The following is a 253,031-nucleotide window of genomic DNA, read 5'->3' as shown; positions in this document are numbered from 1 at the left end:
ACTTCATATTTCGAAAGAAAAAGTTTGAACATTTCGAGTTATAGAGTAACCGCCCTAATGAGTGCAGCTTAATCAAAGTTTTTGGTTGGTATCAAATTCACGACATCCGGACTAGGACACAACCTACTAACCTTGCGGAGGCACCCCAAGTATGCAAAAAATTATGTTTTATAGAGTTTGGATCCGTTTGACTTTTGACCATTAACAGGTCAATTCAAAACTTGAGTTTTGTCGACAATTAATATTGGTCCAACTTTGACGAAAGTTTTGTTCAAAATGTCGGACAGATTTTCTAAAGCTTTCAAATATTTAGTCTTATCCGAATCTTAGTCTAATTTTAACGATTATTTTGTTCTCTTATCACGGATCAATATTTACAAATTTCAAATAGCTACATCCTTGGACCCAGGTTTTCGAATTTGCATAAGATTGAAGATAAGCATTCAAAATCGTATCTGTTCACTTATGATAATTTCAAAATTTAATTATATTTAAGACGGGAGCAAATATTAACGAAAAGTATTACAATGTACAAACATTCTCCAGATTCAAAGGAATCAACGAGCTCTAAAGGGCGAGAGACAGCCATAAAGCCTCTTGAAATAATAAATGGTTGGTAACCCTAACGAGAGCAGGACGTAATGCCTCCTCAAAATTAGCAAGTCTTAGGTTAGTATGATGCTACGTACTCTGATTGGATACACAGGATTAAGAGCACAGCTATACAAAATTGGACGAATGTAGAATGAAACTCTGGATCCAAATATCTTGGGAGTGATATTATTTCGGAAATAACATCCCTCACGAACACTGATTTAAAAATTCTTAGGAATTACGTTCAGGAACATCGGAAGATAATAAGATTTTTGTGTTTACCAACAAACATTTTACTGAAAAGGAGCGCACAACAGGCCCGATAGTGGCCTAGGTGTATTTCTTTGGATTTGATGTAGATACATTTTATTATAAACCTAACCTAACAACTTTAATACAAATCGGTTTAAAATGAATCTTTACCATATACAAATTTTCCTGAAAAGGAGCGCACAACAGGCCCGATAGTGGCCTAGGTGTATTTCTTTCGATTTGATGTATATACATTCTACTATAAACCTAACCTAACAACTTTTATACAAATCGGTTTAAAATGAATCCTTACCATATACAAATGACTTTTAAGCGCATGAGTTCTACTTTTTATGGTTATATATGCCCATATAAAACCAGAGTTAAGTGCAAATAATTATATATAATCCCATAGTCAACCGACAATTCGATCACCGATCATCAGTCTACCTCATTTTCTATATAAGGATCTCTAGCGATCTTTAAAAGCAATCGAAATTTGTATTATTGGGCAATTTCGTGTCAAGTGAACTAAACTATTAGAATCGATGTCTTCCGATTTGGATGAAATTTGCACCAAGGTTAGTACTATGCGATAGTAGGCTAGACACAAATTTTCAGCATCCCACTTTGGATAATTTTTGCTAGAACCAATAGGTGAAAATTTACACTCATTTGAATAAAACCCTATATGATCAAAATCTCTAACTTTGACACCCTCTAAGTCCGGCAGTCCTTGACCGATAGAGCTGAAATTCTTGAGTCTGACCTTCTATACAATAGTACTAACCTTGATGGAAATTTCGTTAAAATCAATTTTTTGAGTTGGGTCACTTGACATGAAATTGCTCTATTATTAATTATATACATATGTATATATTGTTGCCAAACCATTCTGGAACTTCTTTTCCATTTGCCGGTATTACTCAATTCTAGCAAGTTTTTATTTGGGTATTCCTATAAACCTACATATTTTCTATTCAAAAATGTGTACAAAATAAACCACAATAAAACAAATTTGTGCTAAAAACCATATATTTGATCAAACATTTGAATAATATAGACAACGTTCAAGTTCTCTATACTGTACTAGTTAGTGTGACCCCAACACAAACATACAAAGAAAGATTCATAATGAAGTAACTTTATCATCAGCTGCCACAAACAACAGCAATAACAACACAAAAACATTGAATTGAAAACCATATTTTGACCATTAGATAAATTAAATTTTGCAAAATAATCAAATGATACAGCATTAGAGAAAACGACAATGAAAAAGTAGGAGGAGGAGGTTATTAGCATATTACCACACATTTGCCAACATTTTGGCAACCAAAGAAAAAAAAATTGCAAAAATCGATAAGATGCAATACAGTCATTTGTAACAACAAATGTATCTTCTATGAGTATGCAACACATATGACCAACCACATAACATAGACTGAGAAATATAAGCCAAAATGAATTTGAAATTTTTCTGAATAGAACACAACGAAGAAGAATAATAGAATAGAAATATGTACATATGTACATATATATGTACAACCAAATGACGCTGGTAACCACTGATAGTGATACCTATAGTTAGCAGCAAGGTTTCATTTTTTTTTTGGCCATTGCAAATTTGGGTCAGTGAGGTCTTAATGGAAATTTTATTACATTAAAATTGTCAAATAATAATAACAATGACGTTCATAATCATTATGGTGATGGCGATTGTGATGATGACGATGATCGCAATAGTCATGATAATGCTTATAATGACAGTGATGTGAATGAATTTTTCGTTATTATTTTTTGATTATGAAGGACATTTGCATTAAAATCTATATTCTTTTCGTGTCGCATTGCGTTAAAAATTTATTAAATATTTATATGCAAATGACATAGATATTCTCAGTTTATTAAACAGAAACACACAACTCTCATTGAAATTCAATTAAAATTGAACATGTACAATTTCTTGTAGATTTTCACTAAAAGATTTCAAATGTTTATTACATTTTAAATGTGGCTCTTTGTGTTGACTTGCTGCTTGTGGTCTTTGGACGAAAACAAAACTATTATGTCAAATATATATATATATTTTTTTTGAATTGAAATTCATATGAAATTGTAGTTGTCTATTGTAAAAATACTATAATCAAGATAGAAAATAATGTTGTACGATGTTATTACATGTAGCGATACATGGAAAAGTTAAACAAAAAAAAAAATCATTTACCACATATGCCACACATATGATGACATCAGGATTTTCAAAAAAAAAAAAACCTACAGAATAATAATAACAATAATAAACAACATAAAAAATCACAAAAAAAAAGGAGTAACAGCAACCAATTTATAAAGCTTACTTATAGAGGTACTATCTTATATAGATGAGTGAGTGAATGGTGCCTATAATTCTGATCATAGTGCAACTTATAGTTAAAGACAGACAGACATTCAAATAGACCTCCATCAACTCATTGTTATGAGTGTGTATGTGTGTGGGTAATGTTACTGCTTGTTTTGTCTTTAGGCCATGTTTTAAAAATCACAAAAAACCATAATGAAAATTCATTACTTTAACCACTCCCCAATGTGGAAGAAAGTTTTGTCCATCAGCTATACAATTCACTACTATCCCCATCCAAGCAGCCAATCGACCGACCGACCAACCAACCATCCACTCTACCAACCTGGCATTTTATATCAAACATTACAACTCCCGCAATTCAACAATGAAAAGCAATGCTATAAAAAAGAAGTCAGGATTTAAGTCAAAAAGCTCAATATGGTCTAATAGTCAACATTTAAAATTGACCACACACATTGAGTTTCTGTCCAAAAAAAAAAAAAAGATAAAAACAAAAAAACAGTACGAAACAACCTGGTAATTCACTTACTACGGATCACTATTACCATTCATAAGGCTAAAAGTAAGGAAAATAGGTTGTAGCAGAGACATAAGGAGAGAAAATTTTAAAGACAAGAGAATAATTTTTTTGAAATGTATAATGACTGATATACACACTGATTTGGAGCCTCGACTAGAGACTGATTTTTATCTAGACTTAATACTGATCTATAGTCAGTGCCAGAGACTGATCTTTTAACACACTAGAGATTGATCTGTAGCCTAGTTTAGAGAATGATCTTTAGGGTTCAACAGACACTGTTCTATTAGTCTAGACTAGATATGTAAAGATAATCTACACTAGTGACTGATCTATAGAGAATATATATTAATCGTTAATCTATAATAGATGTTGCACTATAGTCTAGTTTTTGAGACTGATCAGTTTTTAAGCAAGTCAATTTTAGAAAGCCTAGAGAAAAAACTGATCTACAGTATCGACTAAATATATATCTATAGTCCAGACAAGAGTCTAACGATCCGACTAGAGACTGATCTATATACAAGAAAAGAGACTGTGTTCTGAACTATAGTTAATACTACAGACTAATCCATAGTCTAGAATAGAGAATGATATATAATATAGTTTAGATACTGATATATAGTCTAGTTCAGACTATAGACTGATTTATTGTCCACTTTAGAGACTGAACTATTGTCCAATATAAATACTGATCCTTTGTTCATACTTGGGACTGAAATATAGTCTTGTTTATAGGCTGATCTATAGCCTAGATTAGAAACTGTGCTATAGTCTAGACTAGAACATATACCATAGTTTAGATAGTGATATGTAGTCTAGTTCAGACTGTACACTGATTTGTCAATACTAGAGCCTGAACGATTGTTCAAACCTAAATACTGATCCTTTGTTTGCACTTGGGACTGAAATATAGTCTTGTTTATAGGCTGATCTACAGCCTAGATTAGAAACTGTGCTATAGTCTAGACTAGATATTGCTTTAAAGTATAGACTAGAGACTTATAAAAATATTGATGATTTTATACTTAATAGTAAAATCAAGTTACGAACTAAATGTCCAAACTATCAATAAGCAATAACATGCCTCCACAAAATATCTCCCCTAAAATCAAACCCTAATCGCATAAAAAGCAGCAAAAACTCCATAGTGCGCATTTTAGCTCGTTCGCAGTTAAAATCATCAACTTTAACGTTAGAGAAAAAAAACTGCGAAACGTAAAAAAAAAATAGAAGTAAAAATTATAGTGAGATAGAAAGAACGGCGGTGGTCATCATTATATAGCTAAAAGGAGTTTTATGGGACTTTTGCTTTTGCATATCACGTTTTTGTTCTTTTAATATATTTTCCCCCGTTTTTTCATGTGGTTCAACAAACATACAAATCGTTGGATAAGGAGTAAAAAAACCTAAAATTCAATGGATAAAAGTGTATGGACAAAAAAAAAAAGAAGCCAAAGTATTTTTTTGGCTGAACTATTCCAAAACTAACATCATTTTTCTCGTCTAAACGCATTTAATAGAGTTGACTTTGCTTGGTTTTTTTTTTTTTATTTAAACTTTTTTACTGGCATTCATATTGACCAGGCTAATAGTAGTATGTTGCTGGTACCTTGAATATGTGTTTAAATGTTTGTATTTCAATTGTAACCACACGCCTAAGCAAATTATCCTAGTCATCATCAAGTCAAGTATCTGTGTATCTCTAAAAAGTTGAGTTAGTTGTAGTGGACCTAGTAGTAGTCTGCAAAAATTCATTTGACCGCAAAAACTGCAACTTCTATGTTTCCCTTAAATTTTTTTTGTTTGTTTATTTTTGCCATCTTTTTGATTATTTAGGTCTATGATTTCATAAACGTGTCTACATATTTTTTTTTTTGCATTTTAGTTGGCAAGTTTTTACAGTTTAAAATTTACATACGCGTTTTGTGTTCTAATTGTTTATAAAGTTTTATTAAAGAGAAAATTTAAGTTTTAAGGAAATTTTGACTAATTGAATTGTTTATTAATACTTCCATATTAAATTGTTATTTTGTGTTTTTTCAGATACTATGAAGGTACAATTTCTCTGATTTTCAATGGGTAAGTGCAAAAATATTATTATAAACTTTAAGAAAAATCGAGCCTAATAAAGCCTATTTATATTCGAGATTATAGTATTTTCTGTAAACTCTATCATAATCGAGACTATAGTCTCATTTGTAGTCAATAGTACAGTCTGATCCTTAGTGTAGATTTGCGTCTGTTATATAGCAAAGTCTACAGTTTGTTCCATAGTCGAGTCTACCGTTTGTTCCATAGTCGAAACTATAGTCGAGTCTACTGTTGTTCAAAATTAAAGATTATAGCACGGCGCTCGATTATAAGGTGTGTTCCATAGTCGAATCGGGTATACATTTTATAAATAACAAGCATAGTCCGAAGTTCGACTCTAAGGTTTATTCCATAGTCGAATCTATAGTCAAACTTTAGTCGGGTCTACAGTTTGTTTCATAGTCGAGTCTGGACTAATGTTTGTTCTCTTGTCGAGACTATAGTCTGTTCTATAGTAAAAGTCTGTTTTATAGATAAGACTATAGTCTGTCTTTTAGTCGAGACTACAGACTGATCTACAATGGATAGTTTACACCGTTTTATAAACGAGACTATAGTCTGGTCTACTATAGTAAAAAATCGAATTTGTTGTATTGTCCAGTTTCAAGTTTGTTCTATAGATGAAAATATAATCGGTTCAAGAGTCTAGACTTTATTAAAGAGTCTACAGTTTGTTTCATAGTCGAGTCTGGACTAATGTTTGTTCTCTTGTCGAGACTATAGTCAGTTCTATAGTAAAAGTCTGTTTTATAGATAAGACTATAGTCTGTCTTTTAGTCGAGACTACAGACTGATCTACAATCGATAGTTTACACCGTTTTATAAACGAGACTATAGTCTGGTCTACTATAGTTAAAATCGAATTTGTTGTATTGTCCAGTTTCAAGTTTGTTCTATAGATGAAAATATAATCGGTTCAAGAGTCTAGACTTTATTAAAGAGTCTACGGCTTGTGCCATAGACGAGACCATATGCTGATTTACAGGCGAAACTAGAGTCTATTCCATAGTTAAGGCTGTAGTCTAGTCTATAGTTTAAGAGTAGTCTATTGTGTATTAAAAGGTTGAGTCTATAATCTGTTCCGTAGTAGAGACCATAATCTGTTTTATTGTCAGTACCTTAGTCTTCAGTTAGTTTTCTACTCGAGACTTAAGTGGCCCTTAAGGGTTTTTTTTATAGTTGAGACTTCTGTGCAGAGACTATATTTGTTCTATGGTCAAAACTACAGTTCACTGTAAAAATTATACATTTTAGTATAATATCGTATTTGAATGAATTTAAACCATATAAGCTTTTCATTTAACGTATGTATGTAACTTCTTTATGTTATTTTCCTCCAAAAATTTAATTTTACCTAAAAAAATTGTACACTCTTCAAATTTTGCTAAACATAAAAATGCACTTATAAAATATCCTTCTATTTCATGTTTGAGTTCAGTAACTTTGTAATGTGATGATGACTTTGTGTTGTTATTCAAAAATATATAAACGCTTGACTTCCTTTGTTATCCTTTGCATTTCTATAACGTGTAATAAAGTCAAATGCCTTTAAATAATAAACAAAACAAAAGAAAATAATAAAAAAGTAATAACGTATTAAAGTCATACCACAACACACACGAAAATAAGATGTGAAGGACCTACCAAAAAAATACACACCAAACGAAAAAAAAAGTTCAATGAACAAATCTATCTATAAGAAGTTCAGTGAACTTGACGAAGAAAAACCTTTAGGATATTTTTTTCAAAGAAAAACAAAAACACATTTGTTTTTTTTCACCCGAAAAATGAATAGACAAAGAAACAGAAGAATATTTAAGGATATTTTTCCAGGACACTATGTTCACACGCCCGCCCTCTATCAAATACAATTTGGACTTTGTTGCAAGAATAAGTAATTGTATAAAATCTAGGAATATCTAGTTATGCAGCCGTTGTAGTAAGTACTAGGAGTTTATAGATAAATTTTATTTCTTAATGTGTTAAAAATGTGTTGTATGTAATAATGATGGTAATGTTAAAATTAAGGAGTCGTCTACGTCGTATGATGACGTCTATGATGGTGATGATGATGATGACAAAATTTTATAAGGATACCACAGTTTCACACACATCTAAACACACTCACACACATTAACACTTTATCATACACACACACAGACATAAACTTAACAAAATAACATAGAAAAACATAAAATAATAATCAAATATCGATCCAATTGCGTCTGGGCTTCTTTTTTATTTATTTTATTTTGTTTTTGTTTTTTTTACTTTGCTCTGTTTTTTGCCATTTTATCCAACTGCGTTAGCAAGTTGATTTTGTCAGTCAGTCACCTCCGTTAACGTCTTTTAATTTTCTTGCAATTTATTCTCTCCTACCGCCCATCGTAAAAATAAAGAAATGTTTAGCATCGAGCATCAATTCACATCTCAAAAAGTCAAAGTACTTCAAAAATTAATACAAATTGGGGCATAAACGACTATATCATACTCTATATCAAGCCCAATTGTAACGTGCCCTTTTCCAGCGGCACTCGGAAGTAAAAGGGAATTACGTAGTCCAACCTATATTCTAGACTATAATCAGTTCTATAGTCAAAACTTTGTATAACCTCTTCTATAGACAAGACTATAGTTTCTTTATAGTCAAGACTATAGATTCTTCTATAGTCAATGGTATAGACTATTCAATAGTGAAGACTATAGACTCTTCCATAGTGAAGACTATAAGCTTTTCTATAGACCAGACTCTAGGCTTTTCTATAGTCAAGACCATAGACTCTTCTATAGTCAAGACTCTTCTACAGTCCAAACTATAGACTCTTCTATAGTCAAGATTATAGACTCTTCTATAGTCAAGATTATAGACTCTTCTATAGTCAAGACTATAGACTCTTTTATAGTCAAGACTATAGACTCTTCTATAGTCAAGACTATAGACTACTCTATAGTCAAGACTATAGACTACTCTATAGTCAAGACTATAGACTATTCTATAGTCAAGACTATAGACTCTTCTATAGTCAAGACTATAGACTCTTCTATAGTCAAGACTATAGACTCTTCTATAGTCAAGACTATAGACTCTTCTATAGTTAAGACTATAGACTCTTCTATAGTCAAGACTATAGACTCTTCTATAGTCAAGACTATAGACTTTTCTATATTCAAGACTATAGACTTTTCTATATTCAAGACTATAGACTCTTTTATAGTCAAGACTAAGACTCTTCTATATTCAAGACTATAGACTCTTCTATAGTCAAGACTATAGACTCTTCTATAGTCAAGACTATAGACTCTTCTATAGTCAAGACTATAGACTCTTCTATAGTCAAGTCTTTAGACTCTTCTATAGTCAAGACTATAGACTCTTCTATAGTCAAGACTATAGACTCTTCTATAGTCAAGACTATAGACTCTTCTATAGTCAAGACTATAGACTCTTCTGTAGTCAAGTCTTTAGACTCTTCTATAGTCAAGACTATAAACTCTTCTACCGTCCAATCCACTTATTATCAACAGTCTAGTCTTATATATAGTCGTTCCATATTTTGTTCTCTAATCGAGAAAGTCAGTTTTTCTATAGCCGATAATGATGTAGGGTGTAATCAAAATATATACCATTCTTTTCTTGTTACAACTATAGTAATTTTCCTATTAAGGCTTTGATAAAGAGACAAGTTTGTTTTAATTTTATCTAGTTTTTGTCGTTGTTTTTGTTATAGTAAAAGATTTAAGGCTAAAATGTTTACAGCCATTTCCTTCTTCATAGACTTTTTTAATATAATTGTATGTGTGTTTGTATTTGTTTGGTTTCATTTTTTAATTTTTTTCTCTCAACTCTCATTTGTATGTATGTGTGTGTGTATGTCCTGTTAACATGGACATTTGATAATTAAGGACGTCTGTCTGTAATTGAGTTGTATTTGCAGGTTTTGTTTATTTTGGCGGCAAACTAATTTTCAAATTTACTGCTTTTTTTTTTCCTTTGCATGCTCTCAATCGTTTTTCCAATTTCTTTTTTTATGTCATTAAAAATATATAAAAATGTCTGTGGTTTGTCATAGTTGAAATAATATTTGAGGGAATGACCATTAAGAGGGAGAGCGGCTGGAAGTTTTAGTTTTCGCAGACATGGCCTAAATTGTCATTATGATTTGGCGAGTTGAATAAATATGCATGTATATAGAAAATTTAATTTATAGCTGTATAAAAGGGCGAATGGATATTTATTAGGTAAAATTATTAAATTTGAGATTTAAGTAATACCATTTCAGTAAAAAATTCCTTAAATTCCCAAATATTTGTTGCAAAAAACTTTAAAATCTAACATTTTATAAAATATATCTTGAATAAAATATTTATATGGATTTATATACATTTTTTATAATTTCTCTTTGCATTTTTTTGTATATATTATTTTGCAAACCCAACAGCCAGACAGAATAAAACAATAATTAAAAAATGCAAAAAACCGAAAAAAAAGATATCAACAATCACCAAATAAACATAGAACTTTGAAATCTTTGAGCTGCATTATACAACGTAGTATTTATATACAATTTTTAGTGCAACAATAAAAACAACAAAAATATGAATTTGTACACTCAAACTCGCATAATAATAAGGCGCACTTTCACCCACACAGAACGTATCCAACAACAATAGATGTTGCAAGTTTTGCAACAACAACAAAAAAATCCGAAAAAAGAACGCACATTGTGAATGCAGTTTTGGACTGGGTTGGTTGGGAAAAACTGCAGGCCTTTTTTGTTTTTTTATTATAAATGCACCAAATATACTATACCGAGGTATGACAACAATTCGTTGCAATCAAGCTAAACGCAGAGAAAAAGCGACTCTGCAACAAGAGATTTTTAAATATTAATATTGTTCGTATGAGTGTATGCATGTATTTGTTTAAATATTTAAAAGTGTGAGTGCATCAGGACTATTTATATATAGGGTGGTGGGTTTGGGTAAGGTTTTTTTCACTTCTTTTTTCAATGTCAATGTAAAAAGATGAGCAAATTTTTTTTTTTCGCACAAAATATTTTTTCAAGTTTTTCGTTTTTTTTTTTTTGCTATTGCCTCAACATATAAACTGAAGTAGCATTTTAGGCGTTTTATGTTGGAGTTTTTATTTTTAATGTTTTCTTGTTTTGTTTTTTTCGAGTTGCATATACTTTTACTATACTATGCGTTGTAAGTATTTACAGTTCTTGTTGTTATCGCTTTTTTTGCTGTCTGTGTCTACATGACATACAGCCAAAAAGATAGACAGACATACACAAATGACTCTGCACGGACTCTAAATGTCTGGGCTTTTTGTTATATGGCTGTAGGTTTAGCTGCCTCAAATTGTAACGCACCGTTAGTCTCATTGGAATTCTTTATTTATATTTATTTTTTTTCTCATTTTTTCTGTTATTTTTAAGAACTAATTAAAATAAACGTCAAAGCAAGTGAATGCGCCTAAATGCACACACAACATTTTATAGATTTTTTTTTGCCTACACATATACTACATACATATATTTTCAATTCACAAATAAGCTTTTTATTTGGTTTCTTTTTTTTTTCGGCTAAAAAATACGTTAGAAAAGTGTTGGTTTATTTCTTCTTTTTTTCACATGCATTAAAAATTGGTCTGAATGCATTCAAACGCATCGTTTGATATTTTGTAACAGAATTTAATAGAGTAAGAGTGATATAAATTATAAATAAGCTATATGTTTCAATATTCGCATGTATAGTAGGTAAGCAGTTTTTATTTCGAAGTTGGAGTTAAGAGGAGTTTTTATAATGGAAGGAGCATAATTTTTAATATACTATTTTGGATTTTTTGTTTGTAATAAACATTTAGCAGTTCATTACTTGTACACAAAATGTGCAAATATAAATAGGAAACTTATTATCATTATTGTTAGAAGAGAATAAAGTAAAATTTTATATTTGTTTAAAAAATTATGCTGTGAACTTATGTAAATCATTTTTAAATTTTCAAGGGTTTTATTTTGAGGGATATATTAATTGTTTAGGAAATTGTTATTGTTCGTTGTCTGCTAGACTATATACCTTCCTTTACAAAAGAGCTTGCAGGGGATTAGTTCTTTCGTGTGTTGTTTCAAACTAGATTATAGGCAAGACTGTAGACTAGACTATAGACTAGACCATAGACTAAACTATAAACTAGACTATAGACTAGACTATAGACTAGAATATAGACTAGACTGTAGACTAGACTGTAGATTAGACTATAGACGAATCTATAGACTAGACTATAGACTAGACTATAGACTAGACTATATACTAGACTATAGACTAGACTATAGACTAGACTATAGACTAGACTATAGACTAGACTATAGACTAGACTATAGACTAGACTATAGACTAGACTATAGACTAGACTATAGACTAGACTATAGACTAGACTATAGACTAGACTATAGACTAGACTATAGACTAGACTATAGACTAGACTATAGACTAGACTATAGACTAGACTATAGACTAGACTATAGACTAGACTATAGACTAGACTATAGACTAGACTATAGACTAGACTATAGACTAGACTATAGACTAGACTATAGACTAGACTATAGACTAGACTATAGACTAGACTATAGACTAGACTATAGACTAGACTATAGACTAGACTATAGACTAGACTATAGACTAGACTATAGACTAGACTATAGACTAGACTATAGACTAGACTATAGACTAGACTATAGACTAGACTATAGACTAGACTATAGACTAGACTATAGACTAGACTATAGACTAGACTATAGACTAGACTATAGACTAGACTATAGACTAGACTATAGACTAGACTATAGACTAGACTATAGACTAGACTATAGACTAGACTATAGACTAGACTATAGACTAGACTATAGACTAGACTATAGACTAGACTATAGACTAGACTATAGACTAGACTATAGACTAGACTATAGACTAGACTATAGACTAGACTATAGACTAGACTATAGACTAGACTATAGACTAGACTATAGACTAGACTATAGACTAGACTATAGACTAGACTATAGACTAGACTATAGACTAGACTATAGACTAGACTATAGACTAGACTATAGACTAGACTATAGACTAGACTATAGACTAGACTATAGACTAGACTATAGACTAGACTATAGACTAGACTATAGATAGACTTAGACTAGACTATAGACAGACTATAGACTAACTATAGACTAGACTATAGACTAGACTATAGACCTAGACTAATACGACTAGACTATAACATACTATAGACTAGACTATAGACTAGACTATAGACTAGACTATAGACTAGACTATAGACTAGACTATAGACTAGACTATAGACTAGACTATAGACTAGACTATAGACTAGACTATAGACTAACTATAGACTAGACTATAGACTAGACTATAGACTAACTATAGACTAGACTATAGACTAGACTATAGACTAGACTATAGACTAGACTATAGACTAGACTATAGACTAGACTATAGACTAGACTATAGACTAGACTATAGACTAGACTATAGACTAGACTATAGACTAACTATAGACGAGACTATAGACTAGACTATAGACTAGACTATGACTAGACTATAGACTAGACTATAGACTAGACTATAGACTAGACTATAGACTAGACTATAGACTAGACTATAGACTAGACTATAGACTATAGACTAGACTATAGACTAGACTATAGACTAGACTATAGACTAGACTATAGACTAGACTATAGACTAGACTATACGACTAGACTATAGACTAGGACTATAGACTAGACTATAGACTAGACTATAGACTAGACTATAGACTAGACTATAGACTAGACTATAGACTAGACTATAGACTAGACTATAGAACTAGACTATAGACTAGACTATAGACTAGACTATAGGACTAGACTATAGACTAGACTATAGACTAGGATATAGACTAGACTAATAGACTAGACTATAGACTAGACTATAGACTAGACTATAGACTAGACCTATAGACTAGACTATAGACTAGACTATAGACTAGACTATAGACTAGACTATAGACTAGACTATAGACTAGACTATAGACTAGACTATAGACTAGACTATAGACTAGACTATAGACTAGACTATAGACTAGACTATAGACTAGACTATAGACTAGACTATAGACTAGACTATAGACTAGACTATAGACTAGACTATAGACTAGACTATAGACTAGACTATAGACTAGACTATAGACTAAGACTATAGACTAGACTAGACTAGATATAGACTAGACTATAGACTAGACTATAGACTAGACTATAGACTAGATAGACTAGACTATAGGACTAGACTATAGACTAGACTATGGACTAGAGTAGACTGTTGACGAGACATGAAACTGCTTTATAATACGAGCGAAGTAAAATTAAGCTATTTTGAACTTTAACATTCCAAAATTCTCCTAAATAATGGTCAGGAATTACGATTTAAATCTTTTTCCATCTGTGACTGCATAACCGCAGCTGCCCTTACTGCCACCAATCAAAGCTGTAATTTCTCATAATATTTTACATTACTTTGTAAGGACGTCTGTTGTATTTTTTGAGTGGCAGTAATGTCCTTTTTTAATATTAAAAAATAAAATGCGACAAACAAAAAAATATTTATATGCAAAATTAAAAAATGAAAATATACAAAACTATAAATGAGAAAAATATATTAAAAAATACTCGTACCTACTACGTAAATATTTACGGAAATACGTATATTTTTTTGATATTTGAAAACAATCAGGAGGAGAATAATAGCAAATATATTTTTAAATCTACCCAAGCTCCAATATTACTTTGCAAAAACTTTTCCCAGCTGTTTCTTTAACCTTTAGTGTTCGTACGTAAGTCTCCCAACAAATACTCTACAGCTTGCAACATACTCCCTCTTATGTGGAGTATGTTAAGGGTTATGATGTGTATTTTGATTGTATATAGTTGGGTTTTGGTTTAAGGTGTTTTTTTATTTTTTTAACACAACGCGTATGTCACAATATGCAAATATTGCAGTAGAAAATTTTATGCAAAAAAGTAATAATAAAAATATGAAATACTAATAGAAATTATTTTTAATATATTTTTTGTTTGTATTTTTTTATTGTTGCTGTTGTTGTGGGTGCTTGCTAGTATTTCGTTAGGCATTTTTTATATGTGTATAAAAAAGGGTCCTTTGTATGTTTACTTTGAAATAAAACAAAAAAGAATTATATATAAATTAACAATTTTTATACCATATAACCCCACTCAAACAGTGGAACGAGGTGCGGCAAATGATATACTGAATCGTATGAGATCTCAAAAACATAATAAATTAATAAAAAAGCTCCATTTATAGAATAGAAAATTTACGTAATTTTGCAAATTTTTTTTTATAAAAAGAGAAATTTTCCGAAAATGTTCTACACAGAGAGAAATTTTTCAAAAATGTTCTATAAAAAAAGGAATTTTCTGAAAATGATCTATAAAAAGAGAAAATTCCAAAAATGTTCTATAAAAAGAGAAAATTTTCGAAAATGTTCTATAAAAAGAGAAAATTTCTTAAAATTTTATATAAAATAAAATTCTCTATAAAAGAAAATTTTCTATAAATGGAAATTTTCCGAAAATTTTCTATAAAAAAGAAAGAAAAAGAAATTTTCTGAAACTTTTGTATAAAAGAGAAAAATTTTCCTAAAATTTTGTAAAAAAGAGATATTTTCCCAAAATTCCCTATAAAAATTAAGAATTTTCTGAAAATTCTCTATAAAAAAGAAAAAATTTTCCATAAAAAATAAAATTTTCCTACTACTTTCCATAAAAAATAAAATTTTCCTATAATTTTCTATAAAAAGAGAAATTTTCCGAAAATTTTCTATAGAAAAGAGAAATTTTCCGAAAATTGTCTATAGAAAAGAGAAATTTTCCGAAAATTTTCTATAGAAAAGAGAAATTTTCCGAAAATTTTCTATAGAAAAGAGAAATTTTCCGAAAATTTTCTATAAAAAAGAGAAATTTTCCGAAAATTTTCTATAAAAAAGAGAAATTTTCCAAAAATTTTCTATAAAAAAGAGAAATTTTCCAAAAATTTTCTATAAAAAAGAGAAATTTTCCAAAAATTTTCTATAGAAAAGAGAAATTTTCCGAAAATTTTCTATAGAAAAGAGAAATTTTCCGAAAATTTTCTATAGAAAAGAGAAATTTTCCGAAAATTTTCTATAGAAAAGAGAAATTTTCCGAAAATTTTCTATAGAAAAGAGAAATTTTCCGAAAATTTTCTATAAAAAAGAAATATTTTATAAAATAAAATTCTCTATAAAAGAAAATTTTCTATAAATGGACATTTTCCGAAAATTTTCTATAAAAGAAAAATTTTCTATAAAAACGAGATATTTTCCAAATATTTCCTATAAAAAAGAGAAATTTTCCGAAAATTTTCTATAAGAAAATATAAATTTTAATAAAATTTTTTATAAGAAAAGAAAAATTTTCCGAAAATTTTCTATAAGAAAAGAAAAATTTTCTATAAAATAAGAAATTTTCCGAAAATTGTCTATAAAAAGAGACATTTCCGAAAACTTTTTATGTATGGAGAATTTTTCGAAAATTTTCTTTAAAGAGAGAAATTTTTGAAAATTTTCTATAAAAGACAATCCAGACAATTCCACTGTTTCCATTACTAAGTTTTTTTCATTTTCTTTCCTATTTTTACAAAATAAAATAAGAAATTTTAAAACATATACAAAATTGTTACTTTTGTTTGTCCTTTTAAAATTATTCTCACTCATACGCATCCCTAGATTATCCCACAATATATATTTTTCTATATATTTTATATAAAAAATTGTTGACTCTTTTTCCTATCCAAAAAAAAGTAAACTTACAGCTAAAACCCTGTTATATGTACATATATCACATTTATTTTCTTCAGTTTTTTTAATATAAAAAAAATTTAGTCTTATTTGTTTTTTGGCCAACTTAAAAAAAAGGAATCAAATAAACATGCAAAAATTCGTCAAGCGTTACGTCGTTGAACGTCATCATAGTCATCATCATTACAGTCACACATGTATGGAGATCATCGTCATCATCATGAATATACACTGTTTCTGTTGCGATTCTCCCCCACACACAAACACATTTTTATTTCAATCTATTTTATTTTAAAGTCTGCATATTCATGACAGGTTTTGTTTTGCTATTTTGTTTCTTTCTATTTTTTTTCATTTGGAATATCAAATGTTTCTTCTTTTCTTTTTATCAACATCAACGTCGTTGGATGGTTGGGAAAAAGTGAAATAAAAGATATTTATATATAAAAATTGTTATTTTTGTTCTTATTTTGGTAAAAATTGTATTGCATATGTAAAGGGTGTAGACGAAAAAGGAAAAGTGTTGCATACTTTTAAGGGACATTTATTAAAAACGCGAAATTTAACTGTAATTTTTTTCGTGTTCAGTCTTTACATAAAATATACAAATAACATTTTCTTTTTTTAGTAAAAAAATTTGCTTTAGTTGTTCGAAAAATAAAGCCTCAAAAATTATAGCATACCTTTAGGTTGTTAGGGGAGTATATTTGTTGGTCGTCTTCGTTTGTTTTTCTTTCTGTATCTGCCCGTGTCGGGGGTTTTTTTGCTTCTACTTAAAACGCAATATAATTTTGGTAATAGTGTTTTTAAATGATTTTTATATACACATATACGAAATTTTTATATAATTCGCAAAAGTACAGTTGTCACATTTAATTATATAGTTAAGTGCTGGACTTTGAAGATATTTAATATTTCTTCAATAGCAAGCCTTATGTCAAAATATTTAAGAAAATTTTTGTAGAAAAATTGATTCATATAAAAATAAAATTTATTAAAAATGAAATCTGCATTTTCTGCGAAAAGAAAATTAAATAAAATTTTTAAACATTTTCTATATAAAATGACATTTTCCGAACATTTTCTATAAAAAAGAGACATTTTCCAAACATTTTCTACAAAAAAAGAGAAATTTTCCGAAAAATTTCTATAAAAAAGAGAAATTTTCTGAAAATTTTCTATAAAAAGAGAAAATTTCCGAAATATTTCTATAAAAAAAAGAAAATTTCCGAAATATTTCTATAAAAAAAAAGAAATTTTCCGTTCTATAAAAACGAGAAATTTTTCCTAAATTTTCTATAAAAACGAGACATTTTCCCTAAATTTTCTATAAAAACGAGACATTTTCCCTAAATTTTCTATAAAAAGAGAAATTTCCAAAAATTTTCCATAAAAAGAGAAATTTTCTATAAAGAGAGAAATTTTCCGAAAATTTTCTATAAAAAGAGAATTTTTCCGAAAATTTTCTATAAAAAGAGAAATTTTCCGAAAATTTTCTATAAAAAGAGAAATTTTCCGAAAATTTTCTATAAAAAGAGAAATTTTCCGAAAATTTTCTATAAAAAGAGAAATTTTCCGAAAATTTTCTATAAAAAGAGAAATTTTCCGAAAATTTTCTATAAAAAGAGACATTTTCCGAAAATTTTCTATAAAAAGAGACATTTTCCGAAAATTTTCTATAAAAAGAGACATTTTCCGAAAATTTTCTATAAAAAGAGACATTTTCCGAAAATTTTCTATAAAAAGAGACATTTTCCGAAAATTTTCTATAAAAAGAGAAATTTTCCGAAAATTTTCTATAAAAAGAGAAAATTTTCTTAAAAACAGAAAATTTCTGAAAATGTTCATTAACAAGGAAAAATTTCCGAAAATTTAAAAGAAAAAAGAGAAATTTTTCATAAAAACACAAAATTTCTGAAAATGTTCATTAACAAGAGAAAATTTTTTATAAAAAGATAAATTTTACGAAAATTTTCCATAAACGGAGAAATTTTCCGAAAACTTTCTATAAAAAGATAAATTTTCTGAAATTTTCTATAAAAATAGAATATTTCTGAACATTTTCTATGAAAAGAGAAATTTTCTGTAAAATTTTCTATGAAAAGAGAAATTTTCTATAAAAATGAAACATTTTACTGAAAATTTTCTATAAAAGAGAAAATGTCTAAAAATGTTGTATAAAAAGTTTGAAAAAATTAGAATTTTATAAACAAAAATCAGGATTTATTGATAAATCCATTCTATTTAATTTTAAGAGATAAATTACATTTTTAACTAAAGTTAAAGTTTAATTTCCTAATTTGCCCTGTTTAAAGCATTAATTATAATACTTTCAATTCCTTTCATTTTTAATTACTTCCCCTTTCACTTTTGTATATTTGTAAGAAAATATTACTTTTATAAAATTTTGTACGAATAACAAGAAAAGAATTGAAAACTTAACACTCAACCACTCACACTTGCAACTATACTTGGCAACAGTATGCATTTAACTATTCAAATTGGTTGTTTTTTAATTCATAGCATACATTTAGGAATTGTAAATAAATATGCACTTCATACTCATACTTGACTACTTGATGATGAAGATGGCAAACATGTTTGCATACAAACTGGTAATGTTATATAAATATGTATGAAGCAGGAAGAGAGACAGAGAAGTTAAGGGGAACTTATTTTAAGGACGTAAATACAGATTTAAAAATACATAGACAGCGACTGACGACTATATATAAATCTGGTGATTTCTCATTTCAATTATAAAAAATTGTTATATTTATTTAGAAATATAAACAAATATAAATTGAAAAATCTCTTAAGCTGGCAACGAGATGTAAAATCACTATAAAATGTCACTAATTTTTAATTCCTAAACAAATTTAAATTAAAAAAATATTTATTTTATTTTCATTTTGTTTTATTTCATTATTCGTTTACTCTGAACTTTGCTTATATTTATTTTTATTTTATATCCAGGATCAAATCAATATTATATATTTTTTATAGTTATTTTTTTTTAGACAAATAAAATAAAAATTAACAAATTTCTATACATTCATGGTTGTATAAACAACATGGTTGAAAAGATACAACAAAAAAGAAAAATAAACTAATACAAAATACACGATTTTATTTGAATTACAAAAAAAAAAAAAAACTAAAAAAAAATAGAAGAAATTAGTTTCAATTGGACACATGCAAAAAATTTCGAAAATATAAATACATATGCATACATACATATGTATGTACGTATGTATGTATGTCTATAGTTGTTTGAATAAAAAACAAATATATTTTGTATGTTTATACAGTCAAAAAATAAAAAAACAATAGAAAAACAAAAAATTTCGTAAAAATAGTAGTTAAAGCTGAGTTTTTTTATATCTATTTAAGTGAAAAAGAGACAGACAAATAGTTACAACGAATATTTAAATGTTTTATAAGTTTTAAATAAAAGTGAAAAAAAGAAGGATAAAAATCACCAAACTAAAAAAAAAACTTATATATCAAAGCAGGAAATCTAAAATAAAAGAAAACTAAAAAAAAAACATGTTCGAAAAAATATGCAACTAAAATTGAGGACACGGAAACATGCGACATTTACTAGATAAAACTTAAATAAAAGAAACAAAAAATAGTGAAATAAATAAATTTATTTTGTTGTTTTTTTTTATTTATTTATTTGTTTTATGCTTGTAGGTATGACAACTATATTGTGCAAAGAAAATTTTGAATGTTTTGCTTTTCTTGGATCAACTAAATAAATGAGAATTTATTTCCAAATCAAATTTAGGGTTTAATAGAGGATAAAGGAGGGGGCTAATGCAAATTGCAAAGGATAAAGGGCTGGAAGGGAAGACAGTCATTGGTTTTAAAAGAGCGTTAATATTAGAGCTTGTTTATAGAGGCTAGCCTATAGACTTTAATATGTATTATTATACTAGACTATAACCTACTCTAGTGACTAGACTAAAGACTGGATCATTGACTATGCTATAAATTAAACTACGGACTAAACTATAGTCTAGACTGTATGCTAGACATTAAACTAGACTAAAAACTTAGCTACAGACTAAACTGTAAACTTTACTATGACTAGACTATAGACTATAGACTAGACTATATACACTATAGACAAGACTATAGACTAGACTATAGACTAGACTAGACTAGACTATAGACTAGACTATAGACTAGACTATAGACTAGACTATAGACTAGACTATAGACTAGACTATAGACTAGACTATAGACTAGACTATAGACTAGACTATATAGACTAGACTATAGACTAGACTATATAGACTAGACTATATAGACTAGACTATAGACTAGACTATGACTAGACTATAGATTAGACTATAGACTAGACTATAGACTAGACTATAGACTAGACTATAGACTAGACTATTGACTAGACTATAGACTAGACTATAGACTAGACTATAGACTAGACTATAGACTAGACTATAGACTAGACTATAGACTAGACTATAGACTAGACTATAGACTAGACTATAGACTAGACTATAGACTAGACTATAGACTAGACTATAGACTAGACTATAGACTAGACTATAGACTAGACTATAGACTAGACTATAGACTAGACTATAGACTAGACTATAGACTAGACTATAGACTAGACTATAGACTAGACTATAGACTAGACTATAGACTAGACTATAGACTAGACTATAGACTAGACTATAGACTAGACTATAGACTAGACTATAGACTAGACTATAGACTAGACTATAGACTAGACTATAGACTAGACTATAGACTAGACTATAGACTAGACTATAGACTAGACTATAGACTAGACTATAGACTAGACTATAGACTAGACTATAGACTAGACTATAGACTAGACTATAGACTAGACTATAGACTAGACTATAGACTAGACTATAGACTAGACTATAGACTAGACTATAGACTAGACTATAGACTAGACTATAGACTAGACTATAGACTAGACTATAGACTAGACTATAGACTAGACTATAGACTTGACTATAGACTAGACTATAGACGACTATAGACTAGACTATAGACTAGAGTATAGACTAGACTATAGACTAGACTATAGACTAGACTATAGACTAGACTATAGACTAGACTATAGACTAGACTATAGACTAGACTATAGACTAGACTATAGACTAGACTATAGACTAGACTATAGACTAGACTATAGACTAGACTATAGACTAGACTATAGACTAGACTATAGACTAGACTATAGACTAGACTATAGACTAGACTATAGACTAGACTATAGACTAGACTATAGACTAGACTATAGACTAGACTATAGACTAGATAGACTAGACTATAGACTAGACTATAGACTAGACTATAGACTAGACTATAGACTAGACTAGACTAGACTATAGACTAGACTATAGACTAGACTATAGACTAGACTATAGACTAGACTATAGACTAGACTATAGACTAGACTATAGACTAGACTATAGACTAGACTATATACTAGACTATAGACTAGACTATAGACTAGACTATATACTAGACTATAGACTAGACTATAGACTAGACTATAGACTAGACTATAGACTAGACTATAGACTAGACTATAGACTAGACTATAGACTAGACTATAGACTAGACTATAGACTAGACTATAGACTAGACTATAGACTAGACTATAGACTAGACTATAGACTAGACTATAGACTAGACTATAGACTAGACTATAGACTAGACTATAGACTAGACTATAGACTAGACTATAGACTAGACTATAGACTAGACTATAGACTAGACTATAGACTAGACTATAGACTAGACTATAGACTAGACTATAGACTAGACTATAGACTAGACTATAGACTAGACTATAGACTATAGACTAGACTAGACTAGACTATAGACTAGACTAGACTAGACTAGACTAGACTATAGACTAGACTAGACTAGACTATAGACTAGACTAGACTAGACTAGACTATAGACTAGACTATAGACTAGACTAGACTATAGACTAGACTATAGACTAGACTATATACTAGACTATAGACTAGACTATAGACTAGACTATAGACTAGACTATAGACTAGACTATAGACTAGACTATAGACTAGACTATAGACTAGACTATAGACTAGACTATAGACTATACTATAGACTATACTATAGACTAGACTATAGACTAGACTATAGACTAGACTATAGACTAGACCAGCGGTTCCCACCGTTTTTTACTTCGAGGACCCCTTGAGGAATTTATTTAATTTCACGGGCCCCAATACATATTTTGATATCTTCATTTCTAACATATAGAGAATATTTCTTATTCATGATTTTTTTTCGTTCGTCTTCGCGGACCCCCTAGGTTTTTGCTACGGACCACTAGGGGTCCGCGGACCCCCTTTTGGGAACCGTTGGACTAGACTATAGACTAAACTATAGAATAGACTATAGACCAGACTATAGAATAAACTAGACGATGGACTATACTATAGACTAGACTATAGAATAGACTATACTATAGAATTGACTATAGATTTGACTATAGACTAGACTTTAAACAGGACTATACACGAAACAATACACTACATATATTGTAAACTAGACTAGTCTATAGTCTAGACTATATCATCATTAGCGCTCTTTAAAACCAAATGCCTTAAAACAAAAAACTAGGGTTATATAGGTAATTCATCCAATACTAATTTTTGGTGCACTTTGGGAAATATTTGGAAATTTCATTTAACTTTTTATCGGATTAGAAAACTGATAATGAATGACTGATTATGCTACTGTTTAATGTAATCAAATTCGTTTTTGTTCAAATTGTATAAAAAAGTGTTTTCACAAAACTAAAAATATAAAACTGTATGATAATTGTAATTGTAATAATATATTGAATTAAAAAAGTTAAAAACAAATTCATAGACAAAGAACACGACGAAGAGCAAAAATATTTTGATTTTTAAATATCAAAAAATGTAATATCAAGAATATTTTCAAATAATAATGAAAACAACTTGGTAGAGATAGTTTTAAAACAGAAAAAATTGTTTAGCAAAAATAGTGTGTTATAAAGAAAAGAAAAAAATAAACAAAAGTTTTAGCATAACTTACCGATTCATGAGGAGTACGATAATCGAGTTCGCCGCCTAAAACACCGCTGGCCGAAGCCGAACGAGGCTGCAGATGATGGCGGCTATTGCTGTTATCGTCTTCACTGCAATCGATTTCTTTTTTGAGAGACTAAAAAAGGAAAGAAATTGAAGAAAACAATTGTTGTTTTATTTTTTTTAACAATAACACTTACCAAAGGCACCGACTGCACTGGTCCTAAACCCGAAGGTCCCGGCACGGTATCACTATGTAGGCCTAAAGCTGCCGCCGTTGATGAGGCCGGACTTAAACCACCAGCCATAGCACTAGCTGAGGTAGAGGGCAAACTGCTTAGACCACCCCTACTGCTGGGACGATCTAAACCTGAACCTTCTCTTGAACTACGTGAAGCTGGACGTTGTGAGTGGGTATCGAAAGCCAACGGTATCGTTGTGGTCAAGGGGGTAGAACGTGCAGAATCTACACCACCTTCAGTGCCACCGACACCACTGCCACCATGACCAGAACTATCTAAACCCCTTTGCGCTGCTGTCAATTGGGGACTAACTAAAGCGGCCGCTAAACTACTGCTACGTATTTTCATATTTAAACAAACATCTTCCGAATTGTTATCGCCATCATCATCCAATTCCATTTCTTCGTCTCCATATTCGACATCTTCAACATCTTCGATTTTCTCCACACCACCCGACATACCTTCACCACCCATTGTCTCATCAATGGGTCTATTTACATCGTGTCTTGCTAATCGATCGGGTGAATTAAAACTTCTCGCTGAATCTCTTTCTAAATCATCGCGTTTCTTGTTACCTTCTCCACTGGCGCTGCTTCCGCTGCCTCCACCACCACCACCTTCACTAGTGTTACTATGCTTTTGTATGGTCCCGCTTGCTGTGTGGGGTGTTGTACTTCTTTGTTTCTCATTTGTATTATTATTATTTACAATTGCATTTTCCTTGGTGTCTTCCTGTTGCTGATGTTGTTCTAAACGTCTTTGATAGAGATCTAAGGGTAGTAGTGTGGTGTCTTGTTCATGTTTACCATGCAATAATCGCTTTGGTGGTGAGGGACTGCAGCGTTCACTTGCATGTTCTCGCTTCGCACTCACTGAGCTGGCTAGATGACTGCTGAGACTGCTACTGCTGCTGAATGCAGCCGCTACTAAAGAGGTGGCTGAGGGGGCAATTGTGCATGTTGTAGCATTTGTTGTGGCAGATGTTGAAGAGGCGGCATTTGATGCTGATGTTAGTGCTGAGGCTGCCAACGCAGCTGCATGCTGCGTTGATGAGGCTGCTGCTGCTGCGGCGGCGGCTGATGATGTTGCGCCCGATGTTGAGGGTCCGGAGAGCGTAGCATCGACTGGACTGTCACAAGAGTTACTACGTTTACAGGGCTGTGAATGAGGTCGTAGACGTTCGGGTTCACGTTCTGGTTCTCTTAGAGTTGTATTCTGATTTGTCATTTCTGCTAAACCCTTAACCTGGAGAATAAGTAAAAAAAGAGAAATTTGTTAAAAAATTTTCTATAACAACAGAATCGGTTTGAAAATTTTCTCTAAAAAGAGAATTTGGTCCAAAAAATAGTAAAGACGGAGAATTTGCTTAAAAAATTATATGAAAATAATTATTTTTCGAAAATTTTATATAAACTGAGATGTTGTTCGAATTTTTTCTAAAATAAGAGAGTTAAAAATTATCTCTGAAAAGTAAACTTCTTCGAACAATTTCTATAAAAAAGGAATTTTTCGAAAATATTCTATAAAAAGAGAGTTTAATTTGTTCGAAAGTATTATATAAAAAGAGAATTTATTTTTAAAACAAGTAAGAAAGTATAGTCGGGCGTGTCCGACCATATATATGATATATTATTTTTCATAATAAAGCATTTATCTTGAATATTACCTTCATTCCAATTTATTGACGAAAAACTAATTTTTTTAAAAGAGGCTTTATATGGGGGATAGGAGCAAATGTGGACCGATGCCGATAAAATGGGCGGGAAAGATTTGTATTTATATAATATTTGTCTGTGCTAAATTTCATTGCAATAACGTGTTAATAAATGAATTGCGGATATTCAAGTCACTTTCTGAAGGGGGCTTTGTATGGGGGTCCGATCATTTCGAAATTCGGCAAGGTCATCAAGGCTTGTATAAAACTTAGCTGTGCGAACTTTTATACTTTTCCACTATAGTGGTGTAGGGTATAAAAATCGATAAAAAGAGAATTCGTACGAAAACTTTCTATAACTCTCTATATAAAAACTGATTTTTAAATTCTATAGAAAATTTCATAAAATTTCAATTTTATTTCTTAAAATAGAAAATATTCACAAAAAATTTCCCTTTTTAGGAGCATTTTCGAACAAATTTCTGTTTTTATACAAAATTTTGAAATATTTTCTCCTTTACTTACCTTTAAAGACTCGGCCGTTTTCAGCAATGCCGATAACTGACAATATTGCACGTTTACTTCGCCTTTATACATGAATTCTACTAATGTTTGCAGTTCGGCAAAACGGACGTCCTTTAGTATCACAATTGGATGTTTTTCGGGGTGGTCCAGAAATAGGCTCTGGAAATATGATGAACAGGCCGAGAGGACCACCTAAAAAGTTGAAAAAAATAAGGATTAAAATGTGATAAATATGTATTTTAAATAATTTGTTTTTAATATAATAAAATAAAATGTTTTGCATTTAGATAAATATACACTTAAAGCTATAGCTTATAAGAGATTTATGGCAATTTGCCTTCGGGTTCACTATGATGAAAGAAAGTAATGTGTTTTGGTAATTTTTTCAACTCCTATATATATTTTTTTTTTGGTAAAGGAAGTTATATTTTTTAGTTTATTCATATTGTATATACAAAATATTACAAACAATTTTTCATTGGCAGTAATTGTCAGGTAAATCAACACTTTGTTGTTGAACCTTTTAAACTGGTAATTTATTTAACAGAGAATAAAATAAATCTGTGGAATCCTCTTAAACATAAAAAAACAAATCTGAAATGCTCATACATAGTAGTAAGCTTAAAAAGAAGATAGTTTAGTTGTTTTTTAAGGAAAAAGTCCAGTTGAAAAATTGATAAAAAAAAAAGAAAACTAAGGAGTGTTTGTGGTGAAATATTTTATGTTATGCTAAGAAAAATTATTAGATTTACGATTTGCTTATGAAATAAAGAAAAAAAAAACAGACTTAACAGTGCACCGATTTTTTTTAGAAATAGTATAGGAAATATACAGAGTCAACTTTAAGTCTCTCGTCAACATCATCTTTGCCACCATCACTAGAAAAACTAACTAACACAACCAATATGTTTTCGTTTTTTACGGCTTTAAAAGAGCAGCCGCCTTAGGCTTGCGAGGGCGTCAACATTTTCTTTTTTTTTGGGGTTTTTATAAAACTGACTAAAATGGAATGCCTTTAATATATATTTTTTTCTTCTGACAAATCTATGGCAAGTGTTATTGCAAATACACACTCATACACACACACCTCACTTACACTCACTCTCTATAGCTGCATCTGACAAATACAGAGTGATGCAACTTGATATTTAGTAGATCACAAGTGTTGGCGTTGCGTTATTCATTGCACTACATTTATTTTTGTGTGCCACAAGTTTTTTTTATTTTACTTTTTTCCATTCATCTGTAAGTAGTTCGATGAGGAAGGGGTATTTTAAGTTTTTTATTTGGTTTGTAACATTAAAAAGTTTTTCTTTATCTTAGTAGTTACCCAGTAAAAACTCTTAAACTTTGGTAATGACCGTGGTAATGACCAGTGGCCTCCGTTAGGTTAGTGGTTAGTGTTCTAGTCTGGTAGACCGGAGGTGGTGGGTTGGATTCTCATCTGAGGCACTGGCTAAGGAGCGCACAACAGGCTCGATACTGTGGCCTAGGTGTACTTCTTCAGATTTGATGTATATACATCCTCCTTTTAAACTAACTACTAGCTAACTAACTGGTAATGACCAGTAGTTAATTCATGCATTACTTGGTAATGAGTTATCATTATCAAACACATTTTTTTTATTTAGCTAAATAAGTAATTACTGGTGAAGAGCGAATTAGAGAGAAAAGTTGAACCGTTTTCACTGCATTCGAAAATTACGAAAAATTATTGTACTTTCGATCACAATGGAATTCTATGACAGGCCTTATATTTTTATGTAAAAAATCGTTTGCAAATGCACAATAAAAATCTTGTTAATGCAGCATTGGGTAAACTGCTGAAGTGAGAAACACGGAAAATAACTGAACACCTAGGTTCAAATCTCAGCGGAGGAACAGTTTTTTATTTTATCCCGAAATAATTAGTTATTACATAACTTATTTCTAGGTTTATTTATAACTAGTTATTTCTTGAAACTTTTCGAACAGAAATAAGTTGTTATTAACCCCAAAAGTAAGTAGTCTTTCCTTAGCTCTTACTTTACTTTCATGCTTACTCGGTAAGTAAAATGTTTGGTGGGTAATAGTAAAGAGTTCCATCATCGGCTACACCGATTATTTTATCATGACAACCCTTGGCCACATGTTGGAATATTTGCTAAAAATTTATTTAGAAAGATTGATCTTCTTCTATCCGACTCCCCCGGGGCATGTTTCCTAGATGAAAGAGGTACTACCAGTACCTCTAGTGTGCCGGGACTATAACCGGTGATGTCAAATATATCCTCGGCCTTTCCTTGGAATGATTTGACATGGTGTCGAACTAGAGCACCACATAATCTGGTACTACGGGTGGCCAGTTGCCTACAGGTGTCCTGGCTGGTCAGTTGGTTGAGGTTCCTTCGGGATCCTCGTAGTGGCTGTGGTTAAAACCCTAATTCGTGGGAAGGGGTCCCTGATGATTTATGGTGAAATATAAAATTTTCAGAATAAGTTTTTGTTAACGCTCCTAGTTTCTAGTAGCGGTACAAATCACAAGGCAAGATTGAGGATTAATAAAATATTGGATTTGAGCTGATAATGCAAAGATTGGGTATGTGTTAGAGTGAGATATACCATCGGATACTTGTATCTGATGGATGAGAGGGATCCTGTGTTGTATCTGTGGAGATATCGGAATGACAGAAGGAGTGACGGTTGAGGCGGCGGTGGAGTTGGTTGAGACGTTGTGGAGTTGCAATACCTTAATCTTTAATTTATCGCCGATTTTCCTTCATGGTTGAGTATGAAGTAGTGTGATTGGGCTACTTTATGAGGTCCACGAATGCACTGGGGTGAGTCTTTAGACGATGAGAATGTTTGTAGGGACAAAGCATTCCTCATAACATTAATAGGGTGTTTTAACCTGATCTTGGGTCCGCCCATTCTATCGACTCTAACCATTGATTGACTTTTCCTTTGTCGGAGTAAGATTGAGCTTGACTCATGACACCTGTCATTCCCCTGCGCGACTACTATGGCAAGAGATTAGACAGCTCGAGTACTTGAGCAAAGTGCACGTATACTGGACCGGAAATTCCATATACGTAAGTTGCCACCTGCGTGTAAGAAACACAATGGGGCGGTGGTGAATCGTTACAGAAGCTCACCCAGTGGTTAAAAAAGACCACCGCGAAATAGGCCAATCATGGCAGGTGTTCACGTAAAGCACTTCGGCATTAATTTGTCCTGTCCGACTACTATTTATTGGGATCGATACAGAGTACTATCTCTGTGGAACGCTCCACTTTAGAACAGGGTAACGGCTTGATTTGTTCATGGCCTCAAAACATGAGTTTTTTGGGCTAGAAATCCCTATTTTGAATTACCTTTTGTCAAAGGCCCTTTGGGCCTTACTCATAAAAATTTATTAAAGATTTATAAGAAAAATGTTCATACAAAATTTGTTCTATTAATCATTGAGAAGTTGTTGTGCACATGGCATAAAATATTTTGATTTTTTTATAATTTGAAATTAGAAAAAATATTTACATTTTCTTTTTCATTTGTTAAGGTATTTCTAAATCCCATTTCTACTAATCTAATTTCATTTAAACCTTTCTAATAAAACTATGTACGTACCTTTGGGCCAGTTAATAAATATAATTTTTATTTTGTTATTTCACTTGACCGCCTGTTGTGCGTTTTTATGTGGCATTTTATTGCACATCGATGTCGATTTTTATGTGAGCTTTTTTTTCTCCAACGAGACGGAAGGGGAAACGCACTATCAAATCGAAAAAACAACAACAACAAAAATTAGCACTTCTAATGCTTAGACTGCATATTTTAGCTATTAAAAATCACATGAATTGTAAGTTGAGTTAACTCTCTGTGTTGAAACAGCTTTTAAACGCCTGAGGTTATGCAATGATATGCTACATTGCATATATTTTCATTGCAAAAAGATTTTCATATAAAATACCTACTTATTCGTGTTTTTTCTTGAACTCACGATTTTTGTATACCTTCTTTGGTCTTTCCCAAAAAAAATATATTTATGAATTTTTGATATAGAGGGCGTTTTTCTTTTTACAAGCAGTTTGTGTGTGTGTGTATGTGATGGTTTTTGCGTGGAGCGCCTGTTTTCCTTCTTGACTTGTTTTTTTTTTCTCTGCTACTTCATGGCAACTAAGTTTAGCAGGCATTTTTCAGTGTTTAACTTTTCTTTATGAATTTTTCGTGTTATTTTTTAAGGTCGTTTTTTGTACTTTTTCTTGGTTTGAAAAAATTGCTCGAAATAGAAAATGTGCGCAGGCGCTAACGATTTTTCGTTATTTACTTGTTGGTTCATCATAAAATTTTATTATTATAGCGGTAAATTGATTCTTTTTGTTTTTCTTTTGGAACATAAATTTGGACTTTAAGGAAAAATATGCGTTTGGTAAATTAGTTCAAATTTAGTTTTGTAAGTAGTTTTTTTTAGATCATTAAGCTTTTTCTAACTAGATTTAAGAAAATATTTCTTTGAACATTTTTAATTATTTTTGTCTCTGTATTAAAAAAAAACAATAAGAAAAACAGTTGCTGTTGCTGTCTAAAGAAAATTTATTTTGTTGATTTATAACTTTTGTATTGCGGCTAATTTTGTGGCATGTGTCATTGTTAGTTTGTTTTTCTATTTCATTTATAAATAAATATTTGCAAGAAAATCAACATACGAGGACAATCTTAAAATTAGTTTACATCAAGAGAAAGTTAGCTATTTAAGTTTAAATTTGCTCAGCTATATCTGACACGATCTATCTTAAAACCCTTTAGATAGATTTTATTATTTAATACTTCAATTCTGCTCAATCACTTATCTTAACTACTCTCGCAACCCTATTTGGCTACTATGACTATAACAATTTGTTCAACTACAATCTATGCATCGATCTTCTAAATTTATCATTGCTATAAAATGCGTTTTTTTTTTTTGCTCTCCCAAGCCTAAAGCGTTTTTCATAAATTTGTTTGCAACCACTGTCAGTTGACACCACTCTCTACACTCATATGTAGATTTCATTAAACATATTTTCTTTACTACAACTCGTAATCACGTTATAAATTTGTTTTAGAATATTTTTTTATTAAAAAAACACCTCCTGGTTTTAAACCATTTGTAGTTTAAAAAATAAATTTGTTTTGCAGTTAACAACCAACACGACGAACTTGATTGTTAAAGGTTGTTTCTTTAAATATTATTAGCGAAAATCAAATTTCCTGATTGTTTAACTTTATACGTATATATAAGTACTAGTCCATAGAAATCCGGCTGAGTGTGTCTTTAATTGATCGTGCCGTTTATAACGAGCATATAACGCCCCTTTAGCTAATGAATGCTTTAGGCCAAATTCTATGAATTCTAACGCATTTCGTGTTTATGGGACGCTTTTTTTCTTTTTGTTTCGTTTTGCGGTTTGGTGTTATTTCTTTATACCAGTTATAAGTATTTGCTTGACTCTCTAGTTAAAAGTGATCATGTTTGGCACTTTATAACACCATGATCATAAAGTATTAAAGTGCATTGGGGGATAAAACACAAAAGCAGAAAACTTTAAATTATATAGACAACAAACAATTTATTCAAATAGAAACTATTTTAGTATAAAGATTAATTAAGCGTATGAAAATAAATAAAGAGAAATCACATTCAACTTGTTATACAAATGATGGGGATGGCAAAATATTTTTATACCAATTAATAGACGGTAAATTTTAATTAATTATAAGCATTTTTTTTTACAAATCATATTCCAAACTACTGTTCTAAAGTCTTAATTATAGTTCATATCAGAAAATTGTGTAGACCACACCCAATTATAGTTGTAGTTCCAACTATGGATTCAGACCAGATGTGGAAAATTGGTTTAATGAGTATTTTTTGAAATCGAAAAATATCGTGACATTTTTGGTGATTTTTCTAGCTTATAAAATTTCGATAAATAGTCCACATAGTAGTCAATAGACCAGTCCATAGACTAGACTATATAATAGACCACAGCCCAGACTATAGACTAGATTAAAGACTAGACTATATATATACTAGACTATAGATCAGACTTTAGACCTGACTATAGACTATACACTAGACTAGAATATAGACTAGACTAGACTATAGACTAGTCTATAGACTAGACCATAGACTAGACTATAGACTAGACCATAGACTAGACTATAGACTAGACTATAGACTAGACTATAGACTAAACTATAGACTAGACTATAGACCAGACTATAGACTAGACTATAGACTTGACTATATACTAGACTATAGACTAGACTATAGACTAGACTATAGACTAGACTATAGACTAGACTATAGACTAGACTATAGACTAGACTATAGACTAGACTATAGACTAGACTACAGACTAGACTAGTCTCTAGACTAGACTAGACTATAGACTAGTCTCTAGACTAGACTAGACTAGACTATAGACTAGACTGTAGACTAGACTATAGACTAGACTATAGACTAGACCATAGACTAGACTATAGACTAGACTATAGACTAAACTATAGACTAGACTATATACTTGAATATATACTAGACTATAGACTAGCGTATAGACTAGATTATAGACTAGACTATAGACTAGACTATAGACTAGACTGTAGACTAGACTATAGACTAGACTATAGACTAGACTATAGACTAGACTATAGACTGGACTATAGACTAGACTAGACTATAGACTAGACTATAGACTAGACTATAGACTAGACTACAGACTAGACTAGTCTCTAGGCTAGACTATAGACCAGTCTCTAGACTAGACTATAGACTAGACTAGACTAGACTATAGACTAGACTATAGACTAGACTATAGACTAGACTATAGAATAGACTATAGACTAGACTATAGACTAGCCTATAGACTAGCCTATAGACTAGCCTATAGACTAGCCTATAGACTAGACTATAGACTAGACTACATACTAGACTATAGACCAGACTGTAGCCGATAGACTAGACTATAGACTGGGCTATAGACTAGACTATAGACTAGACTATAAACTAGACTATAGACTAGAATATAGACTAGACTATAGACTAGTCTATATACTAGACTATAGACTACAGTATAGACTATAAACTATATATAGACTAGACTATAGACTAGACTATAGACTAGACTATAGACTAGACTATAGACTAGACTATAGACTTGACTATAGACTAGACTATAGACTAGACTATAGACTAGACTATAGACTAGACTATAGACTAGACTATAGACTAGAATATAAACTGGACACAAAACATACTATTTTGGTTAGATTTCAGATTATTGCCCTAATTATAGTTTAGACTAAATTACAAATTATATGATAATTTCAGCAATAGTTGTGGATCAGATTACCTTAATATAAAAGTCTATAGTCTATAAATATGATCGTATTTGCATAATATTCATCTTTGCCCCAAAGTACCAATAAAATCTTCACTCTATGTGCCTTATTCATAACAATTTATCAAAGGTTCATAGAACAAATTTTGTATGAAAATTTGACTTATAAAGCTTTTATAACTTGTTATGAATAAGGCCTTATATTTCCTGCCAATAAAACTGAAAACTCTTACAAACGACCTCCCACTATTCATCCAACAATTTAATTTAATCAATCAATTTACCACAAAATTATCAACAATTTACAATAAAATAGTCGCTTAAAACTTAAATGAGTGAAATTATCAACCCAAAAAGTAATAGTTAAATAAAAATAACCATAATAATCATCTTCATGGGTACAAATAAAAAAGTGCATGAACTTAAAATACTCACAAATTTGGCCAATGAAAAAGGAAAATGATAATATTAAGACATAAAAGCCCAGCAATTTGGTAACAATTTTCCAAAGCAATGTTAAAATTTTTCATTTAAAGAAAAAAAAAAACTACAATTTTGCCTCTCTAGACACACACAGAGTTTTTTGGCCGTAAGCAATTGGCCATAGAAAAAATATAATATTGTAATGAAAAAACAAATAAAATTATTATGTTTAAATGTATGTTTGGTTACAATACTTTGCAAGACAAGATCAAAAGCTTAAAATCATAATAATTTACATATTTGTAGGCAGCTGGGCCTACAAACCAAAAAAATAAAAACTGCAGGAAAAATGCATCTACAAAAACAAACAATCCAAGTTAGTAGTACGAGTACATTGGTAGTTGGTTGCTTTGTATAAGATACATTTTATAAGTTTGGTAGTTGAAACTATATTTTTTGATTGTACACATGTGTGTGTCTTTTTGTTTTTGTTATATGAATAGAATAGACTTAATAGAAATGTTAACCTTTTGGCATTTTTGTTGTTTGCTTTATTTGTTGCTGTTGTTATTTTTATTATTTGTTGCATGTTAAATTGTAAATATTTTTATTTGAATTTTAAAATTCATATATTTGTTTTAGATACTCGCAAGCAGTGAGCATACGTATTTTGAATTTCTTAAGTTTTTTTGTGCCCATTTGACCACTAAACGCCTACTGTCCTTTGTTTTATCTTGCAATTTTTTATTTGTTTTTCTTGTTGTTATTTTTTATATGAAGAAGTCTCTAGTAGTCACACCCTGTATTTTTGGAATTATTATTCTTTTAAGAAGTTGTGGTGTGGCGGCTTTTAATATCAGGGAGTAGTCAGTTGTAGATTTTCCCAACAGACAAAACCCTTAAGGGTTTTTATTGTAATTGTGGTAATAAGTTTATTGTAATTTTGTTTTATTCGATTTACAACAAAATTGTGTGTGTTTTCATGAAATTTTTTTAAGAAATATATATTTTTTGGCAAAATATCTCTTGCATCAATCATGGCTTGAGTTAGAGAACTGCATACAGAGTGAAGACTATAGTCTGGAATATATTACTGACTTTAGTTTGAATTATAGACTCTAGACTAGACTATAGACTGAACTAAAGGTTAGACTATAGACTAGACTATAGACTAGACTATAGACTAGACTATAGACTAGACTATAGACTAGACTATAGACTAGACTATAGACTAGACTATAGACTAGACTATAGACTAGACTATAGACTAGACTATATATAAACTAGACTATAGACTACACTATAGACTAGACTATAGACTAGACTATATATAAAATAGACTATAGACTAGACTATAGACTAGACTATATATAAACTAGACTATAGACTAGACTATAGACTAGACTATAGGCTAGACTATAGACTAGACTATAGACTAGACTATAGACTAGACCATATATAAACTAGACTATAGAATAGACTATAGACTAGACTATAAACTAGACTATAGACTAGACTATAGACTAGACTATAGACTAGACTATAGACTAGACTATAGACTAGACTATAGACTAGACTATAGACTAGACTATAGACTAGACTATAGACTAGACTATAGACTAGACTATAGACTAGACTATAGACTAGACTATAGACTAGACTATAGACTAGACTATAGACTAGACTAGACTAGACATAGACTAGACTATAGACTAGACTATAGACTAGACTATAGACTAGACTATAGACTAGACTATAGACTAGACTATAGACTAGACTATAGACTAGACTATAGACTAGACTATAGACTAGACTATAGACTAGACTATAGACTAGACTATAGACTAGACTATAGACTAGACTATAGACTAGACTATAGACTAGACTATAGACTAGACTATAGACTAGACTATAGACTAGACTATAGACTAGACTATAGACTAGACTATAGACTAGACTATAGACTAGACTATAGACTAGACTATAGACTAGACTATAGACTAGACTATAGACTAGACTATAGACTAGACTATAGACTAGACTATAGACTAGACTATAGACTAGACTATAGACTAGACTATAGACTAGACTATAGACTAGACTATAGACTAGACTATAGACTAGACTATAGACTAGACTATAGACTAGACTATAGACTAGACTATAGACTAGACTATAGACTAGACTATAGACTAGACTATAGACTAGACTATAGACTAGACTATAGACTAGACTATAGACTAGACTATAGACTAGACTATAGACTAGACTATAGACTAGACTATAGAATAGACTATAGACTAGACTATAGACTAGACTATAGACTAGACTAGAATAGACTATAGACTAGACTATAGACTAGACTATAGACTAGACTATAGACTAGACTATAGACTAGACTATAGACTAGACTATAGACCAGACTATAGACTAGACTATAGACCAGACTATAGACTAGACTATAGACTAGACTATAGACTAGACTATAGACTAGACTATAGACTAGACTATAGACTAGACTATAGACTAGACTATAGACTAGACTATAGACTAGACTATAGACTAGACTATAGACTAGACTATAGAATAGACTATAGACTAGACTATAGACTAGACTATAGACTAGACTATAGAATAGACTATAGACTAGACTATAGACTAGACTATAGACTAGACTATAGACTAGACTATAGACTAGACTATAGACTAGACTATAGACTAGACTATAGACCGGACTATAGACCAGACTATAGACTAGACTATAGACCATACTATAGTCTATGGTCTATAGTCTATAGACTATAGACTAGACTATAGACTAGACTATAGACTAGACTATAGACTAGACTATAGACTAGACTATAGACTATACTATAGACTAGACTATAGACTAGACTATAGACTAGACTACAGACTAGACTATAGACTAGACTATAGACTAGACTATAGACTAGACTATAGACTAGACTATAGACTAGACTATAGACTAGACTATAGACTAGACTATAGACTAGACTATAGACTAGACTATAGACTAGACTATAGACTAGACTATAGACTTGACTATAGACTTGACTATAGAGTAAACTATACACTAGACTATAGACTAGACTAGACTACTATAGACTAGACTATAGACTAGACTATAGACTAGACTATAGACTAGACTATAGACTAGACTATAGACTAGACTATAGACTAGACTATAGACTAGACTATAGACTAGACTATAGACTAGACTATAGACTAGACTATAGACTAGACTATAGACTAGACTATAGACTAGACTATAGACTAGACTATAGACTAGACTATAGACTAGACTATAGGCTAAACTATAAACTAGACTATAGGCTAAACTCTAGACTAGACTATAAGGCTAGACTATATACTTGACTATATACTTGACTATAGACTAGACTATAGACTAGACTATAGGCTAGAATATAGAGTCCACTATAGGCTAGACTATAGACTAGACTATAGGCTAGACTATAGACTAGACAATAGGTTAGAATATAGACTAGACTTGACTATAGACTATAGGCAAGACTATAGACTAGACTTGACTATAGACTATAGGCAAGACTATAGACTAGACTATAGGCTAGACTATAGACTAGACTATAGACTAAACTATAGACTAGACTATAGAATATACTACAGGCTAGACTATAGACTAAACTATAGACTAGACTATAGACTAAAAAATAGACTAGACTATAGACAACAATTGACTACTATGTGGATTACTTATCTAAAGTTTGTAAGTTCGAAAAAGTATCGAAAATTTCATATTTCGATGTCAAAAAATACTGAATAAAGTACTAAAGTACTACATTTTTTATGGCTGGTCTGAAATAGTGTGTAGACTATAGTTTGAACTATAGACAATGGTTTGGACAATATTATGGATTACTATATAACTATTTTTGGAGTTAAAGTCTAGAATAAGGGTCTGAAATGTCGTCTAAACTAAAGTCTGAACTAATGTATAGACTGACCTAAATTAAAGTCTAGACTACATTCTGAAGTTAAGTCATAAGTATAGCACACAAGTCTATAGGCTAAACAATAGTTTAAACAAAAGTTGTATTGATTGAAATACAATCAGAATTATAGACTGAAATGTAATTCTAAATTTTAGACAAGACTGTATTCCGAATTATAGACTACAAAGTCAGATAGTGTAAATTAAGTTATGACGTTCTCTTATGCCAAAAACAGAGGAACCAACCAAAAACGGTAGTAAAAACACACAACAATTTTTATTTACCACCTACCGACTATCAAAACTATTTTAGCTGTCAAGTGCAAAATCTACACAATACTCAAACACATACATAATGATACACACACATACAATACATATACAAATACAGATACATTTTGCCGTAAAAGTTTTAAGAGTGACGATTGAATTCTCTTCATAGAATTTGAAAAAAATGACAAAGACATTTTTCGTTCTACTTCAAAACTATACTATTCTGTACAGTTCAGTTCTATTTGTATGATTTCTAATGCGTTTAATAGACATACATATTTATTCATACATATATAGAAATTTAACGCAAATAGATTGACGTAGTCACCGACAGTAGTTAGCAGAGTGAGTGAACTAATAAGTGAGTCAGTCAGTTAGTCAGCGAGCGAGTGAGTGAATAGCTATTAGCACAATGTATGCATGCCTGCATTTATAAATGTATAGTTGAGCGTATGTATGTGTATATCTATAACTATTATTATATAATGTACATACCAGTATATACTTTTGTTGGTACATATAAGTGTATGTATTTTTTTAAAAAAGCTTACTAATGTTTCATTTTTCTGCTTTGCAAAAAACAAACCGAATGAATGTGTTTCTATGCTTCGTCAAACTTATTTATGGTTCCGCTGTTAAAATTTCAAGGTCATAATGACGTTTTGATTAAATGAAATAAAATAAAAAAATAAAATACTATTTGCAAAAAAAAAAATGTTTTTTTAAAGCGTATCTGGTTTTACGCTTATTGTATTTCGTTTCATTTTTTTATTATTATTTTTAATTTATTTGTTTAGCCGCTTTAGTACTTAATGATCGGTTGGTAACTCATACAAAAAAGTGATGAAAGACCAAACATTTTCGTGATAAAAAATATATATGTTTGCATATCAATTTCAAGCACAAAAATGATCGAATTAGAAGTTTGGTTAACCTTTATGTAATAAGATGGAAATTTTCCTTCTTAGTTCTTAAACTAGTTGCCCTGGCAACTAAATATTAAAATTTTCCTAATTACATTTAATTAATTTTTTTAATTTTCACTAATTACATTTAATTAATGAACTAAACTAGAAATTGACTCGAACTGAACTAGAGCTGAACTAGAAACTGAACTAGAACTGACAAGAACTGAACTAGAACTGAACTGGAACTGAACTAGAACTGAACTAGAACAAAACTAGAACTGAACTAGAACTGAACTAGAACTGAACTAGAACTGATACTAGAAACTGAACTAGAACTGAACTAGAACTGAACTAGAACTGGAACTAGAACTGAACTAGAACTGAACTAGAACTGAACTAGAACTGAACTAGACCTAGAACTGAACTAGAACTGAACTAGAACTGAACTAGAACTGAACTAGAACTGAACTAGAACTGAACTAGAACTGAACTAGAACTGAACTAGAACTGAACTAGAACTGAACTAGAACTGAACTAGAACTGAACTAGAACTGAAGCTAGAACTGAACTAGAACTGAACTAGAAACTGAACTAGAACTGAACTAGAACTGAACTAGAACTGAACTAGAACTGAACTAGAACGAACTAGAACTGAACTAGAACTGAACTAGAACAGAACTAGAACTAGACCTAGAACTGAACTAGAACTAGAACTAGAACTGAACTAGAACTGACTAGAACTGAACTGAACTGAACTAGAACTGAACTAGAACTGAACTAGAACTGAACTAGAACTGAACTAGAACTGAACTAGAACTGAACTAGAACTGAACTAGAACTGAACTAGAACTGAACTAGAACTGAACTAGAACTGAACTAGAACTGAACTAGAACTGAACTAGAACTGAACTAGAACTGAACTAGAACTGAACTAGAACTGAACTAGAACTGAACTAGAACTGAACTAGAACTGACTAGAACTGAACTAGAACTGAACTAGAACTGAACTAGAACTGAACTAGAACTGAACTAGATCTGAACTAGAACTGAACTAGAACTGAACTAGATACTGAACTAGAACTGAACTAGAACTGAACTAGAACTGAACTAGAACTGAACTAGAACTGAACTAGAACTGAACTAGAACTGAACTAGAACTGAACTAGAACTGAACTAGAACTGAACTAGAACTGAACTAGAACTGAACTAGAACTGAACTAGAACTGAACTAGAACTGAACTGAGAACTGAACTAGAACTGAACTAGAACTGAACTAGAACTGAACTAGAACTGAACTAGAACTGAACTAGAACTGAACTAGAACTGAACTAGAACTAGAACTGAACTAGACTAACTAGAACTGAACTAGAACTGAACTAGAACTGAACTAGAACTGAACTAGAACTGAACTAGAACTGAACTAACTGAACTAGAAGAACTGAACTAACTGAACTAGAACTGAACTAGAACTGAACTAGAACTGAACTAGAACTGAACTAGAACTGAACCAGAACTGAACTAGAACTGAACTAGAACTGAACTAGAACTGAACTAGAACTGAACTAGAACTGAACTAGAACTGAACTAGAACTGAACTAGAACTGAACTAGAACTGAACTAGAACTGACTAGAACTGAACTAGAACTGAACAAGAACTGAAACTAGAACTGAACTAGAACTGAACTAGAACTATGAACTAGAACTGAACTAGAACTGAACTAGAACTGAATAGAACTGAACTGAACTAGAACTGAACAGAACTGAACTAGAACTGAACTAGAACTGAACTAGAACTGAACTAGAACTGAACTAGAAACTGAACTAGAACTGACTAGAACTGAACTAGAACTGAACTAGAACTGAACTAGAACGAACTAGAACTGAACTAGAACTGAACTAGAACTGAAACTAGAACTGAACTAGAACTGAACTAGAACTGAACTAGAACTGAACTAGAACTGAACTAGAACTGAACTAGAACTGGAAACTAGAAACTGAAGTAGAACTGAAACTAGAACTGAACTAGAACTGAACTAGACTGAACTAGAACTGAACTAGAACCTGAAACTAAGAACTGAACCTAGAACTGAACTAGAAACTGGATACCGATAGAACTGAACTAGAACTGAACTAGAACTGAACTAGAACTGAACTAGAACTGAACTAGAACTGAAGTAGAACTGAACTAGAACTGAAGTAAACTGAACTAGAACTGAACTAGAACTGAACTAGAACTGAACTAGAACTGAACTAGAAACTGAACTAGAACTGAACTAATGAACTAGAACTGACTAGAACTGAACTAGAACTGAACTAGAAACTAGAACTGAACTAGAACTGAACTAGAACTGAACTAGAACTGAACTAGAACTGAACTAGAACTGAACTAGAACTGAACTAGAACTGAACTAGAACTGAACTAGAACTGAACTAGAACTGAACTAGAAACTCGAACGAACTAGAACTGAACTAGAATGAACTAACTGAACTAGAACTGAACTAGAACTGAACTAGAACTGAACTAGAACTGAACTAGACTGAAGAACTGAACTAGAACTGAACTAGAACTGAACTAGAACTGAACTAGAACTGAACTAGAACTGAACTAGAACTGAACTAGAACTGAACTAGAACTGAACTAGAATGAACTAGAACTGAAACTAGAACTGAACTAGAACTGAACTAGAACTGAACTAGAACTGAACTAGAACTGAACTAGAACTGAACTAGAACTGAACTAGAACTGAACTAGAACTGAACTAGAACTGAACTAGAACTGACTAGAACTGAACTAGAACTGAACTAGAACTGAACTAGAACTGAACTAGAACTGAACTAGAACTGAACTAGAACTGAACTAGAACTGAACTAGAACTAAACTAGAACTGAACTAGAACTGAACTAGAACTAGAACTGAACTGGAACTGAACTAAACTGAACTAGAACTGAACTAGAACTGAACTAGGACTGAACTAGGACTGAACTAGAACTGAACTAGAACTGAACTAGAACTGAACTAGAACTGAACTAGAACTGAACTAGAACTGAACTAGAACTGAACTAGAACTGAACTAGAACTGAACTAGAACTGAACTAGAACTGAACTGAACTAGAACTGAACTAGAACTGATAGACTGAACTACTGAACTAGAACTGAACTAGAACTGAACTAGATCACTGAACTAGAACTGAACTAGAACTGAACTAGAACTGAACTAGAACTGAACTAGAACTGAACTAGAACTGAACTAGAACTGAACTAGAACTGAACTAGGAACGAACAGACTGAACTAGAACCTGAACTAGAACTGAACTAGAACTGAACTAGAACTGAACTAGAACTGAACTAGAACTGAACTAGAACTGAACTAGAATCTGAACTAGAACTGAACTAGAACTGAACTAGAACTGAACTAGAACTGAACTAGACTGACTAGAACTGAACTAGAACTGAACTAGAACTGAACTAGAACTGAAACTAGAACTGAAAACTAGAACTGAACTAGACAACTGAACTAGAACTGAACTAGAAACTGAACTAGAACTGAACTAGAACTGAACTAGAACTGAACTAGAACTGAAACTAGAACTGAAACTAGAACTGAACTATAACTGAACTAGAACTGAACTAGAACTGAAACTAGAACTGAACTAGAACTGAACTAGAACTGAACTAGAACTGAACTAGAACTGAACTAGAACTTGAACTAGAACTGAACTAGAACTGAACTAGAACTGAACTAGAACTGAACTAGAACTGAACTAGAAATAACTGAACTAGAACTGAACTAGAACTGAACTAGATCTGAACTAGAACTGAACTAGAACTGAACTAGAACTGAAATAGAACTGAACTAGAACTGAAACTAGAACTGAACTAGAACTTGAACTAGAACTGAACTAGAACTAAACTAGAACTAGAACTGAAACTAGAACTGAACTAGAACTGAACTAGAACTGAACTAGAACTGAACTAGAACTGAACTAGAACTGAACTAGAACTGAACTAGAACTGAACTAGAACTGAACTAGAACTAAACTTGAACTAAACTAGAACTGAACTAGAACAGATCGAGAATTGAAGTAGTAGTTTTTATTAACCAACACATTCAAGTTTTTACATACATTTGGTTTAAATTTACAACTTGAGAAAAAATTTAGATTTTTTCTAAATTTAAACAGTTCTAGGCTCCTTCCTTTTAATAAAGAAAAAATATTATTTGTAAGAAGAAAAACAGAAACTGCTCTGTTGACTGAGTCTACATTTGCAGTAAAAATTGCGTGACTGGAGGCGTAGCAATTTCCATTTCAACTCATAAAATCGTCATCAAATTAAATCTGGTGTATGGAACTTTAAACCAGCCAATATACAAGAAAAGCGACAAAAAAATATAAAACAATTTTTAAAAACAGTGGCCATTTGTTTAGGTTTTTTTTTCTTCATAAAACTCGCTGTTGTTGATCATACTCAAGGGCATGTAGTTTATTTTTCGCCAGATTGTAGGATTTCTTTTAATAAATAGAGTTTCCATAAGACAATTCATATTATTTTAAAAGCTAAGGCTAACTCAAGCCTTTTATAATAAAATAATATTAAGAAAATAAAAAAATAACTAAATTGCAATTAATATTTTGTTACGCATGCGTGCCTTTATACACTTTTGTAAATCGTTTTATTATTTTTTTTATATATAAGATTGTAATCCAACTCTGTGGAGAATTCAGGTGTTTATGGGGTAAAATATTTATGCTTTTGAGAAGTGGACTCTATTGGTTTATTAACGATTAATGTTTTTGGGTTCTTTTCTGATTGCTATAAGGTGCAAATGCCATACTCATAAAATATAAATCATTTTTATTGGTATTTGCTACAAAAAGGAGTTGATTTTTTTACAATAAAACTAAAACAGAGAAAATGTAGTGTAATTAATAGTTATTAATGGCCGAGTTAAATATCTTAATAATAATTGTTTTTATTATTTGTAACAGGGTTTATTTTAAGATTATTATAGTGTTGTATGAAAAAACTATATAACATGACTGTGGCATACCAATTACAAAAAAATCTCAAGACTTTCAATTTAAGCTTGTTTGGCTTAAAAACTGAGTATTTGAGAGAAAATATTTTGATTAATTTATGTTTATACATATTAATATTTTTCGAAAAATAATATACATATTTATAGAGCTGAACTAGAACTGAACTGAACTAGATCTGAACTTGAACTGAACTAGAACTAAACTAGAACTGAATTAGAACTGGACTAGAACTGAACTAGAACTGAACTAGAACTGAACTAGAACTGAACTAGAACTGAACTAGAACTGAACTAGAACTGAACTAGAACTGAACTAGAACTGAACTAGAACTGAACTAGAACTGAACTAGAACTGAACTAGAACTGAACTAGAACTGAACTAGAACTGAACTAGAACTGAACAAGAACTGAACTAGAACTGAACTAGAATTGAACTAGAACTGAACTTGAACTGAACTTGAACTGAACTTGAACTGAACTTGAACTGAACTTGAACTGAACTTGAACTGAACTTGAACTGAACTTGAACTGAACTTGAACTGAACTTGAACTGAACTTGAACTGAACTTGAACTGAACTTGAACTGAACTTGAACTGAACTTGAACTGAACTTGAACTGAACTTGAACTGAACTTGAACTGAACTTGAACTGAACTAGAACTAAACTAGAACTGAACTAGAACTGAATTAGAACTGGACTAGAACTGAACTAGAACTGAACTAGAACTGAACTAGAACTAGAACTGAACTAGAACTAGAACTGAACTTAAACTGAACTAGAACTGAACTAGAACTGAACTAGAACTGAACTAGAACTGAACTAGAACTGAACTAGAACTGAACTAGAACTGAACTAGAACTAAACTAGAACTAGAACTGAACCTGAACTGAACTAGAACTGAACTAGAACTGAACTAGGACTAAACTAGAACTGAACTGGAACTGGAACTGAACTAGAATTGAACTAGAACTGAACTAGAACTGAAGTAGAACTGAACTAGAACTGAACTAGAACTGAACTTGAACTAGAACTAAAACTAGAACTACAACAGAACTAGAACAGAACTAGAACAGAACTTGGAGAGAACTAGAACAGAACTAAAAGGAGAACTAGAACAAAACAGAACTAAAACTGAACTAGAACTGAACTAGAAATGAACTAGAACTAGAAAAAGAACTGATCCAGAAATTTACCGAAAATTTCCAATAAAAATAATATATTTCGAAAATTTTGTAAAAAGAGAATTAGAATTCGAACATTGGATTTTTTATAAATTTTATAAAAAGGAAATTATTTATAAATTTCCTTGAGATAGAAAATTCATTAAAATATAAAATATTGAAAATTTAAAAATGTATATTAAAAGATATTTTCCATAAAAAGGAAATTTATTAAAAACTTTCTTATTATTTGGATAAACTAAATTTATAAAAAATTTCAGTTAAAATTCCTGTTTATATAAAATAAATATTCTGAAGCGTTAAAATCATTTTATTTTCAAACAATTTTTACCTTGAAAGTTAAGAGTCAAAACAAAAAAAAAAAAATAGCAATAATGAATAAAATAAATTTGACGGATTACTGCAATTTAGACAACAAATTATTATTGTTTTGTTTTAATTTTTTTTTTTCAAACTAAATAAGGAAATAACACACAATAAATGATTTTAACAAAAAAGCACAAATCACAAATCCATTAAATCAACCGACAAGTTGTTTGTCCATACAAAATGAATTAAACTAATAAAATAATAAATCATATTTAATGCATTAATCTTTTTATATGATTTCATTTTAAAATTTTACGATTTATAAATAAATATGCATTTAAATAAAATGACTATAAATAAACAATATTTAAATGAATATTTTTGCAAATTATGCAGTCTGGATTTATGCGTGAATGCATAAAACAACAAAGATATACATTTCGTATTTACGCATAAATTTATCAGAGAAGATTTATTTTTGTATAATATGCCTTAAGCTTATTCAATACAGTTAATATGATTAATTTACATAAATATTGCAAAATATTTACGCATAAATACGATTATCAGTTAAGATTTATTTATATGATTTTTGTGCTTAGCTAATGTTAACCCTCTAATCACCAAATAATTTCCAATAAAGTACCAAATATCGTTCATTTGCATCTAACATATTGTCTTTTTGCTTACCTAAACATAAGTCACAAAAAGTTGTACGGTATTATGTGGCCCTAAAAGGGTTATTATTATAATTTTCTTTAAATACACATTTGTCAACTTAATTCAATCATTAAATTAACATTTAAATGCTAAATATACATTTACATATATTCATGTCGACATAAATAAACCAACAACAAATTAATAATTATGTAAATATTTAATATAAATTGTTTAAACACCTAAACAAATTACCCTGAGAGGGGCGGCCTACGCATGGTAAACATACATACATACATATAAAACTTAGACTCACAAGTGTGTATTTTTTGTATATAAAACCACTAAATACGAAATAACGCACATATACGCATTGTGTAAATATTCATCGTATTTACCGTAATGGCAGAAAGCTCGCCTCCTCACCCTCTCTCACTCCCTCACCGCTAACGGGTTTAATAACACACAGCGAAAAGTGCGTCATTTGTGAGTGTCAAAACAGCAAATAACTTAAATAATCCGCCAGCCGTACGACAAAATGTTATAATTTTTTTTTGTTAGTGATGGGTAATACTAATTAGAAAATGTACCTTGAAAAAAGTACTTTTTGGGGAGATCAACAAGGAGAATTAGTTACGAAAAAAGAATAGAGAATAGAATTAGTTACGAGAATAGAACTAAGCTAGAACTGAACTAGAACTGAACTAGAACTTAACTAGAACTGAACTAGAACTGAACTAGAACTGAACTAGAACTGAACTAGAACTGAACTAGAACTGAACTAGAACTGAACTAGAACTGAACTAGAACTGAACTAGAACTGAACTAGAACTGAACTAGAACTGAACTAGAACTGAACTAGAACTAGAACTGAACTAGAACTAGAACTGAACTAGAACTGAACTAGAACTGAACTAGAACTGAACTAGTAACTGAACTAGAACTGAACTAGAACTGAACTAGAACTGAACTAGAACTGAACTAGAACTGAACTAGAACTGAACTAGAACTGAACTAGAACTGAACTAGAACTGAACTAGAACTGAACTAGAACTGAACTAGAACTGAACTAGAACTGAACTAGAACTGAACTAGAACTGAACTAGAACTAGAACTAGAACTGAACTAGAACTGAACTAGAACTGAACTAGAACTGAACTAGAACTGAACTAGTACTGAACTAGAACTGAACTAGAACTGAACTAGAACTGAACTAGCACTGAACTAGAACTGAACTAGAACTGAACTAGAACTGAACTAGAACTGAACTAGAACTGAACTAGAACTGAACTAGAACTGAACTAGAACTGAACTAGTACTGAACTAGAACTGAACTAGAACTGAACTAGAACTGAACTAGAACTGAACTAGTACTGAACTCGAACTGAACTAGAACTGAACTAGAACTGAACTAGAACTGAACTAGAACTGAACTAGAACTGAACTAGAACTGAACTAGAACTGAACTAGAACTGAACTAGAACTGAACTAGAACTGAAGTAGAACTGAACTAGAACTGAACTAGTACTGAACTAGAACTGAACTAGAACTGAACTAGAACTGAACTAGAACTGAACTAGAACTGAACTAGAATGAACTAGAACTGAACTAGAAACTGAACTAGAACTGAACTAGAACTGAACTAGAACTGAACTAGAACTGAACTAGAACTGAACTAGAACTGAACTAGAACTGAACTAGAACTGAACTAGAACTGAACTAGAACTGAACTAGAACTGACTAGAACTGAACTAGAAACTGAACTAGAACTGAACTAGAACTGAACTAGAACTGAACTAGAACTGAACTAGAACTGAACTAGAACTGAACTAGAACTGAACTAGAACTGAACTAGAACTGAACTAGAACTGAACTAGAACTGAACTAGAACTGAACTAGAACTGAACTAGAACTGAACTAGAACTGAAACTAGAACTGAACTAGAACTGAACTAGAACTGAACTAGAACTGAACTAGAACTGAAACTAGAACTGAACTAGAACTGAACTAGAACTAACTGAACTAGAACTGAACTAGAACTGAACTAGAACTGAACTAAACTGAACTAGAACTGAACTAGAACTGAACTAGAACTGAACTAGAACTGAACTAGAACTGAACTAGAACTGAACTAGAACTGAACTAGAACTGAACTAGAACTGAACTAGAACTGAACTAGAACTGAACTAGAACTGAACTAGAACTGAACTAGAACTGAACTAGAACTGAACTAGAACTGAACTAGAACTGAACTAGAACTGAACTAGAACTGAACTAGAACTGAACTAGAACTGAACTAGAACTGAACTTGTACTGAACTAGAACTGAACTAGAACTGAACTAGAACTGAACTAGAACTGAACTAGAACTGAACTGGAACTGAACTAGAACTGAACTAGAACTGAACTAGAACTGAACTAGAACTGAACTAGAACTGAACTAGAACTGAACTAGAACTGAACTAGAACTGAACTAGAACTGAACTAGAACTGAACTGGAACTGAACTAGAACTGAACTAGAACTGAACTAGAACTGAACTAGAACTGAACTAGAACTGAACTAGAACTGAACTAGAACTGAACTAGAACTGAACTAGAACTGAACTAGGAAACTGAACTAGAAACTGAACTAGAACTGAACTAGAACTGAACTAGAACTGAACTAGAACTGAACTAAACTGAACTAGAACTGAACTAGACTGAACTAGAACTGAACTAGAACTGAACTAGAACTGAACTACTAGAACTGAACTAGAACTGAACTAGAACTTAACTAGAACTGAACTAGAATTGAACTAGAACTGAACTAAAGCTGAACTTGAACTCAACTAGAAATAAACTAAAGCTGAAATTAAACTAGAACTGAACTGGAACAGAACTGAAACTAGATCAGAAATAGAACATAAGTAGAAATGAACTAGAACTGAACCAGAACTGACATAGAAATGAGCTTGAGCAGAATAGAACTGCCAGAAGGGTTATACTACAACACCATTAGTATTCGTCGAACACACGTTTGGTTTCGTGAGTTCTTCAATGATAGATGTATTTGAGGTTTTCAATACTTTTCAGGGCCATGGTAAATACTGTTAAGAATTAAATAGCACCACAATCAATCTTTGAAAAAGATCTCAAATTTTTAATTACTACTTGAATATTTGTCCTTTGGTACCATATAAAAGTACAAATTTTTGTTCATCCCTGTTATTTAAACAAACATATTAATGTAAAGTCTGCAGAGTACAACAGATTGTTGTTAAACTGTGATGTTGTTGCTGTTGACGACGACATTCAACAAGTTGTTATCGTTTGTTTTGCTGCTGCTCATGCTCTTGTTGTTGTAGTTGTTGCTGTTATTATTCATTCATTCGTTAAATAGTTGACAACCATCGTATTTGTATTAAATTGTTGGCCTGGTTGACTGTTCATAAAATGAGTGACGACAACAACAGCCTGTAAATGTCTCGTGTGTGCGTATTGTGCCAAGCATGTTTCTCTTGTATGCTTTGGCTGTTACTGTTGACGTTGTTTGTTTGTTTGTTCGCTCGTTGTGTGTACAGATGATGATAATGGGTGGCCAATACGCATGATATGCAAGAAGAATGTTTTTCAGAAACATGATTGCCACAAGTTGTAAGCATTTTACTGTTACATTTTGAATTTTAGAGTAGGAGTTTTACAGTTATTTTGTGCAAGAAGTTTGAAAGAATTAATTAGTTTAGGGCTTCTGCATAAAGGGCGTCACTATATTTAGTATATATGTAGTTGTAGTTATTTTAATGGTTCCCATCCAGGCGTTGCGAGAAGAGCCATTTAACTTTCATATCAAAGAAGTATCGAAAATCGAGAACTATCGTTGGGAAACCACCCATAATTGTCAAATTATGTAATTTGAAATTATATTGTTGGTATATTTTAAGGAATCTGAATTTAAAATCAATTAAGACTTTTTAAAAGACATAAGTATGTGTAAAATATGAATCCCTAAATTAAAACTCCACATTTCTAAGTTTTTTTTCTACGAGGCAACTCTTTAATTAAAATAACATTAAAAATCTTGTAGATGTTGTGTGTCTATAATTAAATTGCCGTTAGCAAATTTTAACATATTTTAAATTGACTTGAGGCCTAAACACAACAACAATAACAACCATTCAACAATAACAACCATTCAACAATTTTAGCAACAACTAAATAATTTACGCATTTTTTTCTAAAAACAAGCAAACCAAGAAAAATTTATGCGTTAATCATCGGTTGTGCGTTGTTGTCGGTTGTTCGGACGCACGACAACGCGTTATATTCTGGGGGCTTGTCTACAAGTATTTATTTTTATTTGTTGTTGATGTTTTTGTTGTTGTTTTTTTTTTTGTAGATTTTAGTTGCTGTATAATGAAATACAAATAAATAAAAGTTGATTGTTTTACCTTGGCCGTGATCTAGAAATACATATAAATTTATATATAAAGAGATATTTTGTGGTAATGGGCAGAGATGGAATTTTTTAAGTAGACAATTGTATGAAAAAGTACTTTTTTTTGGAAAGTACTAAAAAGTTTGAAAAATTTAATTAGTTTTGATTACAAATTATAGGTTCCAATATAAATATTTGTAAAATACCTCCTAACCTGTCTAACCAGTTCGAATAAAGTGATAATTTTCAGGTTTGGAAAATATTTGTACATTTTGTATTAAAAATTAAAAACATAAGGTGTCAATCTATGCCCATCTGCAACATTATAATATTCATAAAACTGACAGATTGGTGTTACGATCTCCATAACCATTGAACCATTCTCTGAATATGTTTCCGTTTCCTTTATTCTCAAAGTAGCGTTCTCTAGAATAATTTTAACTGACATGGGAAAACCAACATGTCCCTTAAATCAATGAAACTGATTCTAATTTTTTGATCTGTATATACAAACATATACATACATACATATATTGATTTGAGTTAATTAAGGGACCTTCCAAAAAATTTTAAATTTTCTTCTTCTAGTCCAACATCTGATTTAAACCCATTAAGAGTAAGTAGGTTAGGCTTAGCCCCAACATTACTTGTATGCCACGCAAGTAAAGTCTTCGATGGGAAGTTACAAGTCGCCTTAAAACAAAGTGTATTGAATATAACGTCTTGCTAACCACAAAGAACTAGTCACGGCACTAGTTCTAAATAAGATTTCTTCCCTTAGGTTAAGGTTTCAATGAGATTTGGTTACCACAACAAAAAATACCTAATACAAATTTATGATTTTTCTAACAGGAAAAAAGTACCAACCAAAAAATTAAAATGACACCAAATTGACCATCTCTGATCCCTCATATCTCTCACTCTCACGCACTCTTTTTTGGATTTAAAAACCATACGCAACGCTTCTCTCACTCAGCTACATACGTACGCACATTTTGTTCATGAACTTGAACTTGAAATTTTTAATTCATTTTATATTTTTTGTGTTTGTTTATTTATTGTTGTTGTTATAATTTTGTTAATTCATTGTGTTTAAATACTAGAGGTTATTGTAAAATGTTTAACGTATTATCTATATTTTTAGATTTTTTTTAGCTTTTGTATTACGCATAATACACATTCATTTATTGAATGAAATTTTTATTCTTTTTACAGTTTTTTTTATTCAGATAGTACGATTATATGTATGTACGTATTTTGTTGATAACTTATCATTACTAGACATATTTTAAATTATTTTGTCAATAAAAAACTTTAGATAAGACTTATATTATAAAATATTTAATTTAACTTGAGATATATAATTAAAGTTGATATAACTAAAACTTTAGAAATTTGCAAATTATTACAAATACTATCATACCCTGGGTGCTTCGCTACCCTAACTTAAATTAAATACATACAAAATTTTGTTTACTTTTATAAAAAATTAAAATTAATTAAACATTTTTTTAATGTTTCAGTTTTATACATTCAATATCACGTGATTAAATTCGCATTCAGTAAGAAGCTGAATGCGAAAGTACTATTGAAAAAAGTACTATAAAATACCTCTAATAGATTAATATTTAATCAAAAATTTTATGTTTCTATGTTCAATATTACATACAATTCAAAAAATATAGTTTGATGAATGAATTAAAAGTACCAAAAGTCCCTTTCAGATTCTCATTCACTAAGGTCCATACATTTTAAATTTTATTTTCAATATGTATGTTCAATATTGTAAAAATATCAAAAAGTACCAACGGAAAAACGAAAAAGTACAAAAATCTAACTCAATAAATTCTCATTTAATAAGGACCGTGTGTTCCGGTTAACCATTATAAAGAATCTAAAAGGTACCATTTGAAGAATACAAAAGTACCAAATAGTTCCCACTAACAGAATATTATTTAGTCAAGACCATGTATGTTAAAATAATGTTCCTAGGTTGAATATTTTAGAAAATTAAAAAAGTACCATTTATGTGATAAAAAGTACTCTCTTAAAGAATCTTATTCAATGAGGATGTATGTTTAATAATAATGTGTTTTGAATTCATATTATAGAACAAACAGAGTATCATTTGAAGAATGAAAAAGTACCAAAAGTGGAATAAATTCTACCTTAGTGGAAAGTACTAATAATACAATTTTTCCCCTTTTCGCTTAGAAATATACTTTTTTGAGAATTAAGTTTACAAAATGTTCCGTACTTATGTAAAACCATATATCACAGATAAAACTCAAACGATTCAAATCTGCATTCATTTGTTTCAGAAAAATAGTGCTTTCAAAAAGTACCAAACAATTTACTCGAATTTGGTCCTATATAGATCTTAGTACTCGAATTCCAAAATAATATACCAACTTATTTTGTGTGAGTTTTTTATAAAAATTGGCTCAATAGTTTGAATAAAATTAAATTTCCCTTTTTTTCCCCCTTTTTGGTACTTTTTTCCCCAGTGAAATAGCAAAAATTTTATTACAATAAATATTACAGAGTTAGTCCGTAATTTAATAGGAATAATTCAATAAACCGAAAAAGTTTTCTTAATGTGCAAAAAAAAAAGTACCATAAATACAGTTTTCTCCATTTTACACCCAAAAAGGATTGAATATTAAAAAAGTACGAAACAGCTGTCTCATAATTTTGGGAGATGTATCCAAAATATTTATAAAAATTTTATTATGTTAATTAGTTCAAAAGTTATAAAGGGCCAAAAAGGGTACCAAAATCACAATTGTTACACATTTTTACCCCCCATTTTAAGAGTAGATACAGGTGCATTTAAAATTTTTCTTGTATCAATTATATTGTGTAAGATACTTAAGAAAACCCTCAAAAAAACCCTCCTTAGTGGATCTACATAACCAAAAACACATCTACTGTCAAAATTTCATAATTCTAGGTTCAGCCGTTTGGGCTGTGCGATGATGAATCAGTCAGTCTTTTATATACATAGATAAAGGGGTATAAACAATTGAAAACTTAACTTCCAATATAGCTCCCAAGAAGTAGTTGGATAATTCATTTTAATTTATCTATCAATATTATCTTGTTTATTAATTTTGAATTAAACATATTTCTGTATAATGGCATTGTAATTGCAAACCATTGTCAATATTTTTATTCCAGTGATCAAATTAGCTTTTGTTTGAATGTTGTCTTAACAATAACATTTTCTATGGCTCCACATAAACAACCGCTTTGTTTTTCTATGTCGTAAAGTATCCTCAACTTTGATATTAACTTAATATTAAAATATTGCCCTTTTGCCAAGATTTATTCATTCAATCATTAAGATGTGAATAATACATTCGGCAGTTAAAACTAATTTTATTTATGATGATTTTGATTTTAGCATGAATTATTGAAAATTAAACTGCTGCCTTAATGAATGATTTTTTGTGACCAGCAGTTCGGGACAACGACTTAATAACGCCACTTCTTACTATTTTAGTAAATGTCTGAACTATAACTAATCCAGATAACCTCAAACATATTAAAAAGCTTTTATACGTTTATTTCAAAAGGGTTAGTCAACCAATTAATTTTTTAATTGAAGAAAAGTTTAAAGTAATTACGCCGTTGATTACCAAGGAACACTAAAGTAATGCTGAAATCTGTAAGGTAATCAATTAATTCGTCTGTGTAAAAATACCAACTGGGATCTTGTCGCTAAAACTGTAGGGCTATTCTCGCCTTTATGTGTGTGTATCTTTTCTTTTTCATATTAAATTAATATAAAATTACAATTAATCTTTCGCTATAAAGTTATTGTAATGATGTACAACAACTTTTTTAAATAAAATGTATTGTGCAAGCTTAACACCATATCGAATCAAATCAATGTGTATATAATAAATTAGAAAAACAACAATGGGATATAATTGGCAAAACATACTGTAATTACATGTAAATAGTTTTTATATGAAAAATAAATTAAATAGATTTTATTAAATACAATTGATAAGAATGAAAAAAAAAAAAAACTTAGAGTCTGAAAGAAACCAAAAGCAATCAGGCACCAGCTAAACCTAAGCCAATATACAAGCAACCAAATTATAAGTATTGCAATTGATTTTGGATGTCCGCAAGATCGTTTCCTATCTAAATATAAATATAAATTTAAAAAAATTCTGCATCATCTCAGCCGAAAGTTTGAAAATCCACTTTTTCGAAAGCCGAAAGATTTTTCGATTTTTCAATAGTTGTTTAAATCTGCAAATTTAATTAATAAATTCAGTTAATTACAAACGTATTTTTTTCTTACTTACAGATATTCAGTTTGGAGAAAGTTGAAAGGTAAGATCATAAGCAAGGTTGTTACCTATACCACGTTTCGTTTGAATTTCTAGTTCAGTTCTACCACATTTCTACCTCAGTTCTAGTTCTAATACATTTCTAATTCAACTGTAGTTCAGTTTTACTTCAGTTCTAGTTCCGTTCTAGTTCAGTTTTACTTCAGTTCTAGTTCAGTACTAGTTCCGTTCTAGTTCAGTTCTAGTTCAGTTCTAGTTCAGTTCTAGTTTAGTTATAGTTCAGTTCTAGTTCAGTTCTAGTTCAGTTCTAGTTCTGTTCTAGTTCTGTTCTAGTTCAGTTCTAGTTCAGTTCTAGTTCAGTTCTAGTTCAGTTCTAGTTCAGTTCTAGTTCAGTTCTAGTTCAGTTCTAGTTCAGTTCTAGTTCAGTTCTAGTTCAGTTCTAGTTCAGTTCTAGTTCAGTTCTAGTTCAGTTCTAGTTCAGTTCTAGTTCAGTTCTAGTTCAGTTTTAGTTCAGTTCTAGTTCAGTTCTAGTTCAGTTCTAGTTCAGTTCTAGTTCTAGTTCAGTTCTAGTTCAGTTCTAGTTCAGTTCTAGTTCAGTTCTAGTTCAGTTCTAGTTCAGTTCTAGTTCAGTTCTAGTTCAGTTCTAGTTCAGTTCTAGTTCAGTTCTAGTTCAGTTCTAGTTCAGTTCTAGTTCAGTTCTAGTTCAGTTCTGGTTCAGTTCTAGTTCAGTTTTAGTTCAGTTCTAGTTCAGTTCTCGTTCAGTTCTCGATCAATTCTAGTTCAGTTCTAGTTCAGTTCTAGTTCAGTTCTAGTTCAGTTCTAGTTCAGTTCAGTTCAGTTTTAGTTCAGTTCTAGTTCTGTTCTAGTTCAGTTCTAGTTCAGTTCTAGTTCAGATCTAGTTCAGATCTAGTTTAGTTCTAGTTCAGTTCTAGTTCAGTTCTAGTTCAATTCTAGTTCAGTTCTAGTTCTGTTCTAGTTCAGTTTTAGTTCTAGATTATTTCTAGTTCAGACAAGTTTAAATTTCGATATATTTGTTTAATTTCCATTAAACTTTAGCATTTCTTCATTATTTTTTTTTAATGCTACCTGCTAAACTTTAACAAAGCTACCTGCATATTTATCTAAAAAATCTAATATTTTTTACAAATGCACAAAAAAACATTAATAAGAAATTTAAAAGACCTCAGACAAACAATAGAGTCTAAATAATTTCCGCATATAGAGACATGACAAAACGTACAGAAAAAACATTGTTATTAAACAATCCAATAGATGGACAGACACAAACAAAAAACAACAGACAGTTATTTATGTAAAGAAGTAAAAACTTAGACACACACTTACTTGAACTAAAAACACCCTACATTAAGCAAAGAAATATATATGCAAGTTCTTAATATGTCTTCATTGGTATGTGAAATTGGGAAGAGATCTCTACTCGAAGTAAAATAAAGAATAATTAGTTTAATTATTGTTTTTATTATATTTTTAAAATCGACTAATATAATATGTAGGGTTTTACTGAGTCTACTTTAACCCTTAACGAAAATTCTCTTAACAATTCGTCATTCCCCCAGCTTAACCCGCATAAACACTTGTTAAATGAAAGACCACAAACAAATGTTAAGAGAAAAAAAGACACACAAACCTGAACAAAAAATTCAATAATTTCAAAGGACAAAACATAAAAACCTGACAGGACTGAACACAAAGGCAAAAAAGTAAAGAAAAGTCCCACAAAAAACATAATGATAAAACTAAATTAAAATTTTAAACTTTTTGTTTGTTTGTCCACAACACGCACTTTCGAACAAAAAACCCAACACAACAATGAAACTGGACAATTTAAGGAGTTAAATTTCAAAATTTATTAAGGAGTTTTTTTTTGCGAAAAAAAGACCCACAGGATATAAAGATGCTAAAACGCCTTCCAGTTATGCGTGTTTGTGGTGAATGGATTTTTCCCCTACAATGTGGTTTTGCATTCAATACAAAAACTATTTTAAAATAATTATTATTTATATATTTTTTTTTAAAGATGTATAAAAAACGGCAATAATTTAAATGATGTTTGTGGTTCAGCATCACATGTTAACGGAAACAGACGCACACTTGACCTTTACCATTTTTTCCCATTGTGTTTCAGACATGAGAATTTTTTTCTAAACAATGGTCAGTGGTCAGTTTAGAAAACTTGGTCAGTTTTTTGTTTTTAATACTTTTTTTACGGTTCAGGAAGAGGTTTGTCCGAGTATTATTACTACCTGTGTTTAGTTTATTGTTTACTAAAATATTGTTTGCTAAGACTTTTTTAAATCGAAATACATATATTTTTTTTAAGTTAAAATCTTCCCACACATTTTAAAGACTTTGTTTAAGGAGTTTGGACTTACGCATTATATTTTTGGAATAATTTTTGAGTGATATTTACCTGCAATTAAAGAAAAAAAATATTAATATTTTTGCACAAATTTATATAAAATTGTAAAACAACTAAAGAGCTCTATATATTATTAGGTTAATTTTCGGATTCTTCAAATTCTTCTTTAGTTCTAGTTTAGATATAGCTCAGTTCTAGTTGAGTTATAGTTCAGTTCTAGTTTAGTTGTAGTTCCGTTCTAGTTCATTCATAGTTCAGTTCTAGCTCATTTCTGGTTCAATTCTAGTTCAGTTCTAGCTCAGTTCTAGTTCATTTCTAGTTCAATTCTAGTTCAGTTCTAGTTCAGTTCTAGTTCAGTTTTAGTTCAGTTCTAGTTCGGTTCTAGTTCAGTTCTAGTTCAGTTCTAGTTCAGTTCTAGTTTAGTTCTAGTTCAGTTCTAGTTCAGTTCTAGTTCAGTTCTAGTTCAGTTCTAGTTCAGTTCTAGTTCAGTTCTAGTTCAGTTTCTAGTTCAGTTCTAGTTCAGTTCTAGTTCAGTTCTAGTTCAGTTCTAGTTCAGTTCTAGTTCAGTTCTAGTTCAGTTCTAGTTCAGTTCTAGTTCAGTTCTAGTTCAGATCTAGTTCAGTTCTAGTTCAGTTCTAGTTCAGTTCTAGTTCAGTTCTAGTTCAGTTCTAGTTCAGTTCTAGTTCAGTTCTAGTTCAGTTCTAGTTCAGTTCTAGTTCAGTTCTAGTTCAGTTCTAGTTCAGTTCTAGTTCAGTTCAGTTCAGTTCTAGTTCAGTTCTAGTTCAGTTTTAGTTCAGATCTAGTTCAGTTCTAGTTCAGTTCTAGTTCAGTTCAGTTCAGTTCTAGTTCAGTTCAGTTCAGTTCAGTTCTAGTTCAGTTCAGTTTTCAGTTCTAGTTCAGTTCTAGTTCAGTTCTAGTTCAGTTCTAGTTCAGTTCTAGTTCAGTTCTAGTTCAGTTCTAGTTCAGTTCTAGTTCAGTTCTAGTTCAGTTCTAGTTCAGTTCTAGTTCAGTTCTAGTTCAGTTCTAGTTCAGTTCTAGTTCAGTTCTAGTTCAGTTCTAGTTCAGTTCTAGTTCAGTTCTAGTTCAGTTCTAGTTCAGTCTAGTTCAGTTCTAGTTCAGTTCTAGTTCAGTTCTAGTTCAGTTCTAGTTCAGTTCTAGTTCAGTTCTAGTTCAGTTCTAGTTCAGTTCTAGTTCAGTTCTAGTTCAGTTCTAGTTCAGTTCTAGTTCAGTTCTAGTTCAGTTCTAGTTCAGTTCTAGTTCAGTTCTAGTTCAGTTCTAGTTCAGTTCTAGTTTCTAGTTCAGTTCGTTCAGTTCAGTTCAGTTCAGTTCAGTTCTAGTTCAGTTCTAGTTCAGTTTTAGTTCAGATCTAGTTCAGTTCTAGTTCAGTTCTAGTTCAGTTCAGTTCAGTTCAGTTCTAGTTCAGTTCAGTTCTAGTTCAGTTCTAGTTCAGTTCTAGTTCAGTTCTAGTTCAGTTCTAGTTCAGTTCTAGTTCAGTTCTAGTTCAGTTCTAGTTCAGTTCTAGTTCAGTTCTAGTTCAGTTCTAGTTCAGTTCTAGTTCAGTTCTAGTTCAGTTCTAGTTCAGTTCTAGTTCAGTTCTAGTTCAGTTCTAGTTCAGTTCTAGTTCAGTTCTACTTCAGTTCTAGTTTAGTTCTAGTTCAGTTCTAGTTCAGTTCTAGTTCAGTTCAGTTCAGTTCAGTTCTAGTTCAGTTCTAGTTCAGTTCTAGTTCAGTTCTAGTTCAGTTCTAGTTCAGTTCTACTTCAGTTCTACTTCAGTTCTTCTACTTCAGTTCTAGTTCAGTTCTAGTTCAGTTCTAGTTCAGTTCTAGTTCAGTTATAGTTCAGTTCTAGTTCAGTTCTAGTTCAGTTCTAGTTCAGTTCTAGTTCAGTTCTAGTTCAGTTCTAGTTCAGTTCTAGTTCAGTTCTAGTTCAGTTCTAGTTCAGTTCTAGTTCAGTTCTAGTTCAGTTCTAGTTCAGTTCTAGTTCAGTTCTAGTTCAGTTCTAGTTCAGTTCTAGTTCAGTTCTAGTTCAGTTCTAGTTCAGTTCTAGTTCAGTTCTAGTTCAGTTCTAGTTCAGTTCTAGTTCAGTTCTAGTTCAGTTTAGTTCAGTTCTACTTCAGTTCTAGTTTAGTTCTAGTTCAGTTCTAGTTCAGTTCTAGTTCAGTTCTAGTTCAGTTCTAGTTCAGTTCTAGTTCAGTTCTAGTTCAGTTCTAGTTCAGTTCTAGTTCAGTTCTAGTTCAGTTCTAGTTCAGTTCTAGTTCAGTTCTAGTTCAGTTCTAGTTCAGTTCTAGTTCAGTTCTAGTTCAGTTCTAGTTCAGTTCTAGTTCAGTTCTAGTTCAGTTCTAGTTCGAGTTCAGTTCTAGTTCAGTTCTAGTTCAGTTCTAGTTCAGTTCAGTTCAGTTCAGTTCTAGTTCAGTTCTAGTTCAGTTCTAGTTCAGTTCTAGTTCAGTTCTAGTTCAGTTCTAGTTCAGTTCTAGTTCAGTTCTAGTTCAGTTCTAGTTCAGTTCAGTTCTAGTTCAGTTCTAGTTCAGTTCTAGTTCAGTTCTAGTTCAGTTCTAGTTCAGTTCTAGTTCAGTTCTAGTTCAGTTCTAGTTCAGTTTCTAGTCTTAGTTCAGTTCTAGTTCAGTTCTAGTTCAGTTCTAGTTCAGTTCTAGTTCAGTTCTAGTTCAGTTCAGTTCAGTTTAGTTCAGTTCTAGTTCAGTTCTATTCAGTTCTATTTCAGTTCTATTTCAGTTCTAGTTCAGTTCTAGTTCAGTTCTAGTTCAGTTCTAGTTCAGTTCTAGTTCAGTTTCTAGTTCAGTTCTAGTTCAGTTCTAGTTCAGTCTAGTTCAGTTCTAGTTCAGTTCTAGTTCAGTTCTAGTTCAGTTCTAGTTCAGTTCTAGTTCAGTTCTAGTTCAGTTCTAGTTCTAGTTCAGTTTCAGTTCTAGTTTCAGTTTCTAGTTCAGTTTTTAGTTCAGTCTAGTTCAGTTTCTAGTTTCAGTCTAGGTTCAGTTCTAGTTCAAGTTCTAGTTCAGTTCTAGTTCAGTTTCTAGTCGTTCTAGTTCAGTTCTAGTTCAGTTCTAGTTCAGTTCTAGTTCAGTTCTAGTTCAGTTCTAGTTCAGTTCTAGTTCAGTTCTAGTTCAGTTCTAGTTCAGATCTAGTTCAGTTCTAGTTCAGTTCTAGTTCAGTTCTAGTTCAGTTCTAGTTCAGTTCTAGTTCAGTTCTAGTTCAGTTCTAGTTCAGTTTCTAGTTCAGTTCTAGTTCAGTTCTAGTTCAGTTCTAGTTCAGTTCTAGTTTCAGTTCTAGTTCAGTTCTAGTTCAGTTCTAGTTCAGTTCTAGTTCAGTTCTAGTTCAGTTCTAGTTCAGTTCAGTTCAGTTCTAGTTCTTTCTAGTTCAGTTTTAGTTCAGATCTAGTTCAGTTCTAGTTCAGTTCTAGTTCAGTTCAGTTCAGTTCTAGTTCAGTTCAGTTCTAGTTCAGTTCTAGTTCAGTTCTAGTTCAGTTCTAGTTCAGTTCTAGTTCAGTTCTAGTTCAGTTCTAGTTCAGTTCTAGTTCAGTTCTAGTTCAGTTCTAGTTCAGTTCTAGTTCAGTTCTAGTTCAGTTCTAGTTCAGTTCGAGTTCAGTTCTAGTTCAGTTCTAGTTCAGTTCTAGTTCAGTTCTAGTTCAGTTCTACTTCAGTTCTAGTTTAGTTCAGTTCTAGTTCAGTTCTAGTTCAGTCTAGTTCAGTTCAGTTCAGTTCTAGTTCAGTTCTAGTTCAGTTCTAGTTCAGTTCTAGTTCAGTTCTAGTTCAGTTACTTCAGTTCTACTTCAGTTCTACTTCAGTTCTAGTTCAGTTCTAGTTCAGTTCTAGTTCAGTTCTAGTTCAGTTATAGTTCAGTTCTAGTTCAGTTCTAGTTCAGTTCTAGTTCAGTTCTAGTTCAGTTCTAGTTCAGTTCTAGTTCAGTTCTAGTTCAGTTCTAGTTCAGTTCTAGTTCAGTTCTAGTTCAGTTCTAGTTCAGTTCTAGTTCAGTTCTAGTTCAGTTCTAGTTCAGTTCTAGTTCAGTTCTAGTTCAGTTTCTAGTTCAGTTCTAGTTCAGTTCTAGTTCAGTTCTAGTTCAGTTCTAGTTCAGTTCTAGTTCAGTTCTAGTTCAGTTCTAGTTCAGTTCTAGTTCAGTTCTAGTTCAGTTCTAGTTCAGTTTCTAGTTCAGTTCTAGTTCAGTTCTAGTTCAGTTCAGTTCAGTTCAGTTCTAGTTCAGTTCTAGTTCAGTTCTAGTTCAGTTCTAGTTCAGTTCTAGTTCAGTTCTAGTTCAGTTCTAGTTCAGTTCTAGTTCAGTTCAGTTCAGTTCTAGTTCAGTTCTAGTTCAGTTTTAGTTCAGTTCTAGTTCAGTTCTAGTTCAGTTCAGTTCTAGTTCAGTTCTAGTTCAGTTCTAGTTCAGTTCTAGTTCAGTTCTAGTTCAGTTCTAGTTCAGTTCTAGTTCAGTTCTAGTTCTAGTTCAGTTCTAGTTCAGTTCTAGTTCAGTTCTAGTTCAGTTCAGTTCTAGTTTAGTTCAGTTCTAGTTCAGTTCTATTTCAGTTCTAGTTCAGTTCTAGTTCAGTTCTAGTTCAGTTCTAGTTCAGTTCTAGTTCAGTTCTAGTTCAGTTCTAGTCAGTTCTAGTTCAGTTCTAGTTCAGTTCTAGTTCAGTTCTACTTCAGTTCTACTTCAGTTCTACTTCAGTTCTACTTCAGTTCTACTTCAGTTCTACTTCAGTTCTAGTGCAGTTCTAGTTCAGTTCTATTTCATTTATAGTGCAGTTCTAAGTCAGTTCAATCATTATTTATAAGTATTTGAAATTGCTATTACTAAATAATCCTATATACTCTATTTAAAGTTTAATTTAATTGATTATATTATTATTTTTTACTTCATTTTCAAAAATAGCTATTGAAAAGTATAAAAACGCATGCGCTTAAAAGTTTTGCAGTTTAAATTCAAGCAGAAATAGTTTAAACTGTTTTGTTACATCTATTGGTAAAAAGTAAACAAATTCCATAAACTTTAGACAATAACTGACATATAAAGCGATAATTTTCGAAATGTACAAATTCCAAACATGCAGCGATAAAAACAATTTCATTTATGTGCACACAAAGTGTTTACAATTCATATTTTTATGGCCCACAAATAGACCAAGTTTTAGTCAGTTTTAGCCCGTAAACTGCCAACAATACTAGACTGGTTGAAAGGCCAGGCAAGCAGTGATCGAAAAAAAAAAAACTAACTAACCGGCCAACATCATGGTATGAACTATATTATTAAATGTTGCATGCAAACAATTGTATAGAGTTGTATGGCGCGTGAATTTTTGTTATTGTTTTTTTTAAATCATTTAGATGAAACCAACAAAAAAAATATGGACAAATATTTAAGGTTTAATTTTTTGTTTTGGAGGGGAACCAATGGAAAAGCTGCTGCTGCAGCAGCAGGAGCAGCATCAAAGATAAATTTACATGAATCTGTTGATCATTCGTCGTGGTATTAAGAAAACAATATAAGGCGTGTTTATTAACAGCAACTGCAACACAAAAACTATGAAATTAAAACACATTGCACATTGTTGTTGTTAGTTTATTAAAATAAATGTTGTTTTTGTTGATTTTTCTAACACAAAATTTGGCCAAACATTTTTTCCACAAACTCATGTTTGATTACTTGTTAAGATTATATGAATAGTTTTGTATTTTTTTTTCTTTAATTTTTGTTTAAATATTTCTTTTCAATATTTCAACGCAGTGGCATTTACACAAATACTTTAATAATGTTTAACATTTTTGCTGACCAAATCTTACGGAAAAAAATGCAATATCCAACACCCAGAAAATTGAGTAGGAACAAGTATTTGTGGTGTTTGCCGTATGCAAAACATGCTGCATTTTGTTGCAACTACACGCATGTGTTGCACAGTTGTGTATGAGTATTGTAATGATACTTGGAGAAATAAAAACCAACATAAAACTCTATTATTTTTAACAAATTTATCAATTTGTGTATCTTTTGTGTAAATATCTTTACACTTATAGCATGTCAATTAAATAATTCATAAATTCATTGCATGGAAAAAATATTAATCTACAGACATGTTTACATAAATAGCAGTGTAATCGATACATTGATCAATTTAGCGGAAATAATTAATGATTTATGATCCTAGAGATTGTCAATAGTGCTACAACTAAACAAGAATTGAACTACTACTGAGCTGAATTACAATTGAACTAGAATTGAAGTAGATCTGAACTAGAATTAAGCTAGAATGGAACTATAAATTAATTGAACTATAATCACCAACAAATCTTGTATATTATATTTCATTTTGAATAACTTAAACCTACAAACAATAGTATCCCATTAGTTTCTTAATGGAAACAAATGTAATTGAGTAAAATTTTCTTTTACAATCATATATTTTACTATAAGTATCTCTAAAATAAGCTGATATTAATTGAACCACCAACTAATACAATTGATTGGATATATATACCAAATACAAATATAAATAAAAAATCGCTTTATGTCAAAAACTTCTATAAATTCCTATAATCAACCTAACAAGATACTTCAAAAAATTTAATACAAATTCATATTTATAAAAAAAAAATCAAATGATATTTAATATAAAAAAACGGACAACTACACAAAAGAGTAGTCTAGTCTGTCTAGTCCATATGTCTAACTACACATGCAATTGTCGTTACGACTATCTGTCCGTCTGTCTGTTAGTCACAACAACAAATCCAATCATATCATGTAAAAGCAATTACAACAAATCACAAAAAACGATGACAACATTGGGGCAATAACAATTCATAAACACTCAATATATGTGCCATAAAAGAAAACAGTCCAACTGGATAACAACGGCAACAACAATTCGAATTGAAATCAACTAACTGGGCCTTTGATTGCCACAAATGGAATGAAAAGATCACTGATGTTGTTTGTATCGGCAGCAGCAGCGGTAACCAAACGGCCAACACCAAGCAAGCAAGCAACCAACTATAATTTGAGAACCATGGAAAGAAATGTGGCACTTACCCATGAGTACCATGCACCACTCACCAAGCGAATGTGAGTCTCTTTAATGGAGAAAACTGGATTTCGTTTTATTTTCTTATTTTTAATGTTTAATAATGCGGCACGTGTTGATATCATTGATGATCGGCTTTTTTTTTTAATCATAATATGAGATTTGAAAAATGAAAAAAAAAAGAAATCACAGAGCAACAGACATTTGGAGAAATGTGGACAATGCGGGTTGGTTACAATTTTAAAAATTTCTTGTTGTGTCTTTGGAGATGGACACAAGTGTGAAGATAAATAGCGAAGTAAATTGTTTAAATATATGTATGAGGATATTTAATTGAAATTTAAAAAAATAGAGTAATATTAGATAAATGTAAAGAATTTTTATATTTTTAACTTTTGTTAGTTGTTCCTTTTTAGTTCAGTTCTAGTTCAGTACTAGTTCAGTACTAGTTCAGTTCTAGTTCAGTTCTAGTTCAGTTCTAGTTCAGTTCTAGTTCAGTTCTAGTTCAGTTCTAGTTCAGTTCTAGTTCAGTTCTAGTTCTAGTTCAGTTCTAGTTCAGTTCTAGTTCAGTTCTAGTTCAGTTCTAGTTCAGTTCTAGTTCAGTTCTAGTTCAGTTCTAGTTCAGTTCTAGTTCAGTTCTAGTTCAGTTCTAGTTCAGTTCTAGTTCAGTTCTAGTTCAGTTCTAGTTCAGTTCAGTTCAGTTCTAGTTCAGTTCTAGTTCAGTTCTAGTTCAGTTCTAGTTCAGTTCTAGTTCAGTTACTAGTTCAGTTCTAGTTCAGTTCTAGTTCAGTTCTAGTTCAGTTCTAGTTCAGTTCTAGTTCAGTTCTAGTTCAGTTCTAGTTCAGTTCTAGTTCAGTTCTAGTTCAGTTCTAGTTCAGTTCTAGTTCAGTTCTAGTTCAGTTCTAGTTCAGTTCTAGTTCAGTTCTAGTTCAGTTCTAGTTCAGTTCTAGTTCAGTTCTAGTTCAGTTCTAGTTCAGTTCTAGTTCAGTTCTAGTTCAGTTCTAGTTCAGTTCTAGTTCAGTTCTAGTTCAGTTCTAGTTCAGTTCTAGTTCAGTTCTAGTTCAGTTCTAGTTCAGTTCAGTTCTAGTTCAGTTCTAGTTCAGTTCTAGTTCTAGTTCAGTTCTAGTTCAGTTCTAGTTCAGTTTCTAGTTCAGTTCTAGTTCAGTTCTAGTTCAGTCTAGTTCAGTTCTAGTCAGTTCTAGTTCAGTTCTAGTTCAGTTCTAGTTCAGTTCTAGTTCAGTTCTAGTTCAGTTCTAGTTCAGTTCTAGTTCAGTTCTAGTTCAGTTCTAGTTCAGTTCTAGTTCAGTTCTAGTTCAGTTCTAGTTCAGTTCTAGTTCAGTTCTAGTTCAGTTCTAGTTCAGTTCTAGTTCAGTTCTAGTTCAGTTCTAGTTCAGTTCTAGTTCAGTTCTAGTTCAGTTCTAGTTCAGTTCTAGTTCAGTTCTAGTTCAGTTCTAGTTCAGTTCTAGTTCAGTTCTAGTTCAGTTCTAGTTCAGTTCTAGTTCAGTTCTAGTTCAGTTCTTTCAGTTCTTAGTTCAGTTCTAGTTCAGTTCTAGTTCAGTTCTAGTTCAGTTCTAGTTCAGTTCTAGTTCAGTTCTAGTTCAGTTCTAGTTCAGTTCTAGTTCAGTTCTAGTTCAGTTCTAGTTCAGTTCTAGTTCAGTTCTAGTTTCAGTTCTAGTTCAGTTCTAGTTCAGTTCTAGTTCAGTTCTAGTTCAGTTCTAGTTCAGTTCTAGTTCAGTTCTAGTTCAGTTCTAGTTCAGTTCTAGTTCAGTTCTAGTTCCAGTCTAGTTTCAGTTCTAGTTCAGTTCTAGTTCAGTTCTAGTTCAGTTCTAGTTCAGTTCTAGTTCAGTTCTAGTTCTAGTTTCAGTTCTAGTTCTAGTTCAGTTCTAGTTAATTTCTAATTCAGTACTAGTTCAGTTCTAGTTCAGTTCTAGTTCAGTTCTAGTTCAGTTCTAGTTCAGTTCTAGTTCAGTTCTAGTTCAGTTCTAGTTCAGTTCTAGTTCAGTTCTAGTTCAGTTCTAGTTCAGTACTAATTCAGTACTAGTTTTAGTTCTAGTTCAGTTCTAGTTCAGTCTAGTTCAGTTCTAGTTCAATTCTAGTTCAGTTCTAGTTTAGTTCTAGTTCAGTTCTAGTTCAGTTCTAGTTCAGTTCTAGTTCAGTTCTAGTTCAGTTCTAGTTCAGTTCTAGTTCAGTTCTAGTTCAGTTTTAGTTCAGTTCTAGTTCATACTAGTTCAGTACTAGTTCAGTACTAGTTCAGTTCTGTTCAGTTCTTGTTCAGTTCTAGTTCAGTTCTAGTTCAGTTCTAGTTCAGTTCTAGTTAGTTCAGTTTTAGTTCAGTTCTAGTTCAGTTCTAGTTGAGTTCTAGTTCACTTCTAGTTCAGTCCTAGTTAAGTTCTAGTTCAGTTCTAGTTAATTTCTAGTTCAGTTCTAGTTTAGTTCTAGTTAAGTTCCGGTTCAGTTCTGGTTAAGATATAGATAAGTTCTAATTCAGTTCTTCTTCAGTTCGATTTGCCGACCAGTTCCAAATTATTACTTTAAATATGAGAATTATGAAAACAAATATATCAACTTGAGTTTATCACTAAAATAAGATAAATTTAGTTTAAATATTTTTAAAATTATGTGAACTTTTTGAAAACACTAATTTGTTTTGACTTTAATTGCTTTTTAATGCTAAAAAATGAGTTCTAACTAATGCCATGTTTTTAATATTTCCTCTTTGAGGCGAGCACAGTAAAACGCATTTTATATAAATTATTATAAAAATAAATCTTGCAAAAAAAAAAACTCTCTCAGAAAACTGCTAGTAGTATGTTTAAAACCTTTTCAAAATAATTATTTTTATAGAATTTGTATCTCAACGTTTGTATGCTTGTATAGATTTTTACAGAACATTAAAACAGCAAAATTGAAATCTTGATAAATTCATATACCCCCATACACATGATTTAGACAGAAAGCTGCAAAAACTAAATAAATAGTCGTGTCAAGCATGACCTTGAATAAGAAAAAAAGTGTTTTTTTCTAATTTGTTGTTTTATAATTTGTTCCTACATTTTTTATGCAGTATAAAATTATATATTGTTGTTGTTATTTCTAATATTATGTATAAAAAATTAATATATTGTGTATAGAGTTGCGTCTAAACAAAACCAGCCAAGTTAACCAAACAATCAAACAACCAACCAACCAACGAACAACCACTTGTGCAACAATTACACAAAATTATATAAAAAAAAATTAACAACAACAATTGCAATAATAATGTTAATAAGATTGTCTATCTTTGTGGTTATAGTTACTGGTGGTGGTGTTGTAGTTGCTATTTTTCTAAATGACTCTAACTTTGTCGGTTTGGCGATTTAGATTGACGTACCAAATGACACATAAACACAAACTATAGAATTAAACTTTTATTTCTTTTCTGTTGCTATTTGTTAATAGAAATACGAATGTTTTTATGAAAAAAAAACAAGATTTATAACATTTAAAATGTAGTTTTGCACCCTACAGTGAATTAGAAACATGATTATGGTCAAAATCGATTAAAAATGTAGCGCTTAGGTACATATATAAAGTCGGGAATATCCGGCTATATAATTTTCAAAACGTTATGGACCTATTATCAAGGAGTTTTTAAAAGATAGGTTATTATATTTACTTAAAATCAATTGTGTATTAAACTATTCTCAAACTTAATTTCGAAAACTTGATATTTATTAATTCAGATAAACTAAACTTTCATATTGACCAGTATTAATCAATAGAATTTAATGACAGTTGTCACATTGATACAGTAAATGATTTATACAGTAAAAGACATATAAAAAAAACTGTTTATTAAAAACATGTTTAAAAAATAAATAAATCATATAAAATACCAATTTCGCACTGTATGTTTAATTTATGCAGAAATATTAATAGTAATTAAATCAAATGTTTAATTAATGTCGATAAAAAGATTGATAGGCTAACAACTACATTACATACGAATACGTAAATATATTAATTCAAAGTAAAGAAAAACGTCCACTCATAAATCACTTACATTATAAAATTCCATTACTTTCCCCACTACATAATTTATAAATACTAATTAACATTTTAAATCAATTTATTTTTTGCAGATAAATACTTTCTAAAGGGCTGAAGGAATTTGAAGAAATGGAGAAACCAGACCAGAAACTATTGAGCTATATATTATACGCATACATATACTAAAGAAGCGTTTATAAACAATTGTTGTTCTGGAGATTAAGACTGCTGTGGATCCATTATATGAATCTAAAAAAAGCGCTGTTAAATATGCAAACATTACATGTTTTCAAAATGATCTTTAAAATAACATAAACTTGAGACTAAAATGATAAAATTCCAATAAAAATTTTGTTTCATTAATCAAAAGGAAAAAAATGCAGTAAGTAAGAAACTGTTAGCGTTGTCTTGTCAGTGAGCTTAAATTTTCAACCTATATCCTTGAGCGACAGACCATTACAAAACCTTTTTAAAAACGCTTCACTAGTCTCTAAGATATAGAAGTTTAAAGTTAATGTTGAGGAGCAGATTACGCTAGCAATATGGCTTGAAATGTGTTTCAGTTTAAAGCGAATATCTCTGACAAGAATTGGAATATCGAAATTTAATTTGTTAGGTACATATATAGAGATATAAGCAATAATCCTAGAAGCAAAAAAGCTTAATCCCACATACAAAACTCAAAACTGTGAGCGTTTAAATATTAATTAGCCGTTTCTCTTAGACTGGACCTGATATTTTGCCAAATGGTTAAAACAGCTTAAAGCTGAATTCCAGCCCGACAGAATACCGAAAGTTTCATTCAAATCGCTTCACATGTTAACAAGATATAGCAGTTTGAAGTTAACACTGTGGAGCATGTTATACGGAGCGTTGTGTCTTAGAAAACATATTGATTTTAAGCGAATATCTTCGCAAGGCGTAGAGATACGACAATGAAATTTGGTAGAATGATAGAAGGAGATATGGGCAATAATTCTGGAGGCAAAAAAGCTATAACGCTCATACAAAAAACAAAACTGTGAGCGTTTTAATAATAAATTGCAGTTTTTCAAGATGTGGGCGTGGCAGTGGGCGGAAACCAATTGAATACGTTTGAAGCCGAATTCCTGCCCGATCGATCACCGAAGGTCTCGTCCAAAAATCTCGTCCCGTTTTCGAGTTATTAAGCTTTAAAAATAACTGTGTTTGGCATAAACACCTTCTACTCGATTATGTTCTCCTGGTGTTTTACAAAAAAAAGTCCGAAATTTTTTTTCAATTTTCTGGCAAAGAAACTATTTTTGTTTTTTGTTTATAACTCCTCCATTATTTGAGGTACGGTTATGAAACTTGGCCCGTTGATGGAGAAAGATATTTACAATAATTCTGTGTCTGAAAATTTTTGCTGCTTCTTTACGCTTTGAAACTGTAAGCGTTTTTATTTCAAATAAGAGTTTCTTTATCGATAGGCGTGACAGTGGGCGAAAATTTTCAGCCTATATATAGTAGAATTCCCGACCGACATAATGAAAAAAGATTCACCAAAAAATCTTTACTAGTTTCCGAGATATATACGTTTAAAGTTGATGCTGAGGAGCAGATTACGCTAAGCATTATGGCTTGAAATCTGTTTTGGTTTAAAGCGAATATCTCAGACAAGAGTTGGAATATCGAAATGAAATTTGGTGGGTACATAGACAAAGATATGGGCAATAATCCTAGAAGCAAAAAAGCTTAATCCCACATACAAAACTCAAAACTGTAAGCGTTTAAATATTAATTAGCCGTTTCTCTTAGACTGGACCTGGTAGTTTGCAAAATTGTTAAAACTGCTTAAAGCTGAATTCCAGCCCGACAGAATACCGAAAGTTTCATTCAAATCGCTTTACATGTTCCCAAGATATAGCAGTTTGAAGTTAACACTGTGGAGCATGTTATGCGGAGCGTTGTGTCTTAGAAAACATTTTGATTTTAAGCGAATATCTTCGCAAGGCGTAGAGATACGACAATGAAATTTGGTAGGATGATAGAAGGAGATATGGGCAATAATTCTGGAGGCAAAAAAGCTATAACGCTCATACAAAAAACAAAACTGTGAGCGTTTTAATAATAAATTGCAGTTTTTCAAGATGTGGGCGTGGCAGTGGGCGGAAACCAATTCAATACGTTTGAAGCCGAATTCCTGCCCGATCGATCACCGAAGGTCTCGTCCAAAAATCTCGTCCCGTTTTCGAGTTATTAAGCTTTAAAAATAACTGTGTTTGGCATAAACACCTTCTACTCGATTATGTTCTCCTGGTGTTTTACAAAAAAAAGTCCGACATTTTTTTTTCAATTTTCTGGCAAAGAAACTATTTTTGTTTTTTGTTTATAACTCCTCCATTATTTGAGGTACGGTTATGAAACTTGGCCCGTTGATGGAGAAAGATATTTACAATAATTCTGTGTCTGAAAATTTTTGCTGCTTCTTTACGCTTTGAAACTGTAAGCGTTTTTATTTCAAATAAGAGTTTCTTTATCGATAGGCGTGACAGTGGGCGAAAATTTTCAGCCTATATATAGTAGAATTCCCGACCGACATAATGAAAAAAGATTCACCAAAAAATCTTTACTAGTTTCCGAGATATATAAGTTTAAAGTTGATGCTGAGGAGCAGATTACGCTAAGCATTATGGCTTGAAATCTGTTTTGGTTTAAAGCGAATATCTCAGACAAGAGTTGGAATATCGAAATGAAATTTGGTGGGTACATAGACAAAGATATGGGCAATAATCCTAGAAGCAAAAAAGCTTAATCCCACATACAAAACTCAAAACTGTAAGCGTTTAAATATTAATTAGCCGTTTCTCTTAGACTGGACCTGGTAGTTTGCAAAATTGTTAAAACTGCTTAAAGCTGAATTCCAGCCCGACAGAATACCGAAAGTTTCATTCAAATCGCTTTACATGTTCCCAAGATATAGCAGTTTGAAGTTAACACTGTGGAGCATGTTATGCTGGAGCGTTGTGTCTTAGAAAACATTTTGATTTTAAGCGAATATCTTCGCAAGGCGTAGAGATACGACAATGAAATTTGGTAGGATGATAGAAGGAGATATGGGCAATAATTCTGGAGGCAAAAAAGCTATAACGCTCATACAAAAAACAAAACTGTGAGCGTTTTAATAATAAATTGCAGTTTTTCAAGATGTGGGCGTGGCAGTGGGCGGAAACCAATTCAATACGTTTGAAGCCGAATTCCTGCCCGATCGATCACCGAAGGTCTCGTCCAAAAATCTCGTCCCGTTTTCGAGTTATTAAGCTTTAAAAATAACTGTGTTTGGCATAAACACCTTCTACTCGATTATGTTCTCCTGGTGTTTTACAAAAAAAAGTCCGAAAATTTTTTTTCAATTTTCTGGCAAAGAAACTATTTTTGTTTTTTGTTTATAACTCCTCCATTATTTGAGGTACGGTTATGAAACTTGGCCCGTTGATGGAGAAAGATATTTACAATAATTCTGTGTCTGAAAATTTTTGCTGCTTCTTTACGCTTTGAAACTGTAAGCGTTTTTATTTCAAATAAGAGTTTCTTTATCGATAGGCGTGACAGTGGGCGAAAATTTTCAGCCTATATATAGTAGAATTCCCGACCGACATAATGAAAAAAGATTCACCAAAAAATCTTTACTAGTTTCCGAGATATATAAGTTTAAAGTTGATGCTGAGGAGCAGATTACGCTAAGCATTATGGCTTGAAATCTGTTTTGGTTTAAAGCGAATATCTCAGACAAGAGTTGGAATATCGAAATGAAATTTGGTGGGTACATAGACAAAGATATGGGCAATAATCCTAGAAGCAAAAAAGCTTAATCCCACATACAAAACTCAAAACTGTAAGCGTTTAAATATTAATTAGCCGTTTCTCTTAGACTGGACCTGGTAGTTTGCAAAATTGTTAAAACTGCTTAAAGCTGAATTCCAGCCCGACAGAATACCGAAAGTTTCATTCAAATCGCTTTACATGTTCCCAAGATATAGCAGTTTGAAGTTAACACTGTGGAGCATGTTATGCGGAGCGTTGTGTCTTAGAAAACATTTTGATTTTAAGCGAATATCTTCGCAAGGCGTAGAGATACGACAATGAAATTTGGTAGGATGATAGAAGGAGATATGGGCAATAATTCTGGAGGCAAAAAAGCTATAACGCTCATACAAAAAACAAAACTGTGAGCGTTTTAATAATAAATTGCAGTTTTTCAAGATGTGGGCGTGGCAGTGGGCGGAAACCAATTCAATACGTTTGAAGCCGAATTCCTGCCCGATCGATCACCGAAGGTCTCGTCCAAAAATCTCGTCCCGTTTTCGAGTTATTAAGCTTTAAAAATAACTGTGTTTGGCATAAACACCTTCTACTCGATTATGTTCTCCTGGTGTTTTACAAAAAAAAGTCCGAAATTTTTTTTTCAATTTTCTGGCAAAGAAACTATTTTTGTTTTTTGCTTATAACTCCTCCATTATTTGAGGTACGGTTATGAAACTTGGCCCGTTGATGGAGAAAGATATTTACAATAATTCTGTGTCTGAAAATTTTTGCTGCTTCTTTACGCTTTGAAACTGTAAGCGTTTTTATTTCAAATAAGAGTTTCTTTATCGATAGGCGTGACAGTCGGGCGAAAATTTTCAGCCTATATATAGTAGAATTCCCGACCGACATAATGAAAAAAGATTCACCAAAAAATCTTTACTAGTTTCCGAGATATATAAGTTTAAAGTTGATGCTGAGGAGCAGATTACGCTAAGCATTATGGCTTGAAATCTGTTTTGGTTTAAAGCGAATATCTCAGACAAGAGTTGGAATATCGAAATGAAATTTGGTGGGTACATAGACAAAGATATGGGCAATAATCCTAGAAGCAAAAAAGCTTAATCCCACATACAAAACTCAAAACTGTAAGCGTTTAAATATTAATTAGCCGTTTCTCTTAGACTGGACCTGGTAGTTTGCAAAATTGTTAAAACTGCTTAAAGCTGAATTCCAGCCCGACAGAATACCGAAAGTTTCATTCAAATCGCTTTACATGTTCCCAAGATATAGCAGTTTGAAGTTAACACTGTGGAGCATGTTATGCGGAGCGTTGTGTCTTAGAAAACATTTTGATTTTAAGCGAATATCTTCGCAAGGCGTAGAGATACGACAATGAAATTTGGTAGGATGATAGAAGGAGATATGGGCAATAATTCTGGAGGCAAAAAAGCTATAACGCTCATACAAAAAACAAAACTGTGAGCGTTTTAATAATAAATTGCAGTTTTTCAAGATGTGGGCGTGGCAGTGGGCGGAAACCAATTCAATACGTTTGAAGCCGAATTCCTGCCCGATCGATCACCGAAGGTCTCGTCCAAAAATCTCGTCCCGTTTTCGAGTTATTAAGCTTTAAAAATAACTGTGTTTGGCATAAACACCTTCTACTCGATTATGTTCTCCTGGTGTTTTACAAAAAAAAGTCCGAAAATTTTTTTTTCAATTTTCTGGCAAAGAAACTATTTTGTTTTTGTTATAACTCCTCCATTATTTGAGGTACGGTTATGAAACTTGGCCCGTTGATGGAGAAAGATATTTACAATAATTCTGTGTCTGAAAATTTTTGCTGCTTCTTTACGCTTTGAAACTGTAAGCGTTTTTATTTCAAATAAGAGTTTCTTTATCGATAGGCGTGACAGTGGGCGAAAATTTTCAGCCTATATATAGTAGAATTCCCGACCGACATAATGAAAAAAGACTTCACCAAAAAATCTTTACTAGTTTCCGAGATATATAAGTTTAAAGTTGATGCTGAGGAGCAGATTACGCTAAGCATTATGGCTTGAAATCTGTTTTGGTTTAAAGCGAATATCTCAGACAAGAGTTGGAATATCGAAATGAAATTTGGTGGGTACATAGACAAAGATATGGGCAATAATCCTAGAAGGCAAAAAAGCTTAATCACACATACAAAACTCAAAACTGTAAGCGTTTAAATATTAATTAGCCGTTTCTCTTAGACTGGACCTGGTAGTTTGCAAAATTGTTAAAACTGCTTAAAGCTGAATTCCAGCCCGACAGAATACCGAAAGTTTCATTCAAATCGCTTTACATGTTCCCAAGATATAGCAGTTTGAAGTTAACACTGTGGAGCATGTTATGCGGAGCGTTGTGTCTTAGAAAACATTTTGATTTTAAGCGAATATCTTCGCAAGGCGTAGAGATACGACAATGAAATTTGGTAGGATGATAGAAGGAGATATGGGCAATAATTCTGGAGGCAAAAAAGCTATAACGCTCATACAAAAAACAAAACTGTGAGCGTTTTAATAATAAATTGCAGTTTTTCAAGATGTGGGCGTGGCAGTGGGACGGAAACCAATTCAATACGTTTGAAGCCGAATTCCTGCCCGATCGATCACCGAAGGTCTCGTCCAAAAATCTCGTCTCGTTTTCGAGTTATTAAGCATTAAAAATAACTGTGTTTGGCATAAACACCTTCTACTCGATTATGTTCTCCTGGTGTTTTACAAAAAAAAGTCCGAAATTTTTTTTTCAATTTTCTGGCAAAGAAACTATTTTTGTTTTTTGTTTATAACTCCTCCATTATTTGAGGTACGGTTATGAAACTTGGCCCGTTGATGGAGAAAGATATTTACAATAATTCTGTGTCTGAAAATTTTTGCTGCTTCTTTACGCTTTGAAACTGTAAGCGTTTTTATTTCAAATAAGAGTTTCTTTATCGATAGGCGTGACAGTGGGCGAAAATTTTCAGCCTATATATAGTAGAATTCCCGACCGACATAATGAAAAAAGATTCACCAAAAAATCTTTACTAGTTTCCGAGATATATAAGTTTAAAGTTGATGCTGAGGAGCAGATTACGCTAAGCATTATGGCTTGAAATCTGTTTTGGTTTAAAGCGAATATCTCAGACAAGAGTTGGAATATCGAAATGAAATTTGGTGGGTACATAGACAAAGATATGGGCAATAATCCTAGAAGCAAAAAAGCTTAATCCCACATACAAAACTCAAAACTGTAAGCGTTTAAATATTAATTAGCCGTTTCTCTTAGACTGGACCTGGTAGTTTGCAAAATTGTTAAAACTGCTTAAAGCTGAATTCCAGCCCGACAGAATACCGAAAGTTTCATTCAAATCGCTTTACATGTTTCCAAGATATAGCAGTTTGAAGTTAACACTGTGGAGCATGTTATGCGGAGCGTTGTGTCTTAGAAAACATTTTGATTTTTAGCGAATATCTTCGCAAGGCGTAGAGATACGACAATGAAATTTGGTAGGATGATAGAAGGAGATATGGGCAATAATTCTGGAGGCAAAAAAGCTATAACGCTCATACAAAAAACAAAACTGTGAGCGTTTTAATAATAAATTGCAGCTTTTCAAGATGTGGGCGTGGCAGTGGGCGGAAACCAATTCAATACGTTTGAAGCCGAATTCCTGCCCGATCGATCACCGAAGGTCTCGTCCAAAAATCTCGTCCCGTTTTCGAGTTATTAAGCTTTAAAAATAACTGTGTTTGGCATAAACACCTTCTACTCGATTATGTTCTCCTGGTGTTTTACAAAAAAAAGTCCGAACTTTTTTTTTCAATTTTCTGGCAAAGAAACTATTTTTGTTTTTTGCTTATAACTCCTCCATTATTTGAGGTACGGTTATGAAACTTGGCCCGTTGATGGAGAAAGATATTTACAATAATTCTGTGTCTGAAAATTTTTGCTGCTTCTTTACGCTTTGAAACTGTAAGCGTTTTTATTTCAAATAAGAGTTTCTTTATCGATAGGCGTGACAGTCGGCGAAAATTTTCAGCCTATATATAGTAGAATTCCCGACCGACATAATGAAAAAAGATTCACCAAAAAATCTTTACTAGTTTCCGAGATATATAAGTTTAAAGTTGATGCTGAGGAGCAGATTACGCTTAGCATTATGGCTTGAAATCTGTTTTGGTTTAAAGCGAATATCTCAGACAAGAGTTGGAATATCGAAATGAAATTTGGTGGGTACATAGACAAAGATATGGGCAATAATCCTAGAAGCAAAAAAGCTTAATCCCACATACAAAACTCAAAACTGTAAGCGTTTAAATATTAATTAGCCGTTTCTCTTAGACTGGACCTGGTAGTTTGCAAAATTGTTAAAACTGCTTAAAGCTGAATTCCAGCCCGACAGAATACCGAAAGTTTCATTCAAATCGCTTTACATGTTCCCAAGATATAGCAGTTTGAAGTTAACACTGTGGAGCATGTTATGCGGAGCGTTGTGTCTTAGAAAACATTTTGATTTTAAGCGAATATCTTCGCAAGGCGTAGAGATACGACAATGAAATTTGGTAGGATGATAGAAGGAGATATGGGCAATAATTCTGGGGGCAAAAAAGCTATAACGCTCATACAAAAAACAAAACTGTGAGCGTTTTAATAATAAATTACAGTTTTTCAAGATGTGGGCGTGGCAGTGGGCGGAAACCAATTCAATACGTTTGAAGCCGAATTCCTGCCCGATCGATCACCGAAGGTCTCGTCCAAAAATCTCGTCCCGTTTTCGAGTTATTAAGCTTTAAAAATAACTGTGTTTGGCATAAACACCTTCTACTCGATTATGTTCTCCTGGTGTTTTACAAAAAAAGTCCGAAAATTTTTTTTCAATTTTCTGGCAAAGAAACTATTTATTTGAGGTACGGTTATGAAACTTGGCCCGTTGATGGAGAAAGATATTTACAATAATTCTGTGTCTGAAAATTTTTGCTGCTTCTTTACGCTTTGAAACTGTAAGCGTTTTTATTTCAAATAAGAGTTTCTTTATCGATAGGCGTGACAGTGGGCGAAAATTTTCAGCCTATATATAGTAGAATTCCCGACCGACATAATGAAAAAAGATTCACCAAAAAATCTTTACTAGTTTCCGAGATATATAAGTTTAAAGTTGATGCTGAGGAGCAGATTACGCTAAGCATTATGGCTTGAAATCTGTTTTGGTTTAAAGCGAATATCTCAGACAAGAGTTGGAATATCGAAATGAAATTTGGTGGGTACATAGACAAAGATATGGGCAATAATCCTAGAGGCAAAAAAGCTTAATCCCACATACAAAACTCAAAACTGTAAGCGTTTAAATATTAATTAGCCGTTTCTCTTAGACTGGACCTGGTAGTTTGCAAAATTGTTAAAACTGCTTAAAGCTGAATTCCAGCCCGACAGAATACCGAAAGTTTCATTCAAATCGCTTTACATGTTCCCAAGATATAGCAGTTTGAAGTTAACACTGTGGAGCATGTTATGCGGAGCGTTGTGTCTTAGAAAACATTTTGTTTTAAGCGAATATCTTCGCAAGGCGTAGAGATACGACAATGAAATTTGGTAGGATGATAGAAGGAGATATGGGCAATAATTCTGGAGGCAAAAAAGCTATAACGCTCATACAAAAAACAAAACTGTGAGCGTTTTAATAATAAATTGCAGTTTTTCAAGATGTGGGCGTGGCAGTGGGCGGAAACCAATTCAATACGTTTGAAGCCGAATTCCTGCCCGATCGATCACCGAAGGTCTCGTCCAAAAATCTCGTCTCGTTTTCGAGTTATTAAGCTTTAAAAATAACTGTGTTTGGCATAAACACCTTCTACTCGATTATGTTCTCCTGGTGTTTTACAAAAAAAAGTCCGAAAATTTTTTTTCAATTTTCTGGCAAAGAAACTATTTTTGTTTTTTGTTTATAACTCCTCCATTATTTGAGGTACGGTTATGAAACTTGGCCCGTTGATGGAGAAAGATATTTACAATAATTCTGTGTCTGAAAATTTTTGCTGCTTCTTTACGCTTTGAAACTGTAAGCGTTTTTATTTCAAATAAGAGTTTCTTTATCGATAGGCGTGACAGTGGGCGAAAATTTTCAGCCTATATATAGTAGAATTCCCGACCGACATAATGAAAAAAGATTCACCAAAAAATCTTTACTAGTTTCCGAGATATATAAGTTTAAAGTTGATGCTGAGGAGCAGATTACGCTAAGCATTATGGCTTGAAATCTGTTTTGGTTTAAAGCGAATATCTCAGCCAAGAGTTGGAATATCGAAATGAAATTTGGTGGGTACATAGACAAAGATATGGGCAATAATCCTAGAAGCAAAAAAGCTTAATCCCACATACAAAACTCAAAACTGTAAGCGTTTAAATATTAATTAGCCGTTTCTCTTAGACGGGACCTGGTAGTTTGCAAAATTGTTAAAACTGCTTAAAGCTGAATTCCAGCCCGACAGAATACCGAAAGTTTCATTCAAATCGCTTTACATGTTCCCAAGATATAGCAGTTTGAAGTTAACACTGTGGAGCATGTTATGCGGAGCGTTGTGTCTTAGAAAACATTTTGATTTTAAGCGAATATCTTCGCAAGGCGTAGAGATACGACAATGAAATTTGGTAGGATGATAGAAGGAGATATGGGCAATAATTCTGGAGGCAAAAAAGCTATAACGCTCATACAAAAAACAAAACTGTGAGCGTTTTAATAATAAATTGCAGTTTTTCAAGATGTGGGCGTGGCAGTGGGCGGAAACCAATTCAATACGTTTAAAGCCGAATTCCTGCCCGATCGATCACCGAAGGTCTCGTCCAAAAATCTCGTCCCTTTTTCGAGTTATTAAGCTTTAAAAATAACTGTGTTTGGCATAAACACCTTCTACTCGATTATGTTCTCCTGGTGTTTTACAAAAAAAAGTCCGAAAATTTTTTTTCAATTTTCTGGCAAAGAAACTATTTTTGTTTTTTGTTTATAACTCCTCCATTATTTGAGGTACGGTTATGAAACTTGGCCCGTTGATGGAGAAAAATATTTACAATAATTCTGTGTCTGAAAATTTTTGCTGCTTCTTTACGCTTTGAAACTTTAAGCGTTTTTATTTCAAATAAGAGTTTCTTTATTGATAGGCGTGACAGTGGCCGAAAATTTTCAGCCTATATATAGTAGAATTCCCGACCGACATAACGAAGAAAGATTCACCAAAAAAACTTTACTAGTTTCCGAGATATATAAGTTTAAAGTTAATGCAGAGGAGCAGATTACGCTAAGCATTATGGCTTGAAACCTGTTTTGGTTTAAAGCGAATATCTCAGCCAAGAATTGGAATATCGAAATGAAATTTGGTGGGTACATAGATGAAGATATGGGCAATAATCCTAGAAGCAAAACCCTTTATGCAAAACTCTAAACTGTGAGCGTTTAAATATTAAATAGCCACTTCTATTGTGATATTAACAATGATATGGAGACCAACACTCGGAATCAACAGAAAGTTGCTGTAAAGTTTTGGCTTTTAACAGTTTGAGTTTTCATCTAATAGTTTCGCAATTGTTTGAGTAGCGCATTTCTACGGGGTCGCTTAATTAAGAATAGTACGTTAAGATCTTAAGCGTTTTTTTAAAATCTGACTGAAACTTGGTAGCTTGATAGAGGAGAACCTAAAATGTTTTTAATATTAACAACAAGTAAAACTCTTAGCGTTTAAGTTTCTATGGATGAACTTGAGACAGAATACTTACCGTTTGATGTTAAACGTAAAATTAAACAAATAAATTTAAGAAAAGCACAATTATATTAAATAAAATGTGATGACAATTTTCTTTGATTGTTAAAAAAGACTGACAATGAAAAGCCTTTTAAATAAAATATACTTCATATACAATATTATAATTAGAAATAAAAAAAAATGGTTTTATATGTAAATATATACAGTGTTTGTGTAAAATTTCAAATAAATGTTGCAGTCAATTTTGTATTTGTGTCATTTGGAATTCTAGGATTACTGAAGCTTTAGCAAATGATACACTTGTTTATCCTCTTAAAAGCTTAATCTTAATCCTGAAAGTATTATAAACCAGATATTATGATTTTAGATTTAGATTAAAGGACCAATAATATGATTTATATTATAACGTATGTACCTCTAATACCACTCACTACAATTACGGGTTATTTAATTAGTATTATACTTTTCAAAAACAATTTTCTAAACATTTATAAGTACTAAACTACAACATTATAAAACAAAAGTATAATTCTCTAAATGTATAAATTTGTTCATATACATAAATTCTTCAAAGTTGTATATCAACTGCAAGACAAATTGAAATCGAAAACCCACCTCAAACTCTATAATTACAATCAAATACAAATTGTTAAACAGCAAAAACAACTCAAAAAAACTAAATTCACAACAAATTACAGAAAAATAATCAAAACAATTTGTTACATACGTTTATATTTGTATGTATATTTTTATAGCCGTAAGTAATTTAAGAATTCAATTTTTGCAGAAATTAACGAAAAAATCAAAAAAAAAAAAACGAGTGTAGAATTTGAACTACAAAAATGTTCAATTCACACAACACACAGCTGAGTAATTTGTTAATACCAAAATAAAAAAAAAGTTTCTACTCGCATTTATTAATAAAAAACAAAGACAACAAATCTAAAACAAATGACAATTTAAATGACCAATCAAATTAATCAAAATAAAGTTGAAAAAATAGTGTTCAAAACAAAATTTTCAAGTGTCTTTATTACAAATGTGGACAATTTTGAATGTTTAGTTATTTGAACTCAAAACGTTTAAGAAACGTTTTAAATTACACCTATGTTATAGATAGAGACTCAAGTGTGAACACAAAGTGGTAAATTTGAAGTTTAAAGAATGCAATTGAGACAGAAAAATTTTAAAATTTTAAACAGTAACCAGAAATATTGGATCCAGTTTATTTGCATAAGGTATAAGCACGACAAGTCACTGAGAAAAAGAAAAATACATACAGAAAATTCTCAAAAAACTTCAAAAGCTTAAAGTTTCAAAAAGAGAATGTTCAAATAAGTTTTCTATAGAAAATTTGGAAAGTTTTCTAAGAAAAACTTATGTTTTGTTTCTAGATAATGTGTGAGTAGTTTGCGTTAAATTATTTTATTTTATGTTATCGTTATTTTATGTTTCGAAAGCTTTACAACCCAAACATAAAAAGCTTTTTAATGAAAATCTAAAAAACTTTGTGATGAAAACTTTTAAAGTTTTCTAAAGGGAACTTTTGAAGGAATCTAAAGAAAATTTGGAAAATTTTCTAAGAAAAACTTTAAAAGTTTTTAAAAAAATCTTAGAAATTTTCCTAAAGAAAACATAGAATGTTTAGTTTAGTGTTCTAAAGAATTCTTAGAAAGAAAAGTAGAAAATTTCTAAAGAAAACTTAAAAAGTTCTCTAAAGAAAACTTAAAAAGTTCTCTAAAGAAAACTTAGAAAGTTTCCTAAAGAAACTTATACAGTTTTCTAAAGACAACTTAGAAAGTTTATAAAGAAAACTTTGAAAGTTTTTTAAAGAAAACATAGAAAATTTTTTAAAGAAAACTTAGAAAGTTTCCTAAAGAAAATTTAGGAAGTTTTCTAAAAAACTTAGAAAGTTTCCTAAAGACAACTTAGAAAGATTCTAAAGAAAACTTTAAAAGTTTTTTAAAGAAAACTTAGGCAATTTTATAAAGAAAACTTAGAAAGTTTTCTAAAGAAAAAAGAAAAGAAAGATTTTTAAAGAAAACTTAGAAAGTTTTTTTAAAGAAAACTTAAACAGTTTTATAAAGAAAACTTAAAAAGTTTCCTAAAGAAAACTTAGAAAGTTTCCTTAAGAAAACTTAGAAAGTTTCCTTAAGAAAACTTAGAAAGTTTCCTAAAGAAAACTTGGAAAGTTTCCTTAAGAAAACTTAGAAAGTTTCCTAAAGAAAACTTGGAAAGTTTCATAAAGAAAACTTAGAAAGTTTCCTAAAGAAAACTTAGAAAGTTTCCTAAAGAAAACTTAGAAAGTTTCCTAAAGAAAACTTAGAAAGTTTCCTAAAGAAAACCTAGAAAATTTCCTAAAGAAAACTTAGAAAGTTTCCTAAAGAAAACTTAGAAAGTTTCTAAAGAAAACTTAAAAAGGTATCTAAAAGTATCTAAAGAAAATTTGGGAAAAATTTCCAAGAAAAACTTGAAAAGTTTGTAAGAGAATCTTAGAAAGTTTTCTAAAGAAAACTTAAACAGTTTTCTAAAGAAAACTTAAACAGTTTTCTAAAGAAAACTTAAACAGTTTTCTAAAGAAAACTTAAACAGTTTTCTAAAGAAAACTTAAACAGTTTTCTAAAGAAAACTTAAACAGTTTTCTAAAGAAAACTTAAACAGTTTTCTAAAGAAAACTTAGAAATTTTTCTAAAGAAAACTTAGAAAGTTTTCTAAAGAAAACTTAGAAAGTTTTCTAAAGAAAACTTAGAAAGTTTCTAAAGAAAACTCATAAAGTTTTCTAAAGAAAACTCAAAAAGTTTTCTAAAGAAAATTTAGAAAGTTTTCTAAAGAAAATTTAGAAAGTTTTCTAAAGAAAACTTAGAAAGTTTCCTAAAGAAAAATTAGAAAGTTTTTGAAATCTTTTAAAAGAAAGCTTAGAAAGTTTCTAAAGAAAACTTATAAAGTTTTCGAAAGAAAGTTTAGAAAGTTTAGAAGTAAAGAAAATTTAGACAGTTTTCAAAAGAAAATTTAGACAGTTTTCTAAAGAAAATTTTTTAAAGAGAAATCTTTCTAGTGAAAAATAAGAAAGTTTTCTAAAGATTACTAAAAATGTTTTTCTAAAGAAACTTTGAAAATTTTTCTAAACAAAACTTAGAAGAAATTTGAAACTTAGAAAGTTTGCTAAAAAAAGTTTGATAAAGAAAACTGATTACATTTTCTACAGAAAACATAGAAAGTTTCCTAAATAGAACTTTATTTTCTAATAAAAATTGGAAGGTTCTCCAAAGAAAAGTTTTCTTAAAAAAAAAAACTTAAAAACAGAAAGCTTTTCAAAGAAAACGTTTCACAAAAAGCAACAGAAGTTTCCTATACAGAATTTCATTTTTACAAAATATTTAAAAATATAATGAAGTATTTAGGTGTTCTTTATAGTGGAAACCTGAAAATTCTTTATAAAAAATCTACAATCAAATCAACCATAAAAGAACTTTAAATCTAAAAAAATAGTTATATATTATAAACAGTTGTTCATAGCGAGAAATTGTTAAGAAATTTATACTTATGTACATAAAAATTGTTCAGCGCATTTTTTTGCTATTCAGCTGGAGTTTAGAGCGTGAAAACGTGACGTTACATTTAGCAGTTGTATGCGAAATTGAAATAAAAAATTATATTAAACACAAACATTTTAAAAAAAGTCTTAACATTTTCTTTTTTTTTAATATAAAAACTGCAAGTTTGTTGTTTTACAGACATTATTTTTTTGGTGAACTATTAAGTGCAATAATGAAAAAAGATTTTTTAGCGATTGGTTTGCTATTTTATTTGAATTTTATAAAACAAAATACACTACAACAACAAAAAATCCTACTCATACTCAAATTTATACTCAATGTTTGTTAATTTTTTTTTATTGTTTAAATTTCAGCTTGTTGTGTAGACGTTTTTTTACGGTTTTCCGAATTGTTTTGTATAATTTTCCAATTTAAATTAACTTTTTTTTCTAGTTGAGATTTTCCCAGGCATCGATAACACTAAGAGACCATATGAATTTAGTAGTTTTTGTTGTTGTTGGTAAGTTTTTTCTAAACATTAAAATTCGCCTGGACGTTTTTTTTTTGCACATTTTAAGATACAAGCTATGAATTTGAGTACGTGTATTAGAGTAGTTATTTAGTACCAGCCATGAATACCTGATAACTTTTCCGTTTTTTTGTTTTGTTTTTGTTTTCTATATGTATAGTTATATATAGTATTTTTTTGTTTATGGTTTATTGTGTTTTTTTTATAATGCTTTTTGTTGAGAATTTATTAAAGCTTGACTTAAGGCAATTTTATTGCTTGTTGTGTTGTTGTATCAGAGCAATTGTAGGCAATTTTGCCTTTGTGGTTGATTGTTAATTGATAATTATAGAGCCATTACATATTACTACTAGACAATTTTCTATAATTTTCACGCAACGCACTATAAATAATGTAAATTTCAACAATCTATTAACAATATTGCAAATTTTTTTTTTTTTGTAATTCTCTTTTTTTTAAGTATTTTGTTGTAATAATTGAAAAATTATAGAGAGACCGACAGATGTGTAAGAAGCATTGTTGAAAATTCAACAATTAATAATGATTGTATTTGAAAATTATTGTTTAACAATTCAGTATTTCACAATTCGTTAAAAAAATTAAGTGAAATTGTTGATTATTTTTGAATTTATAGAAAGCTTTTTTCTATTTAGAAAGCTTTGCTCTAATAGAGGAAATTTTTCTATATAGGTTTGTTTTGGCAAAGGGTTTCTTTACAGACAGCTTTAGTTTTCTACACAGCAAGCTTTGTCGTGAGGACAAAAGTTTTATGCATACAAAGTTTTGTCGTGAGAGAAAAAAAAATTTCTACACAGAATGCTTTGTATCACAAACGTTTTCTATACAGAAAGCATTATCTGGCAAACGTTTTTTTTTTTTTTTATTGGAAGCTTTTTTGGATGACAAAAGTTTTCTATATAGAAAGCTTTGTCTTTAGAAGTATTTTTGAATTTATAGAAAGCTTTTTTCTATTTAGAAAGCTTTGCTCTAATAGAGAAAATTTTTCTATATAGGTTTGTTTTGGCAAAGGATTTCTTTACAGACAGCTTTACGTGAGAGACAAAAGTTTTCAACACAGCAAGCTTAGTCGTGAGAGACAAAAGTTTTATGCATAGAAAGCTTTGTCGTGAGAGAAAAACATTTTCTACACAGAATGCTTTGTATCACAAAAGTTTTCTATACAGAAAGCATTGTCTGGCAAACTTTTTTTTTTATTGAAAGCTTTTTTGGATGACATAAGTTTTCTATATAGAAAGCTTTGTCTTTAGAAGTATTTTTTAATTTATAGAAAGCTTTGCTCTATATAGGTTTGTTTTTGACAAAGGATTTCTATACAGAAAGCTTTGTCGTGAGAGACAAAAGTTTTATTTATAGAAAGTCGTGAGAGAAAAAAAATTTCTACACAGAATGCATTGTATCACAAAAGTTTTCTATACAGAAAGCATTGTCTGGCAAACGTTTTTTTATAAAAAGCTTTATTGGCTCACAAAAGTTTTCTATATAGAAAGCTTTGTCTTGAGAGGTAAAAGTTTTTCTTTAGGAAGCGTTGTCCAAACAGATAAATATTTTCTATAGAGAAAGGTTTGTCTGTACAAAGTTTTTCTATACAAACATCTTTAACGTGATAGGCTGAAAGCTTTATTCTAACAGACAAAAGTTTTCTATAAGGAAAGTTTTGTCTTGACAAATAAAAGTTTTCTATATAGACAGTTTTACCTTTTACGGGTAAAAGTATTCTGTATAGAAAGCTCTGTTTTGACCAACAAAAGTTTTCTATGTAGAAAGTTTTGTTCAAACAGACAAAAGTTATTTCTATATTGAAAGTTCTTTTTTCGAACAGATATATAGAAACCTTTTTCTATATAAAAAGCTTTGTCTTGACAGACAAACAGTTTCTATAGAAAGCGTTTTCTTAATAGACAAACGTTTTCCATTTAAAAAGCTTTGTCAAATATTTTCGATATAAAAAGCTTTGTCAACCAGCAAAGATTAATTAAAAATACCTTTTTTAAACTTTCCCACACCACCATCAATAAAACCACAATTTATAATTTCTACACTTCCCCGCCTTAATGGGTTAATATGCAATTAATTCAATTAGAAAATAGATTGTATTAGTAATAAGTTGAAAATGTCTAATCGATTATAAATTACGGAAATTTATAATAATTATAGCATAAACTAAATACGACATATGGCTCAACGATGACAAACCATTGTCAAGATATTATAAATAATTTATATTTATAAAATATAGAAAAAATTTTCAACAAAACTAGCAAAGAAATACCAACACAAAAAAAGGAAAAAAACTGGACAACAACAATAGGGAAACAACAGAAATAAACTTTAAAATCAATTTATCAGTTTATGGAAAAAAATTGCCTAAAAAACACGAAATAAAATTGTAATAAAATAAAATGAAAATCAACTAAAAATATTGCTTAAAAAATAAAATTAATTATTTTAGCAAAATTTTTGGACACATTATTATGAAATATATATTTTTTTTGTACAGCAACAGAAAAAAACAAATTATGCCACACAGAACTTATAAATGAAAATTGCTTTACCGCCGCAACAGCAAAAACATAAACTACATAATAAAATAAACGTGTGTTTGAATGTTGCAAGTTGTAGATTTTTTTACCTTTGTTGCAACATAATTAATCAAAAGGTCATTTAGACAAGATATTTGGTTTCATAAGGCCTAAAGAGAGGTACACACATACACAAGCTCATACAACTAAAGTAATAAAACACTCACACACATGGTATTTTTGTAATATAAATTCTTAAGTAAGCAAGAGTTTTTTTTTGCATTATTTTCAAGAATGCCTGTGTTGCCTGTCTGTCTGTCTAACTGCCTGCCTCAATGGCAGTCATACTACTTACATACTCTCTGCTACATTCATGCCACCATACCACATTCACATTGGTATTGTAATAATTGTGTCAAATTGCCGCTAAAAATTAATTCATTTCCGACAGATTTCTTTTATTTTCATATTAAAAAAATATACTTCATTTTACTCTATGCATAAAGTATAAAAATGTTATAGATTCAAAAATCATTTGGGGGTTTCTTAAGTGCTACAATTGCGTTTGTTTTAATACATTTTTTTCTGCGAAACTTATATTTCTATTGTTGTCGTAGCGAAAACAAAGTTATCTGCATATGGCATCAAGAAGTTATTTTTTTTATTTATATTTTTTAATATGCACAATATTATTTCTAAGCTAGTTTTTCCCGATACATATACACAATATAAATATTTTCTGTTTTATTCATTTTGCCCACCGCCAACACTTTGTATGATTTGCTAATGCAACAAATGTAATGCTTCGAGTGTTTATTAGCATTACATTGCATAAAACACTGAAGAGAAAGAGAGGGTGAGAGTGGTAGTGAGAGGGAAAAAGGGAACGAAATAAATTTGTGAATACAAACATTTATATTTACGAATACAAATCGGATATCAGGATCGTAAAGAGAGGGGTAAAGGGGAACTCAACTAGGACTGAACTAAACTGAACTACAACTAAAATAGAACTGAACTAGAACTGAACTAGAACTGAACTAGAACTGAACTAGAACTGAACTAGAACTGAACTAGAACTGAACTAGAACTGAACTAGAACTGAACTAGAACTGAACTAGAACTGAACTAGAACTGAACTAGAACTGAACTAGAACTGAACTAGAACTGAACTAGAACTGAACTAGAACTGAACTAGAACTGAACTAGAACTGAACTAGAACTGAACTAGAACTGAACTAGAACTGAACTAGAACTGAACTAGAACTGAACTAGAACTGAACTAGAACTGAACTAGAACTGAACTAGAACTGAACTAGAACTGAACTAGAACTGAACTAGAACTGAACTAGAACTGAACTAGAACTGAACTAGAACTGAACTAGAACTGAACTGAACTGAACTGAACTAGAACTAGAACTGAACTGAACTAGAACTGAACTAGAACAGAACTAGAACTGAACTAGAACTGAAATAGAAATGAACTAGAACTGAACTAGAACTGAACTAGAACTGAACTAGAACTGAACTAGAACTGAACTAGAACTGAACTAGAACTGAACTAGAACTGAACTAGAACTGAACTAGAACTGAACTAGAACTAACAGAACTGAACTAGAACTGAACTAGAACTGAACTAGAACTGAACTAGAACTGAACTAGAACTAACTAGAACTGAACTAGAACTGAAACTAGAACTGAACTAGAACTGAACTAGAACTGAACTAGAACTGAACTAGAACTGAACTAGAACTGAACTAGAACTGAACTAGAACTGAACTAGAACTGAACTAGAACTGAACTAGAACTGAACTAGAACTGAACTAGAACTGAACTAGAACTGAACTAGAACTGAACTAGAACTGAACTAGAACTGAACTAGAACTGAACTAGAACTGAACTAGAACTGAACTAGAACTGAACTAGAACTGAACTAGAACTGAACTAGAACTGAACTAGAACTGAACTAGAACTGAACTAGAACTGAACTAGAACTGAACTAGAACTGAACTAGAACTGAACTAGAACTGAACTAGAACTGAACTAGAACTGAACTAGAACTAGAACTGAACTAGAACTGAACTGAAATAGAACTAACTAGAACTGAACTAGAATTGAACTAGAACTGAACTAGAACTGAACTAGAACTGAACTAGAACTGAACTAGAACTGAACTAGAACTGAACTAGAACTGAACTAGAACTAGAACTGAACTAGAACTGAATTAGAACTGAACTAGAACTGAACTAGAACTGAACTAGAACTGAACTAGAACTGAACTAGAACTGAACTAAAACTGAACTAGAACTAAACCAGAACTGAACTTAAACGAAACTAAACTGAAATAGAACTGAACTAGAATACAAATGCACAACAACTCAATTATACTGATTTTTTTATTAAAAAAAAATATCCTTAAGATTCATTTTGAAACCACCGCACTGTTTTCAATGGGCTAAAAATATAATTCATATCTTCATAATTTTTGACTTAATATTTTTTGCTGTTGTTATTTCAATTCTTTCAGTTTTTTGGTGGAAAATATTAACCATTGACGCTTTAACCTTATGTGAAGGCATATTTGTAAATAACAATCAATTGGCCGGGCCGACAACAACAGCAACAAGAACGCATATAACGGCTGTAAATGAAAAAAAGATACTCTACTCGGGTGTACGTAGTAATGCAACCCGAAAAAAATTCAAGTGTTGTGGCTGCTTGCAACACATTTTCCTCTGAAAGCACGCGCGCCACTCCCACTCAAGCGGCAGCACCTTTTTTGCTATTCGGATTTTTTTGGTTTAAGCAATAGCAACAAATGCAAAAAAAACGATTCTGAATTATATGTTTGACTTTGTTATTGTTATTTTAACTGTTGTTGTTATATTTATGATTTCAAAGCGATGAAAGATAATAATAATTTCAGCTGTGTTTGTTCGCTATATAAAGTTGTAGTCGTTTGGTTGGGCTATTTTCTTGATATACATATAAATATATTTTAAGCCAACTTGTTAACATAAATTTGCAATTAGTGTTTAAACCTAAACAATTGACTGCTTGGCTGTGCTGGCTGCAATGTCTGTCCGTCTGTTTATCTTTGGAAATCTAATAATTCCCCTGCGTTTAGTTTAGATTGTTTTTTCTTTTCAAAAGGGTTGGTAAGGGGGTAGATTTTGCTCTATAGCTATTTTCTTATGATTACATAGTAAACAATTTTTTTAATAAAAGCTGTGTTGTATACTAATTATTTCGTTTTGTATATTTATAAATTTCCGTTTCTTGTTTGAAAATCATACACACATTTATAAAATTTTATTAATTCTCCTGAGTATTTGTAATATTTATCTTGTATAAAAAATTATACAATTAACCAGCTGAGATTTTCTTTACTATTAGCTGGATTTGATTTGTCTGGATGTTTGTTTATTTGTAATTAAATACAGATAAAAATAACTAAATAATAATCGTGACATTAAATTACATTGTTAGTATTTAATTATAATTCTAATTGTAATGTAATTATAGTTAAGAGTGTATGAGAATGTGTGTGCTTTTATTGGTAATTTTAATTAATTTTAACAATTTGAATATAATTTGCGCATATTAATTAAATCATATTGGGTGTTGAGTACGTAAAGATTAGTATGAAAATAAATTTAACAAAATGAATTTTTAAATTGTGAGAATTTACTTTCGTGGGTTTTGAAACTGAAACGGAACGCGAGATATAGTTTAAGCTTGAGCTGAACGGGACCTAAAGATGGAATTAAACTAGAACTGAACTAGAACTGAACTAGAACTGAACTCGAACTGAACTAGAACTGAACTAGAACTGAACTAGAACTGAACTAGAACTGAACTAGAACTGAACTAGAACTGAACTAGAACTGAACTAGAACTGAACTAGAACTGAACTAGAACTGAACTAGAACTGAACTAGAACTGAACTAGAACTGAACTAGAACTGAACTAGAACTGAACTAGAACTGAACTAGATGAACTAGAACTGAACTAGAACTGAACTAGAACTGAACTAGAACTGAACTAGAACTGAACTGAACTAGAACTGAACTAGAACTGAACTAGACCTGAACTAGAACTGAACTAGAACTGAACTAGAACTGAACTAGAACTGAACTAGAACTGAACTAGAACTGAACTAGAACTGAACTAAAACTGAACTAGAACTGAACTAGAACTGAACTAGAACTAGAACTGAACTAGAACTGAACTAGAACTGAACTAGAACTGAACTAGAACTGAACTAGAACTGAACTAGAACTAACTAGAACTTAACTAGAACAGAACTGGAACTAAAAACTGAACTAGCACTGAAATAGAACAAAAGTAGAACTGAACTAGAACTGAACTAGAATTGAACTAGAACTGAACTAGAACTGAACTAGAACTGAACTAGACTGAACTAGAACTGAACTAGAACTGAACTAGAACTGAACTAGAACTGAACTAGAAGAACTGAACTAGAACTGAACTAGAACTGAACTAGAACTGAACTAGAACTGAACTAGAACTGAACTAGAACTGACTAGAACTGAACTAGAACTGAACTAGAACTGAACTAGAACTGAACTAGAACTGAACTAGAACTGAACTAGAACTGAACTAGAACTGAACTAGAACTGAACTAGAACTGAACTAGAACTGAACTAGAACTGAACTAGAACTGAACTAGAACTGAACTAGAATTGAACTAGAACTGAACTAGAACTTAACTAGAACTAAGAACGAACTGGAACTAAAAACTGAACTAGCACTGAAATAGAACTAAAGTAGAACTGAACTAGAACTGAACTAGAACTGAACTAGAACTGAACTAGAACTGAACTAGAACTGAACTAGAACTGAACTAGAACTGAACTAGAACTGAACTAGAACTGAACTGAACTAGAACTGAACTAGAACTGAACTAGAACTGAACTAGAATTGAACTGAACTAGAACTGAAGTAGAACCGTTTTAATACATTTTTTTGGTATTAAACTAGAACTAGAATTGAACTAGAACTGAACTAGAACTTAACTAGAACAGAACTGGAACTAAAAACTGAACTAGCACTGAAATAGAACTAAAGTAGAACTGAACTAGAACTGAACTAGAACTGAACTAGAACTGAACTAGAACTGAACTAGAACTGAACTAGAACTGAACTAGAACTGAACTAGAACTGAACTAGAACTGAACTAGAACTGAACTAGAACTGAACTAGAATTGAACTGAACTAGAACTGAACTAGAACCGTTTTAATACATTTTTTTGGTATTAAACTAGAACTAGAATTGAACTAGAACTGAACTAGAACTGAACTAGAACTGAACTGAACTAGAACTGAACTAGAACTGAACTAGAACTGAACTAGAATTGAACTAGAACTGAACTAGAACTGAACTAGAACTGAACTAGAACTGAACTAGAACTAAACTAGAACTAAACTAGAACTGAACAAGAACTGAACTGAACTAAAACGCAAATAGAACTAAACTAGAATTTAACCAGAATTTATGCCAAACGAGAGTTACATAAAAATTTTAAAATAAAGATTTCGAATTTCATCTTTTAATATTTTTGTTATAAAATCTGTCAAATTTAACCTTACTTGACGCCCTTTTTAAAAGTAAATTTTCTTGTTAATAATATTTACTTCTTAGGTAACACAAAAGCTCTCTAACAGCTGAAAAATTTCCATTTCATCACCTGCAAGTGTATCTGGTTAACAATATTGCAGCCATTAAGTTGTCACCACCCATGTCACCTACATTATGTTTTATGTCTTTCACTTTTATTTATTACTTTTTAACGCTCTCTCCCTCTCTATCTTGGTCGGCTATAAATATTTTCTAGCCAAAATATAAGCGAGAAAACAGCAAAATGTGTCATAAATTTTCCTTAAAAAACCCAAAAGTACCGGAGTATGTAGAAAAGTAATAATGTACAACAATTGTTGCAGTTTGTAGAAAAGTTGTGTTTTGTGTCTTGTAAGTATGTTTGATGCAGGAGTGTGTGTAGATGTTTAAAATGTGCTCCCTATTTTGACACCACTCATGTTTTCAACAGACAGCAAACAACAACATACAACACAATAATTTAAACAAGCTGCAACAAATATGTATAACAAACAGCAGTAACACAAACAACAACTGCAACAATAATAACATTTAAAAGTAGTAACAATAAAAAAAAGCCTACCAGCCATAGAATCAGCAACCAACAACAAACCGAACAATAAAACGGGGCAACTTGCTGGTAAAGTAGTTACTAGTACATAATATTGCCACAAATTTACTCATTAACTTGTTGACAGTTTAACTGACATTGGCGCCTATTCTCCCTCTTACATTAAGCCTTTATAATAATGCTGGTTATTGTAGTTGTTGCTGCTGCTGCAGCATTTTCTCCCTCCTGTTTTCTATTTATGGTTTGGTTTCTACTTTAGGTGGGTTGTGGGAGGGGAGTGTTAAATATAAGTTGCCAACTTATAGATGTTGTTGCAAAGACTTTGCTGCAGTTGTTGGTGTCATTACTTTGCCATACAACCATATTCTGTTCATATTCCTATTTTGGTTTATGAGAAGCCAATATGTCGTCGTTAAGTTTTGCCACATTGTGTGTAAATTGTTGGAGGAATGGGTTTGGGTCTGTCTATATAATTGGGTTGTATATAAATGGCTGCTGCTGCCATATAAATGTGTGCGTTTGGATATTTTTATAAACGAAAGTGGCAAGTGTTAAATGTCATGTAAACAATAATATTCTTAAATGTTCATTTAAGGATAAGTGACAACAGCAAAAGTCAGATGGTTTAAAGACAATAAATTATTTTGAAAATAGTATGAGTAAAATAAATCAGAAATGGTATTTTTACATAATAGTATATAACTGGTTTAACAAAAAAAATTATATAAATTGTCCAGATGGATTCTATAAAAAATCTCAACTACAAATTCTAATATGTATTAAAATTTACAAAAAAAAAGTCTATTTTAAATTAAACACCAAAACAATTATATTAATCACCATATTCAATCTATTTAACTCCCTCTTGCAAATTTAATTAAAATCTCAATTACTCATACGCACCCTATCAACTACAACATCAAACTTAAAACATGTAACACATTATTTTCAACTAAAATTTTTTTACACACAAAAACTATTTAAAAAACATTTATCATAAATCAATAATTTGCGACCAAAAATGAATAAAAACAAAAAAGAAAAACTGCAATTAAAATGTTTATTAAACATATTGGAAAAACATAAAAATCTATAATAAATTGTACAGCCTTTAAGCAAAAAACAACAAATTAAGACAAAATTACAAACATGTAACAAACAAACAAATAAATAAACAAGAAAATAAAATCTATTAAAAGTTTGATACTAAAGCTTGCACTCATATTCAATTCGTTTGTAAGTATGACCATATCAGACATGGTAAATCTGTAGAAAAGATAACAAACTCAACACATGTCAAAACTAATTAACAAAAGCAGACAACAAACACCAAGGATTAATATAAAAAAAAACGAAATAAACAAATAAACTGAGACACACTGTGGTACATATAAAACGAAAATTCTTTTTTAACACATAAAATGCGAAATAAACAACATTTTTTTTAAATTGTTTACCAACAATGTTGTATGAGTGTATTTTGAGATAGTGTGTCCAAACTCTTAAATTGAAGGAGTTAAGTCTTTTTTACAAAAAAAAAAGACTAAAAATAAAAACTTTTAAATCTCTCACTAGACTGGTAAACTAGAACTGAACTTGAACTCAATTTGAACTAGAATTGAACTAGAACTGAACTAGAACTGAACTAGAACTAAACTAGAACTGAACTAGAACTGAACTTGAACTGAACTAGAACTGAACTTGAACTGAACTAGAACTGAACTAGAACTGAACTAGAACTGAACTAGAACTGAACTAGAACTGAACTAGAACTGAACTAGAACTGAACTAGAACTGAACTAGAACTGAACTAGAACTGAACTAGAACTGAACTAGAACTGAACTAGAACTGAACTAGAACTGAACTAGAACTGAACTAGAACTGAACTAGAACTGAACTAGAACTAGAACTGAACTAGAACTGAACTAGAACTGAACTAGAACTGAACTAGAACTGAACTAGAACTGAACTAGAACTGAACTAGAACTGAACTAGAACTGAACTAGAACTGAACTAGAACTGAACTAGAACTGAACTAGAACTGAACTAGAACTGAACTAGAACTGAACTAGAACTGAAGTAGAACTGAACTAGAACTGAACTAGAACTGAACTAGAACTGAACTAGAACTGAACTAGAACTAAACTAGAACTGAACTAGAACTGAACTAGAACTGAACTAGAACTGAACTAGAACTGAACTAGAACTGAACTAGAACTGAACTAGAACTGAACTAGAACTGAACTAGAACTGAGTAGAACTGAACTAGAACTGAACTAGAACTGAACTAGAACTGAACTATAACTGAACTATAACTGAACTAGAACTGAACTAGAACTGAACTAGAAACTGAACTAGAACTGAACTATAACTGAACTAGAACTGAACTAGAACTGAACTAGAACTGAACTAGAACCTCGAACTAGAACTGAAACTAGAAACTCGAACTCGAACTGAACTAGAACTGAACTAGAACTGAACTAGAACTAGAACTAGAAACTAGAACTAGAACTGAACTAGAACTAGAACTAGAACTAGAAATGAACTAGAACTGAACTAGAACTGAACTAGAACTGAACTAGAAACTGACTAGAACTGAACTAGAACTGAACTAGAACTGAACTAGAACTGAACTAGAATTGAACTAGAACTGAACTAGAACTGAACTAGAACTGAACTAAAACTGAACTAAACTGACTAGAACTGAACTAGAACTGAACTAGAACTGAACTAGAACTGAACTAGAACTGAACTAGAACTGAACTAGAACTGAACTAGAACTGAACTAGAACTGAACTAGAACTGAACTAGAACTGAACTAGAACTGAACTAGAACTGAACTAGAACTGAACTAGAACTGAACTAGAACTGAACTAGAACTGAACTAGAACTGAACTAGAACTGAACTAGAACTGAACTAGAACTGAACTAGAACTGAACTAGAACTGAACTAGAACTGAACTAGAACTGAACTAGAACTGAACTAGAACTGAACTAGAACTGAACTAGAACTGAACTAGAACTGAACTAGAACTGAACTAGAACTGAACTAGAACTGAACTAGAACTGAACTAGAACTGAACTAGAACTGAACTAGAACTGAACTAGAACTGAACTAGAACTGAACTAGAACTGAACTGAACTAGAACTGAACTAGAACTGAACTAGAACTGAACTAGAACTGAACTAGAACTGAACTAGAACTGAACTAGAACTGAAATAGAACTAAACTAAAACTGAACTAGAACTGAACTGAAGAAATAGTTTGCGATGAAGACAAAAATCTAGGAAAATTCTCGACAAAGAGAATTTATCGTGAATTTGTGAAAATTAGTTTTTCTTAAAAAATAATTTATCGAATATATTCTTTCGCTGCACTGTATATCAAAGAGTTTAATGAATTTAACTGATCAACAACATAAGATACATACGACAACAGGAACAACAACAAAAACAACACAAAACGAGACAAGTTGTCAAACATCAGCCACCTACTGAGTAAATAAAAACACAAAAAAAAAATAAATAAGTAAAAAAACAGCAACAAAAGTCTTGTCTATAGAGGAAAAGGAAAAACAATCATAGAGACAAAAATAAAACTGTCAATTACTGTATTTTTCCTTTTTATTTTTCTTGGACAGGTCTCAATAAACACACACACACATACACATAAAACATGCACACACATTTGATGGATAAAAGATCAAGGCGAAAAAAATTCAAAGAATATAGAGAAAACCCCTTTTGAGGGAGGAGGATTGGTTGGGTTTGTATAAACTAAATTGATTACAACAAACGCTTGAATTGACAATTAACAACATTATGACTAGTAGCAGTTGTTTTTTGGATAGAAAAAAATTTATTTGTTTTTTTGGTATAAAAAACAAGTAAACAATGTCATCAATATCATGAGTAAATAATGAAAGAATAAAAAAATGGAATAGAAATGAAAGTTAAATGGAAATTTTAAGAAAAAAATTCTACATAAAAAATGGTTTAGTTTTCCATTTAGCAATATTTCTATCATCAAGAGTGTTGATGAAACAACTTAAGGCTATTTTTTTAGCAAAAAGAAAAACATAAAATTCTAACACTTGCCAGCCTGCCGATGCTGGATGTTGTTATTTTTTTTTTATGTATTTTTTTATCCTTTAAGTGTCATTTACCATGTGAGCAAATGTATTGGGTACAAAGTGTAAGCTGCTCTAAACTATTTAGTTTCATACATCCTGCCGGTAAAAACAAAATTTACTATAGTTTTTTGCCTTAACGATTTTTCTTACGCCTCAACTAGTGCATACTAGTCAAAACGGTAGTATTTGTATCTGTGTGTTGTCTAACTTAATTTGAGACATTTAGAAAAGTCGAAAAGGAATTTCCAGTATAACATTGCACAGTACTCCGACATGTTTATTTGATGTGAGTGTGTTTGTGTGAAAAAATATCCTTTGGTTTGTTCAATGAATTTTTTTATTACTTATTCTCTGTTATTGGGTTTGTGTCTTTAGGCCATGGTTTATAAAGTCAGTTAGTCATTTACACCACTAGAGGAGTTATAACGCAACACAGCAACAAACAAAACGACTAAATTGTTATCACTTTTTTCTGCTACTCTCGAATGCATAAATGTCCCTGCAACCAAAGGCATTATTGGGTAACATCAAGGAAAAAAATAGCAAAAAATGAAATGAACTTATCGTATGGGGGAATAAAAACTACAGCAAGTTTTGATGCATGATGATGGCATTAAAAAAGGACTTTGGTCAGTTTTGAATAATTGTGTGAATGTAAGGGGTTGGAGAAAAAAAAAATGGTTGAATGTGGGAAAATGTAAACTATATTTTGTGTTAAAGGATTTTTTTAACTGGTTTAAGTTGAAATGGGTTAGAGGATAAGGTATTTAAGTTTTATGTAGATTTTGTTTTTTTTTTTTTTTTTTTTTTTTTGACATATGACACTGTTTAGAAGTAAAACAATGTAATAACAAATGTTTGCAACACTTGTCGCAAAGATATTACAAACAAATCCTTTGAAAAGAGAATTTACAAAAAAATAAAAATATAAAAAGTGAATTCTTCGAAATTTTTCTGTAATAAGATTATTTGTTAAAGAAAATTTTTAAAAAATTTTATTGCAACGAACATATTTTATAAAGAGAAGATTTTTCGTAATTAAAAATCAATCCGAATAAACTTTCTATAGAAATTTAACGAAAATTTTCTATAAAAACTAAGATTCTTTAAGTTTATCAAGGTGAATCGATTACTTAAAATAGAGTTTTAAACGATTAATCGAATAAAATTAATCGATTATTAAAATATTTTTTATTAAATGTTTGAATTTTTGTAAAATTAAATGGCTTCAAGAATTTTTCAAAAAAAATTATTCGAATACTTTTATCAGTTAATCATAATCGATTACAAAAAAATGAAATAAATAGTTCGACAAAATCATAATTTATTAACAAAAACTACATTTTTAAGCAATTAATCGAATATTCGTCAAAATTTACAATTAAATACATTTTTTGCAAATTTTTTTTTTTCAATTGTCGAATAATTTTGATCTATTAATCGATTAAATTTACCATGAAATAATGTTTTTTTTTTTGTGCAAAAATTTTAGTCGATTAATCGAATTATTTTATTCAAATTACGGTATTATATTAATTGATATTTTTGAAATAGTTAATCGAATAATTTTAATCGATTAATAACAAAAATTTTCCATGAAATAAATTCTTCTTTAAAATCGCAATTTATGAACAAAACCAAAAACTATTATCACAATTTTTGTCATATTTGACAAAATTTATAAGAAATTTTTTCAATCGATTCGTCTTGGAAACTTTTTTTACCAAAATTATAATTTTAAATTTCAAACATTTAATGGAGTTTTTCACCAAAAATGTTTGGCAAAACTTATATTTTGTATCAAAGATTAAGATAATAGATTAATCAATTATTAATCGATATTTTCAAACATTTTAATCGACTAATCGAATAATTTTAATCGACTAATCGAATAATTTTAATCGATTATTCGAATAATTTTAATCGATTAAATTGCAATGAAAAAAATTGCTCCACAAAATCGTAATTTAAAAACAAAAACTAAATTTGTGGCACAATAATTAAATAATTTTAACCGATTAATCGAAAAGCTTTAATAAAATCATTCGAAAATTTGTTCAATAAATTAATTTTACACTCAAAGTTACAATTTAGTAAATTGCGGACTCTTTCAGCCTTAGAATTTATTGTTATAAGAATCCTAATGAACTTAGTAAGGATGGGTTGAGTGCTGTTGCGTTTTTCGGTCCTCTATTTAAGTGATCAGAAACGTTTATTCTTTTTCTTTGTTAAATTTCTGAACTTAGTAAGGATGGGTTGGATGCTGTTGAGTTTTTCGGTCCTCTATTTAAGTGATCAGAAACTTTTTCTTTGTTAAAGTTCTAACAATTCATGTTAATATGTAAATATTTGCTTCTAACGTTTTTGGTTTTTTTTGTTCTCACAATTATATCAAATTTCGCTCTAATATTATTTACATGTTTAACAACCATAAAATATGTATGAAAAATAAATATTGAGACAAAATAAAGGAAAGAAATTAAAAAAAACTAACAAGCAAACTGAAATATGCAACTTTAAATAAAAAGCCGCCTCATATTAAAACAGCATATAAATAATTCAATTTACTGTCTTGTATCGTAAACAACATATTAACAGTGAACAGCTATAAAAAAATAGTATAATCGAGAAACAGTGAAACAAAAATGAAAATACTTAAAATAAAATTAAAATTCCTTATTTTAAAAAAATACATATGTTAAACGCAACAAAAACTTTTATTTATCATAATATGTAGTTTTAATTTTTTCTAATCTGCTTCCCACTGTGCATTATATGATTACAGACAAAAAACGGCATGTGTAAAACCACTATATATGAATGGAATGAAAAAAAAAATACAAAATTACATACTAAAGACTTCATTCAATGCGCTGCACTGCATTACATACACACTGCCGCGAATACTTTTCAATCGTTCACATTCATACTTATGTGTATAAAGGTCTGTCTCTCTCTCTGTCTCTAACTATATCTTTCCAAGACGTAGAACAAGTTGCATTTTTAAACGCATAATAATTGATCAATTTACTAGTTGACAAGTGTGCTTTGGCGCTGCTTTATAAATGATTTTTTTCTTTATTATTTTTCTGCTTAAAGAAAAAAATTATAATGTAGAAATAAATATAAATGTACCGGGAAGAGTAGGGGAGATAAACTAAAAGACCCAATAGGAATAGATTTAAAAATCAATCACTTTAATAGAAAACATAAGATATTTGGTACAAACAAAGTCTTAAAGGAACTTTAATAATATAAGGGTTAAAATAAAACTTTTTGAAAGTTCCCCCGTTTCCTACCGACACATTTAGCACCATAGAAAATAATATGTTATATACATACACATATATTCATAGTCATATTAACAATATATAAAAGTAAATAACTTTATTATTTTTATCTATGTTTAGCACATTAAATTCAAATACACTAGACTCAAATAAAACCTATGAAACAAATTTAAAAAAATTTTCTACTAAAACAGACGCAATGGAATGACATTGTGAATTTGCTGGGGTCCGCTGCTATTACTATTGTTGCTGTTACACATAAAAATACAAGCGCATAGACAGGCCCTGACTGTAATGATTAAGAGCTATTGGGGATTTATAAGAAGAAAATTTATTGAAAATTTTTTATAAAAATAATTATAGAAAAGAAAAAATATCTTAGATTTTTTATAAAAAAAACATTTGCTTAAAATTTCCTATAAAAAGAAAACTTACCGAAACCTTCTTCAAAAAGATATATTTCATAACAAGAGAATTTATCCAACTTTTTTTTATAAAATGAAATGAGAACTGATCGATGATAACGGTTTTTATAGAAAAGTGAACGATGATAAAGTTTTCTACAGAAAACTGTACGAACTTAAAGTTTTTTTTTTATAAAAAACAATCGATGAAACTCGATCGATATTAAAGTTTTCTATAGAAACTTGATCGATGTTAAAGTTTTCTATAGAAAGTTGATCTATGATAAAGTTTTCTAAAGAAAACTGATCGATGATAAAGTTTTCTATAGAAATTTCATCGATGTTAATGTTTTCTATAGAAACTTGTCGATGTTAAAGTTTTCTATAGAAACTTTATCGATGTTAAATTTTACTGAAGAAAACTGATCGATGATAATAATTTCTATAGAAAGTTGATCGATGATAAAGTTTTCTATAGGAAACTGATCGATGATAAAGTTTTCTATCGAAAACTGATCGATGATAAAGTTTTCAATAGGAAACAGATTTATGATAAAGTTTTCTAAAGAAAACTGAACTATGATAAAGTTTTCCATAGAAAACTGATCGTTGATAAAGTTTTCTATCGAAATCTGATCGACGATAAAGTTTTCTATCGAAAACTGATCGGCATTAATGTTTTCTATAAAAGATAACAGACGTTGAAGTTTTCAATAGAAAACTGATTAATGTTTCTATAGAAAACTGATCGATGATAACGTTTCCTATAGAAAACTGATCGATGATAACGTTTTCTATAGAAAACTGATGGGCGATAATGTTTTTTATAAAAGATAACCGACGTTGAAGTTTTCCATAGAAAACTGATTAATGTTTCAATAGAAAACTGATAGATGTAAAAGTTTTTTGTAGAAAACCGATCGATGTTAAAGTTTTCTATAGGAAACGATGTAAAAAAAAAAATGTATAGGAAACGATGTAAAAGTTTTGTATAGAAAACTGATCGATGTTAATTTTTTCTTTAGAAAACTGATCGATGAAAAAGTTTTCTATAGAAAACTGATCGATGATAAAGTTTTCTTTAGAAAACTGATCGATGAAACAGATCGGCGATAATGTTTTCTAGAAAAGATAACCGACGTTGAAGTTTTCTATAGAAAACTGATTAATGTTTCTATAGAAAACTGATCGATGTTAAAGTTTTCTATAGAAAACTGACCGACGATAAAGATTTCTATAGAAAACTGATCGACTATAAAGTTAACTATAGAGAACTGATCGACTATAAAGTTAACTATAGGAAACTGATCGACCATAAAGTTTTGTATGGGAAACTCATCGACGATAAAGTTTTCTATAAAAAACTATTCGATGTTAAAGTTTCCTATGGCAAACTGATCAATGTGAATCGAATTCGAATTCTGCTTAAATCCCAGATTTTTCTTTTAATATATGGTTAATATGGAAACCCTTACATATTTACAACAATTCTATGTCCATTTTAGATCTACAGAAAAAAACCAACACAGACGGCTTTACGAGAATTTTACGCTTAATTTAACAAGAATTGCTTTGAAGCTGTCATAATTTCAATTGACAAACACGATTTAAAAAAAAAATCAACAGCAGCATGATAAACACAATCATTGCAACTATACACTAGCAACCAAGTAAAAATAGACAATAACTAACTGCAAAAAAATCAACAATTTTTTTGTAGACGTTCTATAAAATTGTAAAGAAAAAACAACACACAATAGTATAACAAAAATTGACCTTGTCATCAACATCATTATGTGACGCCAGTTAAAAGTGACAAAGTGTTAATATGACAAGTTATTTTTTTTTAGTTTTTGTTTTTCACATACACAATTCTATTAACAACAAAAACAAACACAAATACATATAGTGAAAAATGTGACAAAAAAAATAGGGAAAACTTACCTTATGGGCTCTGATGGGAGCGCCCTCTGAACAAGCTAATGTGACGTCCACCAGACTCTCGTCCTGTAGTAATTGACTAAACACCCCTAACAGGTTGGATTGATGATTGTTCCACCTCAAGCAGTAGTGCTCACTGCCCATGTCGGTGACAGCTTACGCTGCTGAAAATTTATAAAAAAAAGCAAAAAATTAGAAAATATTTTTATTATTTTATTAAATCTTAAGATATGTATTCTAATTTCGGTTAAGATCGCTATAAATCTTTTTAAATGTATAATAAAAATCACGGAAATTGTAATTTAATATGTTTTCTAAAAATTATTTTGTTTTTTCCACTTCTTAATACCTGCTCCTCTCTCTCTCTCTATCACTCTCCTAGACCGAACATATTGCAAGCATACATATGCAGTTTTAATGCAGGCATATTAGTTTATATTAAATATGCATACGTAATTTGAAATACAACTTTTTTTTCTTTTGCGCACGCGCGTGTTCGATGTCATGTGGTGTTTACACGTTTTTGGTGTATGGAGTGTTAAACGAAATAAAAAAAATTCATACAAAAATCTTTTATGCCATATAGTTTTTCCACATAAGTTTTGTTTAATTTGTATTTAAGTTGTGGTAGTACTTATTGTATGGACAGACAGGCGGACAGACGGACATATATACCAACATACTTGTATAAAAATATCACTCGTTTATACATTTTGAATTTTATTTAAATGCTTGTTACGTTTTGCATTACATTGCAATTTAATTGCATTTAAATGTCTAGTAATTGATATGCAAACATAAAATACACATTCAAATAAATTCATACAATAATTTTCATTTACAGAGTTTTTTTCTTCAAGACATATTAACTTACACATACATTTATGGTTACAAACATTAATCATACAGAAATGTTAGCAATTTTAAGCAGAATTTTTTTAACTAATTTTCTTAATGGAATAATATCGATGTTAAAGTTATCTATAGGAAATTGGTTGTTGACTAAGTCTTGTAGAGAAAACCAATCAATGTGGCAGTTTTGTTTAAGGATATAGATCGATGTTAAAGTTTTATAGAGAAAACAGATCGATGTTAAAGTTTTCTATAGAAAACTGATCGATGTTATAGTTTCTGTAAAAAAATGTTCGATCTTAATATTTTTTATAAAAAACTTTGTTCTATAGAAAACTGATCGTTTTATAAGCTTTCTACAGAAAACTGATCGCTATTAAACATTTCTGCAGAAAACTAAACGTTGTTAAAAGTTTTTTAAAAAAAATAGATCGAAGTTCAAATTTTCTATAAAAAACTGATCGACGTTAAAATTTTCCATAGAAAATTGATCGATTTTGATGTTTTCTAAAGAGTACTGAACGATGTTTTCTATAGAAAACAGATTGCTATTAAAGTTTTTATAGAAAACTGATCGAGGTTAAAGTGATCGGTGTTAAAGTTTTCTATAGATCAGTTTTCTATAGAAAACTTTAACATTGATCAGTTTTCTATAGAAAACTGATCGATATTAAAGTTTTTTATAGAAAACTGATCGATATTAAAGTTTTCTATAGAAAACTGATCGAGGTTAAAGTTTTCTATGGAAAACTGATAGAAGTTGAAGTTTTCTATAGAAAACTGATCGATGTTTAAGTTTTCTATAGAAAACTGATCGATTTTTAAGTTTTCAATAGAAAACTGATCGATGTTTAAGTTTACTATAGAAAACTGATCGATGTTTAAGTTTTCTATAGAAAACTGATCGATGTTGAAATTTTCTATAGAAAACTGATCGATGTTGAAATTTTCTATAGAAAACTGATCGATGTTGAAATTTTCTATAGAAAACTGATTGATGTTATAGTTTTCTATAGAAAACTGATCGATGTTTAAGTTTTCTATAAAAAACTGATCGATGTTTAAGTTTTCTATAAAAAACTGATCGATGTTTAAGTTTTCAATAGAAAACTGATCGATGTTGAAATTTTCTATAGAAAACTGCTTGATGTTATAGTTTTCTATAGAAAACTGATCGATGTTTAAGTTTTCTATAGAAAATTTATCGATGTTTAAGCATTCTATAGAAAACTGATCGATGTTTAAGTTTTCTATAGAAAACTGATCGAAGTTTAAGTTTTCTATAGAAAACTGATCGATGTTTAAGTTTTCAATAGAAAATTGTTCGATGTTTAAGTGTTCTATAGAAAACTGAACCTGATCGATGTTTAAGTTTTTTATAGAAAACTGATCGATGTTTAAGCTTTCTATAGAAAACTGATCGATGTTTAAGTTTTCTATAGAAAACTGATCGAAGTTTAAGTTTTCTATAGAAAACTGATCGATGTTTAAGTTTTCAATAGAAAACTGTTCGATGTTTAAGTGTTCTATAGAAAACTGAACCTGATCGATGTTAAAGTTTTGTATAGAAAACTGATCGATGATAAGGTTTTTTATAGAAAACCGATCAATGTTAATGCTTTCTACAGAAAACTGATCGCTGTTAAAAAGTTTTCTGCAGAAAACTGATCGAAGTTGAATTTTGAATTAAAAACTTATTGATAACAAAGATTTCAATACAGAACTAATCGAAAACGAAAGCTTTTTAAAGAAAATTGATTTTATTATTATTATTATTTTTTTTTTTTTAATAACATAAAAAAAAAACTTTATTTAATGCCCCTAATAATTCTCATAAAATTCTCATAGGATTATCATCAGAAAGACCAAAAATCAAAAACAATGTCTTACTACCCACTCCAACATTGTTGTTAACATGGTCCCAAACATATGCATACCAAAAGACGTGTCGGTAATTTTAAGAGGATTTCAATTAAACTTGTGCTTTAACAAACAAACCCTGGAAAAATACAACAAACATATTTTTGCAAATTTGCAACAGGTAATTAATCAACATGTAATAGAAAAGATCATGGAATAATTGAAATTAAATTGAAACATACAAAACCTATAGAGAGAAAAACGTACAAGGATCGATTCTTCACACAACAGTTAACATCAGAGATCTAAGAAGTCATGAGAATTTCAATGAATTGTAAATTTAACTCAAACTTAAACTTGGAGTTTAATAACATGACCTCAGTGAAAGAGCATATGCCTTCTTCTATACGTTTGTATGTATTTACATAAAATTTATTACTCTGCTAGAATTTTTTTCAAAATTTTATTCCTCTCTATGTTCATGTTGCAAGTTGTAGGCTGTTTATGTACATAGCATGTATAAGTGTTTTGCAGGTTCGTTGGTATGTTGTTGACTAAATAATTGTGTTGCATTGCAATTTGATTCATTTTAATTATGCGTGTTGTAAAACAGAAAAGACGAAAAATAAACGGACATATTATAGACCAGATCTAGAAATGAAAGGCCACCATAAACAAATAAAATTGAGAGAAATAAAAAAGAAATAGTTGTGAATTTAAGTTTAAATAAAGGATGTTAAAAATAAGAGAGAAAAATAAAATAAATAAAAATATATATTACTAATTTTTACAGCCCCATTTATTGACGACTATTGTTAGAAGTGAATGGCTTTGGAATTTTGAGCACTGAGAGAAAATTGGTGAAATAAAATTAGATAAATAATTTTCTACTTATTTTGAAAATTGATCGGTAATTGTTCACAGAATTCATTTTCTGTAAAAATTTAAAACTGTTTATAGAAAACAGTTCAATATTAATATTTTTTATAGACAAAGTGATCGATGTTAAAGTTGTCTGTAGGAGACTGATCGATGATAAAGTTTTTTATAGAAAACACATTGATGATAAAGTTTTCTATAGAAAACTGATCGATGATAAATTGTTCTATAGAAAATTGATCGATGATAAAGTTTTCTATAGAAAACTGTTCAATGATAAAGTTTTCTATAGAAAACTGTTCAATGATAAAGTTTTCTATAGAAAACTGTTCAATGATAAAGTTTTCATATAGAAAACTGATCGATGATAAAGTTTTCTATAGAAAACAGATTGATGATAAAGTTTTCTATAGAAAACAGATTGATGATAAAGTTTTCTATAGAAACTGATCGATGATAAAGTTTTCTATAGAAAACAGATCGATGATAAAGTTTTCTATAGAAAACAGATCGATGATAAAGTTTTCTATAGAAAACAGATCGATGATAAAGTTTTCTATAGAAAACAGATCGACGATAAAGTTTTCTATAAAAAACTGATCGATGGTAAAGTTTTCTATAGATCGATGATAAAGTTTTCTTTAGAAAACTGATCGATGATAAAGTTTTCTTTAGAAAACTGATCGATGATAAAGTTTTCTACAGAAAACTGATCGATTATAAAGTATTCTACAGAAAACTGATCGATGATAAAGTTTTCTACAGACAGCTGATCGATGATAAAGTTTTCTACAGACAGCTGATCGATGATAAAGTTTTCTATAGACAACTGATCGATGATAAAGTTTTCTATAGACAACTGATCGATGATAAAGTTTTCTATAGATAGCTGATCGATGATAAAGTTTTCTTTAGAAATCGATCTGATCGATGATAAAGTTTTCTATAGACAACTGATCGATGATAAAGTTTTCTATAGAAAACTGATCGATGATAAAGTTTCCTTTAGAAAACTGATCGATGATAAAGTTTTCTATAGAAAACTGATCTATGATAAAGTTTTCTATAGAAAACTGATCGATGATAAAGTTTTCTATAGAAAACAGATTGATGATAAAGTTTTCTATAGAAAACTGATCGATAATAATGTTTTCTATAGAAAACTGATTGATGATAAAGTTTTCTACAGTCAGCTGATCGATGATTAAGTTTTCTACAGTCAGCTGATCGATGATGAAGTTTTCTACAGACAGCTGATCAATGATAAAGTTTTCTATAGACAACTGATCGATGATAAAGTTTTCTATAAAAAATTGATCGATGATAAAGTTGTCTATAGAAAACTGATCGATGATAAAGTTTTTTATAGAAAACTGATCAATGATAAAGTTTTCTATAGAAAACTGGTTGATGAAAAAATTTCCCATAAAAAGCTGAGCAGTGCTAAAAGTTTTCCTTAAAAAAATTCTTCCCGTGTGATTTGTGCAAAAAAGGAAAGACATACAACATGTTTAAGACCTACAAGTACAAGTAAATAAAAAACGAAATGAGAAATGAAAAATCACATACTGAGGCCTCAAATTACCAACAATCATTGAAAAGTTACGATCACAGGAATGAATATTAAATAAAATAAAAAAAAACGCAACAACGCGACCGTCATCAAACCCTCTACTTATTTTCTGGCTTTTAGGAGAAAAATCAACTCAAGTGCAGTGTTGTTGTGCATGGTGATGATCTTTTACCACCGTCACAATCACCAGAGCTAAGAAAGCATACGTCCACAGACAGACAAACATGTAGGCAATCATACAAAGAAATGAACAAACCAAGCAACGAACCAAACATCCAAGTAAAGGAACATATATATAAGTAGATCCAGAATTGTATGTCTGTATGTGAGTGTGTAAATTTATTTGTACTCGTCGACAAGAGTGTAATAAATGCATTTTTAAGTGCAATTTGCAAAACAAGTGCTGCACCGACGCATGCCACATAATAAATTGCGTTTAATGTTTTTAAGTTTAGACTGATTTAACTAACATGCACTCTTGAGTTTTCGGTCGTCTGGCTGGTTAGTTGGCTGGTTGGTGGTGGTGGTGATGATGGTTGGTGTCTTTGACTGATGATGACTTTAAAATTCCCAAGATTCATTTTTATTTTCTTTTGAATATATTTAGTTTCTTGGGGACTGTTTGTTTGGAGTTTCATTTTGGTATTCAGATCAATGTTTTAATTTTATGAATCTTTTTTTAATTAGAAATAATAAATTTGTTATTTAGTTGAGTTTAAGCTTGTTTTCCCGTTAATAAAATTAAATATTTTAATTGAAATTTTGTCCATTAAAAAAAATTTATGTTTAGTGTTAATTTAAGTTCTGTTAGGTGACCTCTTGCTTATTGCTGAAATTAGTTTTTTTTAGGTTTTTTTTTTTGTTATAAATTCATAGACAGACTGTTGCCATATGTGTCTTTAACATTTGTATAAAATATTCATAAATTAATGTTAATTTCTTAACTAAATAAACTCAGACGACTAAAAAGTGTGTAAATAAATTTTTGCGTAATATTTTTCTTTTTTTTTTACTATTTATTAGACAGTGTGGGGGTGCTAAAATGTGAGAACGAAGGGGAAGAGGGGTACAAATTATTTATGATATCAATAACTTTAAAAACTTTTAACACACTTCTCTTGATTTCATATTTTGAGAATTATTCTAAGGAACATTCTGTAGAAAATCTTTCATATTATAAAACATTTTCTTTAGACAAATGTTCGATGCTTAAGTTTTTTTCAACAGAAAACTGATCAATGTTATAATCTTCTACAGAAAACTGATCGATGCTAAAGCTTCTTCTACAGAAAACTGATGGATGTTGAAGTTGTCCATATAAAACTAATCGACGTTTAACTTTATATAGAAAACTCATCGATGTTAAAGTTTTATATAGAAAACTGATCGTGGTTAAAGTTTTCTATAGAACACTAATCGAGGTAAAAGTTTTCTATAGAGAACTGATCGAGGTTAAAGTTTTCTATGCAAAACTGATCGAAGATAATTTTTTCTATAGAAAACTGATAAATGTTAAAGTTTCTACAGAATACTGATCGAGGTTAATGTTTTATATAGAAAACTTATCGAGGTTAAAGTTTTCTATAGATCACTGATCGAAGATAATGTTTACTATGGAAAACTGATCAAGGTTAAAGTTTCCTATAGAAAACTAATCGTGGTTAAAGTTTTCTTTAAAAAGTGATCGTGGGTAAAGTTTTCTTTAGAAAACTGATCGAGGTTTAAGTTTTTTAAAGAAAACTGATCGAGGTTAAAGTTTTCTATAGAAAACTGATCGATGTTGAAGTTTTCTATAGAAAACTGATCGATGGTAAAGTTTATTATAGAAAACAGATCAATGAGAAAGTTTTCTATAGAAAACTGATCGATGGTAAAGTTTTCTATAGAAAACAGATCAATGAGAAAGTTTTCTATAGAAAACTGATCGATGGTAAAGTTTTCTATAAAAAACTGATCAAGGTTTAAGTTTTCTATAGAAAACTGATCGAGGTTAAAGTTTTATAGAGAATACTGATCGAGGTTAATGTTTTATATAGAAAACTGATGGAGGTTAAAGTTTTCTATAGATCACTGATCGAAGATAATGTTTTCTATGGAAAACTGATCAAGGATAGAGTTTCCTATAGAAAACCGATCGTGGTTAAAGTTTTCTTTAGAAAAATAACCGTGGGTAAAGTTTTCTTTAGAAAACTGATCGAGGTTTAAGTTTTGTATAGAAAACTGATCGAGGTTAAAATTTTCTATAGAAAACTGATCGATGTTTAAGTTTTTTATAGAAAACTGATCGAGGTTAAAGTTTTCTATAGAAAACTGATCGATGTTAAAGTTTTTTATAGAAAACTGATCGATGTTGAAGTTTTCTGTAGAAAACTGATCGATGTTAAAGTTTTTTATAGAAAACTGATCGATGATAAAGTTTTCTATAGAAAACCGATCGATGTTAAAGTTTTCTATAGAAAACTGATCGATGTTAAAGTTTTTTATAGAAAACCGATCGAAGTTAAAGTTTTCTATAGAAAACCGATCGATGTTAAAGTTTTCTATAGAAAACTGACCGATGTTAAAGTTTTTTATAAAAAACTGATCGATGTTTAAATTTCTATACCAAACTGATCTATGTTAAAGTTGTCTTTAGAAAACTGATCGATGTTAAAGCTTTCCATAGAAAACTGATCGATGCTGAGGTTTCTATAGAAAACTGATCGATGATGAAGTTTTTTATAGAAAACTGATCGATGTTGAAGTTTTTATAGAAAACTGATCGATGTTGAAGTTTTCATTAGAAAACTGTTCGATGTTTTCTGTTGAAAACTGATTGATGTTAAACTTTTCTATAGAAAACTGATCAATGTTAAACTTTTTGATAGAAAACTGATCATTTCGAGGTTAAGATTTTTGTTGAAACTGATCGATGTTAAAAATTTTATGTGGAAAATTTTTGTTGAAAATTTTCCTTTTATTGTTACGCCTTTAAGTTTTATCACATTGCCTCTATGATGATGAGACAGAAAATTATTAAGGTGCGTTTCAATATTCACTGACACATGTCTGTTGCAACAAGTCATGGTCGTTTCAGTTTTGTAGCTAATTTTTTGTGGTATCTTCAAGCATGTAGCCAGAGTCTCTGTATGTTTTTTTTTTCTAAATATAATTACTTATTTTTACATTTATTTTAATGAATATTCATAAATAATACAATAATTGATGAAACTATATCTATGAACAAGACATCATATAGTAAATTAAGAAATTATTAGCAAACAAGTATAGAAAAGCTTGTTAATTTTGTGTGTTGAGGTTGAGGATGAGACTTCAATCATTTTGTCTTTTAGTTTTTAATCATGCGTTATTAGAATTTATTAAATTGCAATTATTATAGCCGTTGGCAGAAATAAATCAAAAATGTACAAAATATGGTTTCTTAATATGTGTTTATGAAAAAATTGTTTTAAACGGTCTTTTTTTTTTATTATTTAAAAGCCACCAAAAGGCAGTTGTTACATATGTTTTTTACTACGTTCAGCACTATAATTAACAAATTAGTAGATTTTGCTGGAAGGTTAATTATAGTTAGTAAATTGTTGTTCAATTTTTTGTTTTCCTTGATAATGGTTTATATGGGGAAAAATATTTATAAAAACAAATGGTGGGAATTGGAAAATATAGAATATTTGTAAGATGAGTAGATCTCAGACTACTAACGAATTTAGAGATATTAGTCTCTAAATTTGTTGGAAGTACCCCTGTAAAATATGTATTTCTTGTTTGTTTATTCAAACACATGATTTATGTCTTAATTTTAAAACCTTATACTTGTAGCACTTCAATAATTAACAATTTTTTTTATTTGGTATATTTTCTGTATGAATTTTTTTTCAAATGGTTCATTTTAACAACTAGTTAGCCGCAAGAGTAATTTGAAAGTTTTTCTTTCCTAGGTGTTAATTTGAAAATCAGGCGTGGGATATTAAAAACAACATTTTCCCTATAATTAACGCATGCGTGCGTAAATTTGCACAAAAAAGAAAAAAAGAAATAATTACAAAACAGAAGCTAAATAAATTATTACTGTCTAAAAACTAATATATTTAATGAAAAATATTGCCACAACAAAAGTTTATAGCAAAAGGAAGGGATTTAAAGAAAAATTGCAAGAAACCGCAAACCGCTTGAATTAATTTTTTAAAATGATTTCCCAAAAAAGTGATTTGTGTTAAAAATATTCTAAAAAAATTCTACAAACTGTACTCTGGCTTAAAATACTGAAATGAAAATATTATTAAAACATGCAAATTTAATTTACATATGCAATAAGCGTAAATTTTTTCACTATTTTCTTTTATAATTTCCAGAAGTCTTTTATAAAATAGTGGATAACTAGGATTTCAAAAAATTGTATATGAAGTGAAAAGTGTGAAATACTACAAATAACTTCAAAGCAAAACTACAGTATGAGTATCTGTGGATAAAACTAACCCAGCGATATTATGACATTATCTCCGAAAAATATCAATTAATTCCTCTTATAATCTATAAAATTTACTACAGAGAAACTTTCAAATATTAAGAGAAATTCTATATAAAACTATTTAAGTTTAGTTATAACAAATCAATCGAAGCTCCTTGCTAAAGTCTACTATAAAACACTGATCGGTTGTAAAGCTGTAACTGATCGATATAGAATAGATATAGAAAACATATGGCCGATAATGTTTACTATAGATTAGTGATCGCTATTTAAGATTTTTACAAATAGAAACTAAAGTTTGATCGAAGACAAAGTTTTCAGAGATCGAAATTAAACATTTTTATAGAAAGTTGATCGAGTTTAAAGTTTTTATAGAAAACTGATCGATATTACAGATTTCTAAAGAAAACTGATCGGTGTTAAAGAATTCTATTGAAATTATATTTATATCAAACTGATCGAGTTTAAAGTTTTATATTGAAAACTTAACAATATTTAAGTTTTATATGAAAACTGATCGACCTGAATACTGATCGTTGTTTAAGTTTTCTATAGAAAAGTGATCGATGTTAAAGATTTCTGTTTTAAATTAAGCTGTAAAAAACTCGGTCGGTGTTAAAATTTTCGGAAACTGATCGATATTAAACAGGTCTATAGATGCTAAAGTTTCTTATAGAAAACTCTTAATGTTTACTATAGAGAAGTGATGGCTATTTAAGATTTATATAAAACTGATCGTTTAATATCTTATAGATCGAATAAATAGAAACTAAAGTTTGATCGAAGACAAAGTTTTCAGAGATCGAAATTAAACATTTTTATAGAAAGTTGATCGAGTTTAAAGTTTTTATAGAAAACTGATCGATATTACAGATTTCTCAAGAAAACTGATCGACGTTAAAGTTTTCTATTGAAATTATTTTTATATAAAACTGATCAAATTTAAAGTTTTATATTGAAAACTTAATGATATTTAAGTTTTATATGAAAACTGAACGACCTGAATACTGATCATTGTTTAAGTTTTCTATAGAAAACTGATGTTAAAGTTTTTTATAGAAAACTGATGTTAAAGTTTTTTATAGAAAACTGGTAATGGTTAAAGTTTTCTATTGAAATTATTTTTATATAAAACTGATCAAATTTAAAGTTTTATATTGAAAACTTAATGATATTTAAGTTTTATATGAAAACTGAACGACCTGAATACTGATCATTGTTTAAGTTTTCTATAGAAAACTGATGTTAAAGTTTTTTATAGAAAACTGGTAATGTTTACTATAGAGAAGTGATCGCTATTTAAGATTTTTACAAAACTGATCGTTTAATATCTTATAGATCGAATAAATAGAAACTAAAGTTTGATCGAAGACAAAGTTTTCAGAGATCGAAATTAAACATTTTTATAGAAAGTTGATCGAGTTTAAAGTTTTTATAGAAAACTGATCGATATTACAGATTTCTTAAGAAAACTGATCGACGTTAAAGTTTTCTATTGAAATTATTTTTATATGAAACTGATCGAGTTTGAAGTCTTATATTGAAAACTTAACGATATTTAAGTTTTATATGAAAACTGATCTACTTTTAAATTCTCTATTGAATACTGATCGTTGTTTAAGTTTTCTATAGAAAACTGATCGATGTTAAAATTTTTTTGACAAAACTGATCTGTTTTAAATTTTGCTGTAAAAACCTCGATCGATGTTAAAATTTTCTTAGGAAACTGATCGATATTAAAGATTTATATAGATCTATGTTTGATTTCTAGAAAATGCTGATCGTTGCTGATCAATGATTAACTTTTCTATTGAAACTGATTCATGTATAAGAATTCTATTGAAAACGTATTGAATATTTTCTATGAAAAACTGATCACTCTTAAAGTATTATATAGAAAACTGATCGTTGTTAAAGTTTTTTATTCAAAAATTATAAAATTTTGTTTAAGAAACTGATAGCTGTTAAAGTTTTCTTTGCTTAAGTTTTCTTCAGAAAACTGATCGCTGTTGATGGTTTCTTTAAAAAAACTGATCGCTGTTGTAGGTTTCTTTAGAAAATTGATCGTTGTTTAAGTTTTCTTTACAAAACGGATTGATGTTAAAGTTTTCTTTTGAAGACGGATCGATGTTTAGTTTTATATAGAAAATTGATCTATGGAACCAGTTTTTTGTCTAAGATTTATAATGAAAACTGATCGTTTGAAAATTTGTTTATGGAAAACTGATCGTTAAAATATTTTTTATAGAAAACTGCTTACTGTTTACTGCTATTTATTTATATTATTTCATTTACAGCCAATTATCTTAATGTTTCTATTAAAATTTAATGTTTTCATTATTAGTTTTTCTCTCTAACAACTAACTAATTACTCAAAATTCAATTTCCATAAATTTCGTTGGGTTATCATTTTTGTAGCGTGCAGTAAATTATGGCTAAAATTCGTAGCAAAAAAAACTTTAAACATGGTTATACATTTTTTTGCTGCATTTTTATTTTGTTTAGTTTTCAACGTTAAAGTAATTTTTCGCACCAACTGTTTTAATTATATTTGTTAACACAAATGAGAAAAAACACACACACAAAAACAAAGTCAAATTATTTATATTTGGTTTTATAATTTTTTGGTTTTATGGATGAAAATTTTATTTTACCTATAAATTTTTCTGGCAACCACAAAAAAAAAAAAAACAGACGACGCGTCGTCGTAGTCGTTGTTGTGGAAGATTACAACATTTAAGTAGGAATCTCCATAAACAACCTTGCATCTTAATAACGAGTGTGCACGTTCTAAAAATTAAAATAGTTATAAAATAGTAACACTTTTTTGTTCAGCAGTTTTCTAAAATATTATTTTTAAGTATTTGGTTGCTGTTTTAGATAACGATCTAGTTTTAGATTATTTTTTCTTTTCAGTTCCAAACGAGAAAGTGATCATCAGACAAACATCTGTGTGTTTTGTTGTTGATTTTCAAATTGTAAACTCTGCAAGAGATTTGTTGCTGTTTAGTTGTGATCGTACACATTTTGTGTGTGTGTGTGTGTGTGTTTTTTTCCTTTTTCAAAGGCCACATTTAAATATCAGACAGTAATTTTTCTATTTATTTGTTCATTGGTTTGACTATGTTATAGTCAGCTCAGTTTTGTTTTATTACATTACATTGCATTTGTTTGTGTGTGACTTTTAGCGCTGTTGGCTGTTTAGCAGATTTTTTAAAATCGCAAAAAAAAAAAAACAAAAATTACACTCGAAATAAATAATATGTTCCTATTAAAAGAATATTGCAGGAAAAATTTCTACATCAAACAGAAGCTTTATAAAAACTGACCGATGTTAAAGCATAAAACTGATCGATGATACAGGTTTAAGTTAAATAAATATTAAAATTAAAGTTTTCTATTGAAATATGTACGATATTTATGTTTTCTATAGAAAACTGATCGAAGTTAAAGTTTTCTGTAGAAATCTGATCGATGTTAAAGTTTTCTACAGAAAATTGTTCGATGTTTAAGTATTCTATAAAAAAACTGATTGATGTTTAAGTCTTTTATGGAAAACTATAGAGAACTGATCGATGTTAAAGTTTTCAATAGACAACTGATCGAAGTTTTCTATAGACAACTGATCGAAGTTTTCTATAGACAACTGATCGATGTTAAAGTTTTCAATAGACAACTGATCGACGTTTTTTATAGACAATTGATCGAGAAGAAGGTTTTCTATAGAAAACTGATCAATGTAAAGTTTTCTATAGAAAACTGATCGATGTTAAGTTTTCTATAGAGAACTGATCGATGTTAAGTTTTCTATAGAGAACTGATCGATGTCAAAGTTTTCTATAGACAACTGATCGATATTAAGGTTTTGTATTGAAAACTGATCGATATTAAAGTTTTCAATAGACAACTGATCGAAGTTTTTTATAGACAACTGATCGAGAATAAAGTTTTCTATAGAAAACTGATCGATGTTAAATTTTTCTATAGATAACTGAAAGATGTTAAAGATTTCTATAGAAAACTGATCGATGTTAAGTTTTCTATAGAAAACTGATCGATGTTAAGTTTTCTATAGAAAACTGATCGATGTTAAGTTTTCTATAGAAAACTGATCGATGTTAAAGTTTTCTATAGAAAACTGATCGATGTTAAAGTTTTCTATAGAGAACTGATCGGTGTTAAAGTTTTCAACAGACAACTGATCGAAGTTTTTTATATACAACTGATCGAGATGAAGGTTTTCTATAGAAAACTGATCGATGTTAAGTTTTCTATAGAGAACTGATCGATGTTAAAGTTTTCGATAGAAAACTGATCGATGTTAAAGTTTTCTATAGAGAACTGATTGATGTTAAAGTTTTCAATAGACAACTGATCGAGGTTTTTTATAGACAACTGATCGAGATGAAGGTTTTTTATAGAAAACTGATCGATGTTAAAGTTTTCTATTGATAACGGATAGATGTTAAAGTTTCTATAGAAAACTGATCAATGTTAAAGATTTCTATAGAAAACTGATCGATGTTAAAGACTTCTATAGAAAACTGATTCATGTTAAGTTTTCTATAGAAAACTGATCGTTAATAAAGTTTTCTATAGAGAAATAATCGATGTTAGAGTTTTCAATAGACAACTGATCGATGGTAGAGTTTCCAATAGACAACTGATAGATGTTAGAGTTTCCAATAGAAAACTGATCGAAGTTTTCTATAGAAAACTGATAGGTGATAAAGCTTCTATAGAAAGCTAATCGATGTTAAAGATTTCTATAGAAAACTGATCGATGATTAAGTTTTCTATTGAGAACTGATCGATGTTAGAGTTTTCAATTGACAACTAATCGATGTTAGAGTTTCCAATAGGCAACTGATCGAAGTTTTCCATAGAAAACTGATCGATGTTAAAGTTTGCTATAGAAAACTGATCGGTGTTTAAGTTTTCTATAGAAAAATATCGATGTCTACGTTTTTTATGTAAAAGTTTGCTATAGAAAACTGATCGATGATAATTTCTATAATTTTCGATACAAACCCGATTGATGTTAAAGTTTTACATATTCTATAGAAAACCAATTGATGTTAAAATTTTATACAGAAAACCGATGATTGATGTTTACGTTTTCTATAGAAAACCGATAGATGTTTAAATTTTCTGTAGAAAACCAATCGACGTTAATGTTTTTTATAGATAGACGATCGAGATTAGAGATTTTTATAAAAAAACTGATTGATGTTAAGGTTTTCTATAGAAAACCGATCGAGATTAAAATTTTCTATAGAAAACTGATCGATGTTAAAGTTTTCATGGGAAAACTGATCGATGTTTAAATTTTCTATTGTCTAAAAAACTGATCGTTATATACGGAATACAGATCTTTACCAAAATTTCCTATAAAATGTCAGTGAAAATTTTATGAGTGTAATTTTTCAAAACTATAACAACAATAAAACAAATCTTAACTGTTTCTTTATTTTCAATGATGTAGATTTTTTTGTGGCAATTGTTTTCTATTTGCATCTATATACATATTCATATATAACAAAATTTAACCAATTCGCATAAATATACCACTTACGTTAGCTAGACAGACATCGTGATCTGTACACAAAGTGTTTAATATGACCAAGACTAACAACACATTACTCTTCACTCTCTCGCTCTGCAGTCTCGTAAGTCTAAACTAAAGTAGAGATTTTTAGAAAAGCAAGTGTCTATTTGAACGATGACTTTAAACATTAAGCTTAGTTGACCTGTCCAGGTATATGAGTGCGTGTATGTATGTGCGAGGCAATTTATTAAACTAAAAAGTGCAATATACAAATACGAATATAATCGTAGTTTACTGTGAACAAAATGAATGAGAAATAGAAAAAAATATATACATATACAACGCATGCTGTGCGTACTGCAATAAATCAACATTTTATTTGTTGAAATAAATCTGCACTTTATTGCTTCATTATTATGCGAAATTGTTATTTATGGCAGCAGGAAGTAGAACAGAGAAAAAAAATATATATAACACTTCTATATTAATACATACGCACGGCTCGGAGATTTGCACAAATGATGTACTATGGGTCAAATTGTCAGATAATCTATTGAAAACTGATCGACAATGTGTTGTGTAAAGAACTGATCGGGTACAAGGTTTTCTATAGATCGATCATGTTTTTTTTATAGAAAATTGATCGATGATAAAGACTTTAACAGGAAATTGGTTAATGATAATCATTCATATAAAGTTGTTAAAGTTTTACATAAAAAACTGATCACAGACAAAGTTTTCTATAGAAAACTGATCGCCAAGAAAATTTTCTTTAGAAAACTGATCGCTAAGAAAGTTTTCTTTAGAAAAGTTTTTTAATAAAGTTGTTATAGAAAACTGATCACTGACAAAAGTATCCTTGATCCCAAACAAGGTTTTCTCTAGGTAGATCGTTGTATAAATTGTTGTTAAATGCATTTTTATTTACAATATTTTGAAATTCTTACCCATAGTGCACAGGTGCTCATATACACAGGTTTCTAATGATTTTCTTTCTACCCGATGATCACAAACAAATAACTTTTTATATGTATGTTCAATTTCTAAAACCATCTAATCATTCTCTGATCTTGTCTTTAACAAATTCTTTTCTTTTTTTTAAACCACTATTTTAACGTGTTTTTTGCTCACGTGGTTTTATTTTCCTAAATAACAGAAAAATCAATCAAATTTTGTTTGTTCATTATTCTTTTATACAATAGATTCATTATAATTGTTTGGCATTTTAATGTAATATCGAATTTTCTTTTTATTATGATTATTTTCTGATTTGAAAGCTTTTTTCATAAGTAATAATGAGTCTTAACAGGATTTAAAAGTTTTATGTTTGAAATATAAAAGAAGAAACAAATTTTGCTCAGTCATAGCCATTAGTTATCTCTGAATGCCCAAGTCTAAAGGATTTTAAAGCATATATTTTTATAGTTTTCTATATTTTTTTATCGCTAAAGATAATGCGTAATACTGGTAGTGAATGACCAGCGTTTTATTGCCAATGTGTCATAAATTGTATATTTGTAAAGAAGTTTTTTTTTTGGCGAAAGAGTTAAGGGGTTTTCTTTTTATTGTGGAAATTGGCTATTTTAAAACATTTTTCAGGAATTTGAAATTTTGCAAAATTTCTATTACAACAAAAAATATTTCTTTTAAAACTAAAAATTTTTTATATTTTTTTAAAGAGAATTACGAAAATATTCTATTGAAACAAAGAATTAAAAAAAATTCTATTAAAACAAGACATTTTGAAAAAATTTAAATATTAAAACATTTTATATAAATTTCTATTGAAACAGAAAATTTTGAAAAATTTTCTATTGAAACAGAAAATTTTGAAAAATTTTCTATTGAAACAGAAAATTTTGAAAAATTTTCTATTGAAACAGAAAATTTTGAAAAATTTTCTATTGAAACAGAAAATTTTGAAAAATTTTCTATTGAAACAGAAAATTTTGAAAAATTTTCTATTGAAACAGAAAATTTTGAAAAATTTTCTATTGAAACAGAAAATTTTGAAAGATTTTCTATTGAAACAGAAAATTTTGAAAAATTTTCTATTGAAACAGAAAATTTTAAAAATTTTGAAAAATTTTTTATTGAAACGGAAAATTTTGAAAAATTTTTTATTGAAATGGAAAATTTTGAAAAATTTTCTATTGAAACAGAAAATTTTGAAAGATTTTCTATTGAAGCAGAAAATTTTGAAAGATTTTCTATTGAAACAGAAAATTTTGAAAAATTTTCTATTGAAACAGAAAATTTTGAAAAATTTTCTTTTGAAACGGAAAATTTTGAAAAATTTTCGTTTGAAACGGAAAATTTTGAAAAATTTTCTTTTGAAACGGAAAATTTTGAAAAATTTTGTTTTGAAAAGGAAAATTTTAAAAAATTTTGTAATATTTTATATTTTTTTTAAATAAACTATTTCTTTGATATAAACCCCTGCTGCTGCTGCTTTATGCTATTCCTGTGTATTTTTTAGTTTTGTTTGAAATTGTTTAGTTTTTTTTTTCAATTATAAAATTGCTTAAAGCTCATTTAATTATAGAAATCAATTTAGAAATATGTTTTGTGGCCGTAAATAAATGTAATTTATTATTAATAAGTTGTTTTGTTTGTAATATTTATGGAAAATATAGGCTTTAAATTAAAAGAAAAAGTTGAAATTGTAAAAGACAAAGACTTCTTTTGCAAAAGACTTAAGAACAGATCAAGTAAAATTATTAATAGTCATATTAAAGTGCATAACCATGTACCAATAGTCACAAATCCATAAAGCTAATTTAAAAAAAAAAATTTGCTCCCCCTTCTCCAGAGTAATTTGATTTATTTAACATTGACTAATAAACAAAACATGATTTTGTATGAAATTAAATGAACAATGAAAAGCAGTTACAATAACAATAAAAAACACTAACAAAATTGCACTTAAACTTAAATATAGTGGTTAAAAGTGCATTTGTAATGCTCATGTACTCGCACTCTTACTTACGTAGTAAATACATACATACATAGATAAGTAAGTATATTGTTGGCTGTTGGTATATTCGTTACACTAATTAAAACTGACGAGAACGTGCAACATTAATAACAACAATAGTGGCAACAACGTAAAAAACAACGCGTGAGTTACGCAGGAAGTGATTGCAAAATAAAGCAGCAACAGCAGAAAAAATACAAAAGGTTACCAGCAATTGCTGCTACTTTTTTATTGTTGCTATTTAATAGACTTGACTTGGAAAGCACCAACAACAATAACAACAACAAGTCAGTGGTGTTCAAATACACATCATTACCACTTCCAAGTGTTTGAATGTGTGTAGTAGTACGTACTAGTATCTATGAGTGTAAATAATTCGCATTGTTGCACAGTGGTATAGGAAAAAAAAAAGAGGGAAATAATTCGGTAACTTCTAAACGGTTAATCCGATTTTAATGAAATTTGGTATGCACAAAGAGGAGGTGTTGTCGAGTTTAGGTTTTGAATTTGGACCTTATAGGCCAACCAGGGGCCCGGCGGGGGGTCCTCAAATTAGGACACCTCGGCTATGTTAAATTTTTAAAACGATCCTATTTCTTCATTTGAGTTCCGATTTAAAAAAAATTTCGTATATAGAATCTCCTCATCGAGCACTATAAAAAATGTCGTCGTAGCAGTAAATTATCTCTTATAGTTTAGGAGATATTCGCATTTGAATATTAAAATTTTAAAATTTTTACCGTCCTTACTTTAGTTTTTTTGATAATAGCAGGTCCAAATATTTCCGATTTTCGCCATTTTTTTTATTTGCTTAACAACAAGTTTATATACCAAGCAGTGAAAGAATTATGTAAAAATCATGACTGAGTCCAAAGTTATAGGCATTTAAATTTAAAAAATTAAAAAAAGGCGATTTTTTGACATTTTTTTGGGAAAAAAGTATCTTTTTCTTTTTAAGTTATCTAAAAAGTTTCTAAGAAGATGTATATAGAATTTATACTTTTTGGAAAGCTGACTTTACATAAAATACGATAAATGAAACAAAACCTAAAAATTTTTGATACCGAGGGGACCAGGTCCATCCAAAAAAACCCTATTTTTTATGGAAAATTAAATTTTGAGCAAAAATTCTCAAATCGCATAGTCGATATCAAATTATAGTGACCTGTTTTATATGACCCAATAAGTTCTTAATCATTTTGTAACGGGTTTCGATAACCCCGCCCCTGGTATGGATATAATAGGCAAAAAACCAAAAAATCCCATTTTTGGGATTTTTTAAAACTTTTTTGGGAATTCCGGGATTTCTAATAAGAAAATTCGAAATTTTTATTTAATTTTGGATTTTGAGTAAAAAAATCTACCTAACTGTAAAATTTCATCAAAAAATATTCATAAATAAAATTTTTATTGCAATTTGAAAAATTTGTATCTTCGCAAAAACTGAATAAAAAACATTTTTTAATTTTTTTTAAAAAAAGTATTCCGCGAATTTTTTAATTTTCAAAAATTATATACAGTTTTGAAAAATAGACAAAATTACCTTTCCATTGATATATAACATGCCTACCTAATGTTTTTTAAGTGACAAATTAATTAGGGAAAACTCAACATCTTTTAGAAAATTTACCTAGCACTATTATTTTCATCCATATATGTAACAAATTTAAGAGTTAACCTTATGGATGAAAATAATAGTGCTAGGCAAATTTTCTAAAAGATGTTGAGTTTTCCCTAATTAATTTGTCACTTAAAAAACATTAGGTAGGCATGTTATATATCAATGGAAAGGTAATTTTGTCTATTTTTCAAAACTGTATATAATTTTTGAAAATTAAAAAATTCGCGGAATACTTTTTTTAAAAAAAATTAAAAAATGTTTTTTATTCAGTTTTTGCGAAGATACAAATTTTTCAAATTGCAATAAAAATTTTATTTATGAATATTTTTTGATGAAATTTTACAGTTAGGTAGATTTTTTTACTCAAAATCCAAAATTAAATAAAAATTTCGAATTTTCTTATTAGAAATCCCGGAATTCCCAAAAAAGTTTTAAAAAATCCCAAAAATGGGATTTTTTGGTTTTTTGCCTATTATATCCATACCAGGGGCGGGGTTATCGAAACCCGTTACAAAATGATTAAGAACTTATTGGGTCATATAAAACAGGTCACTATAATTTGATATCGACTATGCGATTTGAGAATTTTTGCTCAAAATTTAATTTTCCATAAAAAATAGGGTTTTTTTGGATGGACCTGGTTCCCTCGGTATCAAAAATTTTTAGGTTTTGTTTCATTTATCGTATTTTATGTAAAGTCAGCTTTCCAAAAAGTATAAATTCTATATACATCTTCTTAGAAACTTTTTAGATAACTTAAAAAGAAAAAGATACTTTTTTCCCAAAAAAATGTCAAAAAATCGCCTTTTTTTAATTTTTTAAATTTAAATGCCTATAACTTTGGACTCAGTCATGATTTTTACATAATTCTTTCACTGCTTGGTATATAAACTTGTTGTTAAGCAAATAAAAAAAAATGGCGAAAATCGGAAATATTTGGACCTGCTATTATCAAAAAAACTAAAGTAAGGACGGTAAAAATTTTAAAATTTTAATATTCAAATGCGAATATCTCCTAAACTATAAGAGATAATTTACTGCTACGACGACATTTTTTATAGTGCTCGATGAGGAGATTCTATATACGAAATTTTTTTTAAATCGGAACTCAAATGAAGAAATAGGATCGTTTTAAAAATTTAACATAGCCGAGGTGTCCTAATTTGAGGACCCCCCGCCGGGCCCCTGGTTGGCCTATAAGGTCCAAATTCAAAACCTAAACTCGACAACACCTCCTCTTTGTGCACACCAAATTTCATTAAAATCGGATTAACCGTTTAGAAGTTACCGAATTATTTCCCTCTTTTTTTTTTCCTATACCACTGTGTGTTGTTTGTCAGTTATACTCTCGTATTATCATTACAATTATTATTAGTATTAGTGTTGTTGTTGCTGTTAAACAACTAGTAGTAATAAACAATGCAAATGCACATGCGCAGCAGTTTTACCTTTCACCACTGTGTGGTGTTTTGTGTACTGGATTATATAAAAGAGAATAGATACAAAATATATTTGTATAAACGTGTAAAGAGTTTACACGGCAAATTTTTATAAAAATATTGGGAATTAAAACAGCATGTTTGGCTTAAATCAAAATCCATTTAGAAACTTAAATTTTGCTGGCTTTTAGAGTCCTTGATATTAGTGGATTATTACTATCAGAAAAATACTTATTTGGGTACTATCTTTAATAGGTATGAGTTAGTAGAATAAGCGGCATTTTATTTATAGTTTCAATGCTAATGTAAAATACAAAAAACTCATATGTACTTTATACGCTCATTATTATGTATTAAATCTTTACTTTTTTTTAATACAAATCATAATTTTTTATAAATTTTATATGAACAATATAAACCAGAAAATACACTCGAAAAATTTTACATAGTAAATATTTCAATACAAAAATTTTTTTACAAATTTTCAGTTTCAATAGAAAATTTTCAAAAATTTATGTTTTAATAGAAAAATTTTCAGTTTTAACATAAAATCTTTCAACATTTTCAGTTTTAATAGAAAATCTTTTAAAATTGTTCTGTTTCAAATGACTATCTTCTGAAATTGTTCTGCTTTAATAGAAAGTTTATTGAAATTTTCTGTTTCAATAGAAAAACTTTAAAAATTTTCTGTTTCAAAAGAAAATCTTTGAAAATTTTCTCTTTCAATAGAAAATTTTCAAAATGTTCTGTTTCAAGAGAAAAACTTTAAAAATTTCCTCCTTAAAAAGTACATTTTTCAAAATTTTCTTTTTCAATAGAAACATTTCAGTTTCAATAGAAAAATTTTCCGTTTCAATAGAAAATTTTTCATAATTTTCCGTTTCAATAGAAAATTTTTCATAATTTTCAGTTTCAATAGAAAATTTTTCATAATTTTCCGTTTCAATAGAAAATTTTTCATAATTTTCCGTTTCAATAGAAAATTTTTCATAATTTTCCGTTTCAATAGAAAATTTTTCATAATTTTCTGTTTCAATAGAAAATTTTTCATAATTTTCTGTTTCAATAGAAAATTTTTCAAAATTTTCTGTTTCAATAGAAAATTTTTCAAAATTTTCTGTTTCAATAGAACATTTTTCAAAATGTTCTGTTTCAATAGAACATTTTTTAAAATTTTCTGTTTCAATAGAACATTTTTTAAAATTTTCTGTTTCAATAGAACATTTTTCAAAATTTTCTGTTTCAATAGAACATTTTTCAAAATTTTCTGTTTCAATAGAACATTTTTCAAAATTTTCTGTTTCAATAGAAAATTTTTCAAAATTTACTGTTTAAATGAAAAATTTTCAAAATTTTCTGTTTAGTAGAAAATTTTTCTAAATTTTCTGTTTTAGTAGAAAATTTTTAAAAATTTTCTATTTCAATGGAAAATTTTTTCTAAATTTTCTGTTTCAATATAAAAATTTTCCGTTTCAATAGAAATTTCTTTTTCAAAATTTTGTGTTTCAATAGATAATTTTTCAAAATTTTATGTTTCAATAGAAAATTTTTCAAAATTTATTGTTTCAATAGAATATTTTTCAAAATTTTCTTTTTCAATAGAAAATTTTTCAAAATTTTCTGTTTCAATAGAAAATTTTTCAAAATTTTCTTCTTCAATAGAAAATTTTTCAAAATTTTCTTCTTCAATAGAAAATTTTTCAAAATTTTTTTCTTCAATAGAAAATTTTTCAAAATTTTCTTCTTCAATAGAAAATTTTTCAAAATTTTCTTCTTCAATAGAAAATTTTTCAAAATTTTCTTCTTCAATAGAAAATTTTTCAAAATTTTCTTTTTCAATAGAAAATTTTTCAAAATTTTCTTTTTCAATAGAAAATTTTTCAAAATTTTCTTTTTCAATAGAAAATTTTTCAAAATTTTCTTTTTCGATAGAAAATTTTTCAAAATTTTCTGTTTCAATAGAAAATTTTTCAAAATTTTCTGTTTCAATAGAAAATTTTTCAAAATTTTCTGTTTCAATAGATAATTTTTCAAAATTTTCTGTTTCAATAGATAATTTTTCAAAATTTTCTGTTTCAATAGATAATTTTTCAAAATTTTCTGTTTCAATAGAAAATTTTTCAAAATTTTCTGTTTCAATAGAAAATTTTTCAAAATGTTCAGTTTCAATAGAAAATTTTTCAAAATGTTCAGTTTAGAAAATTTTTCAAAATTTTTAGTTTCAGTAGAAAATTTTTCAAAATTTTCTGTTTCAATAGAACATTTTTCAAAATTTTCTGTTTCAGTAGAACATTTTTCAAATTTTTCCGTTTTAATAGAACATTTTTCAAAATTTTATGTTTCAATAGAAAATTTTCCAAAATTTTCTTTTTCAATAGAAATTTCTCTAAAATATTCCTTTTCAATAGAAATTTTTCAAAATTTTCTTGCAATATGTATAAAATTTTCGACTTTTTCACAATTTCTAAAACAAATGTTCAAACTTTTTCTCATGAGTGCATTTTAAACTCAGTGGGTAGCACTATTTTTTTTCTTGCATATATTTTAATAAATACTTAATGTAATGCGAAACACACGTAAAGCGTTGTTTCTTAGTTTTTCTTAAATAATACACACGCTCTCTGTCTCTTACTCCCATCCACAAATAAAAAGCGAGTTACAACCGACAATACGGCTTAGATTACAACAAGCATGTCTCAAACCACGGAGTAAAAGAACACTATAATTGTTTTTCTGTTGTCTTATAGTTCTTCGTTAAACTCATAATAACTTATTAAGTATAATTAAAACGGAACACAAATAAATACATTAAAACACAAATGAACAAAATTAAAAAATTATATACAATATAGAAAAAAAAAACATTTAATACACCGCCACACAGCTACAAAAGAATGCATATTAATTAAATGTATACATGTTCAAGAAATACAGGCATATAAATATTAATTATTTTTTAATAACATAAAAATATTAAAAAAATAGTAACATACAAATGAAAATTATGCACGATGTAGACTTTTGAACAGACGGATGGATGGATGGACGGACGGACTGATAGACATTAGTTGTTTAACACTATGACGTGTTGGAAAATTTTATCACATAAATGTTGAAGTTTATTTATAAAAGTACCATAAAAATTAACAAACAATTCATCAATCTTGTTTAAACATTCATGAAAATGTTTCCATTACCTTTTTTCATTTTGCATAAAACAACAACAAGTTTATGGGCAACAATGTATGAAAACTATGTTCAACATTTGTTGTTGTTTTTGCATAAATAATAATAATAATAATTTTTTTTTGTGGAATAAATTTCATATTTCGCTTCAATTTTTCAAAATTTTCTGTTTCAATTGAAAGTTTTTCTAAATTTTCTGTTTCAATAGAAAATTTTTCAAAATTTTCTGTTTCAATGGAAAATTTTTCAAAATTTTCTGTTTCAATTGAAATTTTTTCAAAATTTTCAAAATTTTCTGTTTTAATAGAAAATATTTTGAAATTCTTCTCATTCAATAGAAAATATTTTGAAATTCTTCTGATTCAATAGGAAATATTTTGAAATTCTCTGTTTCAACTAGAAACCTTTAGAAATTCACAATTTTAAAGAAAAATCGTTTTAAATTTGTTTTTGTTAAGATAGAAAATACTTCAAAGTTTTCAGTTTCAATTGAAAATTATTCGAAATCTTACAAAATCTTTCGAAATTTTGTGTTGAAATAGAAAGTCGTGTATTTCAACAAAACATCTTTAAACATTTTGAGTTTTAAAAGAAAATTTTTCGAGGTTTTCTGTTTTAGTAAAAATAGTTCGAAATTTTCTGTTTCAAAATCTTTTGAAATTTTCCATAAAAAAGTTTTTCGAACTTCAGTTTCTCAATAGAAAATCTTTTAAAATGCTCCGTTTCAATCTCAATTCAGAGAATACTTCGGAATTTTTAATGTTAATAGAGAATCAAATCGAAATTCTATTTTTCAACAGAAAATCTTTCGAATTTTTCTGTTTCAATAGAAAATCTTTTAAAATTTGCTGTTATAATAGCAAATGTTTCAAAATCTTCTGTTTGAAGAGAAAACTTTTCGAAATTCCCAGTTTTAATACAATTTCTTTCTAAATTTTTCTGTTCTTATCGAAATTCTTTCAAAATTTACTGTTTCTATAAAAAATCTTCAGAATTCTCGGTTTCAATAGAAAATTTTTTGAAATTTTCTGTTTCAATAGAAATGTTTCTGCTGAATATCAAAAATGTTTCAATAGAAAAATTTTTGAAACTGTCTATAGAAAATTTTTCAAAATGTTTCTGCTTGATTAGAAAATCTTTAGAAATTTTCTGTTTCAACGGAAAAATTTTCAAAATTTTCTGTTTTATGAGAAAATCTTTCAAAATTTTCTGTTCCAATAGAAAATCTTTCAAAATTTTCTGTTTCAATAGAAAATTTTTCAAAATTTTCTGTTTCAATAGAAAATTTTTTTAAATTTTCTCTTTCAATAAAAATTTTTAAACATTTTCTGTTTCAGTAGAAAATCTTTCGAAATTTTCAGTTTCAATGAAAATTTTTCGGTTTCAATTGAAAATTTTCAATTGCAATCATGTTCTGTTTTAAAAAAAATTGTTTCAAATTTTCATTTTTAATATAAAATTTTCCCATTTTTTTAATAAAAAATTTTCCAATTTTTTTTAATAGAAAATTTTCCAATTTTTTTTTTTTTGAAAATTTACCAAAATTTCTGATTTAAGAGAAAATTTTCCAAATTTTCTCTTTTAAAAGAAAATTTTCCAAATTTTCTCTTTTAATGGAAATTTTTCCAAATTTTCTCTTTTAATAGAAAATTTTCAAAATTTTCTCTTTTAATAGAAAATTTTCCAAATTTTCTCTTTTAATAGAAAAATTTTCCAAATTTTCTCTTTTAATAGAAAAATTTTCCAAATTTTCTCTTTTAATAGAAAAATTTTCCAAATTTTCTCTTTTAATAGAAAAATTTTTAAATTTTCTCTTTTAATAGAAAAATTTTCAAAATTTTCCCTTTTAATAGAAAATTCCAAATTTTCTCTTTTAATAAAAATGTTTCCAAATTTAATTTTGTAATAAAAAATTTAAAAATGTATGTTTCAAAAGAAAATTTTAGAATTTTTTCAAAAAAATTTGATAAAAATGTTCTCTAAAATCAAAGAAAAATAAAACTTATACTTACAAATTGTTTAACAAATATTGCCAGTTTAAACGATTTTCTTCATAAATTTGAACGCTTACCTAAAATTGAATAAAAACAAATATATATTTATTAATAACTTTGTTAATAGAAAATTGTATAATAAATAATTCACATTATTAAAATCTTAACTTTCTAATTTATAACAAAATTTTCTAATTTTGTTTATGAGCAAATTTGTTTAATTGTTCAAGTTTTTTCCTATAAAATAACGTTGTTTATAGAAAAAATGTTTAAAATAAACACACATGTAATAGGAAAAAAGTTAGAAGCAAAAACAAATAAAAAAATGGTGTGTAACATGATAATTAATTTTTAACAATTACTCATCATCGTCATCTATTAGATTCATCATTATTTACAAACATCAAATGTTGAAGCTTGGAAAGAAAGGGAAGGAAACTATGTTGTAGAAATTAAAAAGATATTTTTTAGCAAATCTTGCTTCTATGAGTACAATATTTTGATTATGAATTGCTATATTTCTGACCGAATTTCAACTAACCGAAAGAGCTTTAACCTTAAAGAGCTTTAACCTTAAAGAGCTTTAACTTTAAAATGTTTGCTTATTTTATAAACTTTAACTTTAAAATGTTTGCTTATTTTATAAACCATAAATTAGTACAAAATTTGTTTTGAATTTTGATGTGAATTACAAAATTATGTGCAAAAATAAATAACAGTTTTGGTTTTATTTAATTTTTAAAATTTTGCAATAGGTGGCGTATGATTAATATTAATTCAGTTATAGTTTAATTAAAACTAATGTAACATTTAAACGGATTGAATAAATTCAATTATTCAAACTGATATTAAAAGCTAACAAATGAGACTTTCAAACAATATAACCAAGAAATTAAAATACATTGTTTTTATAATTTTCATTTAATATTTAAAGCAATAGTTTAAAATATTGAAAATTTAAAATCCATATTTTCGAAATTTAGATATCAAAAATTTGTTATATTTCAAATGTTATGGTACTTAGCTTACTTTCCCCTTTTATAACTTAACGTCATCATTAGTTACTTACTAGCTTAAGAATAATAATAGTAAAGAGAAAAAAAAAACGTTTATATTATGAAATATGATGTCTAAAAGAGGCAGTAGTTTTTATGTATGTTTGTAATTTAGCTACAAATTGCCTTCACATCATTTCATTTGATGTGGTGTTGTAGTAATTAATAAACACCGTTAAAAATCTTTTAATAAATTTTACATAAATGCAATATTTATTTAGACAAACAGTAAGCGGTAGTTGTTTTTGATGTTAAAATTTATTTTCATATTAATAGGAAAAAATTCTAAACTAAATAAATAAACATAATTACAATCATTTCAAATCAAGGCCAGCATATAGGAAATATGTTTTAGTAGTTTTAGAATTGTATGTTAACTTTTTATTAATGTTTCCTATTAGTCATACGCATTTATGCTGGTTGCAAACATAAAGCTATTTTGTAAACATTTTGTTAAGTCTCCTTCAATTTAACGACAGGTAATATTTTGTAAGATTTAAATCTTTCTTTAAAAATATCCCAAAAAAATAGAACAAATGCAAGAAAAAAAATATTTGCTATATAAAGTCATTTTATTAAGAAATGTGTTCGTGTCAAGCTATTTGAATAACAAAATTGCAACACTACGTAGAAAAAAATTTTTATAAAAAAAAAATCATATTGAAAACATTATGCTTTGCGGTCAAATAACTGATTTATGTTGTTTGTAGCCAACAAATAGCAAATGACATGCCAATTAGGTGCACAATAGATGTCATGTCAGCGTAAACTATACATTATTATTTATATTACCCCCGAAAATTGTAGAAATAAAAAACATATTTTTTTCAGGTTATACAAAAACAATATACTTTCTGTTAAATAAGCTAAGAAAATAAAAAAAATAATAATAGAAAAAATAACAGAAATAAAAACTACTTTGACATTTTTATGACTTTAAGCCTGTTTCTTGACACAATATACAAATTTAAATGGGAGCAAATTGGAAAAAGCGCTAACAAATGCAAACAGTAGCAATTTGTAAACCAAAAAATGCCTAAAAATTAAGTAAAAAAAGTAAAAAAGCAAAATGGTTAAAAATAGTTTTATCAGTTTATATAAACTAAAACTGTCTGTCCTTCCGACCCTCAAATCCTATAAAAGTTTTAACAAGAATTTATGAAATATTTAAATATTATTTTTAGAAATTCTTTATTTTTGCAATGTTGTAAAGAAGCCTGATTTGTTAGTAACATTTCTATCGTTTAACTATTATTAAAGTTATATTAATTTTAATGACATTACCTCACAATTAATATCAATCATACGCCCCATCTGCGCTTGAAAGTAATCTAGCCTTATCTTCTGAACTACTTTTGCAATTGGAAAACACTGTTAGGGAAAATTGCTAAACATGTCCTAAGCTTTTAGAAAATTTAAATTGTAACCTTTCTATTGTAATAAAAAATAAGATTCAACCCAGCACACTTCTCATTTATCCGCAAATTCATTGAAATACATCCGTATACCTAATAAGGGTTTCATCCGATCCCATACATTGATTTAACCTCTAATCATTCCCAAAGCTTAGCCTCATAGTTACTTCTCAGAGAGGAAACAGCGTCCCACTTATCCAGAAATATTGATTTCATAGTGAATCAATATTTTAACCATCATTCTCTACCCCCGATTTTGAGTTAAAATCACAAACTTCACGTGCATTTCGTAGGAACGCCTCCAATAACCGGCAGAAGATAAAGTCTGAAATTCTGCCCTGTGCTCTGCTTCGATACTAGGTCAGTGATACCACCTGGATTGCAATCGCACCTTGATATGGGAAATTAATCAAGGTAACACGACCGGGAGGGAAATGTAAAGTAATAGTCAGATTTTTTATGTATATCCATTAGTTGTCATGTTCTAGTCTGGTAGACCGGAGGTGGTGGGTTCGATTCCCATCAGAGGGAATGGAAAAGCAGTGCACAACAGGAAGAGACCTGCGTATTTTTTTTTTTTTTTTTGGAATTGATGTATACACATCCTCCTTTACTAACTAACTAACTAACTAAACTAACTAACGAACGAACGAACGAAAGATAACGAACGAAAGAACAACGAACGAACGAACGAACGAACAAAGAACGAAGAACGAACGAACGAACGAACGAACGAACAACGAACGAACGAACGAAAGAACGAACGACGAACGAACGAACGAACGACGAAAACGAACGGAACGAACGAACGAACGAACGAACGAACGAACGAACGAACGAAAACGAACGAACGAAGAAAAAGAACGAACGAACGAACAACGAACGAACGAACGAACGAACTAACTAACGAACGAACGAACGAAAACGAACGAACGAACGAACGAACGAACGAACGAACGAACGAACGAATAACGAACGAAGCAACGAACGAACGAACGAACTAAAAACAAAAACTAACGAACAAACGAAGAACGAACGAACAACGAACGAAGAACGAACGAACGAACGAACGAACGAACGAACGAACGAACGAACAAGGAACGAACTAAGAAAACGACAAACGAACAAAGAACGAACGAAAGAAACGAACGAACGAACGAACGAACGAACGAAACGAAACGAACAACGAAACGAACGAACGAAACGAACGAACGAACGAACGAACGAACGAACGAACGAACGAACGACGAAGAACGGAACGAACGAGCGAGCGACGAGAGCAGCGAAGAGCGAGCGAGCGAGAGAGCGAGCGAGCGAGCGAGCGAGCGAGCAGAGCGAGCGAGCGAGCGAGCGAGCGAGCGAGAGAGAGAGAGAGAGCGAGCGAGCGAGCGAGCGAGAGAGCGAGAGCGAGCGAGCGAGCGAGCGAGCGAGAGAGAGAGCGAGCGAGCGAGCGAGCGCGAGCGAGCGAGCGAGCGAGCGAGCGAGCGAGCGAGGGAGCGAGCGAGCGAGCGAGCGAGCGAGCGAGCGAGCGAGCGAGCGAGCGAGAGCGAGCGAGCGAGCGGGCGAGCGAGCGAGCGAGCGAGCGAGGAGCAGCGAGCGAGCGAGCGAGGAGCGAGCGAGCGAGCGAGCGAGCGAGCGAGCGAGCGAGCTAGCGATCTATCTATCTATCTAGCGATCTATCTATATCTATCTATCTATCTATAGCTATCTATCTATCTATCTATCTATCTATATCTATCGATCTATCTATCTATCTATCTATCTATCTATCTATCTATCTATCTATCTATCTATCTATCTATCTATCTATCTAAATTTTTCAATAACTCATCAAGTTGTTTTTTTAATTTTTCTCTCATAATTTAGAAATTAATATTAATCATACGCTTAGTATAACAATTTAAATGAATCAAAAATTTAAACAGAAAAAACAATATTTTTATTAAAAAATTAATATTTAAAAAAAACTCTCTTCAAATTTCCCTTAAAGCATAAAGCTAATCAATATATTAATAGATATGTATACAATTTTTTTACTTTTTTCCAATGCAAAGTTTTTCAATTACTTTACCACAAAACTACAATAAAATTCAATTTTCTTTTTAAACACATTTTAATTGACCCAATATTTTTAATTTAATTGTTTTCAATATATGTATGTGTTTTTGGATTTCTCAAGAAATTCAATATTCCATTAAAAAAAATATATCACAAATTAATGACTCTAATTCATCCTGAAGGCATTAATTATTGAGAAGAAAAAAATATTCAATTATTAACAATACATATTTCATTGCAAATTTTTTTTCTTGTTATTTTGTTGTTTACTACCAAAAACACATTTTAATGTAGTTTAATGGACAAAGTCATAAATTTGATGTCACCCACTGGTGGTGTTTGTGTTGATAGTGTTTTGGCTGGTCAAAACAAGTAATTACATGAATGGGGAATGGGTCATATACAACAAATATATAAGTAACTTTTTTTTTGCTAGCTGCATTCTACAGCTACATATTTATAGAGTCTACTCAATTACAGCAGCAGCCAGCCAAACAAGCAGCAACAAATACTCCTCTAGCCTTAGTATTAAACGAACATGTTCATAATCATAATATTTGACACTAAAATGTCGTTAATAATTAAATTTCCAGGCAAAATAGCAAACAGCAGTAGCCAATGCTGAAGCTACAGCACAAGTAGATTTACCACCAAAAGCCGCTACTTATGTATAAGACACAGGCTGTGGTTTGAGCAGCCAAGAAAAATATATATAAGAAACTAACATTAAATTTTGTTATCACAATAAAATGTGGCCTACACCGCCGTCATGTTGGTAGTAGTTTTAAACGTTTGCTTTGCAAAAAAAGACATGAATGAATTGTAGTTGTTTTTGGAAAGGCAGTCTTGGCTGCTGCATTTGCTAAACCAAACTTGAAATCAATATTAAGGAGACAAAATGCGAAAAAAAATAAGATGAAGAAAAAAAGGAACGCTAAGGAAAAAAACCCAAATATCAAGCAGTGTTAGCTATCGACGCTTGCTGAGGCAGGGTAAATTGATATGCCACCAAAGTATAAGTAAGAAACAATAAAAATATTATAACGATAGCAACAAATAAATTGAACTTTTTAATAAAAAAAAATTTAAACCACATTTTGGCTATACAGAAATATATATGTATAAAAAGTATATTTTGCATACATATATAAGTCTTAAATCTATGTTTGTAGATGTAAGTGTATACCGTATAAATAACAATAACAACACGCAGTTTTTTTAGTAGTAGTTGTTGGTTTCATTAAAGGAGTTTCATTGTACACGTTTTTTTCGTAACCAAAAATCGTAAATGATAACAGTTATTTGAAATAATTAAGACTTATGCAAATTAAATTTTTAAGTTCTAACAAAAAGTTGTACAATTTTGAAAAATTTCTTAAAAAAGTTTGATAATTTTTAATATAATGCAAAAGCCTAGTTTGTGTTCTTTCATAACGCTTTTAAATTTTTTCAAAATTTTTATTTTTATTAAAGTTATGTTAATTTTAATGAAAGTATTTCATAATTAAAATAAATCATACGCCCCATAGATCAGTCTAGTACTTCGATTAAGTAACAATGTATGCGGATATCAAAGGAAAGATACTAAAATTTCTGAAAATGTAAATGCCAACTCACTGTTGTGGTATACAGTGTGTTACATGCAGCTATAGTTGACAACTTCCAGAATGGAAATGCATTAAAATACCTTCTAACAATATGGACGAAAGCCTAATTAGTTTACTTTCATAAGCCTTTTAAATTTTTTCAAACACTTTGTTAACACCAGAGTTATTTTAACTTTAATGAAACTACTTTATAATTAAAATTAATCATACGCCCCAGAGATCAGTTTGTGTCAATGTATATTTTAGCGAAAGTCCATAGAAAAGCTTTATTTGCCTGCTTTCATAAACCGTTTTAATTAATTGAATCCCTTCGTTATTATGAAAGTTATGATAATTTTAATGTAACTACCACATAATTAATAATAATCATACGCCCCCTTGGTCAGTTGTACTAATGTTATTTTATCTCCTAAACTACTGGTGTAATTGGAAAACAATGTTAAGTAAAATTATAAAGCAGGTTCCAGGCAGTCTGAAAATTTAATTTATAATCTTTTTGATGCAATACATAATACCCTACAACAAGTCAATAAAAATCTTTCAAACAGTTTGCACAAAAATCTTAATGAAAAACCAACGATTAATGTTGAATATCAAGGAGCTGAGTCTTAATGAAAAATTATGACAAAAAATTTGAATAAATTAATTTTTAGCTATTTTTTTTTAACAATTTAAATACTGTTTATAATTACATACATTACCATAAATGTTTAAAATAGAAATCGGAATATATTTTTCTAAAGAACTGAGCTATAGACTAGTTTATGGTCCTGTCTACAATCGAAACTATGATTCAGACTATAATATAGACAGTGCAAAGTTATAGACCAGAATAGTCCAGACTTAACAAGTAAGAAAGTATAGTCGGGCGTGGCCGACCATATGATACCCTACACCAGTTATTAATATTAAATGTGATCTATTTTTCATAATAAAGCATTTATCTGGAATATTACCTTGATTCCGATTTATTTAAGCAATTTATTGACGAACAACTAATTTTCTGAAAGAGGCTTTATATGGGGGATAGGAGCAAATGTGAACCGATCCCGATAAAATGGGCTAGATAGATTTATATTTATATAATATTTGTCTGTGATAAATTTCATTGCAGAACTGTGTTAATAAGTGAATTGCGGATATTCAAGTCATTTTCCGAAGGGGGGCTTTGTATGGGGGCTAGGTCATCAAGGATTGTATAAAACTTAGTTGTGCTAACTTTTATCGAGATACATTTATATTATACAGAATTATGAGCTCAAAAGCCCTTTTCTGGGGGTTCAGTTGTATGGGGGCTAGGTGAAATAATGGACCGATTTTAACCATTTTCAATTTCCGTCCCTGGGTCAAAAGAAACGTGTATGCCAAATTTCATCGAATTATCTTGAAAATTGCGACCTGTACTTTAATAACAACGTTTACATGGACACACGGACGGACGGACATCGTTAAATCTATTCAGAAAGTGATTCTGAGTCGATCGGTATACTTAAAGGTAGTACTAATATTTTAGTGCGTTACAAACATCAGCACAAACGCATAATACCCTTCCCAATATAGAGGTGTGTGGGGAATAAAAACTTACTATAGTACAGACTTTTTCCCAGTCTATAGATCAGACCATCAAACATACTTTATTTTACGTAATAAACCTTACTATAGTCCTAAATATAGACAAAACTTTAGTCCGGACTATGTGATTATGAGTGATTATGTATCTGGACTTTGCGAATTGTATTCATAAAATACAAACGATAAAACAATATCTTCGAAAATTAATTTCAAATATTAAAGTCTGCGATTTATAACAAAAGTTATAAAGGTTTAAATAAAAATAACAAATAATTAATATCACTCATACGCACCCATTCCCTAAATTTTAAAATTTCCCTAAGTAACAAACTAAACAAGATTAGTAAATGAAATTTGATACAACGATATATAATAACAAACACTATAAACAAATAACATAAAATAACCAATTAACTTACAATTTATTAAAAAATCAATTAATTAAAATAAAATTCTAAATCCATCAAAATCTATTCAGGCTTAAAACTGCTTGTTTATGAAGTTTTAAGCCTGAATAGGATAGAATAAATAATTAATAGGGGAGCATTTAAAATTTGAATATGAAATCTAAGGAAAAAGTTTAAACTCTTTAAAATAACTTTCCGTTACAATTTTATATTTATATATGTAAATATGTTTGGAAAATAGTTGTTGGTGGTGGTTGATTTTTTCTATATGATTTTTTCTATATGTACACTTTTTCCCCGTTCTTATTATATTTGTTGCTGTTGTCGTTGTTGTTAAGTGATAGTAACAACGTTTGTTTATTGGTAGTTTTTTGTATAACCAATTGCAACTGCAACACAGTGCAACAACATGCAGAGCTATTTATTAATGAGATTGCCAAGTTGATTGCAAAAAATTAAAATTACTATACCGGGCGTTGCCATTTTTTTTGTTGCTTTTTTTTTTGTATGTTTTCTCTTCATTGCTAAAAAAAAGTTTAATGTTGTTGTTGCAACTATTTATTGCTGTTGTTGTAGTTTTTGTGATACAGAATATATAATATAAACAGAAAATGTATGTAAAAATGTGGCAGTATCAACTACAACAACATCACCAGTAATGTACGAAAATGATGGCGTGGCAAGCCTTAAAAAAAATCCAACCAAGTCAGTCAAGCCAGTCAGCCAGCCAGCGGGTGTTAAACATTTATTGAGCTTATTAGCTCATTTTTAACAGTGCATGTTTATATATATCAAACACCACCAACAAAAAACAAACATTTGCCACAAAAAACCAACAACAACAACAATAGTAAACATTTAAACATGCCAACTTTATACTCCAGTCGAAACTAGGCACACTACTACTATATAGACGCATGTCTTTTTGCTTTTCAATAGTTTCAGTTTTCAGTCATAGAAGGAGGTTAGGTAGTAGTAGGCCTATTGGCTGGTTATAGACGATGATTACCAATCTCTCTCTATATTTATATAGTAAGCAGTAAAGCATATGATCGAGTAACATGTAGTCCAATAATCAAGCAGTTAATGCGTGTCATACAACTACCATTTATTTAAACACATACACAATTAGACAGGCAAACAGACATAGAGAGACGGTTGGATAGACAGACTTATAGGCAGGACAGACTTCTAACAACAGATAGCCATACATGTACCCAGCTTTGGTTTGAGTTTTGTTTTTTTGGTCTATTAATGTTTTATCTAACATAGAAAATGCATGTTAAAAAGCACCTTTTGTCACCTTAAATTAAGTGTCAAATAACAATCGATAAAATGTTTTCATGAAAAGAAAATTGCATTCGAAAATTACAACAAAAAAAATTTATTGTTTGTCCGTAAAGTACGAGTGTGTATCCACTCAAAATTAGTCATCCAATATTTTTCTGTTTTTTTTTTTTTTTTTTGTGGGAGGGAGGGAGTGAGTAGTGATTAGAGTTGGAGGAAAAAAAAACGCAACGACACATGTTAAAAGATTTGTCAGCTTATTGTCATTGCTGGAAAAGGGAATTAAGGTTAAATATTTGCTTAAAATATATATATATATATAAATTTATATAACCAACTGACAAATCAAGGTGAAATAAATTTCAGTTTCAATAAATTTATACCTACAAAAAAGTGCGTTTGCAATCAGATGAATTTTATGTCAAATTTGACAGAAATATTGAAATGACCATAAATTAAAGCGCTTTAATACAAAGAAATCTTGGTTTCGTGAATGTAACTTTTTGCGACATTGATTTAAAAGTTCATGTGTCATTAATTGAGAGACCACATGTCAACAATAAAGTGTTAAAAATGTAGTTTTATATTCGAGCCTATAGCTATAGAGCAGACTGTAGACCGGATTATAGTTGGTACTTTAAATTAAACAAAAGGCCAGATTGTAGTTCGGACTATAGATCAGATAATAGGTCAGATTGTAGTTCAGACTATAGATCAGACTCTCCTACAGACTATTGCAAAAGCTGCACCCCAGAATATAGTTCAGTCTTCAGACCATCAAATAACACAAACTACATAACGGATCATAGATCAGTCTATTCTAGTCTAGACTATTGCCTACGATATAGACCCGACTCTGATTCAGACTATAGACAAGAGTATAGTATAGACTGTGGACCAGACTATATACAAGACTGTAGAAAAACTATATTCCAGACATCAGTATGTTTCTATAAACCATTCTATAATTCAGACCATGGACCATAATATAGCTCTGAATATAAACCAGACTCTAGTCCAGAATATTGTTCATACTATAGTCCAGACTTAAGATGAACTATAATCCAGACTACAGGCCTTGTAGTACCATAGCCAATAACGTCCAGGCTATAGTCCAAACTATAGTTCAGGCTATAGTTCATACTATAGTCCAAGCTGTAGTCCAGATTATAGGCCGGGCTATAGACCAGACTATAGTCCAGATTGTAGACCAGACCATAGTCCAGACTGTACACAGGGCAATAGTTCAGGCTATAGACCATATATAGTCCAGATTATAGTCCTGAGTATGAAAGGAACAATAATCCGGACAATGGTCAAAACGGAGTCACTTCGACTCTACTTGACAGTTCGCGTGCAGTGAACTACCAGGTTAACCATAATCCGGACAATAAAGTCCAGGCTATTGACCATAACATAGTCTAGACTAGGTACATCTATCTAGTTTCAAACAGAAAATACATTCAATTTTATATATATATATATATATTTTACATTTACAATAAAGCCTTAATATTTATTACTCTATTAAATTCCAAACTAATAAACGATTAAGTTCATTTAAATTTATTTAATAAAAAAAAATTAATATTAAAATTTTTACCCACCCAATTCTACAACAATTATTGCTGACCTAAAAGCTGTAATGAAAAAACCAATAACAACAAATCCCAGCTTAAAAGGGCTTGTTTACTTAACATTTTTTTCCATAGATTTATTCTAAATATCAAGCAATAACAATAATAAAACCTCTATATACCCATGACTGTAAACCTATGTAAGTAAGAATGTGTCATATTTTAAAATGTCAAATGATTGCGTAAAGTATGTTAAATTATGGTCACACAAAATGATTAGAGTTGTTGTGTTTTTTTTACTCATTTTACCGGCGACCCAACCCCACTAGAACTTGGGGTTCTATAATCCTTTTTTATAATGCAAGTTTGTCTGCAAAATTGTAACGGTAACAATAGTTAGGTAATTTGTTGCTGCTACAGCGGTAGCAGCAGCAGCAGAGTCATAAAAACGTTAGCAGCATTAAGAAAAAGTCATTTAATATGACACGAATAGTTTTTGTAGTTTTTTTGTCTTTTTTACAGTAGTTGTTGTTACAACGAACACAAATTGTAACAGAAACATTGTATGCAGCTGCGTTAATTTTGCTGCTCTTACGTGTAGTTTGGTTTGCTTGGCCCATTACTGTTATATTTGTTTACACACTTCACCAGTGAAAGGGTAACATTATCACCTCCGTTTGTATTGTTTTCCAGAAATTTGAACATAGCCCAGAATAAAGTTCATATAGCGCAGACTATAGGCTAGTCTATAAGCTACAATATATGCCATAGTATAGAACAGATGTAGTCCAAACTATAGAACAGTCTATAGACCATATTATAGACCAGTGTACAGTCCAGACTATACACAATACTATAATTCAGATTATAGACTATATGAAAGAGTATAGTGTGCACTATTGACCAGATTAAAATACAAACTATTGACAAGGCTAAAGTTCAGACTACACTGGACTATGGTTCTGACTATAGTCCAGATAGTCTAGACTACAGTGGACTATGGTTCTGACTATAGTCCAGATAGTCTAGACTACAGTCATTATATTATTATAGACTACATAGCAGACTATAGTCCAGGCTACAAACCTGACTTTAGTCCAGACTATAGTCCATACTACAAACAATACTATAATTCAGACTATAAACCAGGCCATATTCCTGACTATAGTCTGGTCTATTATAGTCCAGATAGTTTGAACTACAGGGTATATTATAGCCCAGATAGTTTGAACAACAGTCGGGATTATAGACTAAAGAGCAAACTATAGTCCAGTCTATAGAAATAACTTTAGTCCAGACTATAGGCCTGCCTATAGTCCAGACAAGAAAGCAGACTATAGTAAGGAGAATAGACCAGACCATGGTCCGGGCTACAGACTAAACAATCGGACAGATTACTGTCTATTGTGTAGAACCAAATTTAGTCCAGACTATAGATCAGCCTATAGACCAAACTATAATCCAGATGGTCTGGACAACATTCATGACTATAGTCTGAATTATAGACTACAGAGCAGACTATAGTCCAGAATACAGACCTGATATTAGTCTAGACTATAGACTTGACTGTTATCCAGGCAACAAAGCAGACTATAGTCAGGACAATAGACCAGATTATACTCAAGACTATAACTTAGACTATACTCTAGACAACATCCCATTCTATAGATCATGCTATAGTACAGACTTCAGACAACACGATGAACTAGACTGTAGTCCAGATAATAAACTAACAACTACACAACAGGCAGATTATATGGCTATAGTTCCAGCTAAGATCGGATCATAAGCAATGAAGGGTATATAATATTCGCCATAACTGTCCATAGAAATCTCAGTTGATATAAATACATTTGTATTTCTATTTGTTTGTCTCTTTTTTGTTGTTGCTTTTGTTGTTATTGTGTAGTGTGCGTGCATTACTGCAGTTTGTTGTGGCATTTTATGTATATGCAACATTATTCTACTTCATCTGCAACATGTATTGCATAGCATTTAAATGCTTTTGTGTGTGTATAAGAATTAAAAAAAATGCTTTTAAATGCTGAATGTCTTTTTTTTCTATATTAAGAAAATGTGTGAAAGAGCTGGTGTTACGCTGATTTACAATATGACACGATAACAGTACATTTTTATATAAAAATACACAAAAATCTACGAAAATAAAATTAAGAAAAAATTATTACTACAACCACGAAAAATGCAGTAGCTGTAATAAAGTTTAACAAGCAAAAAAACGAACAAGCCACAAACAAAATATATGGGACATGTTAACAAAATTTTGCAATTAGCAATAACGATTCTAATGTGGCTAATAGAGATTTTTTTCGAAGAGATAAGAAAAAATTAAAAAAAAAATTCAAGAAATAATAAAAGAAAAATTTAACTAATAATTGTAAAACGATATAATTTTTCTATAACATATGAATTTTTTTTTAGTGAAGAATTTTATTATAATCATCTAACCAACCTTGGTTTAATAAAACCTTGACTAATTCCAGCTTAACTAGAATTTAGAAAAAAAATCGAAAAAAATAGTCTACATTTGTCAAAACTGTTATTGCCAACTTCAAATCATTCACACAGTTTTAAACAAACATATTAAATGTCATCTTATAAAACAGTTCATTAAACAAAGTTTGTTTGTGTTTTTTAACAATAAAAATTGTAAATATTTTAATTTTTTTTGTCTTTCATTTGCGTTACAATCTGATACAACTTACGGTAATTGCCATCAAATGTCTGAAAATATAAATGTTTGTATGCCACCAACTAAAACCCAGAGCTTATACAACTAAAAAAAAAACAGGTGTAAAAAGTCATGCAGTTTTTTCCATTTTTTTTGCCAATAAAAATGAAAAATAATGGAAAAATAAAACAACAGCTTTTAAAGATTTCTACAAAACAATACCCAACCAAAAGCTAAAGTATATAAATATATTTTGATTTTTTTTTGTTGGTTTTTGCGTGTCAATTGACGGTAAAAATTTCATATGTTAAATTATACGTATAATAAAAATCGTATAGATCTTTTTGCCTTAACCTCTTTGATTTGTTTTTGTTATTTGTGGCAAGTAAAAATAACAACAACAAATACATAAATAAATGACAATTGATTCTTCAACATTCGAATATTTGCTTCGACAGCAAAAAAAAAAAAAACGAAAAACCGTAAACAACCTCTGAGTCGATTATTGTACACGATTACGTTAATTAACGTAAATTTTCAAACAAATTTTGTTTTTTTTTTATAAAATTATTTTTTTTTTGTAGTTGTTTTATCTGTGTAATACATGTAGCAATTGCCATCAATTAAACTGTGTACAATATTTGTTGCTTACGATTGGTATTTTGGTTGTTTTAAAATGAAAAAAATATTGGAAAAAAAGAAACTCAAAATAGAAGGCATGACCACCCAGAGGTCATGAAATTAAAATTTTCGCGCATTTTATTACGCAATTTATTTATTATAAGAAAAATAAAAACAATAATTAATTGTAATAAAGGAAAAATCAAACGCACAGGTGTGGATTTTATTTTTGATTTTGGTGCAATATTTTATACTAAAAGGCCAGAAAAATTAAAACAAATAATGATTAGGAAATGTAGTCCTAACTATAGACCCACTATAAACAAGTCTATACTATAGCTCAGATCACAGACCAGACTATAAAACAGACTATGGACCAGAATATAGTCCAAATTGACGTCCAGCTAATAGACCAGACCATAGATTATAGACTAGACTATAGTCCAGACTATATAATAGACTATAGACTCCAGACTATAGACTACACTATAGTCCAGACTATAGACTACACTATAATCCAGACTATAGACTAGACTACAGACTAGACTACAGTCCAGACTATAGACTAGACTACAGTCCAGACTATAGACTAGACTACAGTCCAGACTATAGACTAGACTACAGTCCAGACTATAGACTAGACTATAGTCCAGACTATAGACTAGACTATAGTTCAGACTATAGACTAGACTATAGTCCAGACTATAGACTAGACTACAGTCTAGACTATAGACTAGACTACAGTCCAGACTATAGACTAGACTACAGTCCAGACTATAGACTAGGCTATAGTCCAGACTATAGACTAGACTATAGTCCAGACTATAGACTAGACTATAGTCCAGACTATAGACTAGACTACAGTCCAGAGTATAGTCTAGACTATAGTCCACACTATAGACTAGACTATAGTCCACACTATAGACTAGACTATAGTCCAGACTATAGACTAGACTACAGTCCAGACTATAGACTAGACTACAGTCCAGATTATAGACTAGACTATAGTCCAGACTATAGACTAGACTATAGTCCAGACTATAGACTAGACTACTGTCCAGACTATAGACTAGACTACAGTCCAGACTATATACTAGACCATAGTCCACACTATAGACTAGACTATAGTCCACGCTATAGACTAGACTATAATCCAGACTATAGACTAGACTATAATCCTGTCTATAGACTAGACTATAGTCCAGACTATAAACTAGACTATAGTCCAGACTATACACTAGACTATAGTCCAGACTATAGACTAGACTATAGACTACAGTCCAGACTACATACTAGACTACAGTCCAGACTACATACTAGACTATAGTCCAGACTACATACTAGACTATAGTCCAGACTATAGACTAGACTATAGTCCAGACTATAGACTATAGTCCAGACTATAGACTAGACTATAGTCCAGACTATAGACTAGACTATAGTCCAGACTATAGACTAGACTATAGTCCAGACTATAGACTAGACTATAGTTCAGACTATAGACTAGACTATGGTCCAGACTATAGACTAGACTATAGTCCAGACTATAGACTATAGTCCAGACTATAGACTAGACTATAGTCCAGACTATAGACTAGACTATAGTCCAGACTATAGACTAGACTATAGACTAGACTATAGTCCAGACTATAGACTAGACTATAGTCCAGACTATAGACTAGACTATAGTCCAGACTATAGACTAGACTATAGTTCAGACTATAGACTAGACTATGGTCCAGACTATAGACTAGACTATAGTCCAGACTATAGACTATAGTCGAGACTATAGACTAGACTATAGTCCTGACTATAGACTAGACTATAGTCCGGACTATAGACTGGACTATAGTCCAGACTACATAGACAAAACTATAGTCCAGACTATAGACTAAACTGTAGTTCAGACTGTATTCCAGACTATAGACTATAGTTCAGACTACAGGCTAAACTATAGCCCAGGCTATAGTCTAGACTATAGCCCAGGCTATAGACTCGACTATAGTCCGGGCTATAGACTAGACTATAGTCCACACTATAGTCCAGACTACAGTTTAGACTATAGACTAAACTACAGTAAAGCCTATTGTCCAGACTATAGACTAAACTATAGTTCAGACTGTAGACTAAACTATAGTTCAGACTATAGACTAGACTATTAGTAGTATAAAATATAGGCTAGATAGGCTATATAGGCTAGACTATTAGTAGTATAAAATATAGTCAAACTCATAGTTAAGACTGCGATTATTGCTAAGGCCTGCAAGTTATGTTAACCTGTAAAATAATTATCGCTAGGTAAATGACTTGGAAAATTTTTCAGCTACGAAATGATTCATCAAGAATTTATCAATATATTCACACTAAAAGATTTTCATATGATTTTTTTAACAAAAAATTTACCATAAAATTAGTTCAAGGTTTAAGCAGTTCGATTAAAAATAATAATAAAAAAATTGAGTCCAAGAACTTTATTATTAACATTACAGCTAAAATATATATATATATTTTTTAATTTTCCAAAAACGTATTTAATATGTTATTTGTAAATTTGAAAACTAATTTTCCACATAATTATCATTTGTTTGGTATTTATTTATTGTTATTTTTTTCGCTATTGCTAATTTACAACACCGACTGCATTACAAATGATGTCTGTCCATACATTGATTGGGGTTCTTCAGTTTTATGGCAAAATTTTATAATTTTTATGAGTTTTTGTCGATCCCTCTCTTTTGTGCTGTGTGTATGGCTTCACCGTTAAAAGCTGTAATGATTTTTAGCGTGATTAATTGTTTTACAAGGTTATGACAATTTCGAAAGGGGAATTAATTTGTTGTTATTGCTACGTGTTTTTTACATAATTTGAAAAAATTGGAAATAAAAAAAAAAAACAACAATTGCTTACACACAAAATTATAAAGGGAGTGCTGCACTAATTATTTGTGTAAAAATGTAAAATAATAATAACAAGCTATAATGTATATTGTAGCTATTTACATAAATAATATAAACAATAATTTAAGATAATGTTGGAATATTAGTTTAAAAAAAATTATTAAAATGCTAATGAGTAGTGGTTATTTTTTTTTCGTAATTTATTAAATTGAAACCTATAATTTGGAAAAACCTTATTTCAAATCTAAAGAATTGTTTAAAAAATTATTGAAAGGGAAGATTTTTTCATCTGAAAACAATCAAAATATTTAAATTTGTTTAAAAAAGTAATGCTGTTGCTTTAGTTTTATAATATTTTGAAGTTTTTTTCATTTAAATTTGTATTATTTTAGAGTTTTTTAAAGTTTTGTTAAAAAAGTTCATATAGGCGTATGATTAATATTAATTAAGAGATAACTTAACAAATGTCACAATAACTTTTAAATCAAAAAAGATATTTTAAGTTTAAAAATGGTTTTATAAAGACAAGATTTATTGCTTTTATAACATCTAAAATAAACAGATGTTTTGGAACAAAATTTTAAAACAAACCAGAAGTTAAGAAAAAAAATTTAAATCCATTTCATATTTTCACACCTTTTTAATTATGTTTTCACAACTATAAAACCTTTAAAAACCTTTAATATTATTTAAAAGCACGATTAACATCATTAGCTTTAAAAACTTCCCCAAACTCCTACCATATGTTCCACATACTGACCTTTTCAATATACTAAAACATTTGTATAACTCCTTCATAATCTTTAGCCATAAAAATTCATAAATCTTAGATTTATATATTTCTTAACCATATTGAGATTTAAGCCATTTATTTTTCTTGCTACTCTTCAACTAACATTATACTACGTGTAGTTTTGCATAATTGTACGCATGCTCATCATTAATCATTTGCCATAGTAAACAAGATTTCTTAGTTTAAGTCATCTTATTTGAAAAAGCGGTAGATTATTTGTGCAATTTTTCTTTTTTGAGATTTTTCCGACAAAACTAAAGAGCCACAAAAAAATGAAGAAAAAAAAAATATGGAAAAAAATAAAACGACATGCGTTTAACATTTGTATTGAGTGTTTTATATTGTATGTTCAAAAAGTAGACACAAGACAAAAAATTATGCCTCTAAAGATGCCTTGAAAGATGCTTCTTTATTTCATGATTTGTTTGATGATGAAGATGAGGTTGTGTGCCAGTGCCAAGTGGTCTTGGTTGCTTGTGCCTAAACACGATGCGTGTTGTGTCCGCAATGCATGTTAAGTAGTCGTAATAGATGTTTTTTTGGGGAAAAAAACTAACGTTCAGAAATATTTATTGCGTAATTATTTTGTGTAGGAGTGGAGTTTTTTTTTTTTTTGGTATCTAACTAGAGGCTTATAAATTATTGAAAGATTTTGAAGTTTTTATTTATTTATTTTTATATTTTTTGGCATTTTCTTGGCTAAAGATATTGTTGTGAAATGTTTTGGTTTGGTGTTTGGGATTTTTCTTTAATTTAATAATAAAATATTGAATATTAAAATTATTACTTTAAAAGGCTATAAAAACGTTTTAAAAGCTAAAAATAGCTTTGACTAATCCCAGTACAGAAATAATAGTTTCTCACATATGAAATAAACAATTCGACACGTAGACGAGACTACTTTTAGCTGAAACTGTAATCGCTACAAGAGGCTATGGACCAAACAAAACATAAGACTGTAGTCGAAACTATAGAGCAGAATATAGACTAGACTTTAGACCGGACTATGATCATGACAATAGACCAGACCATGATCAGGTTGCTGACTATATTCTAGACTGTGCATTAGAATATATTCCAAAATTTAGACTATAGCCGAGACTATAAAACGGACTACATATATACAAGACTGTAATTGAAAATTGAGAGCAGAATAGACTATAACGAAGACTACAAACTATACTATAGGCAAGGGTATGGTCGAGATTACAGATCACACTATAGTTTAGTGTACATATCAGACTATAGTCGAGACTACATATCAGACTATAGTCAAGACTACAGTCCAGACTATAGAAGAAACTATAGAGCAAAATGTTGACCAGGCACTAGACTATAGACATACTTTCCAAGACGATAGTAGAGAGTGAAGATAAGACTTAAGTCTAGACTATATACCAGACTATAGACCAAACATTCCAAGACGATAGTAGAGATTGAAGATAAGACTAAAGTCCAGACTATATACCAGACTGCAGTCCAGAATACAGATCAAAATATAGACAAGGTTATATTCGAGAATATAGACACTATCGCCAGACACTATATCCAGATTATTGTAAAGATAGTTAAGACGCTAAAACACTATCTTGAGCAGACTGTATATGAACGTATACTCAAGACGATAGTAGGCCTGACTATATATAAATCTTTACAAGATCAAAATTGAGACTATATTCAAGAATATGTTTTCAACTCTATTCCACAATATGGACCAAATTCTAGTCTCGACTATAAGTATAAAAATAATCTGTAGAAAGTAGTTACACCAATTTCCATGATTATCAAAGAGATTATTAGTAAACAATATAATTTTCTTTCTAAAAACATCAATATTTTCTAAAATCTATGCACGAATTTATAAAATAATACTTTAAATAACAGCTTCTATTAATATCTAACGAATACTAAATAAGTCCAATCATTTTCCCTCAAGAGTTCATTAAATATTCCACATTTTAAAATTAAGTCATACTAAACGTATGATTAATATTAATTGCCAACTATCAACATAAAACTCAACATAACTTTAAAACTATACAATATATTATAAAAATTTTAAACACGTACAATAAACAAGATTTAAAGCCTTTTATAATAAATAAAATTATTTAAATTGCACTAATCATTATAAGACATTTTCAGCGATTTTTATAATTATATTAACAATTTACTAGAAGAAAACCATTTAACCCACTTAAAAGCTGTAATAACTTTCTTCATGATGGAAAGGAAAAAAACTTCCGTTAAATGTCTATATAACAAATGTTAATAATTCTTAAGAACTGGAGAAAAAAGTTGAAAAACGCGTATGTATTAAATTTAAATTAAATTGGTTATAATGCGTAGCAGCAGCAAACAGCAACTAATAAGCAAACTTTGTAAATTGCTAATAATATCTACTACGTGTAATAGTAATAGTAGTTTAAAATAGTTGTTGTTTAAACTAGTAGCTGCTATTTGCAGCTATTTACAACAAAATACCAACTAATGACATTAACATCCGCAACATTAGCTGAAGAGTTTCAACTTCTTTTGCTTGCCACAAATCTATATATTCTAGCCACAAATATTGTTGTAAAGTATGCTGGGATGTGGTCGTTGTTGTCGACGTATTTACTTTAATTCTTTTTCAGTTAATTTGAATAAAATGCGTTACGAACGGGAAGTTGCAAGAAAACATAGTAATTTTTTCTTTACACACACACTCACACACATGGCAAGTTGGTACTATTATTTCTGTTAACTAATTCATACGGCCTGTTTTGTATGGCAATATGTAGAAATTGTTGTTGTTGGCTCAAATGTATCTGTTGCCTATTTGCCGTCAATGCTGTTTTGTTATTTGTTAAATGTTAAACGCAAAACTAAACACTCGATCATTTCGCATAATGAAGCGCCACTTTAAATACCAACAACAGCAACAACGACAACAAGTAGGCAGCAAACTGCAATTTCAATTGCAGCTAAATGCAATAGCAACAACAACAAACGACAACTTCAACAACACAATTTTCATGTTGTTGCTGCTGATATGCTTAGAAAATTGTTAAGCAAATGTATACGCATGTATGTAAATTTGTTAAGTTAGTTTTTTGCTGTTGTTGTTGTTGCTGCTGCATTTAAAAAAATGCAATTTGATCTCTTTCTCTTGATGACGTTGCAACATTGCTCGTTTTCTTCTATTTACATACCATAAAGTCTATAGCTGTGGCATCAAGTTTAGTTCTTTTTGAGAAATTAAAGATTCAGTTTGAAGTTTCTGGATAATATTTAAGGGGGGAGTAGTAAAGGAACATTTAAATGGCACGTGTTTTCATAGCATAAGGCCTTAAAGACAAATGCAATTAGTAGAGATTGTTTAAAGAATAATTAAGAAAATAATAATAAAAAAAATCTTAAAGCTAGAACTGAACATAAACTTGTAATCATTGTTATTATTTAGTAAAATAATAAGAGAATGAAAGAGCTCTAAGGATTGGCTTAGAAAAGGTTAAAGACTCGGATTACATAATTAACACTATTAAGACCACAAACAGAATTGAATTGTAGGTTTAAACAGAAGAAAATGTAAAAAAGTATATTTATTTAAATTAAAAAAAAAACTAATGTTAGCAATTTTCTAAATTTTAAAGTAACAAAATCGAATGGAAATTTTTTCATATACAGTAAAATCTTTAAACTGGTGTTAATAGTTTTCAATAAGAATTTATCTTTCATTTAGCTTATATCTTAAAGCGATTTAAATTGTTGGTACCGCGGAACGTATGAGTGTGCTTAATTCTTAAAAATAATAGTAACTCTAAACTAACCGTGAAAAAGGAATAGAGAGGAATTAGAACTGAAGTATAAGTGAACTAGAACTGAACTAAAACTGAACTAGAACTGAACTAGAACTGAACTAGAACTGAACTAGAACTGAACTAGAACTGAACTAGAACTGAACTAGAACTGAACTAAAACTGAACTAGAACTGAACTAGAACTGAACTAGAACTGAACTAGAACTGAACTAGAACTGAACTAGAACTGAACTAGAACTGAACTAGAACTGAACTAGAACTGAACTAGAACTGAACTAGAACCGAACTAGAACTGAACTAGAACTGAACTAGAACTGAACTAGAACTGAACTAGAACTGAACTAGAACTGAACTAGAACTGAACTAGAACTGAACTAGAACTAGAACTGAACTAGAACTAGAATGAACTAGAACTGAACTAGAACTGAACTAGAACTGAACTAGAACTGAACTAGAACTAGAACTGAACTAGAACTGAACTAGAACTGAACTAGAACTGAACTAGAACTGAACTAGAACTGAACTAGAACTGAACTAGAACTGAACTAGAACTGAACTAGAACTGAACTAGAACTGAACTAGAACTGAACTAGAACGAACTAGAACTGAACTAGAACTGAACTAGAACTGAACTAGAACTGAACTAGAACTGAACTAGAACTGAAACTAGAACTGAACTAGAACTGAACTAGAACTGAAACTAGAACTGAACTAGAACTGAACTAGAACTGAACTAGAACTGAACTAGAACTGAACTAGAACTGAACTAGAAATGAACTAGAACTGAAACTAGAACTGAACTAGAACTGAACTAGACTGAACTAGAACTGAACGAACTAGAACTGAACTAGAACTGAACTAGAACTGAACTAGAACTGAACTAGAACTGAACTAGAACTGAACTAGAACTGAACTAGAACTGAACTAGAACTGAACTAGAACTGAACTAGAACTGAACTAGAACTGAACTAGAACTGAACTAGAACTGAACTAGAACTGAACTAGAACTGAACTAGAACTGAACTAGAACTGAACTAGAACTGAACTAGAACTGAACTAGAACTGAACTAGAACTGAACTAGAACTGAACTAGAACTGAACTAGAACTGAACTAGAACTGAACTAGAACTGAACTAGAACTGAACTAGAACTGAACTAGAACTGAACTAGAACTGAACTAGAACTGAACTAGAACTGAACTAGAACGGAACTAGAACTAGAACTGAACTAGAACTGAACTAGAACTGAACTAGAACTGAACTAGAACTGAACTAGAACTGAACTAGAACTGAACTAGAACTAGAACTGAACTAGAACTGAACTAGAACTGAACTAGAACTGAACTAGAACTGAACTAGAACTGAACTAGAACTGAACTAGAACTGAACTAGAACTGAACTAGAACTGAACTAGAACTGAACTAGCACTGAACTAGAACTGAACTAGAACTGAACTAGAACTGAACTAGAACTGAACTAGAACTGAACTAGAACTGAACTAGAACTGAACTAGAACTAGAACTGAACTAGAACTGAACTAGAACTGAACGAGAACTGAACTAGAACTGAACTGAACTAGAACTGATCTAGAACTGAACTAGAACTGAACTAGAACTGAACTAGAATTGAACTAGAACTGAACTAGAACTAGAACTGAACTAGAACTGAACTAGAACTGAACTAGAACTGAACTAGAACTGAACTAGAACTAGAACTGAACTAGAACTGAACTAGAACTGAACTAGAACTGAACTAGAACTGAACTAGAATTGAACTAGAACTGAACTAGAACTGAACTAGAACTGAACTAGAACTGAACTAGAACTGAACTAGAACTGAACTACAACTGAACTAGAACTGAACTACAACTGAACTAGAACTGAACTAGAACTGAACTAGAACTGAACTAGAACTGAACTGGAACTGAACTAGAACTAAACTAGAACTGAACTAGAACTGAACCAGAATTAGAAAATTTTACTTTATATAGAAACAATCATTTATAAAATTCTCACCACTCTCGAGATATTTTCTTAAAATCCACAAAATGCCACTACAAAATATCAATTCTTACCTACAACGATAAGAAAAAGAAACAAATATAAATAATTGTTTTAAATACAAATATTTACAAACTAAAAATGGTTAAAACAAGCTATAATTTCTTTTTTAGGTTTTTCTTATTTTTCTTGTTATATTATTAAAGATTTAACATAAATTAGCATTTAAACATGGTAATACTTCAAACTGACAATAACTAAAGCTGCGTTTAGCAGCAAACTAAATACACAAAGATATCTACAACTTAAGCAACAGCAATGATGGTAATAATAATGAAGATGATGAGCAAGATCATCATTATTATATTTGCTTATGAAAAAGAAACGTGAAAAAGTATTTTTAAACATTTACGTTACGGCTCCACAGTATGTATTTGATGCGATGATACGAGTATTAAGATTTATTTGTAATCAGTGTTTATTACCATATAATTTAAGATAAACTCATGTTGATTTTTGTCTTTTGTTGTTGTTGTTATGGCAACAACAACAAATTTTCCTTTGCAATCTAAACAAAGTCTGATGATGTTGATGATGTTAAGTTGGCATTTAAACGGTGTAACACAGATTTTGAACCAGAGAAAAATGTTTAGTAATTTTGTGCGTTTGTGCCCAGCTGCAGAGTTTATAACGCATAGATTGCCCAACAAATAATCTTTAGTAGAAGAAGTATCTTTACAAGTATTATCTTTATTATTTTTGCTGTTATTTCTTGTTGTTTTTTATCTCAAGAAGTTTTAGGTAAATTAGAAGAAGTGGCTGCAGTAGAGAAAAAGGTTTAACTTTGAAATTCTTTGTTTTTTTTTCTTATTTGTTTTTATCATCATGTGTTTGTTGTTTAGACAATTTAGTTCTGTAGATGTTGCCAGATTACAGATTAAAGTGAGGAAAATGGATTAAAGGGGGGGGGGGGTATGGTTGAAGTTTAGAATGCAGATTTACATAAATGCGGTTGCCAAGATTTGAATAAGATGAGATTTGTTTTTTTTGTTGGTGTAAGTAAAAAATTTACAAGATAAATAAATAAAACATAAATCAGAAGAATTTAAAGAGACTACAACAAATAGTTATGTTTTGCCAAAGTGAGTGGTCAAATTACGCAATGTTTGTCTTGTTTTTATTAAAATAGTTTAAATTTATTTTAAGCTTTTAACTTTGAAATCAGTAACTAAGGCTCGAAGGACCATTTATGAATCTATAGATTAGACTATAGCTTCCTCTATAGAGCAGACTTTAGTCTCAATCATGAATAATAGATCAGACTGTAATTCCTACTGTAGATTAAACTATTGTGTTGACTCTAGGGCAGACTATATATAGAATAGATTATAAACTACGTATTAGGGTTCTAGAGTTGAAACGAAAAGTCGACTTTTCGACTTTGTGCATTTTATGAAAAGTCGATTTTTCGACTTTTCGACTTTTTTCATTTAATTAAAAGTCGACTTTTAGACTTTTTCCGACTTTATTCCACTTTTTGACTATTTTCGACTTTTTTCGATTATTTTTTGACTTTCTTCGAGTTTTTCCGACTATTTTAGAGTTTTTGACTTTTGTTCAACTTTTTTAAAATTTCCGACTATTTTTGACTTTTTTCTACATTTTTCGACTTTCTTCGACTTTTTTCGACCTATCGACTTTTTTCGACTTTCCGACTTTCAGACTTCGATTTTTTCGACTTTTATTAACAAAGTCGACTTTTTGACTTTTTTCACAGACGATAGTCTAGTTATAGACTTTTTTGGAACAAAATAGTCGACTTCGAGTTTTCGACTTTTTTTCGACAAAAAGTCGATTGTTCGATTATTCGAAAGTCGATTTATAGAACCCTACTACATATGTTATCGACTGTAGACTGAACTCTAGCCTCCCCAATAATGCAGACCAGTCTAATGTCTCGACTAAAAACCGAACTATAGTCTAAAGAACGGAATGTAGACGCCATTGTGGATCATACTACAGTCTCGACTATGAACCATACTATAGTCTCGACGTTAGACCAGAGTATATAGCAGACTATATACTCTATAGAATATAAAGCAGATACAGTCTTGACTACTACAACTAAGTCTTGATTAAAAATGTAAATTTCTTTAAAATATCAAGTTTTTGCCCTAAATTTTGCTAAAAGGAAATCTATAAAATAAAATGTTCACCCAAATACTATCAAGTGTATTCAAAATAAATAATACCAATACTGTTACTCATTCCACTTAAAGCAATCTTAAGCACCTGAGATAATTTAAAACACAAGAGCAACAGCAAAATATACATAAACAAATAAAATGCAATAAAAAACCTAACAAATCTCTTAAACTAACTTAACAAAAAACTCTAATTTATTTAACTTAAATCATATCGAACAATGATATCTTAAACTCAGATACACACCACTCAAACGTTAAGTGACTGTGTAACTTTAAATAGTTAGAAGCAGGGGAACAAAAACACCAACCAAGAACATGTTTAATTAATTATATTAAAATATAAGACAAGCTAATAAAATTTTACAACTTTACAATTTAACTGGTAACAACTTTTATATAAAAATAAATGTAAAAAAAAAATACGTATATATTTTGTTTAACTCTGAAACAAACATATCATAGCCGAACATGCCACATGTTGTAAATTAAGTAAAAAAAAAACACAGAAATTTAAACAGAGTAACAAGTTCAGTTGTTGGCGTTTAAAAACTTTGAAATGAAAAAATGAAAAACGTTTATATGGTGATTTTCTAGTTGCTGCTGTTTTTGAACGAGCTTTAATTTTTAAAGTGTTTAAATTTTTGTTAAAATAATTGAAAGCGATAAGATATTTTGTTTATTAATGATTTGATAATTAAATAAATATGAATGCTTTAGAAAAAAGAATTGTGCGCGATAATTAAATTAAATTTAAGTAATTTATTACTTTAGTTAGAATTTTATGGTTTTCTAAAGTTTTTTTTTTTTTTTGTAATAAAATTTTTGTTTAACTTAATTCAGTAGCTTATTTAAAGGCTTTTGGTTAAGAATAAATTATGATTAATACTTATCATGTTCTTTAAAAAATTTGTGTATGAAATTTTGTTTAAATGTTTAAACATTCGTGAGTAATTAAGATTTTTCGTATTTATAAAGTAATTATTATTACTTATACGCCCTGTTGGGTAAATCATAAACATTTTTTTGATATTTTATATAAAGCGGTGAACTGAAGAACTGAACTAGAACTGAACTAGAACTGAACTAGAACTGAACTAGAACTGAACTAGAACCGAACTAGAACAGAATTAGAACTGAACTAGAACTGAACTAGAACTGAACTAGAACTGAACTAGAACTGAACTAGAACTGAACTAGAACTGAACTAGAACTGAACTAGAACTGAACTAGAACTGAACTAGAACTGAACTAGAACTGAACTAGAACTGAACTAGAACTGAACTAGAACTGAACTAGAACTGAACTAGAACTGAACTAGAACTGAACTAGAACTGAACTAGAACTGAACTAGAACTGAACTAGAACTGAACTAGAACTGAACTAGAACTGAACTAGAACTGAACTAGAACTGAACTAGAACTGAACTAGAACTGAACTAGAACTGAACTAGAACTGAACTAGAACTGAACTAGAACTGAACTAGAACTGAACTAGAACTGAACTAGAACTGAACTAGAACTGAGCTAGAACTGAACTAGAACTGAACTAGAACTGAACTAGAACTGAACTAGAACTGAACTAGAACTGAACTAGAACTGAACTAGAACTGAACTAGAACTGAACTAGAACTGAACTAGAACTGAACTAGAACTGAACTAGAACTGAACTAGAACTGAACTAGAACTGAACTAGAACTGAACTAGAACTGAACTAGAACTGAACTAGAACTAGAACTGAACTAGAACTGAACTAGAACTGAACTAGAACTGAACTAGAACCGAACTAGAACTGAAGTAGAACTGAACTAGAACTGAAATAGAACTGAACTAGAACTAAATTAGAACGAGACTATAGTCTGCTCTATTGTTAAGGTTTTAGACTGATCTATAGTTGAGACTACATTCTGCTCTAATGCCGAGACAGGTCTGTAGTCGAGACTATATTCTGGACAATAGTCGACAATATAACCTGCTCTATAGTTGAGACTATAGCCTTGTCTCGAGTCGAGACTATAAACTTGTCATAGGCTGGTATATAGTCTATAGTTTTGTCTATAGTCAACACTATTTTTTGGTGTATAGTCGAGACTATAGTCTGCTCTATTGTTAAGGCTATAGACTGATCTATAGTTGAAACTACATTCTGCTCTAATGTCGAGACTAAAGTGTAGTATATAGTTAAGACAGATCTATAGTCGAGACTATAATCTTGTCATAGGCTGGTATATAGTGTATAGTTTGGTCTATAGTTAACACTATTTTTTGATGTATAATCGAGACTATAGTTTAGCTATAGTCTGGTATATAGTCGAGACTACATTTTCTCTATTGTCGAGCCTATAGTCTGGACTAGAGTCGAGACTATTGTTTGGTGTATAATCGAGACTATAGTCTGGTCTATTAGAGAGAAAAGTGTTGGGTCAGTAGTCAAGAGTATAGTCTGGTCTATAGACTACATTCTTATTGAGATTAGAGGCTATATATATCTATAGTCAAGATAAAAGTGTTAGCAATAGTCGAGACTCTACTCAGTTCAATAGTCGCGACTATAGTGTGATCTATAGTTGAGACTATAATCTGATCTATAGATCTAGACTATAACCTGATCTATAGTTGAGACTATAATCTTGTCTCTAGAGATCATAGACTGGTCTATAGTCGAGATAATAGTGTTGGCAATAGTCAAGCCAATAGTCGAGACTATACTCTGTTCAATAATCGAGACAGTAGTCTGATCTATAGTTGAAACTATAGTCTTGTTTCTAGTCGAGACTACAGTCTGATCTATGCTATAGTATTGTCTTCAGTTGAGACTAAAGTCTGCTCTGTTGTCGTGACTGCCGTCTGGTCTATAATCGAGATTATAGTTTGGTGCATAGGCGGGAATATAGTTTGGTCAATAGTCAAGACTATTATCACTCATATTCCTCACTTTTTGAATAAAAAAAACAACAGTTCCAGCTACTACCTTCTATGGTCAATCTTTCTTTTATTCACTATCTTACATTGCACGTGTGTAGAAAGTATCTGAAATTTTTTTTCTTTGCTGCTTGCTTTATTTTGACGTGTGTAAACATGCGTCGGTTTGCATAAATTTTAATTTAATTTGATTTTTATATACTACAACATTTAGGTGGTATTTCTTGCGATCTATCTCCTAGTTATTTCTTAGATTTTTAAAACCAGAGTATCCAACAGATACTAGTTAACTTTACAATGCATATAAAAGTGAAAAAGAAAAAAAAAAGTAAAGCAAACGAAGTGTTAGATGTTGTTGTTTTTTAATCCCACACATTATAACTACTGCTCAACACAGTATAATTTTTGTTGCTGCATTTTTTTCCACAGATATTTTTGCTTAAACAACGTGTCTATTACTTTTAAAGTTGTTGTAAAAGCTACTTGCCATACAATTAAGACAAGTGTTTATTTGCTTAAAAACTAAAATCGAAAAAAAAAATATCTTTTAGATTTTGTAGAAAAAAATATATATATTTTATATAGTTTACTTAGTATGTTGGTGGTCTATTTGTTTTAGAGTTGGCTTTAAAAAATAGATTTCTAAAAGCCAAGAAAAGTAACGTTTGTTTAAAATGAAAATGTGGGTTGCAGTACAAGAGCAGGAATATAACAAACAAAATAAAAGCAGATGCAAATTTGCATAAAAATAAAGAAAATTTAAAATGATTTTTTTTTTTAATTTCTTTTTATAAAAGAAAATGTTAAAGTTTTAATTGTGTTTATTAAGGAAGCGTATGAGTATTATTAATTATGGATTTTTCCTATTTTTATAAAATTACTGGGTTTGCACTTATACTATAGAATTCTATTTTGATAAAATTTTAGCAAAAATTCATAACGTTACTACTTTACTATAGATATCTATTAGATTGTTAAACATTTCCTTTATTTTTCTTAAGCCAAACAAGTTTTCTAGCCACAACCTTAGCTTTCAATTTGTACTGGTTTTTTTGTGTGAAAACCTTTAATTATCCTTTCATTTTTTCACACTATCACAACATTAAAAAACTGGTACAATGAAAAAACATTTAATTAAGCATAACGTCAAATTTTTATAAAACACTATGAAACGCCCTGTTTCAGACAGCAAAACACAACTTATCAACTTTCATATTTAAAAAAACTTTATTTCAACCACAAACAGCTGTGGCCTTTTCCAATGTCTGACTGGGTTAGCCACAGTAGCTCCACTAGAAATACTAATAATAGTCCTACATCTCAAAACTAAAGTCAAGCAAAAATTTATTAATAATAACACTACAAACAAAGACAGACGGACATACGGACGGACGGACGGATGGACAGACAGATATACTATCGAATAGATGGACAGACATTTTGTTAGCTATTGTTACCCACCACCAAACAAGTGTTAGAAATTTATGTTATTTTACACAAAAATATTATAATAATGAAAATGTTTATGTTTTTTTTTTCCTTTCGTTTAAGCTTAACGTGGCAAAGTGTATGGAAAACTGTTAAAACATAATAAATTATTTTGAAAATCAGCTTCTATAATTTGTTAACAAAACACATTCTTTAAGTCAAAATGTTGTGAATGTTTGTTTAATTTATTAGAAAATTTTTAAAATTTTTTGGTTCTCATGAAATTTAGCTTGGCAGCAAAGAATTTCTTGGAATTTTGAAAAGCTTAAAACAATTTTAAATATATTATGACTAATATGTATTTTGAATGTATGTAAGTTTAATGTGAATATGTATTTAGTTCTCAGTTATTTAAGGTTTTTAGTCACTAAAGGAATGTAGAGAAAAATAGGGTCCTTCGCACCTTAGATTTGCTATAAAATCAGTTCGGTAGCAGTTTATTTGTGAGCTGTAATTTTTTAATATTACCGAGAATTCGAGATCTAGCGGAACACACTAGAACAAATTCACCAAACTAGGAATCAAAAAAAATCTGTTGATTTACGCGGAAAATCTGGAAATCGAAATCTACTCTGAGTTATCACGAAATGTGAGGATCGGACTTAATTCAAAAATTCCTTCAGTCGACCTATATCTGCATATAGGAAGCGAAAAACATCGAACCGCTAAAATAAAGTTGTAGTTACTTAGTTAGTTAGTTAGTTAGTTAGTTAGTTAGTTAGTTAGTAGTTAGTTAGTTAGTTAGTTAGTTAGTTAAGTTAGTTAGTTAGTTAGTTAGTTAGTTAGTTTTAGTTAGTTAGTAGTTAGTTAGTTAGTAGTTGTTAGTTAGTTAGTTAGTTCGTAGTTAGTTAGTTAGTTAGTTAGTTAGTTAGTTAGTTAGTTAGTTAGTAGTTAGTGTTAGTTTTTAGTTAGTAGTTAGTTAGTTAGTTCGTTAGTTGTTAGTTAGTTAGTTGTTAGTTAGTTAGTTAGTTAGTTAGTTTTGTTAGTTAGTTAGTTAGTTAGTTAGTTAGTTAGTTAGTTAGTTAGTTAGTAGTTAGTTAGTTAGTTAGTTAGTTAGTTAGTTAGTTGTAGTTAGTTAGTTCGTTAGTTGTTAGTTTAGTTAGTTGGATGCCAGAGTCTCTGATAGAAACCGAACCCAAGTTATGGTCTGAGGTACACAACCAGCTTGGTTTTCATTAACGAAGCAGAACTGGTCTTTCGACCCGACATACCTATTTAGCTTCCAAAATAGATCTTGTTTCTGCTAAATAATATGAAGAATCATCCTCTTCAAATACGTAATCTTATGATTGAAGTACGCCAGCTTTCTTGAAATGGTCAATCGATCAATGAACATCCAAAGGAAACTTTTAAACTTTTGTGGTTCGAAGGACCATCAGGTGATGATTAAAGAGCTTTTTGTTAAGATACGATATTAATGTTTCTTAAAGTGTTGAAGTTGAACTAAACGTCATACAATTAAAAAAGTGAAAAATGGGTTAAAAAAGGTTGTGGTTCGAAGGACCATTAGGTGCCGATCTAAGGGGCTTAAGACAGGCTAAAATGCGATATTAATGTTTCTTAAAATGTTTAAGAAAGCAAATACAATAATTCTTTGGCATTTGATATAAAATGGTTGTGGTTCGAAGGACCATCATGTGGAGACTTAAAGGGATATAAAATAAAGAATAAACTACAAGAAGAACGAAGCGCCATTCTTTGCCCTACAATCAACGAATAAAATTTTTATTTGTTACGTATTATTGTTTATAAATTCTTTTAGTATTAAGATTATTTTTATAAACATATTACCTCAAAACTTAACATACGCTTTGTTTTCAGCTCTTATCTAAACAACTTACAAATTCCGCACGCATTTTATAAGAAATATAAATAAACCAGGCTTCTGTTTCTATAAACTGGCGTTATCTGACATAAAGTAAATAAAATCATAATCTTTTCTACATCATGTTCTACAATGTGGTAACATTCTTTCATTCTTTCTCTTAAGATTAAACTGCCAACAAATACAAATCTTCTGTATTAAATCTTTATGCAACATATGATTTCAAAATGGGTTTAGCTACATACAGTAGCTGTTAACTTTAGATAATATAAATGACTTTTCAATTTTCCAAAGACCAGGAAAATATAGTAAAGTTAAAAAACCACAAAGTAAGAAAAGAGAAAAAAAAACACGATCATAAAACGATCAAAAAAACATTTACAATGGTGATGATGAAAGTAATTTTCTGCTTGAGTAGCAGTTTGTAGTGCAAAATCACAACAGGAAATTCTGGGTATTGTGTTGAGGAAAAAAGATTTAGTTTAAAGTGTTTTTTATGTAAAAAAAAGGTACAACTTGTTGCGTAGATTATAATTAATTTACAACACATGGTGTATACACAAATACTAAATTAGTATTAAACCAGATTGAACTTAAGTTAGAATATGAAGAAATGTTTGCTAAAGAATCGAGAGAAAAAAAGGGAAGTATAGCTAAAGAACATTCTTGGAAAAATCTTTGATAATTAAGAATTTAATAAGAAAGTGTTAAGAAATTTTATTTTTAACGCGTGTTTAACATTTTATGTAAAAAAGTTTAAGGCTTAGTTTCCTTCCCTTTTAACCTGTCTTAACTTGTAATTTCTTTAGAATGTGTTATTTTTTTGCTTTTTTACCAGTTTTATGTGTAATAGAAATCAAAAAATATTAGAAATTTATTGTTTTCATTGTTTAATTTCGAGTTCTTTACAAAACTATGGCCGAAAGGCTTTGAGGTGTGTTTGCAATTGTTAAAATATCATTAAAACATAATAAGGAAATCGTTAAGTTATGAAAATTATTAAATAATTATTGAATGCTGCTATACATGGAGACAATAAAACAATAAAATTTTTTCATATTTTAAAAATTACAAAGAAAAATGTAATTAACTCATAGGGTGGCGTATGATTAATATTAATTATAGGTTTTGTTAGAAAAAACGTGATAATTTGAAAACTTATAGATATATTTAAATAAATTTGAAGGCAAATGAAAGCTAAGATATTGCAGATTTAAGCAAATATAAAACTGATAAACATTAACACCAGATTGTGATGAAAAGTTATACATGAATTAGAATAAAGTTGGAAATTTTTTAGAAAAAATAAGAAAAGTTGTTAATTTTAAGACGGAATTTTAATCAAAATATTTAAAACCATTTTTAGTTTAATTACGTTTTAATAGTCGAAACCCTAAATGTGTCTAATTTACAATAAATCTCAAATATAATTAATATTACTCATACGTCTAAAGTGTCGAAAAATACTTCACATTTAAATTATTTCTTTACAAAAAACAAATTTTATAGACTAATTTGGTACATAGAAAAAAACAAAAATAAAATTTTATTGTCAAAAGATTTTGATCTTAAAATAATTTATATACAAAAAGCGCGAACAATTTAAGAAAATTTAGTTGTCAATAAAAAAACAACAATAAAACAAAAGTAACTTCAAAAAATTTTAAGGTGTAGAAACATTAAAAGAAACACAACAAATTTGAATCATTTAAATAAACTTTGGCCTAAAAAGAGGTGGAAATCAAACAAAAAAAAAAAAAAAAAAAAACTAAATCCATTTACATAAGACTTCAGGAAAAAACAACAACAACTAAAGCTAGCTTAATGTTTTTAAACTAAAACAACTAAAACTACAATTGAAAATTGTACTTTTTGTTTAAACTCAAAAGCACTCTATGGCGGCTTGTCTTGAAAGGAAACCCTGGAGTTTGTTTCGTTATTAATTCATTTGTATCGATATTTGTAACATTTGCATTTTCATTGTTTTATTGTGGCTGGTGTGATTTTTTTCACAAAAAGTCTGTGTACAAAGATCAAGAAAATGCGTCTTATTTGAATTTGTTTTATTTTGTTTTTTTCTGTCTTGGTGTTACTTTGATTTATTTAAACTTTTACTAAAAAAAATCTTTAACATGTCGTGAGTTTGTTTATGACTTCAAATTTAACAAATTATACATATTTCCCTTTAGGTTGCCTTTTAAAATAGGATCAGAAAAAAATTCAAAAGTTTTTTTTTTTTTAGCCGAAAATTTGACAGCTGTTTGGTAATGCTGCAACAATTATTTGGCAAGTGCGTTTTGGGAAAAAATCTGAATTTTATTGTTATTTGTTGTGTTTTTGATTTTAAGTGTCTGCAGCTGTAAAAATATTTTGGTATTTAAAATTTAAACTTTGTAAAGGTGACCGACCTAATGATGTTTACAGTTTAATAGTGTTAGGGAAAATTACCTTTATTGTAATAAAATTCCTTAGAAATTTTGGCAAAATATTGTAGGAACACTCACCTGTAAAGAAATAAGAGAAAATAAAGAAATTAATGATGGAATTTATAAAAAAATATGAATAATATTGTAATAACATTGATATGACCATTGAAAAGCAGTAAGTTTTGAATTCGTGTTAAGGCTTTTAACTACCTAACTAACTAACTAACTAACTAACTAACTAACTAACTAACTAACTAACTAACTAACTAACTAACTAACTAACTAACTAACTAACTAACTAACTAACTAACTAACTAACTAACTAACTAACTAACTAACTAACTAACTAACTAACTAACTAACTAACTAACTAACTAACTACTAACTAACTAACTAACTAACTAACTAACTAACTAACTAACTAACTAACTAACTAACTAACTAACTAACTAACTAACTAACTAACTAACTAACTAACTAACTACTAACTAACTAACTAACTAACTAACTAACTAACTAACTAACTAACTAACTAACTAACTAACTAACTAACTAACTAACTAACTAACTAACTAACTAACTAACTAACTAACTAACTAACTACTAACTAACTACTAACTAACTAACTAACTAACTAACTAACTAACTAACTAACTAACTAACTAACTAACTAACTAACTAACTACTAACTAACTAACTAACTAACTAACTAACTAACTAACTAACTAACTAACTAACTAACTAACTAACTAACTAACTAACTAACTAACTAACTACTAACTAACTAACTAACTAACTAACTAACTAACTAACTAACTAACTAACTACTAACTAACTAACTAACTAACTAACTAACTAACTAACTAACTAACTAACTACTAACTAACTAACTAACTAACTAACTAACTAACTAACTAACTAACTAACTAACTAACTAACTAACTAACTACTAACTAACTAACTAACTAACTAACTACCTAACTAACTAACTAACTAACTAACTAACTAACTAACTAACTAACTAACTAACTAACTACTAACTAACTAACTAACTACTACTAACTAACTAACTAACTAACTAACTAACTAACTAACTAACTAACTAACTAACTAACTAACTAACTAACTAACTAACTAACTAACTAACTAACTACTAACTAACTACTAACTAACTAACTAACTAACTAACTAACTAACTACTAACTACCTAACTAACTAACTAACTAAACTAACTAACTAACTAACTAACTAACTAACTAACTAACTAACTAACTAACTAACTAACTACTAACTAACTAACTAACTAACTACTAACTAACTAACTAACTACTAACTAACTAACTAACTAACTAACTAAACTAACTACTAACTAACCTACTAACTAACTAACTAACTAACTAACTAACTAACTAACTAACTAACTAACTAACTAACTAACTAACTAACTAACTAACTAACTAACTAACTAACTAACTAACTAACTACTAACTAACTAACTAACTAACTAACTAACTAACTAACTAACTAACTAACTAACTAACTACTACTACTAACTAACTAACTAACTACTAACTAACTACTAACTACTAACTAACTAACTAACTAACTAACTAACTACTAACTAACTAACTAACTAACTAACTAACTAACTAACTAGACTAACTAACTAACTAACTAACTAACTAACTAACTAACTAACTAACTAACTAACTAACTAACTTACTAACTAACTAACTAACTAACTAAATAACTAACTAACTAACTAACTAACTAACTAACTAACTAACTAACTAACTAACTAACTAACTAACTAACTAACTAACTAATTAACTAACTAACTACATATGACCGTCTGTCCATCCGTCTGTTGAATGCACAGTAGGTCCTAAGATTTTAATACTTTCCAAAAATATCCTTCCATGATCTGAAGCATTCGGTATTGATCAATAATAGTGCAAATCACTCGACCAGAAAAATTTTAAAAAAATCTGATTTCAAATTTTAATCATCAAAATATGTATATGTACTTCCGAACGAATTACATTTATCACTACTTCACAAGAGGCACTAAGTGAATTTAGCTTCTATGGAACAGATATTTAATGACTTACAAAGAACCGAAAATTATTGCTTTTTTTCAAAACTGAAGATATAATTTTTTACTGACATTTTTTGACTCAACAAATGTAATTTTTAGGTTTTTGTATGTATTTCCTTTATTTAAGTTAATATTATGTAAGTCAAATTCTGCAGGGCTTTTTTTAGTACTTCCATGGAGTCAATTCTACTTCCTTTTTCGCTTCTTTGGATGTTCTTTTTTGCTGGGTAACGTATGAAAGTCGTTGTTTCAAACAAATCTTTGGAATGCTCTAAACGCATTCCAAAGATAAACTAAAATGGATCAAAATATTGATATTTGGAGGGAATATTTCCTCACAATACTTAGACGAAGTAACTAAAAGTACATATTAGCAAAAAACTATAGCTATGTAGTAAGATTTCAAAAAAGTTAATAATAAATAATTACAAATTAACCTGCAACAATGTAGTATTTGAAAACAAAAAGCTTGACCATTTCTCATACTAACAGTATTGTTCTAACATAAAACAACTGTTTTCTACAGTAAAGTAACGTAGAAAATGTGACATGGGTGGGTGTTTTCTTAACATGATAGTTCATCAAAAAATTTGTTAAAGTCGATATAAAGTATTTTGTTAAATCTTTAGAAAAGTTGCTTACATTTTAAACAATACTGTTAATATTCACACAATTATAGCAATAAAAATAAATAATATTAAAATATCAACAATAAAACTATATTTAGATTTATTATCAGTAAAACAATACAAACTACAGACAGGGGCATAAAATTAGCATATATTTTTAGCCTAATAGACAAGCAAACAAATTAATACTATATTTAAAAAAAACTAAACTATAAAAATATGTGTGTGTTAATCACTACTTAGTTGTGAACGAAATGAAAAAACAAAAACCATTTAAAAATCCAACAACAATTTGTCTGGCAGAATTTAAAACAAAAAAAAAAGAAACCTCAAATGGAAGCGATAACGTTGTTAAAAAGTGTTGATAAGGTAAAACCCCTAAAATAAAACGAAAGAAAAGACTAAGAGCAAAATACACATATTTAATTCTTACGGTGGGTATTAGAAAAAATAAATACAACAAAACTAAACAGCAAAACTGATAATTTAAACATTTTATTGAACAAATTTGTGGCAGCCTAAAAACTACTGAAAATAGCAACAACTTGGCTAAAGTAGTTTATTGCAGAAAGAAAAAAAAGCTTCCGCATTGTAGTATTTGAAAATTAAAGAAAAACAAAATTTTCCACCGAAACTTTAAGTGAACGTGTGGGTCAAAAAATACTTAACTGCAGCTTAGAGGATAAAAGAGAAAAAAAATTAAAAACATTTTTGTGGTTTTAAGTAAAAATAATGAGTTTTAGATTAAATTTAAACATAATCAATGTTTTGAAAACATTTTTTGCCTTTGTTTTTGTTTGAGTTGTTGTTGCAAAACATTTTTAATTTAACATAAGAGCGACTTTATTGTAAACTGGAGTATAAAACTTAATAGCTATTGATGATTACATGTTGGCACTACTTAACTGATAAATTTTAGCAAATAATCTCAGAACCAGTTAAATGTTGTCTTCACTGTAGATATAAATTATTATTTTATTATCTCATGTCATTATTGTTAGTTGTGATAAGTCAATATGTCATAGGCAAAGTTTTGAAAGTTGTAAAATCTATAAAAATCAGAGGCTTTCAAATTATAAGGAATTTTATATACAAATCCTTATATTTTTAATTGCAAATCTTACATTTCAGCACCTGATCATGATGTAATATCATAAGTTGTCATACGTTTTAAGTCTCTTCATTTTCTCTTACCTCTTATATATTATATTTCATATCATTTTCATCTCAATATAATTTTCAATATATTTCCATTAAACGACAAAAAAAAAAGAAATTGTCCAACTCAAACCTGTCCCCTTTTGTCAAATGATTAATTACCACGATTAACTCCTATAAAGTGTTAATAAGATTTCTTTTTATTTTCATTGCTCCTGCTGCGTTTGCAATTACAAGACATCTCTTCTTCAATTTGTTGCTGCCACATCAACTCTATTTCAATCTTGCATAATTAATGAAGTTGTTTCGCTCTCTACTTTTAATGTAGTGTCAGAAATTAACAATTCTTCACTCGATTTGAAAAAGGAATTTTTCTATTCAAGATATCAAGATCAATCTTAAATGGTAACAAATTTTCAAGTAAAATTTTGTTTTGTTTTTGTTGGCAACTTAATCTAAAGAAATTTATCTAAAATTAAAATGAAGACAGGTAATTAGGTTTACCACGCACTCTTAAGTTGTTGTTGTATTAAAACGCAAGAAAAATAAATTGAATTGATTAAAGAAAACTATAATTTTAAAAGAGGAAGATAGTAATATTAGATAGAAGGAGGAGAGACAAGATATACAAATTTGGAATATATTATGAAGACTAGTCTATAGTCCAGTCTATAGTCTAGTCTATAGTCTAGTCTATAGTCTAGTCTATAGTCTAGTCTATAGTCTAGTCTATAGTCTAGTCTATAGTCTAGTCTATAGTCTAGTCTATAGTCTAGTCTATAGTCTAGTCAATAGTCTAGTCTATAGTCTAGTCTATAGTGTAGTCTATAGTCTAGTCTATAGTGTAGTCTATAGTCTAGTCTATAGTGTAGTCTATAGTCTAGTCTATAGTCTAGTCTATAGTGTAGTCTATAGTGTAGTCTATAGTGTAGTCTATAGTCTAGTCTATAGTGTAGTCTATAGTGTAGTCTATAGTGTAGTCTATAGTGTAGTCTATAGTGTAGTCTATAGTCTAGTTTATAGTCTAGTCTATAGTCTAGTCTATAGTCTAGTCTATAGTCTAGTCTATAGTCTAGTCTATAGTCTAGTCTATAATCTAGTCTATAGTCTAGTCTATAGTCTAGTCTATAGTCTAGTCTATAGTCTAGTCTATAGTCTAGTCTATAGTCTAGTCTATAGTCTAGACTATAGTCTAGTCTATAGTCTAGTCTATAGTCTAGTCTATAGTCTAGTCTATAGTCTAGTCTATAGTCTAGTCTAGTCTATAGTCTAGTCTATAGTCTAGTCTATAGTCTAGTCTAGTCTATAGTCTAGTCTATAGTCTAGTCTATAGCCTAGTCTATAGTCTAGTCTATAGTCTAGTCTATAGTCTAGTCTATAGTCTAGTCTATAGTCTAGTCTATAGTCTAGTCTATAGTCTAGTCTATAGTCTAGTCTATAGTCTAGTCTATAGTCTAGTCTATAGTCTAGTCTATAGTCTAGTCTATAGTCTAGTCTATAGTCTAGTCTATAGTCTAGTCTATAGTCTAGTCTATAGTCTAGTCTATAGTCTAGTCTATAGTCTAGTCTATAGTCTAGTCTATAGTCTAGTCTATAGTCTAGTCTATAGTCTAGTCTATAGTCTAGTCTATAGTCTAGTCTATAGTCTAGTCTATAGTCTAGTCTATAGTCTAGTCTATAGTCTAGTCTAGTCTATAGTCTAGTCTATAGTCTAGTCTATAGTCTAGTCTATAGTCTAGTCTATAGTCTAGTCTATAGTCTAGTCTAGTCTATAGTCTAGTCTATAGTCTAGTCTATAGTCTAGTCTATAGTCTAGTCTATAGTCTAGTCTATAGTCTAGTCTATAGTCTAGTCTTGTCTATAGTCTAGTCTATAGTCTAGTCCATAGTCTAGTCTATAGTCTAGTCTATCGTTTAGTCTATAGTTTAGTCTATAGTTTAGTCTATAGCCTAGTCTATAGTTTAGTCTATAGTCTAGTCTATAGTTTAGTCTATAGTCTAGTCTATAGTCTAGTCTATAGTCTAGTCTATAGTCTAGTCTATAGTCTAGTCTATAGTCTAGTCTATAGTCTAGTCTATAGTCTAGTCTATAGTCTAGTCTATAGTCTAGTCTATAGTCTAGTCTATAGTCTAGTCTATAGTCTAGTCTATAGTCTAGTCTATAGTCTAGTCTATAGTCTAGTCTAGTCTATAGTCTAGTCTATAGTCTAGTCTTATAGTCTAGTCTATAGTCTAGTCTATAGTCTAGTCTATAGTCTAGTCTATAGTCTAGTCTATAGTCTAGTCTATAGTCTAGTCTATAGTCTAGTCTATAGTCTAGTCTAGTATAGTCTAGTCTATAGTCTAGTCTATAGTCTAGTCTATAGTCTAGTCTATAGTCTAGTCTATAGTCTAGTCTATAGTCTAGTCTATAGTCTAAGTCTATAGTCTAGTCTATAGTCTAGTCTATAGTCTAGTCTATAGTCTAGTCTATAGTCCTAGTCTATAGTCTAGTCTATAGTCTAGTCTATAGTCTAGTCTATAGTCTAGTCTATAGTCTAGTCTATAGTCTAGTCTATAGTCTAGTCTATAGTCTAGTCTATAGGTCTAGTCTATAGTCTAGTCTATAGTCAGTCTATAGTCTAGTCTATAGTCTAGTCTATAGTAGTCTAGTCTATAGTCTAGTCTATAGTCTAGTCCTATAGTCTAGTCTATAGTCTAGTCTATAGTCTAGTCTATAGTCTAGTCTATAGTCTAGTCCATAGTCTAGTCTATAGTCTAGTCTATAGTCTAGTCTATAGTCTAGTCTATAGTCTAGTCTATAGTTTAGTCTATAGTTTAGTCTATAGCCTAGTCTATAGTTTAGTCTATAGTCTAGTCTATAGTCTAGTCTATAGTCTAGTCTATCGTTTAGTCTATAGTCTCTATAGTCTAGTCTATAGTCTAGTCTATAGTCTAGTCTATCGTTTAGTCTATAGTCTAGTCTATAGTCTAGTCTATAGTCTAGTCTATAGTCTAGTCTATAGTCTAGTCTATAGTCTAGTCTATAGTCTAGTCTATAGTCTAGTCTATAGTCTAGTCTATAGTCTAGTCTATAGTCTAGTCTATAGTCTAGTCTATAGTCTAGTCTATAGTCTAGTCTATAGTCTAGTCTATAGTCTAGTCTATAGTCTAGTCTATAGTCTAGTCTATAGTCTAGTCTATAGTCTAGTCTATAGTCTAGTCTATAGTCTAGTCTATAGTCTAGTCTATAGTCTAGTCTATAGTCTAGTCTATAGTCTAGTCTATAGTCTAGTCTATAGTCTAGTCTATAGTCTGGTCTATAGTCTAGTCTATAGTCTAGTCTATAGTCTAGTCTATAGTCTAGTCTATAGTCTAGTCTATAGTCTAGTCTATAGTCTAGTCTATAGTCTAGTCTATAGTCTAGTCTATAGTCTAGTCTATAGTCTAGTCTATAGTCTAGTCTATAGTCTAGTCTATAGTCTAGTCTATAGTCTAGTCTATAGTCTAGTCTATAGTCTAGTCTATAGTCTAGTCTACAGTCTAGTCTATAGTCTAGTCTATAGTCTAGTCTATAGTCTAGTCTATAGTCTAGTCGATAGTATATTTAGTCTATAGTCTAGTCTATAGTCTGTTCTATAGTCTAGTTTATAGTTAAGTCTATAGTCTAGTCTATAGTATAATCGATAGTCTAGTCTATATTCTAGTCTATATTCTAGTCTATATTCTAGTCTATAGTCTAGTCGATAGTCTAGTCTATAGTCTAGTCTATATTCTAGTCTATATTCTAGTCTATAGTCTTGTCTATAGTCTAGTCTATAGTGCATTCAACTCTATTGATTCTCTGGACCACTATTGCAATGTGAAGCACGTTTTCCTGTTTTAATGATATTAGAATGGAATGTGTTCCTCCAAAATAAGTTAACTTGGTCCCGGAACTCGCATTTCTATTATTCAATGTGAGAAATTGAATTCATTTCATTAAATCTTTTTCACTTTGATACCGTCAACAAAACTCGCCTTATCATGTCAACCCTTTTCATGGGTTAATGGTGTTAATGGCCCAACTAAATAAAATTGACAATCAATCGATCTCTGGCATTATAACTTAGCACGTTTGTCCATAACACATTGGATACTTTGAGAAATTAATAATGAAAAGTAATATCCAACAATATGCAGCATGAGTATTGGTGTTGGTGGCTAGTATTATTTTTAGTTCATAAAATGTTGTTGCCACTCATAATTCTGCTCACAACCACCCAAAGCAGCAACATACCAACAATATCTAGCAGTTAAAAGTAATGAGGCAATAAGGCAACGAAAATAGAATTATATTGATCATACCACGAAAAAAAAACGCATGCAACAATATACATAAGGCTATGTTGCATTAAAAACTACACACCCACTGCTGCTGCCAAACGCCCACTTTTCATAAGCGTTTGTGCCAAGTAATATTAAACATTTATATTATTTAAAAAAAATCGAACGTATTTAATGCGTTTTCATAAATTTCCTTAGTAAGCATCTCTTTTACAAGAGAGACTTTATGTTTTTTGAATGTGTGTGAGTGTGTCTGTTGCAGCCTAAAAAAAAGTTTATATGCCACACTTTATCTACCTCCTACTTTTTTTGTGAAATCTAATATAATTTCAATTAAAACAGAAAATGTAAAAAATGTCCGTCCATCCGTATGTCCATTCTTTTTTTCTGTGTACAGCTGGACAAACGATGATATTGGAAAATTTATGCGTATCGATTTTAAAACATTTATTGGAATGTCCTGTCTTTTAAGTCCATTTTCTTTTTTTATTTATTTATTTTTTTTTTTTTTTTGATAGTAAAATGCTTCCGCATGCCATGTTTTTGTTGTGTTATATAGATGGCGCTGTTGCATGTTTGTAGCACGAGCATATTTATCAATAATAATTCTATTGGTTTCAATAAATTAAATGTTTTACCTTGTTGTTAACATACACACGTCTCTACCAGCAGTTTGTAAATGTTGTTGTTACAATGAAATTTAATGCGTTTTTGTTTTTGTATATTGCTGCAGTGTTGTGCGGTGTTTTGTGGCAAGCATTTGGTATGTGTCTATCTGTGTGTTTGGTTATTGGTATCATAAATATGAGATCGTATATTAAGACTTTGAGTAGGTTTCATGCATGCATGATGATGCCTATGATGACGACGAAGGCATGATCCACGTTGCTCTATATTAATAACGCATCCACCCTCTAATTGCATTTTTGTTATTTTTTTTCTACATTTTCTTGTTGTATTCATTTCTGTTTTTAATTCTACCACGTTTTGGTGTTGTGGCTTTTTTCCATGGAAGAAGATAATGTATTAGGAATCGTTTGAATTGGTATCGAGTGAGCGGCTTTTATTATTAGTTTGTGGCAATGAAAGCAAAAAAAAAACTATAGCATAAGAATATTTCATGAGCTGGTTTTAGTTCACTCACGATTTTCAATTTCGATTAGTAGTAGTTTATTTTTTTAATTTTATAAACTGCTAAGTGTTGCACAGTGGTTCTATAAAGAGATAATTTCTAAAAATTCCTTAAAAAATTTCTTATACAGGGAATTTGCTACAATTTTTCTAAAGAAAGACAATAATTTTTTAAAGAGAGCAATACTAAGGAAAATTTTCTACCACTGTTCTTTTAAACAACATAATTCTAACACTTTTAACTAAGATATTGCCCAGAATATTGCGACTTTGATGCGTTTTTTTTCCTTGTCGTGTTGTAATAAAATACTAAATATTAAAAAGGCAAACGTAAGAAAAAAAAAAGATCAATTAACCGTATTTTTATTTTTAACTCTATTTCTGCATACAAAAACGAAATGAATATCATAAAAGCGGGTGTGTATACAAAAATGCATCTCTTTCAAGTTCTGGCTAGGATGATCGTGTAATTTGAATTGTCTGTTTTTAATCAATTTAATATTTTAATGGCTAGAATAGAAAAACCTGTCCTTTCCGCGTATTGATTAATTAATAGCAATTATTGTTGTTAATTATTGTTGCAAATTATCGCGCTCTTTGACTTGCGCTCTAAGCTTAACAACTTCTTCATTACATCTGGATTGCTAGCTATTGTAAGATGTATTTTAATTTTCTTTATTTCTGTAAAGAAAAATTTTAAATAACTTCTTTAATGTCTCATGAGCTCGTTTAAAACAGTCTCATTTCTACTTTAGTAATTTACTAGTAAAATACTAGATTGAAATCTGATAACATTGTGTTGAGATTTTTATCGTGTTGTAGAGAGTATGAGGTAACATGGCAAATAACTAGATTATTATAAAAAATTTATAAATATAGCTTGTTTAATTACAGGAACAAAACTCCAATAATATTAGAACCAAAGTATAACATACTATAAACAAAGACTTGTTATGTATGTAATTAATCTGAATATAGAACTGAACTAGGACTGAACTAGAACTGAACTAGAACTGAACTAGAACTGAACTAGAACTGAACTAGAACTGAACTAGAACTGAACTAGAACTGAACTAGAACTGAACTAGAACTGAACCAGAACTGAACTAGAACTGAACTAGAACTGAACTAGAACTGAACTAAAACTGAACTAGGACTGAACTGCTAGAACTAGAACTGAACTAGACCGAACTAGAACTGAACTAGAACTGAACTAGAACTGAACTAGAACTGAACTAGAACTGAATAATTGACTAACTAGACTGAACTAGAACTAAATAAGAACTGAACTAACCCCACTAAACTGAATAGAATGAACTAGAACTGACTAGACGGAACTAGAACTGAACTAGAACTAGACTGAACTAGAACTGAACTAGAACTGAACTAGAACTGAACTATAATGAACTAGAACTGAACTAGAACTGAACTAGAACTGAACTAGAACTGAACTAGAACTGAACTAGAACTGAACTAGAACTGAACTAGAACTGAACTAGAACTGAACTAGAACTGAACTAGAACTGAACTAGAACTGAACTAGAACTGAACTAGAACTGAACTAGAACTGAACTAGAACTGAACTAGAACTGAACTAGAACTGAACTAGAACTGAACTAGAACTGAACTAGAACTGAACTAGAACTGAACTAGAACTGAACTAGAACTGAACTAGAACTGAACTAGAACTGAACTAGAACTGAACTAGAACTGAACTAGAACTGAACTAGAACTGAACTAGAACTGAACTAGAACTGAACTAGAACTGAACTAGAACTGAACTAGAACTGAACTAGAACTGAACTGAACTGAACTAGAACTGAACTAGAACTGAACTAGAACTGAACTAGAACTGAACTAGAACTGAACTAGAACTGAACTAGAACTGAACTAGAACTGAACTAGAACTGAACTAGAACTGAACTAAAACTGAACTAGAACTAGAACTGAACTAGAACTGAACTAGAACTGAACTAGAACTGAACTAGAATGAACTAGAACTGAACTAGAACTGAACTAGAACTGAACTAGAACGAACTAGAACTGAACTAGAACTGAACTAGAACTGAACTAGAACTGAACTAGAACTGAACTAGAACTGAACTAGAACTGAACTAGAACTGAACTAGAACTGAACTAGAATTGAACTAGAAGACTAGAAACTAGAACTGAACTAGAACTGAACTAGAACTGAACTAGAACTGAACTAGAATGAACTAGAAATGAACTAGAACTGAACTAGAACTGAACTAGAACTGAACTAGAACTGAACTAGAACTGAACTAGAACTGAACTAGAACTGAACTAGAACTGAACTAGAACTGAACTAGAACTGAACTAGAACTGACTAGAACTGAACTAGAACTGAACTAGAACTGAACTAGAACTGAACTAGAACTGAACTAGAACTGAACTAGAACTGAACTAGAACTGAACTAGAACTGAACTAGAACTGAACTAGACTGAACTAGAACTGAACTAGAACTGAACTAGAACTGAACTAGAACTGAACTAGAACTGACTAGAACTGAACTAGAACTGAACTAGAACTGAACTAGAACTGAACTAGAACTGAACTAGAACTGAACTAGAACTGAACTAGAACTGAACTAGAACTGAACTAGAAACTGAACTAGAACTGAACTAGAACTGAACTAGAACTGAACTAGAACTGAACTAGAACTGAACTAGAACTGAACTAGAACTGAACTAGAACTGAACTAGAAACTGAACTAGAACTGAACTAGAACTGAACTAGAACTGAACTAGAACTGAACTAGAACTGAACTAGAACTGAACTAGAACTGAACTAAACTGAACTAGAACTGAACTAGAACTGAACTAGAACTGAACTAGAACTGAACTAGAACTGAACTAGAACTGAACTAGAACTGAACTAGAACTGAACTAGAACTGAACTAGAACTGAACTAGAACTGAACTAGAACTGAACTAGAACTGAACTAGAACTGAACTAGAACTGAACTAGAACTGAACTAGAACTGAACTAGAACTGAACTAGAACTGAACTAGAACTTAACTAGAACTGAACTAGAACTGAACTAGAACTGAACTAGAACTGAAACTAGAACTGAACTAGAACTGAACTGAACTAGAACTGAACTAGAACTGAACTAGAACTGAACTAGAACTGAACTAGAACTGAACTAGAACTGAACTAGAACTGAACTAGAACTGAACTAGAACTGAACTAGAACTGAACTAGAACTGAATTAGAACTGAACTAGAACTGAACTAGAACTGAACTAGAACTGAACTAGAACTGAACTAGAACTGAACTAGAACTGAACTAGAATTGAACTAGATCTGAACTAGAACTGAACTAGAACTAAACTAGAACTGAACTAGAACTGAACTAGAACTGAACTAGAACTGTACTAGAACTGAACTAGAACTGAACTAGAACTGAACTAGAACTGAACTAGAACTGAACTAGAACTGAACTAGAACTGAACTAGAACTGAACTAGAACTGAACTAGAACTGAACTAGAACTGAACTAGAACTGAACTAGAACTGAACTAGAACTGAACTAGACTGAACTAGAACTGAACTAGAACTGAAGTAGAACTGAACTAGAACTGAACTAGAACTGAACTAGAACTGAACTAGAACTGAAAGAACTGAACTAGAACTGAACTAGAACTGAACTAGAACTGAGCTAGAACTGAACTAGAACTGAACTAGAACTGAACTAGAACTGAACTAGAACTGAACTAGAACTGAACTAGAAACTGAACTAGAACTGAACTATAACTGAACTAGAACTGAACTATAACTGAACTATAACTGAACTATAACTGAACTAGAACTGAACTAGAACTGAACTAGAACTGACAAACTGAACTAGAACTGAACTAGAACTGAACTAGAACTGACTAGAACTGAACTAGAACTAGAACTGAACTAGAACTGAACTAGAACTGAACTAGAACTGAACTAGAACTGAACTAGAACTGAACTGAAGAACTGACTAGAACTGAACTAGAACTGAACTAGAACTGAACTAGAACTGAACTAGAACTGAACTAGAACTGAACTAGAACTGAACTAGAACTGAACTAGAACTGAACTAGAACTGAACTAGAACTGAACTAGAACTGAACTAGAACTGAACTAGAACTGAACTAGAACTGAACTAGAACTGAACTAGAACTGAACTAGAACTGAACTAGAACTGAACTAGAACTGAACTAGACTGACTAGAACTGAACTAGAACTGAACTAGAACTGAATTAGAACTGAACTAGAACTGAACTAGAACTGAACTAGAACTGAACTAGAACTGAACTAGAACTGAACTAGAACTGAACTAGAATTGAACTAGATCTGAACTAGAACTGAACTAGAACTAACTAGAACTGAACTAGAACTGAACTAGAACTGAACTAGAACTGTACTAGAACTGAACTAGAACTGAACTAGAACTGAACTAGAACTGAACTAGAACTGAACTAGAACTGAACTAGAACTGAACTAGAACTGAACTAGAAAGAACTAGAACTGAACTAGAACTGACTAAAGAACTAGAACTGAACTAGAACTGAAGTAGAACTGAACTAGAACTGAACTAGAACTGAACTAGAACTGAACTAGAACTGAACTAGAACTGAACTAGAACTGAACTAAACTGAACTAAACTGAGCTAGAACTGAACTAGAACTGAACTAGAACTGAACTAGAACTGAACTAGAACTGAACTAGAACTGAACTAGAACTGAACTAGAACTGAACTAGAACTGAACTATAACTGAACTAGAACTGAACTAGAACTGAACTGTAACTGAACTATAACTGAACTAGAACTGAACTAGAACTGAACTAGAACTGAACTAGAACTGAACTAGAACTGAACTAGAACTGAACTAAACTGAACTAGAACTAGAACTGAACTAGGAGACTGAACTAGAACTGAACTAGAACTGAACTAGAACTGACTAGACTGAACTAGAACTGAACTAGAACTGAACTAGGACTGAACTAGACTGAACTAGGACTGAATAGAACTGAACTAGAACTGAAATAGATGAAATAGAACTGAATAGAACTGAACTAGAACTGAAATAGAACTGAACTAGAACTGACTAGAACTGAACTAGAACTGAACTAGAACTGAACTAGGACTGAACTAGAACTGAACTAGGACTGAACTAGGACTGAACTAGAACTGAACTAGAACTGAATAGAACTGAAATAGAACTGAAATAGAACTGAAATAGAACTGAGATAGAACTGAACTAGAACTGAACTAGAACTGAACTAGAACTGAACTAGAACTGAACTAGAACTGAACTAGAACTGAACTAGAACTGAACTAGAACTGAACTAGAACTGAACTAGAATTGAACTAGATCTGAACTAGAACTGAACTAGAACTCAACTAGAACTGAACTAGAACTGAAAGAACTAAACTAGAACTGAACTAGAACTAAACTAGAACTGAACTGAAACAAAACTGAACATAGCTAAATAAAACTCAAAACTCATATTTCTAATTCCCGCCTCTATAATTATAATTTAAGCGACAAAGTTGCAATTGTCATACAATTATATTTCTGTAAATATACACATAAATGCCTGACACTATCTCTCAATTTCTTAACCTGTGATTATTTATTTCGCTATTTTTCATTCATTTTTTTTTCAGACTTAAGCAGGGGTTATTTACAGCTCTAGTACAATACTTACAACAACTTTTCTGCCAAGAAGGAAATATAAACTAGATTTTATAAAAGCAAAAATAGCAACAAAAAAGTGCAGCAGCAACAAAAACCATTTAAACGCACGCATGTTTAAAGCCATAATTTTAAACACAATAAAATGACTTCTGCAACATGTCAAAATACAATATCAGCAGCAGCAAAAGTAGCTGCAACAGCAGCCAAAGAAAACTAAGATACAAAAACACAAATCATAAAATAAAATAAAACTTCCGACAAATTAGAAATCTTGGCCGCAGGCAACGCACAAATGAAAAATAATATTAAACTACTGCCGTTGGAGAAAAATAAAATAGAAAAACAATAAAACAACTTTGTAGCAACAAAACAGCAACAGGAAGGTGCTACACGCAGTCGCCACGCCAAAGACGGACTGTAGAAAAAGTGCCAAACAAGTTGCAACTGTAGTAAAAGTAGTAGCAACAGTAGAAGTAATAACAGCAGTAAGAGCAGTACACAAGTTTAAATTGGAACAGAAGCCCAATAATTATAATCAAAAACTATACACTTGAGTTCAGTTCAGAATGAAAAGAATTATTACAATGAAGCAGAAAATAGCTCTGGAAATAAAGGATGGAGACAGCCAAGTATAACCGTTACATTGAGCCAACAATTACAACTACTTTTTAACGTTTTAGAATTTATAATAAAATTAAAGCTTAACTGAAGCAATCGGCTTCTGCCGTCTGCAGCAAGTAGTTGGTGGTTATGGTGGAGGCTGGTAAAAGAACCTTTCCTGCTTAAGTCTACAATAAGCCATGAATCTAATGTCTAAACATGAAAATGAATCATCCACACATATGTCTGTTAGTAAGTTTGGATCTATAATATTATGGCTTAAATGAATGGTTGTAAATTATTATGATTTGTATGATTGCCACAAGTTGCAGCAAAAAAGCAACTGTATAATGACATATTGCTTAAATGATGGTGAAATGTGGCCAAACTAGAAGTCAGTAGAAGAAGAATAGAAAACATTACTAACTTTCCACAGCATTTAGCATGATGCTTACTTATTTAGGCAGCCAGTAGCCAAAGATGCAACATCAGTAATATACATATTCTTATGTATTTATGTTCATCAGAAAATATGTATGTTTGACTTAAAGAAGCCGCCATCATCAAACTAAATATTAGTAGACTTTATAGTTTTAAATTGGCGAGAGAATGCATGTGTTTTTTGTCTGTGTTTCAATGAGCCCGGCTCCAGCTTAAACAGAAACCTCAGGCTCAGTTAAACACGTCTAAACATTTAGACAAACAAAGCCACCAACGTTTTTTTTCTGGTATATTGTTCTCTCACTTCTTTTTTTATGTGTGTGTGTTATTGTTTGTATTGCATGCCACTAGCTATGGCGCTTCTATTTTTCTTCTAATATTTTGCACCAAACTCCATCACTATCAAATATTACCGAAACCACTATAATTAAGACGTATGTCGAGGGCATGTTTAATGTAAGCATTTCTTTTACACTGGGACAAATGTTAAAGGATACAGGAAATAGATTTCAAGAGTAATTGGAATAATTACTGTAAATTACTAATGGTTTCTTCTTCGAGATTCTTGTTGAAGATTTTTGGATCTAAAACTAAAATAGAACTGAACTAAAATTGAACTAGAACTAAACTAGAACAGAACTAGAACTGAACTAGATCTAAACTAGAACTGAACTAGAACTGAACTAAAACTGAACTAGAACTGAACTAGAACTGAACTAGAACTGAACTAGAACTGAACTAGAACTGAACTAGAACTGAACTAGAACTGAACTAGAAATGAACTAGAACTGAACTAAAACTGAACTTGAACTGAACTAGAACTAGAACTGAACTAGAACTGAACTGAACTGAACTAGAACTGAACTAGAACTGAACTAGAACTGAACTAGAACTGAACTAGAACTGAACTAGAACTGAACTAGAACTGAACTAGAACTGAACTGAACTATAACTGAACTAGACTGAACTGAACTAGAACTGAACTAGAACTGAACTAGAACTGAACTAGAACTGAACTAGAACTGAACTAGAACTGAACTAGAACTGAACTAGAACTGAACTAGAACTGAACTAGAACTGAACTAGAACTGAACTAGAACTGAACTAAACTGAACTAGAACTGAAAAAAACTGAACTAGAACTGAACTAGAACTGAACTAGAACTGAACTAGAACTGAACTAGAACTGAACTAGAACTGAACTAGAACTGAACTAAACTGAACTAGAACTGAACTAGAACTGAACTAAACTGAACTAGAACTGAACTAGAACTGAACTAGAACTGAACTAGAACTGAACTAGAACTGAACTAGACTGAACTAGAACTGAACTAGAACTGAACTAGAACTGAACTAGAACTGAACTAGAACTGAACTAGAACTGAACTAGAACTGAACTAGAACTGAACTAGAACTGAACTAGAACTGAACTAGAACTGAACTAGAACTGAACTAGAACTGAACTAGAACTGAACTAGAACTGAACTAGAACTGAACTAGAACTGAACTAGAACTGAACTAGAACTGAACTAGAACTGACTAGAACTGAACTAGAAACTGAACTAGAACTGAACTAGAACTGAACTAGAACTGAACTAGAACTGAACTAGAACTGAACTAGAACTGACTAGAACTGAACTAGAACTAAACTAGAACTGAACTAGAACTGAACTAGAACTGAACTAGAACTGAACTAGAACTGAACTAGAACTGAACTAGAACTGAACTAGAACTGAACTAGAACTGAACTAGAACTGAACTAGAACTGAACTAGAACTGAACTAGAACTGAACTAGAACTGAACTAGAACTGAACTAGAACTGAACTAGAACTGAACAAGACTGAACTAGAACTGAACTAGAACTGAACTAGAACTGAACTAGAACTGAACTAGAACTGAACTAGAACTGAACTAGAACTGAACTAGAAATGAACTAGAACTGAACTAGAACTGAACTAGAACTGAACTAGAACTGAACTAGAACTGAACTAGAACTGAACTAGAACAGAACTTGAACTGAACTAGAACTGAACTAGAACTGAACTAGAACTGAACTAGAACTGAACTAGAACTGAACTAGAACTGAACTAGAACTGAACTAGAACTGAACTAGAACTGAACTAGAACTGAACTAGAACTGAACTAGAACTGAACTACTAGAACTGAACTAGAACTGAACTAGAACTGAACTAGAACTGAACTAGAACTGAACTAGAACTGAACTAGAACTGAACTAGAACTGAACTAGAACTGAACTAGAACTGAACTAGAACTGAACTAGAACTGAACTAGAACTGAACTAGAACTGAACTAGAACTGAACTAGAACTGAACTAGAACTGAACTAGAACTGAACTAGGACTGAACTAGAACTAAACTAGAATTGAACTAGAACTGAACTAAGTTTTGCCGATGTTTGAAGTGATACAAGAAGACTCAATATATTTATGAACTCAAAGTGAAAGTGATTCTGAGCCGATTGGTATACTTTAAGATATATTTTTGGGTGTTACAAACATCAGCACAAACGCACTATAATAATGTAGGGTATAAAAATTTATCTGTACATTTGCTAATATTCTCTTAGGATTTTTACGATTAATCTTTTCTTTTTTCAATACATAAAATATATAATTTTTTAATCCCACACTTTTATGAATACTTAGTAATATGTAATTTTTTACTACGTAATTATAATTACATGAAAAGATTATATCGAACATTGAGACTACAATGAACGAATCATTATCAGCACGTAACGCACTATTAACCCATTAAGAAATGGCGAAAATGAAATAAACATTATTTTAATATTTACTACAGTACTATGAGTTTCATAGAATCCTTCTTTAAACTTAGAATTTAAAATTATATTATTAAGTTTTAAAAATTTAATTGATATTTGACAAATTTATTCGATCGTCTCTGTACGGTTTTATTCCTCCAGGAATATAGGAAAAAATGTAAATTAAATTTTAGTTTATACAAAAAAAAAACCATAGTCTTCCGAAAAAAGCTTAAGGCTTTTGTTGCTATTTTTATAAATTAACAAAACGAATAATGTGTATTAAGAAAAATATAACAACAAAAGATCAAAAATAAATGTTATGAATTGTTGTTTGTGTGTGTGTGTTTTTTAATAAAATGTTGTCCTGTATGTTTTTAACATGATCGATGCAAAATATAAGAGAAAATGAACAACTCGAAAAGATGTTTGAAAGGAGTCAGAGACATGAAAGAGTAAAGCGATTTAATAGCAAAGACACAAACCATTAGATGTTCTTGTTTTGACTGGTTGCTTGTAAGTAGTGGTGATACGTTGCAACGATCAGTCAGTTGATTTAGAGATTTGATTGCGTAAAAATTAAAGTGTAGCAATGCCTATACATGTTGCATGTAACATGAGTCTAAAACAGACTGAGGTCGTTATTAGGTAAACTTTTTAAAAAAGTAAAAACGAAAACGATCAAAAAATAGAATAAATCTTAGAATTTTTTTTAGAATATTTTCACTCAAAAGATTTAATTCTTTTAAACAACAAGTTCGCGTTTTTGCCTTAATAAGTGCATGCTAGTGATTCAGTATCTATGTATGTATGTGTGTGCCCATAAGCATAATCAGATTTTTTTAATCTTGTACGCATTATTATTATCATTATTATTACAACAACGCAACTATTTCTTTTTTTATTTTAATTTTTCTCTGTAGTTCATTTGCTATTTTACTCGGTACATGTAGTTTTTTCGCATTGTTTCTGTTTGTTGTAAAGTTTTTAGCTTTTAGCCATGATTTTCATATTTAAATCAATGTTGCAAGATCTCTACCAAAGATGCAAACCCACAAACTTACACATGGACTCCTAGACTGTATTATGGGATGGTCATGTTAAGCTTATGAAGGAGTTTTTTTTTAACTAGTTGCAACTACAAGCAAAAAATTTAGAGTGGAGAGAGAGAGAGAGCTGGAGGGAGCTATAGTGTTTTTATTTTAATAATATGCTTTAAGCAAAACCGCTTGTAATTTGTATTTTTATCTAATTTAATTCTTTTTTCTCTTCAACTACTGCTGCAACAATAACTGCCACCATACTAGCAACAAGAAAATCGCGTATTTGCCATTCGTTACAGTTTAATGTTTAAACTAATGTTTTGTCGACTTGAGTTTGGAATTGAAGTTGTTGCAACTTGCAAGTGCTTGGTAAACATTCTTTGTGGCAAGTGCAAGTGTGTCTCTTTATGCTAAGGCATTATGACGAGAAAATGTTACTGTTATATTGTTTGTGTTTTTGTGCAAAAAGGAATGATATCAAAATCCGGTATAGTTGTGTCAGGAAATCACATCAAATCACTGGTTGATCAGTCATTCCATAGCACAATAACAACAACAGCAAATGACCACAATTCAAAAAGTCAAGTTGTTTTATATTTATATATTTTTTTTATAAAATTTTATGAAAAAAAAAAATTATTTAAACCACCTGCATTTATGGAAAAATTTGCAAAACAGTGGTTCTCAATGGAATAAATTTTGTTCAGTTCTAGTTCAGTTCTAGTTCAGTTCTAGTTCAGTTCTAGTTCAGTTCTAGTTCAGTTCTAGTTCAGTTCTAGTTCAGTTCTAGTTCAGTTCTAGTTCAGTTCTAGTTCAGTTCTAGTTCAGTTCTAGTTCAGTTCTAGTTCAGTTCTAGTTCAGTTCTAGTTCAGTTCTAGTTCAGTTCTAGTTCAGTTCTAGTTCAGTTCTAGTTCAGTTCTAGTTCAGTTCTAGTTCAGTTCTAGTTCAGTTCTAGTTCAGTTCTAGTTCAGTTCTAGTTCAGTTCTAGTTCAGTTCTAGTTCAGTTCTAGTTCAGTTCTAGTTCAGTTCTAGTTCAGTTCTAGTTCAGTTCTAGTTCAGTTCTAGTTCTAGTTCAGTTCTAGTTCAGTTCTAGTTCAGTTCTAGTTCAGTTCTAGTTCAGTTCTAGTTCAGTTCTAGTTCAGTTCTAGTTCAGTTCTAGTTCAGTTCTAGTTCAGTTCTAGTTCAGTTCTAGTTCTAGTTCAGTTCTAGTTCAGTTCTAGTTCAGTTCTAGTTCTAGTTCAGTTCTAGTTCAGTTCTAGTTCAGTTCTAGTTCAGTTCTAGTTCAGTTCTAGTTCAGTTCTAGTTCAGTTCTAGTTCAGTTCTAGTTCAGTTCTAGTTCAGTTCTAGTTCAGTTCTAGTTCAGTTCTAGTTCAGTTCTAGTTCAGTTCTAGTTCAGTTCTAGTTCAGTTCTAGTTCAGTTCTAGTTCAGTTCTAGTTCAGTTCTAGTTCAGTTCTAGTTCAGTTCTAGTTCAGTTCTAGTTCAGTTCTGGTTCAGTTCTAGTTTTGTTGTAGTTCAGTTCTAGTTCAGTTCTAGTTCAGTTCTAGTTCAGTTCTAGTTCAGTTCTAGTTCAGTTCTAGTTCTAGTTCAGTTCTAGTTCAGTTCTAGTTCAGTTCTAGTTCAGTTCTAGTTCAGTTCTAGTTCAGTTCTAGTTCAGTTCTAGTTCTAGTTCAGTTCTAGTTCAGTTCTAGTTCTAGTTCAGTTCTAGTTCAGTTCTAGTTCAGTTCTAGTTCAGTTCTAGTTCAGTTCTAGTTCAGTTCTAGTTCAGTTCTAGTTCAGTTCCAGTTCAGTTCCAGTTCAGTTCCAGTTCAGTTCAAGTTCAGTTCTAAGTTCAGTTAAAAATGTTCTTGTAATTTTAATGAAACCACTGTTCCTGTAAAGAGAATCTAAACATTCAACAATAGGAAATCAAAAACTCTCCATAGCAACTCGTGTTTTGATTCCTCTTGATTTTTTGCAATTTAAATAATGTTTTAAGGCGTCGGTATACTTTTGACGATTAGCTACGCATGTCAACGCATATTTCTAACATCAATTTTCCTGTTAAAAAGACAAGCAAAACTATTACAACAGCAACCATTAGCGAAAACATGTCGTAAAACAAAAACAAAACTAAAAAAAAAATTACACAAAATACGCTGCTGTTCTACAATAAAACAGCAACTAAAACAACAACAATGTGCCACTAATCCAGCAGCAACATTGACAGTAAAGAAGGAAAATCTGTAAAACAACAAGTGCATTTCAAATAAACTTTCCACAACACACATCCATCTAAAGTCATTCTTTTGAACATTCAACCAACCATCCATCCATCTAACTATCCATTGAATTGCATATTTTGCATATGATATGAATATTACAAACACACTTACTTGCTGATCAGCAACGAAACCGTGCGAACGACCACTTGTCCATGTGGCCACATAAAATATTACATGTTGCCTCCTGGACCACTACTAACATAAGAAGAACCAAAAATAGTAGGAAAAAAATTGGAAAAAAAAATTTAGATAAAATATTACATGACCATATGAGGTGTCGTTTGATGGACTTGCCAGCACTCGAGTGTTAAGTCAGTCAACAGTTTAGAGTATAAACGTATGAGTATCTCTCTCCTCCATATGTTTTATTTTATTTTTTTTTTAATTTTTTGTTTCAAAGGAATAACAACAACATTTTTATTTTTTTTTTTTAGATACAATGGTTACAATGGCCAGTTACCACAACAAAATATTTTTTTCTAGAAGCCTTGAAGTAGTGTTTTACAGTAGTTGTTGCAACATTTTGCGGTTACAAATCAAAAAGCTTTGTTAATATTTTTATCTTAGATTTAGTCTAAATATGCATGTTGTATGAACAGAAAATATACATACATATACAATACCATCATTGATATCGAAATTATACATTTATTTTGTTGTTTTTGTTATTTTTAATTTTAATTATAATTAAAATGGTTTTTGTTAAGATAAACAGTTGATATTAGAAAGAAATATTATAGTATAAGCCTGTCTGATGTGAATATTTTATGTTTGATATAAATATTTTTTCGTTATCAAATATAAAAAGGAAATAATTAAAACGATTTAATAAAAGAATAAAACTTTAGAAGTCCAAAATTTTTTTTTTTGATAAATGTTCAGTGATTTTTTTAAATTTTCACTGATATTTTTTATTGAAATATATCACTGAAACAATTTTCAGTGATATTTTTCTATAGAAACAATTTTCAGTGAAATTTGCCTACAGTTTTCAGTGAAATTTTTCTATAGAAACAGTTTTCAGTGATTTTTTTCTATAGAAACAGTTTTCACTGAAATTTTTCTATAGAAACAGTTTCAGTGAAATGTTTCTATAGAAACAGTTTTCAGTGAAATTTTTCTATAGAAACAGTTTTCAGTGAAATTTTTCTATAGAAACAGTTTTCAGTGAAATTTTTCTATAGAAACAATTTTCAGTGAAATTTTTCTATAGAAACAATTTTCAGTGAAATTTTTCTATAGAAACAATTTTCAGTGAAATTTGTCTATAGAAACAGTTTTCAGTGAAATTTTTCTATAGAAACAGTTTTCAGTGAAATTTTTCTATAAAACAGTTTTCAGTGAAATTTTTCTATAGAAACAGTTTTCAGTGAAATTTTTCTATGGAAACAGTTTTCAGTGAAATTTTTCTATAGAAACAGTTTTCAGTGAAATTTTTCTATAGAAACAGTTTTCAGTGATATTTTTCTATGGAAACAATTTTCAGTGAAATTTTCTTGTTGAAAAAATTTTCAATGAAATTTTTCTTTAGAAAAATTTTTAGTAAAATTTTTCAATAGAAACATTTTTAGTGAAATTTTTCTATTGAAACATTTTTAGTGAAATTTTTCTATAGAAACATTTTTAGTGAAATTTTTCTATAGAAACATTTTTAGTGAAATTTTTCTATAGAAACATTTTTAGTGAAATTTTTCTATAGAAACATTTTTAGTGAAATTTTTCTATAGAAACAATTTTCAGTGAAATTTTCTTATAGAAAAAATTTTCTGTGAAATTTTTCTTTAGAAACATTTTTAGTGAAATTTTTTTATGGAAACATTTTTAATTAAATTTTTCTATAGAAACATTGGAAGAGTCAAATAACTCTCTCGCTGTTATATGATTCGCGGTTTTACCGGGGCACTTATCTTATCTGGTACTTCATGAGTCAGTATATTCCAGGTTTCCAGGAGGTTATACATACTTATAAATATGTCGGATAAACGGTTTGTGTGGTGAGTTAAATGGAGATGGAAATTTTCTTCAATGAAATTTTTACAGCAAAAATTTCTTGGGTGAAAATATTACATATTTTATCAAATAATATATTTTTTTCTTGTATCTAGATGTCAAATAAAAACATCGGTCTTCCACTCTATGGGAATTACATCATCTACATATATCTAATTTATTTTGTTAATTTTTTGCCAATAAAAATATAAATGTTAAACTATCAGATCACAACAAAACTGCATGTATTTTGAAGTAAAGCGAAAAGGAAAATATTTTCCAAAAAAAAAAAAAAAACATTTTCTTAACATGCTACAGATGCTGCAGATACACACAGGTCTACCTGTACGTTTGACTAGCTGTCGGTCTGAACTGTCTATCTTTTTGAAAGCGTGACATCTACTAGCTTCTGGCCGTTACATAAACATGCAGTGTTGCTGTTTTATTTTTTCTGAATTTCATTTTATTAAACAACAGCCATATAACACACATATGAATAACGACAGGCAACAAAAAAAGCAGCAGCAACAACAACATTTATACATATAAATAAGTTTTAGACATTTTACAAAATATGGTGCATGTATTGCATAAGCAACACTAGCAACTGATGCAACTCATCTACTTCTACTAGTGCTGCAATTTCGTGCTGGCAACGCACATATTATAAGTCAAGGGAAAATAGCTAAGAAAGTCATAAATGCAACAATAGTTGCAGTAAGAACAACAACAACAATATGAAAATGACGGATGTCTTAAAACACCAACTCATATTTTAGCCAGGCGCAAAAAAAGAACAACTTGCAACAACCTCAAACAGTTGACACATTCATATATTCTAAGATTTTTACTTTATTTGCCACATTTTTCATATCACCACCACCAACTACAACTTTAAAACGTTTCAAAGGACGAATAGTAGTTTTTTTTTTCTGGTACTTTACAAGTAGCACTACTTTAAAGCAATTTATTTTTGTTGTTGTTGTTGTTGCACAATGATGCTGCTTTAAGGTATTTTACATGCACAAGTGACAGTTTCGTTTAAATCAACTAAATGAGTCTTTCTACACCACTAGGCATAGTCAGCATCATCATTCTCAACATCCTCACCGTCTCAAGCTTTATCATTCTTCTTGTTTTTTTTTTTTTTTTTTTTTTGTTCTTCTCGAAAAAGTCTTTATTTTCCATTATACGCCCGTTTCACTGTTCCTCTCATTGGGCTGTAAATGAAAAGAGACGCGCATGCGTGAAATGTCACTTTTCATTAAAATTTACCATTGAATGTGCGAGTGTGCTCTGAACTGCAGTGTATATTGTTGTCTTTGCTGCTGCAACATTTATGCATATGAGCAGAAGCACATGTAACCATGTGCAACATAAGCTTAAGCATTTATACAACATGAATAAACAGGCCTTTTTTTGATATATGGCTTTTGTTGGATGCTACATTTTGTTTTTGCCTTTAACATTATTATATACAAAGGTAGTCAGTCGTCGTCAACGGGGCAGTCAATAAGCAGTTGAACAACAATAACAACAACAAAGTACGCTCAAGAAAACTAATGTGGCACCTGCTTTAAATGCAAGCCATTCTTTAATTTTTTTTGTGTTGGTTTCTTTTCTTATTGAAACTGCTCGGCTGCTGCTGGCTCATCATTGATGTTCATGTGCTGATGAGGAACTGCAAGTCAATGATGCTGTATGGAAATATTTACATTGTATTGGACGCCATAAAAGTATAAAAAAGATGTCGCCGTTGTTGTCATCATCTTCATTATATGGTCGAAGAAGACAAAGTTTTTTTTAAGGTTCATTTAAGAGTAAGTACCCTATAGATTTCAGTTTTAAAGTGGAAATATTATTTTAAGATTCTTTTAACTGAAAACTACTTCCCAGGAAGTGAAAAGTAAGCAGGGCCTTCCGTTTAGCCAGAAAATGGACTTTTATGTTTTCACTAAAAAATCGAATTTTGATATGAAGTAAGAGTGATCACCGATTTTAATCCTTTTTGTTCTAGGGCCTTCCGTTTAGCCAGAAAATGGACTCAAAAGTTGAAATTTGATGGGAAGTAAGAGTGATCACAGATTTTAATCCCTTTTGCCGTAGAGCCTTCCGTTTAGAAAGAAAATGGACTTTTATGTTTTCACTAAAAAAATCGAATTTTGGTAAAAGTAAGAGTAATCACAGATTTTAATCCTTTTTGCCCTAGGGCCTTCCGTTTAGCCAGAAAATTGACTTTTACCTACTTGTGTGTTAGTAGATTCGGCAGTTTCAGCTACTCTCTTATATTTGGGGAAAAATATATAAAAATCGCTCGATTTCCATCACATACCAAATTATAATAATTTTGATCCTTTTTAGCACTTACCTGTAATGAAAAGAAAAAATATATAATTATTAAGATGACTAATAACCACTTGCCGAATCTTACATACACTAAGAATAGACTAATTCGTTCTTAAATCAATACCGAGCGTTGTCAATAATACGGTAAGTAAGGTTTTACTAAAATCAAGTACAAAATACTAATTTAACACTTTTTAGGATCAAATTGATCTTACGATATACTACTTTTGATAAATTTCGGACTTGATACAAGTATGGATCCGTTATGTATAAAAAAAAACTCCGATTTAAATCACATTAGGGTCAAAGTGATCTTACAATGAACTAGTTTTGATAATTTTTGGCTTTATCCTATTTTGATAAGAGACCTCATAACATTTCAATACATTCAACAGTAGTACACCCCACAATTCGTTGTATATTAACCCCCGAACTAATACTAATGTTATCTTTCAATGCCTCTCACACACTTTTTTTCAGCATAAATCATTTTCCCTTGTATATATGTATAAAAGTTGTACAACTTTCAAGTGCGGCGGCTAGTTTGTGTCTTTTGCTGTTGCTTAAAAATTAGATTAGTCCCCGTAATTAGTTAATAACATGGCAGGTATGTCTAAAATGTGCGGCATCAGTTAACATCACCAATAAAATGACATCAACATTCGCAAAACCGGCAACAAAACTGCGTAGAAATAGCAAATACATATATAAAAAAACCTAGGTACTTGTAACAACACTAACAGCAACAGATAATAATTGCAACAGAGACACAACAACAGTAAAAGAATGATTTTACATAGTTTGATTGATGGTTTTTTGATGGTTTCTATGCCGATAGCAGTAACAGACAACATCAAGTAACATCTCTCTAAAACGATGTAACAATTTCGGTTATAACGATTGAAGTTGTTGCTACGTTGTTGTTGTTGTTGTTTGGTCGATCGGTCAGTTAACATTTAGTTGAGAGAGTGAGTGAGTATTACCGGCATGTTATGTATATTTTTAATGATTTATAAGATCTTCATCATTTCGTTTGGCTTGTAATAACTAAGTGGACATGCTAAATATCTAGCAGTCAACCCAAACAACTAGTCATTCCAACAAACGACAACAAATTTGCAATGCATTGCATTAATTGATTTGAAATTTTTTAACACGTGATAAATTTTAATATACTTCAAGTCAGCACAACGAAACTTGTTGCAAAAGTTGGTCGGTTGCTCATTTTCATTTTGTAACCGAAAGCAGTTTAATAATGTCAATTTGAATGATGCACGATTAAATGACACATCAAAGTTAATTGATTGAAATTATTAGGAAGCAGCAGGTAGTCAGTCAGTAGCAGTAGGTTTAGTGTATAGTTAACTTAAATGTGAATTTAAATGATTTGAAGTTTGTTAAATGTATATTGAATGATGATAATGATAGCTGTGAGCGTTAAACCATTAGGATAACATATCATGTGTCAATTAAGGTAATGATGAACAGGATCAACAGTGAGTTTAGAGAAGAAGGTGAAGAGAATTGAGGAAAAACGAGAAACGTACGAAGAGCGGAACTTGGGGAGTGAAAGCATAGAGGAAGGCTGGGGGCGTAAAACGGAGGGCATGGAAAAGAAGGGCCAAGGACAGAGGGTGAAAACGGAGGCGGGGAAAGGGGCGGGGGCAACCAAGGGACGGAAGAAGGAAGGTAACGAAACGACGTACGAACGAAACGAACGAACTGAACGAACGAACGACGAAATACGAACGAAACGAACGAACGAACGAACGAACGAACGAACACGAACGAACGAACGAAACGAACGAACGAACGAACGAACGAACGAACGAACGAACGAACGAACGAACGAAACGAACGAACGAAACGAACGAACGAAACGAACGAACGAACGAACGAACGAACGAACGAACGAACGAACGAACGAACGAACGAACAAAACGAACGAAGAACGAACGAACGAACGAACGAACGAACGAACGAACGAGAAACGAACGAACGAACGAAGAACGAACGAACGAACGAACGAACGACGAACGAACGAACGAACGAACAACGAACGAAACGAAGAACGAAGAACGAACGAACGAACGAACGAACGAACGAACGAACGAACGAAGAAACGAACGAACGAACGAACGAACGAAACGAACGAACGAAACGAACGAACGAAAAACGAACGAACGAACGAACGAACGAACGAAACGAAACGAACGAACGAACGAACGAACGAAGAAACGAACGAACGAACGAACGAACGAAGAACGAACGAAACGAACGAACGAACGAACGAACGAACGAACGAACGAACTAACGAACGAACGAACGAACGAACGAACGAACGAACGAACGAACGAACGAACGAACGAACGAACGAACGAACGAACGAACGAACGAACGAACGAACGAACGAACGAACGAACGAACGAACGAACGAACGAACGAACGAACGAACGAACGAACGAACGAACGAACGAACGAACGAACGAACGAACGAACGAACGAACGAACGAACGAACGAACGAACGAACGAAACGAACGAACGAACGAACGAACTAACGAACGAACGAACGAACGAACGAACGAACGAACGAACGAACGAAACGAACGAACGAACGAACGAACGAACGAAACGAAACGAACGAACGAACGAACGAACGAACGAACGAACGAAACGAACGAACGAACGAACGAACGAACGAACTAACGAACGAACGAACGAACTAACGAACGAACGAACTAAAGAATAACGAAGACACTAACGAACGTAAAACGAAGAAAACTAACGAACTGAACGAACGTAACTAACTAACTAAACGAACTAACGAACGAACTAACTACTGAAACTAACTAACGTAAACTAAAACTAACTAACTAAGAAACTAACGAACTAACTAACTAACTAACCTAACTAACTAACTAACTAAACTAAACTAGACGTACTAACTAACTACAACTAACTAACTAACTAACTAACTAACTAACTAACTTAACTAAACTAACGGAACTAACTAACTACTAACTTAAATTGTTGTGTATGTTGTGTCTGCTGTGGAACTTGTTGTGTCTGCTGTGAAAATTGGTTGTGTATGTTGTGTCTGCTGTGGAATTGTTCTGTATGTTGTGTCTTGCAGGGAAATTGTTATGTATGTTGTGGAAATTGTTGTCTATGTTGTGGAATTGTTATGTAGTTATGTCTGCTGTGGAAATTGTTGTGTATTTTGTGTATGCTGTGGAAATTGTTGACACTGTTCTGGAAAATTTCTTTGTCTGTTGTGGAAGTTGTTGTGTCTGCTGTGTAAAATTTGGCTGTGGATGAGATTGTATTGCAATCAAGATCAGATAAAGCAATTTCAGATCAACAGTTTTGGTATTAAAAATAAAAATAAAATTTCGAAAACGGTTCAGACTTTGAACCGTAATGTTATCCGAAAAAGTTTACCAATACGAATTTGCTCTTAAAACGCAAACAAAAGAGTTTTTCTTTTAAATATTTGCTTTATATAACTAAACCCACATTCAACCGATTTCAATCAAGAAAAAAATTCCCAAAATTTTTGGAATTTTTGACCCACATTTTTACAATATATAACTCTCCACTTTAGTCCTGCTTCCATATTAACAAAAGTGAAATAATTTTTTATAGATTTCAATAACCCACAAAACAACAGAGAAAAAAACATTAGATACCCATTATAAGAGCGTGCAGACAATACATTAGCTGCACAATTTGTGCCATTTTTGGCCAACATATTTGTTGCAGTTAATGCTGTGCTCTGCTGCTGTTGTTGTTGTTGTTGCTCTTTATAAGTGCTACTGTTGATAACGGTAAAATTACATAGAATAATTTAAGTAGCAATTGGTAGCAACAACAAAAACAATAACAAATTTCTGAAACAATAGTTGCCCGGATAACGCGCGTATGCCAAACAAAAAAATACTAACTCCTTTATGGTCTGCCTAAACGAGTTAGGTATAGACAAATATTGCACATACAAATTATCTGATATGAAATGCAGTAACACATAGTATATGTTGCAAGTTGCAACATAACCGCAACTGCATACAAATAAACAATTGTTTTAAGACCGCCACAGACCCACATTTTGAACCAAAACAAACGCATTTATTTGTACGCATTGGCAAATGTTATACAGATAAATTTTGTTTTTCTTTAGAGGGAGTTATTGGAGGTCAATGGGTTTATGAAATGGAAACTTAAGTGAATACTGCAGTTTATATTATAGTATTTAAAGTGTTGGTTGTAGAAACCACAAAACATAATGCGTCATTTGAAAATTGTAACCAAAAGTTTGAATTGAGGAAATTTTTTCAATTTAAAAAAATAATTTTGTTGAAATGTTTGATTTAAAATGGACTAATTATGGTCATATGATGGGAAACTATAACTTAATTTTGAGTAATCAACTTCCATATTTAAATCAATCTGAAGCAATGCCAATAGAATGTTAAGAACGATTGTACTAAAATCAAGCCCAAAAATACTTGATTCAAGTACGAAAATCATAATTGAATTGTTTTTAGTTTAAAGTGATCTTACAATGTACTTATTTAGAGAGTTTTCGGTTTGAATGCATTCATGATTCGAGATCAAAATAAGATTGATTTAAAAATAGGGTTCTATAGTTGAAACGAAAAGTCGACTTTTCGACTTTTTTCATTTAGTTAGAAGTCGACTTTTCGACTTTTTGACTTTTTTTCATTTAATTAAAAGTCGACTTTTCGACTATAAGTATTTTACAAATAGTCGACTTTTTCCGACTTTTTTCGTCTTTTCGACTTTTTTCGACTTCTTTCGACTTTTTCCAACGTTTTTCGAGTTTTTTCCGACTTTTCGATTTTTTTCGACTTTTTTACTATTTTCGACTATTTTTTGACTTTTTTTCGGGGTTTTCCGACTATTTCAGAGTTTTCCACTTTTTTAAAATTTTCGACTATTTTTGACTTTTTTCTACAATTTTGGAGTTTTCGACTTTTTCCGACATTTCGACTTTTTCCGACTTTTTTCGACTTTTTACGACTTTTCGACTTTATTATCTTTTCGACTTTATTATCTTTTCGACTTTTTTCGAATTTCAGACTTTTAGACTTTTCGACTTTTATTAACAAAGTCGACTTTTCGACTTTTTTCACAGACGACAGTCGAGTTATCGACTTTTTTGGAACAAAATAGTCGACTTCGACTTTTCGAAAGTCGATTTATAGAACCCTATTTAAGAATGTAAAAGATTGATTTAATACCATCATGTGCTTGATTTAAGCTCAATTCATGAAGAAAATTAAAGGAATTAGTTCAAATTATTGCAAAAGTTTTGTTTACTAGACTCTATTGTGCTTAAAACTTTAGTCATCTAAAATCAGTTTTAATATATTCTGAAAATGTTCTAGTATTTCTACAAATGTTTTATTTTACATTTATAAATGGTTTTTAGTGCCAAATACAATTTAACAACAAAAATATTTAAAACCGCTAGAAAAGTCTACAGCACCAGCTAAATATTAACACACAAAGTTTACAGTATTAACAGGATACAATTGAAAACAATTTTAAGTTTTAGCCAAAAATAACAACAAAACATGTTAAAACAATATATACTTAGTTGGTCAACAAAGGAAGGCAAATAATTGTAGGTGCTTTGAAAGATAACATAAACCCGGTGGTTTTAAAGGAGACAAACGGTACACTAACAGAATAGGTCTTTATACTGAACTTATTACTAGTGAGAATTACATATTTATGTTTCTAGTGTTATGATAGTGTGTCCCTTGTAGTAAAAAAAGAGTCAATTGTATACCTCAGTCTCTACGTAGTGTATGGACCAGTCTCCAAGTTGATTTCTATACTTATTAGAAGTGATCTATTGTAATCCTAAGTACAGTCGGTTAGAAATTATTCTTAAAAGTCTGATTTAACTGCTTTCATTTTAAAAGTACTCCCAACATCCATCGGGTACCTACAATCGAATGCTTCAAGTATGCACAGTATGTTGTGCATCTATTTTGGCTATAACACTTAAAATATCAAATAAAGGTAAAAATAACCATTGAAATTGGAACCATTTTAATGTACCGAATACGTTTTTCTAGAAGACATGCTCCTATTTTCTAAAGAGAAAAACAACAACAACAACAAAAAAAAAACTTCAAAACAATTGTTAGGAATTTCGATATTACTGCGGCGACTACTGGTTTGCAAATGATGTTAAGTTGGTGTTGTTTTCTTGCTGTTAATGTTGTAGTTTTTGGTGTTGTTGTTGTTCTTGCCATTATTTTTTTAGTTTTACGCTAATATTGTTTGTGCTGACTCCGTATAAGCCAAAAGATTTGAAATAGTTCAAGTGTTATAAAGCTACCGTAGCAGATGCAAATATGTTCATGAGTTCACAAGTATTTCACATTTTTTTAAAAAAACTACATTTTTGTGTTTTGCGCGGTTTATCAGGAAAACTAAAGGGGAGGAATCAAGCAAACTAGGATGTAAAAAAAAAAATGAAAAATTGTTGCAATATTTGGGAATGAATGTTTCAAAAGTTGCAACATTAATCTTCCATAGAAAGTTGTCCCAACTTTTGGGACTTTCTTTTTCTATAAAAAATTTTTATTCCATTTTTTAAAGAAAATTGTCGTCCTAAATTTTAATTTTCTAAAAAAAAAGTTTTTGTCCCAAATTTTGGGACATTGATTTTCTGTATAAAAGTTTCTCAAATGTTTTTGATTGATTTTCTATTGACAATTATTTTCCTAAATTTTGATAGACTGATTTTATTTAATATATTGTTGTCCCAAAGTTTAAGACATTGATTTCCTATCGAAAGTTGTTCTCTTGTTTTGCTAAAATTTGGGACTAAATCACTGTATAGGAAATTGTTGTCCCAATTTGTTGGAACATTGATTTTCTGTAGAAAATTTTTGTCCCAATTTGTTGGGACATTGATTTTGTATAGAAAATTGTTGTCCCAATCTGTTGGGACATTGATTTTCTATTAGAAATTGTTGTCACAATTTGTTGGGATATTAATTTTCTATTGGAAATTGTTGTCCCAATTTGTTGGGACATTGATTTTCTATAGACAATTATTGCCCCATATTTTGGAAAAGTGATTTCCGATAGAAAATACATGTCAAGTCATTGTACTGTGGGTTTTTTCTATCGAAAATTGTTGTCCCAATTTGTTGGGACATTGATTATCTATCCAAAATTGTTGTCCCAATTTGTTGGGATATTGATTTTCTATAGAAAATTGTTGTCCCAATTTGTTGGGACATTGATTTTCTATAGAAAAGACATGTCAAGTCTTTGGACTGAGGGTTTCTATAGAAACTTGTTGTCCCACTTTGTTGGGACATTGATTTTCTATAAAAAATTGTCCCAATTTGTTGGGACATTGATTTTCTATAGAAAATTGTTGTCCCAATTTGTAGGGACATTCATTTTCTAAAAAATTGTTGTCCCAATTTGTTGGTACATTGATTTTCTATAGCAAATTGTTGTTCCAATTTGTAGGGACATTGATTTTTTATAGAAAATTGTAATAAAATACCAATTCTATTCAAAATTTCCTCAGTCCTTATTTCTGACGGTAAAGTTTTTCTTAAAGAAAAAAAAACTGCTGGTTGTTTTTTACTTCAGTAAGTGTAGTTGTTGTTGGTCATTGGCATAAAAACACCATCAGCAACATCATGCCATCATCGTCATCATCTAAAGCAGCAGCCACAGTCATATATGCAACAAAAAACAACAGCAACAACATTGCTCTGCTTTCAACTAAAAACAAACTCCTGGCTGGCTCTTGTGATGTCCGTTATTGACTTGGTTCAAGAAGTGTTAAATAGAAATGAGGTTTACAACGCAAAAAATAGAGAAAAAAACTAAAAAAAAAATTGCGCGTGAATTACAATACATCCAATCATGCTAAAACACGAAAATGCATTAACGCCAAATATTGTTGCTCATAAATATTGTTCAGCATCTGTGTATGTAGAAAACCTCCTTAAACCCCCCTCCTCTTTTCCTTAAACTACAAATGAAGCTTAAAGGTCTTTTGGCAGACAGCTCCTTAGTAAAAAGTTTTAGTTTAAAACGAAAGTCTACTAAACATTTTTAGAGCATTATTGTGAGGGATTAGTTGTTTTTTTCTTTTTCTTTAAAGTTTTCAAACTCTGCCAACTTTGCTACAGATGGTCCGTCTTTCTGCGTACTTTCCTTAAGTGACACTGACAATTCTTTTTTTTTTTTGTTTTGCCCGAATTTTCGTTTATATTTGTGCCTTTAAGGCTAACGAGCTGATAGATGACAGTAAAAAGACACAAATTTTCCTGTTTAACTTCCATAAGCATTATGTTGATTTTACTAAATGTAAGTTTTTCTTTTTTTTCATATTTAATGATTCTCTTTTTGTGGCAATATTCAAAATAAATAATGCCAGCCATTAACGCGTCGTTTGTTTGAATATTGAAAGTGATTTTGCTTGTAACGGTTTTTGGGAACGAAAGAAAGGTGGAGAGAAAGATTCAGTATGGACATAAATTCAATCATTTAAGATTTAGATTTCTTTACTTAACAAAATAATGGAATAAATGATGTCTTAGTGAAAGAGTTGCTAACAAAAATGGAGTCATTAAATGAAATTGCACAATGGGAACAAAAAATGAATGTTAAAAAACTTCAATTTTGTATATTGCCCAAAGTTTGGGACAACAATTTTCTCAAGAAAATTAATGTCCCAAAACTTGGGACTACTATTTTCTGTAAAAAAATGAATGTACCAAAAGTAGGGTTGGTAACAAAAATGGAGTCATTAAATGAAATTGCACAATGGGAACAAAAAATGTATGTTAAAAAAATTAAATTTTCTAAATTGCCCAAAGTTTGGGACAACAATTTTCCCAAGAAAATTAATGTCCCAAAACTTGGGACTACTATTTTCTGTAAAAAATTTAATGTACCAAAACTAGGGATAACAATTTTCTATAGAAATTGAATGTCCCAAAACTTGAGACAAGAATTTTCTGTTGGATATGGAATGTTCCAAAACTTGGGACTACTATTTTCTATTCAAAATTAATGTCCCAAAACATGAGACAACAGTTTTCTATAAAATATAAATTTCCATAAAATTTGGGACAAACATTTTTTTTGTAGAAAATGATTGTTCCAAAACTTGGGACAACAGTTTTGTATAGAAAATTAACTTGATATAAAAACTTTTTATAGAAAATGAATGTCCCCAATTATTTTCTATAGAAAATAAATGTCCCAAATCTGGGTTGAACAATTTTCTAAGAAAAATGTCCCAAAGAAAAAAAAATACAAATTTTCTATAGGAGACTCATGTCACTAAAGTGGATATAAAAATTTTATAAAAAGTAATGTCCCAAATAATAAGACGAAAGTTTTCTTTAGGTAATTTATTTCCCTAAAATTGTAATAAGTTTTTTTTTCCATAGGAAATCCGTGTACCACTGTTTGGGACAAAAAAATTCAAGTCTCAAATAATGACACAACAAAATTCCACAAAAAAATATTAAAAACTAAATTCCTCAATCGTTACTTTTTAAATCATTTAACTTCAAAAACTAAACCAAATTGTAAAATACCATTCTTCTAATTGAAATGTAAGCAAATCAAATATCAATTGATACCATTTTTGTGTGGCATGAACAACACCCGACAAAAAAAAAAAAAAAAAAAAAAAAAAACAGACAGCCTTAAAAGAAAATCCCTAGATTTCCAACACTTTGCAATGCAACAGCAAGCAATACAAAACAAGAAAAATTGAAAATCCAAACAAATTTAGAACAATTACGAAAAAAATGCCTTCTAAACAATACAAACACCCCTTAAGCCTTCAGCATCATCCACATCATCATCATCGACACTAAAACTGAACTGAATAACAAAAAACTAAAACGAATAAATGGCAAAATATTCAAAGAATGATTAAAAATAGTAGTGCAAAAAAACAACAACAACAATAAAAACCTCCAGACAGACAATTGATATAACATACAACTTAGTTTAGGGCTTTAGAGGTCTGTCTGTCTGTCTATTCTCATTCATTGAAAAAATTTTATACATTCATTGCAGTTGATACGTGTGGTATGTGGTCATTTATGTATCTTTTGCATGGATCTGTATGAATTTGATAAGTTGTTTTTTGGCCAGAACACAACAAGTGGACTAAAGGAATTTTTATTGAGTAGGAAGTTGGTCAAGTACAAATATGAGAGAAAAATTAAAAAAAAAACCAACAAGCCGCATGGTGTTAATATAACGAACTAATTCTGAAGTTAAACGAATAATAAAGAGCTATTAAACTATGTCGCCTAGTTTAGACAGGATCTTAAAGAGTCAGACAATATGATAAAAAAAAATTACAAAAATCATAAAAGCTTTAGCTTACTGAGCTTTAAAAGTGATTTAAAAGCAAACAAATTTTCAAATGAACATTTGATTTGTGAAAATCTTAACTATTTTGATAGTATGAGAAAAGGTTACGAAAGCTTATAAGTGCTAAGGAAAATAGGGAATAAAAAAATGTAAAAGCTTTTCCAAAAGTTGTATTAATTACCACAAAAAGTTTGTATAAGTTGTACGAGTTATTTTTTTAGAAAAATACTTAGAAATTAAAGACAATAAATGCTTTTCAATTAACAGTGTAAAGAAAGCTTTAATTGCTAAAATTACTTTTAATAAATAAAAAGCTGTCAAAGTTATATTTTGTTTCAAATTATAAAAAAATGTAACTATATATCAAAGCTTTTTTACTTTTAGAGTGAATCAAATAGAGATAACAGATTTGTAATCAAGCTTTATATAGAAAGCTTTATAATATTAAAACAATAGTAGATCATTATGTAAGTACTTATTTTTTGTGAGCTTTTCACGTTTAGCATGATTTGAATCGCGAAAAAAGCTCGATACATTAAAACCATAAATCAATAAAGGAAATTTTTGAATTCAAAGAAAACTATATAGGTATTCAAAAATCGTTTAAGCTTATAAAAAGCTCTTGAAAGCTTATAGACCTTTTGATTTATTATAATGAAAATAGATAGTAAAAAGCATTTGCTCTTTTATTCTAATAAAACTATAAATTCGAAAAGCTTTTGAAAGTTTATAAGTATTTTGTTTCCTAGTTGCAAAAATACTCATAAAAGCTACAAGCATTCTAAATTTATTTACAATTTTCTACAAATAAAAACTTTTTACATTCAAAGAAAGCTTAAAATACGAAAAGCTTAAAGCTTTTTCAAAAGCTCAAAGCTATAAAGTTTCCATTTGAGTCTTAATTCGGAATTCCTTAGAAATTTTTCGTAAACAGAGGTTTGTGTTATTAAAAGAAAACTTTTTTCTTGAAGCTTTTCAAAGCATATAAAAGCCGAATGTTTCTTATAAAGCTTGAAAAGTGTGTTTTTGTGTTTTGAGTTTAGTGAAAAATTTTAAAGTTCATTAAATATAAATAGATATTTGTTTTATAATTTTAGATTTTTTTTAAAGCTTTTGTTCATTTAAGAATTTGATGAACACTTTAAATTAGAAAAAAGCTTTATAAAAGTTAAATGGTTATTAGTTTAAGTTTAATAGATTTAAATATTTATTGAGAATTTTAACTTTTTTGTTCAGTTAGGAATTTGATAAATACTTTAAATTTGAGAATAATGAATAAAGCTTTTTAGAATAAAAATGTTTAAATAAAGCTTATTAAAGTTTAAATGGAATTTCAAAGCTTTTCGTTCATTTAAATATTTGATGAAAACTATAAATTTGAATAGATTTGAGGTAAAGAAAAAAATGATTAAAGCTTAATTAATAGCTTTTAAAATTACTAAAGCTTTTTGAAATTAAAAAATGTTTCATAAATTTTTGAGTTTTATACTGTCAAAACTAATACTATGGACAGGATACTAATACAGAAAATGCATATAAAAAGCACAGTCTATGCCATCGCATATTTAGAACAAATAAAGAACTACTAAATGAAAGACTGACAGTTAAGGCCACAAAAAATATTCCTTTTAGTGGCCATTGAATAGTAAAAATATTAGTGGAAAAAAGTAAGCAAATATACCAGTAACTACCTACTATTTTTTTTTTTTTGTACTTGGTTACTTCCACAAAAATATTTTTGTGGAATTTCATATGTCCAAAATGTTGAACACATGTTGAAACATGCTGTTGCTGCTGCTGCACAAACTATATGTGTATTCATAAACTAAAAGATATACAAAGAGATAGAAAAATTCAGAGCCAACCAGCCAGTCAGACGGATGGACACAATGATACCGATACAAGTGGTCAAAATATTTAGAACAATAACAACCTTATAACCAAATTCAGTTTTGATACAACAACAAAAGTAAAAAAAAACAATAAAGAGGGTTCATTTTTGTTGGCCATGCCACACTTGGCTAGGCGTTAGTAGTAGTAGTAGTAGTAGTGTGTATAAGTATTTAATACCCATAGTTTTGGTTGTTGTAGTAGTAGTAGTTTTAGTCAAGAGCCTTTTGGCCAAAAGAAACGTGTTTAAATTGGTAACAAGTTGTTACTGTTTGACTTTGTTTTTATTGTGTATGTTTTTTATACATTTGGCAGTATTTGTGCTTTAACTGTTGTTAAAGTATTATTGTGTTAGTATGTAGATGCCACAAGGATCGTAAAAGAGATTTAAAGCCAAAAAAAACATAAAAAGCACACTCACACACACACACTTGCAAAATAACAAGACTTAGTTAAAAAGCCAATGACCAATATATATGGAGGATGTACAAACAAACAACTTTTTTTTCTCCTTCAATTTAGGCCCAATGTATTCTAAGCCCTTTGGTTGAAAATATAGCTGTTGTTGTTGTACTTTTTACACATGTTTGTTGGCGTTTTATTGTTGCTGCTGCTGTTGTTTTTGTTTTTTCCCTATGAAAACAAAGATTTAGAATTTTTGATGTTTTATTATCTGCATCTGAATGAACGAACAACAACCTCAAATGTATGAATGAGTCTCGTTTTCAACGGTTGTTTGCGTATGTTTTCCTTGTATTTTGTTTGTGAGAAAGTGTTTGTTTTTGAAGGTTATAGAGCCAAAACTACTACTACTACGACAACAACCAAAAGAAACTTGTCGAAATGTGGGTCACTATTTTGGTTCTTTTATTTGCTGTTCTTTTCAAAGGGTTAACAGATTTTGTGAGTTTTTTTTTCGGTTTTGTCAGCCAAGTTTAGTGAATTGTGCTAAATGTATGTGCGACTAAAAAGATGTGTGTGATATTTTTGACAGTTTTTACTTTTGTAGGTCAATGTTTAGATGACATGATTTTTGAGGGTTATTTTTTGGCTAAAGGGATTTAACGAAGCGTTAAATTTTTGAAAAGGTAAAATTTTGTTTTAAGGAAATAAGTTTAATAAGTCCACTTAAAGAAAAAAGTGTATAAAAGTTTTTTATTCTTTCAATGCAAAATGTTAAAATTGTTTTAAAATCATAAAATATTAAAAAAAAAATTATACAAAAATTATCAAATGAGATTTTTAATTTATAAAATCAATCGAAGGAAAGCTTTTAAAGAACTTTTAAAAACAAAAAACTTTCGAATATTTCATATTTCATAAAAGTTTTTTTTTTTAAATCCTTTACGCTTATGAAAGCTAGTGAATAAAAACTAAAGTCCAAAAGCTTATATATGGTGGCTAAACAAAAAATGAAAATTTTATTTAATGAAAGCTTTAACTATAAAAGCTTTTACAATGTAAAACCACGGAAATAAAAGTTCTTCTATTAAATTATGAAAAAGTTTTACTAAAGCTTTGTTAATTTTGCAAAAAAAAAAAAATCATCTAAATATTTACATTAAATAGTACTCCTACGACAAACAGCTTTTTTTATTTTAAAAGCTTACAACAAAACAGCAAAAGTTTTATAAAACCCAAAAGCTTTTACTTGAAAAAAAATTTAACGAAAATTGTAATATTTGAAATTAGTTTTATATATTTTAAAGCTTTTAAACAAAGAGAAAGTTAAATTGTAGGTAAATACAACCTATTCTATCAAATTTAGCAAAAGCTTTATTGATATTTATTTAAAGCTTTATTAATTTTATCGTATTTTGTTTCCTAACTAAACACAAAAATTTTTTAAATTTTATCAATTAAATATTTGAGTTAAGAAAACAACTTTTTTACTTTGAAAGTTTAAACAATAAACTTTTGGGTATAAACAGTTTTTTTACTTCATTTAGTGAAAGTTTTAATTTGTACCTTTTGCACCGATAAACTAGAATCATTTGAGGCCGTAACGAAAACTACTTCAAGAAGATCGTTTTCAGAATTTAACGGAAATCTAGCTTTAGCGATTAGTCCAAAAAAGCTTTTAAAGCTTTTATTTAAATTTATAAAGTAAATAATGCTTGGAGAGCTTTAAAATTAATTGTTTCAATTAAATATTTGAGTTAAGAAAACTGCTTTTTTACTTTAAAATCTTAAAAAATAAACTTTTGGGTATAAAAAGCTTTTTTACTTTGTACCTTTTGCACCGATAAACTAGAATCATTTGAGACCGCAACGAAACTACTTCAAAAAGATTGTTTTCGGAATCGAACGAAATCTAGCTTTAGTGATTAGTCCAAAAAAGCTTTTAAAGCTTTTATTTTAATTTATAAAGTAAATAAAGCTTTAAAAAGCTTTAAAATTATAATAAATGATTCATTCAATGATAAATTTTTTTCTTACATTTTCTTACATAATTCTGAAAAAACGTTGAATTTTTACTAAAAAACATAAAATCCAAACATATGTCATATATAAGAGCTTTAAGATCTTCTAGGAAAGCTTAATAAACCTAAAATAAATCTATCTAAAATTCACAAATACCAGAGTCAGGTTTGAAATTGTTTATTTCTTCGAGAAAACCATTAACTAGATTGTTCTTTAACAAAATTTTTTATTAATTCACATATAAAAGCTTAGTTTAACTATAAAAAGCTTTGGTATTTAATAAAAAAATATAAATTTTTTGAACTTAAAAAAATCTTTTAAATCAATTAAAAACAATTTCCCATATAAGAAATGCATTTTAAACAAACCATAAATAAATATAAAACATTTTGAACATGTTCTCGCACCACCACACTTTGCAAAGATCTTGTGTAAAAGATCTTACAAACAATACAACAACAGCAACAACAAAAGCTTTCAACAATATTTCACAGATCTTTTAAACAGCAGGTGTGTGTATCTGCAATATCTGTAGGAAAAAAAAAGTTTTTTGTTTTCGTTGAAGAAAACAAGAATTTAAAATTCCAAAAAAAAAAAAAAAAAAAAAAAAAACATTAGGGAGTCCTTTTACATACTACTTGCTAGCGAATAACACAACGTTCATTTGCCAAAAACCCAAGAGTCGAGTCAAAAGTCTGTTCGTTAAACACTTTATCTTGTGTTTAACATGTTGGCCAAGTTGTTGTTATTTTTGTTGCTGTTGTTTTGTTGTCTTTTCCCTTTAAGTTTAAGGAAGCTGATGCTGTTGTTGTTTGTTGCTGCTTTTAATATAGAGATTTCTTTTAATAAACATTTAACCCAGTGGCATACATTTATTTATTTTCTTTTTTTTTCCTGGAGATTTTTTTCTTTTTATTATTTTGAAACTTATTGCATCATGATCATTTTCAACAAGATGATTTGTGGTATTGTTTTTGTTGTTCCTTGCCTTTTTTCTCGTTTTTTTTTTTTTTGGAATTTTATGGATGCAGGGGGTTAATTTTAGTTTTTTTTCTCTCTTTCTTGTTGATATGAAACGCGTGCCTTGTGAGCTTCTTTTCTTCGTTTACAGTTTTTCATAATTATATGATGTTGTGTAATTGATCTTCAATGTTAAATATCTTTATTATAAAGGTGTTTAAATTGTAATAATGACCTTGCTCGGGGTGTCGTTTTTAGTAAAAGGGATTAACAAGTTATTACTTTTTTTTGCTTTATAATTACTGCATGAAATATTTTAAATGACTAAACTTGTGGAATTTGTAATTGATTAAGTTGTTTTGTAAAAAAATCAATTATTGATTGGGTAGTTTTGTTTAAGCGACTGTTCTATAGAAAATAGTTATAAGTAGAATCTGTTTAAGTGAAAATTGCCTAAGAATACATAGAATCTATAAAAAACTAACATATCGAAGAATGTTCTATAGAGGGGATGTTTGTAACAACCAAAAATATTGGTGCTACACCTACCTTAAAGTATACCATTCGGCTTAGAATCACTTTCTGAATCGATTAAACTATGTCTGTCTATCTGTCCCTCCGTAGTCTGTCCGTACGTCTTTCCGTATGTAAACCTGTGCGTAACGCTACAGGTCGTTAATTTGATGAAATTTGGCATACCCTTCATCACTATTCGTTAGTGATGATGTTTGTAACACTCACAAATATTACTACACCCACCTTAAAGTATACCAATCGGCTTAGAATTACTTTCTGAGTCGATTAAGCTACATATGTCCGTCTTTCTGTCCGTCTGTGTGTCCATATAAACCATTGCGCACGCTACAGATACATAATTTGATGAAATTTGGCACATACTCTTCTTTTGATCTAAGGAAGAAGCCTATTGAAAATTCGGTCTAGCCCCTGTACAACCGTACCCCCTAATAGGGCTTTTTAGCTTATAATTATGTTAAATGTTATAGAATCTCTACGAAAATCAGCAAATCTTAGTTTGGCCCGATCATTTGACCCTAGACCCCATACAAAGACCACTTCTGAAATTGACTTCAAGATGAAAATTCACTTTTAAACACTAGTATCACCATAAAATTTCAATGTCATCGCAAATCGTTCTAGCAACGAGGATAGGACCATATTTACCCTTGTCTCCCTTTCAGAAAATCGCTTTTTAGGTTTGATTTTCTAAATCACAGTTTAACAACAATAGAAAAAACTACTATAAAAACTGCTTTTAAAAGAAACTGCAAAGAAGAGAAGAAGGAAGTCCCCTTTTGTGGGTTCTCACCTAATGCGGTTTCTACAAACTTAAGTTCATATTTCTAGACAATATAGAAATTATAAAAAATACCCTTTGAAGAACGAAAAAGTACCAAAAAGTACCCTTTTATGGATTTCCACTTAATCTGCGCTCTACAAACTTAATTTCGTGTTTCTGGGTTCAATATTATAGAAAATTCAAAAAGTACCCTTTGTACAACGAAAATGTACCAAAAAGTACCTTTTGAAAAACGAAAAAGTACCAAAAAGTCCCATTTTATAGAACCTCATTTACTCTGGGCTCTTTAATTTCATGTTTCTAGGTTCAATGTTATAGTAAATTCAATAAGTACCTTTTGAAGAATGAACAAGTACCAAAAAACTCCCTTTAATAGGTTTTTCTAGGCCTTACATGCTTAATTTCATGTTTCTAGGTTTAATATTATAGAAAACTCAAAAAGTACCTTTTAAAGAACGAAAAAGTAGTAAAAATCCCCTTTTATAGGTTATCACTTCCTCCGGCCCTACATGCTTAATTTCATATTTTTAGCTTCAGTATTATGGAAATAGTAAAAAGTACCTTTTGAAGAATGAGAAAGTACCAAAAAGTCCCCTTTTGTGGGTTCTCACCTAATGCGGGTTCTACAGACTTAAGTTCATATTTCATATTTCATGAAGAACGAAAAAGTACCCTTTTATGGGTTCCCACTTAATCTGCGCTCTACAATCTTAATTCATGTTTCTAGATTCAATATTATAGAAAATGTACCAAAAAGTCCCCTTTGAAGATTCGGATTTCACAGATATCTGGGGTCTTCTAAAACCTGATTTCAACAAACATACAGAGGGACGGACAGACAGACAGAAGGACAGACAGACCGACAGACACACAGACAGACAGACAGACATACAGACAGACAGACAGACAGACAGACAGACAGACAGACAGACAGACAGACAGACAGACAGACAGACAGACAGACAGACAGACAGACAGACAGACAGACATGACATGACATGACATTGAAAAAGAAAATAAATAAATAAATTTTGAAGATTTTAAACATTGTTGTTGTATTCCTAAATTTTCCATATGAATTTCTGTTAAAAATAAACAACAACAAAAATCTAAATAAATTTTAAATAATTTTCCAACATTATTTTGAATAGTGTCATGTGTTTTATGTTTAAAATTAACAAGACATACACTGTTAACGATGTCTTAAAATAATAAATAACAAAAATAACAAAAACAAAGTAAAATAATAAAATAATAAATAATAAGAATAATTGTTTACAGCGTAATGTTTAAACAATTAAAGACGTGTGTAAAGAAACATAAATAAATAAAAAATTTCTAAATTGTTGACCATACGGAATAATTTGGTTAAAAAACCAGAAACCACAAAAATTATACAAAGAAATAAATTAAAGACCAAAAAAAAAAAGATGACCTTGCAGCAGAATTGAATATTAAATTAAAACAACACTTTAGTTAATTATATATTATTTTTTTTGTTGTTGTTGGGCTTAGGGTTTCTTTAAGTTTGTGTTAAACTAATTGCAACAAGTAACAAAACAAAATAAGTTGCATATTGTGTAGAGTAGTTTTTACTGCATGTCAGTCAGTTTTGTTTGTACAACATTTGTAGTAGAGTTAGTCTGAAAATTGAAAAATAAAAAAAAACATTTAAATATCACTCGTGCAACCATAATGATGTTGTTTAACAAGACTGGCTTTTTTTTAATAATTTGTTTTACTGTTGTTTTTCTTTATAACAAATTACAAGTAAAATGTTGTATGCAGATGTTAAAATTTGTTTTCTTTTTTTAAATTTTATTTAATAAAATATTTGTTTATATACAAATGCAAAAATTGCAAAAATTAAAATGTTAAAGCCGAAAGTTATACTCGTATTCAATTAAAAACAACAAGATTTATGTAAAAGTGTAGAAATGTATTTTTTATATTTAATTGTAATTAATAATTTTGTATATCTGTCTACTTTTTACGATTGGTATAGACAACAATTGGCAGTCAAATGATTTCCCCTGTTCTTTTGGTTTCGACCCTCGTATATTAATTGTTGCATTATATGACTAGTATTTCTGTTATTATTTGTTAAATTACATTGCAGTTTTTAGTAGAGTTCATAGTTGATCATGTTGTTGAAGTTGTAATTATAGTATTTAAATTGTTTTGCTGCTTTTGTTTTGTGTCTTAAACATATTTAAACTACAACAAGGTAATAAAAGTTGTTTAAATAAAATTAAATTGGTAGTAAATCATAAAATTAACGGTATACAACATGAACTACTTATAAAGACTATGTAGTTTTGTGATGGTTTCTTTCCTAGACCTTAAGATTGAAGGCAACAAAAATGTTTTAAACTTTCAATAACACTATCACAGACACCACCCCCCCCCCCTACCCTCACTTCCTAAAATGTTCAGATGAACATTAAAGTTCTTCGTGCAAAATTTGAAGAATCTACTTGTATTGGATACCCAGATAAAGGAATTTTTGTTTTTAATTCATATGGGAGGTGAAGCTCTCCCCCCATCGCTAGTCCGCCAATTTATTATCCAAAATGTTTACATAGATGTTAAAATTCTTCGTGCAAAGTTTGAAGATTCTAACTGCCATAGTTTTTAAGGTAAACGGATTTTTGTATTTAATTCATATGGGAGGTGCCATGCCCTCTATTGCTAGTCTGCCCACTTTTTGTTCCAAATAATCATATTGACACTAAAGTGGCTCCGATAAAGTTTGACAACTCTAACTGTTATATTTTCTCAGATATACTGATTTAATATTTTCTTAATATGGAAAGTGCCACGCCCACTATAGTCATTTCGCTTATTTTATCCACAAATATTCTGATGGATGTCAAAGTTGTTCGTAAACAATTTTAGGACTCTAGCTGTTGCAGTTTCTGAGTATGCGTGGCTGTTTTCCCACTTCAAATTTTGAAGTAAAATGTAGCCTATAGTTCCTTCCAGACATACAGGAAGACACTCTGAAAATTTCAGAAAAATCTGTCCAGACGTTTAGCTGTATATAAAGTCCAAATAAACAACCAACATACAAACTCACATTAATTTTTTTTATATATATAGATGTATAGAGAGAAAGTTTTAATAGAAAACTGCTTAAGAGGAAACTTTTTTATATAGAAAATTGACACTATTCTTTAGAAACTGTTTTAGAGTACACTGCGCTATAGAAACCCGTCTTTGGAAGAGATTATTCTTTAGAAAACTGCCTTGAGAAGACACAGAATTATGAAAACTTACTTATATAGATAACTGGCTAAATCTGAAGAGAAAACTTCTTTGAGCAGATACTCTTCCAAACTGAAGAAATTGTCTTAGAAGCAGAAAAAGTTCAAAGGAAAAAACTGTTCTGTAAAAAACTGCTTTAGAAGATGTTGTACTTTATAAAAAACAGTTTTATGAAGACACTGCTCTAAAGAATACTGCTTTAGAATACTCTTTTTAACAAAAAACTGTCTTATAAATTAATGTTCTATAGAAAATTGGCTTAAATGAAATGATTCAATAAAAAACTGTCTTAGAAGATAATTTTCTATAGTAGACACTGTTCTATAGAAAACTCCTACCCTACTATCGAATCTCTTGTGAGCTCATTTATCAGAGTCTCTAGTTGGAATCGAACTGACAGCGGGCAGACAGAATGAAACATTACGAACTAAGCAGCTGAAAGCACTCTTCTGCGTTTTAAGTTCTAGAGAAATTGCCTTAGAAGCAGAAAAGGTTAAAAGGGAAAAACAGCTTTAGAATATGCTGTACTTTATATAAAACAGGTTTACGAAGACACTGCTCTAAAGAATACTGTTTTATAATACATTGTTTAACAGAAAACTGTCTTATAAATGAATGTTCTATAGAAAATTGGCTTAAATGAAATGATTCAATAAAAAAAGTTCTAGAGAAATTGTCTTAAAAGCAGAAAAGGTTCAAAACTGTTTTAGAACATGCTAAACTATATAAAAGAATTTAGCGAAGACATTGCTCGAAAGAATACTGTTTTAGAATACACTGTTAAACAGAAAACTGTCTTATAAATGAATGTTATATATAAAGTTGGTTGAAATGAAATGATTCAATAGAAAACTGTTTTAGAAGATACTGTTGTATAGTAGACACTATTCTATAGAAATCTTCTACCCTACTATCGAACCTCCTGTGAGCTCTTTTACCAGAATCTCTAATAGGAATCGAACAATCTCCAGACTGACATACTGGAACACTACGAACTAAACTGCCGTTTATGTTCTAGAGAAATTGCCTTAGAAGAAGAAAAGGTTCATAGGGAAAAATAGGGACACTGCTCTAAAGAAAACTGTTTTAGAATACACTGTCTTATAAATTAATGTTACATATAGGAAATTGGTTTGAAAGAAATGATTCCATTGAAAACTGTGTTAGAATATACTGTTCTATAGTAGACACTGATCTATAGAAAATTTAAAAAAAAATTAAATCCATTTTTCACAAAATGTTAAATTTCTTTAACTTATTAGATATTTTAAAATTTTTAAGGAATTTTTCATTTAATGCGTATTTTAACCAAACATTACACACCACATGCGTTTTATTTTATTCTAAATCTATTAAAAAATGCACCATGTAAAATCCCATTTAGAGGTTTAATTTTACAATACCAAAAGTAAGAAGAAAAAAAAAAAACACTTGAAACATCCTCCACAGATCAGTTATACAAATACGTAAAAAAACGAAGAAAATATAAACCGTAATAATAAACCCAAAATAGAGTCTAGTTAAGTAAAGCTAAACAAATGTCAAGAAGATTTTTCTTAAACATATTTTTATGCAACCGCGCGCAGCAGCCTTAAACAAAAAAAGGAAAACGTACAAAAAGCGTAGGTGTTAAGCCCAGTTTAGCTGTGTTATAAATAGTTAAAGCTGGTCAAAAAAAAAAAAAAAACATAGAAAACAAACGCACCTACTATGGAGGAGACCAGCACCATAAGGAGTTGGCAAAAAAGATGTTTGCAACAACAGTCGCATTTAAACAAACTAAAGCAGTAGCCATTTAATAGACAGACAGATGGACAGACAGACGAAAATCTACTTGTAGTTTTGTTATTTGGCAAATATTTTGCATATTCTTGGGTATAAGAGGAGTATGTTTAAATACAAAAAATAAAAAGTTGCAAAAACTCTACACTCCTGCAATATACTGAATAAGACCAAATGTTGTTTTTTTTTATTATATTTACTATTTGGATTTTGACTTTAAAATTGCGTTTTTTTTTTTCTTAGTTAAAGAAAAAAATTCATCTTTTAACAACAACCTGGACAGTTAGTCGTTTTAACTAACAAATGCTATAGATAGTTTTGTTGTTGTTGTTGTTTGGTGTCCTGGTTGCAACAAAAATGTATACAAACATTTGATGCCGTAACAAAACATAAATCTTATAAACAACAAGAACAATAACAACAACAACAACTTGCTAAAAAATATGAAGTAAAAACAGGTGTTTGAAAGAATTTTCTATAGAAAGGTATTTAATATTTTATATTCCCTAAAGAAAATGTTTTATTATTTTGAATTTTCTATAGGGAATCTTGTAATATTTTATTGATCGAAATAAAACTGTTTTAATGCAACACTGTCCCATATAAAACTATCTTGAAAAGTTATATTATAAGAAAACTTAATATTGATCAATAAAAACTGTTTAGAAGACCCTGTTCTTTAGAAAACAGCCTTAGAAGACTTTGTTTAAAAACTATATTGGAAAACACTGTCCTATAAAAACTGACTTGAGAAGTTACACTGAGTTAGACACTGAGAAGACGCAGTTCTTTTAAAACTGCCTTTAGAAAGCAGTGTTTTATAGGAAACTGGCATGTAAAGACAACTTTTTTGTATAAAACTGTCTTGAGAAGGCACAACTTCAAAGAAAACTGACCTGAGAAGACTCAACATAGAAAAACTGTCTTAGGATAACATAGAAAACTGCTTTTAAATGGACAAATTATTTAAGAAAACTGCTCCAAAAAGAAGAAACTATTTTATAGAGTAATGTTTTGTGAAGATTATGTTCTATAAAATATTGTCTTGGGGAGACATTGTTCTCTAGAAAACTGCATAACAAGGCTCTGTACAACTGCAAACTACTTTAAGAAAAGTACTTCCCTAAAACACATAAAAACACACTATAAAAACTGCCTTAAGAAAACCTAGTTGTATTGAAAACTACCTTAAAAACACTGATGTGTAGAAAACTGTCTATGACTAATAGTCATGTGAGGATACTTTTCTTTTGAAAACTGCCTTAAAAGATAGAAAACTATCATGAAAATCCATTCTTCTGCGGAAAACTGCTTTTATTGGAAAATTTTTAAACTCTGTTCTAAAAAAACTGCCCTGTACTGCTTTTTGCTTTCTAGTAAAACTGCATAACAAGACACTGTGCTACTGAATACTACCATTAGCAGAACATTTCTCTAAAACACACTATTCTATAAAGAACTGCCTTGAGAAGACATTATTCTATGTAAAATTTTCATGTGAAAGCATTTTTCTGTAGAAAACTGAAAACTTGAAAATACACTGTTATATTGAGAACTGCTTTGAAAAACTGCTTCGAAAAGACACTATTGAAAAGAAAACTGCCATAAGAAGATATCGGTCTGTAAAAAACTGTTTTGAAAAGTCAGTGTTCTATAGAAAACTGAACAACAAGAAACTGTGCTACTAAAACTGCATTAATCAAACATTGTTCATTCGAAAGCACAATTTTCTTTAAAAACTGCTTTCGGAAGACACTGTTCTATAGAAAACTGCCTTGAGATGACACTGCTCTATAAAAAAGTTCTCTTGAAAAGACAGTATTCCAAAAAAAAAATGTCTTGGGAAGAGTAAAATGCGACACTCTTCTATAGAAAACTGTCTTACAAAACACTATTGTGTAGAAAACTGCTTTGATAAGGAATTGTTCTATTCATATTTGTGAGGTGAAGAAATTTTTCTATAAAAAACTTAAAACTATAAAAGACACTGTCCTATAGAGAATTTTTTTGAGAAGACACACATCAAATTTGCTTTGAAAAGACACTGTTCTAAAGAAAACTGCATTGGGAGGACGCCGTTTTATAAAAATCTATCTTAAAAAGTCAGTGTTCTATAGAAAGCTGTACAACAAGACACTGTGCTACGAACGCAGTTTTAAGGTAACATTATTCAATTGCAAATTTCTCATTATTCAATTGCAAATTTCTCTATAAAAACTGTCTTAAGAATATACACTTCTATAGAAAACTACCATAGGAAGATACATTTCTTAGAAAACTGCCTTGAGAAAGCAATGTTCTATAAAAAACTGCGTTGACAAGACAATGTTCTTAACAGCATTGAAAAGACACAGTTCTATTAAAACTGCATTGATAAGACACTGTTCTGAAATTGCGTTGAGAAGACATTTTTCTCAAGAAAACTGCCTTGGAATCATACTGTTCTATAGAAAACTCTCTTGAAAAAACTGTTCTAAGGAAAAATGCAGTAAGACGACACTGTCCTATACTGCATTGTTAGGATAAAGTCTATAGAAAACTGCATTAAATACTCTGTGATGTAAAAAACTGTCTTGTTTTGAAAAACTGACTTAAAAATACATTGTTTTAAGAAAAACTGTCACAGAAAATTAAACATAACAACACTGTGCTAAGAAAACTGAGTTGATAGGACACTGTTCTATAGAAAACTGTCTTGAAAATATACTATGTAAAAAAAACTGTTCTAAAGAAAAATGCCTTTATAGGACAGTGTTCTATAGTAAACTGCCATGCAAAGACATTATTCCCCAGAAAACTGCTTAATGAAAAAGTACCATGTACAGATACGTTTCTGTAGAAAACTGATATAAAACAACACTGTTAAAAAAACTGAGAAAATATTATAAACAAAAAAAAACTATTGATTTAATACCTTAACAGTTCTGTTTTCAAATCATATAGGAATGCAAAACTAAAAAAAAAATTATACAGATCACATAAAGAAATGGCACCTCAGCATGTGTTTAATGTTTCCTTCTTCTATATTTTAAGTGGAGAATTTTTTTTTGGTGTTTGGCCCAAACTCTGGTGGATTTTTTTTTTATTATTTGCAGCAGTTGTAGCTAGTTGTTGTTAGTGTTGGTTTTTGACACAATCAACAATTGATTTGATCACCTGGCATAACATAACAATGTTATGATATGTTGGAGAAGCTTAACGATTTTTTTTCTATTTCAATTTCAATATTTTTATTTAAACAAAAAAGTAAGCATATTGAATGAATGTTTAAGTTTTACAGATGGTGGTGGTGGTGTTACTGATAGTTTCTTCACTCCTTCTTCATCATCAATAGCAACAGCAGCAGCAGCAGCAACAGTGCTCAGGCTCCACTTTGGCTTAAAGTAAATCTGGTTTATTTAACAACATGAACAAAAATCTAAATATTTTTCACTATTTTCTGTACAATTGGTTGGAGTGTTTTTTTGTTGTAGATTTGTATAATGGCAACAAACATTCAACATGCCTCTTGCAACAAATACTGCCATCATACGTATGTATGCATGTTGTGTTGTTGTTATGTTTATGACTAATGATCGAAAAGTATGTTGTGATTAGAAATGAATACCCAACAACAACAACAACAAAAATATATCACTTGGTTGGAAAAATGTTTAAATAACTGACAATAAACATCATTAGAAGGTGTCAAATTGAAAAGCTCACAACAACAACAAGAAAAAACTAGGGAAGTATAAAATGAATTAGAATTTAATAAAAATCTTTTTATAAATTTATAATTTTCTTTTCTTGAAAATACACTGTTCATAGAAATCTGTCTTGAGCACTTACAGTTCTGTAGAAAACGGTCTTGAAGTGATAATGTTTTTTTGAAGAATGTTCTATAGAAAACCATCTTGAAAAGACACAAAGATAAAAACTGTTCTATAGAGAATTGTTTTACCGAGACTCTGTATAAAACAATTTTCTTGCAGAAAATGTCTCACAGAAAACAATTTTAAGGAGACAGTGTTCAATGGAAAACTGTTTTACAAATCACTGTTCCACAGAAAAGTGTATTAGGAGAAGCACTTTTCTATAGAGTATTGTCTTTAGGAGACACTTCTGTAGAGACAACTAAAGGCTCATTTCGACTTACACCATAATCAGTGCCGCAAACGAGTGAGGGGCACTGTTCTATAAAGAATTGTTATACTGTTCTGTAAAAAGGAAACATTTTTATAGAAGACTCTCAAGAAAATACACTATTTATAGAAAAAAGCTTTAAGAAGATATAGTTATTTAGAAAACTGCCTTGAGAAGAAAATGTTCTATAAAAAAACTGCCTTGTAAAGACACTGTGCTATAAAAAAACTCCTATGAGAGGACACCGTTCTATAGAAATCTATTTTGAAAGGTATGAGTTCCATGGAAAACTGTACAACAACTTGCTGTGTTAAGAAAACTGCTTTAAGGAGATATTGTTCAATGGCAAATTTCCCAAAATGCACTATTCTATAAAAACTGTCAATGAAAACAGCTTTAAGAAGATACAGTTCTTTAGAAAACTGCCTTGAGAAGAAAATGTTCTATAAAAAACTGCCTTGTTAAGAGACTGTGGTATAGAAAACTGTTATGAGAGGACACCGTTCTATAGGAATCTATTTTGAAAAGTATGAGTTTTATAGAAAACTGCACAATAACACACTGTGCTAAGAAAACTGCTTTAAGGAGATATTATTCAATAGCAAATTCCCCAAAATATAGTATTCTATAAAAACTGACTTGAGAAGACACAGTTCTATAAATACTGCATTAAGAAGATAAAGTTCTTTAGAAAACTGCCTTGAAAAGAAAATGTTCTATAAAAAACTGCCTTGTAAAGACACTGTGCTATAGAAAACTGCTAAGTTTAAAACAACACACAGTGCTAATAAAACTGCTTTAAGGAAATATTATTCAATGCCAAAATACAGTATTTTACTGCCTTGAGAAGACACAGTTCTATAAATATTGCTTTAGAAAACTGGCTTGAGAAGAAAATGTCCTTTAAAAACTGCCTTTTAAAGATATTGTGCTATAGAAAACTCCTATGAGAGGACACCGTTCTATAGAAATCTATTTTGAAAAGTATGAGTTTTATAGAAAACTGTACAATAACACATTGCTAAGAAAACTGCTTTAAGTAGATATTAATCTATTACGGTTTATTCTATAAAAACAGCTTTTTTTGGAAAAATTAAAAGTTTTTTATTATTTCGATATTAGATAGAAGATTTTTATATTTTTTTATAGAAAATTTTTAAAAAATTTGAATATTTTACAAACTATTAGATTTTGCAATATTTCTAATTTTCTATAGAAAATTTTTCAATATTTTTAATTTTCTATAAAAAATTTTACAATTTTTTATTTTCTATAGAAAATTTTTCAATATTTTTAATTTTCTATAGAAAATTTTTCAATATTTTCAATTTTCTGTAGAAAATTTTTCAATATTTTTAAGTTCTGTAGAAAATTTTTCAATATTTTTAAGTTTCTGTAGATAATTTTTCATGTTTCTATAGAAAATTTTTCAATATTTTTAATTTTCTATAAAAAATATTTCAATATTTTTAATTTTCTATAGAAAAATTTTCAATATTTTCAAGTTTCAAAAAATTTTTCAATATTTTTAATTTTCTGTAGAAAATTTTTCAATATTTTTAATTTTCTATAGAAAATTTTTCAATATTTTTAATTTTTTATAGAAAATTTTTCAATATTTCTTATTTTCTATAGAAAATTTTTTAATATCACTAATTTTCTATAGACAATTTTTCAATATTTCTAAATTTCTATAGAAAAAATTTCAATATTTTTAATTTTCTATTGAAAATGTTTTAATATTTTAAATTTTCTATAGAAACTGATCAATATTTTTAATTTTCTATAGACAATTTTTCAATATTTTCAATTTTCAATAGAAAATGTTTTCAATTATTTTAAAACCTTTTAATTTTCTTAGAAAAATTTCCAATATTTTAAAATTCTTTAGACATTTTTTAAATAATTTATTTCTGTAATAAAGTTCTTTTATAAAAAAGTACTTTTTAAAGAAATCAAGAAAAAGTACTCTTTCCAAAAAGTACTATTTTTCAAAAAACCTTCTTTTTTTCTGCTACTTCTCTAAATTATCTTTAATCTTTACAAAAACTCCATACAAAAGTCCAAACATTTCATGTTAAATTTGTTGCTTTAAAACCATTTTTGTTTAAGGCCTGATCGTCAAAGTGTGTACCAAAAAAAAGTTTGATTTTACTGTTTTGCGAAATGACCACTAAAAAACTAACTTACAACTAAAATTTTTCTTTAAGTCTTATTGTCTACAATAAAGAAATAATTGTTAAAAGCCAATTAGTTAAGAAAAAAAATACAATCAGATGTTTAAAATTTTGACATGAGCTCAGAAAAATCGCACTAATTTAATGGTTAAACATACAAAAATATAAATTTACATGCCATAGCATGTAGCAGGCATGCCATAGCAGGTAAAAAAAAATAAAAATTTTATGACATGACATGACACTTGAGCAATAGTAAAAATAATTTTTACAACTGAAAGCAACTATAAAACAAATTTTGGCAAAATTAATGGAGACTAAAAACTGGACGGCTCTAAATGCTTATAGGAATAGGAAAATATGACCATAAAAAGCTCAAAAATAAATTTTAACAAAAAAGCTTAAGTTTTAAATGTACGCAACACTCTGCAGACAAATAAGGAGTTACGTTTTCTTTTGTTTAACTTCAACAAATCTTACATTTCCGCTAATTTTTCTTATAAACAAAAATTCTTAAAACATTTCAGCATTATTCAATGTTGTGTCACTATGTTCAAACCTCCATTTGTTTTTATGAAAATTCTTAATGCAGTTTTACTGCGTAGCTGTTTTTTTTCGCTTTAAAAAAGTAGCAATCAATCATTAATTGTTTAGAGCCTTTACGGAACATAGGCATTTGGGCAGAACATGTGTTCATGTTGGCAAAATATTGATTTCATTAATTTGCTTGAGTGGTGCTGTTAACTCTGCCAGAACCAAGCGCCAATGTGGTGCGTTTTGGTTTTTAGCCACTTAGGAAAATAACTACAATAAGGCGTTATCATATTTAATGACACATAATTTGTCCTGTTTTTTTTTGCCCCCAGTGTATACTTTGGATTTTCATTATTTTTGGTCACAAAATGTTGTCGTGAATAAGTAAAATGAAGTTTTTCGATATTAATTTGATATTTTATAAAAGAACTAGATTTAAAAGAATGAAGACTAAAAGTTTTTATAAAAAAATTTACTATATTTTAAAATTTCCAAAATATTTTTTAATTTTCTATAGAAAACGTTTAAATATTTTTAATTTTTTATAGAAAACATTTCAATATTTGTAATTTTCTATAGAAAATTTTTCAATATATTTTTTTCATATTTTAAAGTTTTTATTTAAAATTTTTCAATATTTTAAAGTTTCTATAAAAAAAAAATTTCAATATTTTCAAATTTCAAAAGAAAAATGTTCAATATTTTCCTGTTTTTATAGACAGTTTTTCAATATTTTTAATTTGCTACAGAAAATTTTTCAATATTTTCAAATTTCTATAGAAAATTTTTCAATATTTTCAAGTTTCTATAGAAAATTGTTCAATATTTTTAATTTTTTATAGAAAATTTTTCAATATTTTTAATTTTCTATAAAAAACTTTTCAATATTTTCAAGTTTCTATAAAAAATTTTCAATTTTTTTAATTTTCTATAGAAAATATTACAATTTTTTTATTTTCTATAGAAAATTTTTCAATATTTTTAATTTTCTATCGAAAATTTTGCAATATTTTCAAGTTTCAATAGAAAAATTTTCAATATTTTCAAGTTTCAATAGAAAATTTTTTAATATTTTCAAGTTTCTATAGAAAATTGTTCAATATTTTCAAGTTTCTATTGAAAATTGTTCAATATTTTCAAGTTTCTATAGAAAAATGTTCAATATTTTTAATTTTCTATAGAAAATTGTTCAATATTTTCAAGTTTCTATTGAAAATTGTTCAATATTTTCAAGTTTCTAAAGAAAATATTATAATTTTCTATAGAAAATTTTTCAATATTTTAAATTTTCTATAGAAAATTTTTCAATATTTTTAATTTTTCTATAGAAAAATGTTCAATATTTTTAATTTTCTATAGAAAATTGTTCAATATTTTTAATTTTCTATAGAAAATTGTTCAATATTCTCAAGTTTCTACAGAAAATTGTTCAATATTTTCAAGTTTCAATAGAATATTTTTCAATATTTTTAATTTTCTAAAGAAAATTTTTCAATATTTTTAATTTTCTATAGAAAATTTGTCCATATTTTTAGTTTTCTATGGAAATTTTTTCAATATTTTTAATTGTCTATAGAAAATTTTTCTATATTTTTAATTTTCTATAGAAAATTTTTCAATATTTTTAATTTTCTATAGAAAATTTTTCAATATTTTTAATTTTCTATAGAAAATTTTTCAATATTTTAAATTTTCTATAGAAAATTTTTCAATATTTTTAATTTTTCTATAGAAAAATGTTCAATATTTTTAATTTTCTATAGAAAATTGTTCAATATTTTTAATTTTCTATAGAAAATTGTTCAATATTCTCAAGTTTCTACAGAAAATTGTTCAATATTTTCAAGTTTCAATAGAATATTTTTCAATATTTTTAATTTTCTAAAGAAAATTTTTCAATATTTTTAATTTTCTATAGAAAATTTGTCCATATTTTTAGTTTTCTATGGAAATTTTTTCAATATTTTTAATTGTCTATAGAAAATTTTTCTATATTTTTAATTTTCTATAGAAAATTTTTCAATATTTTTAATTTTCTATAGAAAATTTTTCAATATTTTTAATTTTCTATAGAAAATTTTTCAATATTTTTAATTTTCTATAGAAAATTTTTCAATATTTTTAATTTTCTATAGAAAATTTTTCAATATTTTTAGTCTTCTTTGAAAATTTTTCAATATTTTTAATTTTCTGTAGAAAATTTTCAATATTTTTAATTTTCTGTAGAAAATTTTCAATATTTTTAATTTTCTGTAGAAAAATTTTCAATATTTTAAAGTTTCTATAGAAAATTTTTCAATATTTTCAAGTCTCAATAGAAAATTTTTCAATATTTTCTATAGAAAATTTTTCAATATTTTTAATTTACTATAGAAAATTTTTCAATATTTTTTATTTTCTGTAGAAAATTTTTCAATATTTTTAATTTTCTATAGAAAAATTTTCAATATTTTTAATTTTCTATAGAAAATTTTTCAATATTTTTAATTTTCTATAGAAAATTATTCAATATTTTTAATTTTCTATAGAAAATTTTTCAATATTTTTAATTTTCTATTGAAAATGTTTCAATATTTTTAATTTTCTATTGAAAATGTTTCAATATTTTTAATTTTCTATTGAAAATGTTTCAATATTTTTAATTTTCTATTGAAAATGTTTCAATATTTGTCATTTTCTATAGAAATTTGTTCAATATTTTTAATTTTCTATAGAAAATTTTTCAATATTTATAATTTTCTATAGAAAATTTTTCAATATTTATAATTTTCTATAGAAAATTTTTCAATATTTTTAAATTTGTAGAAATATTTTCTATATAAAAGAAAATTTTAACAATTCACTCTTTTCAATCACATCTCCCCCACAACTATCATACATACACCTTCTGAAATTCCGAAAAGGCAATGGCAAACAGCGGCAACAAAAATAGTTGCAACTACAACAAGCACAACAACAAAAATGCACATTTAACAATTCATCTTCTAATTATAACGTTGAAAGCATTAATTTTTCACAAAAACGTAAGAGTGAATGAGGGGCACACAAGTGTCTAGAGAAAAAAGTGCGTGAGTGGATTAAATGGATTCATATCGTTACACTTGGTTTGTGCCGATGGTTCAATGCAACGCAATTCCATACAATCTTCAACATTCAAAAAAAGTTTAAAAAATGTTTTCTTCTTATTGCAACAACAGCCAGTAGAGGATTACAATTTTACTTTGAATTCGTTCATATTTGTTTAGAAGGCGTTTGGTAATATTTATCAAACGTAAATTTTTTCTTGGTTGGTAGATATTTCATGAAATATTTGCACTGTGGCACACTAATGTTGGGTTCTACATTTTTACGTTAAATGCGTTTTTGTTTTTTGCTTAAAACATGTATGAATGTTTTACATTCATATTCAATGTTGTGGTGTTTTGTTTTTTTTTTTTAAGAAAAATTGAAAAATGCGTTCGTTTTGTATAATAATTTTTTATCAAACTTAACATGTAAAAGGTGGCTGGTTGGATGGGCTGTTGTTGGATGGTACTAGAAATGACTACAAATCGATGTGGCATGTAAACTTATATGTACGTTAATTACTTTAATAATGGTTGGTGTTTTTTTGTTTCTTTCGTTTATTCTAAGTAAATTACTAAGTCTAGCTAGTAAATTTATATGATTTTGAAAAAGTCTTTAGAAGAGTTTTAAACAAAATAGAGCACTCCTCCTTCTTGAGAATTTCTTTATTGCCTCTTCTTTCTCCTTCTTTGAGTTTTGTGTCTGTCTGGAGGAAGCCATAAATGATGTTTAATAAATGGTAAAACATTTATGAAAATAAAAATATTTAATAACTGATCATTTATAGTTTTAATTAATAGATTTATCGTGGTGGTGGCATGTTGTATATTTGTTTTGATTTCTTTTAAGAAAATAACATAGAATGGGTTTGATGATAAAATGGTAGAAAACAAAAGATATTGATAAGGAAATGTATAAAATTTATTAGTATTTTTCATTTTTTATAGAAATTTCTTAAATATTTTAAATTTTCTATAGAAAAGTTTTCAATATTTGCAAATTTCTATTAAAAAATTCTGGCTTTTGACTGTCCGTCCGTCTATCCTTTTAAATTTTTATTCTACAAAAAAAATTTACAAATATTTTGAATTTCTTGCAGTTTTCTAGTATTCATATTAAACTTTTATAAACTGCAATCTCTTTATTGGCTAGCTGGAAGTCTTTTTAATATTTTGGTTTTTAAATTTCGTTAATTTATGGAAAATCCTCAAAGTTATTTAAGAAAATGTAAATTAAGCCACAATTAATATTAATCATACGTCGAGGGGTACATAAAATAAAATGTTAAAAATCGCAAATCATACTAAAGTTAGAATAATGAAATTGGTCTCATTTTAGAGAGGAATTTGAAAGCTATTTATATACTTGGCCTCCGGTAGGTTAGTGGTTAGTGTTCTAGTCTGGTAGACCGGAGAAGGTGGGCCCGATTTCTTCGGATTTGATATATATACATCCACCTTTCAAACTAATTACTAACTAACTAACATATACTTGATAACAAATTACAAATAAAAATATTTTTAAAGATTTTTCGAAAAGAATTTTTTAAGAGTTTAAAAAAATAATAAAAATACAGATTTTGCCAATAAAAAACATTAAAGAAGTAAGAATGTATAGTCGGACATGGCCGACCATATGATACCCTACACCAGTAAAGCATTTTTCCTTAATTCCGAAATATTTTAACAATTTGTTACCAAACAAAAAGTGATTTTCTGAAAGAGGGATTATAAAAAAGTGATTTTCTGAAAGAGGGATTATATGGAGGCAAAGGTAAATATGGTCCTATCCGTAAAAATTTTTGTTAGAGCGATTTACGATGACATTAAAGTTATTTATGCAGAATTTCAATGTGATGGCAGTGTTTAAAGGTAAATTTCCACCTTCAAGTCATTTTCTGTAGGGGACTTTGTAGGGGGGCTAGGGTCAAATGAGGCCCTATCTTTACGATAAATGGCAGTATCATTTAAAATTATATAAACTTTTCGATTTTTGTAGAGATTGTACAATATTTAACATTATTATAAGCTCAAAAGCCCCATTACGGAGGCACCCAAAGAACCCATTTTCAATTCTCCTTGGGCTCCTTGGGTCAAAAGAAGGGTATGTGGCAAATTTCATCAAATTATCTTGAAAATTGCGACCTGTAGTGAGCGCAGAAAGTTTCCATGGACACACAGACGGACAGACAGATAGACAGACAGACAGACAGACAGACAGACAGACAGACAGACAGACAGACATACAGACAGACAGACAGACAGACAGACAGACAGACAGACAGACAGACAGACAGACAGACAGACAGACGGACGGACGGACGGAAAGACGGACATAGCTTAATCAACTCAAAAAGTGAATCTGACCCGATTGATATACTTTAAAGTGGGTGTAGGACCAATATTTCAACACAAACGCATAATACCCACCCCACTATAATGGTGTAGGGTATAAAAACATCATAACAAGTTCATGTTAAATTTGTACTTTTTCCAACAAATTACCTGTCAATAATTTCCAATTTAAGACCTTTTAAGCCAACTTCAAAACCAAATTAAATTAAGAGGAACGCGCCAAAAACTTAGTTTAAATTAAAAAAATTACAAGAAATAAATGGCTAGAAAGACCAAGGACCCTTTTTTAACATAACTGATGCTATTATAGCTATTATAGTTGTTGCTGGTGTTGTTGACTCTGTTGCTGTTGTAGTTGTTTGGCATGTGTCCTTATTCATAAATATCAAAACAGTGTAATAGGTAACAGCTGCTTTTATCAGTGAAATAAAATGAATTGACCTAATTTCAGTTTTGGATAACACATAAAATATTCAAACCTTAATAAACTAAAAAAACAAGGGAATACAACACAAACATTAAAAAAACAAAGGCAACATGGTTGATTCCCTTTTGAACGTTGGCAGACGAAAAGCAATACTACTAACATACCTATATAAGGAATTTTTAGTAGATTTTTATCGCGTAAATTAAGTTTTGTGTGTGTGTGTGGCAAGTTTTTAAAGTGTTTGTATTAGTTTTTAGTAATTATAGCTGAAATTGGTTTTCATTCTCAAACTTTTAAATATTGAATTTTTAAGGTATTTGTTTTATTCTCTTGTTATTTGAGGGTTTGCTAAACAAATTATAACTGTAAAAACCAAAAATAAAAATTTAACTAAACATCAGCTGCATTTTGTACAACCCTTGTTCATTTTAATTTTTGGCAACTAAAACAAGTGTTAAATGTTGTTGTTTTGTTAAAAACCTGGTTCGTTTTTTCTTGTTTCATTTTTTTTAAGCCGTCATCCAACACTTGTTTCACATTTATTCCTTTAATCTTTTATATACAGTATTGTTCGAAACCTAAGCAACTTTTGTTGGTATTGTATACAAAGTGCTATATTTTCTATTTTAATTGATTTATTCAAAATTATATAATTGATAATAATAACATTATGTGTCTACATTATAATAACAACAACAAAAGTTTATTTCCATTTCGCTGTGAGTTACAAGAAAATAATAACTGAATTAACTCCATAAATAGCTGTTCGAAACTTAAGCAACTTTTTGATCTTCTTATGAAAATCTTTGGTCCTTTTGAGTTCCAAACACCTTTATGGAATAGATTAGTTACTAGTGTAGTTCGTAATGAATCCCACGGGGATTTTAAGCCATTCGCAAGCTGCAATGTTTTCTAAAACTGCGAGACCCAGCGCTTCAGAATGCCGAACAGCATCTCTAAGGGACTTGAGTCGGGAGATTTTGATAAACAATCAAAGAGTTTGGGTCCCATTACTCGATAACTCCTCTTAAATCAACTTTGCCAAAGGTTTTGGTTCATTATCATGCTGAAAATCGCAATAAAGTAAGTTGTTCTGTTCAATGTACTTAATCCTATGGTTCATTTTGTTGGCCAAAAATGTCCCAGAAAGTAAAACAATACAATTTTATTTGTATTTCAACATCAGGACTTACTCTACTCACTAAAAATCTTGCCCACAATCTTAATTGTTTGACCTCCATGCTTTTTTAAGTCTTTAATGTACGATAATGTAACCGCATATGAATCCCGCAGTGACATGGCACAGAGTTTACTTAAAGAAATTCGATTTTTTCAAAAATGTTGTACAATTTTGGGTAGAATATTGAAATAGATTACGCAAGACTAATAAAAACAGTTTTATTTACAAACGGGTCCACATTTTTCTTTCCTAAATTCAAAAAGAGTATGCGAGGCCCAAAGGCTGAAGGAAATATTACAATATACCCTTTTAGTAAAGGCCCAATAATGAATGGAGTGCAAAAATTTAAGGCTGTGGCCACGTTTTTTGAAGAGAAGGGTTAGTCCTGATGTTGAAACACAAACAAAGTTGGATTGTTTTTCCTTTTGGGACGTTTTTCTCCAACAAAATGAATCATACGATTGAGTACACCGAACAGAACAACTTACTTTATTGCGATTTTCAGCATGATAATGAACCAAAACCCTTGGCAAAGTTGATCTAAGAGTTGTTATCGGGTAATAGGACCCAAATTATTTGATTGTCCATCAAAATCTCCCGACTCAAGTCCCTTAGAGATGCTGATCGGCATTCTGAAGCGCTGGGTCGAAACTCGCAGTTTTAGAAAACATAGCAGCTTGCGAATGGCTTAAGATCCGCTTGGGATTCATTACGAACTACACTAGTAACTAATCTATTCCATAAAGGTGTTTGGAACTCAAAAGGACCAAAGATTTTCATAAGAAGATCAAAAAGTTGCTTAAGTTCCGAACAGCTATTTATGGAGTTATTTCAGTTATTATTTCCTTGTAACTCACAGCGAAATGGAAATAAACTTTTGTTGCTGTTATTATAATGTAGACACATAATGTTATTATTATCAATTATATAATTTTGAATAAATCAATTAATATAGAAAATATAGCACTTTGTATACAATGCCAAAAAAAGTTGCTTAGGTTTCGAACAATACTGTACATATACAAATTTACTTGTAAGAAAACTGTCCTATGAAGTAAAGTGACTTCGTTTCTTTATTTTTTCGTCCTTCTTTTATTTTTGGCAATTTGCGTGCATCAGCTGCTTTCAATAAAAGTGACCTGCTTTTTTTCATTAAGTTCAAAACTATTTGTCATGTTTTTTTATTTTTTAAATTTTAATGCGAGGGTTTGCTGCTTATTTGTTACGAAATTTAATGTGAACTTGAGTATTTTCTTGGTATTAATTGGAAATGAACAGTTAACTTCCGTTAATATTTTGCAATTTACATACAGTTCTGTTTAATTTTTCTGACAATTTGAAAAAAGGGGTTTTAATTAAATATTCAAAATTTAGGGAAGTTAAATCTAACGGTACATCATGGTGGTTAAATATTATCACGAATAAAGAAAGTTGATTAATTGTTACAAATTTTATATAAAATTAAAATATTTTTTATAAATTTCATATTAAGGGGAAATTTCTTGAAAATTCAAAGAATTCAAAGAAATCATATAGAAAAATATGATATTGATTTTCGAGATTTTTAAATTTTTTTCAAATTTGTTACTCTAGTTTTAGTACTATAGCAGATTCTTAAAATCTTATCCAGCAAGTACCACTTGACGTATGATTAATTCGAATCGTAAATAATTTCACATTTTTGACTAGAATATAGACTAGACTATAGACTAGACTATAGACTAGACTATAGACTAGACTATAGACTAGACTATAGACTAGACTATAGACTAGACTATAGACTAGACTATAGACTAGACTATAGCCTAGACTATAGACTAGACTATAGACTAGGCTATAGACTAGACTATAGACTAGACTATAGACTAGACTATAGACTAGACTATAGACTAGACTATAGACTAGACTACAGACTAGACTATAGACTAGACTATAGACTAGACTATAGACTAGACTATAGACTAGACTATAGACTAGACTATAGACTAGACTACAGACTAGACTAGACTAGACTATAGACTAGACTATAGACTAGACTATAGACTAGACTATGGACTAGACTATAGACTAGACTATAGACTAGACTATAGACTAGACTATAGACTAGACTATAGACTAGACTATAGACTAGACTATAGACTAGACTATAGACTAGACTATAGACTAGACTATAGACTAGACTATAGACTAGACTATAGACTAGACTATAGACTAGACTATAGACTAGACTATAGACTAGACTATAGTCTAGACTATAGACTAGACTAAAGACTAGACTAGACTATAGACTAGACTAAAGACTAGACTAGACTATAGACTAGACTATAGTCTAGACTATAGACTAGACTAAAGACTAGACTAGACTATAGACTAGACTAAAGACTAGACTAGACTATAGACTAGACTAAAGACTAGACTAGACTATAGACTAGACTATAGACTAGACTATAGACTAGACTATAGACTAGACTATAGACTAGACTAGACTATAGACTAGACTAGACTAGACTAGACTAGACTAGACTAGACTATAGACTATAGACTATAGACTATAGACTATAGACTAGACTAGACTAGACTAGACTAGACTAGACTATAGAGTAGACTAGACTAGACTATAGACTGGACTATAGTCTAGACTATAGACTAGACTAAAGACTAGACTAGACTATAGACTAGACTAAAGACTAGACTAGACTATAGACTAGACTATAGACTAGACTATAGACTAGACTATAGACTAGACTAGACTATAGACTAGACTAGACTAGACTAGACTAGACTAGACTAGACTAGACTAGACTAGACTAGACTAGACTAGACTAGACTAGACTATAGACTAGACTAGACTAGACTATAGACTAGACTAGACTAGACTAGACTATAGACTAGACTAGACTAGACTATAGACTAGACTAGACTAGACTATAGACTAGACTATAGACTATAGGCTAGACTAGACTATAGACTAGACTCTAGACTACACTAGACTATAGACTAGACTATAGACTAGAATATAGACTAGACTATAGACTAGACTAGACTATAGACTAGACTTAGACTGACTATGACTGACTAGACTAGACTAGACTAGACTAGACTAGACTAGACTAGACTAGACTAGCTTGACTAGCCTAGACTAGACTAGACTAGACTAGACTAGACTATAGACTAGACTAGACTATAGACTAGACTAGACTATAGACTATAGATAGACTAAGACTAGGACTAGACTAGACTAGACTAGACTAGACTAGACTAGACTAGACTAGACTAGACTAGACTATAGACTAGACTAGAATATCGACTAGATAGACTAGATATAGACTAGAATAGACTATAGACTAGACTAGGACTATAGACTAGACTATAGACTAGACTAGACTAGACTATAGACTAGACTAGACTCTAGACTAGATAGACTATAGACTAGATAGATAGCCTATAGGACTAGACTAGATAGACTATAGACTATAATAGACTAGACTATAACTAGACTAGAATAGACTATAGATAGACTAGACTAGACTATTAGACTAGACTAGATATAGACTTATAGAATAGACTAGACTATGACTAGACTAGACTAGACTATAGACTAGACTATAGACTATAGGCTAGACTAGACTATAGACTAGACTAGACTCTAGACTACACTAGACTATAGACTAGACTATAGACTAGAATATAGACTAGACTATAGACTAGACTAGACTATAGACCAGACTAGACTATAGACTAGACTAGACTAGACTAGACTAGACTAGACTAGACTAGACTAGACTAGACTAGACTAGACTAGACTAGACTAGACTAGACTAGACTAGACTATAGACTAGACTAGACTATAGACTAGACTAGACTATAGACTAGACTATAGACTAGACTATAGACTAGACTATAGACTAGACTATAGACTAGACTATAGACTAGACTATAGACTAGACTATAGACTAGACTAGACTATAGACTAGACTATAGACTAGACTATAGACTAGACTATAGACTAGACTATAGACTAGACTATAGACTGGACTATAGACTAGACTATAGACTAGACTATAGACTAGACTATAGACTAGACTATAGACTAGACTATAGACTAGACTATAGACTAGACTAGACTAGACTATAGACTATAGACTAGACTAGACTATAGACTAGACTATAGACTAGACTATAGACTAGACTATAGACTAGACTATAGACTAGACTATAGACTAGACTATAGACTAGACTATAGACTAGACTATAGACTAGACTATAGACTAGACTATAGACTAGACTATAGACTAGACTATAGACTAGACTATAGACTAGACTATAGACTAGACTAGACTAGACTAGACTATAGACTAGACTATAGACTAGACTATAGACTAGACTATAGACTGGACTATAGACTAGACTATAGACTAGACTATAGACTAGACTATAGACTAGACTATAGACTAGATTATAGACTAGACTATAGACTAGACTAGACTATAGACTAGACTAGACTATAGACTAGACTATAGACTAGACTATAGACTAGACTATAGACTAGACTATAGACTAGACTAGACTAGACTAGACTAGACTACAGACTAGACTATAGACTAGACTATAGACTAGACTATAGACTAGACTATAGACTAGACTATAGACTAGACTATAGACTAGACTATAGACTAGACTATAGACTAGACTATAGACTAGACTATAGACTAGACTATAGACTAGACTATAGACTAGACTATAGACTAGACTATAGACTAGACTATAGATTAGACTATAGACTAGACTATAGATTAGACTATAGGCTAGACAATAGACTAGACTATAAACTAGACTATGGATTGGACCGTAACAAAAAATAAATAAAAACCATTCGCTGAAATAAGACCCATTTAATGAAAATACATTAATTTTTGCCTCAGTTTTACTGAACACCTTTACGTATGATTAATATTAATTATAAGGTCAAATGACATTTTCAGCCATAACTTGTTAAATTTTTAAACAATTAACTAAATTCAAAATGTTAAATATTAAGAACACTTCCCGTTAACTTATTAAGTAAACAACAAAAGGGTAACAAAGTAATAATTCATAAGAAAATTGCTATTAAAACTGAACTTTACAAAATTTTATGCATATTTCTTAATTAGCCCTTATATAACAAAAAAATTTAAAAAGATAAACTGACATTTTTAAGAAAGAAATATTAAAGCATACATTTATTTATTTGTGCTAAAATGTCATCTGAATATTTTTATAACTTTTGTCAACATGTATATTTATTATCTGGCTAGATTAAGCTTAAAAAATTGATCATAATCATTTCTTGGTTAATAATAAATAAATATTTTAACGTTTTCTTGTGAATTAAAGGTATGAAATAAACTAAAAATTAAAATATGCAAACATTTGCAGAAAAGAAAAAAAATATTGTTATTTTTGAGTCAAAAATACTAAATGTGGAAACGAAAAAAGAACTATCAATCATAAATTACATAATAAGCAGCAGTATAAGACATTTAACGAATGAATAAATGAAAAAAATATATATATTGTTAAATGTAAGAAGAATGAGTGGTTTTTGAATTGAACATTCATAAAAACGAAACGAACACATCAATAATTGATTGACGCATATTTTAAAAATTAATGGATGAAATCGTTTTTTTTTTCTCAACTTTTGCATTTTTCTATTATAGTAGAATTTCAATGCAGAGTCAAAAAAAAATCTAAGAAAAATTCACATTAAAAGCAAAAATATGTTTAACAATTCAGTTGAAAAACGCATTTATAATAAATATAAAATGCAAAAAATACCTAAAATATATAATACCGACAATAGCTACAGTAACAAACAATTACCAAAATATACAGTGTTTTTTGTTATGTTTTCTACCAAAATTTATGTGGAAATGAGAATCAGCTAGCGAATGAATAATTTTCAGTTTTATTTGACAAAAGAAATGTCAGTTTAAGTTTTTTAAACAGAGTAGAGTGTTGGGGGGGAAATTCTCTTAAATGTATGCTCATATGTGATACTGTCAATTAATTTTGAATTGTGTTGAGCTACTGTGAATGCTACGAAATGTGTCTTGTCTTGCAACTATTCACATGTTGTTATGGTATGCAACAACAGCAACATGCTGCTGCTACTGCTACTGTTAGTTAGTTGCTCATGACGGTAGTCTTTTTCATTGAAACAAAATTTAATCCAAACTGTGTAGGCGTGTGAATTTTTATCCATTACGTTTCTCTTGTGAACGAGGAAAACACAATTTTATTTTTCGGGGAAAAAAACTATTGAAATATTTTATTTAAAAATAGTTTTTTTTTTTTTTTGGTTGAGTGTTTTCGGATTATGCCAAAAATAAATCAATTATAAATTATATTATTTTTTTTTTTTTTGTACTCACGTAGTTGATTAATAAAAATAAAAACAAGATGGAAATTTCCTTGAAATCACTTACCTGTAATGAAAATTGAAAAGAAATATATGATTAATTAAGATGAGGAATTTATTTATGTGAAAATACATGTAGTATTTATAAAAAGGTTTAAATAATTAATGGGAAAATTCTAGTTTTTTTTTGTTCTATTAAATGAAACCAAAGAATATTTATTACAACAATACGCATCTCTACGTGCGGGTTGTTATGATTTACAAGTATTCCTTGTGTATCACGACCCGCTGTAGAAAATTTATCTTGCATGAGATTCACACATTCTATGTACATATTTAAATATTCTTTGATGAAACCAATTTCAAGAATTTAACGTGATTTTTAGCCAAGTTTTTGAAGATGTTAGCTTTTGTGAAACCATAGGCTTATGATTAATATTAATTAGGACTTATTTTATGTTTTTTGTTATAACTTGATTAATTTTTTATCAAAATAAAGAAATTAAAAGGCCTTTCAGTCTAACCATTACAACAAAAATACTTAACAAAATATTACGCTTTTATACAAAAACAATATATTCCCTTCTCCCTGCCGATATATTTAGAACCTTTATCTTTAAAGTGGTACCGAATTCAAGAAGTTTGCAACCTCTTAGGCGTATGATTGATATTAATTAAGACTTAATATACATGTTTGTCGATTACTTGGATAATTTATATCGAAATGAAGAAATAGATAGATATATAGATAGATAGATAGATAGATAGATAGATAGATAGATAGATAGATAGATAGATAGATAGATAGATAGATAGATAGATAGATAGATAGATAGATAGATAGTAGATAGATAGATAGATAGATAGATAGATAGATAGATAGATAGATAGATAGATAGATAGATAGATAGATAGATAGATAGATAGATAGATAGATAGATAGATAGATAGATAGATAGATAGATAGATAGATAGATAGATAGATAGATAGATAGATAGATAGATAGATATATAGATAGATGGATAGATAGATAGATAGATAGATAGATAGATAGATAGATAGATAGATAGATAGATAGATAGATAGATAGATAGATAGATAGATAGATAGATAGATAGATAGATAGATAGATAGATAGATAGATAGATAGATAGATAGATAGATAGAGATAGATAGATAGATAGATAGATAGATAGATAGATAGATAGATAGATAGATAGATAGATAGATAGATAGATAGATAGATAGATAGATAGATAGATAGATAGATAGATAGATAGATAGATAGATAGATAGATAGATAGATAGATAGATAGATAGATAGATAGATAGATAGATAGATAGATAGATAGATAGATAGATAGATAGATAGATAGATAGATAGATAGATAGATAGATAGATAGATAGATAGATAGATAGATAGATAGATAGATAGATAGATAGATAGATAGATAGATAGATAGATAGATAGATAGATAGATAGATAGATAGATAGATAGATAGATAGATAGATAGATAGATAGATAGATAGATAGATAGATAGTAGATAGATAGATAGATAGATAGATAGATAGATAGATAGATAGATAGATAGATAGATAGATAGATAGATAGATAGATAGATAGATAGATAGATAGATAGAATAGATAGATAGATAGATAGATAGATAGATAGATAGATAGATAGATAGATAGATAGATAGATAGATAGATAGATAGATAGATAGATAGATAGATAGATAGATAGATAGATAGATAGATAGATAGATAGATAGATAGATAGATAGATAGATAGATAGATAGATAGATAGATAGATAGATAGATAGATAGATAGATAGATAGATAGATAGATAGATAGATAGATAGATAGATAGATAGATAGATAGATAGATAGATAGATAGATAGATAGATAGATAGATAGATAGATAGATAGATAGATAGATAGATAGATAGATAGATAGATAGATAGATAGATAGATAGATAGATAGATAGATAGATAGATAGATAGATAGATAGATAGATAGATAGATAGATAGATAGATAGATAGATAGATAGATAGATAGATAGATAGATAGATAGATAGATAGATAGATAGATAGATAGATAGATAGATAGATAGATAGATAGATAGATAGATAGATAGATAGATAGATAGATAGATAGATAGATAGATAGATAGATAGATAGATAGATAGATAGATAGATAGATAGATAGATAGATAGATAGATAGATAGATAGATAGATAGATAGATAGATAGATAGATAGATAGATAGATAGATAGATAGATAGATAGATAGATAGATAATAGATAGATAGATAGATAGATAGATAGATAGATAGATAGATAGATAGATAGATAGAATAGATAGATAGATAGATAGATAGATAGATAGATAGATAGATAGATAGATAGATAGATAGATAGATAGATAGATAGATAGATAGATAGATAGATAGATAGATAGATAGATAGATAGATAGATAGATAGATAGATAGATAGATAGATAGATAGATAGATAGATAGATAGATAGATAGATAGATAGATAGATAGATAGATAGATAGATAGATACATACATACATATATAGATAGATAGATAGATAGATAGATAGATAGATAGATAGATAGATAGATAGATAGATAGATAGATAGATAGACAGACAGACAGACAGACAGACAGACAGATGGTTTGTGTTGATTTTCACAGGATTTTAACAAAGATAAACAAAATTAAATACCAAGAAATGGAGATATTGCTCTATATTCTTGTCAAACAAAAAATCTTGTCAAATTATTTAAAAGCTACTCGAACATCATTATCATGACCAAGTACCGAATGCTACTACTTCGTTTGAAGCGAAAATTGGCCAAAAATAGCAAATAATGCGCGTCCAAATATGAACCAAATAACGTTCCGCCACATGTTGTAATATTTGTTTTTAACAATTTAGAAAAATGTATTTGGGAAGTATTTCCTTATCTGCATTATCATTTCAGACCTCGCCCTTTACGACTACTATGTCTTTCGATCGTTGCAGAACGCCCTCCGGCTTGATGAGTCCTTTCCCCCAAAATATAAGCAGTTCTTTTGACGAGGAAACCAACATTTCTGATAGTTTGAAAAGGGTTTATTAACATAGTAGAGATTTTACTTAAACAAACTGTATTAGAATATGTATTAAATAAAATCAAAATCGAAAAGCTAGCTTAATTTTTCGACAAGTTATTTAGGATTTAAATTTCAATGTACACTCTAGCGTATGATTAATATTAATTATGACTTTATTTACATTTTCAAGCATAACTATAAGAATTTTTAAGCAATTAACAAATTTTAAAAACAGAATTATTAAAAAGACTTCAATATGTTAAAATAAAAGTTACAAAAAGTTACATATTTTAAAAATAATCCAAACAAGTCTTTAGAAAAAAGAAAATTTCATTAAAAAATTTATACAAATGGATTCAAAATTATATAAATTTTTCATTATTCTTATTAAAACCAACCTATTGCTGCATATTTTAACATAAATACTCGATTTTAACAATAATAATTTCTCAAGAATTTTCTTAAAATACTATAAAACACATTATGAGAACACAATTACTAATGAAATGTGACTTTGCTGACAAATACAAAACTATCAACACGATTTATATGATGTCATAACAATTAAAGTCAGTTTTGTGTTGTGTTTATTTTTTAGTACCGGTAAAAATTTATTAGAATTTTAAATTAAACGATTTTTATTATTAATTCTAACTAAATATTTATGGATGCTGTGATGATGACGGCTAAAAGCAAAACAACAAATCTGGAGAGAAAAAATAAATCGTGACAAGTATTTATCTATGTATAAAACATGGAATATGGAAAAAAATTTAAACTTAAAAATCTTCACATGTTTAAATACAAAAAAAGTTCAAGGGTGAAAAAAATTGTTTAAATACAGTAAAGTTTTTGTATAAAGAAAAATTACACACAAAATGGCTGAACACAATTGCAACTGCTGACGAATAATTTTTTTTTTTTTTTTGCTACCATGTAAACGTATACATACTTGCATTTTTAATTAAAACCAACAAGTGTAAAACAATTTTAAAATACTCGTTGTACTCATACGATTATAAAAAACAATGTAAAGGGTTTAAGAAGAACAAAAAATTAAATAAATACAATGACGGCGTATACTAACATTTAAGAATTATATAAAATGTGTACAACTTTTACGAAACAAACTAATAATATGTATAGATGTACATGTATTCTATAGATACGACAAGGTATATTCATACCTATAAATACTTACATACTACAATTGCAAATAATTACCGAGACTGACTGCAACATTGCAGTTTGAACACTTAATTTCTATAATATGTATTGATTTCTTTGAAATACAAGAAACATTACGAATGAAATACATCAGAAGCAGCAGCAAAATTTATAAGATTTTGTCAGTTTGGTAGAGACGAATTAAAAGAGCCCCTGCTCTCTGAGCTATTGAATGCTGAGGATTTTTTTTTAGAAATATCTTTATAAACTTAGGAGAAATTTGGGAATTAACCTTACGTTACCACCTTGACGTATTAACTAGGTAATGGTTTTTAATGGTCATTACTTACCTAACAATATACTTTTCAATGTCTATTACATATCGCCTGGACTTACATAGAAGTAGTCTAATAAGGTCTTACTAATAATGTGTTATGAATGCCAATGAATATATAGAAACTGTATGCGTTTTTTCAATGCGATTTACAATGACTACTTTTTCTAATTACTTGTAACCGTTTGTGGTAAGTACTTGCCACCAATGACAATACCGTCTTAAAATAATGACTTAAAATGCTATTGTGTAAGTAAATTTTAGCATTTTAACTCCTTACATGGTAATGAAAGTTTTTACTGGGTAATAATCTAATCCCTTTTCTATCAAACGCAATCAAAATTGACGATATAACTTTATTTTTACTCAAGTTATTTAAAATTTTAATTTCTTTGTACACTCTAGCGTATGATTGATATTAATTATGGTTAAATTTATATATTGAAGCATAACATGCAAAGTATTTAAGAAATCAACAAAATCTAATTTGCCTGTGGTAGGGTTAGTGGTTAGTGCTCTAGTCTGTCATACCGGAGGTGGTGAGTTCGATTACCTAAGGAGCATATAGCAGGCCCGATGAAGATCTAGGTGTATTTCTTCGGATTTGATGTAACATACATACTCCTTTTAAACAAAATTTTATCGTGGTTAGAGTGATGGTGTGTATTCTGATTGGACACACAGGATTCAGACTTTTTTCCCTTGAGATTCATACGTACATAAAAATTCTGAAAAAAATCAGAAGAGGAAACTTTTCGAAGCATGTGCGTTAAAATTATTCAAGATTTAGGTGACAGAGATGCCGGGAGTCTTTAGAAAATTGATTTCAACACAGAGACAGAAAGATAGACAGAAAGACAGACAGACAGACGGACGGACGGACAGACAGACAAACAGATAGATAGACTGACAGAAAGACGGACACTGCTTAATCGACTCTTAAGGATTCAGAATATACATAAATTCTTTATAGGGTCCGAAAATTATATTGTGGACCCATCTCATGAAAGCAAAGATTATGAAAATAAATTTTTGGAACCCGTTAAAGTGAAAAGACTTTTTCGTATAAATTGTCCCCCTATATTTAGATTAGACGGATCAATCGCTCAAAAGGTTATTTTATGTTACTTCCGTTCCGCTCTAGCATTAGTTTAGGTGGGTCACTCATTAATTTTTATTCAATGAAAAGTGTATCTGACTCCGGAAGACATTGTGAGGTCTTTTAATCCTTGTAAGCACCATGGAATGTACTATTGACTTATCTATGTCAACTAGTATTCTACGAATTAATTATTCTATTGACCAGAAAATCTTCTATCAAGATTGATTAAATCCATTTTAACTTCACAAAGTTTTTCTCAGGGGTAACCTAGATCCTTACTTTTTTAAATAACAAAATCCAAATCAAAACGAATTCCCTCTCTAAAAAGAACTAAAGAAAATATTCAATAGCGAACAAAAAAATTATAGTGACAATTGACGTGATTCGTAGTTTTGTTGGGTGATGATGATACTATAGAGTTTCCTAAATGCAAAAAAAAAAACACATTTAAACATTCGCATCCCTTATATTATAGATTGTATTTCTTTTTGAAATGTTTGTCGCCATTCGGTTTATTTTTTTTTTTTTTTTTTGTATCTAAATTATTTTTGAGGTAAATTCTTTTGCAGGTGTTTTTTTTTTTTTCTTCTTTATTTTCGAATATAGTTATGCGATTTTTCTAGTACTTTTTGAAAACCTACAAATAGAAATGATGCACACAAGCCTGAGAGTAAGTGCCAAAAATTTGTTTTAAACAAGGAGAATTAAACAAAAAAAACTAAATAGATAAATTAACAAACATTTAAATTTTATATTTAAAATAAACGTAAATTATTTAATAATAAATGATATATTGCTTTTTAACCACCATGATAGCTTTTAGATAGATTATCTAACAAACGAAATCAAAATCGTGAAGCTGACACTATTTGAAGTGAAGTTACTAGAATATTAAATGATGTGTTTACTGTAGCGTATGATTAATATTAATTATGACTAAATTTACATGTCTAAGTATAGAAGAATGTTAACTGGCAAGTGTCAGATAAGAAAACCCACAATATAAAAGAAAGAATTTTGAACTTAGCAACGCAAAGGTAAAATATTTTTTTACCTTCTATTCTGAGAATTATTAGGACTTTCTCTTAAAAATCTAACGGTATAAATATAAACTAAACACTCTTAACTATTATCTATAAAATGCCATGAAAATCGTGCAGTTAACTTTATTTTTACTAAGGTTTTTAAACGTTTTAGTTTGTATGTACACGAGAGCGTATGATTAATATTAATTATGAATTAATTTAAATTTTTAAGCAAAACTTGGTTAATTTTGAAGTTTTTGAATGGAAACCGTAAGGAGTTAGATCAAATAACTAAGGCAAAAATAAATGAAGCTACAAGTGATATTGATAGTATCGTTTTTGCATCGAAAATGTTAAATTTTGTGCCAAAGAAGCGTCATATATGGGAAGTTTCGTTTTACTTCTTTAATTTTCTAAAAAAGTGATACTTAAGCACACCGAATGCTCACTTAGGCTTATGGTGATTGTGTTTTATCGTTGCAAGACATGGTTTGTAAGGTCCAGAAGTGTTGATTTTAATATGGAGCTTTAGAAGCAGAAATTTATGGAGCTTTAGAAGCAGAAATTTGAAAATGTTTTTGCACCGAATAATTACTTGCGATAAAAATATAATACTTTACGAAAACCCAAAGCGTAAGTGATCATTATGAAGTCAAGCTAACCAGCTGAATCAATACCAAAGCCAAGTATCCATGACGGCCATGATCTGAACTTGGTGGGAGCAAAAGTGTCTTATCTATTATGAGCTGCTTAGATCTGACTAGACCATCAAAGTGCAGAAAGGACGTCGAATGCATTTGATTCATTTGAAACTAATATTGAAAAATTTTTTCACTATAAATCCGATTTTTCACTTTTCAACTTCATTAAAAATCATTATTTGTATCAAAGATTTGTTCTTTTAGCCAAAATTCGGTATTAGGTTTATTCAGCTGAATTGTATTAAATATTCGTTGCATTTCTCGCTTACTTCATTTAAAACTAAATAAACCAACAACAATGTATTCTAACTCTTCATTTAGACCACCAGGTTAAGTTAAGTACATTAATATTCCATACGAATTCCACAAAACATTAACTTGCTAGTTAATAGTGATCACTCAATGTGACCAATCAATAACATTTGTATTTCTTTTTTAAAACTACATGCCACACAGGGCGATCTTAAGTGAAAAACAAACAAACAAAAAATCAGTTTTGATGTGGGAATTTGTCCAAATCTTCAGTAGAGAAAGAATGTGTGCAACTAGAAAATGCGCCTCACCGCCTATAGAAGACATTTAAGAAATGCTTTTCTTATGCTTATAACCAGTCATGGGGGTTTATGATTACATAAAGTAATGGTCATTACTTGGTCAATTACTTGTAATGTTTAATTGAGATATAACTAATTACAATTATTTGTAATTGAATTTTTCCAAATTACTTGTATTTACAATTACTTGTAATTACAATTGCTTGTAACTACAATTGCTTGTAATTACAATTACTTGTAATAACAATTACTTGTAATTACAATTATTTGCAATTACATGGTCAATTACAATTACTTGCAATTACATGTTCAATTACAATTACTTGCAATTACATGGTCAATTACATTTACTTGTAATGTGTAATTGAGTAATAACTAATTACAATTATTGGCAATTGAAGTACACATGTAAATGTAATTGAAGTTTTGCCAATAACAGTTAATTGTTATTAAAGTTTACCACAATCAATTACTTGTAATTGTAATTCAGGTGTTATTAATTACAAATTACATGTAATTATAAAGGATTCATTTTAAAATGTTCAATTACTAGTAATTTTAATAGGAAATTGTTCAATTACCATTACAAGTAATTGTAATTGGCTAAACTTCAATTAGTAAGTAATTGTAATTGGCAAAACTTAAATTATAATTGCAAGTAATTGTAATTGGCAAATCTTTAATTACAACTACTTGAAATGTAATTGTAATTGAAAATAAAAACATTACCTCCCAAGCCAGTTTGTAACAGATCTTCTATACGATTGAACTACACGACGTAATTGGCAAAGCGTTAATTACAACTACTTGAAATGTAATTGTAATTGAAAATGAAAACATTACCTCCCAAGCCAGCTTGTAACAGAGCTTCTATTAGATTGAACTACACAACCTTATAACCTTGTAATAAAACCATTGATTTTCTGTTAATAACTCTTATCTCGCTTTCTAGGAAGATATTTTTTCCCGAAATTCAAAAGAAAATTATTAGATATGTATACATCCTAACGGATTCCTTATTAAAGGATTACTATAATGAAGAAGTAAGCAAATATTTGATGTCTTTATGCAAATTCTACTTCCTTTTCGCTTCTTTAGAAGTTCTTTATAGCTTGAAAGCAAATGACAGTCCCCTTTATCCACAAACAATATTTACATACTATTTATATTAGCAAGATTAGTGTCGTAATTGTAACACGTCTTGTCAGCCAGTCAGTTACACTTTATAAACCCCCACACATTTCTCGAAATTGAAATAGAAAACATTGTCTCTAATTACAATTTATAGGTGATGTGTAACCAAAAGCACTAGAATAATGATATGTACATCAGATGATGAATTAATATTCCAGCCCGGTAACTAAAACCAAATGAAATAAATCATTTTTCCATTCATTGATTTAACAAATTTGTAAAAACGCAAAAAAAATCAACAACGACGACACATGCGAAAGTACGTTTTCTGATGCTTAAAGAAAAACTAATAATGAAAATGTAACAAAATAACATGAAGGAAGAGGAGGTGCAGGAGGTTGGTTAAAATCGGATACAGATACGTGTAAATAACAACTAAATCTTATTATTTTATATTAGAGAATGAATAAACGTAATAGCTGGCTGTAGTTGTTGTAGTATGAAGAACAAAAAAAACTAAATCAAAGCAACGCAAATGTTTAATGCAGCGTATCACATCACATTTAAAAGAAAAAAAATATTTATATTTATAAAAAATAAATAAATAAATAAAATGTATAATAAATTTGCATATCTGCTGTACACGAGGTGTACGTTTTTTTCTGTTCAATACTCATATGTATAAATGTATCTAGTATCTGTATGTACCTGCACGTATCTACTTATAGATACATATTTAGTGAAATAAATATTAAAAAAAAAATAAACCTAAAAGCTACTTATGTATGTTTGATTTCAGTTTGTACCTACAAATAACAAACGTTTCTACATCATATTTTTTTATAAGTTGTGTTGTTTTATAAGATTATTTTTTTTTTTATTCATACACTTGTAAATTATATTCTCAGTTAAGTTGTGGTTGGTTTGTAATAATTTTTTTTTTTAATTTAAGATTTTCAGCATTTTGTTGTTGTTGTTGTTGTTGCTATATTATTACCGAGCATCCATTCATTCGCACAACCCACACCTTAGTTTTTATTTTATACTAGCTATACCCAGTGTGCTTTGCTACCCTTAAAGCAATATGTATAAATAAAAATCCCACTTAACGATTTTGAAAATTCTAACTACAATAGTTTTCCAGATTTATAATATGTTACACATGAGAGATGTCAAGCAAATTATTGCAAGTTCGTCAGTTTCTATCTATCGCCAATTTCTATCTATCTATAAAAAATTTGAATAATATAAGAGCTTCCAAGATGCACGAAATTTTGTATTTAATTCATATATGTTGTGCCAAGCCACCCATTGAAAGTCCGCCCGTTATGCTCTAAATGTTCACATGAATTTCAAAGTTCTTCATGTAAAATTTGAAGATTCTAGCTCTAATAGTTTCTCAGATATACGAATTTTTCTATTTGAGCTTGAAGCCCCCACATGAAAGTCCAAAGTGTTCAGATGAATACTAAACTAATTTGTGCAAAATTTTATAAATCAAGTTCTACTAGTTTCCCAGATAAACGAAATTTTATATTTAATGCATATGGGAGGTGCCAAGTTCCCCATTGAAAGTCCGCCCGTTATGCTCTAAATGTTCACATGAATTTCAAAGTTCTTCATGTAAAATTTGAAGATTCTAGCTCTAATAGTTTCTCAGATATACGAATTTTTCTATTTGATTCATATGGGAGCTTCAAGACCCCCCAGATGGAAGTCCGCTTTTTTCCCTTCAAAATGTTCAGATGAATATTTAAGTTCTTTGTGCAAAATTTGAAGAATTTAGTTCCATTAGTTTTCCAGATAAACGAATTTTTGTCTTTAATTAATATGGGAGGAGCCGCTTTCCTCATGGGTAGTCCGCCAATTTATTACCCAAAATGTTTAGATGGATGTTAAAGTTATTCGTGTAAAATTTGAAGATTCTAACTGTAATAGTTTCCAAGATAAACGTATTTTTGTATTTAATTTATATGGGAGTTGCCACGCCCCCTAATGCTAGTCCGCCTACTTTTAATCCTAAATAATTATATGTACACTAAAGTTGCTCCGACAAAATTTGAGGACTCTAACTGTTATATTATCTAATATATACGGATTTAATATTTTCTTAATATGGGCGTGGCTCCTCGCCCACTTAGAATTTCAAAATAAAAAGTAGCCTATTACCTATTCCAGACATACAGGAATACGCTGTGAAAATTTTAATAAAACCGGTTCAGCCGTTTAGTAGTCTATAACGTTCAAACATACAAACAAACACACATTCATTTTTATATAAATATATATATATTTTTTTTATCAAATACCAACCACCAACAACCAAACAGCGTGTTTTATTTCGTTGCACATTTCAATTATTCTTGTACTCGACTTGTAGCATAATACAAATTTCTGTTGTATGCAGTTTAGTTGTAGATCATTTTGTTTGTGGCTTTGATTGCTGCTGTAGTCGTTATAATTTACATCTTACAAAGTCATTATCACTTTGAAACCTTCGAAAATGTTTAAGAGAAGGAAGCGTAACAACAAAGCAACGGCAACGACAACGACAACATCTACATATAATCGTCAAACTAAATTCCCACGGTTTAGAGGTGTTTGGCAAAAGAATTGCAAAAGAAATATTTACATTATATGCAATGGGTACGTGTATAAATCTTTGTTGTTTACATATAAATAGAAATTAAATTGAAAATTTTCTTTTTTTGTTATAAATTCTTTGGGGATTTGTTGTGTGTTTTGTATTGGAAAACCTTTAACGCACCTTTTTTTTTTTTGTTTAAGGGGGACATGCCCCATATAGTAATAGGAAGTGTTTTGGCTAATTGAATATTTATTTGAGGTTAAAAAGTTTAATAGTTTAAACTTTCAAGTGTTGGTATTTTCAGATGAAAAAATTTCAAATGATTTTACAGTGGTATTGGTTGCACAAACTAGTTTTGGTATTTCTAACAAATTATTTAAAAAGATTTTGTTTGTGAAAAAACTTTGTTTTGTATTTCTTATCCTGTTCCAGATAGCCTTTTTGTGAAAAAGTATATTTGGAAAAAGCTTTTTAAAGGAAAAACTTTTAAAATTTTTTTTATAAATGTTTTTGAAAGAGCTTTATTTCGCAAAAAGTTGTTATTGTTTTACTGCAAGCTTTCTTGTTAAATGAATTAATAACGCTTTTTTGTTACAAAAGCTTTCCTGTTGAAAAGCTTTTTTGAGTAAATGGATTTGTGGAAAAGCTTTTCTGTTACAATATTTTTTATAAGAAGAGTTTGCGAAAAAATATTTTTGATTAAAAGCTTTTTTGAGCAAATCTTTATAAAAAGCTTTTTTGAAAAGGTTATGTAAAAGATTTTTCACAAGAAATAAAACTTTATTTTATAAAAACCTTTCTGTATGATGTAAAGAAATCTTTTTATGTTAGTATCCTTTGTGCCAAGAGTGAAAGAGATTTTTTTTTTTTGAAAAAGCTTTCTAGAGAAAAAGTTTTTAAAAGGTTTTCTTGGAAAAGTTTTAACAAAATAAAGCTTTATTTCCTAAAAAGTTGCAAGCTATCTTGTTAAATGCATTAATAAGAAAAAGCTTTCCTGTTTCAAAGCTTTTTCAAAGAAAGCATTTTGTGAAAAGGTATTTTTGGCTAAAAGCATTTGGGAAAAAATCTTTGTAAAAAGGTTTCTTGAAAATGTTATCTAAAAGATTTTTGACAAAAAATCAAATAAAAAGCTTTTTGTTACAAGTTTTTTGTATGAAACAGATTTCTTGTTAAAAAATAAAGCTTTATTTTGTCTTGTAAGTAGCACTTTTGTAGGAATGTATTCTTATTACAAACTATTTTTAAAAAGCTTTATTGTTTAAAGCTTTTACGTTGAAAAGTATTCCTGATACAGATTTTTTTTTTGTGAAAATACTTAAGTTTAAGTTTTTTTTGTGAAAAAGCCTTTCTGTTTTAAGCTTTCTTGTGAAAAAACTTTTCTCCTTCAAGCTTTTTTAGAAAGGGATTTGTTAGATTTTCATCACAAAAAGTTAGTTTTATTTTGATAAAGATTTCTTGCTGCAAGCATTATTTTTAAAAAGCTTTATTATTACAAACTCTTTTGTAAAAAGCTTTTCTAAAACAAATTTTGTTACAATGCTTTTTGTAAGAAGCTTTATCGGTAAAAAAAATAACCTTATTTGGGATGAAAATTTTTGTTTCCATCGTAAAAGCTTTTCATTCTGAAATTGCTTTTCTTTGTTCAAAAGTTTTCCTTATAAAAACATATCGTGATAAAAAGAGCATTTCTAATGATGAAAATAGTTTTTCCTATTGTAAAAGCTTTTCCTTCTGAAAGTTTTTTTCGGGAAAGCTTTCAAAAAAGTATCTTCTTTTTTGGTGAAAAAGCTTTTCCTGTAGCAAAACATTTGTTTTCATTTTAATTACTTTTTATGCTAAAAAAGTTTTTTCTTTAAAAACAAAAAAGCTTTTCTTGTTGTAAGTAAACTTTCCCTTACGGAAAGAGATGTTCTAGTGAAACAGTTTTTTAAAAGTGAAAGATTATTTTTGCAAAGAAGATAAAAAGGATATAGAATTAAGCTTTTTGTTAGAAACGTCCTCTTTTTAGCAAAAAAGTTTGACAAAAAATGTTTTCTATAGAAAAGCTTTTTTTCTAAAAAAAAAAAAAAACATTTCTATAAATATTGCTGCAAAAACCACTGTTAACTTAATAATCCCGTATTTGTGCTAAGTTGTTGCCGTAAATCCACCATCATTGTTTTAGTCCTACTTCTACGCACAAAATAACGAGCAGAATACTTTCAAATTGTTTTGCGATATTTTTTGACCTTGTTGATAACAAATCATTTACAGAAAAAAATTCATTGCATTTGATTAATATTTGTTGTTTTTGTTTTTCAAATATTAAACACAAAAAATTGTATTTAACTCATTCACACTAGAATTTTATTGCGTTATCAATTGTATTATTATTTATTTTTTTTTTTTTTTGCTTCACTCACACATGATAATTTCAAGTTCATTATCAGCTCAGTTTTTTTTTCTGACTTATTAAAGGTATGATAACGAAAAAGTCATCAAATAGTATTAAAAAAAAAAATGAGTTTCTGTTATCAGTGTGTAGAACAAAAACGCATGTGCATTTTAACAGCCGGTTTATTAAAAGTTATACAAATGTATTTATATATAGATGATGATATTTAAAATTCAAGTTTCTAAGAGAAAAAACTTTTAAAACCTTTAAACTTATAGTTTCTAATTTGCAAGTATTTCACACACCTTTTTTTCTGATAATTTTGTGATTTAAAAAGTAACGCCTCTCGTTTTTTTTTTAGACTAAATTTTAAAAAGCAAAATTTCTCACACCCAAACTGTAGATATAAATTTTAATTTTTGCTACAACTCTAATGGCACAACTAGCTGTACTCCTTGTAATTTTTACCTTTCCAATAATAATTTTCTCTAGCTTACACTTGAACACAACCAATGTCCCATTAAATTGTAATTGTCACACTTTTTTCTTCAAAATCTAAGTCGTCATATATATAGAGTTCTTTTTTCCTTCTTCTTCCATACACACTTTATAATTGTAGAAGTTTTTTTCTTTTTCTGAAAGATGTACATTTATCTCCTATTGGCGGCTTGTGTTTAAAGTAACATCAAAGGTTTTTTTTTATGGAAAAGAAAGAAAGATGGTTGTTCCCCATAGGATGCAAACAAACAACACACCAAACTATTTATTTATAATGTAATATGTAAAACAAATTGGATTGTAACGAGTCATTCAGTCTCTTATGGGTTTTATTCTATGATTTGCATACTTATAGTCAAATAGCGTAAAATAGTCTAATAGCAGAGATGATTGTTCATAGTCTCAACGACCCATAGAGAACACTACCCAAACACTTGAAGAAATTAAATGTTTTATTAAGAGATTATTTAAATTGTATTTAATTTTATAATTCTAAATATTATAGGACTCTCTCAAAAAATCTCTTTCTACATGACCTCAATGCAGATAACATGTTAATGCTTTACAGCTTAAGGTTTCAACGTCAATTTATAGCTTTTAAGTTTAACTGATCGAGTTGCGTCTCAACGAAATGATCATCGGCAAAATCATGTATTTTCTCTAGTATTGGAACGAGAGAGAGATAGGAATAAAAATATGCTGAGAGAAATAGAAATTTAAACAAATACACTCACAAACATGTAATGAAAAGGATCATATTGCGTACAAATTAAGTCGAGGATAGTTTTGCTTAATATGAGATCCAACCACACATCCAATAGAAAAAATACGCATTGCCGTTGTCCGTTAGTTAAAAGCTCTCAGAAAAAGTGATTAGTGACGTAGATACTGGATGAGCTATTGCAACGACTCACCACCGTCCCATTGTGCTTCTTACACGCAGGTGGCAATTTACGTATATGGAATTTTCGGTCCGGTATACGTGCACTTTGCTCGAACTATCTAATCTCTGACCATTGCTGCTCCGTTGCTTAACATCCGAAATGCAACAACATCACTTCCGTTTACAACCACGCAGATGGGACCGGTAAACCGAAGTACGAATCCATCAAATAAGACGAGACTTTGTTCTTACTCACAGTGACACACTGTGGTAATTCCGGTATGAACAGAGTTTACTCTGAACATACCTGGACAAGGAAGGAAAATTCAATGGTATCACTTGTACAAGATACCTTTCATCCATCACCATTCAACATTCTCATTCATCCGACACACTTACTCTAGGTGTAGGGGTTGGCAAGGCACGGGCGTATCTGTTGCCATTTGACAACAGCACCGAACTTAACCGCAACTTACACTTCTCGCCAATTTGGGTTTAAACCACAGCCACTACGTGGATCCCGAAGCAACCTCAACCAACTCACCAGCCAGGACAAGACCTGCAGGCATCTGGCCACCCGTAGTACCAGATTATGTGGTTCTCTGGTTAAACCCCATGACAAATCATACCAAGGACTAGCCGAGGAGTAAAGTGCCATCACCAGTTTATAATCCCGGCAGACTAGAGGTACTAGTAGCACCTTTTTACCCCGAGATTACAATACACCAAGAAAACATGCCCCAGGGGGTTGTGACATAGACAATCAAGCTGTTTTTATCGTTGATGACGTAAATGCACAGGGGAGCTTCATGGAAGAACAGAAGCGAATTTCTTTCGTTTATTAATAGCCGATTGCTTTCATCCCTCTGTGGGTAAAAGAGAGAGGCGATCTAGAAAATAAACATCAAAACCAGTTGAGAAGTTTTATTAAATATGGAGATCTCATGTACAAACTGAATTGTAGAAAGGTCTATGTATGTAGGTGTCAGCGATAGACGGAGAGTAAACAAATTAGATCTCTGGCTGTTTTGATCTGGCTCATTTGTCATTCTCAAGCTCAAGATAAGTAATCGGCAGATAGAAAAACAACAGTTCTCTAAATGTTCTCACATACCAGTGCAGGAAGAATCTTTGCCGGACAAGATTGATTGTTCGAAATTTGTTACGATCTTGCAATAATGAATTAAAAGTTTGGACAAATATGATTATGAAACAAGTCAATCTCTGCTCAAGATCATTAATTGGCAGAGAGTAAAACAGAAGTTATCTTAATGTTCTCACATACCAGTGAAGTTAAGAGTGCTGGAAGGTCAAGATTGATTGTTCGAAACTTGTTACGATCTTGCAATAACGAATTACAAGTTTGGACCAATATGATTATGAAACCAGTTTTAAATTGAACTTATAATAATCTGAAGATTGATGCTCAATATTGTAGAGAACATTTCGGACAATTTTTAAATCTGATGCATGGCGAAAATATAACATTTTCGAATAAAAAACATCTTATAATGCCTTTCGCCCATTGGTAGGTATTATTTAGTTAAATATCTCAGTTTTATGCTCACTAGTCCTTTTATCAGAGAGCTTTTCTACGGATACCTGTTGCAGATCAACGATGACCAAACAGTGTACTAAGGGAAAGACAGACGGACAAGTACTCCACGAATACTTAACAATAAACCACAACAAAAACTTCCAGTTGCATGACAACTTGTACACCAATACATTTTATTCTAATTTACTCTCTTTCTGACTACCACTGCTCTAGATCAATCACGACGATAGTGATTGCGAAATATGTATTATATGAAGAAGAACAGCAGGAGTGAGGTTATAATAGGCACTTTAGAATAAACAAAAACTAAGTTCAGTATTCAGACTTGCCTACGGATTATGAAATCGAGAAAAACTAATAAATTCTTAAGTTTGAAATTATATTTAACAAAAATTATTAAAAATTAAAAAACACAAAATTTAGAATATACGAAAGAAGAAAAAGAATCTACAATCTAGTAGATTGTACCTTTTCCGTAATAATCATATGACATAAAATTAATTTTCAAAAAATTATATTTTTTTTTACTTTTCTCAAACATGTGTTTTTATTATAAAAATTAATTTTACAATTACAGTTTTCTTGGCAGTGTCTGCCATAAAGTCTACAAAGTTTTTATGAGCAAGCAAATATAAATCTAATATATAAACTCATTAAATAAAATAAAAATTGTATTTATAACAATATAATTCTAAATAATTTTATTAAAAAACACTTACCCAAGTTTGCCTAAGCAAATCTGGCAACTCCTTATAAATACACTGAGAAAATAATACGTCAAGTAAAGATGAGTTGAGTTTTGTTATAAAACAAAGGAAGTGGCAAAATATTTTTTGTGAAAAAAAAATTCACTTTTCTTTTGCAATAATTTTAAAAGGCACTTTTAATTATATTGAAAAAATTTTAATTAAAATTTAATTAAAATATTATTGCTTAAACTTTTGCTTTTCTTAACTTTAAAGCAATTAACAACTTTTCAATTTATTTTTTTTTAATAAGAAAAAAATCAATTTTGTTCGAAAAAAAAAATTGACGTCAATTTTAATAAAGTGACTGAATGATGGAAATACTTTCACTTAGGATGTGTTTTCTTTAATTATTTGAAATTTTTTTGACACTTTTTTCTAAGAGTGTATGCAGGCAATAATTTTCGAGAACACGCGCAAACATAACAAACGTGGCGTAATCATCATGTTTTTTTTTTCGCACAGCAAACAAAGAGATAATAAAAAGGGATTTCTTTTCTTTAGAATTTTTTCTAAATATCACTTTTTCTTAAACATAAATTCAAAAAAAAAAAAATTTAAATTCTTTTTAAATATTTTTTATAAAAACTCCTAAAATTATTAATTAATTTTTTTAACAATTTTTTTTTTGCTATATTATTTATTTATGTTGAAGTATTTAGCAGAGTTCACTAGTTATTCACAGCCCGCGCCAGCACCTTTACGACAACAAACGTTTCAAAATGGAGACTGACTTAACGGTTGCATAGAAAACTAATAACTAAGGCCCCATACATTCTAAAGTAAGAGTAGGCGAATGCGACTGCAAAATAGAAATAAAAATATATAAAAACAACTAATACAGCAAAGAAAAAACAACAACAACGATCACACACAGATCATATATTTCATTTAGTTTAGTACTAGTGTAGTAGGAACCTCAAACATTTGCGCAAAAAAAACAACAAATGCAAAAAAACACCAACAAATTAAATGAAATAGAAAAATAAAACAGGAACCAAAATAATAAAGAGAATTATCTAAAATTGCAAAGAAACAACAAAAACGCAACTGTATAAAAAGCAAAAAAAAAAACTACAGCTGATTAATGTTTAAATGTTGTTGCTATTTTGCCATTTATTCAAAAAAAAAAACACAAACCTTTTCACTTTTTATTAATTTTGCTTTTATTTGATTCTTTTCTTGTTTCATTTTAGCGCTTTTTTTTGCAGCAAACACTGCACTCAGGTTGTTTTCTCTCTAATTTTGTTCGTTTGCTCTCTCGACAGTAACTCATTATCGGTTGTCTCTTTATCCGATTTCAATTGAGAAAAAAAAAACATCATTGATTATGATGTTGGTAATGCCAAGTTGGCTTTTAAATGAAAATCTACCGAAAGCTCTAAAATTCGATAAAGCACATAATATAATCGAGCTTTCGTATTGATATTGATTCCTTTAAGAGAAATCTATACAAATATAACTGAATAACTTGTTCGATATCGAAAGAGAAATAATCTTTAGTTTTCTCGGCAGGAATGTGCCAATTCAAAACCAGATTGATTAACATTGATTGGAAGTTACAACTCTGCGATTGTGATTCTATGTTTCCGATGTGCCGAAAGCTCTAAAATACGATAAGAATATTATTGAGCTTTCGTATCGATATAAATTTTCTATAGAGAAATTAATGCAAAATTCACTGAATGTCTTCATCGATATCGAAAGAAAAATAATCTTTAGTTTTCTCGACACGAATGTGCCAATTCAGGTTCCAGATTGATTAAAATTGATCGGAAGTTACAACTCTGCGATTGTGATTCTGAGTGTACAACGAGAAATTCATAATCAGTCCTGGTTAGGTCTATAATCATTTCGATACCAACCCTAATCAGATGCAGTTTAGGTCCATACACATACTTATCTATTACCATAAAGACACTCAAATCCTGATACCCCTAAACATCCGTAATCATAATCGCGATAGTTTAATACATCGATCAAACTACTTGCAGTCCCATGTGAATAGTAAATATTAATCCAGGATCTTTCTCGATTTAGAATAAATAGTAATATATTAATCACACAATTGATATACTTTGAGTCATGTCATTTGCGAAATCATACGAGAAGATACAATCCAAGAACAAAGACGAACTTTTTAAACATTTTCGAATTCTGCTATGATTTCACTTTATTACGAGGTAGATCATGAAGGACTTTTCGAACTTGAAACCACAGTCTTAATCTCTGTATTCTTAAACATGAAGAAGTAGATCCTATTGCCTCTATTGCCCTTTTGCTAGGCGGATGCCACTAAATTAACAGCCATTACCGAATATCTTTTAGCGGTAAGCTCTGCAAGGTACTTGTTATAAAAGGTCATCCCACCAGAGCATGTTAGCTTGATGAACTTCCCCATCTTGATGTGATTGCAATCCGGGGGACAACTGGTGACAATTGATGTTGTCTGGTGACAACTGGTGTTGTCGAATGTATTCTAGGCTTTTTCTTGGAATATTTGACCTCGGGTCGAACCAGAGAACCTATCTTATCTGTTATCAAGGGAACCGGTAGACCGCAGAGCAGAGTTTCGGACGTTGTCTTGTCCTAGTTATAGGAAAGCGGAGTGTACGTGGTGGTAGAACGCATAGGAGAGTTTCGGACTTTGTCTTGTCCTGGTTATTGGAAATCGCCCTTCGGAGTGCACGTGTTGGTAGACCTTAGAGCAAAGTTTCGAACTTTGCCTTATCCTGGTTATTAGAGAGGGGTCTTCGAAGTGCACGTGATGG

At 29.9% G+C, this 253,031-nt stretch overlaps 1 protein-coding gene across 1 annotated transcript; it reads right to left on the bottom strand.

The window, feature by feature from the left end:
• Positions 1 to 23,772: 23,772 nt before the first annotated feature.
• Positions 23,773 to 129,078, bottom strand: LOC119607257 (sex determination protein fruitless-like). The gene is made up of 5 exons (XM_037961106.1): positions 129,054 to 129,078; positions 102,642 to 102,802; positions 26,250 to 26,441; positions 24,029 to 25,315; positions 23,773 to 23,964 (listed from the first exon to the last, which is right to left on the bottom strand). The coding sequence occupies exons 2-5, from the start codon at positions 102,780 to 102,782 to the stop codon at positions 23,773 to 23,775; spliced, it is 1,812 nt and encodes a 603-aa protein (XP_037817034.1). The 5' UTR covers positions 102,783 to 102,802; positions 129,054 to 129,078.
• Between the last annotated feature and the right edge of the window lie 123,953 nt (positions 129,079 to 253,031).

This window comes from Lucilia sericata, unplaced genomic scaffold (genome assembly GCF_015586225.1).
Source record: "Lucilia sericata isolate MDLA Ls3-8-SP2 unplaced genomic scaffold, ASM1558622v1 Contig000681F_arrow, whole genome shotgun sequence".
Classification (NCBI taxonomy): domain Eukaryota; kingdom Metazoa; phylum Arthropoda; class Insecta; order Diptera; family Calliphoridae; genus Lucilia; species Lucilia sericata.
The sequence above is the reverse complement of the archived record's forward strand: the minus strand, read 5'-3'. Positions and strand labels throughout refer to the sequence as shown.

Coding starts and splice junctions, on each gene's coding strand:
- LOC119607257 (XM_037961106.1), bottom strand. CDS start 102,782: ATGGGCAGTGAGCACTACTGCTTGAGGTGGAACAATCATCAATCCAAC. Junction 26,442..102,641: donor CTCCCATCAGAGCCCATAAG/GTAAGTTTTCCC, acceptor TCAACTTTTTAG/GTGGTCCTCTCGGCCTGTTC. Junction 25,316..26,249: donor AAACGGCCGAGTCTTTAAAG/GTAAGTAAAGGA, acceptor CTTATTCTCCAG/GTTAAGGGTTTAGCAGAAAT.